Source organism: Schistocerca piceifrons, chromosome 5 (genome assembly GCF_021461385.2).
Source record: "Schistocerca piceifrons isolate TAMUIC-IGC-003096 chromosome 5, iqSchPice1.1, whole genome shotgun sequence".
In the NCBI taxonomy this organism is placed as follows: domain Eukaryota; kingdom Metazoa; phylum Arthropoda; class Insecta; order Orthoptera; family Acrididae; genus Schistocerca; species Schistocerca piceifrons.
Genome location: NC_060142.1, coordinates 157,351,520 through 157,639,877, shown reverse-complemented (window position 1 = coordinate 157,639,877; position 288,358 = coordinate 157,351,520). Strand labels below are relative to the sequence as shown.

At 40.0% G+C, this 288,358-nt stretch overlaps 1 protein-coding gene across 1 annotated transcript; it reads left to right on the top strand.

Annotated features, from left to right (window-relative positions):
* The first annotated feature begins 87,309 nt into the window (after positions 1 to 87,309).
* Positions 87,310 to 218,505, top strand: LOC124798124 (leukotriene A-4 hydrolase). Its single transcript, XM_047261382.1, has 13 exons — positions 87,310 to 87,729; positions 90,496 to 90,611; positions 107,936 to 108,075; positions 128,075 to 128,186; positions 129,452 to 129,520; positions 130,192 to 130,419; positions 135,788 to 135,928; positions 157,674 to 157,880; positions 166,406 to 166,550; positions 181,160 to 181,331; positions 181,458 to 181,691; positions 191,581 to 191,685; positions 218,380 to 218,505. The coding sequence occupies exons 1-13, from the start codon at positions 87,678 to 87,680 to the stop codon at positions 218,495 to 218,497; spliced, it is 1,839 nt and encodes a 612-aa protein (XP_047117338.1). The 5' UTR covers positions 87,310 to 87,677; the 3' UTR covers positions 218,498 to 218,505.
* Positions 218,506 to 288,358: the final 69,853 nt, after the last annotated feature.

Here is a 288,358-nt window from a genome sequence, read left to right as displayed (position 1 = left end):
CTGTCCTAGTACACAGTACTGCTACCAAAAGGCACTGTCATCCATTCCGGGAAGTAATCCAAGATGGCGGTCATGACGTTAGCTGATAACGTAAGTACCGTTATCCAAGATGGCGGAAAACAATGTGTCACCATGAGGTCTGGACCTAATACACAGTACCACCACCAGAGACCACTGTCGTCCGTTCCGTGACTTAATCCAAGGTGGTGGGCGGGAAAAGCGGGAAACAGTGTGGTTGCCATGGGGTCTGGACTCCAACTGACCTAGTACTCAGTACCGCCACCTGAGGGCGCTATCGTCCATGCTGTGACATAACCCACAATGGCGATCTGGGGTGGGGTAAACTGGCGGGAAAACGACTCTGCCTGTGCTGGACGTAAGCCTTTATTTTGCAGGCAGTGTCTCCACCACGAGATCACGACTCCAACTAACCCAGTACACAGTACTGCCACCAGAGGGTGCTGTCATCCCTCCTGTGATGTTATCCAAGATGGTGGTCTGGGGGGAAAATGGCGTGAAAATGATTAAGCCTGCGCTGGGCTGCTAGAGAGAGTAAGCAAGGAGTGTAATTTATTTATTTTGCAACAATTTATTTAGGGAAGGATTTTAAGAGATAGTATATTTGTCACACTGATACAAAACACATGCCCTGACGTACTGGGGGTCACGTCACACAGCCCACAGACCTGTAAACTATTCCTAAATAACGCTCTGCAAGCAAGCAAACAACTCCCAAATTACTGAAATAATTTCAGTACAGACATGCAAACTCCTCGTAAATATTGCAGTACACTGATGTGTACACATGTTCAGTACTTGTAAACTATCTGCGATTAGCACATAGCACAGCTTACAGACCTGCTCGCAAAATAATGCAACAGACACATGCAGGCACCGCCGGCCGTCCCCAGTTCACTGGACCCCACATGCTCCCAGAAGTCGAGATGCACTGACAGCCCCATGAAGTGACGCAGCCACCAGCTGCCAAGCCACGCACAGGTGCGCATTCAGGTCCCCCAAGCATGAGGAGGCGACATCCGTTTCATACTTTGTACCTGAGATAGTCATCTCAAAATTCATGTTCACCAAGGCACCGTTGCTGACGCTACCAGACGAGAGCGAAGACTTACTTGCAGAGTGTGTCAACGCCAGATGCAAGACAGCACGAGCCATCACTCTTACTCTGCTGCCAACAGCATATGAAAGTTTACTGTTGTTGGCGCTGTGATCGGGAAGCTGCGGTGCGGGTCCAGTGGGAGCACCATTCGCCATAGTTTTCTGCAGCCGAGACTCTCGGCAGTAAAATTATTTTGCACAGATCGCTAAATTGCATTGAGAGGTGAACCTGCAAAAGTTGTCTGTGGATCATCAAATACATACAAGACTCACAAGAGTATCGGAAGCCAGGAACATATTTAGCAGTGTAACTACATTAAATATTACGATTGCTGCTACAGTCTGGCACCGATCGATGTACAGATGGCTGCGGTTCTGGAATGAGTCCCTGTATCTACAGGGCACATAATATTCCACGTAAAAAATCTCTCTCATATTCTCGCGATTATCGATGTGTTGAATCTATACATCCCTCACAATAGGACACACACTCATCTTCTCTGCTCATGACTCAACATAAGCCACAGTAACTTTACAACGCAATATATACACATTTTACACAAACAGTGAGCTATCTTTTACACCTGTACAGCACCTGCAAAAATTATGGTATGCCTACACTCACACGGGCTATATGTCTCGATTCTCCTATGTCCAAGGGAATTATGTGCTGAAGTCTTACAATCAACGCTTCTGGAAGGTGCTACATCCTGCCAAGGTTCTCTCAAACAAGTGTTATGAAGGACAGGCGCCAGGCACTATGTGTGGTAATGAATATTGCATCTGCAGACGTATTACTTGGAAAGACATCATCGACACAGGTTGGTGTACTGTAATCGTCACTATCGATAGGACAACAAGGAAAACGCGAATTCGTTCTTCCTCGCGGTCCTAACGTGGCACCCCATCCTCCACGTGTTACCTTTCCTGCTTTCAACATACATAAACGTTCTCACCACTATGTAGAGTCTCCTATATCCCAGCACAAGGGATGTCTTGTGAATGAATGAGGGGTTATGATTGGCTCTTATCGACTTTACCCACCGAATTACATACATCGTCTGTGTGGAAGCACCATCCGCCTTTTCCTTTTCTTTCTGCAGACGAGACTTTCAGCGGCAAAAAACTATTTTACACTGATCGCCATATTTCACTGACAACTAAACCTCGCAATGTGCCCTACATATTGTCAAATATGGAAAGACTCTTACTCAATTACACTGCTCTCCCACTGATGCAGGAGCTTGAATATTAGAGCGTGAAAACAACCTCCAACCCAACAATATATATCACAATGTACTGTGTCAATGTACTAAACATATAATCCGTATCCTACACCATACAAGAATCGACCCTTTTACATCATTCATAGATATATCGCAAAGACAGACAGCACTGTAGGTATACTTGTGGCATTAGATATTTCCCTGTAAGGTCGGCGGTCACCCACTCCTGATGGGTGACCTGAGCACACTCAGGAGGCCGAAGTCATTCTCAGAACTGCTCTACAAATTCTGGCTCATTCCCCCTCGGCACAAACGCATTACTGTTTCTAATCCGGACATACTTCCCTGCTTTCTTTTTACACTCATTTTCAGACTTTGGGATTACAAGAACAAATATATTTTTGCATGGTTTGCACACATCAGTATCCTACCGATCACTCATGCAACATAACTCTGAAGATGCAGACTGGGAATTATTTCTCAACGAATCTGAAACTTTAGCTAGGCAGAGCGTGCTCTAGACCATTTAGTAACTAGAAACTTATCCCATTTGCAGAGACCGTTACATGAGAACTCGTCACTTCATGGGGCTGTCAGTGCATCTCGACTTCAGGGAGCGTGTGAGGTCCAGTGGACTGGGGATGGCAGGTGGTGCCTGCATGGGTCTGTTGCATTATTTTGTGAGCAAGTCCATAAGCTGTGCTATGTGCTAATCGGACAGTTTACAAGTACTGAGCATGTGTACACATCAGTGTACTGCAATATTTACGAGGAGTTTGCATGTCTGTACTGAAATCATTTCAGTAATTTAGGAGTTTTTTGCTTAGTTGCAGAGCGTTATTTAGGAATAGTTTACAGGTCTGTGGGCTGTGTGGCGTGGCCCCCAGTATGTCACAGCATGTGTTTTGTGTCAGTGTGGTAAATACACTATCTCTCAAAATCCTTCCCTAAATAAATTGTTGCAAAATAAATAAATTACACTCCTTCCTTACTTTCTCTAGCAGCCCAGTGCAGGCTTAGTCATTTTCGCACCATTTTCCCTCTCCAGACCACCATCTTGGATAACATCACAGGAGGGATGACAGCACCTTCTGGTGGCAGTTCTGTGTACTGGGTCATTTAGAGTCGAGATTTCGTGGTGGAGACACTGCCTGCAGAATAAAGACTTATGTCCTGCACAGGCAGAGTCGTTTTCCCGCCAGTTTACCCTACCCCAGATCGCCATTGGGTTACATCACAGCATGGACGACAGCGCCCTCAGGTGGCGGTACTGTGTACTAGGTCAGTTGGACTCCGGACCTCATGGCAACCACACTGTTTCCCACCATTTTCCCCCAACCATCTTGGATTACATCGTGGAATGGCGACAGCACTCTCTGGGGGTGGTACTGTGTATTGGGTCCAGACCTCATCGTGAACACATTGTTTTCCGCCATCTTGGATAACGGTACTTATGTCATCAGCTGATATCATGACCACCATGTTGGATTACGTGATGGAACAGACGACAGTGCTCTCTGGTGGCAGTAGTGTGTTCTAGGTCAGTTGGACTCTGGATCCCATGGTGACTATACTGGATGGTGGTAGTGCCTCTAATTGTTTAGCTGAATAGTACCTGCAAAATAATAAAGACTCATGTTCAGCACAGGTTGAGTCCCCTCCCATCAAGCCCCAGGATGAAGTGGCGGTTGGGTGGCTGAGGTTAGTGGAGGTAGCTTAACTGTCCTTTCTCTTCCACCATTTTCTTAGATTAGTAGAGATACGTGACTTGTCCTATCTTCTGGCCAATATTCAAAATTCACACCAGTACATAGGAGGAGGTGGTGGTTGGGTGATTTAGGTTAGTGGAGATAGCCCAATTGATCTTTTGTTGCACCATTTTCTTAGGCTGGTAGAGATAACCATCGTGTATTGCATTATCCTGATGGAATTTGGACTTCCCACCAATCCCTAGGACGAGGTTGCATTTGGTTGACTTAGGTTAGTTGAGGTAGTCTAAGTGACCTATTTTCCTGCAATTTTCTTATCTTAGTAGAGGCTGCATTGTCCTGATGGGATTTGATCTTCCCACCATTTTCTAGGGGAGGGGAGGGGCTGGGCGGGGGATTAGGTTAGTGGAGGTGGCACAGTTGACCTATCTTCCCGCCAAAATTCAATTTTCCCGCCAAAATCGGCCATCTTCGATGCCATCATCAGATGACGTCATGTCCGCCATTTTGGATGATGTCAATGGCACCATCTGTGATTATGGTACTTTGGGGTGCAACAAGCCTTGCCCCAATACTTGCTTCAACTGTATACTTTGACAACATATATTCCATTCGCAAACTTAATGTGGCTAATGAAATTGTTTAAAGACTGTACTAATGTGTGATAGCGCCTATGTCAAAGTACTTAGAACAGGAGAGTACTTACTGTTGGATTGGCAGAAGAGTCAACGCCATGTTACTAATGGAGGCTGAAATGCATGCTCATGCAGGCTGGCGTGAGGATGGAAGAACTATACTGACGTGAGGTCTAGAACATGACAAGGAATTAGAATTCAGAAAGCGGACGCAATTAGTTTCATACTTAACTTTAATCCATTAACCCATATTACTGGCCATTGTCCCTTTTTTGGGACGCATATAATTTACTTATTTCTACGTAAGCAATGGAGCTTTTAGCCTTTATTGTTGCACCTGTTGGTTCAACTAACTGCTATAATGCCTGTAAATGTAAAATAAATAACTTTTTTCTAAGTACTTCACGTCAGGAAAATTATAAACTTGCCGATTTTTTGTTCTCGCACTTGGCAGCACTGTATGCTCTGCTGGTAGTTCCTGGACGACTATGAACTGTGTTTTAGTTGTTTGGGCGTGTTTGTTATGAACATATGGATGCCCATGTAAGATTAAGTATATTTCAGATTTTTTCAAGTAAGTGCAATATCGATATATTTTATGCGTCCCAATAATGGGACAATGGCATGTTACACAATCATTTATTGTTGATGTGCCCTATTCTTGTATACACGTATTATACAGAGAAGAACTGCATTTTACGTTCTTTATATATGCTTTTTTACGTTCTATTCGACTTTTCAGTTTCCAACAGGATAAAAACATGCCACGTGAACTAACACTTGAAGAAATTCTAGCAGAACTACCGAACCATCAAGAGAGTGACGATGAAGATGATGACGTAGAATTGGCGATTATTCCACCCGATGCAGATGTAATAACAGATGAAGAAGACATTGACAAAAATGTATTGAACAATGAGTCTCTTGTACAAGATGTAGCGGGTTTAGAGAGAAGCTCTCACTTTTGGATGTCCGACAGAGAATAGTGATGTTTTACCTATCAAAGAAAACAGGTTCAGTACCAAAATGCAGAGGACCACAAGGAAGCAAATTGATGGGAGGATGGGTGAGCACAGATGTACGACTAGATCCAGGAAATCACTTCATTGTGTCAAGTAAAACACAGAAGAGAGTAAAACACAGAAGAGATGTGCTTACTGCAAGAAAAAAACAACAAAAATTTGTGATAGGTGCAATGTTGGTGTACAAGACAAGTGTTTTGCTTCATTTCATACTGAACAGACATTCAATAATATTAAAACATTCTTTATTTATTGTTTGTGTTGTTTCTTACAATATTATGCATGGAGAATAAGGTTGTGAATTTGGATAGCGCATTTGGCCAATGTCCCAAAAATGGGACGGTCTGTAGTTTTTGTTCTAATAAACTAAAAATTTTCAAAATAACTTTTTATTCAATTAATCACTCAATGTAACGTATTTATGTATAAAAGTTTGCAAAAAATGATCCGATAGAGTTTTGGCCAGTAATGGGTTAATGATGAACGTCGCTCTTGACGGTACATGATTCACAATATTATCTGTTCAGAAGACATATAGTAACTGAATATGGCGCCTTGCTAGGTCGTATCAAATGATGTAGCTGAAGCCTATGCTAAACTGTCGTCTCGGTAAATGAGAGCGTATGTAGACAGTGAACCCTCGCTAGCAAAGTCGGCTGTACAACTGGGGCGAGTGCTAGGGAGTCTCTCTAGACTAGACCTGCCGTGTGGCGGCGCTCGGTCTGCAATCACTGATAGTGGCGACACGCGTGTCCGACGTATACTAACGGACCGCGACCGATTTAAAGGCTACCACCTAGCAAGTGTGGTGTCTGGCGCTGACACCACACTTACTTGATTTAAGATAAACATGAACTGTGTATGATTGATGTTTACAATGTACGTGGACTAATAAAACATTTCATATAAATGTGATCAGTGATGAATAGAGATACTCTGTGAGTGCCTTTCAAACTCTTTACGTGAATGAGAAGACATTCAATTACTGAATAACTTTAGAACTTACTGAAATAGGAACAAAAAATTATGTAGGAATGAAACTCTGTATGGAAGTGTGTGCAGTCTCAAACCTTATGGCATGGACTGTATCAGTGCAGCGGCCAACAATCAATGTTTTGCATTTTTGCGCCGTAGTGGCGCACTAATGTGCTTGCTTCTGTGACCTAGTGAAATGCATTCATGTGCATCTCTTATAGACACTATAAACAGTGAACTGTGGTGCCGCTTGCCTTATCAATTGCAGTACTGCTGCTGGAATTAAGCTGGACCATGTACTGACTACACAGACACTCAAACATTAAAATACTAAAGCCTATGAGCAAGTCAAGTGTGAATCGGAGCAAACATTAATACTGCAGACCACAAACAAGTCAAGTGTGAATTGGAACAAACATTACTTCCCTTCCTTGCAACCTAGCAAGGTATTAGGTGTATGAACTGATTACAGTTGTTCATTCTTTCATACAATGATGATACGAGCTCCAGAGGAAACTGCAGCTGGACTTCGTAGTGCAGAGAGTGGCATGTGTTTCTGGCTTCCTTTCTAGCAGTTGGATCACATCTGCAACCGTGAACGACGCGTTCCGGATCGGCCTGCAGCGTGAGCTGTCTACCTGTCTACCACTGACATCACGTAATAGTGTAAAGCAAGAATGTAGACTGTCAGTTCGACGAAAGCATTACTAATTTGCTATGCAAACTTGACATTTATTTTCACTCATACTTAAAGTTTATCCAGAAGATTATAAACAAACATGAACTGATTTTTAACCACAAGTATATTATTTTCCAAATGTATGACAACATTTACACAAAAACTTGGACTGAATATATAATTTTTTAATTAATTTTATAAACTTCATTAAAGGACTGATGTTTTCAATTAATTTTCGTAAATGTTACAAACAATTCTTTGTATATGTTCACATCCTATTGACGTTTGTGAAAGAATACAGCAACATACGAATTTAGTTTGTTCAACTCATGTCAGGTGATGTAGTCTGAAGGCTCTGGGGTGGTTTTAATCCTGGTTTTCCACAGGCCCGTAACCCAAATGGGGAAGCAAAGACTAATATAGTCTGAGGAAGTGTACAAAGTATTTTCCAGACTACATCTACCATGACAACACATTATATTACAATACACCACTAGTAAACACAGCAATAATACAAATATCTTCTGCAGTGATCAAAAATCTGTTTTACACTAAATTAAATATAAAATGTATGTAACCTTGTAAACCTCAAGTAATGTAAAACCTGCAACTACAATTCAACGTACTCACTTACGAAAGCTGATGCAATCATATGTAGTATATGAGATGAACTTGTACCAGTTCGAGATACGTGACCTGTTAAACCATAATATTTCATGTAAATGTCATAAACAGTTCAGGGGGCTATGTGTTGTCTCCTGGCATATTGATCCCTGTGAATATACTTGAAGAAAAGACTCCACATTTGTCTGTAATATGTGATAATCATTGAACTTTTCATGTGAAAGGCATTGACTGAAAAGGACAAAGACAATATGCACGAATTATTATCACAGAAGGCAACGATTAAAAAAGACAATTTTCATTTGTCTGATGAGAGAAGACATTGTACTACTGATCTAGCCAGATGCATTCTTCCTATGTTTCATATTAAGAAGTCTGTAATAAGTGTAATAATTGTTAATTTATCTAAATCATTTTCAGAATACAAAATTTTATTTGTTGCTAATGAAACCATCGTTTATTTATAGAAGAATTGTGTCCTTTCCTGCAGTTATTAAAACTTTTATTAGATACAATATTACCCTGTTGTTGCCCTCTTACACAGCCAGTACAACTATTTTTGGTAAGTACGACTCTTCTAGTTCGGATATTGAGATCTTATTCAGTTTATGCATTTATGAAAGCATTGAAGTATCTCAGTCATTATTTTCATTTTCTGATGCAAATTTTTCCATACTGGGTCACGAACGTCAAGTATGTTATTTTTCACATAGGCGACGTTAAAGAGAATGCTATAACTAAATGTGCTTTATGCAGTTAAAATTAAGAAACCAGAGTGCTACTAATAAGTACACATACATACGAACCTTGAAGTTTCAGCCCCTGAAACCGAATGTGATCATGTTCATATGTTGTTTTTTCTTTGGTGTGCAATAATGTACCTGCACAATAACATAACTTCAATAAAAGGAAATAATTATAATCAATTATTTAGCACACTGAAGTTCCAGGTGTAACAGGTCAATGTTAACATTTTCGTAGTTCAAAAGGCTGTAAGATGATCTGTGACAAAATAGTGAACCATTGTCTGTTTAAAAGATAATTTCATACATACATACACACACACACAATATATATATATATATATATATATATATATATATATATATATATATATATATATATATTTCACATAGGCGATGTTAAAGAGAATGCTATAACTAAATGTGCTTTATGCAGTTAAAATTAAGAAATCAGAGTGCTACTAATATATATATATATATATATATATATATATATATATATATATATATATATATGTTACACTTTGTAAGATTCCATTTAGAGGTACATGACATTCTGTGTATGTCAATAAGAAGCCACATCTGACAGTCATGATATTAAAGATACACCACATCAAGATATGCTGTCCTGAACAGACTGAAGTATGTGGATGCTAGCTGACAGTATCTTGTAAGAATGCTAATGCCATCAGTCTGATAAGTACACCCCCTGCATTTTTTATTTTTTCTTCAGACTGCTGATGGAGGTACATATTTTATAGACCAGATTCGTCTGGAGCAAGGTTTTGGCACTTTACACATTTCAAGAAATATCAGCAATATGAATGAATCCAGTACTGTAATGTTATCTTATTTTATAGGAACATTGGTTAGTCCAGTTTTGTTAATTTTGTGTAGGTTTGCTAGAGGTATAAACTGAAGTGACCAAAATCATGGGACAGCGATATGCATATACCTAGATGGCGGTGGTATCATGCACACAAGGTATAAAATGGCAGTACATTGGTAGAGCTATCATTTGTATTCAGGTGATTCATGTGAAAAGGTTCCCAACATGATTATGACCACATGACGGAAATTTACAGACTTTGAATGTGGAACAGTGGTTGGAGCTAGAAAAATTGGGCACTCCATTTCAGAAACCTTCAGCGAATCAAATATACCACGATCCACAGTGTCAAGAGCATGCTGAGAATACCACATTTCAGGCATTGCCTCTCACCAGGGACAACACAGTCGTCAACAGCCTTCTTTTAGAGACAGAGAGTATTGGTGTTTGCATAGAGTTGTCAATGCTAACTATTTACCACTGGTCTTCCCTTCTTTGGAACTAGCTCCAGGGAATTAAACCTCTCCCAGTTACTTGGCCAACCTCCTCTCTGCCCTCTTGCCACAAGGAGATCATTTTGGCTAGGTTGCTTATTGGACATTGTCGTTTTAGCCATTGCCATTTGTTAAGTGGTGATCCCTCATCACTTTGTGCTTCTTGTCATCAACCTTTGACAGTTCACCATTTCTTGAACGAATGCCCTTTTCTAATCACCTATGTTCTAATGTAATTTTGTCATTTGAGTTATCGGCCATTTTAGCAAACGATGCACAGGCTGTATCCCGTATTTCACTTTTTATCCATAGTAGTAATATGGCGAAGGACATGTAATCTTTAGTTCAGAACCTCCGTTGCCTCTCCAGCGTATTTTTGTGGACCTTTCTCCAGGAGGATGACCTTTTTCTTAGCTCTCGTTCTTTCCATCGATTGGACTTAATTTCTTTTTCATAAAAGTGTTCTAAGGTTTCGACTTGGGCGCTTATGACCTTAGTTATTTTTGCGCCTTGAAACAAACCAAAATCAGTGCTAATAGACAAGAAACACTGTGAAGTAACAACAGAAATCAAAGTGGGACGTACAACGAACGTATTTGTTAGGACAGTGCGGCGAAATTTGGTGTTATAAACAACCCCGCTAGGACCTTGCCTAGTACGGCGGTGCGGGTCTCCCGCATCGTTCCCCTACGCTCCGTCACGGAGTATGGGACTTCATCATCATCATCAAGGCTATGGCAGTAGACGACCAACGCTAGTGCCTTGGCTAACAACATGGCATCAACTGCAGTGCCTGCTCTGGGCTCATGATCATATCAGCTGGACCCTAAACGACTGGAAGACAGTGGCCTGATCAGATGAGTCCTGATTTTAGTTAGTAAGAGCTGATGGTAGGGTTTGAGCGTGCTGCAGACCCCAAGAAGCCATGGACCCAAGTTGTCAACACGACACTGTGCAAGCTAGTGTGAGCTGTGTTTACACGGAATGGATTGGGTCCTCTGGTACAACTGAACCAATCATTAACTGTAAATGGTTCTGTTCGGTTACTTGGAGACCATTTGCAGCCATTCATGGACTTCATGTTCCCAAATGACAATGGCACTGTTATGGATGACAATGTGCCATGTCACTGGGCGACAATTGTTCACAATTGGTTTGAAGGTTTTTTTGGACATTCTAGCGAATGATATGGCCATATAGATTGCTCACCATGAACCTCATTGATCATTTATGGGACAGAATTGAAAGGTCAGCTCGTTCACAAAATCCTGCGCTTGTAACGTTTTGGCAATTATGGCTGGCTGTAGAGGCAGCATAGCTCAACATTTCTGCAGTGAACGTTCAACGACTTGTCGATTCCATGCAATGTCTAGCTGCTGCCCTATACCTGGCAAAAGCAAAAAAAAAAAAAGTGTGTGAAATTTAATGGGAATTTACTGCTAAGGTCATCAGTCCCTGAGCTTACACACTACTTAACCTAAATTATCCTAAGGACGAACACACACACCCATACCCAAGGGAGGATTCGAACCTCCGCCGGGATCAGTCGCACAGTCCATGACTGCAGCGCCCTAGACCGCTCGGCTAATCCCGTGTGGCCTGGCAAAAGGAGGTCTGGCGCTATATTAGAAGGTATTCCATGACTTTTGTCACGTCACTGTACATTGTGAGGAATCCCAAGTACCCACTACTTAACACACTGACTGCTGCATGCATAGTGATGAGAGTTTCACTGCCAGGGCAGACCAGGCACACAGCTTTGGCGTGGCTGGCGGCTGCTGTACTGCAATCACCGTATTAAAAACTACACTCTGATATAGTCTGTCATAGAGTTGAACTATGTAGCACCTGGAACGTCATGGAATAGGTTCTGGCGAGCAATGGTATGAAGTAAGCATATCTTTTGGAAATCCATTTAGATAAAGAAAAACAAAACATAAATACACACCTGGAAATGGAAAAAAGAACACATTGACACCAGTGTGTCAGACCCACCATACTTGCTCCGGACACTGCGAGAGGGCTGTACAAGCAATGATCACACGCACGGCACAGCGGACACACCAGGAACCGCGGTGTTGGCCGTCGAATGGCGCTAGCTGCGCAGCATTTGTGCACCGCCGCCGTCAGTGTCAGCCAGTTTGCCGTGGCATACGGAGCTCCATCGCAGTCTTTAACACTGGTAGCATGCCGCGACAGCGTGGACGTGAACCGTATGTGCAGTTGACGGACTTTGAGCGAGGGCGTATAGTGGGCATGCGGGAGGCCGGGTGGACGTACCGCCGAATTGCTCAACACGTGGGGCGTGAGGTCTCCACAGTACATCGATGTTGTCGCCAGTGGTCGGCGGAAGGTGCACGTGCCCGTCGACCTGGAACCGGACCGCAGCGACGCACGGATGCACGCCAAGACGGTAGGATCCTACGCAGTGCCGTAGGGGACCGCACCGCCACTTCCCAGCAAATTAGGGACACTGTTGCTCCTGGGGTATCGGCGAGGACCATTCGCAACCGTCTCCATGAAGCTGGGCTACGGTCCCGCACACCGTTAGGCCGTCTTCCGCTCACGCCCCAACATCGTGCAGCCCGCCTCCAGTGGTGTCGCGACAGGCGTGAATGGAGGGACGAATGGAGACGTGTCGTCTTCAGCGATGAGAGTCGCTTCTGCCTTGGTGCCAATGATGGTCGTATGCGTGTTTGGCGCCGTGCAGGTGAGCGCCATAATCAGGACTGCATACGACCGAGGCACACAGGGCCAACACCCGGCATCATGGTGTGGGGAGCAATCTCCTACACTGGCCGTACACCACTGGTGATCGTCGAGGGGACACTGAATAGTGCACGGTACATCCAAACAGTCATCGAACCCATCGTTCTACCATTCCTAGACCGGCAAGGGAACTTGCTGTTCCAACAGGACAATGCACGTCCGCATGTATCCCGTGCCACCCAACGTGCTCTAGAAGGTGTAAGTCAACTACCCTGGCCAGCAAGATCTCCGGATCTGTCCCCCATTGAGCATGTTTGGGACTGGATGAAGCGTCGTCTCACGCGGTCTGCACGTCCAGCACGAACGCTGGTCCAACTGAGGCGGCAGATGGAAATGGCATGGCAAGCCGTTCCACAGGACTACATCCAGCATCTCTACGATCGTCTCCATGGGAGAATAGCAGCCTGCATTGCTGCGAAAGGTGGATATACACTGTACTAGTGCCGAGATTGTGCATGCTCTGTTGCCTGTGTCTATGTGCCTGTGGTTCTGTCAGTGTGATCATGTGATGTATCTGACCCCAGGAATGTGTCAATTAAGTTTCCTCTTCCTGGGACAATGAATTCACGGTGTTCTTATTTCAATTTCCAGAAGTGTATGTACTTATTTTTCTCGCACTTTGATTATTGTGCATTGTGAAACTTCACTGTCCAAAAATGAGCTATTAAAAGGAAGTTATCTCTTGGAATAGTTGCTTGTATGGGCTACATTGTGTTACTTTGTGCTGATTTATGCAAAGGCTTACAAAATGTTGTGTGGTATGTTGGATTTTGAAGAAAGGCTCAGTGCTCAAATACAAAAACAGATTTTGCCATACGGAACTCATACTTTCCCTTTTTCGTTTACATATAGCATATCATCTCTTGGCTGCTTGGGGACTGAGGGAGCATTATTGGAAAGTGGGCATTGGTAAAGAGGTGTTGTATCCACTGCAATGTTTTTTACTACTGCTATTATTATTTTGCAATTTATTTTTGCTTTAAACACATTTTTAAAAAATGTTGAGAAGGTGAAAATTAGACATTGAATGTTTCCTCATAATATAGAGCTATGCATTTAACACTATTCCAGTATATGAACCATACTACTTACTGCAATATATGAGAAAGACAGATTGCTATTTACTGTAAAGATGACACGTTTAGCTACAGACATGGACAACTAAAAGACACTTACACATTAGCTTTCGACCACAGCTTCCATCATAAAAGTAAATACACACAAATTCATTCTCACAAGGAAGTCCAATCCACACACACATGAGCGCCATATCCTGCAGCTTGGACTGGAATTCTGGGCCGAGATGCTGGAGACGGCAGTCGTATGTGTGTGAGATGTGCTTGCTTCTGTGAATGAATGTGTATATGTTTTTCCTTTTATGATGAAGGCAATGGCTGAAACCTAATGTGTAAGTGTCTTTTAGTTGTGCCTGTCTGTAACATAATGTTTCATCTTTATGGTAAATAGCAGTCTATCATTTCCTTATATTGTTGATCTCCCACGTTGGAGTTTCCATTCTTAGATTTTATTTCTTTCTACTTATTTATTAACACATTCCCTTGAACGTATTGACACAATAACTGAAGTGTCCATTACGTACAATGAAAGTTAAATAAAAGACAAATGAGTTTAAGTACCACTCTGGTTTTGCAGTCCACTCTAACATCTATCCCAGTGGTTCAATATCAGTTAGCATTCAGGCTTCTTACTTCTTATTTGTCATAGTGTGTGACAACAGGTAAAATCAGATTATGTGCAGATCTGTTTTCTTTATCTAAGCAATGGAAAATCCGGGATGGCAAAATCACATATAGAGAAGATGTTGAGTCGGAAATACGCACAACAAAAAGATTGCTATGCGGTCGAGTTTTTGGTCAAAAGGCCTTCTTCTAAAGTGGAAAATACACACACACTTATTCAATCTCAACTCACACACACATGACCACTGTCTGGCCACTGAGCCCAGACAGCGAGCAACTGCACCTGATGAGGGAAGCAATCAGTAGGTGGAGGGGCAGGAGGCATGAAGGGGGAAGGGTAGAAGAGTAAGGATGGGGGAGGACATAGTACTGCTTATGGGAGCATACAGGGACATGGTGGGGACAGTGTAGAGCTACTAAGTGCAGTCAGGAGAGTTGACGCAGCAGTGGGGGGCAGGAGGGTGAGGGGGTGGGGTTGATGTCAGGGAGCAGAAAATGAGAGAAGTATAGGAGGGGAAAAAGACTAGTGGGTGCATAGGTAGAATAAAAGGCTGTGTAGTGTGGAGTTGGAGCAGGGAAGGGAATAGGTGGCTGAAGGGCAAGGCCTAGCGAAGGTAAGGACCAGGGTGCAATGAGAATATAGGATAAAGTGCAGGGAGAGTTCCTGACACTTGTTGTCTTACACAGGCGTTGCTGCCTGCAGCGCCATATTCTGCCTGTGTACATATCTCTGATTTTGAATACACATACCAGTAGGGGCACAAAGTGGTCGTCACCCCATATTCCATTGTTGCCAGATGTATCCAAGATGGCGGTGATGATGTCATCCAAGATGGTGGCATGTAGACTTGGCAACAACACATGATATAATCAAAAATGGCGGCCATGACGACATTAAAGATGGTGGATTTTGGTGGGAAGTTTGAATTTTGGTGGGAATAAGGTCAATTGGATTATCTATACTAACCTAACCCCCTCTCTCCAGGAAAATGCTGGGAAGTTTAAATTCCAATAGGATTATGCAACACACATCTACTAACCTAACAAAATAGAGGGAAAAAAGTCACTTGGGCTACCTCCACTAACCTAAATCATCCGACCACTACCTCTTCCTAGGAATTGCTGGCAAAATGACTCAGACTGTGCTGGGCTGCTGGAGAGAGGAAGGAGTGTTCTTCATTTATTTTTGAACAATTTATTTAGGGATGGCGTATATTTATAACAGTGATACAGAACACATGCTCTGACATGCCACACAGAATACAGACTTGCAAACTACTCCTAAATAGAGTCATCTATAATGCTCTACACACTTGCTGCTAGTTGTAATTGCCTGCTAATTGTAAACTGTCAAAATAACGCATTGTACAGACTACAGACATGCAAACCACTCGTAAATAATACAATACATTTACGTCCAGAGGGCCAAACAACTCGTAAAATGTCAAAATAACAATCCATCTAAAAGACTCTGCAAACATGCTTGCTGATCGTCAATGGTCAAAATCATGCACAAGTCTTTATTTAAACAATTAGAGACAGCACCACCATCCAGTGTGTTAGCCAGGAGGTGCACACTCCAACTGACCTAGTACACAGTACCACCACCAGAGGGCTTGTCGTCCATTCTGTGACATAATCCAAGATGGCAGCCATGAAATCAGCTGATGACGCAAGTACCCTTATACAAGATGGCGGCAAACAGTGTGCTCACCATGAGGTCTGGACCTAGTTCATAGTACCACCATCAGAGAGCGCTGTCGCCCGTTTTGTGACGTAATCTAAGATGGAGGGGGGAAATGATGGGAAAACGACGCTGTCTGCAATGGACATAAGTTTTTATTTTGCAGGCAATGTCTCCATCACGAGATCTAGACTCCAACTGACCTAGTACACAATACTACCGCCAGAGGGTGCTCTCATCCCTCCTGTGACGTAATCGAAGATAGTGGATTGGAGGGGGAAAATGGCACGAAAACGACCCAGCCTATGCTGGGTTGCTGGATAGAGTAAGAAAGGAGTGTACTTTATTTATTTTGGAACAATTTATTTAGGGATGGAGTATATTTATCACACTGATACAAAGCACATCCTTGGAGTCACGCCACACAGCCTACAGACCTGTAAACTACTCCTAAATAACGCTCTGCAGACACGCAAACAGCTCCTAATTTACCGAAATAATTTCAGTACAGACATGCAGACTCCTCCTAAATAGTGCAGAAGACAGATGTGCAGACACTAAATCAACTCGTAAACTGCCCAAACAACGCATAGCACAGTCTACAGACCTGCTCGCAAAATAATGAAACAGACACGCAATCAACATACTTGGACACCGTCCGCCACCCCCTGTCCAGTAGACCTGCAGCCCCCTGAAGTGACGTGGTCATCAGCTGTCAAACCACGCACAGATGCCCACACGCATGAGGTGGCGACATCCCTTTCATACTTGATACCTGAGAAATTCCTCTCGAAATACATGCTCACCTAGGCACAGTTACTGACGCACTGGGCAGGAGCACAGTGACTCCAGGGACGCGCGCGCCATCACAGTCTCGAGCTGCCACCAGACGCAGGTGAAAGTTGCCTCTATTTTTGGGTATACAGTCAGTGTTATACTGACATCACAGAACTCCAAGGTGCGCTCACGCAGCTCCAATATCCAAGACACCTCCGGGCAGCACATGGCTTTACCATTGATAACAGAATACCACATGAAGCGTTGTTGATAGCGCGACATGAGAGATGTGTCAAACCAGACTTAACTGGAAATAGCACAGAATAATATCGAATACACTCTTCTCAGGGTTCCTAACGTGATACCCCAATCCATTAAGTATTACCAGGCTCATATATCCCAGCACAAAAGGTGTGAATAAGTCGAGCATTATGATTGGCTCTTATCGCATTTACATGCCGAATTACTGATGCCATCGATATCGAAGCACCATTCACCTTTTCTTTCTTTCCGCAGATGGGACTTTCAGTGGGTAAATTATTTTGCACAGATCGCTAAATTGCACTGACAGTTAAACCTGCAATGTTGTGTACTGATCATCAAATACATATGAGACCTACAAGAATATTGGAAACCAGGAACATATTTAGCAGTGTAACTACAATTAAATATTACGCTTCCTGCTACAGCCTGACACTGATCGAGGTACAGGTAATATCCCTCTTGATGGCTGTGCTTCTGGAACGAATCTCAGTATCTATAGTGCACATAATTTTCCACGTAAAAAATCTCTCTTATATCCTCGCAGTTATCCATGTGCTGAATCTATATGTCTCTCACGATAGAACACACAGTCATCCTCTCTAGTCATGCCACAACATAAACCACAGTAACTTCACAATTCAATATATACACATTTTACACAACATAAGCCACAGTAACTTTGCAGTGCAATATATACACATTTTACACAAACAGTGTAGACATCTTTTATATCTGTACAGCACCCAAAAAATGTATGATATGCCAAAATCACACTCGCTATATGTCACAATGCTCCTCAGTCCTAGGAAAGCGCCATCTACCTTTTCTTTTTCTCTACAGACGTGACATTCAGCGGCAATAAACTATTTTACACTGATCGCTATATTTTACCGATAACTAAACCTCGAAAAGTGCCACACATATCGTCAAATATGGAAAGACTCTTACTCAATTACACTGCTCTCCCACTGAGGACAGGAGCTTGAATACGAGAGCATGAAACCGATCTCCAACCCAGCAATAATATCACCACATACCGTGTCGATGTAGTAAACATACAATTCATATCCTCTGCCATACAAAATCATCCCTTTTACATCATAATCCCGTCAGTGGATAGAAGTCACTCTCAGAACTGTTGTGCAAAGACTAGCTCATCCCCCTCCCCCCCCCCCCCCCCCGCCCTCGGTACAAACGCATTACTGTTTCTGGGCCTGCCTGCTTGCTCCCGCTTCTACACCCATCTCCAGACTCTGGGACTACAAGAACATATCTAATTTCACATGGTTCACACACAGCAGTATCCTACCGATTGCTGACGCAATATAATTCCAAAGACACAGACTGGGAATTATTTCTGTACAAACCCGAAACTTTAGGTAGGTGGAGCATGCTCTAGACCACTGAGTAAAGAGAAACAAACAGACGAAATATGATATTTCCACCCACGAATACCGATCTCGGTGGTGTAAGGGATTCGAAATCATCCCTATAATTTACAAGGTCAACTAAGGTGTTTCTCATGTCTAGAGAATCGGCAAACGTGTCTTCCATATGCTAAATGCACAACCAAAGATCGATCTTCCCTCAAATAAATAAAGTCGCGAAATGTGCAGAAGCAGTCAACTGAACAATTTACACGGGAGGAAATAATGGTCCAACGTAAACGCACCTCCATATTCATTCAAAAATTTCCACACATACTAAGTATTAGTTCGCTATACGGTAGTCTAGAGGACAACACTTTTATTCATCTACATTCCTACACTCCAACAGGCCTCTCCATTCTGACAGCTCCTACCGTTAAAGGGAAACTCCAATCACCCCCACACAGGTCATTGGCGCTGCAGGCCCAGCATGCACAGCTAGAATCAATCATCCTAAGAAATCGGTCACATATATATTTCATCCCTGTACTTATAACTAAATGTTACGATCGTAGTCTCAGTTGAACGACATTTGACAATGAATGAAGCATCATAAATACACCCTGTTGACAGCTATGGCTCTGGAAATAGAAATACCAGTACCATTCTTATGACATGACATACTCTTCCCTTTGCTAGCACAGTACTAGAGGTCAAATCGATACCTTCCTTATGAATGGACATAGTCATTTCCTTTGCATATGTCGGAACACAAACACTTACTTTATACGCCTGATGCTCAAGGTGAACCTATCACACACCCCCTACTACCAAGTATAACTGATTACCTATGATACAAAATAATACTGAGAGAAAATCAGCGATGGTTGGACATGTCTCATAAGTTTTTCTTGTGAGTGATACCACTGTGTCTTAGAAAGAGCGCCATAATAGTCTCATATGTTAAAGAACCTGTCACAAGCGGTCTTGGTTCTATAGGTGCATACAAGTATCAATGTTAAAAGCTATACTCGTCTTACAAATCGATGTACGACAATACCTCTGAATGAGGTGGTTTTTTGCCCAGAAAAATACCGTGACGCAGGAGTATATAGTATCAGACCAACACGTCACAGACGGTGCAACCTCATAATAAAATTACTCAATTTAGAAAGTGATTCAGCTATTGAACGTGGTATGAAACCGGTATCTACGAATCCCTCACGCCACTGCAGCTAGATATTTCTACAGTATTTGTAGCGCATTCTGTATCGATCCCTTGTCAGAGGTTCGGTGATATATCCACTGAGCGATGGTTGAGTGAGAAGGGTCACAAAAAGTAGTAGATGATGTGCTGGTTGAGGTAATACGAAAATGTACACTAGCTTCTCAGATCTCTAGTGTTACACTATCCGCTAGAAATGACGTCCATGATTTGGAATCAGGTCATTCCATTCAGGCACATAACTGCATTGGATCCTATTGACAAGTACTTTAATGATTACAGCCACTACTCAGTCATATTTCTGGCACTCCCATATCTCAAAACGAGTCACCTTCTCCGAACCTTCTCTGGATGTTCTGGAAAACTACTGTAGATGCACGTCTGGGACATATTTTATTAGATTCGCCAGACTAATAACAACAAAATAAATGGAGATCGTGCATTACTCTAACGTCATACAGTTTTGTGATGGCTTCAAATTTGCGAACTTGCTAAATTTCAGGCAAATCCTTTATTAGCTGTAACTCCGTAACCAAACATTTGCAGACCTCTGTTTGTATGAACTTTTTTCTTTAGTTTACTTGTAGAATAACATATTAAAATATTTGCATATCTTCGTGAATCACCCTGTAGAGAGAAATGACGATCATGTAAAGTAAGAGAAATCGGAGCTCACACCTAAATGTTTAAGCGCTTATTTTTCCTATTTATCTACTTGAGAGTGAAACGGTGGAAACATAGTCTGAAAGTGAGTCTGTGAACCCTCTGACAAAATGCAAAGTGTGAATTGCAGGGAAATGATGCAGATATTAGCAGGTCTTGTGACTGTGTTATACAATGAAGAGCCAAAGAAACTGGTATACGCATGCGTATTCAAAATCAGATATATGTAAACAGGCAGAATACGGGGCTGCGGTCGGCAATGCATATATAAGACAACACGTGTGTGGCACAGTTGTTAGATCGGTTTCTGCTGCTACAATGGCAGGTTATCAAAATTTAAGTGATGTTATAGTCGGCGCACGAGCTATTGGACACAATATCTCCGAGGTAGCAATTAAGAGGGGATTTTTCTGCATGAGCTTTTCATGACCGTACCGTGAATATCAGGAATTTGGTAAAACATCAAATCTCCGACATCGCTGTGGCTGGAAAAAAATCTTGCAAGAGCCGGGCCAACGATGACTGAAGGAAATCGTTCAACGCAATTTGCCGCATATTTCAATGCTGAGCCACCAACAAGTGTCAGTGTGCGAACCATTCAGCGGCTTTTGGAGCCAAAGGCCCATTTGCATAACCCTGATGACTGCACTACACAAAGTTTTACACCTTGCCTGCGCCTGTCAACACCAACATTGGACTGTTGGTGACTGGAAACATGTTGCCTGGTCGAACGAGTCTCGTTTCAAATCGTATCAAGTAGATGGGCGTGTACAGGTGTGGACACAACCTCATGAATCTACGGATCCTGCATATCAACAGGGAACTGTTGAAGCTGTTGGAGGCTCTGTAATGCTGTGGGGCATGTGCAGTTGGAGTGATATGTGACCCTTGATACGTCTAGATACGACTCTGACAGGTGACACGTATGTAAGCACTAAGCATCCTCTCTGAACACCTGCATCCATTCATGTCCATTGTGCACTCCGACGGACTTGAGCAATTCCAGCAGAACAATGCGACACTCCACACGTCCAGAATTGCTCTCTTCTGAGTTTAAAATACTTTCGCTGGCCACCAAATTCCCCAGACATGAGCATTATTGAGCATGTCTGGGATATCTTGCAATGTGCTGTTCAGAAGAGATTCCACCCCCTCGTAGTCTTACGGATTTATGGACACCCATGCAGGATTCATGGTGTCAATTCCTTCCAGCACTACTTCAAATGTTATTTGAGTCCATGCCATGTAGTGTTGTGGCACTACATGATATTAGGCATGTGTACCAGTTTCTTTGGCTCTTCAGTGTATAATGCTGCTGCTTGATTGCTGTTTGACCTAAAACTGGAGAGTACAGATGTCACTGGGATTGACAAGCATACTGTTGTGAACCAGCCTCTCCCTGACACCATGTTGCAGCATCAAAAGTGCCTAGGTCGTGTTGTGATCAGGATGTCGATTATAGAGTGATGGTGAGTGGTCCAGTGCACACCTTGAAGCATCAGTGATACAGCAATATCTGTAGTAACGTTTATTGGATGAGCAAAGTTTATAAGAGTATAACTCTCTTCAGAGCAAAACCGAGCGAGGTGGCGCAGTGGTTAGACACTGGACTCGCATTCGGGAGGATGATGGTTCAATCCCACGTCTGGCTATCCTGATTTAGGTTTTCCGTGATTTCCCTAAATCGCTCCAGGCAAATGCCGGGATGGTTCCTTTGAAAGGGCACGGCCGACTTCCTTCCCCGTCCTACCCTAATCCGATGAGACCGATGACCTCGCTGTCTGGTCTCCTTCCCTGAAACAACCAAACCAACCATCTCTTCAGAGCTGCAGTCAGTGGCTAGGAGTGACTGCATGTGCCACAAAGGAGGGCTGACGCCTCATCAGCGATTTGTAACGTTGCCACTGGAGATCAGTGGCATGCCCACGTGCTGAGCTGCCATCAGTGGTGGGGCAAGGAAGACGTTGGCCGCCCAGACATTTTGCGATAACCCAGTACAGCTACCACTTCAGCACTCTCAAAGATTGCCAATCATGCACTCAGGTGGAGACTGCTGACTATGGTCCAGGAGACTGGTTGTCATTTTGGCTAGGCCCAGGTTACTCACCAAGGGTCAACCATGACTGCAGGAGATGCTCACGAGTTGGCCATGAGTTGTGGATGTGCTTCGCCTGGTCGGTGTCAAAATGGTAGCTTGCAGGTCATTCCTGATGACACAGTAGTGGACGAGGGCGGCTGCTCATCCTCAATCACCCAGCAGGCAGCAGTGGCAGATCATGGCTGTGGCATGCTGCGGTTGCCTCCCTCTCAGTGTTGAACTCAGCAAGCGAGTAGCAGGGTGGCCATCATCGATCACTGTGTCATGGTTTTACTGAAACTCTCTCTGGTTCTAGCAATGTGGACACAGTGACACCACAACAGAATGTGATCTTAAGCTCTGAAAGCCTCTCTGTTTAACTGGCCGAGCCTATGCCTTATGATGTATTGGCTATGGATGTAAGAGCACATTTGTCCTCATTTATCAGATGCGTCAGCACTCCATGTCTCACTATGGTAATTTCAGTAATGATTCTGGGTCACTGAGCTCTGTCCTTCTTGTCCATGTTTAATTTTGTAGCGGGGCTTGGGCAGTGAAGTTGCACCTTGGCTTTGTAGTTCTTATGAGAGCAATATATGGAGGCTGCAGTAGTTTCCTGGATTCTTCTCTTTGTACTAGTTCTTGAAACCTTCGTAGATTAGTTGGTGTCTGTCTTCAAGTGTCTGTTGGTCAAAGTTTTTCAGCATTTCTGTGATGCTCATCTGTAGTGCAAATAAACTTGAGACCATTTGTGCTTTTGTACTCTGTATATGGGCATTATATTCTGTTACAACTATGTGGTATGACTCCCACACACTTGAGCAATGTGACAACAGTCTTTCTTTGTAAGCATTCTACTTTGCCCTGTCAGTTGCACATTGTCAGGCATTATGCACAATCAAGTTCAAATCCGAAAGCAGGGCCATCAGTGAAGTTCCACACTTAGCACAGAAAGCACTTTCATTGTAGGTGGAACAGAACCGCCTAACGGACGGAGAATGCTGCTATTGATACACACACTGAGTATTCCAGAATATACAAAGATAAGACACTTTGAGAACCTTCTAGAACTGATAGAAACTAAAGAAAAATATTTGCTAGTGATCGTGTTTGAACTGGTGGCCTGCAGCATGCCAGTCAACAATGCAGACTGATACCCCACATTACAACCGGCATACCTTGAGGCAATATTGTTACAAATTGTTACATCTAATTATTTATATGAGTTGACCTATTCCAACTGGATATAGTGTGGTACTCTTGTTGATCTGCAGCCAATGTGTAAGATTGTAGCCCCAGTACACTGTTATGTGAGTTTTGACAGACACTATGTACACATGGGTGGAACATTATATGATAACAGTAGCTGGTGATTGATTTAATTTTGTGACACAGATTTTTAGGTTTAATTTTGTACTCACTGTGGAATTGAACATGTAGCCACAGAACCATTTGACTGAGAAAATACAGCTATCCCACTAACTTCACACAAAATGTTAAGAGTGGCTTAAATTAATGTCTTTAGTTTGCCTGATACACTCTTCCAATGCCTAAAGTGACTGTGTAGCCTAACCTGTTAAATGTTAGAGTTTAAGTGGCGGTGGAACTTACAAGTTTATTTTTATTTATTTTATTGGTATTCATTCTGTTCATCAGGGAGATAACAGTTCTCCTCACATGCCAATGTACTATTGTGTTGTGAAAGAGAAATAAGATAATAGTGTTTGAAAAAAGAAGTAAATCCTAATTTACTATGATGAAACCCACCAACTTTCCATTGGTGCAAAGAAAGAAAAATAAATCTATAAACAAAGAAATAATGTTAAAAGCAGAAATATTACAAAAATAATTCAGGAAGTTTTAATCCATGTGTAAGAAACAAAGATATTAAGAAGTGGTTGTTATCTAGGAGAAGAAATAATTTACAAATAGGATCAGGAATCATTTGAGTATTATGAAAAGGAAATAAGATTTTGAGCAATTGATGTTATGAAACATCCTGTAGTGGTAGTAAAGAACGAGATTATCGGTAATCTGTCTGTCAATTACATTAATCACTGACCTTAGAGAAAAGATTTGTACTCTTAAACATTCATCACTGACTTCAGAGAAAAGATTTGTACTCTTACATGAGAATATTTCATCTTGAAATGCAGTACAAACACTGGAATAAAAATATCAGGCTTGCTTATTTGAAGAACATTGCTTTAACAGTACAGGAATTTGTGAGTATTTAACCTACGAGTGAGTAAGTTTTATGAAGTGAATCAACAGTGATGCAATCCTGCAAGGTTCAAAAATACATGGCTGACCACCATTAAGTTTGACATATATTTAGTTATGAAAGGAAAGAATTATTAGATATTCACATATAAGCCCCAAGACAGACTTTACGTTTGAAACTACTGAAGAAAACGCAGAATTTATTGTGGGACATCATGGAATATTGTAGCTTCAGCCCCATAATTTCATGAAGTTCCAATAGATGGCAGCACTATACGTGGCCTTCAAAGTCGCGTCTGTAATGGAGGGGCATTCCAAGCAGGGAGGTCATTGAGCTTCTTTTGGTAGAAAATCAGAGCATCACAGACATTCATAGTTGCTTGCAGAATGTCTACAAAGACCTGTGAGTGAATAAAAGCATGGTGAGTTGTTGGGCGAGGCATCTGTCATCATCGCAACAAGGTCGTGCAGACCTGTTCATTCTCCTGCTTGCTGGTCACGTGCACACAGCTGTGACTCCTCCAGTGTTGGAACATGCAGACACTCACTGCGCAACAAGATGTCTCTGTTGGTAGTGCTGGCACACTCATCCAACACTGTGACTCCTTAACAATGCCAGTGGCTGAAAAATGTGCATTGATATTTAGACATATTTACCAGACATATGAGCTCAGTATTCCTCACACAGGTACTGATATATTTGCTAATCCAACAATGATACAGTACAATGAGCTAGAAGACACGTAAACCTAGAAATTTTATTATGATGTTAATTAAGTATCCCAGGTAGACATGAGCCAGACAGTCAAGAATCTACTGTACCAAAAGAGCAATAAAAATCATATACTTGTAATAATTTCAACAATACCACTTCTGATGGTTTGCCAATAAAACTGTAAAACATCAATGCTGAACGACTATTCAGCTTGTAGTACGCTTAAGACAGACAGAACGAACCTGAGTGTGGTGCTGATTTTCTATGCTGCACGTCAGTCTGTGCAGTGTGTTATTAATGTAGTCCCTATATTATATATGAATGATGTCCCCAGGCTACTAAAAAATTTACATGAAAATTGTAGAGTTGTGATGTGATGGCCGTAGTAGTAGCTTGCTATCTCTCACAGTCCCAGTGAAACAAGGATCATCTCAGTGAATGTTGACCCTGGCTTCTACATGCACTTATTTTTCCTCACCTTCATATCCTGGTGGTAACATGTCCCAAAACGTTTATCCATCCATATCTCTCTTATTTCCTCTACAGCCCTTCACCTCTTTTCAACTGACAATGGACCAGCATGCAAAGATATGTTCCAGACCTTTCCTGAAGGAAATTTCGAACTTTCAAACAGGCAATTAGAGCTAGACATTCAGAATCTTGCTCTGTAATGTAAGTGTGTCACATGCATTCTTGTAAAGCAGTGGGGTTGAGAGGGTCAAAGATTCGACTAATCAAATTAAACCACAAAATTTACACAATGGAAATAGAAAAAGATTTATCAAAATTTTGTATGTTGCAGCATATAATATTTGCATCATAACTTGAACATTTCAGCTATTTATAATACGAACTGGAGAACTTCAAATGGAACATACTTATAATCAGTGAGACGTGACTCAAAGGTGAAGTGGCTACTATGTCCAAGTCTGGGCATCTTCTGTTTCACAATAACTCAGACGTAAATTCGCATATTGATGGTGTAGCTCTGCTAATCCGCAACAGGAGGGAACACCTGATCACATAGACCATGTACATTTTAGGCATAATGCCCTACAAGACCCTTGAGCTGAATGTTAAATTTAGCCTCCAAATCATCTGTGCCTATTCACCTACTTTGATCCCAACTGATGAAAAACTAGAACAGTTCTATGAAGACCTGTCAATAGCAAAAAAAAAAAAAGAGAAACCATCATAATGTCCTCAATACTTGGCAAGTTTGATGCCAAAACAGGAGTGAAGTCCACAGAAAACCATCCCTTCTTGGGAATTCTGACTTTCAACACGATACCAGAAAGTACAAATGACGATTAATTTTCATTTATACTGCATGAACATATCGTAGAAGAAAAATCTGAAGAGGAAATGGATATGGAGAAGCTCTGTCAGCATGATTAAGCATGAAAAAGGTTACATACTGACATCAAACAACTAAATGTGGTCAGATGTACCAGACATACATCGCTTCAACACGGGTAGTGACTATAGGCTGGTTATGGCCAGGTGCTATATTAACCATTGACTCCGGTGAGAAATTACAACGATATTCAAACAGCAGTAAAGAGAGTCAGTGCACTTAAAAACAAAACCAAAAAAAGACCAAGAAACCGAGATTCGACCTCAGATCAGACAACTTATAAAGGAAAGGCAAAACACTTACACACACCTAAACATAAGCAAAAAGAAGGCAATCAGAAGAGAGCAGTAAATGCAAAACAAAAGACTGATCAAGAAGACCATCAAAATCAGTGTGAACATAGGAGTCATTCATTCCAATCAGTCAAAACGGTAGTTTATCATCCACAAGATTTGGAATGGCTATGCATGAGCAGAAATTGTTAGTGAAAGAGACAACACTATAAAAACAATGGAGGACTTTCATTGGATGCTCTACAGTTATTCAGTGACAAGCCAAAACCAGTATGATGAATCACAAAGATATGTTATGAATGTGGGATAGGAAAAACAGCGATGCGAGGAGATCACATCATGAGCAAGATGCTCAAAGCTGGAGGACACGACAAAAAAGAACTCGCTATTCTGTTACATGAATGTTTCGCAGAAGTGTAGATGCCAGAGTTATGGAAAATGCAGACGTCATCCCCTTCTTAAAAAAGTGTGACAACACAAATGTAGATAATTACAATCCTATTACTCTTATATCTATATTTGACAAAATGCTAACAAAAATCATTACGAACAGCCTGAATCAGAACTTTGACTTTTAACAGCTAATCGAACTGGCGGGATTCAGAGAAGGATTCAGTACTACTGACCATACCCAAGCAGTATGTACACTGATAGAGAAATGCACAGAGTATAATGTTCCACGTCACATGGCCGTCATAAACTACCATAAGGTGTTTGACACGATGGAAACATGGACAGTACTGAGGACGATAACCAGCGTCTACATTGGCTGTAGATATACAAAATTAATACGTTATATTTACGAGGATGCCACTCTACATGTGAAAATAGAGGGAGGGTGGATCACAGAAAAGGTTCTTGTGAAAAGAAGGGTGAGGTAAGGAAGCACAATCTCACGTAAGTTATGCGTTTTGGCTTTGGAGGATGTGTTAATTTCCATCCTGTTGACAGAAAGGTACTGAGAACGTCTCAATCATCTTTTCTTTGGAGATGAAGTCATCCTATTTAGCAGCGAACAAACGAACTGTCAACCATGGTGATGACACTCATATCGATGGTAGGCAATAAAAACCTCTAAATCCATCTGTCTGTGAAAACTCGTAATTCCTACAAACAGTAACTCCAAAATCGAAGAGAGATTTGCAAGTGCATGGATTTCTCTCATCCGTTAATAACTAGGCTTGTATTCTACTATTACACATTTAACAACTTTCTGTATCACTTTGTATTATTTTTTAAGAAACCGTTGTCGCTTCACCTGCATAATTTACCAAAATTGAGTTCGAGGTTTTCAGTGCCCACCATCGATATATACAGGCTTCCGCTAACACGACCTGATAAGTTTATCAGTCCGTCAGCTGACTTTCTTATTGGCTCATTTTAGTCTTAAGTGTTCTTTTACGTTTTGTGGTTAAAAAAAGCTAGTTTCACCACATTGTGGTTCTGAATATTTCTCGTATTTTGATTGAGTTCTGCTCGCATTCGTAATATTACGTGGAGTAGGTAATTCCATATTTGGTTTTGTTTTATACAAAACAGAAGCCGGTTTTGTCAAATGGCTTTCTGTTAACTTTTGTGTACTGGCTACCGCTAACAAATTTGTGTGTGGAATGCTGGATTTAAATGCATGTTAAGTATATTGCCTTTATTCTACTCAATTTTTCTCTGCATCCGTTTTTCGTCCTTTCTCGCATTTATTGGAGAACTACATGTTAGCAGGTTTTGACATTACTGGTGTTCAACTTTATTACATGTTGTCAAGGAATGAGCATGAAATTCTTCTTTGAACAGCGTTGCAGTTTGCCATGCATTTCGTAGTGGCTTGGAGAGCATGGGGAGTAGATGTGGATGAGCATGCTTTGTAGGCTTGGCGACTAGAGCAGTCTTCCTTGCTTATGCTAAAAATTCAACAGTAATTACGCCAATGTTATCACAGGTTTTTAACAGATACTACAAGCATACATTTCAACCAAAGTCGATTAAAATTTTAGTGGCCTTCATTACATGCAAGAGTACGAGAAACGGATGGGAACAAAAATAATGAAATAATGTAGAATAAGAGCAGTATACTTACAATGCATTTAAATCTTGCAGTTCACACACGGATTTGTAAGAAGGAACAGGTCATTTTGATCTGAGAATTGTAATATTTCAGCATGATAACTGTTTAAGAAACATTGCATTATTCTGTAAAGCTTACTTCCGTAACTGATTTTGTAAAAACATCGAAATCTTAACTGAGACAGTTAAAAGCAAAGGGGTAAGTGATTAAATCACGATTCTGAGAAAATTAGGTTCAGAAATTGTATAATATTGAAAATATAATGTTCATTTGTCATATTGCCTACCATACCCACATATGAAGTTATTTTTAGTGAAGCTGTACTTACGATATCAGTGAATTAACTCGGAATATAGTAATGTCTTCATCAATAATCTAGTTAAAACTTACATCCCTCTGCCTCCATGGATGCCACTTACGTTCCTTGGCTCCCTGTGATGAAGTGATATGTCTGTCATAATTGAACAGATTTAATTGATTTATATGAGTGTGTAACCTATATCATTCTTAATTGTGCCTTCAGGGCTATTCCATGTCCTCATCATTTTCAAATTTTTCTTATAAAATATGTTCATGCAATATAACCATTCTTTGAGACTACTGACTTTGGTGATGGCACTGTTGTGTAAAATATTCTTGGACATCTTCCTTTGTCAATTCAGTACAAAACCGCGAACTTTTGACCATTGCCTCCATCGTCTTCTTCACGAGCAAATCACTGTCTAAATTGCTGCTATTAGGGTCTTATACAACCCATAGAGGGCTACTGATTGGTTGGTAATTACGTTAAGCTCTCACAGATGCTGTCGACGTGTGCCCAGTGGTGCCACTGCTCTTGTAGCACTGTATACTTTTCGACAGATATCTGTGCTTCTTCTCTGCATTGAGACCTCGCTTACATGCACCACTAAGATTATATCAACTCTCATGACTGAGGTTTTTCTTGCACATACTTATTTCTACAGACTCTATATTTACAAAATCCTAGTATATAAAAGCCTGAGACTAAATTTTTGGTTCTTCAAACAGTATGGGTTTGTTTGCAGATTTCTCCAGTTCCCGATTTTTAATATGCCATTGATGTTCTGTACAGTGGTGAGGAATAGCACAAATGGACTGGTTGATATAAATGCTTGCACACTCACAGGAGATGTTATAAATCCCATGGATTCTGAGACTCAGACTGTCCTTTATATTCTTAGGAGGTAGGAAAATAGGTATTACACAGTCCAGTCACATTAATGTGAACACTGTCTATGTTCGATATTTTCGTGCAATAATGACACACAGGCGACAAGTGGCAGCACTATTAGTGCAGAGTGTATAAAGTATGTTGGTGGGATACAGTAAACAGTGCAGTTGTTGTAATACAGAAATGGAGTGACTTATCTGACATTCAAAAGGGTACAACCAATGGCCTTTCTGAGCTCAAAGAGCATATATATTAACAATTCTGGGATAAAAAATAAGTTTTAGTTTCATCATATCCCCCTGCCAAAAATTTATCTGTACCCGCAAAACGAAATTTTCATTTCAAATTTAAAAATCTAATCATTTCTTTCTTTATAAATAAGAGCCACCATAACTCATCTATCTATACCCACAAAACGAAATTTTCTTTAAATTTAAAATGTAATACATTTTTTCTTTATAACCAAGAGGCAACAAACCTTATCTATAACCACAATTGAGATCCTCATTTATTTAAAAAACAAAAATCTAATAAATTTTTCACAAATAAGACCTACCACACGTTGCCTATCTATATCATCGATTCAAACTTAAATTTTAAAAAATTGAAAATTTAAATTTTTTCTATGCAAATAAAAGCGATAAAGAGTGTACACCAACGATGAGCTATTTCAAAACAAAGAATATTATATTCAAGGAAAATATGGATTAACTTATAACCATATGGAAAATTATTGTAATGAAAATTGTTATTCAAATGTAACAAGACAAGATCTTATGGAATTTATTGACTATTTTAATAAGAAAGAAATGAAGAAGAGTGAACTAAAATATAAAATTATAAAAGAACTTCTATCAATTTGTCAGACAAAATATTTAAAGAATTATTGCAAATCCGATAAAGAAAAATTACTCAATCTTATTGTAAAACCTATTGTCAATATTAATAACAAGGGTAATGACAGCGAATTTAATAAAATATCTTGAAAAGATCTTCATAAAATCTGTAAAACAAAAAATAAAAAATTATTCTAAACTTATCAAAAGATCTGAAGGTAATATCAATAATAACTATAACAACTTGAGTAAAAAATCTTTAAATGATCTTCAGCAAAGCTGTAAAACGAAAGACTTAAAACATTATTCAAATCTTAATAAACAATATATCAGTATTATCAATAGATATGAGAACAACATTAATAAAAATAATGATAATAAGAATTATTATCAGAAGTTTATAGTAGATAAATATAAAAAATTACATAAAAAATTATCAAAAAAATTTACTAAGTTTCAATTTTCTAGATGACGATGATTATTTAAAATCACATAAATGAATTTGTAAAAAAGCTTCTGTTTTTTAAATCTTCAGTAACAACTTATGAGATTAAAAGTTATGATAATATTGATGAACCACAAGAATTATTTTATCAAATTAAAGAAGACATAATTACCAAATAAAGGAATATTTTAATACAAACAAGAGTGATAAAAGCTAATATGAAAGTTTATTATAATTTTAAAAGACAAGGTGAAACACAAAAATTTAATTTTCAAACAACTATTCAGGTTTTATTAAGAACCACTGATTTAGGAGATTATTAGAAAAAATCAACGATTGAACTAGTAACTGAAATGGAAGATATAAGAAGGAAAAATTTGGTTGTTCCTATTTTATGCAGATAGTTTAGAATTGAGTGTTAATAGAAAGAACTAAATTCTTGTTCTTCTTGTATCGATTTACCAAAAGAAATTAAACATAAAAAAGCATTAATTAATGTAAAAAACACAAATCAAAATAGTTTTGTGTGAGCTATAAAATCTGTATTGCCTCCTATAGATAAACATTTAGAAAGGGTTTGAACTTCATGGAATTTTTGAAATATAGAAAATTAATTTTTGTATTCAGTTAACAGATATTTCAAAATTTGAAAAGAAATTAAATATTTCAATTAATGTTTATTCATATGAAAGCAAAGAAGAATTACTGTATATCCCATTTACCATACAAAAAATAAACAAGAAAAATTTATTAATCTTCTTTTAATTTGGGAAGAAAATAATTCTCATTATTGTTGGATAAGGGTCTATCAGAATTTATTAGTTCACAAACAAGTGAACAAAATTAGAAAATTTATTTTTGTGATTGATGTTTTAGACATTTTTATACACAAGTAAAATTAAACACCAATGACTGCAAGGAACATAAACAAGTAAATATAGATACACACTTTAAGGCTGAAGAAATGAATATGAAAATTATAACCAACCATTAAGGGTATCTTTTGCAATTTATGCAGAGTTCGAATTTATTTTGAATTGTTAACATTTGTCAACGAGATCCTGAAAACTCTTATATTAAAAATAGCAAAAACGTTTACTGACTTCATTCAGTTATTATGTTAAATATTCGAATGGTGATTATAGAAAACATTATATGTATATTGATAAAGAGGAAGCAAAAAATTCGTTGATAAGAACCTAGAGAAATTGCTAAAATATATAGATCAAATAGTACAATGGTAATGACTACAGAAGATAAAATAAGTTTTATAAATTCAAAAACTTGTTTTATTTGTGAAAAAGAATTTACTAAAGGAGAAAAAGTAACTGATCATGTCATTTAACAATAAAATGACGAGAAGCTGCACATGACCATTGTAATCTTAATTACAAAATCCCTAAATTTATTTCTCTTTATATCAATAATTTAAAAAATTTCGTTGTTCGTTTGTGTATCAAATAATTAGCAAGAGATAATAAAGATATTGATGCTATTGCAAATAATGTCCAAAAAATAATTATTTTAGTAAATATGTTGAAGATGGATTTAGATTAAGATTTTTGGTTACGTTTAAATTTATGCCTTCAAGTATTGATAAATTATCTTCCAATGTTATAAAAGAACAGTTTAGGGAAATAACAAAATATGTTGTTGATGAACAATTAGATTTAATAATTAAAACAGGAGTTTTGCCTTACAAGTCTATGGATCCTGAAGAAAAATTGAAAAAACTTAATCACCTATAAAGAATGTTTTCATTCGAGACCTAATAAAGATAATGTTTCTGATGAATATTATAACTGCACAAAAACAATTTGGAAAAATTCCAATATTAGAAATTTGTGTTAATAAACAAAATTATATAACAAATCTCATGAAAATTTTGGAGAGTATTAAATCTAACAAACTCGATTCATCCTGGTATTTTACAGCTCCAGGATTGTCTTGGGATTTCATGTTAAATATGACAAAAATTGAATTTGTTTTATTATAGTAATATGATACTTTATTTCTTGGGAAAGGAATTGGAGGAGGGATTTCTCAATGTATAAAAAGATCTGCTAAATCAAATATTAAATATACGAAAAATTTTGAGTCTGAAAAACAATCAAATTATACAATACATTTACACACAACTAATTTATATGGTTGGGCAATGTCACAGTTTTACCATTTAAAGATTTCTGCTGGTTTGAATTAAAATGTTTTGATTCTGAAAAAAATACTTAAAATGCCAGATGATTGTAAGTATGGTTATATTTTTGACATTAATTTAGAATATCACAAAAATTACATGATTTACATAAAGATATACCATTAATACCCAAAGGAGGGAATTAATTATTAACAGTATTAAGTAATAAAGAAAAATATGTTTTATGTTATAGAAATCTTGTGCAGTGTTTAAAGCTTGGATTAAAATTAACGAAAATTCATAGAAGCTTATCACTGAACAATCATATTGGTTGAAGAATAATATCAATTTTCATAGAGAAATGAGAAAAAATGCAGCTAACGAATTTGAAAAATATTTCTACAAGTTTATGAATAAATCAGTGTTTGGAAAAACAATAGAAAATATTAGAAATAGACAAATATTAAAATAAAAACAGATCTGTACGAATTATATTGCGAAACCAAATTATGAACATACTACTGTATTTTCAGAAAATCTACTATATGTTCATATTAAAAAGTAACTGTACTATTCAATAAACCAATTTATGTTGGAATGAGTATTCTAGATATGTCAAAAATAAAGACGTATGATTTGTATTATAATTTTATGAAACCAAAATATAGTGAAAATTTTGATGTATGTAATATGAATAGCGATTCTTTTTATTTATGATCCAAGAAGTGAAGATTTCTACAAAGATATGAAATCGATGATAGAGGAATTTGGCACAAGAGATTACTCAAAAGATAATATAACAGAATTCCTCAAGTAAACAAGAAAGTTTTAGGAGAAATGAAAGATGAATACTGTGGAAAAATTATGTTAGGGCACGTTATTTTAAGATAGAAAATGTATGCTTATAAAGTTGGTGATAAAGAAGAGAAAAAACCTAAAGGAGTTACAAATCTGTTGTAAAAACTAAAATTGGTTTTAATGATTAAAAAAATCTTGTTAATTGATAAAATAAAACAACATAGACAACAGACCTTAATTACATTATTTTACCATAAATTGTATATAGTTGAATGTAACAAAATTGTTTTAAGTGCTGATGATAATAAATTTGTTATATTACAACAGCAAATTAAATATTACCATATGGTCATTATAAATTAGCCCCCAATAAAATAATAGATGATGAAAATGATTTCTCTTGGGAATTCAACAGTTGCATAGAAGGTTGACTAAAATAAAAAAATGAATCAGTTTTAATATTTCTTCATTATATGGTAATTTTTTATGTTTTCCAAATACATTATACATAGAAATTTTCCACAAAAACATTCAACTTTTTGATATCTTTCTTTATGTCTTTGATAATTGAGAGCTACCTTCTTCTTTTTGGTTGATTATGGTCACAGTTATGAATATATTTAGAAGAATCTCTAATATCTTTTCAAGAATTTTCACAAATTAATGTTTTTTATTCCAGTTATGAACAAGTTCTTGTATATGTTGATTTTAATTTTCTCTATAATTTTTTTGTATCTTTTTTTTATAAAATCGACACAGCCCATTTCTGGTGGTACATTCTGTTTTGCTATTTCTATTTCTTTACGAATTTCTTTTTCTTCATTGGACAATGGACAAATCAGGTTATTTACACTTTCCATTTATAAAGAAAAATTTAATTAAAATTAAAAAATAAAAATCTATTAAATTGTAATAAATAAAAATGGAGTCGTTTTACATCTAAAAAATAACAAACATATATAATAATAAATATTTTTGATAATTATTGATGAAAATCATAGTTCATGATTTATTACAAAAGATGTGGCTAAATGTCTAGAAGTTAGAAATACAAGAAAAGAATGATTCGTTCATCTTTCATTATGAATCAAATTTTATTAATGAACCAATGTACTATTTATTTTTTATAAAATCAAAAATAAAGAAAAATTTGAGGATTGGGTATTTGAAGTCCTTCCACCCATTTGGAAACATGGAGAATTTAAAACTAGAAAAGGAGCAATAACGTTTTATAAAAATCACATAACCATAAAATTATTGTGCAGAACTGCTAGAAAATTTATTTTTGAAATCATTAAATTGAAATAGAAATATATATAATATTTAAGAGAAATGGCTAACATTGCTTCAGAAATAATAAATGAAAGAAATAAATGTGCTATGTTCTTCTACAACTATGTGATGAAAATATAAGAACAACTTTTGTTAATTTTAGATTGTATGTTTTTAATTATGAATAATATATTATTCAAGCACATTTTAAAAATGCGCAAAACAAATAGATATTATAAAAAATAGGTCTAAACTGTTAAGAATTTTTAAGAATTAATTATGTAAATTTATACCAATGAATGAAAGAAATTTTAACAATTATTTGCCCTAGAAATTATTTTAATACTTTGAATAATTATTCACATGAACAACTATATGATGACATAACTAATGTAGCAAACATTTCTTAGATTATGAAACTGAATTTCTAAGTTGTATTTCCAAAATTGAATTTTAAATAACATTGATAACTATTTTTATACACATCTAATACAAGAAACTCATCAAAACATTCTGATTACATTAATTCATATTTAAAATTTTCAAATAATTCCGAGATTGAATCGTTTTGTAACCTTTATTTGAATAATATAATTTAAAATACCTTCTTTAATAAAACAATAAGTGTGATGAAAATTATAAACAATACCAAATATGTTTCAATTTTACTGAGTAATTCCATTTATACATAAAATTTTTATCAACATTTTTAAAAATTGCATTACTTGTATTTACCCAACTGTTGTGTGAATTATTGAAAGATAACAATTTAACATTTCTTTATTACCTTTCTTATTTAAAACTTTTTCAACAAGATAAGCATCAGGAAAATTTGTTTTCAATAGTTCATGTTCATAAAAATTTCTTTTATTTTTTCATGAATTAAATCTTTCAATTTATATGTAGTTGGATTAGAATGAATGATATATACAATTTCAAAAATTTCTCTTGACCACTTGGCCAAATATCGTTTTTCAAAAATTATTTTTGATTTACTTATTCTTACTTTATCACCAGTTTTACAAAATATCTATATAAAAAATAGAAAAACAAAATTTTTCCTCAACATTTATGGTATCTTGATCCACCAAATAATTTTTTAAAAGCTTATGATACTTTTAGAGATTTTGAAAGAATAACCCAATTAAGTAATGATGTAAATGTTAGTTCATTCAATTTTATTTAGAATTATTATATCTATGTATCAAATATGTCTAGATGAATGAATGTTGTAACTACTCAAAAAAATACGACGAATTTATGTGCATATTTAATGAAATATATCTAATGAAACAACTCCATATATTATTATGTATGGTGAACAGAATATGACATAAGATACATATCATAGAATGCTTACTGAAAATTTTAATTACATAAATGACTAAAATATTAGAAAAAGTTAAAGTAGTCTTAACTTCATTTTTACATTTGCTTTTGAAATATTTTCAGAAAAAAGAAAAGATAAAAGATGAAAAATTTAAATTTTCAAAAGTTAAACTGATATTCAAACGTTTTAATGTTTGGAAAATGTAATTTTTTCTGTATAAATAAAATAAAAACGAAATGAACATGAACAGTAGTATTGAAAACCTGGTTAGTGAACTTAAGAATTATGGTAATGGTTGTGGAAAAGTGTTCACTAAATTTTTAGAGCCAAAAAAACATAAATCTTGCATCATTTCAAAAGCTGAATTTTACCAACTAAATATGGTGAAAAAATTTAATTTCTTTTGATGATAAATTTAAAATTACTCTTCCAGACTGTTGTACTAAAATATATTCAGAGGACAATTTTAAATTAGAGAAAATAATTGGATTACATTTTATGGAGGTGAAAAAACAATATAAAGATCGTCTGGTTTATGTTACTTAATTTGAATAAATTTTAGATTTTCTTTAATTCAATTTTTGAGAATTAATTTATATTCAATAATTTATTTTTTGAATTAAATGAAAAATTCGTTTTGTGGGTATTGATAAATTTTTGGTTAGAGGATAGGGTAAAACTAAAATCTCTGTTTATATCCTGGAATTTTTAAAAAATACGCTCATGAGCCAGATATCTCATTTATAGACTACCAGGGTGTATGCGTTTCTGAAGTGGCTGAGTTTGTAAACAGCTAACATGTCACCATGGTTAAAGTAAACCTTTCATGGCAACATTTCACTACAAGAAACAGGTGCCAAGGTCACTGTGGTGCACCATACGCTGTAGATGATGGGGTGAATTATGGCTGCAGAGATGTGTACAGGCGAATAGCCATGCATCCATTGAGCAACTGAATACCTAGATGAACCAAGGAATGTCAACAATCACTCCTCAATGATCATTCAGTGTACGTTGCTGTGTATGGGCCACCACAGCTGGTGGCCGGCTCATGGGCTCATGCCGACAGTTGTTCATCAGTGATGAAGACTGGAATTTCCATGCTAATACCGCAACTGGACATCCACTGAGTGGCGACAGGTGGCTTTTTGAGATGATTCGATTTGTATGCCCAATCAGACAGATGACCATTGAGAGGTAGGCGTGATACACCTGTAACGCATGTGTTATGGTCTTGGAAATGTTTGCATCGTATTCTCTGGGCGCTCTCGCCATTTTGTAAGGTACAGTGGATAAACACAAGCAACCATCTCTCCTCGTAGAGCATGTCCACCTCTACATACGGTTTATTTTTCCTCAGAACAATAGCACTTACCAACAGGACAATGGAACATGTCAAACAAATTGCAGTGTACCTGTGTCATTCAAAGAACACCAAGATGAGTTTGCGCTATTCCTCTGACCACCAAACTCCCTGACTTAAACCCAATAGAGAATCTACAGCACCACCTCGATAGGGCTTATCGCCTAATGAGTCCTCAACCAAGAAACTTAGCGCAATTGCCCATGTCATTGGAGTCAGCTTGGCTCCACATACCTACATCTGCATCTTCATAGGTATTCCGCAAGCCACCCTACATTGCGTGGCGGAGGGTACCCTGTAGAACTAAGAGTAATTTCCTTTCCTGTTCCACTCGCAACTAGAGTGAGGGAAAAACGACTGTCTCTATGGCTCCATATAAACTCAAATTTCTCGAATCTTATCTTCATGTTCCTTATGCACTCTTTAATGAACATTCGCCATCAAGGATAATATACTGCGTTCTATTACTTAAGAAGTCTTCAAGTCACATATCTGAGAACTTACTCCATGTACTCGTACCTTCATTAACAGCCTGCAATGCGCACTGTGTCAAGTGCTTTCTGGAAATCTTCAAATATGCAACCAGCCTGTTGCCCTTCATCCATAGTCTGCATTATATCATGTGAGAAAAGGGCAAGCTGTGTTTCGAATGAGTGGTGTTTTCTAAAACCATGCTGATTCATTGATATAAGCTTCTCAGTCTTCAATTGAACTGGGAATATGTTCAAGAATTCTACAGGAAACTGAAATTAGGGATATTGGTTTGCAATTTTAAGGGTCCACTGGTTTGCCCTCTCTATGTACTGGAGTCACCTGCGCTTTTCTCCAGTCGCTTGGGACTTCTTGCTGGGCAAAGGATTCACGATAAATGCACTCTAGGTAAGGAGTCAATGCTGGAGAATACTCTTTGTAAAACCGAATTGGATTCCATCTGGATCTGGTGATTTATTTGCTAATCGTAGATTATGCACTATGATCAAAGTGCTAGAAATATGTAGCTCCCTGTCTGGTATACTTTGGTATACATATGTTTGAGAATTAATAATGAATGGACATACTGGACAGTAATCTATCTACATTCACAATGGCACTCACAAAGTACAGGAGGGGTGGCTTAGTTAAGATACAGAAACAGGGAAGCAAGTTACTGTGTCACTGGTCAGCATTGAAAAACTGGTAAAACTGATAAAATTGATCACACGATCAACGATGATGTTTAGCACAATATATCAATGGTGTCTTCTCCATCTCATCCATCCACTGGTATGCTTTTGATTACTACTTAATAATTGAGTGACATCACTTCTTTGAAAGACCCTTGGTGGCTAGCTCCAATACAGCTATCGCACACATGACCACAATATGAGGAATCAGCCAAAATGGAACACTGAGCCATCTGCTACTCCATCACTGTGAAAGATGAGTTTAAATGTAGCGGCTATCAACCACATTTGGACAGCTGTTTGGAAACGATCCACAATACTGCAAAGCTCTTCCAGTGGGAGCAGCAGCAGCAGCAGCAGCATAATTTACACTGTGTGATATCCAGCTTTCAGTCAGAGCCAATGGATCAAAACGTGTTATTGTCAGTTTAGAACATGACTCAGACCTAGATGTCATGGTGAAAAAACAAAATGTATGGCGGTGGACAAAGCTGTAATGATTCACTGCTTGCATGTGTTACAGCAGCAAGAAAAACAATGTATCATGCAACAACACAGGGGCCCTCTCTGTGACTGACGGTCTGTGAGGTATGATCCTCCTACAAACTGGTGATGAAACTTTATACTGGTTTGTGCAGGTGGCTTCGATCACTAGTCACCTACTGCAGTGGATCAAAAGCTGTATATTTAATAGTATGGCCATATATGCTCGATCCCAGCACATAGACAGTATTTGTTTTCAATATGTTTATCGAGTTTTCTATCAGATGACAGTAGCAGCATTTTTATCGTTCATAGTTTATCTCTATTCCATGGTACAAAATAACGATGACAGAGAGAATATTTTGGGTGATAGACGTGACTGCGGTCTGCAGGATGCACATCTCCTTCAGACTGCAGTACCTGTATGTATTTTGGAGACGCATGGCAATGCAGTTACAAAATCTTCATCCTTCTTCCAGTTCCCGTATTGTCTCATACTATCTTTTATACTACCTCGTGTTGAAGGAGAAAGCTTCATTTGGCGTTGGCCTTACAAACTGTATATGGTTGGTGGAGCTATGACAACACGTTCCCATTTCCATTGATTGGTCAAAACACAGTCCTGTCACATTAACTAAGCTCACCCATTTCTACATGGGTTGCAGAAGGTGGCAGATATAGCACTGTCTGAATTCTGCTCAGCTCCGGCTTAAACTGGGACGATTATATAGACAAAGCTGCAGAGATTGAGGAAGTGTTACAAGAAGCAGATTGACTGAAAACCACGCTGGAGTTTTATTATAACAGCTATATTCAAAAAGGGTGACTTGTTTCGAGATATGAGAGTGCCATGTATGTAATTCACTAGTGATTGTAATCATTAGAAGACATCTCCATAGGATCCAGTGCAGATATGTGGTTGAATGGAAAGACTCGATTCCAAATTGCAGACAGCATTTCTACCAGAAAGTGTAACACTATAGATCTGAAAAGCCAGTGTATTTTGCACATTTCTTACGACCTCAATCTAGCGTTTAATTTTTTAAGTGATTCGTCATGTAGCACACTATCTACTGTATGTGATAATTCTCAATCAACCATCATCCTCCCTCACCTATAACCCAATGGACAAACTGCAGAATCTCTGACATGGCGTCGGGATAGAATGTGTTAAAATGCTGGAGAAATATCTAGTGGAGGCACGAGGGAGTTGCAAATACTGGCTTCATACCACGTTCCTTAGCCCAAATCACTTTCTAAATTCGGTGATTTCATTACGAGCTTACACCACCGGTGATGTGTACCTGCCCTTTCAGTCTGTTAACAAACATCCTAGTGGTAACTGTCTATATTCAATGTCGTGGTATTTGTGGTGAAAACCACTTCATTCTGGGGTAATGATATATCTCGATTTATAAAGCTTGTATAGTTTTTAACATGGATATCGTTGGTGATTCTTCTGTGCGCCTGTAGAAATAAGACCACTTGTTACAGTAACATAGCCATTGCAGTTGTGTTTCTTTAATAGTTGGTCGCTTATAAGGCGATTATGTCTCACTTCCTAGGACACATTGGTACCACTCGCAAGAATAACAAATGAGACATGTCCACCCATCGCGAATTTTCGCTCAGTACTGTTTGGTATCACCAGCTTCAGTTATCGGCGAAGTATTATACTTAGGAGGGGATGTGTGATGGATTCGCTGTTATCAGAAGGCTTATAAGGTATGTGTACTGTGGTCAGTGTTGCGACATGTGCAAAGAAAATGACTGTGTCCTATCGTAAGGAAGGTATGCATTTAATGTGGAAAATTGCGATAGCCATAAGGGGAATGAAAGATTTTTTTTACATAGAAAATTATATCCAGTCATAAGAATGCTACAGATTTTCATATTTCCAGAGCCACAGCCATCAGGAGGGATTGTTGCCGATACTTTGATCATTGTCGAATGTCGTCAGATTGAGGTTGCAATCATAATATTTCACTGTAAGTACAGTGATAAAATAAATGTGGCCCATTTCCTAGGACGATTCTGCTTGGTGTACAGGGAGCGCATATCGTGATAGCCTATGGATGGAACCTATGGATTTTGGTGGGAGTAGTCCAGGCTGGAGAGGGCGACTATGGTACAGGAATGTAGCTGACGTACCCATGCCGCCTTTAGGTGGGTGAATACCGAACTAATACTCAGTATGTGTTGGGCAGCCTTCGTGATTGCGTGTGCTCTCCGTGCAAATTTGCGAAAATTCATTGTTGGCTTGCGTTCGTACTGGATACTTATTCCCTCCCATGTAAATTGTCCGGTTGACTGCTTCTACAGATTTCCCATCTTTATTTGGTTGAGAGAACATCGACTGAGAGTATTAGGGCAAGGCCAGCATCATTCCACTCTGCATTTTGAGAGAACATTGATTGAGAGTAATAAGGCAAGTCCGGCATCATCCCACTCTGCATTGTTGCAAAATTTATCCAAGATGGCGGCGATAGGTCTGGCAACATAGCAATGAAACCATACAGGAAAGGGCTTGGTCTATTCATATATTAAAAAAAGGCCATTGGCAGTCCTACCAGATCGACCACTCCCAAATACTGATTTTCGTAAGTTTGTTAGAAAAAAATTCAACATTCGAAGAATCCGTGGTGTGTTTATGTGGTATATGTTACCAAAGACTATGTGGAAAACTGGTGAATGTGGTATTGTGAATTTAGATGTTGCTGGAGGCTGCGTCACTCACTGGGGGTCATATGTTATGAAAACTGCGGATACCGTCTACTATTTCGACTCATTTGGTGACCTACAAACGCCAGAAGAATTACAACGTTACTTCACTCACAGAAGACGTGTGTTCTACAATTTTCGGCGCTATGAGGACTTTAATACACATCTATGTGGACATCTGTGCATCATGTTCCTCTTGACGTTTACAAAGAAGAGGAAGAAGCAGATTATATAAGGAGGAACTTTAAATATCCCTTCATCAGTTGAGGTTCACATGCAATGTCATAAACTTTGATGTTAAGAGAATGATCAGCTGTATTGCATACAAGTTACTTCCCACCACTTGGTTTCAGCATTGGTATATGGATTACTGCATTGATTGGACAGGAGACGTACAATAGCATCCCAAATGTCACTGAGACTAACAATAAACTGCATCTGGACATTAATGGTGAAAAAGGCATTGTAGAAATAGAACCGGGTGCATACGATATTGACGATTTAAACGAAGTCTTAAATAAGTCTGGGAAAGGTATTGAGCTACGTGCAAATATCAATACACTTAAATCTGAAATAAGGACTGTAAATGCAACGATTGACTTTTACCAGAAAGGTTCAATAGGGTGCCTACTGGGTTTCACAAAAGTGCAGGTTTTGACGAAGGACCCTAGTAATTTTTACAAGTCAGATCAGACTGTGGACATACCGCCCATCAGCACAATCCGAGTCGAGTGTAACATTGCAACGAGCTCATATCTCAACGACAGTCTGATACATACTATTGACGGATTCTTTCCTTCAGTTGCAACAGGGTATAAGATTGTTGATACTCCTACCAATGAAATACACTTTCTACTGACAGTTCAGACGTTGGACTATTTGTAGCTGCGTAATGTGGACCAGAATAATCAACTTGCCGACTTTTGTGGTGAGGATATCATTGTACGATTACATCTAAGGCAAAATCGGCATACGGTATAAAACTAGGGCACGCAATCCACAGCACATCACTTCGCTGCAGAACTGCGAAGTGATAGCATGTGTGAACTACCACTTTGTTAAATCAGTTGGGTTGAAACCTCGCGATGATGTCCCCACTCAATATAACCAGTCCTGTAGAGTACGATGAGCGAATTAATCGTCACGAATACTTCTCGCATAAACTTTTCGCTTCAACCACATTTATCAAGAATGATGAAATTAGGATTGGCATTTAGCACCAAGTTGCGCCAACACATCTATGTAAGAGTTTCATGTATCTGGAGGGGTCATTCAAGAAAACCGATGGCAGCGCTACAGTGGGATCCAAGCTTACACATAACGCTTTAACATTCCTGTTTCAAGAGATACCTATGTACTCATGGGTCTGAGATCGACTGTACACGCTATGCCAGCATAACGTCAACCCTTAAAACAACTGTCATTGCATCACCCACGGACTTGAATTGTTTAGAAAATGAAGGACGATCCGGAGGATAGAACAGTTGCAGAGTTCAAACGATTTACTGCATGCATACCACTAAAAATGCTTATGGGCTATTGGGCTATGTTGAGGACATGAGGCAGATTATTATGAATTCTAATAGGAACACATTCTGGTATGGAGTGTGTCAGATAATAACTCATACATTCAAGGAGCTCAAGAGGAGAATATGATAACAGTCAGCAAGACAACATGGAAAATGCCTCACGTCAGTGTATCAGACGAGGAGCATCTGAAGCTTTTAAAAGTCATGAATTCCAGTACATTTCTGTCACTAACACTTCGCATGTGGGAGGTTGTCTGCAAGCAGACAAACATGGGCTATTAAAACCTCTTCACAGCTAGAGACACCAAGATTCATCATATTTGCGTTTCAGACTGATAGAAGAGAGAATATAGCAAATGATTCCAGTGTGTTCGACAACTGCAAGTCTACCTCAGTTCAGAATTCTACCCATATGACAATTTACACCTGCAATTGGATGAAAGTGTATACAATCTAGCATACAATATGTATGTGAAGTTTCGTGCTTCATACTATGCAAGTGCTGAAGTAAAAGGAGGAGGGTGTCTACTTAATCCACAGAAGTTCGAGGAGCTATCACCGATCATCGTAATAGACTGTTCGAAACAGAGCGAGGTAATTAAGTCTGAACCTATAGATGTGAGAATTGAATTTCAATCTTCAACAAATTTCCCAGAACACACTGCCACGTATGCTCTAGTTCTAGATGACCGTGTGATCAACAACTGGCCACTCAGCAGTGTTGTGCAACGAGCTGTATAAATGAATAGGTGCTGCGGCATACCTAGAACATTCCGCAGTGTCATTTCAAGCTGTGAAGATCATTGCAGATGCTCAGGGTTTCTATGATGGTGAGTGTAGACAGTTCATATTTAAAGATGTTGCATTCATAGCATACACAGAAGATGCAGGAATAAGAGAGACATTCTCAGCAAACATTGCGTCACTGAGGTCTTTCAGGTGTGTGAAGTGTGCTAAGATCCAGAAGAGTGCAAAATGGTTAACACATTTCTACCATGAAATTCGCTGAGATGATCCTGGCATACCCTATAAAGATATGGTCACGTCACTTCAATTATTCGACCACACAGATACCATCATCTACCTGAAGGGGAAGAAGAAGATCTCATGGATGCGTCAAATCTACTAGATTGTTGCTATTCAAGACCTGGTATTCTTCCATCAACTGAAGAAGAAGAAGAAGAAGAAGAAGAGTGAAAATAATGTTGCTGTGTCTGCTTATGAAAATGTAAAATTACTTTTAAGTTGGAAGAGAAATAAATGAATTTTTACCTCACAACCTTTATGTTCTTTTATTTTCCTTCAACCCTGTTCCCACTTTGACAGTGTACAGTTTTAACCAGATGCTATGTCTGAGGTTTTCTTAAAGGACAGGAGATGTAATTTTACACATGTCAGCTACATATCTTTGGAAGTGGGCACAACCACGTGTCTCCTGCTCCCATAACCCAATTCGTGCTACACAATAGGCGTAATTCCATCTAACCATTCTATATATTTTGTTATCTTTCATTTTAAACTTCACCCCTTAATAACACTCATATTCAGCAAAACTAATGTTGTTTGTGACCTGCACAGCCCTTATATATATATATACATACATGCATAATGCAATATGGGGTATGTTTTTTTGTAAATAACAACAACAAAGACGAATGGTGCTGAATTTTTTCTTTCATTTATTCAGTTCACGCAAATACAATGTAGTTTTCGAGGTACAGTGTAGTATTCTTGAGTTACAAATTGACTCTGCTATTCGAATGCACAGATACTTTTGACTTACGCCCTCCAACAGTAACACAGGTCAAAATTTTTTTTACATAATTCTACGCTAAAAAATATTGCAGAGATACTTTCTTTACTAAAACTTAATTCTACACTCCCAGTGGCACAGCTTTTACAATAATTCTGATGGACTGTGCACACTAAGAATCTGATTTCAACAGCCCCAATAGCAAAGGTTTTTACAATAACAATTCTTATGGACTGTGAGCTATATAGATATATGTACATTTAAGAACTATTCTGACTTGGATGGCTAGCAGCAGGTGAAAACTTAAAAACTTTTCTATTTACAAGACACACACACACACACACACACACACACACACACACACACAGACACACACACACACACACACACACACACACACACACACACACACACACACACACATATATATATATATATATATATATATATATATATATATATATATATATATATATATATATATATATACTATGTTTATGCATTTTAAATACTTTTTGCTTGTTTTTTATAGCATTTCTTTCTTTCACATGCACATGGTGTTCATATACATACATTTTTTCTCCTTCTTATCCATTTTTCCACATATGCTCTAGATGTATGTATATACACATGTACATAGTACATATAAATATTTACACAACACACACACACACAAATCACTTACACTATGATAAAAGGGCCATACTACTGCTCTGCAGACTATCTCTCTATCTCTCTCTCTCACTCAATCAGAGTCCCCCACTCCTACTCTCACTACAAGTTAGAAGTGTGAGTTTGGAAGAGTTTCAATCCCGTCATCACAATGACCCTTTTATCATCATGAGGTGACAGGCCGATTTTAGACTGCAGCACAGTGTACACCTCGTGTCCTCTCAATCGAATACTGGTCTGCTGTACCATATGCAGCGGCTGTGCTGCAGCACCGTGAATATCACTGTGCAGGCAGCGTAAATAGTCTTCGATAGAGAGGGCTCTCAATGACATACAACACATACCCTTAGCCCCCCTCTGGTGGCACCTTCCAGTGTGCGATATGTATACATTTTTGATCGCAGACCTACAAACTCCCCAACAGCCATCCATTCGCCTCATCCTTCGTAAGACCGATAAACTTCTTGTTCAGTGGAACAATACCATAAGGATTATCGGCTGCATATGAGGATGTGTCTAATTCATTGCCAAGATACCTCATTACTTCATATGGATCATAGTTCTTCGTCCAATAGATGAAGCTATCTGTATCCATATAAAGTAATTTACGATCTGTGAAATGAGTTTTCGCAAACTCATAATAAAACCGGTACATGTGAAGTTTGGATAGGCTTAGTATGCACGTCCACACATAAATAGGTTTCTCAAACTCTACTGGAGTCTTCGCCATCTGCACAGCAACAAGTCCTTATTGAATGTAATGACCCGCTTAAAATTTGGTGTTGCAATATGTTTTTTACGCCATAACGCCCATCCTATTCGGTTCCAATCAAAATTTCGCGTAGTTCCCTCAAATTCTGCATTGTTTTACCGAAAATTGAATCATTTATTAATTTGTAAAAATCTTTCTCAAAGTCACAGGTCACAGAAGCTCTCTGTCTTGTATCTAAATCGATATACTCCTTCAACCATGGGGACTGCTTGAAGGAGATAGCTCGGGTGATTCTAATGAGCTCCATATCGAAACTGAGACACTGCTGGAAATTACGGTAATGAATAATGTATCTCCCTTATTCCCTAGCGTTTTCATCTATTTCGGCGTGGATACTCCTCGCGGACCTAGTTTCTCCGGATAAAGGAGCGAAACGGCGTGCGCATCTTTCAAACTAATAGGGTATGTGAGTTCTGTCTTCACCACATACCCTACATTAGAATCAGCTGCCATACCCCCCCCCCCCCATGATGTTTCCGCTTAATCCCTTGCATTCGTCTTTGGGCACCCATAGAAACTCACCAATCGGCATGCTCTTGTAAGTTATTTACGTCCAGGTAGATTATGTAATTCGAATCAAGGGATGCGTTGAACCTGTCACCCATCCATGGGTTATTTCCCTTCGTGTGCCTATGGACACATTAGCAAAGTACCCCACAGATCCCTCGCTCAAAGAAAAGAAGCACGTCAGCATCGGTGAATAATTCAATGCTGCACATCGTTTTCTTGAACATTGATTCCCAAGACATCCCAGGCGCCGTGTAATAAAAGGCGGGATCCAGAGAATTTGTGGCCGTGCATAGACTCTGGAATTTCACGAAAACGTCCTCAAGCAAGCGCATGTGTCCATGTAAAGCCATGCATACTCTCCTAAAGTGGATAGGTTGAATTCCCGCCAGACATTCATGGTATGCTCATATTCTGCAACCGTTATGGCATCGCCTGTAAGGTTGCTGGAGAATGCAGTTATGTCGGGTAGCCTGATTTCGTTGAGTTTCGCCATACTATCCACATACTCATATGGCAAAACCCACTTCCTAGTCACAAGTTGAAACTTTTCCTCGTGGGAAAATGCAGCTCAAGTGATATGCATATCCTCCCAAGGTAGAGTTTCAACGAATTTCTAGAGTGGCGCCTGTATAAAACATAGCGTATCAAGGGAGCGGAGTGTAATTCTTGACGTCATTAGTTTGGAGAATGAAATGTATTTCTCGACGCTCTTAGCTAGGACACTGACCTGATTTTTCTCCCAACCGTAGTTAGGCAAGTGCTCAACTAGAAAGTGAGCGTCATACCTGCTTAGATTATGAAAGAAAACGGAAATGTGCCTTGGTAGTTGGTACTTCAAATTGCACGCATCATAAGCTGCACCACATAAGTTCCCCACAAGATGACAGTGGTCCCTACGAGGAGTTTCCGTTTTTCTGTCTAACGGCAGCCCACAACTATGACAGTCAACTGCGTTATTGTATAAATCTTCACCTCCTTCGATTTGGTTATGGGAACGTTGTCACTGTTGTGACTTGGCAAGACAGCCAAGCGACTATGAGATAGCCGAAAGGCACGCGGTTAAGCTCACGCAGGCTGGCGTGAGGTCTGGAACAGTTAAAGGAGTTGAGTTTAGTAAAAAAAGTATGTAGCTTCTGGAATACTTAACTTTAATCCATAATTGGTGAACATCGGTCTGACGGTACATGCATCACAAGATAAATAGCAAATGATAATGGCGAATTGCTAGGTCGTAGCAAATGACGTAGCTGAAGGCTATGCTAACTATCGCCTCGGCAAATGAGAGCGTAATTTTTCAGTGAACCATCGCTAGCAAATTCGGCTGTACAAATGGGGCGAGTGCTAGGAAGTGTCTCTAGACCTGCCGTGTGGCGGCGCTCGGTCTGCAATCACTGATAGTGGCGACACGCGGGTCCGACGTATACTAACGGACTGCAGCCGATTTAAAGGCTACCACCTAGCAAGTGTGGTGTCTGGCGGTGACACCACAGTCACTGTAAAGCTTATCAACCTCCCATGAAAGTTTTTCAAGCAAAGTGAGCAGCCAAACTGCAAGGATTATCCCTGACATAAGATTTGTAGCCGTTAAGACAGGAATCATAGGACAATACAATTTGGTACGCTGCCACATATGGTACATGTTTTCCTGTAAAGGTGAGGCTGTAGGGTCACCTTCACAGCAGGTCACAGGAGCGAGGAGGCATTCGAAGTTGGCATACTCTACAAACGGGCATTGTTCCTGATCGTGAGCATTCTGAAACTTTAAGAATTTGTTTTCCTCAATAGGCATAATAACATGTACCAGGTCCTTGGAAGCACAATCTACTAGGTGCGCCGCTAATAACTTATCTGAGGAGAAATAATTCAGGCATCTTAAGCAAATATGCTGTTACGTTCATGTTTATTCATATGGGTGGAAAGGAGTCGGGTCATGTCTTTGATCCAGACATAGTGATAATTATCACCTTCAGAGAAGAGAAGCATGTTTACATACAACTCACGCTCACCAGCAATTTTTGGGAAATGGACGGGGTCGATGAGAATATGCTTGTCTTGCTCATCTGACTTGTTTTTCTTCTCCAGGACATAAACATGAACCGAGATTCTGGTATTCTGTGCATAAAATTTAAGTATGTCAGGATCTCGACAGGGAACTCGATAGCATCAAAGTTGTAACAACCACGAACATTATCATATAAATGGTATATACTGGGACGCTCGGGATGATCTCTGTAATTGTAATTTCTCACGCAAGCCAGGATTGACCAAGCAAAACATGCCTGATTGGTTTTATTTTCGACATTAATGCATACACGCTTATTAGCTATATCTTTAGGTAGCTTTATACAGCTAGACCCTCCATTTACCGGATCATAGACATGGGTATGGATGTTCAGGTGTAGTATTCAATTGAGTGCTTTAGCTGCCCCTCTCACTTCCATCTCGGAAAACCGGACCAGCATAGCACTCAAGGTGGATTTACGAAACCACTCGGTGATTGTCATGCTCCGCATTTTCACGGCATTTTCCTCCAAAGATAATGAACAGTTGTCTCTTCAACACCAGAATCAACTTTGGGGGAGGGGGGAGCGATAGTTCGATGCAGAGCACCGCACTGCATTTAATGGCGTGATGCCGCTGATCATTGATTTCTTTAAGAAGCTCCGTTCCAACGACAGGAAGGCACCCCCTTAGAAAACCAACATGGTCGCGGTACTCTCCTGCATGGTTTCCAATCCTCATGAACAAGATTCGCTCCTCAAAGGCATCTGCAGTCACCAAGTATTCTAACAGTGGTATAGTATCACTGACCTGATGTCCTTCGCTAGAAGAAGAGGAGAGAGAACTACCACCAGCCACAGGATCTTCTCTATTACTGTTAATGCTATTCAGCGTCCACACCGTTGATGATGGTGCTGGGGAGGAGCAAGTCGGTATGCACCGAGGCACACATACCTTGCTTTTATGTCGATTCTGATGGGGCTGATATGATGATGATGATAATGACAGAGGAGGATGCTGTGGTGCTACCAGGTCAGGCCAATGGGAACAGCCAAGCTGCAGTGATGGTTCCTGATGCTGTTGTTGCTGCTGCTGCTGCATACCTGACCCAGTAACTTGAGGGGTGGTGGTTCATTGCTCGACCCACAGATGCCAGAGCGGTGGTGTTGGGGTGGCGGCGGCGGAGGCGGCGGCGGTGGCTTCCTGTGCTGCGACTATCAGCGCCATTATAGTTGATGCGTGCCTTACCAGGTGCTGCTTTGATGAGGAAGAAGATTTAGCCGCCACTAGTATGCGCACCACACTGTGTTGCAGCTGCGTAGACGTGACCACTGTAGAAGAAGAGATAAAAATTAATAGTTAAGTACATTGCTTACTGTTGCTGGTGCTGTGAAAGAATGAACAGTGACGATCAAAAGATTATAAGCAGAGTGAGTAATTACTTCTTTCTCTCTGGCTCCAAGGCATTAACACTTCATTGGGCGACTCCACCACACCCTCGAAGAATTCAGCATCATCATCATCATCATCATCATCTAACAGGGCCAGGTCATGGCGCCTTTCCTCCTCCTCTAGTTCAGTGGACCTTTGTCTGACCCATTCTTGCATGTCATTGTCCTCGCCAGAATCGGAATCCGGCGACTGGTCGGTCTCGCCTACAACAACAAAAAGCAAGATATATAAACCGAAAAAACAAGTATGAAATAAGAAAATTTTGAATCGCTACTATACAAGAACAAATTACTATGAAAATTCTACTCACATGGCAATCCTGGCTGCGAACCCACCACAGGAGGCTGAATTTCGAGATCCTGCCATGGTCCAGCACTTCCTGTTTCTCCTCACACTTCAAGATAAATTCCTGGAGTTGTACTATAACAAGGAGACGGAATTAATAAGGTGAATTTAACATACACACGAAAATTTACACTCAAAATACAAATTATTTACTCACTTGGTAATCCTGTCTCCAGTCCTCTACACCTTCTGCCGCTGTATTCTGAATCCTTGCTGCTGCTACCTCTCTTAATCATGGGGATGAAAAAAAAAAAAAAAAAGAAAACACGCACACACAGAGATGAAGGTACGGACAACAAGGCAGACAGCAGTGGACTGACGACAATGGGGGTTGGTTGTGGGTTTCTATATGGACTGAGGCTACCAATGATAGAGCTTCATTTTAATGGACAGCCAATGAAAAGCCTTTATGGAACGTCACTATTTCCTGGAAGGACTTGATACGACCATCGTCACTCATTCCAATTAACAAGAATGCTTTTATGATTAATGGTGTTTTCACAAGCATGCACAGACATGATGAAGGCTTTTAGCGGAGAGAATGTTTACCATTTAAGAGATGTTTTCTGAAAGCAGGTCGTCACGATTTATAGGAAAGGTTGCACAGCATGTCTCATTAGGACCATCAGGAAGAATTCAATCGGTGTTATTCTGGGCTATTTTCGTAAACGGGCCCTGTTAGGGCAAGAATTTCCATGCAGACAAGCTGAGATATCACGAAAGCTCCAACAACAAAAGCGACCGTTAATTATTTCTGCGCCACTTTACGATTTCCGTGAGGGGCTGATATGTGATGGATGGGCTCTGCCATTGGACCATCAGGAAGAATGCATTTGGCGTTATTCTGAACTATTTTCGCTAACAGTTTCTGAAAGCATTGCAAAAGATTTCTATAGTGCGTCCAGAGGAAGACCTGACTGTCATTTACACAGACATGAGACATCAGTACAACACTGAAAACCTTTTATATGCAACTTGCGGGGGCAAGTTGCTACGCAAACATCTCTCGCTTGGCAATTAGGCATGCACTGGACCGGCAGGTACGCTTGGTGGCTAGGTAAATATGTGCATGGCCAGAGGTATCTCGCATGTGGAACGAGCTGTCCTGTTAGAATCGCTAGGAACAGTGCACCCTGTGTTATTATGGGATATTTTCGTAAACAGCTTCTGAAAGCATTACAAAAGATTTCTATAGCGCGTTCAGAAGGAGGCTTGACTCTTATTTACATACACATGTGACATCAGTATAACTGTGACAACCTTTTACCTGCACTTGAAAAACTCGTAAATTACCGCTAGGCAAACACCTCTCGCTTGGAAATTAGGTCTGCAGAAATACAAAAGTTATGCATCGGCAATGGTAAACATGTGCACGGTCAGACGTGTCGCCAGCCACTGTGGCCGAGTGGTTCCAGGCGCTTCAGTCCATAACCGCACTGCTGTTACAGTCGTAGGTTCGAATCCTGCCTCAGGCATGGATGTGTGTGATGTCCTTAGGTTAGTTAGGTTTAAGTAGTTCTAAGTCTAGGGGACTGGTGACCTGAGACGTTAAGTCCCCCATAGTGCTTAGAGCCATTTGAACCATTCTGAATAAGGCATGTCTCGCAAGTGGGACCGACATGCTCACGCTGCCCTGGCGAGTGGGCTTTGGAGCTCTGTAGGCAACAGTTCGCTGATATGTCGCCGTCGAATTTCTTAATGATAGCTAGAAAGCGTCTTTACGTGCAATGAATGTTTGTGCACTGCATTATTTCAGCTGTTTAAGGGTTGTGAACGTGTTTGCAGAGCATTATTTTTTGCCATTTTGATGCAGAGTGGACATGTCTGTTGCATTATTTTGTGAACAGATCTATAGGCTGTGTAATGCATTACTTCGGCAGTTTATAATTAGTGAACATGTTTGCAGAGCGTTATACATGCATTATTTTGACAATTTGAGGTTGTTTGTGTGTCTGTACGTCAATGTATTGCATTATTTTGTGAACAGCTCTGTAGGCTGTGCAATGCATTATTTTGACAGTTTGCTATTAGTGAGCATGTTTGCAGAGCGTTTTACATGCATTATTTTGACAATATATGAGTATTATCATGTCAGTACATCAGTGTACTGCATTATTTCGGTAATTTTCGAGTAGTTCACAGGCCTGTAGGCTATTTATTGTAATCTCATGCACACCAACGCGAATTTTTTGTATAAACTACGTGAAATCCGTTCCTAAATAAACTGTTCCAACTTCCCACTGAAAATAAATAAAATACACTCCTTCCTCTCTCCAGCAGCTGGATACAGATTGAGTCCTTTTCCCACCATTATTCTCTAGAGCACTGTGGAACTACAGCACCTCTGGTGGCAGTACTTTGTACTAGGCCAGTGGGACTCCAGACCTCATAGTGAACACAGTGGATGGAGCCACTCTGTATGCCAACTCAAACTGCTTAAATAAACACTGCATGCAAAATAAAGACTTATGGCCATCCTATCCAGCAGCCCAGCACAGAGCGAGTCCTTTTCCCACCAATTCCATGGAAGAGGTGGTGGTCGGATGGCTTAGGTTAGTGAAGGTAGCCCAAATGACCTACTTTCCCGCCATAATTTTCCCGCCACTTTCTTAGGTTAGTGCAGGTAGCTCAAGTGTCCTATTTTCCCACCAAAATTTCCCAACATTTTCTTAGGGAGGTGGAAGGGGAGGAGGGATGGGAGGGGGAAGGAGGGGGCAGGGTGTTCTGTTAGTAGTGGTATTCCAATTGGCCTATTTACCTGACAAAATTTGAACTTGCCGCCATAACGTCACTGCGACATTGGCAGACCTATCACCGCCATATTGGATAAATTTGGCAACAATGCAGAGTAGAGTGACGCTGGCCTTACCGTACTACTATTGTGGTGTGCATTGTGTTCATCTAGATCATGAAAGACAGTTGAAAGACACGTTTGCTGGTACTCTAGACATGAGAAACACGTTAGTTGACTTTGTAAAGTAGAAGGATGATTTGGAAGCTGTTCTATCATTGACATCATATTCGTTAACAAAAATATTCGGAACTACCAGTGTCCATTATTTTTTCGAGTTTTCACGCAAAGATGTTTGCAGACGAGATAAGTTGCAGTTTCTCAGTGGTATGCACCACGTTCCACCTTGCTGCACCTTGATAAAGTTTCGGGTTTCTAGAGATATAATTTCTACCCTTTATCTTTGAATCTATACTGTGGAAGCGATCGGTAGCATACTGCTATGTGCTTGATATTGAGCACTACGCGTAAATGGTATGATATTCTGGCAAGCCATGTGAAAATACCTATGTTATTGTAATCCTGGAGTCTGGAGGTGGCTGTAGAAAGCATGACAGCAAGCAAGCAGGTACGAGCCAGAAACAGTAACGCCTTTGTGCCGAGGGGAACCTAGCTCAGTACACCAGTTTGGAGTGTGACCACAGTCCACTCAGGGCTTTCTGATCGCACCTTAGGGCAGTGAGTGCGATGGCAGTTGACTTGTGACTGTTGGCCGCAGTGGATGACTGACCGTCCTCATGGGAAATATCTAGTGCTGTGACGACTACACATGGTGCATGTGCTCGTGTTTTTTTGGGATCTTTCTGTCTTTGCACTATATGTATGAGTGTATAATGGTCGATAGCTATGTGCAGGATGCAGAAAGGATGATTTTGTATGTTGCCGGAAACGAATCGTGTGTTTCCTACATCGATAAGGTATGTGGTGGTATAGCCCGGTTGGAAATCGGTTTCATGCTGAAAAATTCAAGCTTTCCTCGACAGTAGCAGAGTAGTGTAATTGAGTAGTGTATGTCTTTGGCGATAGTTTCCATATTTCATAATCTGTAGACCACTTTTGCAGGGTTTAACTATCAGTGCACTATGAATGCTGTATGTTTTTTTCGATCTGAACAAAATAATTTTGCAGCTGGAAGTCTCGTAAATTGTGTCTGCAGAAATTGGCGGACAGAGCCCCCACACTGGCAGCAGGAGCTGTGTGGAGGATAAATTCAGTAAGAACCAATCAGAATATTCGATTCACAAGAAATTCCACAACATCAGAGAGTCACAAGACATCCTTTGTGCAGGGCATAGGAGACCCTACAGACTGGTCCAAACAAGGCGGCGGCAAGATATCTACAGGAAGTTCTACGACTTCTGAGAGTCACGTGATGTCTTCTTTGTTCGATTGTTCAGAGATAGGTCCAAGCAGACCATCCTCCTCTGGTTCAGTCAGGTGGGACGCTATACCTCACCTGTTATTGTGGCTTTAGGGCATCTACACACCAGCAACTGTAGGACACCGAAAATTCCAACCATTTTTCTCGTCTGTAGGATGGTGCTTCGAATTTTGTTTGTGTAACTGTTCTGATTTTCCCGCCTGTGCTTAGACACCACGGTGTGCTTCGAGAAGTGAGAAAAATAACGTCCCTGACTCCAGCAGTAGTAAATACAGACTAAGCCCACTCACTTCAGAAAAGTGATGAACGTCACAGCAGCTGTAGGACTCAGGAATTTTTCTGTCTCTGGCAGTGTCTTTAAACAAGTAGCTAAAACTCGAAAAGTGGTGAGCGTCCTGTTCGGTGTTACAGAGATATTTACTTCGACTTCCGGATATCATAATTTTGACATTTAAAAATCAGACATTGCTGCTGATACCGGTTCCGGGATCTGCTTCCACAAAAGCGTGTGAAGCGTCTCAGGGAAGTTTCACAAGTGTCCAGCGATCTATTTAGAGTCTGTGTTCGAGTGTAGCCAAATTAACGCAAACTGCTGTGCAACAATCGTTTTTGAAAGTGTATTTAGAGACATATTCAGTTCGATTTAGTAACTCCTGAAGCATCCCATGCTTAAAGATAAGTGTATATCCCAAAAAAGTGTGCGAAGTGTTTCAGGGACGTTTCCCACAAAACCGCGCGAAGTGTCCCAGGGATGGTTTCATAATTGAGTCGAAATCTTTTTTTAGAGTCCGTGTTCAAGTGCGGTGGTGGTATTCCTCGAAATAAAATGTGCAATTACATCGAAAATTCCAGAGTGAGATTTTCACTCTGCAGCGGAGTGTGCGCTGATATGAAACTTCCTGGCAGATTAAAACTGTGTGTCCGACCGAGACTCGAACTCGGGACCTTTGCCTATCGCAGGCAAGTGCTCTACCAACTGAGCTACCGAAGCACGACTCACGCCCGGTAATCACAGCTTTACTTCTGCCAGTACCTCGTCTCCCACCTTCCAAACTTTACAGAAGCTCTCCTGCAAACCTTGCAGAACTAGCACTCCTGAAAGAAAGGATATTGCGGAGACATGGCTTAGCCACAGCCTGGGGGATGTTTCCAGAACGAGATTTTCACTCTGCAGCGGAGTGTGCGCTGATATGAAACTTCCTGGCAGATTAAAACTGTGTGCCCGACCGAGACTCGAACTCGGGACCTTTGCCTTTCGCGGGCAAGTGCTCTACCAACTGAGCTACCGAAGCACGACTCACGCCCGGTACCCACAGCTTTACTTCTGCCAGTAGCTCGTCTCCCACCTTCCAAACTTTACAGAAGCTCTCCTGCAAACCTTGCAGAACTAGCACTCCTGAAAGAAAGGATATTGCGGAGACATGGCTTAGCCACAGCCTGGGGGATGTTTCCAGAATGAGATTTTCACTCTGCAGCGGAGTGTGCGCTGATATGAAACTTCCTGGCAGATTAAAACTGTGTGTCCGACCGAGACTCGAACTCGGGACCTTTGCCTTTCGCGGGCAAGTTTCTACCAACTGAGCTACCGAAGCACGACTCACGCTCGGTACTCACAGCTTTACTTCTGCCAGTAGCTCGTCTCCCACCTTCCAAACTTTACAGAAGCTCTCCTGCGAACCTTGCAGAACTAGCACTCCTGAAAGAAAGGATATTGCGGAGACATGGCTTAGCCACAGCCTGGGGGATGTTTCCAGAATGAGATTTTCACTCTGCAGCGGAGTGTGCGCTGATATGAAACTTCCTGGCAGATTAAAACTGTGGGCCCGACCGAGACTCGAACTCGGGACCTTTGCCTTTCGTGGGCAAGTGCTCTACCAACTGAGCTACCGAAGCACGACTCACGCCTGGTACTCACAGCTTTACTTCTGCCAGTACCTCGTCTCCCACCTTCCAAACTTTACAGAAGCTCTCCCGCGAAAGGCAAAGGTCCCGAGTTCGAGTCTCGGTCGGGCACACAGTTTTAATCTGCCAGGAAGTTTCATATCAGCGCACACTCCGCTGCAGAGTGAAAATCTCATTCTGGAAACATCCCCCAGGCTGTGGCTAAGGCATGTCTCCGCAATATCCTTTCTTTCAGCAGTGCTAGTTCTGCAAGGTTCGCAGGAGAGCTTCTGTAAAGTTTGGAAGGTGGGAGACGAGGTACTGGCGGAAGTAAAGCTGTGAGTACCGGCCGTGAGTCTTGCTTCGGTAGCTCAGTTGGTAGAGCACTTGCCCGCGAAAGGCAAAGGTCCCGAGTTCGAGTCTCTGTTGGGCACACAGTTTTAATCTGCCGGGAAGTTTCACATCGAAAATTGTTTAAATATTCTTTCATCATCTGCAAAGCTCTCTCACTCTCTTTGTGCAGTGGTACATTTAGTTCCTGTGACATCTTCAAGCCAGTGTCTCTGGGTCGGCATGTGTCCAAAAGGAGTCGGGATGGAGCTCCAGTGAGGTCTGCACAGCTAGTGCTCGCCCGACTGTGTGCGACTCATATGCACTATCTGATGGAAGGAGACTTGAGCAGAGACGACCGTTGGTAGGTCGTTCAGTCAGTCGTCTCATTGTGTGATGGGTATTTGGTCTTTTGACCGTTTCTGGGCCTTGTCAGTTGGTCATCTTGCTGGACATGGGTCGGTTCCTTCCTTGTGCAGAGATGTTGGGTGCCCAATGGGCAAGTGTTCCCTCTGCATGGTTGGGTCCGAGCCAGTGTGCCCGGGTCGCTGTGCCTCTGGTTTCTGAACAAATATCGAGTTGCGTCGGGTTGGAGCTGCAGTGAGCTCTGGACAGCCAAGACTCGCCCGACCATTGCCAACACTCATAACTTGAGTGGGGACGACCTTGGTTGGTCGTTTGGTCGGTCGTCTCATTAGACGGCGTGTATTTGGTCGGCGACCGCTTATGGAAACTCTGTGTGTGTGTGTGTGTGTGTGTGAGTTATCATTTCTCCTTGTTGTTCCACAGTGATTGGTTTTAGGATTGTCGGAGTTCTTGGTGTGTAGCTTTAGTGATTTCCGCTGAGGAGATGAATGCTGTCTGTGTACCGGTGTGTAAAGCAGTTGGTTGGTTGCGATGGAGCAGTGAGGAAGTCCTTCAGCCATCCCTAGGTGGTGCTGCCACCCGATTATTTAGTGTTACCCTTGGCTGCATGTCTCACCTAAACTGTTGTTAGAGTTTCCTCTCCAGGTTGACCCTTGGAACACTTCTGAGCACCACTGTTCTGTTGTTTGTGATTGTGATTTTCTTTTATCACAAATACTGTGCCAGGCCTTCAGCCATGTATTAATTTTGTCTGTTCTATGTTCAGTATATAGCCTTCAGCTGAACCTTATGTGAAGTATTTTGAGATTAGGCCTTCAGCTGTGTTTTATTTAAAATTTTTGTTGGCTTTGTATTTAGGCCTTCAGCCACATTTGTTTTAAAATTTGTGGCTTTCAGCCATAATGTGTAAATTCCTGTCTGTAAGGTTTCTCTTTAATTATCTTGAATTCTTAAAATGACCTTCAGGTTTGGGCCTTCAGCCGCCAAGATATTTCAAGTTTTCTTAAGATGGTTTTCTGTTGTGCTGTCTAAATGCTTGTCTGTAAAGGTTGCCTTTTATTGTGTTGAAATATTTTTGGACTTTCAGCCAAGGAATTATTTTAAATTTTCCTTAATATGGCTTTTAGCCAAAATTGGTAAATGTTTGCCTTTAAAGAATTTACTTTGATGATCTGAAATATTATTTGGGCCTTTAGCCAAGAAGATATTTTAATTTTACTTAATTAAGGCCTTCAGCCGTTTGTCAAATTCTTGTGCCTTAAAAGGAATTATTTAAGGATATTTTAGTTTTACTTAAGTAAGCCTTCAACCATTTCTCTAAATCCTTATGTTTTAAAAGGGATAATTTAAATTTTATTATTGAGAAGTTACTTGGGCCCTCAGCCATGGCTAGATCCTTATTGTTTTAAAGAGAAAACCGTACATTGGTTTTCGAGGAATAAAGTTCTGTGTTCTTGTATAACTAAGAGTAACTGATCTTGGCCCCTTTCATCAACCTGATCGGCTCTGTCCTGCAAAAACCAGATATCAATGGCTTAGCTGTTGGCAACAAATACCAGCTGAGATTGTTACATCCATGGGGAGGAATTTAGTACACATCATCATTTTGGAGCCTTTGCTTGAGTATGTCTTTTGTTTGGAATCAGCCATTAAATTATTCTTAAGAAGTTAACATAAAAGCATTATAACTCGTCAACAGTAACAACATTGCACAGGAATGTCAATGAGCGAACTGATAATGTTCAAATAAAAAATTCAGTAAGAGTCACCCTTTTGATTTTCGTTACTTTGAGTTAGAGCCTGCAGTACCGTTGCTTCCAACTTCTGAAAGTTGCCTATTGATTTCAAATGTCATACGGTGGTTAAATGGTCACAGTTCATCACTTGTGTTAGTTAGTAACAGTTCCTGAAAGTGGAAAAATGATTCATGCCAGAGCGATCTTCCCTGAAACATGACAATCATTTTATGATGTGATTTGCCCAAAAGCTCTTGGCCCCATACACAGTAGAAAGGTTTCGAGCTACGAATGCTGCCTTCACCCCTCTATTAATCTAATAGCGATTAGCGTGTCGTAAATGTTGGGCATTTTTCCACTTGCGACTCTATTTTATGCGCTTTAACAATATTAATAAGTTTCAATCATGCAACATCCGATATGTAAATGCAAAATAAATACCAAAACATCAAATCTGAAAATTACCTTGATAAATTCACTCACAGAATTGCAGCTTGGTCTTCTGGTTGAATGGCACCACACGTCAGGCGGCTGGTGGCATGTTAGGCCGGCCGCGGTGGTCTCGTGGTTCTAGGCGCGCAGTCCGGAACCGCGCGACTGCTACGGTCGCAGGTTCGAATCCTGCCTCGGGCATGGATGTGTGTGATGTCCCTAGGTTATTTAGGTTTAAGTAGTTCTAAGTTCTAGGGGACTGATGACCACAGCTATTAAGTCCCATAGTGCTCAGAGCCATTTGAACCATTTGGTGGCATGTTATCTTTTGAGGATGGTCACTGTAGGGCGAGGAAACACTCGAGCTTACTGTTCTGATTTTGATGCAGCCACAAGGTGTTTTGCAGTTTTGTTTCTGGAAGTTTTTCCTATTACTTGTGTGTTAGAAGGTGAAGCGAATTATCTTTATAATTGGATCATGCTGATAATTTTAACACACAGCCATAATGAGGTTTAAAAAGCAGTGTACTCCAACTTGCGACTTTGTGCCTACACTGTGTAGCATTTACCTCTAGATCACGAACTGATACAGCAATGTAACAAATTGGGAAGAAGACGACACTTCCTCCAGCCACTTCCACATCCTAGAGCGTTGCCACATAGTGTATGTACTTTGCCTTAGAATTATGAGGGGCGGCCAGTTTTATTTTTCTTATTGAGTGAACGACTCAGAATTAATCTGTACGGCGGCCTGGTTTCTGTCAAAAACTGTACATCATGCTATCATTGTAACAGATTTATGGTTCTTAAAAACTATTCCTCCACAGGGTAACAAATTTTTTAAGCAATCAGTCCTAACTACATTTCTGAAGCGCAGTATCACTTGCAACTAAAAATGGAGTGCGAAATAATTTGATTTCATATTGTAGGTAATACATATCCTCAAACTTTGTCTCATAATTCTGACGAATCAACACAACTATGAAATGTGTGTCTGGAGGTAATTTTAGCAGTAAAAGAGTTTAGAAAAAGGGTTTCATTAAAATGTAATACATAACTTGTTTAAATGCCCTGAATATCAAAGAGAAAAGCCAGGCCTGCTACTTAGTTGTTGTCCTTGCGACATAGCTGTGTCTGTCCCTTCATTTTCATAAACGGCTACTTCTTCCAAACTGAGAAGAATATGTCAGGAACTAATCTAACCTACTATAGTACCGTATTATACGGTGTGTCACCATATGCCTATTCCAGGCTAGCAGAAAGCCCTGGAAGTTTTGATGACTGACATCGTGGTGGCTTACATAATTCACTTGCTGCACCACAACCTTCACAATATTGTCATATTGGACACTTTCTGTTAGTTGTTGGCTTATTCATAAAATGACATATTCTTGTTGCAGGTTTGAGTTTTGGTCTCTCAAAGAGAACTTCTATGCTCGCCAGACAAGGAAACATCAGACTTCAATGTTTAAAAGATACAAGTTACTGGTCTGAAAGGATATATATTATGATGCGAGACCACTAATAGAATGATAGTTAACGGCCATTATGCTTCATCAATGATCCTTGGGCTGATTTCTGCGAGATAATACTACACAAATATAACTTGTTTATGGCAGAATCAATTAGATTTGGCATACCGTCATTTTAAATGAAACACCAATGCTTTTGATGATTTGTTTTATCAACTAAATAATTGTAAAGCGTTTGGTAGACTACACTAAGACGTTCCTCTCGAAACTCTAACAGACAGAACAGAAGAATAATAACTAAGTTTTTGTCTTTTGTTTTAGAAATAAAATTATGTGAAATATTATCTCTCATGCCTATCACATGTGTGTAAATTAATTCTTTGCCGCTACTTGGCATATTTATTTCACACAGAATTTTTCTTTTCCCTTAAAAGATATATTATAGTGCCCCATATATATTGAGGCTGATTGACAAATTACAGTTGAACTATTTACTTCTAGGGTTTATATACAATATTCTACAAAAATATACATATACCAGTTCTCTTTTACATTTATATACAATAATCAGATTTAAATTTTAGCACCACACTTCTTGGGGCATTATCGTAGTCTCAGTGTGCGAGCAGAATACTTCACAGCCGACGTCATGCAACGTTTATATTTCGATAGTCTTTGATATGCATAGTAGCTCGCTGTATGCCAGTCTTTCCATTGCACAGTGTGCGACGGTTTAATACTTTTTCGCTCATGATTTAATATTTAGCTTCCCATCATATGCAGTGTCTGTAAACATGGAAGCAGAGCTCGCTGATTGCAGCATAGTCGACATGACCGATTGCGGACCTCTGGTACAAAGCCGAATGGAGGGTCTGAATCTCAGGCTCAGATAGTTCTACGACCGTGTAGGCTGCAAATTCCTCGACTCCCGCCATAGGGTGGCTGGGTTTCGGGTTCTGCTGGATAGGTCAAAAGCTCACTACACGCAGGAGGAAGCTACACGGGCAGTAGGGGCTGTGTGGCTTGGACTGGGCGGTTTTTTAAGTTAGAGGGTCCCAGGAAAACGCAAAAAGGGCTTCAGTCTCAAAGGGTGCAGACCAAACACAGAAAGAACATAGATACAGGAACTTCCTGTAAAACAGTTGTAAATTATCGTAGCTGTGTTAGGAAAATACCAGAGCTCCAAGCGCTAATACAAAGCACTGATGCTCAAATCATTATAAACACTGAAAGCGAACTAAAGCTGGAAATAAGTCCTGCCAAAATTTTTGCGAAAGATCTAACACTGTTCCGAAAGAATAGGCTAAACGATGTTGGTAGTTGCGTTTTTGTTGCTGTTAGAAGTAGTTTATCTTGTCGTGAAATTGAAGTAGATAGTTTCCATGAGTTAGTATGGGCAGAGGTCATTCTTGGCAACCGGAATAAAATAATAATTGGATCCTTTCATCGACCTCCCAATTCAGATGATACAATTTCTGAAAGATTCAATGAAAACTTGAATTTAATTTCAACCACATACCTGACTCATACAATTATAGTTGGTGGCGCCTTTAATTTACACTCATTATGTTAGCGAAAATACATGTTTAAATCCGAAGGTATGCATAAAACATCATCCGAAATTGTGCTAAATACATTCTCTGAAAATTATTTCGAACAGTTAGTTCATGAGCCCACACAAATAGTAAATGGTTGTGAAAACACATTTGACCTCTTAGCAACAAATAATCCTGAGCTAATAACAAGCATCAAAACGCATACAGGGATTAGTGAATACAGGATTATCATAGCGAGACTTAATATTGTAACACCAAAATCCTGCAAAAATAACCAAAAATATACCTCTTCGATAAAAATTCACTTGACGCCTTCTTGACAGATAATCTCCACTCCTTCCAAATTCACAATGTAAAGGTAGACCAGATGTGGCTTGAATTCAGAGAAATAGCATCGACATCAATTGAGAGATTTATACCAAATAAATTAACAACAAACAATGGAGCTGATCCTCCTTGGTATACAAAACGGGTGAGAACACTTGCAGAAACAAAAAAAAAACAAAAAAGTAGCATGCCAAATGTAAGTGAATCCAAAATCTCTAAGATTGGCGATCTTTTACAGAAACTCGAAATTTAGCACGGACGTCAATGCAAGATGCATATAATAGTTTCCACAAAGAAACTTTGTCTCTAAACGTGGCAGGAAATCCAAAGAGATTCTGGTCGTTTGTAAAGTATGCTAGCAGCAAGAGACAATCATGTGATAGCAATGAAAATACTACAGAGTACAGACGAGAGTGCTGCCAAACCAGAGTTACTAAACACAGCCTTCCGAAATTCCTTCACCAAAGCTTTTGATGCTGTACCACACGTGCGACGTAGTGCAATTGTGTGCTTGTGGAATAGCGTCTCAGTTATGTGACTAGAATTGTGATTTCCTGTCAGAGAGTTCTCAGTTTGTAGTAATTGACAGAAAGTCATAGAGTAAAACAGATGTGATTTCTGGTGTTCCTCAAGGTAGTGTTATAGGTCCTTTCCTGTTTCTTATCTATATAAATATTTAGGAGACAATCTGAGCAGCTATCTTAGGTCGTTTGCAGATGATGCTGTCGTTTATCAACTAGTAAAGTCATCAGAAGATAAAAACTAAATTGCAAAATTACTTAGAAAAGTTATCTGTGTCGTGCAAAAATTGGCAATTGAACCTAAATAACCAAAAGTGTGAGATCACACACATGAGTTCTAAAAGGAATCCGTTGAACTTCGGTTACACGATTAATCAGCCAGATCTAAAGGCCATAAATTCAACTAAATACCTAGGAATTACAATTAAAAACAGCTTAAATTGGAAGGAACACATAGAAAATGTCGTGGGGAAGTATAACCTAAGACTGCATTTTATAGGCAGGCTGGCTCACGCCAGGAAATTTTCAGGAGATAACTTTTGTGATCCAACATACATGTGGACATTTACCACATGCATATTCCCGCCAAATAGCTAGTCCAGTACTATGAAATTTCTTTGGTCTATACCGTATAGTGCAGGGTCTTTGTCCTCATTTTACAATGCACATGTTTTACTGGGAAGGACAACTCACACCATCCATCACAGCACCACCACATCGCAGCACCACCACATAAGAGTGTACTCACACTGTCCATCATGTAATAACATGCCAAGTCAATTCAAGTCATGCGATCTCAACTCCCATTGCTGTCCTAAGCTGTCCTTTTTGCGGGAATTGCGATATTTGCAAGATGATTTTCAACTGTTTTTATGCGCGAAGTGCACATACACAATATGGTAGCTTATGTCCATGGATCCTGAAGTCCACATTTGTACGAAAATGACATTAATAGAACTCAAATGGTTTGCAGCTAGCATGGATAGCTTGTACACTAGAAAAGGGAGAGAGAAGTGCAAAACAACACAAAGAAAGTGCGTAGATCCTAAAAGATGTCATAACATCGTACAGAAGGGGAATAACACACATTATACAAGGAGTTTGAGGAAGACGAATCTGAATTTTATGTTTTTGAAAGTGGAAGTATCAGTTTCTTAATTTGTTACGTAAAATTCCACCCAGAATTACTAAATATATACTTTCACTAATGAAATATTAAATGATCTGAGTAACCAGAAGTCACCCATTGGAATTTTTTGTGATGTCTCAAAGGCTTTTGATTGTGTAAGTTATGGAATACTTCTAGATAAGTTCAAGTACTGTGATTTGAATGGGACAGCGCTCAAATGGTTTAAATCATACCTAACTGGAAGAGTGCAGAAAGTTGAAATAAGCAGTTCACATAATATGCAAAAAAAAAAAAAACTCGTGATATCTCAAACTGGGGAACAATCAAGAATGGGGTGCCGCAAGGTTTGGTCTTGGGTCCTCTGCTGTCCTTAATATACTGTATATTAATGACTTGCCGTTCTATATTCACGAAGATGCATAGCTGGTACTTTTTGCCAGTGATACAAGTATAGCTATCACACCCAACAGAGAAGAATTAACTGGTGAAGTTGTAAACGATGTTTTTCAGAAAATCATTAAGTGGTTCTCTGTAAATGGGCCCTCATTAAACTTTGACAAAACATAGTACTTACAGTTCCACACAGTATATGGAGTGACACCATTAATAAATATAGGCTTCGATCAGAAATCTGTAGCTAAGGTAGAATATTCAAAATTTCTAGGTGTATGCAATGATGAGGGGTTGAACTGGAAAATACACACGGAAGATCTGCTGAAACGTTTGAGTTCAGCTACTTATGCTATTAGAGTCATTGCAAATTTTGGCGATATACATCTCAGTAAATTAGCTTACCACTCGTATTTTCATTCTCTGCTTTCGTATGACATCAAATTCTGGGTTAACTCATCATTGACTAAAAGAGTGTTCATTGCACAAAAACGTGTAATCATAATAATTGCTGGAGCTCATCCAAGATCATCCTGCAGACACTTATTTAAAGAGCTAGAGATCTTTGCTGTAGCCTCACAAGATATATATTCACTTCTGAAATTTGTTAGTAACAATCTGAACGAATTGAAAAGTAATAACAATGTACATGGTTACAACACTAGGAGAAAGGATGATCAACACTACTCAAGGTTAAATCTAACTTTGGCTCAGAAGGGGTTAAATTATGCTGACACAAAAGTCTTTGGTCACTTACCTAATAGCATCAAAAGTCTGACAGACAGCCATATAGCATTTAAAAGGAAATTAAAATAATTTCTTAATGGCAACTCCTTCTACTCATTAAATGAATTTTTGGACATAGTAAGTGGGTAATTTCCCCAACCCCCACCAAAAAAATTAAGTGTCATGTAATATTTTGGGTAATGTAATATCTTGTATAGACACCTTTTATTAACCAGACACATTCCATATCATTACGAAGTATTGTATTCATGATATATGGAACAAGTACTAATCTAATCTAAAAAGAACATGGTGTTACAAACTGCGGTCACATCTCGTGAAAATTTAGTTGTGCATTAGTCATATCTCCCTCAATACATTACCCTTCAAGGCATATAGGTTTACTTTACATGTTGTATTTGGCTTTTAGTAGTTCCAGTGCCTAATTTGTACTGAGGTTAGCTAGTGAAACCACATAAATGTTGACCACTGATGCTTGCAAAACTGTTCCTCAGACAATTCAGAGAGCTACTGAACAATAAATACGATTGTTACAAATACATACTGACACACACAACTTACAGTGTCTGAAGGTTTCAGAGCATTTCTTTACATAACACTAAAAATGCATGACAGCATTCAAATAAATTCCCACATACTAATCAACCTCATGCTACCCACAGTACCTTTTTCATTTCAGGTTGCAGCCATGTTGCAATCCATTCCATTGAAAAATACTAAATACACTTCCGGTAACTATGAAAATGCACTTTATAAATGTAGTAGAGGACAAGTAATTTAGTACAATCATGCCGTACAATTCAGACTGCTGTCTCACTGCTTTAATTAAACTGTGATCATTCATTATAAATTTTAACAAAAGAAATAATGAACCGAAACAATTTATAGCAAACAACAAACAACTGATATCAACCACCAGGCTCTTCAGTCCAGATGGCTCTAACTACAAGCTGGAAACGTCAGTCATTCCAGCGACAGGCCACTGTCACCGCGCTCCCCACTCCTCAGACAGAATCGTCCTAGGAAGTCATCCACAAATATTGTATCAGTGTGTTTACAGTTACAAATATTACTGTTGCAGCCTCAATCTAACGACATTCGACAATGAGCGAAGTATTGGAAAAACGCTCTTCTGATGGTTGTGGCCCTGGAAATATAAATATCTGTACCATTTTTATGACTGGACTTAATTTTCCACGTAAAAAAAGTCTTTCATTGTCTTTACGGCTATCGCAATTTTCCACGTCTAATTCATATCTCCCTTACGACAGGACAAAGCCATTTGGTTTGTACATGTTGTCGCACACACGTACTTTATCAGCATTCTGATCACAGCGAATCTATCATGTGTTCCCTACTATTAAGTATAATACTTCAACAGTAACTGAATGCTGGTGATACCAAACAATAGTGAGCGAAAATACGCGATGGATAGCTATGTCTTATTTGTTTTTTTCTTACAAGTGGTACCAGTGTGTCTTAGGAAGACAGACGTAGTCATCGTACAAGCCACCAGATGCTAAAAACACGATCGCAGCGGCTATGTTACTGCCACAAGCGGTTTTGATTCTACAGGCACGCCCAAGTACCACTAATGATATCCATGTTAAAAACTATACAAGCTTTATAACCCGAGGTACAGTGTTGCTTCTGAATGAAATGGTTTTCCATACAAATAACACGACTTTGAATGCAGATGGTGATTGCGGGGTGTGTATTAACAGATGGAAAATGTGGGTGAACGTCACCGGCAGTGTAAACTCGTAATAAAATCACCGACTTCAGAAAGTGATTCGGCTATGTGGCATGAAGCCGGTATCTGCAACTCCCTCATGCCACTGATACATATTTCTCCAGTATTTATATCGTATTATATCCAGATGGAACATAACAGGTTCTGTGATATATCCATTGGATTATAGGCGGTGATTGATTGAGAATGATCACGTACAATAGATGGTGTTCTATGCAATGAATCACTTAAAAAATTAGATTGAGGTCGTAAGAAATGTACTCTGGCTTTCCAGATCTATAGTGTGCTTTCTGGAAGAAATGCAGTCTGTGATTTGGAATCAAGTTTTTCATTCAACCACATACCTGCAGTGGATCCTATAAATATGTCTTTTAATCATCATATTCGTGGCATTCTCATACCTCGAAACGAGTCACCTTTTTGGAATCTATCTGCTACAGTAAAACTCCAAGTTGGTTTTCTTAAACAGCCCCTATGCATCTTGTACCTTTTTCTCAGACTCTGCCCCACAATCCTTGCAGCTTTGTGCGGAATTGAGCATAAGTCAGAGAGCACTATATCTACCACATTCTGCAACTCGCGTAGAAACGGAGTGAGCTGAAATGATGCGACAGGACCGTGTTTTGATCACTTGGTGGAAATGGGAACATGTCGCAGCTCCGCCAACGGTGTACGATGTGTAAGGCCAGCGCCAAACGAAGCTTTCTCCTGCAACATGAGGTAGTATAAAAGACAGTACGGGAACGAAAAGAAGGACGAGGATTTTGCTACTGCACTGCTGTGTGTCTCCAAACTACTCACAGGTACTACAATCTGAAGGAGATCTGCATCCCTCAGGGTGTATTCACGTCCATCACCTAAACATTCTATCATGTCCCGTCCAACAGAGAATAAAAAAATCTACGAACTATAAAAACTCAGCTAACATCATCCAGTAGAGAACTCGATAAGATATTCCTGCAGCCCTGTATTCTCGTTACAACAACCTAGACAACTAATAATCGCTGAGAGACTCACAGAGGGTTTTAGGAAACATCTAGAATGTCAGTATATTTGGAAGGTGCAGGCCGCTAGTGAAGATTTGTCGATGTATGTGGAAAGGGTAAGGGTAGCTTCGCTAAGTGATTTGTCAGAAGAACAATTAATTGCAGTAGTTTTGGAAGGGATGGCGGCTGCTGATAAAATAGATTTTATTTTCAAGACACCCCCAAAGACCTGGGAAGAACTCTCTGTTGTTGTTACTTCTGCTTCTGCGCTGAAGTTAAGCGAGGACTCTAGGAATGTTAGTGTGTTGGGACAAGCGAAAGAAAATTTTGAAGTGGAGAGAGGTCATCGAAGTGGTAATTATCAAGGTGTATACAGGAAATGTTTTCGATATGGGGCTAGTACACATTTGGTTAGGAATCGTCCAGTTTTATGTGGGGCAAGAAGTACTAAGTGACATAAGGGCAGGCGGCACGTTTCCAGGAGTAACTTATTGTTTAGTAAGGGGCGTGCCGTAGTTGTCGATTCCCGGTTACGTCGACCTTAAGTTTGTCTGAGTTTGAATCAGGAACCCCTCTGCACCTTATTGGATACGGGTAGCACTTATTCCTTGCTTAATGCGGCTTGGTTTCTGGAATTTGGCAATCTTACGAGGCTCAAACCTGAAAAGATCCTGCTTTGGAGATGTTGTATGACCAATGGTCAGGTGTTGCCTCTGGAGGGGTGGGTTAAGGGTAGTGTCTCGGTAGGATGGTTCTCCTGGCCAATGACCTTTGCTATCGTTGCTAACTTGCCGGTAAATATGGTGCTGGGTTGTAATTTCATTTCTAAAACTCAACTTGTTCTGGATTATTCAGGGGATAAGTTTTTTTTTTTTTTTTAAATTTGCGCCAAGTCAGAAGTTCGGATTTTGTGAATGTTGAGCGGCGGTGTCATCCATGCCTTCTTCCTTGCTGGTCACTACTATCGATAATCTCAATCTTGATCATCTTTCCCCGAGTCAGGTTCAACAGGTCCATCAGTTACTGGAGGCTTTTCCTGACTTATTTTGCGATAAACTTGGAGTAACGAATAAATTAGAATATCATATTCGTTTGACTGACAATATTCCAGTTAGGCAGTCCCCATATCGTCTCTCACCACCTAAGTGAAAGTATTGCGGGAGAAGGTACAGAAGATGTTACATCAAGGGGTTATCCGTCCCTCGACTTCTCCGTATGCCTTGGTACCAAAGGATCAGGGTAGCGATTTCAGGGCGGTGGCTGATTACCGTCGTTTGAATGGGAAGGTGGTGTTGGAATCAGATCCGTTGCCTGATCTACACAATTCCTTTACTTGGTTTCAGGCATGTCTTGGTTCACTGTTCTTGTTTAAATCAAGCTTATTATCAGATTCCGTTGACTGATGAGTGTAAACATGTTACAGAGTTTTGCACCGATTGGAATCGATTCGGATTTAACCAGGTCCCATTTGGGCTGGCTACCAGAGCTGCTGTGTTGACTCGTTTATTAGATAGTATACTGGGTGAATTTAAATTGTGTTTTGTTTGTAACTATTTGGATGGCCTTGTGAAATATAGTAAATCGCTTGAAGAGCATTTCAGTCATTTATATCAAGTATTTACTAATCTTCAGCAGGCTGGTTTAACCGTTAAACTGTCGAAGGCTACACTTGTGAGGCCTCAGATTTCCTTTCTAGGCCATATTGTTTCAGGCGATGAGGTTTGGATCGATCAAGAGCGCACTAAAGCCTTGCGCGCACTCCCACCTCCTACTGATAAGCTGGGAGTCGCTAAGTTTATTGATATGGCAAATTACCCTTTCAGGAGGTTCGTTCCGAATTTTGCGGCCTTAGCTGTCCCTTTGAAACAGCTTCGTAAAAAAGGAGTTAAATTTACTTGGAGTCCCAACCAGCAGGCGTCCTTCGAACAGATCAAAACCGCCATCGCTAATCCACTGGTGCTTGGGGTGCCTGATTTTGATAAGCCTTTTTTTATAGTTCAGACGGACGCGTCGAGTGCGGGTGTGTCAGCCGTCTTATTACAAGAATGGCATGGTCAGCGGCAACCTTTGGCCTATGCCTCGCGCCGTTTGAATGGTACTGAGGCAAAATACTCAGTTTACGAATGTGAGGCCTTGGCGGTCCTATTTGCATTAGAAAAATTCCGGTTTTGCGTTGAGCACAAACCTTTTTTGCTGGAAATGGATAACCAAGCCTTAAGTTGGGTTTTGGCTAGGCCACGCAAGACCGGTCGAATCGCCCACTGGGCCGTGAGAATCTCAGCCTTTAAATGTAGGGTTAAGCATATCAGAGGTTCTGAGAATGTTGTGGTTGATGCTCTCAGCCGTATGTTTCACCCACCATCTGATGGTTCAAAGGAGCAGCATCAGGGTCAACTTTTGGTTTTGAGGGAGGTACCTCAGTTGTTTAGTAATCTTGAAGAAAATAGGAACAGGATGAGGAATTGGGTCCCATCAAGCAGTGTATTAGGTCAGGTGAGGTTATTGGAAATTACAGCTTGAGGAAAAGTATCCTATGTGAAGCAGTGGGCCGAGAGCGCCACCGTCGAATTTGCCTGCCACGAACATTAATCCAGACAATATTTCAGTATTTTCATTACTCTTCGGTGGGAGGTCACTTACGGACATATAAAACGATTTACAAAATTAAGCAGTATGTGACTTGGCCTCATCTGGAATGCGACATTAAGAAGTTAGTAGCCGGTTGTCATCTGTGTCGGGCCGCAAAACCTAGTAATGCCCTACAGCAAGGTCTGTTGTCTTCGGAACGTGAAAATTATCCAATGGGTCGTCTTTATATCGATTATGTGGGTCCGTTGCCACGTTCCAGTAGAGTAAATATGTACATTTTGGTGGTAATTGATGCATTTTCTCGCTTTACTTGGCTTATTCGCAATAGTAGTAGTACTACCAACGTAAATATTTCTCACCTTACTAACATCTTTTCGATCTTTGGGCCTCCTAAGAGCTTGGTTAGTGATAATGCCCCTGCTTTTGTGTCAAACAAATTTAAGATCTTTTGTTTTGGGAATGGCATCAAGCACATAAACACAACACCGAATTACCCTCAGGGATCCTTTGCTGAACGTGTGAATCGCAACCTAAAATCAGCTGTAATAATTCACCATCAAGTTAAACCGAGTAAGTGGGATACTAACTTGTCCTGGATTAATTTTGCTTTTAACACCGTGGTTCATGAGACATTGAAGACTACTCTGGCCTCTCTCTTATTGGCCTATCCTATCAATTCGCCTTTGTCTAACTTATGGCGCATCAAAGACTTACTTCCTGAGTGGGTATCCCCGGGGTTAATTAGAAGGAACTGGAATCGGGCTCGTCGCAATATAGCGGCTACCCATGGTCGTCAAGCTGTGCGGTACAACCGCAATAGGCGTCCTTATCAGGGAAAACCGGGGGATCAAGTCTATATTAAGAATGTTCAGGGTCGAGGAAGGATGGGGGGCCGAGTAGGGAAGTTCACACCCCAATTTATAGGTCCATGCACGGTGCTTCGTGTGTTGGGGACGGTTAACCTGTTAGTCAGATGTGACCAGACCGGTAGGGAATATCGAGTCCATTTGAGCCAGGTGAAGTCTCTGAGTTCGGGCGCCTGTTCTAGTTTGAAGGGAGGAGGTTGAGCTGTTTTGAAGAGCACGCAGCAGATCGTCGTGTGAAGTAGTTGCCCTCCGTTTCTGGCGTTGGCGCCGTTGTGGCAATCACAGCTTTGGTGTCTCCCTCTGGTGGGAAAGGGGAAAGGTTGCCCGTTCACGTGCATTTAAGGGGGCCTATGAGCTCGCCAGTCGGTCAATCTGGCTCATTCTCTCGTCCCCAGCTCGCTTGTCTGTCATTCGTCCGCATTTGTTAGGCAGTTAGTCTCTGTTTGTCGTTCGGAGTGCTAGTATGTCTGTCGCTCAGATCAACCTTTAAAGCTGGCAAAATGAGAATCTTTCCACTCCGCCAGTAAGAGAACTCAGCGAGTGGTCGCCTGGTTGGGGTTTAGTTCCTGCACCTGAGTCTGCGCGTTAGGCCGCCAGTCTGCTCGAGTTTGCTCTGGCAATGGTCATTGGCGGTTGGATCGATCGGTTGGTCGGTCGCGCACTGAGACACAAGATGACTTGTCCATCTTGAGCGTCGGCGCATGTGAGGTCGCCACGTGAGTCCAGTGGACCGCGGCGTATAGCGAGGGGTAGTGACTTCGCGGTCGACACGAGAGCAACGAGTCAACCCACGACAACAGTCTGGCTGGTGCGAGCTGCGACGTCGTGAGTTGGGAGATCAGCGCGCCTTTCTGCGTCCGTTGAAGTGGCTGGCAGCGGACGGTTCGGGAGAGCGATTTGGGGGTGCTGCGCCAGGTCTTTTCGAGAAATCGCAGTTTATTAGAAGTTAAGTGATTGGTGATATGTTGTTTGATTTATTCTTGTTAAATTCTACTTGTTTTTTTGGTAAGGTCACCAGCCGTTTTGCTTTGGGGTCGTCCCACCATTCTTCTCCGTTTGTCCACCCGCGGGAAGGTGGTTGTTTATAAATTGGGTGGTCCTTTTTTCTCTTGTGGAGTAGGGGTGGGTTAGAGCAACTTGCGGTTCGCGTTTTTCGGTAATCTCCCCATCAATCTACTGTACGTTAGTAGCTGCCTCTGTCATGTTTGTCGGATTTGATGTGTTAACGAATTTATTGCTTGGAGTGTAACGGCCTAATACCTGAAATATGTTTTGATCTTTGGAAACTTTGACATTATTCCCTATGATCTTGAGAGGTGGAATCTGTGTACTGTAGAGCATCTTAACTATTGTTTGTCCAACCTTGCAGAATTTTATATAAGATTGCATTTCATGGGCTTTTATTTAAATGATCATTTTAGTATATAAAGTTGCCACCCTTTCACCGTAAGACTTTTCTTACAAGTCAAAATCAAGTTGCACCTTCGGTGGCGAGGTTAATATTTTAATTGTTAGTGTTTTGTACCATTTCCATCCCTCCTACGGGGAGTGCATAGTTTGTCGGCTTGTGTAAATTGTTAAAACTCTCAGTTTAAAGTTATCTGGTGTGTTGCAGATTTGCACCAGTGTAGTCTTTCAGAGGCTATTGTAAGTGGTCGTAACTACGGTTGTGTCAAAAGGGAGTGGCAAGGTTCTCTGCCTGAAAGCTCATACAGTCAAAACTTGTTTCTTTCTGCCTCTGAATAAATTGTAACTTTGATATTTAGAGGGTGTTTTCTGATTATAATTTTAAATCTGTTTCTTTTTTTAAAAAAAGCTTTTAGGCACTATTAAGGTGAATAAAATTCCTGTTTGTTAAAAGGAATTTGGTTATGATTTCATCAGTTACTCCCTGGCAACTACTTCCATGCTTACATAGTGTGATTAAATGTCTTATTGTTCTTGATGAATCGCTAGTAAATAAAACAAATTCTTAAGAATATTCTTTGAAAATAAATCATCGTTCAGATACCCTTGCTCAACCTTTATTACGGTTTAGAGCGAATAGTTTGCTATTAAATGAAAGTTTAAAAAAGGCACTTAACTTTAGGTTCAAAAATATTCCTAACCATCTTGGATTAGAAACTGTTGTTCTTATTATCAATAAATTGAACTGTGAACCACACATTAAAGATGTATCTCCTAGGCTTTCAAGAGTTATTTATTTAATTAGAAATATAAAAAGATATGTCCTAGATAACTAGGTAAGGACAGCATATTTTGCCTTCTTCCAAAGTACACTCCTGGAAATTGAAATAAGAACACCGTGAATTCATTGTCCCAGGAAGGGGAAACTTTATTGACACATTCCTGGGGTCAGATACATCACATGATCACACTGACAGAACCACGGGCACATAGACACAGGCAACAGAGCATGCACAATGTCGGCACTAGTACAGTGTATATCCACCTTTCACAGCAATGCAGGCTGCTATTCTCCCATGGAGACAATCGTAGAGATGCTGGATGTAGTCCTGTGGAACGGCTTGCCATGCCATTTCCACCTGGCGCCTCAGTTGGACCAGCGTTCGTGCTGGACGTGCAGACCGCGTGAGACGACGCTTCATCCAGTCCCAAACATGCTCAATGGGGGACAGATCCGGAGATCTTGCTGGCCAGGGTAGTTGACTTACACCTTCTAGAGCACGTTGGGTGGCACGGGATACATGCGGACGTGCATTGTCCTGTTGGAACAGCAAGTTCCCTTGCCGGTCTAGGAATGGTAGAACGATGGGTTCGATGACGGTTTGGATGTACCGTGCACTATTCAGTGTCCCCTCGACGATCACCAGTGGTGTATGGCCAGTGTAGGAGATCGCTCCCCACACCATGATGCCGCGTGTTGGCCCTGTGTGCCTTGGTCGTATGCAGTCCTGATTGTGGCGCTCACCTGCATGGCGCCAAACACGCATACGACCATCATTGGCACCAAGGCAGAAGCGACTCTCATCGCTGAAGACGACACGTCTCCATTCGTCCCTCCATTCACGCCTGTCGCGACACCACTGGAGGCGGGCTGCACGATGTTGGGGCGTGAGCGGAAGACGGCCTATAGGTGTGCGGGACCGTAGCCCAGCTTCATGGAGACGGTTGCGAATGGTCCTCGCCGATACCCCAGGAGCAACAGTGTCCCTAAATTTGCTGGGAAGTGGCGGTGCGGTCCCCTACGGCACTGCGTAGGATCCTACGGTCTTGGCGTGCATCCGTGCGTCGCTGCGGTCCGGTCCCAGGTCGATGGGCACGTGCACCTTCCGGTGACCACTGGCGACAACATCGATGTACTGTGGAGACCTCACGCCCCACGTGTTGAGCAATTCGGCGGTACGTCCACCCGGCCTCCCGCATGCCCACTATACGCCCTCGCTCAAAGTCCGTCAACTGCACATACGGTTCACGTCCACGCTGTCGCGGCATGCTACCAGTGTTAAAGACTGCGATGGAGCTCCATATGCCACGGCAAACTGGCTGACACTGACGGCGGCGGTGCACAAATGCTGCGCAGCTAGCGCCATTCGACGGCCAACACCGCGGTTCCTGGTGTGTCCGCTGTGCCGTGCGTGTGATCATTGCTTGTACAGCCCTCTCGCAGTGTCCGGAGCAAGTATGGTGGGTCTGACACACCGGTGTCAATGTGTTCTTTTTTCCATTTCCAGGAGTGTATTATATCACATGGAATTTTATTGTGGGTGGTCATGTAAATGACATTTTACTCTTGCAGAAGTAAGTAATAAGAGTAATAACTGATTCTGACAATGCACAACATTGTAAACTTCAATTCATTAAGCTGGAATGTCTGACAGTACTAAACTTATTCACCTATAATATTTTATTGTATGTCTGAAATAATGTTTCTAATTTTGTATTGAGAAGTGATGTACATAGTTATAATGCTAGAAATAGAACATGTGTAGATGTGCTATATCACAGATGATCTAAATCACGTAACTCCTACCTAGCCCTTGGACTAAGGATGTTTAATAGGCTAAGAATAGAATTTAAAAAATTGGCTCTACATGTTTTAACCTCTCCCCATGAACAATGGACCTTGCCGTTCGTGGGGAGGCTTGCGTGCCTCAGCGATACAGATGGCCATACCATAGGTGCAACCACAACAGAGTGGTATCTGTTGGGAGGCCAGACAAACATGTGGTTCTTGAGGAGGGGCAGCAGCCTTTTCAGTAGTTGCAAGGGCAACAGTCTGGATGATTGACTGATCTGGCCTTGTAACAATAACCAAAACGGCCTTGCTGTGCTGGTACTGTGAATGGCTGAAAGCAAGGGGAAACTACGGCCGTAATTTTCCTGAGGGCATGCAGCTTTACTGTATGACTAAATGATGATGACGTCCTCTTGGGTAAAATATTCTGGAGGTAAAATAGTCCTCCATTCGGATGTCGTTATCAGGAGAAAGAAAACTGGCGTTCTACGGATCGGAGCGTGGAATATCAGCTCACTTAATCGGGCAGGTAGGTTAGAAAATTTAAAAAGGGAAATGGATAGGTTAAAGTTAGATATAGAGGGAATTAGTGAAGTTCGGTGGCAGGAGGAACAAGACTTCTGGTCAGGTGACTACAGGGTTATAAACACATAATCAAATAGGGGTAATGCAGGAGAAGGGTTAATAATGAATAGGAAATTAGGAATGTGGGTAAGCTACTACAAACATCATAGCGAACGCATTAATGTGGCCAAGATAGATACGAAGCCCACACCTACTACAGTAGTACAAGTTTATATGCCAACTAGCTCTGCAGATGGCGAAGAAATTGAAGAAATGTATGATGAAATAAAAGAAATTATTCAGATAGTGAAGGGTGACGAAAATTTAATAGTCATGGGTGACTGGAATTCGGTAGTAGGAAAAGAGAGAGAAGGAAACGTAGTAGGTGAATATGGATTGGGGCTAAGAAATGAAAGAGGAAGACGCCTGGTAGAATTTTGCACAGAGCATAAATTAATCATAGCTAACACTTGGTTCAAGAATCATAAAAGAAGGCTGTATACATGGAAGAAGCCTGGAGATACTGACAGGTTTCAGATAGATTATATAATGGTAAGACAGAGATTTAGGAACCAGGTTTTTAACTTAAGACATTTCCAGGGGCAGATGTGGACTCTGACCGCAATCTATTGGTAATGAACTGTAGATTAAAACTGAAGAAACTGCAAAAAGGTGGCAATTTAAGGAGATGGGACCTGGATAAACTGAAAGAACCAGAGGTTGTACAGAGTTTCAGGGAGAGCATAAGGGAACAATTGACAGGAATGGGGGAAAGAAATACGGTAGAAGAAGAATGGGTAGCTTTGAGGGATGAAGTAGTGAAGGCAGCAGAGGATCAAGTAGGTAAAAAGACGAGGGCTAGTAGAAATCCTTGGGCAACAGAAGAAATATTGAATTTAATTGATGAAAGGAGAAAATATAAAAATGCAGTAAATGAAGCAGGCAAAAAGGAATACAAACGTCTCAAAAATGAGATCGACAGGAAGTGCAAAATGGCTAAGCAGGGATGGCCAGTGGACAAGTGTAAGGATGTAGGGGCTTACCTCACTAGGGCTAAGATAGATACTGCCTACAGGAAAATTAAAGAGACCTTTGGAGATAAGAGAACCACTTGTATGAACATCAAGAGCTCAGATGGAAACCCAGTTCGAAGCAAAGAAGGGAAAGCAGAAAGATGGAAGGAGTATATAGAGGGTCTATACAAGGGCGATGTACTTGAGGACAATATTATGGAAATGGAAGAGGATGTAGATGAAGATGAAATGGGTGAAACGATACTGCGTGACGAGTTTGACAGAGCACTGAAAGACCTGAGTCGAAACAAGGCCCCCGGAGTAGACAACATTCAATTGGAACTACTGACGGCCTTGGGAGAGCCAGTCCTGACAAAACTCTACCATGTGGTGAGCAAGATGTATGAAACAGGCGAAATACCCTCAGACTTCAAGAAGAATATAATAATTCCAATCCCACAGAAAGCAGGTGTTGACAGATGTGAAAATTACCGAACTATCAGTTTAATAAGTCACAGCTGCAAAATACTAACGCGAATTCTTTACAGACGAATGGAAAAACTAGTAGAAGCCGACCTCGGGAAAGATCAGTTTGGATTCCGTAGAAATGTTGGAACACGTGAGGCAATACTGACCCTACGACTTATCTTAGAAGCTAGATTAAGGAAGGGCAAACCTACGTTTCTAGCATTTGTAGACTTAGAGAAAGCTTTTGACAATGTTGACTGGAATACTCTGTTTCAAATTCTGAAGGTGGCAGGGGTAAAATACAGGGAGAGAAAGGCTATTTACAATTTGTACAGAAACTAGATGGCAGTTATAAGAGTCGAGGGACATCAAAGGGAAGCAGTGGTTGGGAAGGGAGTGAGACAGGGTTTTAGTCTCTCCCCGATGTTATTCAATCTGTATATTGAGCAAGCAGTGAAGGAAACAAAAGAAAAATTCGGAGCAGGTATTAAAATCCATGGAGAAGAAATAAAGACTTTGAGGTTCGCCGATGACATCGTAATTCTGTCAGAGACAGCAAAGGACTTGGAAGAGCAGTTGAACAGAATGGATAATGTCTTGAAAGGAGGAAGTAAGATGAACATCAACAAAATCAAAACGAGGATAATGGAATGTAGTCGAATTAAGTCAGGTGATGCTGAGGGAATTAGATTAGGAAATGAGACACTTAAAGTAGTAAAGGAGTTTTGCTATTTGGGGAGCAAAATAACTGATGACGGTCGAAGTAGAGAGGATATAAAATGTAGACTGGCAATGGCAAGGAAAGCGTTTCTGAAGAAGAGAAATTTGTTAACATCGAGTATAGATTTAAGTGTCAGGAAGTCATTTCTGAAAGAATTTGTATGGAGTGTAGCCATGTATGGAAGTGAAACATGTATGATAAATAGTTTGGACAAGAAGAGAATAGAAGCTTTCGAAATGTGGTGCTACAGAAGAATGCTGAAGATTAGATGGGTAGATCACATAACTAATGAGGAAGTATTGAATAGGATTGGGGAGAAGAGAAGTTTGTAGCACAACTTGACCAGAAGAAGGGATCGGTTGGTAGGACATGTTCTGAGGCATCAAGGGATCACCAATTTAGTATTGGAGGGCAGCGTGGAGGGTAAAAATCGTAGGGGGAGACCAAGAGATGAATACACTAAGCAGATTCAGAAGGATGTAGGTTGCAGTAGGTACTGGGAGATGAAGAAGCTTGCGCAGGATAGAGTAGCATGGAGAGCTGCATCAAACCAGTCTCAGGACTGAAGACCACAACAACAACAACAACAACATGTTTTAAAGCTAAATTGAATCAGCTACTAGCAAACAATATTTGTTATACAACTGACGAATTTTTGAAGCTAAAAATTGTGCATTCTAACATGTAGTTTCTAATTGTACCTGTTTCATGTAAACTAAATTACATTGATATATTAGTTAGTGCAGAAATGTATGATTTTGGCTTTGTCTATTGCTCTAAGAGCAGTATGACAATAAAATTTTCTTCTTATTATTATTATTGTTATTGTTATTACTATGGATTACCAAGTGAAATTTGTGACTGGATTGGGGACTTCTTGGTAGGGAGGACACAGCATGTCATATCAGATGGAGAGTCATCGTCAGATGTAGAAGTAACTTTGGGTGTGCCCCAGGAAAGTGTGTTGGGGCCCTTGCTGTTCACGTTGTATATTAATGACCTTGCAGATAATATTTATAGAGGACTTTTTGCAGATGATGCAGTTATCTATAATAAAGTATTGTCTGAAAGAAACTACATTAATATTCAGTCAGATCTTGATAAGATTTCAGAGTGATACAAAGATTGGCAATTGGTTTTAAATGTTCAAAGTGTGCACTTCATAAAAATGAAAAAAAGTAGTATACTATTACTATAATAGCAATGAGTCATCGTTGGAATCAGTCTACTCATACAAACACCTGGTTGCAGCACTTTGTAGGGATATGAAATGGAATGATCACATCATTTCAGTCATGGATAAAACATGTGGTACACTTTGGTTTATTGGCAGAATACAGGGGAAATGCAATCAATCTACAAAGGAGATTGCTTACAAATCATCACTCATGTGATCAGTTGTAGAATACTGCTCAAGTGTGTAGGACCCATACCAGATAGAGCTAACAGGGTATATTGAACATACACAGAGAAGGGAAGCACTAATGGCCACAGGTTTGTTTAATCTGAGGGAGATTGTCACAGATATAACTGAAGGATATTAGCTGGAAGAGAAGATAGACATAAACTATCCCAAGAAAATCTATTAACAAAGTTTCAAGAATCAACTTTAAATGATTACTCTAGGAATATACTACAATTCCCTACATATCACTCACATAGGGGTCAGAAGAACAAGATCAGAATAATTAGTGCGCCCACAGAGGCTTTCAAACAATCATTCTTCCCGCACATAATATGTGAGTGGAACAGAAAGAAACCCTAGTAACTGGTACATTGGGACGTACCCTCTGAAACGCATCTCATGGTGGTTTGCAAAGTATAGGTGTAAATGTAGGTAGACATAAATCTGTAAAAATATTGTCAGAGTTGCTGAATGAAACGCGTTTGGCGGTCAGGAGAACAATGCCTGAGACCTTCAATGACTAACACAGCAGAATACTGTCAAATGAGATTTTATAAAATCCAAAGAGATTTTGGTGCTATGTAAAGGCTGTTAGTGGCACCAAAGTTAGTGTCCAGCCCCTACTGAAAGAGACAGGAACTGAAATTGAGGGTAGCAAAGCAAATGCCAAAATGCTTAATTGTGTTTTAAAATGTTCCTTTACAAAGGAAAACCCAGGAGAACTGCCCCAATATAGTCCTCCTACTACCACAAACACGAATGAAAAAGTATTAGTGTCAGTGTTGTTGACAAATAGCTGAAATCGCTAAAACTGAACTAAGTTCTAAGCCCAAATGGAATCCCTGTCAGATTCTACACTGAATTTGAAACTGATTAGCCCCTCCACTAACTATAATCTATCATAGATCCCTGAACAAAAATGCGTGCTCAATTCTTGGAAAATGGCTCAAGTCAAACCCGTCCACAAGAAGGGTAGTAAAAGTGATCCACTAAACTATCGTCCGATATCCTTCACACCAGTTTGTTGTGGAATCTTAAAACATATTCTTAGCTCAAAGATAATCAGGTATCTTGAACAGAATGACCTCCTCAACGCCAACCAGCATGAATTTCAAAAACATCAATCATGTGAAACACCATTCACACTTTTTTCATATGACATACTAAAACCTTTGGATCAAGGCAATCCGGTAGATGCTGTATACTTTGATTTATGAAAAGCATTTGGCTCAGTACTGCACCTATGCTTGCCAAAAGTACGACCATGTGGAGTGTCAAATGAAATTTGTGACTGGATTGGGGACTTTTTGGTAGTAAGGACACAGCATGTGATCTTGGATGGAGAGTCATAGTGAGCTGTAGAAATGACATCGAGTGGGTCTCAGGGAAGTGTGTTGGGACCATTGCTATTCATATTATATCTTAATGACCTTGCAGGCAACATTCATAGTAAAATCAGGGTTTTTCCAGATGATGCAGTTATCAGAAGCTGCATAAATATTCAGTCAGATCTTGATGAGAGTTCAACATGGTGTAGAGATTGACAATTTACTCTAAATGTTCAGAAATGTAAAATTTTGCACTTCACAAAATGAAAATATGTAGTATGCCATGGCCGCAATATTAGTGTATCACTGTTGAATCGGCCAACTCACACAAATACCTGGACTTAACACTTTGTAGGGACATGAAATGGAATGATCACATCTGTTCAGTCGTGGGTAAAGCATGTGGTAGACTTTGGTTCATTGGTAGAATACTGGCTAAGTGCAATCAGTCTACTAAGGAGATGTGCTTACAAATCACCACTCATGCGACCAGTTCTAAATACTGCTGTGGGCCCCGTACCAGATAGGACTAACAGGAGATACTGAGTGTATACAGAGGAGGGCAGTACGAATTGTCACAGGTTTGTTTAATAAGTGGGAGAGTGTCATAGAGATGCTGGAGGAACTGAACGGGCAGACTCTTGAAGATAGACCTAAACTATCCCAAGGAAATCTATTACTAAATTTTGAAGAACTGGGTTTAAACGATTATTCAAGGGACATATTACAACCATGTACGTATTGCTGACATTGGGATTGTGATGATAAGATTAGAATAATTGCTGCATCCACAGAGGCATTGAAACAATCATTCTTCCCGTGCTCCAAACGTAAGTGGTACAGGAAGAAACTCTAATAACTAGTACAATACGACTTATCCTCTGCCATGCACCTCACGGTGGTTTGCAGAATATAGATGTATATGTTGATGTAACTCTTCAGAATTGAGGTACAATACTTTACTTGCCATCATGAAATCATCCTTCAGGACAGCGTAAATTGCTCAAGTGTGGTGGGTATGATTTCACTCAATGCTTGTTTCGATATTGCAGTAAGAAACTCTAGAGCCTTGTAGCTCCTATTGCCAGGAATCTTGACGTTACCGTCAGTCACTCACGTGGAGGAATAGCTCTCCTTCTACAAGCTTTTTCTGTATTTTACTAGGAGTTATGAGTGTCAAAAGATAATTATACGTTTCTAAATCCATCCGTAAATAATTATACCAGTCGTTGAGTTCGTCCTGAACTCTTGAAGTAAATTAGTTTGCGAAAACTGCCTTTACTGAAGCAGACAGTTAGTAGATCATTGCCACTGCCGTCTGTCTCTGTTTATCGCATTTTGTTTGTTTTTTATTTTTGCAATGGGGCACATGAAAGGAGCCTCCATAAAGATTTCAATGATTTCCGACCAAGGTAACACTTGCAATTGGGCGTACCCTGGACGTCAGATGTCTCTGACAACTGATCTTTTCACAGCAGAAACATCATCTTGGTACTTTTCAGGACCACATTTGGCCATCATCTCGGTGAATATAGAAAGTATATCATCACCAAAAGAAGAACTGCTACAAGAGCTGTGCAGACAAATCAAGTGCGATGTACTCTGCATAGAGTACCTCAGAAGCTGTGAAATGCGCAGACCAAAAATAAATGGAATGCGACTGGCTACGGAAATATCCCACCGAAAATACGGAAGTGCTATATTTGTCCAACAAGATATATAGGTAATATCAACAGCATTTACTGAAGCAAATGATCTTGAAGTCTTAACTTTGGAAATCAAAGGCTGTACAATAACATCTGTATACAAGCCAGCGGATGTTGATCTCAAAATCAATATACCTGATAACTTTTATAGTCAACACACACAAATAGTGCCTGGTGACTTTAACTGTTACAGCACCACGTGGGGCTTTGATCATGATGATGAAAATGGAACAGTGTTACATAAACAGGCGGAAGGCACTCATCTGAGCCTTATACATGGCCCTAAAGAACGTGCATCTTTCAACAGTGGCAGATGGAAACGCGGATACAACACCAATCTGATATTTTGCAGCGAGAACATCTCACAACAGCACATAAAAACAGTCTGCAACCCTTTTCCAAATACACAACACTTAGACCACAGACAGTTTCGTTTAGAAAGAGGTTTAACTTCAGGAAAGCCAAGTGGCTAAAGTTTACAGAAACGCTGGACGCTGCAGTTCTCAATATTGAACCTTCACCTGACTCATATGACACTTTTGTGGGGCTGTAAAGAGATGCTCCTGAATTGCCATTCTTCGGGGTTGTCGAACATCATACATTCCTAGTCTAACTTCAGAACTCATTGCTCAATTTACAGAGTGTAAGGTACTTTTCGAAGAAGATCCATTGGGCGAGACAACGCTGGCGGCTGGGAATAAACTTATTACATCTCTGAAAGAATCCAAACGGAATTCTTCTGTTAAAATGTAGAAGAACTTGACCTAATCAGAAGCAGCCACAAAGCATGGAGATTATTGAGAAGCCTCAATAACGACCCAACCAGATCCACAGCACACTGCAACATCACTGCAGATCAGATGGGAAAGGAAGCCATAGAATCAAAGTGCCAAAAATACACTAAGAGGCCCAAGAACAAATGAGGGATCTGACTCACCCATTCGAGGTATCTGAATTAAACAAGGCTATTAAGGAGAGCAAAATTGGTAAAACATCCAGTTCAGATGACATCCGCATGGAGCAACTTAAGAATTTCAGCCCAACAACAAGAAAATGGATCCTGCAGCTTTTCAACAACTGCATGAACCAGTGCCAAACACCAAAGATCTAGCGAAAGAGCAGGGTGATGGCTTTTCTGAAACCTGGAAAGGAAGCAAATCATCGCAAGAATTTTAGACCATTTATCTTTTTGAGTCATCTTTATAAATTGTTCGAATGTGTGATTCTGAATGAAATCCTACCGGTAATTGACCCTATTCTCATACCCGAACAAGCAGGATTTCGACCAAACAGAAGCTGCGAAGGGCAACATTTGAATCTCACTCAATTTATAGAGGATGACTTTGAAACCCAACAAATAATGGGCGTGGTCTTCGTGGGTCTCACAGCAATATATGATACTGTCCATCATCAGTTACCCCATGCAGAATTATACAATATGATCAAGACCACCCACCTAGTTAGACTAATCAGCACCCTCCTCCAAAACCGCAGGATTTTTGTTGTATTTCAAGGTCAACGCAGTCGCTGGACAGCGCAGAAAAAAGGGCCAACTTCAGGGAAGCGTCTTGGCTCCACTTCTCTTCAATATTTATACCAATAACCAGCCACTGACCCCAGGCATGAGGAGATTCTTATATGCAGATGACCTAGCCCTTGCTACGCAGAGCTCATGCTCTGAAACAGTGGAAAGAAACCTGACAACTGCACTTAGAACACTGTCAAGCTACTACAGTCGGAACGAACTCAGACCAAACCCTTCGAAGACACAAGTGTGTACCTTTCACCTAAGGAACAGGGAAACTAATCATGAGCTACATGTTGAATGGTCAGGCATCCAACCACAGCATCATCACGCCCCTAAATACTTCGGAGTCACTCTCGATAGAACTCTACATTCAAAACTCACTGCAAGAACACCAAAATGAAAATCTCCGCTTGAAACCACCTAATTCGCAAACTAGCAGGGACACAATGGGACTCTTCTACAATGGCACTGTGCTTTTCTACTGCCGAATATGCTTTCCCAGTCTGGTACAGGTCATCACATACCAGTCATGTAGACACTGCTCTCAACGAAACGTTCAGGTTGATCACAGGTTGCTTGAGACCTACCCTAACCGACAAGCTCTACTACCTGGCTGGAATAGCGCCACAAGGTGTACACAGAGAAGTGGCTGCCAACAAGGAGACTGAAAGTGGAATAGAACAGTGCCCACCCACAGAATGGACATAATCCACCACAGCAATGGCTGAGTTCGCAGAAGAGCTTCCTGAGGACATCCAAGAAGCTCACCATTTCACCAGAGAAGGGAAAGGTGGAGTTATGGAAGAAGTCGATGCCTCACCTGCACGGATGGCTGACTGAATCTGAAGAACTACCACGTAGACACTATGAAAGCTGGCTGGTGTGGAAATCTTTAAACAGATTACAATCAGGAGTTGGGTGATCCAGAGACAACCTGAAGAGATGGGGCTTCATAACAGAAGACACGTCCTGTGATTGTGGACAAGGACAAACCACGAGCCACATGCTTCAGGGCCCTTTGTGCCTTACATCTTTCACGAAGAATTATCTCCTGCAAGTCACGCCAAGCGCCTTGGAGGTTGTAAAGTACTTGGCGCATATATATATATATATATATATATATATATATATATATATATATATATGTGTGTGTGTGTGTGTGTGTGTGTGTGTGGGCTACTGTAAATTTGGGTGTTTCTGACTCGGGAATAATAATTTTTGCAACACAGGTTACGAACACAAACCGTTATATAAGTGCCTCCACTTCTGAATAAATGACACAAACTTTGAGGTTACTTTGAGTGTAGGCGCCTACCACTGGAATTTCGTTTCTATGCCTACAGATGGCGGGCGAGCAGTAGTTGCAACGTGTGTTCATGTGTTGACATATCACATTTGCAGCGATCTATTGCATGCACAGACTTTTGCGCAGAGACATTGTTGCATAGACCACGTCTATGCGTCCGTGGCTGTGAGAGCGCTTTGAACATAATCGCAACTCACATGCCCGTTGACTGTGGGAAACTGCAAGAGAAACAAACAAGTTTCTTATCACGGAATCTATGCGATACGAGGCGCGTATCAGTAGTTGCCAACACCTGTTGTTACCTTTAAATGTGATAAGGGGCTTAAATTGTGGCTGCTGATGATAGGTGTTGCTTTACGAAGAAAGGAAAATACCATTTGACACTTAACGTCAGCTTAACCAAAATGACGAAGGAAGGACTTAGTTCGGGAGATCCTAATTCCTACTCCAATCCCGGTAGGTTTGATTATCATCCTTAATATGAATTACTATAAGCCATACTCCGAAGAGAACTGTGCAACAGCAACGTTTTAAGAAGTGTTTCATTATATGAATAAAATGACACGTTCATGCCTATGTTTTTAGCAATAAATATTTCGGGTTTGTTGACGTGAAGTATATTTTTACACGTAAATAGTAAATCGGCCAATTTTTTTTTTGTTTAACTGGAACCATGACATTATTTTTATACGAAGTATTGTTAGCTTAACATGTCTACAGTGCAGCATCACTTAGCACAACCTCAGATTTAAATTCAATGCCTCATGCAGTGTAGGCGTAATGTTAAAATCGTATAACTGTATTGCTTCGTCCATTGGGTATTATACCAGCAATGTTATAGCAACGGTAGACTTTTCATTTTGCCTAGAGTGCTTCAAACACTTTTCTCACAAACACAACTTTTCTAGAACTAGTTGTATATCACACATACAATATTCCGACAGATGCACTGTGAACATCAACATGAGTCTTTATTAGGTGCCGTGAAACACTGCTTGGGAAGACTCATTGGCATTATGTAGAAGTTTTCAAACTGGTGTTGCTTCAGATTTATGTAAGTTCCATTAAAGGTCCTTTTTAGCTGATGGGTTTTTTTTCGGTGATTTGCTTGTAACTTCAGGAATGTATATAAAATGTAAACTATTTGTATGTAAATGAAATAAATTTTTTTGTTATAAATCTTGATATGTTTCCTATATTTGTATATATGAGATTAATAAATCACATTCCACGTTACTCAGCTGCTATTTTTATCTAGTGGTGACTGTATTTCGTACTAAATATTTCTGTAACTTACAGCACTATCAGTGCTGTATATAAAGCTAACATGAAAAACCTGCTTAGTGTGAACATGAACGCCAACAAGAGTGTAGATATCCCTTTCTCCTAAGTCAAAATAAACAATATTACTAATGAACAGGTGATCTTGATCAGTTGATTGCTTATGGAAAGTTGATTGGCATTTGCTAAAACACTTTGTGTTATGTCTGGTCTTCCTGGTGAATAATTTAGTTAACTCCAGTAGAATACCTGGGAGCACATCCATGACAAAGACTTGCAGCTTCATGCTTTTCATGTTACTTGCAAAGAATAATGTACCCAGCAATATGGAGGAGGACCTACAGTTTTACGTGCACTGCAAAACATGGTGCAACTTGGAATTTATCACATTAATAAATCATGGCTGGAGATGAAAGAAGTCACAAGTGGCTGTTATAATCGTAGAATTAAATTGCAGATGAATGATTAGTGTTGTAGCCTTTGGTGTGGTAAGACCGGGGTTGAATTTGTGGTGCCCCGTCAGATTTTTTTCTGAGGTAAGGAGTTCTGGAATGGAATCAACTCAGCCTTGTGAGACCAATTGGGTTAATGGAAGTGCCCTATTCCACCTGTCTGCTTTGACACATGGCGTAAGGGTTTTGTGGCGTGTGACATCATTAAGGTCCAAAGTTTATGAGTTGGTTGTGTTCGTAGATGTTGTGTTGTTGTGTTTGATGGCGCCCTCTGTGTGTGCGCATGTGGTGTGTGTGTGTGTGTGTGTGTGTGTGTGTGTGTGTGTGTGTGTGTGTGAGAGAGAGAGAGTGAGGTGTTTTGGTTTTGATTTTTCGTAGTTGTAGGTGTTGGTTTTTTCGTATCAGTTGCAATGGTTAACCTATATAGATAAAGGAAAATGACCGATTCTATTTTTGTAGTTTTCTGCATAGGTATTGGTGTTTTGGTAATGTCAGCTGTGGTCAAGGGAAATGTCTGATTCCAATTTCCATAGTTTTTGCTTTACGCATTGGTGTTTAGGTATCGTCAGATTCCTGTAGATTTTGTAATTATTTTTTTCCATAATTTTGTGTTTTTTTTACTGTTATACTAACTTATCCCCTCCCAAAAACCCCCATTTTCCCACAGTTGTCATTTTAGCTTGATTGTGTTATAGGAGGGAGATGTTATTGTCTTATTTACACGTATTTTCGGGTTCGTTGCCCTGTGTATGTAGTCATATTGGAGACGCTTAGAATAGCCATATTGATGATGTCATGTGTCAAAGCAGACGGGTGGAATCGGACACTGCTTGAATAAAGCAGCAGTTGCACCATCAAGATTCATCTACTGGCAGTCATGGCTGGAGGGATTGGCAAATTGCCCATGTCCCATGATCATAGATCGCATCCTCGTACTGCCACTGCCTTGTAGGCAGCTGTTGGCTAGTTGAAACAGGCCTGGTGCCTAATCCATAAGTGGTGTTTCTGTTTGCTTTGAAAGTTTAGTTAGTTGTTCTGTAGATCATATTGATGGTAACTGTTATGAAGTGGAAGGCATCAATTGAACAATCTCACAGAGAGCTATAAAATACGAATTTATTTCTATGTGAATGGAGTTTTGAAGAAGAAGCAATTTTAATCTATATTTGAAAACACTGTTATATTGTGCATCTTTGGCACAAGTCACACATAACTACACAAATCTCCCTGTATCTTGATAAAGTAGTTACTAGGTAATATAAATCACAAGCTCACTATTACGACATCCCTGAACATTGCCGTGACATTAACGCATAATTCTTTGTTGGAGTGACTTAGGTATCACTCAATTAGGTTATGTTTATTACACAGTAAAATTTACTTTTTTGCTTGTCTCAAAACTTATTTACAACGCTTCAACAAGAACTCAGTCAAGTCAGTTTTTATTTATGTATTTCTATATTTATTTATTCACTTCCCCTTTTTTCAGATGAAGTTGCCGTCTCTCATTTAGATGTCTCACTAACTATTGATTTTGAACGCAAAATCTTGATAGGCGAAGTGAACTTGACCACTGAGAAGAAGAAGGATGATGCTCACCTCCTGGTTGGTCATTAATTGCTTTATTTATTCATTAATTTTATTAACTGCTATGTTTTATAAATGTATTTTAGGAGATTGTGGCCTTCTTAATTATTCACAGCATACACATAGAGCTGGCAAGTCAACATTCAGCAGTTGTTTCCTTTTCAAATGAAATATTAATAAATATTGTGGTATATTTCAGTTATTGATCACCACATTCTATTGCAAGATGTAAATAACTGTAAGATTAGAATCTTGAGTCTGATTGTAGTGCAACAGTAATATACAAATTAATTATAAAATATTAAGATGCAAAACCACATGGCATTTCTAGGCTTTAAAGTAATATCAAAAGCATGGAGCCACCCAGAAATTTATTGTAGGGTCAGTTCTGCCCAGTCTGTGTCACTTGTTTTAGCAGAGAAGATAACTAATGGAACTATAGTGCCTTTTCTGGATTAATTACATTACATGATGAAAGTAAACTACAACAGTATGACTCATAGCCTGTACTCTCAGTTTCAAATCAGTGCACTCTGCTGCAGAGTGGATATTCATTATGGACTTAAGAAACTGTTTGCATTACTAATAAATGAATTATTTGTTATGATGTGTTAGTGCATAACTGTTTTTAGATCTTGAACTGTGTCCTTAAAATATGACAACATTCATCAAAATCAATGAACTTGTTGGCAACTGTCAAGCACTTTACAGTAAATGCATTCTTCCAACTTGCCAAAAGGCAAAACATTGCAGTTCTGTGCAGCATTATAGAAAAGACATGCGGAATAATTTGTTTATTGCTAAGAATGAAACAAATCCAAGAGTCTTATGGTGGATGGTGGGGGTAAATTATTACAATGTGGCAGCACAAGCCAATCACCAATGAGAGAGAAAAGTACTGTACAGAGGATAGTGCACTGCTTTTCAACTATCCCAACTATGTGTAATGTTTTAACACAGTAACACATTTTCGTATATGTGAATGTCTCTTTCAGTATATAAACCATAATTAGATTTAATCTGCAACATCATTAATTAGCATATAGTCTGGATGTGTTAGTGAATTCCAAATGAATTCTTAGATCATGCATTGTCATTGCTGCCCTTGCTACCGATAGCAATGGGTCTCTCTCAGCTTGGCTTCAATAACATGTCCTACCCCACCCCACCCCATAAGAAGGTGTCCGTTGTTTCTGAAGCTAGGGGTGGTGTGATCACCTTCTGTATGCTTCTGTTTGTAGTACTGGGAGATACACCTCCTGAGTTTAAGTATTCACCAACTTTCCTGTGTTTTTTAATTATTTTCAAAGAACACCACTTTGCATGCAAGAGTTTACATTTTCATTGGGTGCACAACATTCCTTCCATTAATTTAAAGCGGTGAGGTGGGATTAGGAAGGATAGGTTATTACATGATTGGCAAAGACTTGCCAAGCCCACAGACTGCAGAACAGAGTAATTCCAGAAAGGGAAAAGTGTGACTGGTCATTTTACAAATTAATCTATTTACTGCTGCCCCTTGCGTGTGCTAGACATCAGTTTTGCGTGGAAAATGGTAAACATCCCCTTATATGTTGGATATCACTTTTGTTTCTTTTTCAGATACATTGTGTAAAAAGGTTGTATCTACATCTATACTCTGCAAACCACTGTGAGATGCATGGCAGAGGGTGCATCCCATTGTACCAGTTATTAGGGTTTCTTCCTATTCCATTCATGTATAGAGTGTGGGACAAATGAGTGTTTGAATGCTGTTGTGCATGCAGTAATTATTCTAATCTTGTCCTCACAATCCCTACGTGAGTGATAAGCAGGGAGTTGTAGTATATTCCTAGAGTAATCATTTAAAGCTGGTTCTCGAAAATTTGTTAACAGACTTTCTTGGGGAATACTTTAACCTATTTCTTCAGTGACTGTGTTGATAACTTATCAACAATTTTAATGGATCTCGACACCAGTGTGATTCCAGAATATAACATTACCTTTGTAGAAATGGGTTACCACATGACAACTAGACTTCCATCTGATTTCTTGAATCCTACACCTGTGGAGTGTGACATTCCAACTTTAATTTTGAACATGAAATGCCACATGGTGTCACTTAAACTAATTAATGTTCGACATCATGCTACAAAGTCTGTCTTCATCCATCATGAACTCATCACGTTTATTTGTAAGACATGGTGCACAGAGAAAAAACCTCTACAACCTATCTACAATATACCATATCTGGTACATTCACGTGCTGAAAAACACCTTGATATTGAAACGTCTCAGGATCAGAAGACCATCTCCATTGGCAGACTCAAGCCAGCCTTCCTACTGAAGAATGTGGATTCCAGATCATCTGTGCCAGCTCCAAGTAAACATTCAGTTCCAGCCACCAAAACTCCAGAGTGTCATCAGTGAACCCAATGAGCCGTATGTTCTGTCATGCTGGATGTGCAGTGCACTTCCTGAAGAAATATCTCAGCGTTTTCTCTGGGGAGGGAGTAATATGTTGCTGTAAGGGACACAGTGAAATGTAAACTGCATAAAATTTGTAGATACATGTTGGAGTAATTAGTCTTTTGTTATCTTTGGCTATCATTGCCATTAAAAAGTTATATGTGCATTCTTATTATGTTCATTTGTGCAGTGCAAAATAGATAAGTATTTTTACGAGAAACAACAATGTTATAAGCCACAGGGAATCACAACATGATGCAAAAAAAAATTGTCTTGAATACTTCGCAGTCTTCTCCATTTGTACAGAAAATTTTGTGAGTCCCTAGCTGATAATTTTTCAGGAAAGAAAGCTTTGAAAGCTATTCTTTATTTATTTATTTACTCTCAACTACTTTCAAGGTTATAAGTCTCATTACCAAGTGCTCATGCTCTTCGTAATCAGACACAATTTGACATCATGTACCATGACAGCTCATATCTGAATAAATAATATGTAGCTGTTTCCGGGAAGTCCTTTGTTGAAGCCCGTGTAAGTTATTTGGCATTCTTTCTTTTCCTGCGGGTTTATTCATTTTCATCTTCATCTACATGACTACTCTGCAATTCACATTTAAGTGCTTGGCAGAGGGTTCATCGAACCACAATCATACTATCTCTCTACCATTCCACTCCCGAACAGCGTGTGGTAAAAGCAAACACCTAAACCTTTCTGTTCGAGCTCTGACTTCTCTTATTTTATTTTGATGATCATTCCTACCTATGTAGGTTGGGCTCAACAAAATGTTTTCGCATTCGGAAGAGAAAGTTGGTGACTGAAATTTCGTAAATAGATCTCGCCGTGACGAAAAACGTCTTTGCTTTAATGACTCCCATTCCAACTCGCGTATCATATCTGACACACTCTCTCCCCTATTACGTGATAATACAAAATGAGCTGCTCTTTTTTGCACCCTTTCGATGTCCTCCGTCAGTCCCACCTGGTAAGGATCCCACACCACACAGCAATATTCTAACAGAGGACGAACGAGTGTAGTGTAAGCTGTCTCTTTAGTGGACTTGTTGCATCTTCTAAGTGTCCTGCCAATGAAACGCAACCTTTGGCTCGCCTTCCCCACAATATTATCTATGTGGTCTTTCCAACTGAAGTTGTTCGTAATTTTAACACTTAGGTACTTAGTTGAATACTGCATAACTATTCAACAGTTAAGACTGTTGCCACTTCTTTTTGCAATAAGTTGCATGTAACACATTACATTTGGATGACAAATGTCATAAAGTTCAGATAATACATTTTAACCAGAGTTCCTTTCTGCTTTTTATTGAGCTTCGGTAGGACTGTTTTCAGTTTTTTGGCAGATTCATCTTGCATCTCAGTTTATTTTCCATGTTCTCTTTATAGATAATTACTGCCAGTAACTGACTAGTATCGGTACAGTAGAAACATGAACTGCATCTTTCAGCAAACAGACTAGTAACATTTTCTTTGCATCGAATTATGGAGTGTTTTACAAAGATCAGGTATTATTTTCATTTTATTCTTATGATAAATGACAATATTATGAAAATGATAGGCTGCTACTCAGAATATAGATATAATGTTGAGTTATAGGCTGGCAAAATGAAAAGGCCCTCTTCCAAACGAAAACACGCACTTATTCTGGCCACAGCAACTGGACACAGTGGTCATGTGTGTGCGTTTTCTCTGTTTTGGAAGAATGTCTTTGGCCAAAAGCTAAAAATGTGTAACAGTCCTTTCATGTGACTCAGTCCTGTATGTGACTGTATGTATCAGTCCTGTATGTGACTCAGCGACTCCACTATATCTCTATATGCTGGGTAGCAATCTGTCTTTTCCGTAGCATTGTTGTTATTCCAGTCTGGACTTTCCATTGTTTGATAAAGACTTTTAGTTGCATTGACCGTGTGGTTGCTGTCTTCTCATAGTTGCTGGTCATTGGTTAAAGGAAAGAGTTGTTGAAAACTGTGAAGGTCCATCTCCAAAGGAAAAACATGATACCACATTGTCATGATTCCCTTCAGCTCCACAGAACAAAGCAAAAACACTTCACATGAATATAATGAAACATAAAGATTGCGACTACATTAAAATATTAATATTTAACCTGTTGTTGTTACCCAGAAAAAAGACTTTAGTGTCACTATCACCAATTTGCCCCCAGGGGCTCAGCATTCATTTGCTGGGTACGGGCTTGGCACCCCGGGGTTCCTGAGCTGGGGACTGGTAAGCGCCGCCAGTCCCCTGTCACCATAAGCTCTGGGCATACTTCAATGACCACCATGCGGCGCGGCGGTGGAATGTTGTGTGTCTCAGGGAGTGGGGATCTTGGCTTGACCGCCCGGCTCGCGAGGATGGAATAAACCTCTATAAACAACCCCTCAATCTCAAGGTGTGCTGCGCGCTGATGAGATGCATGGCTGTTGAGGTGGAACAGTCGTTAACGGGCAACCTCTGGGGAACCTGCCGCACCTCAGTTGTATAAGGCTTACCTAGGCACGCGGGGCTCTGTCTAGGTGGACTTGTAGTTCCCTAGCTGCTCGTGGGACCGAGATGGATCCTTCGAAATCCTCTTTTCTTCCTCACAGCGGAAAGGGTGGGCCGCTGGAAGGTTCTCACACCCAGTCTCTTAAGAGGGCTCGTGCAGTCAGTCCCCCTGACTCAGGCACTTCTTTGTCAAGTCCAGTCTTAGGTAACAGAATGCATTCTGGTAATCCGAATGTGTTTCTCATTGTGAAATGGAAGGAAGGTAGTTTCGAGAAGGTTTCGCCCTTCTATATACAAAAGGGATTGGAGGGAATCTGTGGCTCCTTAAAATCGGTGAAGCGCTTATGTAATGGGACCTTGCTAGTGGAGACTTCCACTTCCCAGCAAGCAAGTAACCTCCAATCTGCTAAATGCCTTGGAGAGTATGCCATAGACACTGAACTACACAGCACCTTGAACTACAGCAAAGGTGTTGTGACATGCCAGGATCTAGTTGACATTCCCAAGGAAGAACTGCAACGTGAGTGGGCTCCGGAAGGTATCGTTGATGTCCAACACATCATGAAGAGGGTTGATGGCAATCTTGTCAAATCCGACTCCTTTATTCTGACCTTCAGTAGCACAAAACTTCCTGAACATGTTAAAGCTGGCGTCCTTCGCCTTAGTGTGTGAGGCCTTATTTCCCGACCCCAATGCGCTGTTTTAAATGCCAGCGTTTTGGGCATACCACCTTAGGATGTAAAGGCGAAGCGACTTGTGGAAACTGGTAAGGCTGCTCATGAAGGAGATGGTTGCTCATCTCCGGCTAAATGTATTAATTGCTTTGGGAACCACCCTGTTTGGAGTAGGGACTGCCGAATATTTTTAGAGGAACGCAAAGTCCAGGAAATAAAAACAACCAAGCGTATCCCCTATGGTGAGGCCAAGAAGATCTATAAGTCGACGCAACCTCCCACATTTGCTACATCTTTTGCATCCCTGGTTCAGAAGCCTACTCCAAAAGTCGATGCCTCAACACAGACCGAGGTGGTGAGTGTTGGCACTAACACCTGCAGCTGTCAGTGCACTTGCAATGCAGCCAGTGTTTCAGAGCCAGTAGCCCCTACTCGAACGGCAGACAAAGGTACAGTGGCGAACTTGGGCCAGCCCCTGGCGCCTCCAACAGCTGAGGCTGTTCCCAAGCCCAGTGCACCACTTACCACTCCCACATCAGCTCCCCCAAAGCCCACCAAACCACAGAAAGCTCCTGTACAGCAGCAACAGCGGGTCAAATCCCGTGGTAAACCATCTGACCATGCGGATGTTATTTTACATGAGGCTTCATCTGACTCTTCCTCAGAGTTGATGGAATTCGATGTATGTGTGGGGCAATCATCTCATCCCACGCCTGCCCCTCCACCTGCTGCGGTCTCCAACATAGATGGCTCCCATACTTCAGTGGAACTTGCAAGGGTTCAGGACGCATGTGGAGGAACTTCGTCTACTCTCTCAGGGTAGACCACTGTGTCTATGTCTCCAGGAGACATATTTCCATCCATCATACTCCCCTGAGATACGGGGCTATACACTCCACAAAAAGGACGACATGCGTAGGGAGAGAGCTAGAGGCGGCGTAGGTATTTTCGTCAGGACGGACTACCACTCCTCGCCTCTCTCACTTACGACAACTTTACAGGCCGTCGCTGTGTCTGTGCACGTGCGTCATCCATTGACTGTATGTTCGCTTTACTTGCCCCCACATGATGCACTTGATGAAGTGGCCCTCACCGACCTTCTTACGCAGTTCCCCCAGCCATTCATTATTTGTGGTGATTTTAATGCCCACAATGTGCTTTGGGGCTCTGCAATTACCTGCCCCAGGGGTAGAGCAATTGAGAGGCTTCTCCTGTCATCCTGTGCCTACTTGCTCAATGGAGGACAGAGTACTCATTTCTGCACAGCGACTGGGTCGTTTTCTGCCATTGATCTCTCGCTTTGCTCTCCAGCTCTTGCCGCCAGTGCTCACTGGGAAGTGGTTGCTGACTTGCATGGCAGTGATCATTTCCCAATCTGGATTCACCTGCCAGATGGCGTGGGCCCCGAAAGGAGACCACCACGATGGGTGCTCAGTGGAGCTAACTGGACACTTTATAGCCAGTTGGCCCAATTTGAACACTGTGCGAATGTTGAGGTGTGGGTGGATCATATTACCAAAACGGTCCACCACGCAACTGCAGCATCCATTCCACAGTCCACAGGCTACCGGCAGAGGCCACCTGTGCCTTGGTGGAGTGCCGAATGCCGCTCTGCAATCAGGACCAGGCATGCGGCTCTGCGTCGTTTCAAGTGTCGGCCGACTGCTGAGAATCTTGCAGCCTTTCGGGTGGCGAGGACAAGATGTCGCCGCATTATTCATGAGAGCAAGAAGAGGTCATGGCTACAGTTCCTGAACACCATTAATCGTTCCACCAAAAGTTCCATTGTGTGGGAGACCATCAGGAGAATTTCTGGCAGAGGAGGGAGGTGCCCCATAGCTGCTGTAATGAATAACGGCACTCTCCACACGGATCCGCGAGACATTGCCCAGACTATGGCAGAGTATTTTGCCACAGTTACTGCAACAACCAGTCAGGATCCAGGTTTCCAGCGCCATAGAGCCGTTGCTGAGAGGTGTAGCCTGGACTTCCAGTCCACCTCTCATGAAGTTTACAACTGCCAATTTTCTATGTGGGAGCTGGATTCTGCATTGTCTGGAGCTCGTGACACATCCCCTGGTCACGACAGGATCCATTACAGTATGCTATGGCACCTCACAATGCGCAACAGAGAAAACCTCCTCACACTTTTTAATTCCATTTGGCCGTCGGGTCACTTTCCTGACACGTGGCGTGAGGCAGTTTTAATCCCTTTTTTAAAACCTGGGAAAGACCGCACGAGCCCAAGTAGCTACTGTAGTGTTGCCCTCACTAGTTGCGTAGGGAAGACCTTGGAGCGGATGGTCAACCGCGCCTTGTCTGGATGTTAGAATCCCGGCAACTCCTTAGTCGCTTTCAGTGTGGGTTCAGGAGGTTTCGTTCCACCTTCGATAACCTTGCCCTCCTGGAGGCGGCTATACAACAAGCTTTCCTGCGCCGTAATCACCTTCTAGGTGTATTTTTCGACATCGAAAAGGCCTACGATACCACTTGGAGGCATCTCATCCTGGAGCAGCTTCACGAATGGGGTTTTCGTGGTTGTCTTCCTCTTTTTATTCAGTCTTTCCTCTCGCCACGATATTTTAGGTACTGAATTGGTGACGTCCTGTCTGATCGCTTTGCGCAGGAGAACGGTGTCCCTCAGGGTAGCGTTTTAAGTGTGACTCTCTTTGCCATCGCTATTAATAGCATTACGTCCATAGTGAAAAGTACTGTCCAGTGTTCTTTGTTTGTGGATGATTTCTCTTTGTTTTGCTCTTCTTCAAGCCTTGCAACGACAACTTGTCAGTTGCAACTTACGATTAGGCATTTGGATGACTGGGCGTGGAAGAGTGGTTTTAAGTTTTCCACCGAGAAGTCTGTATGTGTTCTTTTTAACCGTTCTCGTTCGATTTTAACCTTTCCTGAGTTGAGGATGAGGGACACTATTCTTACTTTTAAAGACACGGTGAGATTTCTGGGGCTCATTTTTGACTCGAAGCTCACGTGGTTAGCTCATCTTAAAGACCTGAAACGGTGGTCACTTAAGGCTTTAAGTATTTTAAAATGTCTTAGCCACAGTACATGGGGAGCTGACAGGACTTGTCTGCTCCAGTTTTACAGGGCGTTCATGCGATCTCGGCTCGATTATGGGTGCACGGTGTATGGGTCTGCGAGGCCTTCTTACTTAAGGATGTTGGACGTTGTGCACCATGAAGGGCTTCGGTTGGCCACTGGCGCATTCCGAACTAGCCCCATACCAAGCCTCTGTGCAGAGGCTGGTGAAATGCCACTTCATATGCGGCGACGGCTACTTACAGTGCGCCAGACGTATAAAACTTTGTCCACACCATACACCCCTGCATTCCCCCTGCGGGTCCGGGGATTAGAATAGGCCCGAGGTATTCCTGCCTGTCGTAAGAGGCGACTAAAAGGAGTCCCCCCCCTCACGGGGGTAGTTAGCGCCTGCGTCCGGAGACGGACGGTTCCACGACCTCTATTTGCGGTCGTTTTGCTTTTTCACTTCTCGTTTCTTCCTACCTTTGGTTGGTTCCTTTCTTTGCTCTTCTCCACCTCACTGTCTTCCTTACTCTTTCCCCCGCAAAATCTCCTTGCCTTCTTATTGCCTTCTTCTCCTTGCCTTCTCATTGCCTTCTTCTCCTTGCCTTCTCATTGCTTCTTCTCCTTGCCTTCTCATTGCCTTCTTCTCCTTGCCTTCTCATTGCCTTCTTCTCCTTGCCTTCTCATTGCCTTCTTCTCCTTGCCTCCTCTGGTCTCCGCCTTGGCGTTTGAGACAGTCTGTCCTCTCTCTCTCTCTCTCCCTCTCTCTCATTTTTCCTCTTCTTCCTTCCTCCCTGTGCGCGCCTGAAGGCCGACCCACGCGTTCGCACGCGTAGCCGGTGACGGGGTAACGCGTAATTCCCCGCCCTGGGTAGACATGTAAGGCACGCGCGTACCCCCTGGTAAAGGCCAGGCCCGGGGAGGGGTGATTGCCTGAGCTGATACCTTCTGACCATGCCGATTGGTCCCTCCGTCTGTTTCTCGGGAGGTGTGACCTGAGGTGTAAACATTCACCTAAGGCGGGAGTGCCCTCTGAGAGGGTCCCCACAAGGAAGGAGCGCGCCATCGGAGACGCTGGCAATCATGGGGGATTCCTCCGCAATGGATTTCACTCCATCTGTCTCGACTTCTGCCCAAAAACGGAAACGTGACCAGCCACCAGTGACAAAAGTACTACCGCCTGTCCCACAGTTCCTCGTCGTTTCTAGATCTGAGGACGGAAAGGATTTTTCCTCTGTCAACCCTTTCGTTATCCAGAAGAGTGTAGATGCCATAGCCGGATCTGTCAAATCTTGTACCAGGTTGCGTAACGGTACCTTATTACTAGAAACTGAGTGCGCCTTTCAGGCACAAAAACTGCTTCGGGCCACACTCCTGTACACGTTCCCTGTGCGGGTGGAGGCTCACCGAACTTTGAATTCGTCTCGTGGTGTAGTCTATACTAGCTCCCTCGACGGATTGACTGACGAGGAGATTCAATCATTCCTCGCTGAGCAGGGCGTGACGGCTGTCCATAGGGTCATGAAAAAGGTCAACAATGACTTTGTACCGACCCGGACACTTTTCTTGACCTTTGATAGTGTTAAGCTGCCATCGCGCATCAAGGCAGGCTACGAGGTTATTTCTGTTCGCCCCTATGTCCCAACACCTACGCGCTGTTACCAGTGTCAGCGTTTCAATCACACTCGACAGTCTTGTTCCAATGCGGCTAAATGTGTCACTTGTGGCAGGGATGCCCATGAGGGTGACTGTCCACCTCCGTCTCCTCATTGTGTGAACTGTCAGGGTGACCATGCCGCATCCTCCCGCGACTGTCCTGTCTATAAGGAAGAACGCTGTATCCAAGAAATTCGGGTCAAAGAGAAAGTGTCCACCTCGGCTGCTCGCAAGCTATTGGCTAGTAGGAAGCCCACGCTGCTCCCATCGGGGAAATACAGTACTGTCCTCGCCTCTCCTCGGACTACCAGGGAGGTGGCAACCCAGACATGCGATCTGACCTTCAGCACCACGGTCGTCCGTTCGGCCAGTGCTAAGATCGCCCGGTCGACGTCTCCTCTTGCTCCCGTCACCCCACAGACACCAGCACCTTCATCAGCTTCTGCCAAGACAAAGACCCAGAAGTCAGATGCACAGGCTTTCAAGAAGGAACCGTCCCGTGCAGACTTCTTACGTACCTCAACCTCCCAGCCTTCGACCGGCACTTCCACCAAACGTCCTTCCAAGAAGGCGCATAGGAAGCACAGTTCTCCTTCTCCGCCACGGCGCATTTCTTCTCCTGCGCCACCCAGCGGTTGCCGCCCCAGGCCGTCATCCGTTTCGCCTGGCCGCACCGCTGATAGCCGAACATCTAGCCGTTCACCGGCGGAGGAAGCTCCCCCTCCCGGCCATCTTCTCAAGATGGCCGATGAACCTGTAGACCCCATGGACAATGACTGTCCGCCTACTGATACCGGCGGCAGTGCTCGCTCGAAGCCAGGCCCTCAGCGGCCTTCGAGGTGACCCCTTCTTTCGTCTTCCTTTTCTTCTTACGATGGCACTTATTCACTGGAATATTCGCAGCATTCGCTCCAACCGAGAGGACTTGCAGTTGCTGCTCCGCTTGCACCGTCCGCTCGTCGTAGCCCTCCAGGAAACGAAGCTACGCCCATGCGATCAAATTGCCTTGGCACACTACACCTCTGTGCGTTTTGACCTACCCCCTGTGGTAGGTATCCCGGCCCATGGAGGGGTTATGTTGCTGGTCCGGGATGATATTTACTACGATCCCATCACGTTGCACACCGGCCTGCAGGCAGTAGCCATCCTCATTACTCTCCCCACTTTTACATTTTCCATTTGTACCGTTTACACTCCATCGTCATCTGCCGTTACCAGGGCAGACATGATGCAACTTATTGCTCAGCTACCTGCACCATTTTTGTTAACTGGAGACTTCAATGCCCACCATCCCCTTTGGGGCTCTGCAGCATCCTGCCCGAGGGGCTCCCTGTTAGCAGACCTTTTCAGCCAGCTCAATCTTGTCTGCCTCAATACTGGCGCCCCTACTTTTCTTTCGGACACATCTCACACCTATTCCCATTTAGACCTCTCTATATGTACTCCCCAACTTGCACGCCGGTTTGAGTGGTATGCACTTTCTGATACATATTCGAGCGACCACTTCCCGTGTGTTATCCATCTCCTGCAGCATACCCCCTCTCCGTGCTCCTCTAGTTGGACCATCTCCAAGGCAGACTGGGGGCTTTTCTCTTTCAGGGCGACCTTTCAGGATAAAACCTTCACAAGCTGCTGAATATTCTATCCCTCACCCTACTTCTTCTCCACGTCGCGTACCGGTCCCCTGGTGGACTGCAGCATGTAGAGACGCTTTACGTGCTCGTCGATGTGCTTTACGCACCTTTAAACGCCACCCTACAGTGGCGAATTGTATCAATTATAAACGATTACGTGCTCAGTGTCGTCGTGTTATTAAAGAAAGCAAGAAAGCCAGCTGGGCTGCTTTCACAAGCACCTTCAACAGTTTTACTCCTTCTTCTGTTGTCTGGGGTAGCCTGCGCCGGCTATCTGGCACTAAGGTCCACTCACCAGTTTCTGGCTTGACGGTCGCGAATGACGTCCTTGTGGCCCCTGAGGATGTCTCCAATGCCTTCGGCCACTTTTTCGCCGAGGTTTCGAGCTCCGCTCATTACCACCCTGCCTTCCTCCCCCGCAAACAGGCAGAGGAGGCTAGGCCACCTAACTTCCGCTCCTCGAATCGTGAAAGTTATAATGCCCCATTCACCATGCGGGAACTCGAAAACGCACTTGGCCGATCACGGTCCTCCGCTCCAGGGCCTGATTCTATTCATATTCAGATGCTGAAGAACCTTTCTCCTGCGGGTAAAGGTTTTCTTCTTCGTACTTACAATCGCATCTGGATTGAGGGACATGTTCCCGCATGCTGGCGCGAGTCTATTGTTGTCCCGATTCCTAAGCCGGGGAAGGACAAGCACTTGCCTTCCAGTTATCGACCCATCTCGCTTACCAGCTGTGTCAGTAAAGTGATGGAGCGCATGGTTAACTCTCGATTGGTTTGGCTGCTCGAGTCTCGACGCCTACTTACCAATGTACAATGTGGATTTCGTAGGCGCCGCTCTGCTGTCGACCATCTGGTTACCTTGTCGACCTTCATTATGAATAACTTCTTGCGGAAGCGCCCGACCGCGGCTGTGTTCTTTGATTTGGAGAAGGCTTACGACACCTGTTGGAGGGCGGGCATTCTCCGCACCATACATACATGGGGCCTTCGCGGTCGCCTCCCTCTTTTTATTTGTTCCTTTTTAATGGATCGACAGTTCAGGGTACGTGTGGGTTCTGTCCTGTCAGACACCTTTCACCAGGAGAATGGGGTGCCACAGGGCTCAGTTTTGAGCGCCGCTCTCTTCGCCATAGCGGTCAATCCAATAATGGATTGCCTCCCAGCTGATGTATCAGGCTCCCTTTTCGTAGACGATTTTACCATCTATTGCAGCGCGCAGCGTACGTGTTTCCTGGAGCGCTGTCTTCAGCGTTCTCTTGACCCTCTTTACTCCTGGAGTGTCGCCAATGGCTTCCGTTTTTCTGCCGAGAAGATGGTCTGTATTAACTTCTGGCGCTACAAAGAGTTTCTCCCACCATCCTTACGACTCGGTCCCGTTGCTCTCCCATTCTTGGAGACAACAAAATTTTTAGGTCTTACATTTGACAGGAAACTTAGTTGGTCTCCACATGTGTCATATTTGGCTGCCCGTTGTACCCGTTCTCTAAATGTCCTCCGTGTTCTCAGTGGTATGTCGTGGGGAGCGGATCGAACCGTCCTGCTTCGTCTATATCGGTCGATCGTCCGCTCCAAGCTGGATTATGGGAGCTTCGTATACTCCTCTGCACGGCCATCCATCTTACGCCGCCTCAACTCCATACAACATCGGGGTTTACGACTTGCGATCGGAGCGTTTTATACTAGTCCCGTCGAGAGTCTTCATGCTGACGCTGGTGAGTTGCCACTCACCTACCGGCACGATATACTGCTTTGTCGGTATGCCTGTCGGCTACTGGCAATGCCCGACCACCCGTCTTATCGTTCCTTTTTTGATGACTCTCTCGACAGTCAATACGGGTTGTATGTCTCTGCCCTGCTACCCCCTGGAGTTCGCTTTCGTCGCCTCTTTCAACACCTTAATTTTTCACTCCCTGCAACCTTTCGAGTGGGCGAGAGCCACACGCCACCTTGGCTCCAGGCTCAGATTCGCGTCCACCTTGACCTCTGCTCGCTCCCGAAGGAGGTTACCACCGGTTCAGTCTACCACTCCAGTTTTATCGAACTTCGTTCGAAGTTCATTAATATGACCTTCATTTATACAGATGGCTCTAAGACCAATGACGGGGTTGGGTGTTCCTTTATTGTCGGGGCACAAAGTTTCAAATACCGGCTCCATGGCCTTTGTTCGGTCTTCACAGCTGAGCTCTTTGCCCTCTACCAGGCTGTCCTTTACATCTGCCGCCACCGACATTCTGCATATGTCATCTGCTCTGATTCCCTGAGCGCTATCCAGAGCCTCAGTGATCCATACCCGGTTCACCCTTTCGTGCACCGGATCCAACGCTCTCTTCAGCAGCTGGTGGACGTCGGTTCTCCGGTTAGCTTTATGTGGGTTCCTGGCCATGTCGGTCTCCCTGGGAACGAAGCTGCAGATGCCGCGGCCAAGGCTGCGGTCCTCCAGCCTCGGACAGCATCTTGTTCTGTCCCCTCGTCAGATTGTAGCAGGGTAATTTGTCGGCGCATTTTATCGCAGTGGCATGCCGATTGGGCTGCACTTACAGACAACAAACTTCGGGCCCTGAAACCTCTTCCCGTGGCTTGGACGTCCTCCTCACGCCCTTCTCGGCGGGAGGAGGTCGTTTTGGCCCGGTTACGAATTGGCCACTGCCGGTTCAGCCATCGCCATCTGCTGACGGATGCGCCGGTGCCGTTCGGCCCCTGTGGGCAATTGCTGACGGTCTGCCATATTTTAACGGTCTGTCCAGATTTTAACACCCTGCGTCTTGATCTTGGCCTGCCATGTACTGTAGAAGCCATTTTAGCGGATGACCCGCGAGCAGCTGCTCGCGTTCTTCATTTTATCAATTTGACAACCCTCTCAAAGGACATTTGATTCTGCTGTTTTCCTTTTTTAATCCTATGCCTGTCAGTCTGTCTTTTATCGTGTTTTCCGTTTCGTTGCTGTTTTAAATTTGTGACTCGCGGTGCATTCCTCACGTAGTCTGGGCGCTAATGACCGTTGAAGTTGTGCGCCACAAAAAAAAAAAAAAAAAAAAAAAAAAAAAAAAAAAAAAAAAAAAAAAAAAAAAAAAAAAAAAAAACACCACCCCTGCATACCATACCGTTGCTCAGCCTCCTCTGGCACGATTGTTTCATAACTGGCAACGTGCGACGCAGCCCTATGGGATTCGCGCACAGGATTGCCTCGGTGCGATGTCTATGGCTGGTCATTGTGTTTTACGTCGCGGTTGGAGCAGATCTCCACCTTGGCTCCTCCAGAGATCCAAACTTATTTTAAGAAAGATAGCACACCACATTTTACATTCCAATCTCTGTTTTTTAACATTTTAGATGTGCATCACGGTTTCACTGTCGTTTACACTGATGGCTCCAAACGGGAGAATTTCCTTGGCTGTTCTGTAGTGTTCCCTGATAATGTTACCTGGATTCGCCTCTCCGCTGAATATACCGTTTTCGCAGCGGAGCTCCACGCGATCCCGAAGGCACTGGAGCAGATGCATCGTGTCCGTGGCGATCGATTTCTTCTCTGCTCTGATTCTCTTAGTGCCTTACAATCACTGCAGAACCTAAACCCGACTGAGGAGATGGTCCAGCTGATATATGACCAACTGTACTTGCTCCAACGGCGGGGTAAGGAGGTATCCTTCTGCTGGATGCCTGGTCATGTCGGCATATGGGGCAATGAACAGGCCGATCGGGCTGCCAAGGAGGCCTGCAGAGAGCAGGATGTGGTCCAGTGTCCTATCCCCTTGCAGTCAGTCATCGCTGCACCTCACAGGAAGTGCATGGAGTTGTGGGAGGACGAATGTCTGGTGGTGATGGCCAATAAACTGCGGTCGGTAAAGTCAACCACTCGGCCGTGGCGTTCCTCCTGCCGGTTGCTCAGGTGGGAAGAGGTGGCCCTCACACGTCTTTGGATCGGGCACTGTCCTCTCACACATAGCTTTTTATTACGGCGGGAGACTCCTCCGTTTTGTGATGCCTGTGGTGTGCGCATCTCTGTCCGGCACATTTTAACAGACTGAATTTTATACCGTGATGCAAGGGCAGAAGCACAAGTTGATGGGGATCTGCCTTGTGTTTTAGCTAACGATGAGATGTGTGTGTCTAGGGTTTTTAAGTTTTGTGATGTGTCTGGACTCTGGCCTAAACTTTTAGGCTGGAGGTTTTAGTGTATTGCAGAGTGGCTGACTCCTCCCTTTTTTCCTTGCGGTCAGCCAGCCACTTCCATCTGGTACATTGTTTTAGCTCCCTCTACCATTTTCTTCCTGTGTTGTTCATGTTTTACTGCTGACGCCCTGCTTCATCCCACACTTCGGTGTGGGTGAGCACATATTTTTCAATGATTGTTCCCCGTGTTTTATGTTCCGTTTTATATAAGTGTTCTGAGATTTTTTTTTGACACCCGTCTCACTATGTTACTGAACGGGCGCTGAAGACCTTGCTGTCGTGCGCCCAAAAAACCCCTCTACTACTACTACTACTACTACTACTATCACCAATTTATGTTGCTTCAGCCCCCGTGTCATTGATCTTCGACAGGTCTTCCGTTTTTAGTGGCAGTTCCGTACCCAAAGGACAGAGGGCACCTTGCACCTCTTTACCCTTGTGCTCTTTTTTTGTCATTGCTGTTTGGAGAATGGAACCCTTCCCTGTAGCAGCTATAGGTGCTCAAAATAGCTTGTAGAGAGACCGAGATTGAACATAGGACTTTTCAGTTAGGAATCAGATATTTGGATCACTAATATGTCCACGTAAAAGCCATTACAAGAGCTAAATAAAAGATGACACTTACAAATATAAAAAATTATCAGTTTTGTGTGTGGGAAGCATCTTATTTAGTTTTGCACTTTCTGATTATGCACTTCTATATCTACATAGCTGTTGTTTTTGACAATCTCCATTAAAATCGTGTTTTCTCAGTTAAATCTTTGACCAATTGCAAAACGAGATACAATGGCATACCTGAGAAGACACAGTCAAGCTTCTCAAATCGTACAAAGTCAGGAATCTCTGAATTGTAAAAATACTTATAAAAATGACTACATTTAGAATGACGTGCATTTATAATGGGTTTTCAGAACATCACATCATGAAACTTTTTTATGTGGATATTTAGAGATTTGGTAATCGGAGTAAATCTTTCTTACAGGTAGTAGAAGTAGTGTGATATTTGGTTGCTTCTTCCTTTAGTCCTGTAGCAATAATTGGTAACTGCTTTGTCAACTAAAACCTACTTGGGAAGAAAAAAAAAGTGGAATAAATGTATTTACTGTTGTTCTTATACAATCATTACACAAAAAGCATTAAAGTATTCAATTCTACCGAATGATATCCATATATTGTCAACCGAGACAAAAATTGTAATTTCTTGTTTCAGGTTCTTGACACAAGAGAACTTAAAATAAAGGACATATCAGATAAGGACACTGGTACTAAGCTCGACTACACCATTGACAAAGATGACCCTGTGTTTGGATCCAAGTTGACAGTAAAATTACCTTCAAGACTTGGCAAAAAGTAATTGGATTGTATTTTATTTTTATTTATAAACTTGGTTATGGGGAACTGCTTAATTGGTGTGAGTGAGGCCACTGATTTTGATCCTTATTTTAACTTTGTGAGCTATTGAGGAAAGTATATCTAACAAGTTGTGCATTTGGCTATCGTACAAGCAGTAAGAATAACTATATTTACTGTTCTTATACAATCGTTACACCAAAAGCATTAAAATTATTGATAATACTGAATGATATTCATGTATTGTCGACTGAGACAAAAACTTTTCATTGTAGTTTCAACAGTATGAGTAAAGGGGAAAAAAGTAGGAGCCGTTATTTTTGCAGTGCTATCTCATAAGTAACTTATACCTTCCTCTCTGTTCTGTAAATCACTACTGAACGTGCATAATATGAGGTTAAATACTGTACCACCATTTTTACTGATGGTTCCAAATGTTGCATTCAAAAAGCATATACAATTGCTGTTAACTCACTTTGTATTTTCAATCATCCTTGATAATGAAAAAGGCAGCCAGGTTCCAGCTGCCACATATGATGCACCAGCAAAGTAGCAAGTTAATATTTCTATGATTCTTTTCTTTGTGTAATTGTGAAATTTCTTGTGTGTTTTTGTATTTACATGGTGTAACCTCACATTTTAGTAACTGTAAAGTGTAGATTCACACAGTTTCTAGTACAGTTGTCATTTGTTTGTCTTGAATGGTCAATGACTGTTTATCTCAACCTAGTCAGGCCCCAGCTGCTGCCTTTGGGACAGCATCGGAACAAGTTACGTATTTACATTTGTTTGCATTTTTCTTAGTTTGGTTCTTATATTTCTTATGTGTTTTTGTATGTAAAAGTAACTGTAAATTGTAGAGTCACACAGCCTGTAGTGCAGTTGTTATTTGTTTGCCTCAGGCTAATCAGTTTCCAGCTGCTACCTGCAACATACCAGCAGAGCAGCAAGTTACATACTTAGCTTTCCTGTGTCCTGTGGTTCGGGGGCTGCATCACTGCACTGACGCAGCATGGAGGCATCATCAGAGCGAAAAGTAGTATTTGGAGCATGTCAAGAATGTGGGGGAATACTGTTATTGCTAAGGGCACCCCAAGAGAATAATTAAAATGTCAGTATTATGCAGGTTTTTAAAAGGGAACTTTTGAACTGTTACATACAAGTTGCCATTCATCTTCCAAAATATTAAATAATACACCATATTCCCAGATCTAGCCCTCCCTCGCCCATACAAAATATTGCGTGGGTGCCCTTGTTTCTTTTCCACTATGTATGTATCATCATCCGTTCATCATAAGAATAAACCTGATGTAAACATTGCACTATGTGTTCTTCCAAGTTTGCTGGAAACTCATTGGATTTCCGTTTCACGTGGGACTGCAGCCAAGCTGTCTCGAATACTGTCAAGTACAATAATAAGGATACGTTTTGTGCTGTGCATTACACGCACATTGTCTTAACGATATTACAGGGCAACAGCCTTACCGGCACATTTAACTTGGACAGCACTGGCCGGTCAGCTGGTATAGCTAGCCTGCAGTGACATGACCAGCTGCAGTTCACACGTAAAAAGAGACGAGCAGAGAAGCAATACAGCTTCGAATGTCATTTAATTTTTAAGCGGAATGAAATAATATACTGCAAATCTCCCACAATGTGCTCTTTTGACGACTAAGCGAAAATCGCAACACGTTATCATTTTTAGCTTACGTACTGTTGTAATTAAAAACAATAATGATGAAAATTCCTGACTGAACCACAAGGTAATTTTTTTGCATAAGCTGTGTGTTACATAAGAGAGTATTGAGGGATTTCTCCATATAGTTAAATATTGATGCCGCTGAAGGTATTACTTACAGTCAGTCGTCTGGTAATCTCTTAGCTCCTTCCTTATTCGAATCTGAGAAATACATTTCAGTTCTGGAAGTGTCTCCTGCTACATTGATAATGAACCTGCCAACAACAGAATCTACGAAGCAAACCAGGCGCAGCATTTTCTCTTTTTTTATGACGAGCTGTTCTAAATCCTGCCAGTGATGTACGAAAAAGCTGCATATGTTAGTTCCAGTACATCTGGCAGCTTAACAGTCTTTGTTGCTTTTCGGGCCAAATCCCGCAGCTTGGCTTCAAATCAGTTCTGTTGGGTTCACACTGTAATGGTACAGTAGAAAATGTAAAAATGCAGCATTTGTATGACGTGCTCGACGCTGTGAAAACAATTTTTTTCATGTTTCTACTATACTTATCTACCTCTGTGGTATAAAACGATGGACATAGTCCAAATATAGAGGATTTAGTTTTTCATTTTTACCTTCAAAATTAAGTTGTTATGATTTCTTAATTTAAACAACTTTTATAAACAGCCTTTCATAAAACATCGATAATTAAGAATTTGTATTTGGAATGGAAACAGGAATTTAGAGTCCAATATGTAATTAGAAACAAAAAGACATGAACTATTCATAAAAAATGAGGTTTATAATTATGAGATGTAGGTATTTCAAATTGAATGAGAAAAAAAATGCTATTGGGGAGATATGAACCAATGCATGAATGCATGCATGTGATTCACATTCCATTATGATATCGACTGTACTATTTGTTTAACGAATGTTTGTATCTTAACTGCATCACATATAACAGTGGAAAACTTCAAAGCCTGTTATCTCCATAAATTTATGAGAAACATTAAGAACAGCCTGTTTCTCGACACTTTTTAACCATATTCCACATGCATGTATCACTATGAAGCAGAAAGCGGCCTCAGCTATTTTCATACTGCACATTAACAGCGCGACAATCAGAACACAACGCTACAGAGGCTGTGGCTGTCCATGATTTTTGATATAAAAACTGCTTAGCTAAAGTGTGATTAAGAAATATGTTGATGACTGTTAATATGTTTGAATATCTTAAAGTTTCATTTAACATAACTTAGTAATAAGGTATCTAATATGTAAGTAGGAGCTACTTCCAAGACCGTAACAACACCAGTGTATGTGTGCTACGGCTTTTGACCAATCATCGCATTTGTGTTTGTTTATATCAGGTTTATTCTTATGATGAATGGATTATAATTGAGCTTGCAGGTAGCATTTGCAGCAAACACAGTTTTGTTTGATGGTCATATTTAAGAATGTCATTAAAAATACAGGAAGACATGCATATTGTCAGTGCTTGGAGCAGTAACTGAATGTATTGCAATGAACGTAAGTAGCCAGTAGAAACTGATACCATCTGATTACACCATCAGTTATCAGTCACTGCCGGCTGGGGTGGCCGAGCGGTATTAGGCGCTACAGTCAGGAACCGCGCGACCGCTATGGTCGCAGGTTCGAATCCTGCCTCGGGCATGGATGTGTGTGATGTCCTTAGGTTAATTAGGTTTAAGTAGTTCCAAGTTCTAGGAGACTGATGACCTCAGAAGTTAAGTCCCATAGTGCTCAGAGCCATTTGAACAATTTTTTTGAACAGTCACTGAAATCGATCATAACTATCAGATATCTAGCAACATCAGTTCATATCAATGTACAGTGGAATAACAACATAATTCTAGCTGTGGGAAAGATAGCTGCCAGATTGAAATTTATTGAAAGAATGTGATGGTAGTGTACTTGCCCAAGAAAGAGTTCAATTACAAAATCCTTGTCATACCAGTCCTTGAGTGATGTTCATTTTGGACCTTTATGAAATTTGATTGAGAGAAGAAGTAGAAAAGATATGGAGAATTGCTGTGTAATTCATTAGATAAAAATGCAGTAATGTCATATCTCAAAGAGAAAAATTCAGCTCTAGGCAGGATCATGAACAGGAACTATGGCTTAAGTTTAAAAGAATGATTGACTATATAGTGGATAGATATGCACGTAGTAGAACAGAACACTATAGGAGAGGTCCTCCACATTGGAAGGCCTGTGTAAAGAAACTTCGTAAGAAATAATAATAATAATAATAATAATAATAATAATAATGTTTATTTGTCCATGTTAACTTTACAGTCTTGGACATCATCATTTTTTGTACAATTATTTCAATATCATGTCATTTCAAGAATGAATATATACATCAAGTAGCACATTGTATATCATTCCATGCAATAATGTTATAAACACATTAGCACATTATATATCACTCCATACATATAATGATTATATACATCAGTTAGCCAATTATAACAATACCACCACTAATATACTGCAGTATGTAAAAGAATAAACTAACAGTACTGCAGCTCAGAATTCTTTTAATGAGTATAAACATCTTTCTATTAACAAATTTTTAAACTTGCCCTTGAAAAGACTGCCTTGGAGTTGCTTTATATTTTTTGGCAACTTATTATAGAATTGTCTCCCAGTTACATATGGACTGTGGTCTGTAGCTTTCTTGTTAGTCCGTATCCTACGATAGTCACTTTTGGCTCGAGTATTGTAATTATGGGTGTCACTGTTCTTTACATTATTTTCCTCGTTCTCTTTTACAAACATTATGGTCTTAAATACATACAATGAGTAAACAGTAAGTAATTTATAATTTTTGAAGTAGTCCCTACAGGACTGGCATTTGCTTATATTAGCAATTATCCTAATTGTTCTCTTTTGAAGCCCGAAAATGCGATCCATATAGACAGTGGGTGCCCCACCCCAGACCTCGATCCCATATTGCAGATGTGAGTGTATTAACCCATAATACACTTGTTTAAGGACAAGGGGAGCTACTATATTTGCAAGATCTTGTAGTAGGTAAATATTACTAGAAACCTTTTTACAGGTGGAGCTGATATGCTCTTTCCAAGTGAGATGTTCATCAATAAATATGCCTAAAAACATATGTTTGTCAGATGTTTCAACTGTAGAAAATGATGAAGTATGAGTATTATTAAAATGTAGCAAGAACTTTATTACTACAGTCTTGTTCTTATTCAGTGTTAGCTTATTCACTTGGTTCAAATGGCTCTGAGCACTATGGGACTCAACTGCTGTGGTCGTAAGTCCCCTAGAACTTAGAACTACTTAAACCTAACTAACCTAAGGACATCACACACATCCATGCCCGAGGCAGGATTCGAACCTGCGACCGTAGCGGTCATGCGGTTCCAGACTGTAGCGCCTTTAACCGCTCGGCCACTCCGGCCGGCGCTTATTCACTGTTAGATATTATGTGATCATTTCAAAGTTCTCTTTGTTGCTTTGGAATGCTGCTCCCTCTGTACAGCCCAGCTAATAAAAGATGTATCATCAGCATAGTTCACTAGTTTGGAGTTTTGTGGCTGTGTTATATCATTAATATATACTATAAACAAGAATGGTCCAAGTATACTTCCTTGGGGAACTCCACAATTGAGAGTTGTGTAAGCTGACTTTACTATTTGGATTTTACTTTCATTCTTATAATTAAATTTTGTGCACTGTCTTCTATCACGGAGATACGAACTTAGTAATTTTAGAGCTACTCCTCTTACCCCGTAATTTTCTAACTTGGATAACAGTACTGCATGATTCACAGAACCGAATGCTTTAGACAGAGCTAGGAAAGTCCCTATAACTTTGTTTCCTTCATCCAGCCTGTTCAGGAGTTCTAGGAAAAAAGTTGCTAATGCTGTTATTGTAGATAGTCCTTTTTGAAACGCATATTGTGTTTTATTCAATAGTTTGTATTTACAGAAGGATTCCATTTGATCTAGAATTATTCTTTCAAGCAGCTTGCCAAGTGTTGAAGTCAAAGAGATTGGCCAGTAGTTATTTATGTCTGTGATAGCCCCCTTTTTATACACTGGTAGTATCTCAGTGATTTTTAAAAGCTCTGGAAAGGTCCCATGGCCAATTTAACTGTTAATTAGATGTGTTATTGGTTTTATTAACTCGTTTTTGCATTCTTTAAGTAGTGTGGAAGATATGTCATCCCAGCCACTAGATGATTTTACTTCAAGTTTTGAGATTATATTCATGACCTCAAACTCTGTTACACTCCTTAGGAAAAATGAATTACTCATTTTAACTGTGTTTATTTTCAGGGCTTATTCATCTTTTTCTTCTCTGCATGCCTTACTAAAATGTTTAATGAAGGCCTCACATACAGACTTTGGTTCATTCAACAGTATTCCATTTTCTTCTAATGCAATGTTGCTGCAGCCTGGTTTTTCTATATGTTCACATTCTTTGTTTACAATATGCCAGGCTGTTTTGCTAATGTTACTAGTTTTTCTTATCTGTTGGGCATAATGAAGTGCTTTTAGTCTCTTCAGGGATTGACTATTGCACAATAAGTAGAAAACGAAGCCTAAGCTACATTTTCCAATGTTCCTTTAGGTGTACTGTACCAATTTAACTCTCACATCACTCCAAAGATAAATGGTACTGTCAGTGGTATTGAGAAACAGCAGAAATCACTAAACTTGTACATAGATCAAGGGCCTAAAGGGATCCCTATCAGACTGAAAATACAATTTTCATCTGATTTAGCAATCACCTCTCCACATCGCCTCCTTTAGCCAAAATATGTTCTAAAGACTTAAAACAAACAAAAAAAAACAAAAAACAAAAAAAATGCTCAGTGCTTGGAAGAGAGCACAGTGAACCATAAAACTATCTACCAGTATCACTGACATCCATCTGTTGTATTACTGTAGAAAATATTCTGCGCTGAAACGTAATGATTAATCTCTACCGTAATGGTTTCCTCCATGTTAACAAGTATTGATTCTAAATACATCAGTCATGCAACACCCAACATGTGCTTTTCTCACATGACAGCCTAAAAGTGATGTATCAAGGCAATCAAGTAGCTGCAATATTTCTTGACTTGTGAAAAACATTTGACTCAATACCTCAGCAATGCTTTTAAAGGAAAGTACAATCATATGAGGTATGATTTGAAATTTATGGATTGAGAGTCGTTGACAGAAGTAGAAGTAACTTTAGGTGGTCAGCAGGAAAGTGTGTTGGGATCCTTGCAGTTCTACATTTACACTGTGGGTGTCACCATATGGTGAATGACAGGGTGTACCTTGTACCTCTGCTAGTCATTCCCTTTACTGTTGTATTCACAAATGGAACAAGAGAAAAACATTTGCCTGTGTTATTCTGCATGAGCCATGATTTTTCGTATCTTTTCTTCATGGTCCTTACATGAGATATATGTCGGTGTCAGGAGAATCGTTATGCCGTCTATCATAAATACTGGTTCTCAAAACTCCAGAGATTCCCATTTGACTGCATGGAGGATTTCCATAATACTAGCATGTTGATCAAACCTACCACTAACAATTCTGGCAGTGTGCCTCTGAATTGCTTCAATGTCTTCGTTTAATCTTGTCTGGTTGAGATCCCAAACACTCGAGCGGTACTCAAGGATGCATGCCACAAGTGATCTGTAACCACTCTCCTGTATAGCTGAGGTACACTTTCCTAGAACCTCCCAGTAAGCCGAAGTAAACCATTTATCTTCCTTATAACTGACATTACGTGCTTTTTCCATTTCATGTCGCTTTGTAACTTTATACGTAGATTTTTAATCAACATGATTCTGTCACGCAGCATACCACTCACACTAATTCGAACATTACAGGATGTTTTTGTCACTAATCTGAATTAACTTACATTTTCCTATGTTTAGAGCAAGCTACCATTCATCACACCAAATAGAAATTCAGTCAAGTCTTCCTGTATTCTTCTACGGTCACTCAGCCACTGTTCATAGTGTACATTAATGACCTGGCAGACAATGTTAAAAGAAATACCAGAACTTTTGCAGCTGAAGCAGTTGTCTATAATGAAGTACTGTATTAGCTGAAGAAAGCTGCGCACATATCCAGTCAGATCTTGATAAGTTTTCAAAGTGGAGCAAATATTGATGATTTGTTTGAAATATTCTGCGATGTAAAACTATATAGATAGATTGCTCCACACCACATAGATGTTGAGTGATACACAGGCACATTTGAAAGAAGACTGTTGAAAATGTGTCAGCTTTTGGCAAAAGTTCTTCATTATATGAAGCGCTCACGCGCGCGCGCGCCCACACACACACACACACACACACACACACACACACACACACACACACAGAGAGATTTGCACATATACATGGTCACTGTTGTCCCCAGGCACTTTTGTGCTGCTGCAGTGAGTAGCAATCTCAGTTGGAGTGGGTAATGGGAGGCACAGGAGGGGTCTGGAGAAGGGAGAGAGAGGTATAGCAGGGAAAAGGGTTGGGGGAAAGTGCTGTAACACTGTCTGTAGGAGTGTGCGGGTTAGAAGAGAAGGGGGAAGGACCGTGCAAGTGATCTGGGGGTACAGAAGGTGTGTGTGAGGCTGGTGTGAGAGTTGGAAAGGGGATAGAGGCATGTGGGAGAACTAGCAGAGGTCAAGGCCAAGGGGGTTACAGGAACAATAAATATGTTGGAACAACCTTCTGTTCCTCCACTACCAACTCCAGCTGAGATTGCTTCTCAACACAGTACTGGAGACAACACTGTGTGTGTGTGGGGGAGGGGGATTTGAAGGGTTTTGTCTGAAAGGTGACATTTTCCAACAGTCTTCTTTTAAATATGCCTGTTTGTTGCCCAGTGCCTCCCCTATGTGATGAGTTGTAATCCATCCTAATTCATATAGTTATTCCATTCCAAATGTTCCATTGTGTGAAAGTGTAGTATTCTGTGACTACAGTATCAGTGTGTCATAACTGGAATCAGTCAATTCATACAAGTACAAGGGTGCAACAGTTTGTGGCAATACAGAAGAAAATGATTACATTGGCTCAGTTGTAGGTAATGTAGGTGGTAGACTGTGGTTTGTTGCTAATACTGGGAAAATGAAGTCAGTCTGCAAAGAAGATAGCATACAAAACACTTGTGTGATGCATCCTAGAATATTGTTCAAGTGTGTGAGGCCCTTAATAAATAGGACTAACAGGGGATATTAAACTTATACAAAAAAAGATAGAACCAAGAGTCACTAAGTGCCTTTTGACACACATGATATCTGAACTGAAATAATCAATTTTTGAAAATATAATGTAATTGGTTAGGTAAAAAAATCAACTCACCAAGTGGTGACATGAGAACACACACATAAAATGTATTACATATGCAATACCTTCTATATATGTGTTCTTCCACCACTACTTGGTGAGTAGAGTTTTTACCAATCCAATTACATTATGATGTCTGAATTGGCAGACACTTGAAAACAGAAGAGAAATATTACGTGAAAGGCTACTTACAAAGTTTGAAGGAACCTAGGAATATACTAAGCCTACTATGTATCACTCCCATGAAGATTATGTACGCAAGATTAGACTAATAACACTGTGTACAGAGGTATTTAAGTAATCATTCTTCCTGCACACAGTACACTAATAGAATGGGAAGAAATCCTAAAATATGATACAATGGGAAGTACCCTTGGCCATGTACTTCAAAGTGGTTTGCAGAGTGTGGATACTGTAATACTTTGCAGTCTGACACTCAGGACAAAAGGATTTCATTTAAGCATCTCCCTGTTATTGTGACTTTACCAAAAACTACAGAAGATGGACAGGCATGCTTTGCAAGTTGTTTTGATTAACTCAGAAAGGGGTGTCCCATTTAAAGTATGACAGATGTCTGAGGGACACCACTGAGTTCTGAGGACCTGAGACACTTGAGAGAGGAGCTTCCAGACCTTCTCACAAACAGGCCTGGTGGTAAGCCTCAGCCATCTTAGGCCTCAGCAATAAAGAGAAAAGCGCGGAGACATTCTTAGCAGTTTTCTCAAGAAAATCTGGCCTGTAAGTCACTCGGGAAATGGCCACAAACAGTGGCTGGCACCACAGCAAGCGATGGTGTGAGAATGCTGCCTGCATTCCTGTAATCCCTATTAGCCACCAGCCAGCGACTTTTTGAAGCAAGATCAGAAAGATTGGCACCCTGTGACCAAAACCCACAGGGAGAGACTACCCTGTGCCAATCATTCATTGGGTGACATTGCAACCTGAGATCACCAGTAACAAGACAATATGACAGGAAATTCAGCACCCTGAAAGGCAAAAGTGGCAGAAGAGGATCAGAACTGCCAAGTATGGGCAGTCGGGATGATTCTTAGTTCCAGCTAACTCATTTAAGCTTTCATCCTGAGTTCATTCTGATTCTGGTTATTCTGAGTTCACACAGAAATTTTCAATCATTGTGAGTTGTTTTTGAGTCTTCATTGAGAGATGATTTAAGCCTATATTCTGAGTTCGTTTTGCTTCTGGTCATACCAAGTTCACTTGGAGCTTTTTGGAGATGATTCTGAGTTCATGTTGAATTCTTTTGGATTATTCTATGATGATTTTGAGAGTCACTCTGGAGAGCCTTTCAAGGGATTTTCTTGCTAAATCATTCACATGCTGTTTTGCATAGAGCATTGTGGTTTTGTGTTCTGAAGGCATGCCAACCTATTTTCTGCTCAGTTTTCAGACTTTGAATCTGATCCCTACATTCATCCTGACATCTGTTGTCACTTTGTCATATCTTCTGTTACCATTTCATGTTGGGTACACTTTCTTATGGTCCAATGTTTGAATCTTTAAGCATCTAAGTGTGTTCTTGTCACCTGACCTTTACTTCCAAATATAACATTCTGCCTCAGCTTTCTAATCACTGCAGGCAATAGATGCCCCATGTGCACTGGGACCTAGTGAATGGCCACTCTGGCAAGAACAATAGAGCTGCATTGGATTTACATAGAGAGTTCTTAGGCAGGAAGTGAGGGAAATCAGTGAAGTTGCTCTGAATGTCACCCTCAATGCTACAGATGTGGACATGACAGCTGCAGACTGTCAATCAGAAGTCACACAATGTCATGCCGCCTCACCTGGAGACTGCCATGTTACTCTGATATCACACTAGTCACCCACACTTATTTGCTGGTGATTCCATTATGTGGTGAGATGAAGTGGTTAATCCCCACCCTACATGCTCAATTATCGAATCATATCTGTGCCCAGTCAAATTAACACTGAGAACTTTGCTTGATGATTTGTGTATAATTATAATAAACCTAATTTTTCCTTGCTTTATAAATTTGAATTTATTACATTTTGGCACCCATATGAAGTCATGCGATCCCATTTCCATGGAAATTATGTTCTGTTTTTGCCATTGTTGGCACCTAAAGTGGACACCAAAAATGTGGTAAAATGCTTGGCAATTGGGATATGACATGCATATGGGATGGGATGGAATGAAATGCAAATGCAAATTAATGAAAACAGGGAAATGTTTCTATGTTGTTCTTCTTCCTCCATTCTTTTCCCTTTGGATGCAGAATTTCCTGTCATGTTGTCTTTTCATTGGCAAGCTCAATTTGCCAGGTGACCTGAATCATTGACTTGGAGTAACTCTCTTCGGTCAGTCTAGTTTACAGGGTGCTAACTTCTTTGATCTTGCTTTGAAAAATCCCTGGATACACATATATGCAAAAAATTGAACAACATGGTAGCTCAGCTTATCAACTCCTACCCCCTTCTTCGGATGTACAGATATATACCTTGTGTGTTTGATTGTTCTTGTGTGTTCTGAGGAACAACTCAAGCTTTTAACTTGAGCTAGTGTGTTCAAGGTCTTGTGTACATGTTCATTCACCACATTACTAAGTATAAAAAAATTCTAAATTTGCAGAAAGCGATGGATCGTCTGTCAGCTTATTAAAAATATTAGTTTAGTTTGCCTTGCTTGTGACATTAGTGATGCTGCAATACTTTGTGGAAGGGCTAAAAAAGCTATGCAGCTTCTGCATTCAAGGAAGGTCATATATTTTGAACTGCAACTACAGATCAGTTTATTTTATGCATTTTCACTAAGATTACCGAGGAAACACTATTTTAGTTTTGAAAGTCAGAACTGATTTTTATTTTATGTTGTCTCAACATAGTTTCCTTTCCTATTTAGGAACATCCTTACCTCTGTGAATATTCTCTCTGGTGGATACTTCTAAGAACAGTGTGATGGTGTAGCGATTGCCAGTCCCCACTCTCATGTGCTCACAAACCTATATATGGAGCACTTCGAAGAAGAAAAACCAAAATCAGCCACATGTAAGCCTACATATTCTTTTCATTACAGTGATGGAATGTTTGCAATTTGGCCGCAGGGGAAAATGGGAAAGACAAAAAAAGATATTTTCTATGTCAGCTAAATTCAAGACATTACGACATAGCTCTCATGCTAGAAGAGAAAATGAGAGAAACTGCCTCCTCTGGATTGATTAGTCAGAGGAATGTGAATAACATTCTGGGACATGGTATTACCACAAACCCACTCATAAGGACCTGCATCTGCATGCTGAACATCACCCCAAACCAATGCTGAAAAAATGATATTCTCAGGACACTGTTACACAAGGCCTGTACCACATCAGATGCACAAAACACCTCTAAACAGTATTCTGCAGCAATGATCATACAGACAAGCAACTTCTTCCAATCTGGCCATTGGGGACACAAGCTATGAGGAGGCATAGAATTCATGAGCCACTGCCTTTCTTGCAAATGGAGAAGCGTAAGTTGTGATGCATTTTTTGCCTGCCCAACAAAATTAGATCAGTTCTGGGCAATGTAAAAGATGCTTTGAGCTACCACAAACCAGGAGTTTACTGGATCCCTTACATGGGCCAAATAATCAGAGCCTTGACGAACACTGCATGAAACACCATTGACACACACATTTAGCATAATCATGAAGTCGGCAGTCACAGAACACTGTGTAGTGGTGGGACAATCCATGAATTCTGATGAAATGAAGATGCTGGCAAATACTTAAAAATTCAGTGGAAACCTAAACCAGAATATGAGAATTGAAAAGCAAATGTCAAACAAAATGGATGTGGGAATATTCAGGGGTTCTGTATGTCCTCAGCTATAAAGGGAGATTGCTCCAGCCCCTGACATCAGTCCATCAGCATGTCTGATGATAACTTGGTCTTTTGTCATCGTATTGTGGGTATTTGTTGTCGTGTTCTGGCAGTTCACCTTAGAACATTACATTTGTGAGATTTTCTGGGAAAAACGAGAAAAAGCCGATTTCATTAATGAGAAATGCAATTGAAAAAATGTAATACATTACTTGCCGTGGCCACAGGAGTGCGCATTTGGGTGTTGTGCGGTTGCCCGTGTGAAAGTGTACTTTTGCTAGAAAAAGAGCTAGTGCTCAAAAGCTGGTATGAATGCTGTTGTGTGTTTTTGTGCACCACATATCTATTACACACGAGTTGTTTCATTTCTGTTATATTCTTATTTCTCCATACAAGAATTTCCATTATTATAATACACTATTGATGTGTCCACAGATTTTATTTATTTATTTATTTATTTAAAGGCATTGAATTTACAGATTGAGAATATCATACATGGGAATAGTAACCAAGTACTATACAAAACCGATCCAAGTCATTCAAATGTGGCTTTATTCATAACCTCTGAACAATAAGCCTCATGGGACTCCACAAGACCCGGAATACTGATCTGAGTGATACATGCTAGAATAACAACAAGAGATTCAGTCAGCACTGCTCTGCGCATTTATAGATGCAGGCTGCATGTAGACGACACAGTGGAGACCATACTGTGTGCACGCTTCCCATCAGTGGACTCTAGTGGCCAGTCCATGCTGATACAGTTGGCTGGTGGTTTGAATTCACCCGCATTTATAGATGCAGGCTGCATGTAGACGACACAGTGGAGACCATACTGTGTGCACGCTTCCCATCAGTGGACTCTAGTGGCCAGTCCATGCTGATACAGTTGGCTGGTGGTTTGAATTCACCCATGGGGCAACACTACATTCGGTGCGCTTCACACTCACTGGTAGCAGGGTACAGCACACCTCTCCCTCATGCAAAGTGGACATCCAGCTGATGGAGGAGGTGCCGGCAGCCCAATGAGAGTTGAATATGGAGCAGCAACACCCGACGGCGACAATGGTGTTGGGACACTGCGCCAGGTGGACATTGGAGCGTAGGGCCAGAATGTGCAGGAATGTGGGCATGCCCGAGGATAATGGGCCCGTGCAGTGCCTGACAGCATCACCGGAGATGAGAGTGCCATTGACATTTCTTCATCATCATCAGCAGGCAGATCCCACTGCAGAAGAGATGGGGCTGGATCCACCGGCAATGATGGCTGAGGCGATGATAGTAAGCGAGCTGGTGGAGTTTGCCTGACTGGTACAACAGGTTGCAGCAATGGACCCAAGGCGGGAGACGGACCAGTGCCAGGTGCAGGGAAGCTGGAACCCCAGGATGCCACAGTGGAGGAGGCAGCCAATGGGATGGGAACGCATCCACAGCAGGTGATGGAAAGCTCGAGGTGGAGGGCAGCAGGGTGGGCTGCGGGGATGGAGGCCACACCTAAAAACCAGTAGCTTCTGGCAGTGAGCGGAGACACAACTGATCAAAGTGGCACGCTACTAGCCCTTCGGCTGTATGGATGTCACAAAGACAGCGGATGACAGTGGCTGGTATTCACTTTGGCCAGCGACCAAACCCTGGTGCCCATGCTGTCGGTCATCGCATGAAGTGGGCGGACAAACCCAACCACAGCAGGTGTGGCACAGGGTGCAGAAGGTGGAGGAGAGTGCGTGGCTGCCAGCTGTGAAGCAAAGTCCACCAGGCTCCATTTCCTGATAGGCGTGATGTGATAGGTATTCAGAAAACAGAGGACATTGTTTTGCAGCAAATCCACAAGAAACTTTTTTATTTGGGGCTTAAACATACACACTACTTGTTCCACCTCACCATTTGACTGTGGTGGAATGGCAGAGCCATAATATAATGAATGCCGTGACGGGAACAAAACGATTTGAAGGTGTGAGAAATGAATTGGGGCCCATTATTGGAAACTAAGGTACAAGTCAACCCCCCAATAGAAAATACCCTCAAAAGTGTATGAATTGTGGCCTCAGCTGACGTCAGCGCCCACCAGAGATGTAAGGAAACCAGGAAAATGCATCCACAACCAAGAGCCAATAGGAATTCAAGAAGGGACCTGCAAAATCTATGTGAATGCATTCTCATGGCAGGTGTAAAGCAGGCCAGGGCGACAGGGATGCCATGGGAGCTGCCTGTTGTCAGACACACTGCTCACAAGCTGTGACAAAAAGGAAAATTTTGCCATCAATCCCTGGCCAAAAAACATGTCTCCTAGCTAGCAGTTCAGTACACAAAATGGAGAAGGCATAGAACCTTGTGCCATATTGTGCAAGGAATGACTACTATAGGAAAGAGGTCTTCTGTGGACAACAGCAAAACAGTGTGAAAAACAGAGAGCCAATATCTGAACGAAACATAGTTACACAGGGCGTCTGAAGCCCGATCCAGCAGTTTGCCTGGCCAGCCCTGTTGAAAAAACTGAACCACCTGACGGAGAACTGGGTCGATGGTAACAGCAGTTGCTATGCGTGAGCTTCTAGTTGAGAAACCCTGGACTGGAGCCTGTGTTTCAATATCATGATGGAAGCAAAGCAATTCTTCGTGATCAGAGTTGGGATCAGGACCCACAGGTAGGTGGGACAAGGCATCCGCATTGGCATGTTTAAATGTAGGACAAAAATGGATTTCATAACTGTAGCAAGTCAAGAACAGCACTCAGCATCGTTGGCGGTGTGCTGCATTGTCAGGCAAGGAAATGTGAGGGTTAAACAAGGAAGCCAAAGGTTTATGGTCAGTAATAATATGAAACTTGGAACAAAAAAAAAACTTTGAATGTCTTGAAAGCCAATGCCAAGAGTCTCATTTTTCCACTTGAAAGTATCCCCAGAGTGAAAGATTTAGAGGCGAAAGCAACAGGTTGTTCAGAGCTGTCGGCATATTGATGTGCTTGGACCACTCCAAGGCCATACTGTGAGGCATCAGTCACCAAAATTATTTGCTGGTCCAGACAGGACATAACTAAACGAGGTGCTGAGAGTAGTTTGGATTTCAACATTTGAAAAATACATTAGCAATCTGGGTTCGAGCAAAATGGAACATTCTTGCATAACAGGGCACACAAATGGTGGGTCAATGTTGCTACCCCCAGGAAGAATTTATGGTAGTAGGTAATCTTCTGTAGGAAGGCCTGAAGCACCTTCATGGATGAGTGCGAGGCATAGATGTGACAGCAGAGATGTGGTTCTGGCAGAGGATGAATCCCATCCTACAAAACCTCGAACCACAGATAAACAACACAAGATTACAAAAAATTGAGATTTCACAAGGTTATACTGTAAGCTTGTGGACTGTAAGATGGAAAAAAAAGTCCTCAAACTTCTCAAGTGATCAACATTGTTTGGCGCCCATGACATTATCATCCAGATAATTAATGCAATGCGGGACATGCATAGTCAGTTGCTCTAAAAATGTTTGGCAAATAGGAGGGGCACTATGCACACCAAAAGGAAGGCACAAATATTGATAGGGACCAAAAGTAGTATTCAGAACCAGAACATGCTGAGACTCTTTGTCCACAGAAACCTGCAGATACACTTCAGACAAATCAGTTTAAGAAAAGTTCTGGCCACCTAATAATTTCACCAACAGCTCCTCCTGGCATGGGAGAGGATTGGTATCTACGCTCTACTGCTTGTTGACAGTAGTAGTGAAGTCACCACAGAGGCAAAGTTCCCCTGTTGGCTTTTGAACTACAAGCGGTGGAGAGGACCATTCACTAGTCAACGGGTTGCACCACCCCTGGAGATTGACATCCATCCAATGCTGGTTTCACTTGACCTTTCAGGGCGACAGGAGTAGGATGCGCATGACAAAAATGAGGCGAAGCTGTGGATTTCAAAGAAATGTGATCAGAAAAATTCATAGCACACACAGTACCTTCCAAAAACAAGTCTGAAAACTTCTCACACATTGTTTCCAATTGAGAATATGGTACCTGATCAGACGCAAGGTGAACTGCATGAGTTATGTAAAATCGCAATGCTGGAAATGCGTCCATCCTGAACAAGTTCTCAACACTGGCATCAGAGACCACCAAAAATGTAATGGAATGAACACTGACTTGTAAGAGGCAGCTACCATAAATTGTCCCAACAGCCCAGTGTTCTTTAATTATAACTGACCAGTGTCAAAAGCAGCAAGCCTAAACTCACGTAGGTTTGAGAATTCAAAACATCACTGCAGCATCTGTGTTGACCTGTAGCTGGAGCACATGGCGTAAAACATTTAACTCAATAAACAGCTTGGGAGAAGTCACAAACATTGGAGCCACACAATTTATATCCATGTCCATATCCTTGGCAAGCTTCGGTGAACGACACACAAAGGCCGTGTGGCCTTTCTTCTGGCAAGCATTACAAGTAGCCCAGTGCTTAGGGCATGCCGAACATTCATGGTGGACAAAATATAAAGACGAAACAGAAACAGAAAATGCTGACACTGGCACTGCAGGAGTTGCAGTTGCTTGGCCCAGCCTTGATCATCTTGATGCCGGCCCCGCTTGTTTACCACCACCACTGCCGCTTCCTTGTGTAAGCTACACATCATCCTAGGGGGCACATCCTGTGACACTACTTCCACATTGTCCTATGCTGTAATTTGGTCACCTGCTGCCCGAGAAACTTCAAAATATTCTGATATTTGCAAAACTTCTGCTAACAGCGTGTTTTTACGGAGTAAATCCTTCTGGTGCACTTCCTTGCCTGGAGCTAAATGATAACTGCATTGCATGCCATAGAGTCTCCATAAGAGTCATTATGGGCATCAGTAATGACCTGGCACTTATGGCTAAGGCCATGAAGTTCAGCTGTCCAGCCCCTGTATGACCGGTTTGGTTTCTTGCAGCATCAGTAGAATTCAGCTCATGCCACTATGACATGGGTTCATTTGCGATAGTGGTTGGACAATAAACTGCACACGTGATCAAAAATAAGAGCTGCCGGTTCTAACAAAAGGAGCAAGCTGACACAGTAATTGATACGCCTCAGGTGGAATCCACGAGAGGAAGAAGGCTTGGTACAAATTCGAGTCTTACACTGAAAGTCAATAAATGCTGTCTTGAGTCTTTTTTTCTTAAGCTTCTCAATCCTCACTGAACCTTCATATGGAGGAAAAGCGGGTGGATGGACTGGTAGAGCGGTACCCTGTCTGTTAATGGAAGCTAACAGAGTGGTCACAGCCAAGTAAACTGTTCAATCAAGGCCAGCAGCACCACATCTGTAATGGATAAATCTGATGAAACCAAACCTGCATTTTATTAGCAGGACACTTAGAAAATGTAACAGATCTACTGCTGTGCAGTGTGGGATCCTTACCAGATAGGACTGATGGAGTACATAGAAAAAGTTCAAAGAAGGGCATCACGTTTTGTATTACAGTGTCGTGAAATATGGGAGAGAGTGTCACTGAAATGATACAGGATTTGGGATGGGTATCATTAAAAGAAAGGCATTGTTTGTTGCGATGGAATCTTCTCACAAAATTCCAATCAACAACTTTCTCCTCCGAATGTGAAAGTATTTTGTTGGTTCCAACCTACATAGGGAGAAACAATCACTATGATAAAATAAGGGAAATCAGAGCTCATATGAAAAGATAGAGGTGTTCTCTCTTCCCATGTGCTATGCGAGATTGGAATAATAGAGAATTGTGAAGATGGTTCGATCAACCCTCTGCCAGGCACTTAAATGTGATTTGCAGAGTATCCATGTAGATATAGATGTAAAGATTGCACTTGCAGAAACCACCCCATCCTCGTCGCCAATTGTGTAGTAACTACGTAATACACAAAGCTGATCCAAGTCACACAAGTGTGGCTTTATTCATAATGTCTGAACAATAAGCCTCCTGGGACGTCATGAGACCCAGGACACTGATGTGCTTGATACAAACTAGAATAACAACAAGAGATTCAGTCAGCACTGCTCCGTGCAGTGGATAGCGCAACGAAGACTGCGCTGTGTGTATGCTTTCTACTGGTGGTCTCTATTGGCCGGTCTGCACTGATACTTTTGGCGGGCAATTTAAGTACACATGTACGCAACATTACACTTGGCGCACTTCACACATACACATACTACTAGCAGCATAAAGCAATTGGCAACAGGGGGAACAGAGTTTTAAGATCCTTTTGTATTTTTGATTCATGATAATGCCATAAAATACTGTTCTTCACACTCTTAACAAAAGTGGTTTTGCCGGTGAGACATCTTTAAGAATGTCCTTGTAGTCTGCACATCAATGAATGTCATTGAACTTTCAGAAAACTGCAGTAATAGAGCTCAAATGAAACAGCTACCTGAGTCTGAAATAAGTCTGTTCATTTTGAGTGAAAGGAAAACACTGTAAATTTGTGGAAATCTCAGTTAAGGACAATATGAAATGTGATATATCTCCTTATTTCTTGTCCAATAAATTGACTTTTAATCAATGTATGCACTACAAACATCTTGTATTAGTTATGGATCTAAATCCATACAATCGTACTAAAACTTGTTCCAATCTCTGGGAGTTCCTTTATGTATGTGTGTATTCTGAAAGTTATGTTGGTTAGCAGAACAGTTGGTCACAGCAAAAATTAAACTGTGGTATAGTACCATAAACAGAATGAAGACACCATTTTGTCATAGAACAGTATGATATGAAAATAATAATATATTCTAGTCTGAAATTATCCAGTGCATTGCTCAGTACAGTCTCAGCTTTTCTCTAAACCAAATCAATGTAATACAAAGAGGTTCTTGTGAAATTTATATTTGAGTTTGTTTGAGTAGGAGGTGGGGGTAGAAGAATTAACTGGTTTGTACTTACCATGTTGCATGTTTGCTTGTTTGCAGGAAAATTAAGGCTGTTTTATACCATCGGTGTATATCAATAGCTGTAAATGGTATTTGCAACTGTGAATGTATTATTTAATGATTTTAGAAGAATTATTTGTGTATTCTCTTGAAAGTGCAGTTTTTGATTCAATAGTTTCAGTATTATTATTGTATTATTTTCACACATTTGAGAAAAATGCTGCGTAAGTTCTGGTCAGAGATTATCTTTTTCTGTTTCAGTGTGATTGTGAAAATAGAGTATGAAACATCTCCAAGTGCTAGTGCACTCCAGTGGCTCTCACCTCAACAGACAGCAGGTGGAAAGCACCCATATCTTTTCAGTCAGTGCCAGGTAATGACAACACCAGTATGAACAGACACATCATGATAGTGTTTAAAATGCCAGAAGCATTATGTAATTTTTATCTTATTAATTTTGTGTACTTAAAGTAAGATAATTATCATTTAACAGAAACAAAAGAAAAATTACCCTAAATTAAAGAAAAAAGCCACTTCACACCTTCACGAGATTTGTTCTGTGGAGGTGAAAACTTCCAATCTGATGCAAAATGAAATACATGGAATGATGAATGGTGATGTACAATGTTGTGCTATGGAATTGTGATCTGTGGTTACAGAAAGTATTAAGGACAGTATATGGCAAAGTGAATTTGTGAAGATTTAACTTAAAATGCAGATGTGACTAACAGTATAGCAAACATGGTAAATAGTGAGAAAGGACTGGATAAGAGAATAATTTTAAAGCACAAAATTAGATAAATTATCTACGAAGAAATTAGTTTTACAAGTAAACCTTTGATTAATGTGTATATGAAGAACATACTGTCCAGTATACAAAAATAGATAATTTTTAACTACAGTGTGGTAAAAACAGCCTGAAAAGCTTATAAGGGTGTTGCAGGGTAGGTTGTGCTGAGAAATAATTGTTGAGAAAACAATTTGATGCATGCGCCTTTTGTGATTTAATTAGCATTGAAGTTAGCGAATCATATCATTGCAGGTGCAAATTTGAGCAGCCTGCCAGAGACAAGTGTTGCTAATCGTGTTCTTTGTTTGGTATCGTTGAATCAGGCAAAAGAAGCTTTTGCTCACCTAGCTTAAATTTGGCACATCCGAAAAAGGCACATTTTAAATGGTAATAAGCCTCTCAACAAATGGTAACTCACGGACTTACAGTTGTTTGTGCATTACTCCATTTCAGCAAATGCAATTGCTTGAATTTGTATATACAGTGGCCTGATTGCCTTACTTTAATGCTAGTTAAAATGGAACTCGAACAATGTATCGAATTTTTTTCTTAACAATTATTTCTCAGCACAACCTACCCTGCAACTCCCTTACAAGCTTTTCAGGCTGTTCTGACCACACTGTATATTAATTCACATTAGATTAAGTTGTAATATTAGTAAAATATTAACTGAGAGTGGACTGAAAATATGTGTTTCAATGGCAGTAACTCCAGCTTTTAATGCTTTAGTAGGTACATTTGAAAATACTGTTACCATTTTTTCCTACTAATCAGCTCTTCTGCTCTAATCAGTCTTAATCTGTATTTCATGAAGCAGCTAAAAGTACTGACTTTTCTTTAAATTTCAGGCAATTCACTGCCGTTCAGTGATTCCATGCCAGGACTCTCCAGCGGTTAAAGTTACATATTCTGCTCAGGTAAAAATACTCTCTCTCTCTCTCTCGCTCTCTCTCTCTCTCTCTCTCGTGTGTGTGTGTGTGTGTGTGTGTGTGTGTGTGTGTGTGTGTGTGTGTGTATCTGTATTTTCTATTTTGTAGTGAGGTGTATTTTAATTTATGTTGAAATTTTCATCATCTTGTCTTTGTTAACCACATTTCTTTCACACAATTAATGTATGGGCTCTAAACATCTGACTGTTGTGTGCTCTATTAAATATACCATCATCATTGATACTGAGGAAAATTAAAATATTGTGACCCTCACTTTAGCGACAGCATACATTTATTGAATGCAAAATTAGCATTCTCTAACAACAGATTAAATTATCCATTAGTTCACAGAACCAAATGATAACAGTTCCTGATTGAAGTTAATATAAGTTCAAGCTTGACTACTTTGTTGCAGACATGTATTGCAATTGTAATATTAAGGGCAATTTTCATATCCATAATAATGTGTAGAAAACTACAATTGAGACCTCCTTGTCACCAAACTTAGTAGGTTCTAATGCGCCCTTGTGAAGTTTGCATTCACACTTTGATTGAAGGCGCAATATTCATTTGTAGAGTCTTCTGAAATTAAGGTTACATGCCTTAAAACATCTGTGGTTTTTCCATGCCAATATATGTATATGTTCTTTACTTCACAGATACGTGCTCCTGAAGACTTGGTTGTGTTGATGAGTGCTGTGAGAGATGGGGAACCATCTCTTGTTGGTAAAGGATTAAAACTTCATAAATTTCGTCAGAATGTGCCTATACCTTCATATCTGTTTGCTATTGCTGTCGGAGCACTGGCGTCCCATCGACTGAGTCCCAGGTGCCAAGTGTGGAGTGAGAAAGAGTTTGTAGACCAAGCAGCCTACGAATTTGCTGAGGTATATTTGTGAAATTGCAGAGTTGTTCTTTATTCACAGCACAAAATACTGTAGGGTGTACGTGTGAGATTTGCGATTTAGTGTACAACACTGTTATATCTACACTTATTGTTGACAATCACTACATACATAAAAATTATGTCGGATGATAAATGCATGCCAGATGTTGACAGTTTTAGCAAAATATTAACATGACTATTAACTGTCCAAGTTCAGACTCCTGTCACTGGCAGCTGAATGCACACCAGCATAGACCTGGTCTGACTGAAGAATGTTTGCATACAGTGAAGAAGATGCAATTGGTTGAGGCCCTGCTGGCAGCGGCACGATGTATTTGTATTTGCCAGCTGGTGGGCTAGCTGCAGGCGACTGTAGCGTACTTGCTTTGCTAGGCCACCACTGGCACTAGATACAAATGCTGCAGTGGCATTGTGCAGCTTGCTGCCATGTCCCTCCTCTCTTCCGCAGAGCCAGTGCCTTTGGCGATGGCGCGTGAAAAAGGACGACCGTGCCGGCCAGATCGTGCTGGTGGAAGGTCAGTATCGGTGAGGAAGCCACCCGATCCACCCAGGTGACCTGACAGCAGTGATGGCAGCATCACATTTGCTGTTGTACGGTGACAGCATTGGCTTCCATTGGCTCATCATCATCCAAAGATGTGACTGTCAGCTGGCTCCGGCCGAGTGGGGTGTACAGGCAGGAGTGGCCTGGAGGATGGTGGACTGGCCGCAGTGATGACCCAGCATGTGGGGGCTCTGTGGACCCTGTGGCAGCAAGAGACAGGCAGTAACGACACGGGGATGCCTGGCTGTTGATCTGATGAGTGGGTGGCATCCAGGCAGTCACTGTCGGACATGGATTGAGGGTCTACATCCAGTGAAGGAGGGAGGCCTCCATGGCGTCTGGCCCCTAGGAGGGGGCAGTGTGTGCAGGAGGCCCTCTGACAGGTCTGCTGCAGCTGCAGCTGCAGCAGGTCATTGCCCCATCGAGGGCATAGTTAATTCTGATGGTTGGAGTGTGATGCCCCACTGATATTCACAGTGAATATTCAACTGGCCTTATTTCTCCCAAACGGTAGCCAGTGCCCATCCCGGCCACCAACTGAAGGTGCACGCCCAGACTGGATTCCCCCTGACATATTGTGAAGGGTAAGGCTGTGGTGCAGGACAGAGAAAATATAGGGGTGTCTGGGTTTGTCAGCCATGGAGGAGCTCCACTGGGCTATGGCCTATCAGCTGGGTGGTCCTGTGTCCGCCTAGAATCATAGGCACTGCCATATCTGAAGGCGAGTCTGCCAAGCATTTTGCTAGTTGCATCTTGAATGTAAGCACCGTACATTACACCTCACGATTTGATTGGGGTGAAATGGTGCAGACGTAAGGTGAGTAATACAGTTCTGGATGCAGAAACTGCGGAACAACACTGAGTCAAACTGTGGGTCTTTATCGGAGATGATCATCTGTGGCAATCCTTCGATCGCAAAAATCACTTTAGAGTCTCCGCAGTAGCTTTTGCTGGGGTATGCGTGACAAGTGGGTCATTTGGCAGGGCATCCACCATCACTAACCACATGGAATAACTGAAAGCACACACAAATTCTGTGTGGACACGGTGCCACAGCTGATGGGGGGTGGGCCCTGGAGCAAAAGTTCATGGGAGTGAGGGGGGGGGGGGGGCTGCCTCAGCACACTGTTTGCACCTGCAGACAAGCTTCTCAACTGCTGAATCAATGCAGAGCCAGTGGGCAAAATGCTTAGCTAGCGTTTTCATGCTGGTTATGCTCAAGTGACCTCAGTGGAGAAGTGCAAGAACCTGAGACCAGAGGACCAGCAGGGTGACAATGCAGACTTCATCCAAATCCATACTAAGGAGGAGTGTTTCATCAATCACTGCTAGCCAATTACAAAGAACAAAACAGTTGTGGAGTGGGCCTGACTCCTTAGCAGGTAGCTGTTTGGGCCAACTTTTGACACAAAATGAGACATCTGACAGAGAAATGGATCTTGCCGAGAGGCTTTCTCTACACTGTGACTGGGGGCTATCCAGTGCCTACTGCACATGATCATTGATTTGGAAACACACACATTCTCTTTTGTGAAATTCTGGGTCAGGACCAATGGGTAAATGCAACAGTGCATCTCCATTGGATGATAATGAATCTTATACTGATATGTGCTCAGAAATAAAGCTCACAGCAAAATTCTGTGTGCTGGCCTGTCTGGAGGACGGGGGCCAAAAAGCGCCGCAAGTGGTTTATGGTTGCTAATGAGGTAGAATTCATTTACATAGAGGAAATTGTGAAACTTGTGGACTGCTTAGACGATCATTGTCACTTTACTTTCTGTTTGTGAATAATTGCATTGAGCAGCTGACAGTGTCTTTGAGGCATATGCCAGAGTTTGTTCAGACCCATCAGCTTCCCTGTGTGACGAAACTGCCCCACGTCCATACTGGGAAGCGTTGGTGGCGAGAACCAGCTATTTGCCTGGTGTAAAGATTCCAGACATTAGCAAAGATTGGACATGGGCAAATGCCTTGTCTAAGTCCACTGACTAAACAAGAGGAACACCTTTTTTCCGTAGTTGTTTGAGGATGAATGACATTTGCTGCAATGGGAATAAGTTTTGAATGGTAACTGACTTTTCCCAAAAATGTTTGGAGTTCTTTCAGATTGTGCAGCTTAGGAAGGTTGGGAATAGCGGCTTGATGATGCAGTGTAAGATGGATGCTATCCTTTGAAAGAAAATGGCCCACATATTCTACTTGTGTCTGGAAAAACTGACTTCCACAGGTTGCACTTAAGGCCTGCTTCTTGCAGTTTAGTGAATAGAGTCTGAAGGTTGTCAAGATGTTCCTGTCATGAGGACTCTGTGATGATGATGTCATCTAGATAGTTTGTACAACAGGAGACATTACATTTTAACTGTTCTAAGAACCACTGAAAAAAGGAGGTGGGGAGGCCATTGGCGATGCCAAAAGGTGAGCACATCCAACAGTATAACCTGAACCGGGTGTTGATAAACATAATCTGTTGGGAAGTGCAATCCAGACAAAGCTATAGATATACCTCCTTGTAATCAATTTTTGAGAAACATTCACTACCCTCCAGTTTCGTGAGAACTTCATCAGTCCACAGAATTGGATAAGAATCTGCTACCAACTAAGTGTTAATGTTGGCTTTGAAATCTCCACACAAATGAAGTGCCCCTGAAGGTTTGCAAATGACAACAAGTGGTGTCTCCCATTGGCTAAAGGTGACCGGTTCAGTGATACCCAGACATTGCAACCTGTCAAGTTCCTCCTTGAATGCCGATCTCAGGGTGAAGGGGAGAGGCTAAGCACAACAAAATTTAGGTATGGCTTTCAATTTCAGGATTATGTGTGCCTCAAAATCTTTTACTGTCCCCAAACCTGACAAAAATGGGACCAAACTCATGGCAGAGGAGTTAGGGTTCCTTGAATGGAAGAGAGTTGAAAACAAGATGTACCTCATTTTGGATCTGAAACCCAAAGACTGTGAATGAATTGAGAGCAAAAATGTTCTCCAACCTTACACTGTCTACTGCTAAAAACTTGATCTCCCTCATCAGGAGGTGATATTCGATGTTGATCATGAACTCTCCTTGAACAGGGACAGGCTGGTTTCCATAACCAACCAAATGACAATTTGCAGAGGAGAGAGCAGGTCGACCCAGATGGTAATGTGTTTCCAGGTTCACAAGGGACACAGAGGACCCATTGTTGATCTGGAAACGTAACATTTGTTGTTGAATCAACTGCGCAGTGTTTCTGGGGACGTTGAGCTTGCAGCTATGGACTAGCATAATAGTATGCATTTTGCATTTCTGTGACCTGCACAACCAAATCTGAGGCCTAGCTACACAGGGAGCTTGACAGACTGTGATGACATGGCCTTGCTTATGGGAAGCAGCACACATGGTGCACCTGTGTGGGCAGCAGTGCCGGGAGAGTACTAGGAAACAATCAGAACATAACAGGAAACTGCAGCAGAAAACAGCAATGTCTGATTACAGCTTGAATGAATTAGAGAACATCAGGGAATGCCGCTGATGTGGTTCCAAGGAGCATATTGACTGTGTGGCCATGACATACTCAAATTGTTCAGACGCAGCTTGTGGCTCTTTGAAGGCCCTAGTGATTCCCAAAACGTACTCAACTGTTGGATCTTTTAAACGCTTCCCAACGGAGCTTTCTGTCTGGGGCAGTATGAACAACAACGATGTGAATTAAGGAATCGGCAGAGGCGTACTGGCGGTGAGCACACACAGATTTACATTTCCTACTTAGACCACAGAGACTGACAACCCATGCTTAGTAGGACTGGCCTGGTTTCTTTTGCCACTGGTGGAAATCCATGTGGGAAACCACCACATGGATTTGCATTATGTGATAAGTATTAAGTAAGTCACACATTGTGGGTCTTTCAATGGGGCAAAGTTTAAAAAAAAATCTAACAATGGATCCTGTACCTGAAATGCAGTTGCAGATGTCATGTGTATGTGTCCCAATCTTCCTCTGGTTTTTGGAGCAGTGCAGAAGGTTGGGGGGTGGGGCATGCAGGTGGCAGTGGGTGGGGGCAGGGGCAGTTGCTCCCAGAAAATTTGTAAATTATTGACAAAACAAATCTAACTGCTGCTGTTGTTTTTCGGGTTGTTGCTGCTGTTGTTGAAACTGAACCAACACCAGATCCATTTCACTCGCAAAAGACATGCACAGAACGAGCTACCTCGTCACCAAAACTGCTAAATCTACGCTCTTTGTTGACAACCATTACATACCCAAAAATTATGTCAGCTGGTAACTGCACGCCGAATAATGACAAAGTTAGCAAAAAATTAATACAATTATTAACTGTCCATGTACAGAGTACTATCACTGACAACTGAATGCGCACTGGCACAGAGCTAGTCTGGATTGAGAACATTTGCATACGGTGGAGAAGGTACAAGCGGACAAGGCCCCGTTGGCAGCAGCCTGACTCATTTGTATTTACCGGCTGAGACACTGGCTGAGAGTGACAGTGGTGCTCTTGCTTCTCCCAGCCTCTACTGGCACCAGATACAAATGCTGCCATAGTGGATTGCATGGGCGCACCATCATAAAAACAAGCTCCAGAAAGAGAAGTTGTGAATGTGGAGCAAAAGCTGAATTAAAATCATTTACTTTCATGTTACAAAAGATTTAAGGTTATGGATGCAATCTGGTTTTACTTCTTGATCATTTTTGTATGTACCATATTGATCAGCATCATCAGGGAAATCAGATGCAAATATATTTGCTAATTCTGTGCTTGCTTATGATTAAGAGAGTTCTGTTTTCTTAAATAATTCCTAGTTTTTATTTTCAGACTGAGAAAATGCTGTCCATTGCGGAAGATATCTGTGGGGAGTATGTATGGGGAGTTTATGATCTTCTTGTGCTACCTCCATCCTTTCCCTTTGGAGGTATGGAGAACCCTTGCCTCACATTTGTAACACCAACAGTGCTGGTAATTTGTAGAAACAATTTTTATGTCTAACTGTAATGGTAAAAGGTACTGTAAGATAATAATAGGAACATACTATCATTATTCAATGAGTTCTTAATGGTACTGTTTGTGGTAACAAGAAACTGCTATCTCAAGTTTTCAGTCAAAAACTATGTATGTAACTTTGCTTTTGATTGGAGGACTGACAAGTGCAGATTCTTTAAAATTACTTTCTGGTTGGAACAAGAAAATGAAAAAGGCAGTGAAATAAAAATGTAAATGTAGTAAAAATCACAAGCATAAGAACACTACCTGGAAATGGTTAGTGCCAAGCAACATGAAATGTGTACATTGTTCAGTAGTTGAATAATGTGTAGCTGCCATGTTGGAGAGAGAGGAAATTCCTGTCACCTTTGTCTGGGCTGGCTCCAGGAAGGGGCTATGGGGGGGTTGGGGTGAAGACTGTGCTGTCACCCAAGGTGGCAAGGTTTTGAGGGGGCAGAAAAATCTTTAATTTTAATATGATTCCAAAATGACGAATTAAACAAGACAATGAATGTTTTCCATAAATGAAGAAGTGTGATAGTGAGTTGGAAATATAAATCATTCATAAAATCAAGTGTCTTTCTGGAAATTATCTACAGCAGTGTGAAACAAATGACAAATGAAGTTCTGGAGCTGTTTATTTATTTATTTATTTATATACTTGTTCCACAGATCTGTACATGTGAGCAAGTCACTCAGATATGGAACATGTCAATATACATAATGAAATACATAGAATAAAGACATTGTTATAGTATTAATAACAGTGCACAAAAGTCATACTTATTAACTTAAAAACTAGTCAATATAATTGTGAAGATAGCAGTTTTATATTTAGGGCATTATTGCATTTATTTTAACCTTGAACAGTAATCAAAACTTCCCACTTTGGGTTTAAAAGTGACCCAAGAATGGAAATGAGAAAAACAGGAATTTTTACATTAGGGCATTATTACATTAGTTTAACAGTAAACAGTGTCAAAAAATTTAAAAACATCTTTCCAATCTGGGTTTTACTTATTTCTCTGAAAGAATTCCTCTAGTGAATAAAGTGATGTCTCAAGTAAATAATGTTTCAAGCTACGTTTAAATACTGATGTACTACTCCTTATACTTTTGATCCTGTTGGGTAGGGAATTGAAAATTTTCGTTCCAGCGTACTTTACCCCTTTCTGAATAAGTGTCAAGTTCTTTAACTCACAGTGGAAATCCTCTTTCCTTCTGGTGTTATGTTCATGATGTAGGCAATTCGTTTCATACAGAGTGGGGTTATTTATTATGAAGCACATCAGTGAATATATGTACTGAGATGTTGCTGTCAGTATTTCAAGTCGTTTAAAAAGATTTCGACATGAGGTTCATGGGGGTACACCACAAATGATTCTTATTGCTCTTTTTTGTGCTGCGAGGATTTTCTTTGCGGCAGGTGTATTGCCCCAGAAGATGATGTCATAACACATGACTGAATGAAAATAGCCAAAGTAAGCGGACTTTGAGATGGTAATGTCATTGAAGCGTGACAAAATTCGTAAAGCAAATGTTGCCGACTTCAGCCGTTTTAGTGTTTGTAGAACGTGATGTTCCCAGTTCAGCCTACTGTCCACGTATACGCCTAGGAATTTTGATAAGTACACTTGCTTTATCATCTAATCATTCTGTGTGATAACTATTTCTTTTGGGTTTTTGTGGGTTGTCTGGAACTGGATAAAATTGGTTTTTTTCAGATTTATTGAAAAGGAGTTAATACTAAACCAACCCAGAACTTCTTTAAGGATATCATTGACCTCGGATTCTAAGTCAGTAGTTGACACATTATCCACCACAATGCTCGTATCATCAGCGAACATTGTAAATTTACACTGCTTATTGATGGATAAAGGCAGGTCATTAACATATATGAGGAACAGCAAGGGCCCAAGGACTGATCCCTGTGTCACTCCATGCTGCACAATTCCCCACTCAGAGTCCACTATACATTGTGATACACTATCTGAAACATCTAGAATAATCTTCTGCATCCTATTTTCGAGGTACGATTTTAACCAGTTCCCTACAGGTCCTGTAATTCCATAATGACAGGCCTTCTTGAAGAGTATCTGGTGATCTACACAGTCGAACGCCTTTGATAGGTCGCATAAGACACCAATTGGCAGCCTCTTGCTGTTTATAGACTCTAGAATATCATTTGTGAATGAGAAAATTGCGTTATCTATTGAAACCCCCTTTTGAAAACTAAACTGCTGACTGTTAATGATGTTCAGGTCACCAAGGTGTGCCACAATCCTGTTGTACAGAGCTTTTTCTAGGACTTTTGAAAATGTTGTTAATAGAGAGATAGGGCGATAGTTTGACACATTTGTAGCATCCCCTGCTTTGTACAGGGGCCTGACAACAGAGTATTTCATTCTGTCTGGAAACACTCCTTGTTGCACGGATGTGTTGCAGATGTGAGACAAAACTTCGGCCACTTCACTACAGCAAGCCTTCAACAGCTTGCTTGAAATATCATCGATACCAGCAGAATGTTTATTTTTCAAAGACTGTATGATTTTTTTGATTTCATTGGCAGTAATTGGAAGCACACTTATTTGACTGAAAGGTTCTGGAAAATTATTTTTCGTTATACAGGCAGCTTTATCTACAGAACCATGGCAACCTATCTGTGTTGGGACAGTTAAAAAATGTTGGTTAAAGATTTCAGCAATTTCCTCACTATTAGTTATCTCTGAGTTGTCAACAGTTAAAACAATATTTTTGTCTTTGGTGTAGTTTACAGTCCCTGTTTCTCTCTTTATCACATTCCAGATTGTTTTAATTTTCATTTTCAGAATTAGTAATTTCAGATGCTATACACATACTTTTAGAGTTTTTAATTACTTTGGCAAGAATTTTACAGTAGAGTTTATAATGTTTTAGCTGAGCAGGGTTGTTAGAAGTCTTTGATGCTATGTAGAGTTGTCTTTTTCTCTGACAGGAAGCTATGATGCCCTTAGTGAGCCATGGTTTTTTGGCAGACCTAGCAGGTTGGACTCTGTATGACTTTTTTGGAAATACACTTTCAAAGGTACCTGCTATCTCATTTGTGAATAAATTGTATTTTGAATTAGCAGTTTCTGCTAGATAAACAGGTGTCCAGTCAGTATGCTGAAGACATGATCTGAACATTTGAATAGCTTCCTCACTTATTTTCCTTACTGTTTTCCATCTAAGTGAGGTGTCAATCAGAGGAATTCCCAAGCTGTTGAAAGTAACTCGTTGTCCGTCATGGTCAGACAGACCATTTATAACCATTTCAATATTAATATGGTTGACTTTACTCTGATCAACAAAAACGTTATCAATGGGAGTACTGGAAGAGGTTGTGGTTCTGGTGGGCGAGCTAACCACGGGAACAAGGTTGTACGTGCACATGAGATTTTCAAACTCCACCTTGCAGGGAGAATTAACCAAGAAATCTCTGTTAAAATCCCCAACAACTACCATGCCCCTATTTTTTTCTACTTAAGTATAACAAAAGAGTATCTAATTGTTTATCAAACACTTTAAAATTACCAGATGGTGCCCTGTAAACTGCCACAACTGTTAATCTGGAGACAGTGTCTGGCACCTCTATAGCACATACTTCAAAATGTAGCTCAAAGCAGAATCTTTGTACATCTATTGCCGTGAACAAGATATTGTTTTTTACATATACAGCTACTCCTCCTTTGTCCATATAGTTCCTGCAATAAGACGTTGCCAAAACATAGTTGGGAATAGGGACCACTTCAATACCAGCAGTGATGTGGTGTTCTGTTAGACACAGAATGTGGGCAATGTTTATACCTTTTGTGTCTTCTATATTTGCTGTGAACTGATCCAGCTTGCAGTATAAGCCTCTTATGTTCTGATGAAACACTGTTAACTTTTGTTTGTCTTTAATTGTATTGCTGTTTGAGTGAACTTTCGTTTGTGTATTAATTACTTGTTGCAGATTTTTATTACTGGACCAAATCCTGCTAGAGTTGGCCCAGCTCACTAGTTTCCCTCGTTAGTTAGGGCTATGACTGGTCTGCTTTCATGATCGTTATTGTTTAGGCCTATTATTTCATGAAAAGCTTTTCCAATGTCTGCTGCTAGTTTATTTTTGCCAAACTGATTTAGATGTTGTCCATGCTTTGTGAAGCAGTGTCTCTCATACCTGTCTGTATCCAGTAGTGTCACATTCGTAAACTTAGTGCAAAAGTGTTTCAGTTTACTATTCGTTAGGCGAATTTCTCTGTTCACACAAGACCAGTCTGCCAGGTCATATCTCGTGGGCACAGTTGTTAGTATTATGTTTGTATGCTGTAATAACTGCAGCAATACGAGTAGCTTTTTAATGAAAGTGCTGGCCTCGTTGCAATAAACATCGTTTGCTCCTGCGATTATCGCAACACAGTCTTTTTCCATGAATTTAGCACATTCTGTGTGTATGTCTTCTACCACATTCACGAATTTTGCTCCTGGTTTAACAATTGCTGATATACACGAACCATCTTGAGCAGAGTTCGACATGCATGTAGAAATATTGCGAGCATGACTGTCTCCAAACATTTTTACGTTATTTTTCCGTTGTGTTTGTTTACATACGCGATCGGAACTTTTTCTTACGCAACCACGCGTGTTTTGTGCGCACGTGTTGCCGTCTACTACAATTTTAGATGCACCGTTTTTGTTATTTGAATTATCACTGTTTATCAAGCACTGAACTTTGTCCACTGTTGGGGCTTCTTTATTCACTTGTGGGTTTCCTTTCTTGTATATAAATGTGGCGTCGTCGACGGTTACGTTTTCACGATGTACATAACACCGATCTACACACACTGTCGAAGCACTACTGTTTTGTAGAGCTGTATATCGGTCTTGGAGGACAGCGTATTTCACTTCTAGCACTTCAATATAGGTTTGTAGCATTCTGATTATTTCGTCCTTATTTTTGATAATGTTTGAAAATTTACTTTCACACGCGGCTGCTATGCACGGCTCACAGGTCCACAAATAGTCATCAGTTACGAGTTTTAAGTTGATCTTGCAGCAATTTTCATGAAACCAGTACTTGCAGGTTCTACACTGAATTCCTTTACAAACTTTTCTGATACACGATTTACAATTACTATTTCTTTTATCTTCATAACTGGGAGCTGAACCTACACGTACTTTCTCTATCGGCGCCTTTTGGATGTGTCTTCCAAGATAGCAAACCTTCCTAGTAGTAGTGTTGCCAACTCAGTTTCTGGCATGTGCCAGCAGAACACTTGAAATGCACCTGCATCAGATTGACAGCCCCCACAGAAGCGAAAAACTTTATAATAAAGAAATAAAGATAAGTGCCAACATATGATTGCCTAACAGGTCCTCTACAGCAAACTTGAAACACCTATAGTAGTAGCTCTGTCGCACGAAGGCGCGTGCAAATTGGTACCCAGTACATGTGGGAAAGAACCTAACCTTGCTGTGTGGACAGTGGATATGCGGCTCTGTGGTTGGCAGTTCCTTTGTACAGTGGTCATTTTTTTTGCTAAGTAGTGAGTGAAGTGTGATAAAGTGATTGAACTGTTGTTTTGTAGCTGATATAGATCTGTATGTGCTATGCCGGTTAGAAACATATTTAATTTACAATAAACTTTATTTTTGTGTATTAACTTTGAACAACTATGATGTACATGCAGAAGATTCTGTTGTTGGTCTTATCATTCCCTTGTATGTTGTTTGGTAAAGATGACAGAAATGATTGTGTTAAAAGTTAATACTTGCAGTTCAGCTGATGGTGGTCAGGGGTTAATGTTTTAATGTGAAAAGCCTTTGTCACTGTGACGTGACATGTTTCAGTAGGCTATATTGTGCATGTCATAAATTCTTACGATGTTTGATGTTAGGAAGCTCCCCTCAGGCAGTCAGTGTAGGAAAAGATGAGCTGAAGGAGAAAAGTAGATAAAAAATTGATATTTTCATTAGATAAGTTTTTTCACTTTAAGAAAGATGCTGACCAAGTTGATCCATGCATAAATGCAGCATAATCATTTGGTAGGTGAAGATGTACCCTCAGTGTCTTAGGGTAAATGAGATTGGTTCAAGCTCTCTAATGAATAAAAACTATTCCAGCTCAGTTTAGGAAGTAGTTGATTCAGGTCCTGAACAATGGCCGGAAGAAGTAGACAATTTTATTAGAACAACCTTAGTCAAAAGATCTCCTCCAGAACAAATAACTGAATTTGGCAGATAGTAACCATCACTTGACATCTAAAAATTACAATTATAGTATGTGCAGTGGTGAAATTGTTCAGAGAAAATGGTTAGTTTATTACAAAAGTACAGACTTTTTTGTTTCTACTGCAAACTATTTTCAAACACTATATTATTACTGTACTCACTTCAGGTGGTTACAGCAGCTGCTGGCATATTTCCGAGACATTAGCTAGCCAGGGTTGGTCCCAAGTGCACCCAGAATTGTGGCAAAAGTGGGTGGAGCTCTCCAGAAGATTAAAATCTTGCAATGCTGTCTATGCAGGGACTCTGCAGATATTAAATGTGGATACCTAGCCTTGGAAAGGTGTAATTAAACACCTTATATCAGTTATCATTTTTAGCTAGATTTGTGTCTTCCTTTAAGAGGAACAAACTGTTTGCTCACAACAATGGGAATTTCTTAAAGTTGGTCTAATTAGTGAGAAAATTTGATTCGGTTCTAGGCAAACATATATAGAGAATGGCATGTGGTGAAAATAAATCTCATCATTATCTGGGGAAAAACATGCAAAATTGAAAACAAAATATTGCCTTTATTGAAAACTGCTAAATATTGTAGTATAATTTTGGACTGTAAATGAGATATCTCTGTGTTGAGCATATGAACTCTACTGTTGCTGACACTTGTGGTATAAAAATTTTCTATATTTTGTATATGGAAGAGATACATCTGGTACTGGGCTTACAGAGGCTGTCTTGAAGCAGTTAGAAAAAATGAATGTGCCTCTTGAGTACATTAAGAGCAAGACTACGATGACAGTTCTATTGCAAAATCAAATTTTAGATATAAATCCTAAGGCATTTTGTGTTCCCTGCAGGAGTCATTCCCTAAATCCAGGTGTGAATGTTGCTGCTAAGGTGTCAGAATACTCAACTTCACTCTTTGGTTTTGTGAAAAAGTTTATGATTTCTTTTCCGCAACTGTGCAATGCTGGGCAGTCTTGAGTGGTCATACACAGGGCGTCCAACGAAGGAGTCCCTGGTTTCAAAATTAAATATCTCTAAAACTAAGATTAAAAGATGAGTTGAACAATGGTATGTTTATTGTGAAAGCTATACAAATTTTATACATGAGTTTCAAAATAGTTCGAAAAGCTGGTAACAGATGGCACTGTAATTGAAGTATGTAATGCCTACAAATAGCTGCTCAGAACTATCAGTTTCGCTGTTGAATGTCAAAGGAGGTTAGCATACCAAAAGAAGAGGTTGAAATCATATATTCCATTGAACAATGTGTTTTTCTGGTACTGGAATACCACATATTAGAACACAGTCATATGACAGGAAGGCACAATTTTCAAACACAATTTAATATTCCAAAAATGTTCAGTGTGAAAACCATTTGCAAACTCCTCACCAAATTCCAATAGATAGGCAGTGTGGCTAATGATCTAGTGGGGAATGTTAGCCCCAGTCAAACTGTATTTAAGCCTGAAAATGTTACCACCATTTCTGGAATTCTTCTGAAGAATTGCAGCAGACTAGTTTGAAGCATTCCAGCATGCAGAAAAAACCGAGATACAGCCTACACATTTCCATTCAGATTGCTAAGCCACCAGGTCATATCTGCACTAGTTGTGTGACAGAGGGTGGACTTTGCAAACCAGGTTGTCACAATGATTTATAATGAAGGATTTGATGTTGTCTGTATCGGTCAAGAATCAAGCACACTTCCACATGAATGGAGTCGTGAATAAACAAAACTGGCAATTTTGGGATCCAAAAATCCCCATTTGTTTGAAGCAAAACCACTGAATCCTCCCAAATTTACTGTTTGGTCTGCAGTATTGACTATTTTTTCATATGAGAAGCAATCACTAGTGGACATTATGTTGTAGTTTTGGAACAGTTTATTGCCTCACAACTAGTGTAGGAGGATTGACAACCCACCGTGTATTTCATGGAAGATGGGCCAGACCACATTGCACTGTACAGGTGTTTCATTTTCTTGATGAATACTCTGAGAATATCATCATTGCATTGGATTATTGCAAATTTACTGATGCAGGCATGGATTGCCCTCTGTAGTTGGCTGATCTGACTCTTTTTATGGGACCCCTTGAATGGCACTATCTATAGGAGTCATCTTGTAGTGTCCTACGAGTGTGAATCAGCAATCTATGTGGCACCTGAATCCATTTCCATTGAGATACTATAGGATGTGATAACAAATTACATTGTTGGTTTGCACCATCTCCATACTGTGAATGGTGAACATTTACAAAAGAATTGCAATAATTACTGCAAAAACTGTATGCAGAGGATGAGTTTGATTATGCATGCTGATACTGTATGAACTGCACAGTGTACAGTGCCATCTTTTGGCAGCTTTTTGAACTTTTTTGAAACTTCTGTATAAAATTTTTAGAGATTTCACAATAGTGTACCTTTCATTGTACTGGTCTTTTGATCTTAGTTTTTCAGATATTTGATATTGAAATCAGGGACGCCTTTACTGGACACCCTGTATCCGCCCTAACCTTGAAGCCATTGAAAGAAGGACTGATGCAGTATAACCTGGGTATGGCCTATGACGCACAAGCTGAAATAAGTGAAGATGAAAATATGAACAGAAAGAAGTACCTCAAAGCGGATCACTGGTACTAGTCGTGAAAGACTTCCTATCTCTTACGTAATGTAAAAACAGTTTTGTAGAAGTGAATCATGACTACCATGAGTGAGGTAACAGAATTTGTCAGATTATAGTGTAACCTTAATCGATGACCTGTGATATAGCTTCTTATAATCATTTCAAATAATAGCAAACTCCCTTTTCCTGGCACAAGCAGATTATACACGGTGCCAACAATTAGTTGCCTCCAAATGGTTCATATGGCTCTAAGCACTATGGGACTTTACATCTGAGATCATCAGTCCCCTAGAACTTAGAACTACTTAAACCTAACTAACCTAAGGACATCACACACATCCATGCCCGAGGCAGGATTGGAACCTGCGACTGCAGTAGCAGCGCAGTTCCATACTGAAGTGCCTAGAACTGCTCGGCCACAGCAGTCGGCTAGTTGCCTCCAAAGTGACAGTTTTAAATTGCCATTGTGGGGTAATAGTATTTGTTACAAAATAAATGAGCTTTGAATTATTAAACTACTCTTATTTTAGCTTACCCTTGCTCCTATTAAGTCATTTTTTTACACTTTTTTGTCTCCACTATATTTACCAGAACATTCTTGATCATTTATTATGATTATCATTATCATCATCATCATCATCATCATCATCATCATCATCTTGCCTATATTCCACTAATACCCCTGCCTCTTTATCATTGTATTAATTTTTCATTGACCTATGTGACTTTCGACCAGCAAGAAACCATTAGAGCTCAACAATGCATCAGCATATAAATGAAAAGAAATGCTGACAAAATTTATTATAATTAAGATTATTGAACAGTCAGGTCTAAATTGGGAAGCTTACAAAGAAAGAATGGAAAAAATAAGAGCATACAATCACTCTTGGAATAGATGGAATAAAACATCTCTACAGCAGAAGACAAATTTACATTATAGCAGTTGTTAAAACGATAGCACTTTAACATCAGAAACTATGATAACAGGTGGCAAATCTCAAATCAAAAAACAAAATTCTGAGGAAAATGCTTTGACCAAAATGATTGAGAAGTGCCAAAGGAATTCAGTCAAATTGAAGAAAAAATCACTGATGAAATCAGGAAATAGGAATTACAATTTTATGGTCACTTGTATAGAAAGAAAATTTTGAACTGAGCTTTATCAGTGAAGATCTGACAAGAAGTGGCTCACAGAAATCCTGGAGATCTAAAGGAAATTGTTCCAAGATTGAACAAAATTCATAATCGTAGTTAACAATCACAAATGTGCTGAGACATCCACTGGATGAGATACAGTATGGTCAGGAGAATGGAATAAGAAATAGAGCAAATCAATATACAGATATTAGAAGGGACATATAAACTCCTCAGCTGATCAGAATGCATAAAAAAGCTTACAGAGAAATGAAAGTACTCAACACTTTTTACCTTTGGTAGGCACCACTCTGAGTGTTACTGATACCACAATCTTTGAAGCTGTGTGAAGCTGGTGCTGAGTTTTACCAAACTGCAGTGATAGAACTTACTTTACAACTTCCCCTTTCATCCAACCACCCATCTGAATTTGCCTCCATTAATATAAACTCTCAGTCCCCGCAATTTCCCATATGATGTTTGCTAAAATGTTGTTATTCGTCATAGTATCAAAGGAAAATTTAATTGGGGAAATTAATAAATTATGAGACAGTATTACTGGTCAGTGCTTACATTTGGTAGGTAAAGTATGTAGTACTGCTGATAGACAAATATAAAAGTGATATACTTCCTAGCTTTCGGAACTAATAATACTTTAACAAGCTAGGACTCAATACATATGCGCACACCCTCGTATACACCTGTGCAGCTACATAGTGCTGGCTGAACATATTCATTTTAATTCATTTTTTCATCCTTTTTTGTGTGCATGTTGACAAATCAGTGTTTCCACTACTCAGTGAGATGTCTACTTTACTACTAAATTATTATGCCAGAACTTTTTTTTAGCATATTTATATTAGGCATTTGTAATGCGGGTTCTACTGTAGTTGTTAACTACCACATAGGTTTCACCATACCTACCAAGTAGAATATAAATCAATATTACCTCAGAACTGTCTAAAATATACAAATTTCATTTAAGTTATTAGCTTTTGTATTGTGGCATACTTTTGAGATGTAGTTAGCATTATCAGTATTCAGTGAAGCTGGAAAATAAAGAAAAAAAAATCTTCTACTCCCTATCCAGTTTTACACAAGTTATTTAATCGACTTGAAATCAGAGTTAAAACTAACCCAGAATGCATGTGTAAATTCCCAACTGCTTACCCAAATTCATAAATTCCACAGTACAGTTAAACAAACGTAAAGAGAAACACCTTCCAGGAAACCTCTGTTTTACTGTGTAATGTTAGTTCAGGGCTCGACATCTGCCAACTACATGCCATTTCCCACTGTCTGTGCATGGTAAGTCCCTGTTCGTGCCTCAATGCCAAAAATGTCATGTCTCACAAGCTGCGACATAGTCATGGCTTAAAACAGTGATCCAGGAAGTGAAGAATAAATTTCTTTTTTCTCCATCCCAAAATGTTTGGTTCTTAGACTACTGGTTTCAGTCAGCAATAACCATCTTCAGATCTGTGCAAAACATGGGAAATCAGATACTACTAGTTTACACCTTAATGGAATAAAATATGCCATAATTAAAAGTACTACTTTCATAGATGTGAAGACATGCTTAAAATATGATTAGGCATACCTATTGTACAAAGTATTCTAAATAATGAAGCCATAGTGGGATTGTCAATAAATATACATAAAATCAGCTTAGCTTAATTGCACATATTTAAACTATGGTGTAAAGTAGACCACAGTGCTGGCATAGTCATCCTGTTAATAGTGCTACTGTTCAGAACAAAGTGAGATACAGTAGCCACAGAATATGTTTGTGTCATAGGCATGTTAGATGTTCCTATTGTAAGCTTATTCGTATTTGTTTATTTTATAAGTGTGCAAAATGCAATAAAATGAAAAATACAGTACGTTAAATATATAGTGGGTTTGTAAGGTGCATACGTTTAACAGTGATAAAATGTAACAAATTAAAAGAGGCATAAAGTTAAATTTTAAAACTGTTAAAAGGGAAAAGTGACAAAATGTGGTTCTGAAATACTTTAGCAGTGAGTTTGCTAAAAAATATTACAACATAGACAAGAACTAGCTTTTGGAGCGAACATAATAATATGATTGATACAATAACTAGGGAAAGGTGCCAGATGGATGAAACAAAAGACTGAAGCAAGTAATTGGCATTGGCATAGCTGCCAAAGTGCAGTATATGCGAGAAATAGTCAGAGGATGTTAACTGCCAGAGGGTCTCTCGTGCCTTCTGACATGCCGTACCAAGAAAAAGATTGCACCAGTCAATTAATAAGATTATATAGCCAGTAAAATACAGGACATAAACAGAAAAGGGACCATCAGACATGAGAGTAATGCAATCCGTGCAAAAAGATGAAACAAATATGTGATGCATTCTAGGTAACAACAGGACAAGATATACATATGAGAGGTGTTCAGTAATTAATGTAAAACATTATCTAAAACATTGTCAAATAAAGCAAAGTAGGCAACTGGTACAAAATCACATTGCCCATCGAGCACTTTTGCACAGGCGTCAGGAGGATTCTGCTGGCACTGCGACCCAGTATTCTATATTTTAAATATGTTCGATGAAGCTGAGCTGATTTTGTACCCAGCACCTACTTTGCTTTATTTGATAATGTTTTACATTAATTATTGAACACCTGTAGTATTTGTACCTTGCCCCATTGTTACCTAGTATAGAGCACACAAAAAATTGTTTCGTCTTCTTGCACTGATCGCATTACTCTTGTGTTGATGGTTCCTTATCTGTTTATGTAAAGTACAATGTTTTATTGTCCTTTTCTTGGCACGGCATGTTGGGGAGCTATGAGAGGCCATCTGATGGTTAAGTTCCTCTGACCATTTCTTGCCTATGCTGTATTCTTTTGGCTGCACAAACAGACGGTACTAATTACTTACTTCAGTCTTTTGTTTCATCCATTTGGCTCCTTTCCCTAGTTACTTCATCAGTCATATTATTAATAGCTCCGTAAGTTTATTCTTGTCTATGTTGTTATATTTTTCATCCAAAATCACCGCAAAAGTGTGTTAGCATCTCATATTGTCACTTTTCCTTTTTAACAGTTTTAAAATTTAATTTTATTCCTCTTTTAATTTGTTATATATTATCACTGTAATACTTAATACACTGTACATATCCACTACGTATTTTACCTGTTGTATTTTTCATTTTATTGCATTTTGCAAATTATAAAATTAATGAATCTGAATAATCTTACAATAGCAATTTATAGTGCGCCTATAACACAAACATGTTTTGTGATAACTGTACCTCACTTTGTTTAGAGCATTGTTAATAGGATGATTCTGCTGGCTCCGTGGTGTAGTTTACACCATATTTTAAATATGGTGGTGTCACTATGGCTTCATTATATGAGGAAATGTTGTGAAACAGGCATTGATTCTCATAATTTAAGCACATGTTGTCATATCTAATCATTATGGCATATTTTATTGCTTTAAGATATAAACTGTGCGCTAGTTGTATTTGATTTCCCATGTTTTGCTCAGATCTGAAGATGGTCATTGCTGACCAAAGCCAGTAGACAAGGAGCATTAGTTTTGTGATCATTGCCAGAAATAAAAGAAACTTATCCTAAGTGGTTTATGTCGTGCTGTTGTCTACCATATTCATCATGTATTGCTAATCACAAATCTTGATATTTTAATACCATGGTAACATCTGTCGAGCCAATGCAGCTCTAAAATGCATTTAATCTTCAGATGTTTGTAACTGAACACCTTGCAGAAGCCTCTTCGGGGACCTAGGGGCTCAAAAAGCTATGTGCCAGTATAAAGGGTGAACCAGAAGAGGTGGTACTATGGACCAAAACAAGAAAAATATGTCTATTAAACAAGGGCTCTAAAATGCATATCTTAAGAGCTATGGGCACTTGTTCAGTAGAAGAGATCTACATCTACAGCTATACTCTGCAAACCACTTTAACATGCATGGCAGAGGGTACATTCCATTGTACCAGTTATTAATGGAAAGCTCTGAGATATTTAGTGAGCCATGGGACATATATCAGAAAGACAGATTAGAGGCTATAGGAGAGGGAGTGTTCATTGCAGTGGACAAAAATATTGTCACTGTTGAGGATGAAGCTGAATGTGACAGTGAAACTATCTGGTTACGTATAACAGGTCTAGATGAAACTGAGTTAATTGTTGGATGCTTTCACCAGCCACCCAATTCTGCTATGACAGCTCTAGAGTCATTCAAAGAATGTCTATGATCAGTACTGCGTATCCAGATCATCCATTACTAGTTGGAAGCAACTTTAATCTACCAAGTATAGACTGGGATGTCTATGGATTCAATGGAGAGGGTAGGACAGACAGTCATACGAAGTCCTTTTGAACACATTTTTTGAAAACATTCTTAAGGAGCTAGTTCTACAGTCCACATGCAGTGGAAATATCTTAGACCTTGTAGCTACAAATAGACTGGACCCCATTGACAACATCAGTATGGAAACAGGGATTAGCGATCATGATGGAATGGAAAAAATAAGAGCATACAATCACTCTTGGAATAGATGGAATAAAACATCTCTACAGCAGAAGACAAATTTACATTATAGCAGTTGTTAAAACGATAGCACTTTAACATCAGAAACTATGATAACAGGTGGCAAATCTCAAATCAAAAAACAAAATTCTGAGGAAAATGCTTTGACCAAAATGATTGAGAAGTGCCAAAGGAATTCAGTCAAATTGAAGAAAAAATCACTGATGAAATCAGGAAATAGGAATTACAATTTTATGGTCACTTGTATAGAAAGAAAATTTTGAACTGAGCTTTATCAGTGAAGATCTGACAAGAAGTGGCTCACAGAAATCCTGGAGATCTAAAGGAAATTGTTCCAAGATTGAACAAAATTCATAATCGTAGTTAACAATCACAAATGTGCTGAGACATCCACTGGATGAGATACAGTATGGTCAGGAGAATGGAATAAGAAATAGAGCAAATCAATATACAGATATTAGAAGGGACATATAAACTCCTCAGCTGATCAGAATGCATAAAAAAGCTTACAGAGAAATGAAAGTACTCAACACTTTTTACCTTTGGTAGGCACCACTCTGAGTGTTACTGATACCACAATCTTTGAAGCTGTGTGAAGCTGGTGCTGAGTTTTACCAAACTGCAGTGATAGAACTTACTTTACAACTTCTCCTTTCATCCAACCACCCATCTGAATTTGCCTCCATTAATATAAACTCTCAGTCCCCGCAATTTCCCATATGATGTTTGCTAAAATGTTGTTATTCGTCATAGTATCAAAGGAAAATTTAATTGGGGAAATTAATAAATTATGAGACAGTATTACTGGTCAGTGCTTACATTTGGTAGGTAAAGTATGTAGTACTGCTGATAGACAAATATAAAAGTGATATACTTCCTAGCTTTCGGAACTAATAATACTTTAACAAGCTAGGACTCAATACATATGCGCACACCCTCGTATACACCTGTGCAGCTACATAGTGCTGGCTGAACATATTCATTTTAATTCATTTTTTCATCCTTTTTTGTGTGCATGTTGACAAATCAGTGTTTCCACTACTCAGTGAGATGTCTACTTTACTACTAAATTATTATGCCAGAACTTTTTTTTAGCATATTTATATTAGGCATTTGTAATGCGGGTTCTACTGTAGTTGTTAACTACCACATAGGTTTCACCATACCTACCAAGTAGAATATAAATCAATATTACCTCAGAACTGTCTAAAATATACAAATTTCATTTAAGTTATTAGCTTTTGTATTGTGGCATACTTTTGAGATGTAGTTAGCATTATCAGTATTCAGTGAAGCTGGAAAATAAAGAAAAAAAAATCTTCTACTCCCTATCCAGTTTTACACAAGTTATTTAATCGACTTGAAATCAGAGTTAAAACTAACCCAGAATGCATGTGTAAATTCCCAACTGCTTACCCAAATTCATAAATTCCACAGTACAGTTAAACAAACGTAAAGAGAAACACCTTCCAGGAAACCTCTGTTTTACTGTGTAATGTTAGTTCAGGGCTCGACATCTGCCAACTACATGCCATTTCCCACTGTCTGTGCATGGTAAGTCCCTGTTCGTGCCTCAATGCCAAAAATGTCATGTCTCACAAGCTGCGACATAGTCATGGCTTAAAACAGTGATCCAGGAAGTGAAGAATAAATTTCTTTTTTCTCCATCCCAAAATGTTTGGTTCTTAGACTACTGGTTTCAGTCAGCAATAACCATCTTCAGATCTGTGCAAAACATGGGAAATCAGATACTACTAGTTTACACCTTAATGGAATAAAATATGCCATAATTAAAAGTACTACTTTCATAGATGTGAAGACATGCTTAAAATATGATTAGGCATACCTATTGTACAAAGTATTCTAAATAATGAAGCCATAGTGGGATTGTCAATAAATATACATAAAATCAGCTTAGCTTAATTGCACATATTTAAACTATGGTGTAAAGTAGACCACAGTGCTGGCATAGTCATCCTGTTAATAGTGCTACTGTTCAGAACAAAGTGAGATACAGTAGCCACAGAATATGTTTGTGTCATAGGCATGTTAGATGTTCCTATTGTAAGCTTATTCGTATTTGTTTATTTTATAAGTGTGCAAAATGCAATAAAATGAAAAATACAGTACGTTAAATATATAGTGGGTTTGTAAGGTGCATACGTTTAACAGTGATAAAATGTAACAAATTAAAAGAGGCATAAAGTTAAATTTTAAAACTGTTAAAAGGGAAAAGTGACAAAATGTGGTTCTGAAATACTTTAGCAGTGAGTTTGCTAAAAAATATTACAACATAGACAAGAACTAGCTTTTGGAGCGAACATAATAATATGATTGATACAATAACTAGGGAAAGGTGCCAGATGGATGAAACAAAAGACTGAAGCAAGTAATTGGCATTGGCATAGCTGCCAAAGTGCAGTATATGCGAGAAATAGTCAGAGGATGTTAACTGCCAGAGGGTCTCTCGTGCCTTCTGACATGCCGTACCAAGAAAAAGATTGCACCAGTCAATTAATAAGATTATATAGTCAGTAAAATACAGGACATAAACAGAAAAGGGACCATCAGACATGAGAGTAATGCAATCCGTGCAAAAAGATGAAACAAATATGTGATGCATTCTAGGTAACAACAGGACAAGATATACATATGAGAGGTGTTCAGTAATTAATGTAAAACATTATCTAAAACATTGTCAAATAAAGCAAAGTAGGCAACTGGTACAAAATCACATTGCCCATCGAGCACTTTTGCACAGGCGTCAGGAGGATTCTGCTGGCACTGCGACCCAGTATTCTATATTTTAAATATGTTCGATGAAGCTGAGCTGATTTTGTACCCAGCACCTACTTTGCTTTATTTGATAATGTTTTACATTAATTATTGAACACCTGTAGTATTTGTACCTTGCCCCATTGTTACCTAGTATAGAGCACACAAAAAATTGTTTCGTCTTCTTGCACTGATCGCATTACTCTTGTGTTGATGGTTCCTTATCTGTTTATGTAAAGTACAATGTTTTATTGTCCTTTTCTTGGCACGGCATGTTGGGGAGCTATGAGAGGCCATCTGATGGTTAAGTTCCTCTGACCATTTCTTGCCTATGCTGTATTCTTTTGGCTGCACAAACAGACGGTACTAATTACTTACTTCAGTCTTTTGTTTCATCCATTTGGCTCCTTTCCCTAGTTACTTCATCAGTCATATTATTAATAGCTCCGTAAGTTTATTCTTGTCTATGTTGTTATATTTTTCATCCAAAATCACCGCAAAAGTGTGTTAGCATCTCATATTGTCACTTTTCCTTTTTAACAGTTTTAAAATTTAATTTTATTCCTCTTTTAATTTGTTATATATTATCACTGTAATACTTAATACACTGTACATATCCACTACGTATTTTACCTGTTGTATTTTTCATTTTATTGCATTTTGCAAATTATAAAATTAATGAATCTGAATAATCTTACAATAGCAATTTATAGTGCGCCTATAACACAAACATGTTTTGTGATAACTGTACCTCACTTTGTTTAGAGCATTGTTAATAGGATGATTCTGCTGGCTCCGTGGTGTAGTTTACACCATATTTTAAATATGGTGGTGTCACTATGGCTTCATTATATGAGGAAATGTTGTGAAACAGGCATTGATTCTCATAATTTAAGCACATGTTGTCATATCTAATCATTATGGCATATTTTATTGCTTTAAGATATAAACTGTGCGCTAGTTGTATTTGATTTCCCATGTTTTGCTCAGATCTGAAGATGGTCATTGCTGACCAAAGCCAGTAGACAAGGAGCATTAGTTTTGTGATCATTGCCAGAAATAAAAGAAACTTATCCTAAGTGGTTTATGTCGTGCTGTTGTCTACCATATTCATCATGTATTGCTAATCACAAATCTTGATATTTTAATACCATGGTAACATCTGTCGAGCCAATGCAGCTCTAAAATGCATTTAATCTTCAGATGTTTGTAACTGAACACCTTGCAGAAGCCTCTTCGGGGACCTAGGGGCTCAAAAAGCTATGTGCCAGTATAAAGGGTGAACCAGAAGAGGTGGTACTATGGACCAAAACAAGAAAAATATGTCTATTAAACAAGGGCTCTAAAATGCATATCTTAAGAGCTATGGGCACTTGTTCAGTAGAAGAGATCTACATCTACAGCTATACTCTGCAAACCACTTTAACATGCATGGCAGAGGGTACATTCCATTGTACCAGTTATTAATGGAAAGCTCTGAGATATTTAGTGAGCCATGGGACATATATCAGAAAGACAGATTAGAGGCTATAGGAGAGGGAGTGTTCATTGCAGTGGACAAAAATATTGTCACTGTTGAGGATGAAGCTGAATGTGACAGTGAAACTATCTGGTTACGTATAACAGGTCTAGATGAAACTGAGTTAATTGTTGGATGCTTTCACCAGCCACCCAATTCTGCTATGACAGCTCTAGAGTCATTCAAAGAATGTCTATGATCAGTACTGCGTATCCAGATCATCCATTACTAGTTGGAAGCAACTTTAATCTACCAAGTATAGACTGGGATGTCTATGGATTCAATGGAGAGGGTAGGACAGACAGTCATACGAAGTCCTTTTGAACACATTTTTTGAAAACATTCTTAAGGAGCTAGTTCTACAGTCCACATGCAGTGGAAATATCTTAGACCTTGTAGCTACAAATAGACTGGACCCCATTGACAACATCAGTATGGAAACAGGGATTAGCGATCATGATGTCGTGATTGCAACTTTGATTACAAAGGTTAATAAACCAGTTAAGAAGGCTAGGAGAGTGTTTCTGCTAGAAAGAGCAGATAAACAGTTGTTAACATCTCACTTAAACAGTGAAATGACATCACGTAGTTCCAGTAAGATGGACATAGAGGAATTATGGGCACAGTTTAAGCAGATTGTAAATCATGGTCTGCAGAATTATGTGCGTAGTAAATGGATTAAGGACAGAAAATACCCACCATGGTTTAATATCAAGATTCAGAAACTGATGAGGAAGCAGAGGCAGTTGCACTCTCGGTTCAAAACAGAACACACAATTGATGACAAGCAAAGGTTTGTAGAAATTCACACATCTGTGAAAATATCTATGCTCAAAGTATACAAGCACTAGCATGTGAGTGGCTTGAAGACTTCTTAAGAAAGGGAGGCCAGTATTTTGTCCTCAACAGCGAGAGTTCATCAGAGAAAAGGGTATTGTCTGGAGTGCTCCAGGGAAATATAATAGAACCACTGTTGTTCTGTATATACATAAATGATCTGGCAGACAGGGTGGGCAGCAATCTGCTGTTGTTTGCTGATTTTCCTGTGGTGTATGGTAAGGTGTCGAAGTTGAGTGACTTCAGAAGAATACAAGATGACTTAGAAAAATTTCTAGTTGGTGTGATGAATGGCAGATAGCTCTAAATGTAGAGAAATGTAAGTTAATGCAGATGAGTAGGAAAAACAAACCTGTAATGTTCAGATGCAGCATTAGTAGTGTCCTGCTTGACACAGTTATGTCATTTAGATATCTGAGCATAACATTGCAAAGTGATATGAAATAGAATGAGCATGTGAGGATAGTGATAGGAATGCTGAATGGTCATCATCAGTTTATTGGGAGAATTCTAGGGAAATAGGGTTCATCTGGACTGCATATAAGATGCTGGTGTGACCTATTCGTGACTACTGCTTGATTGTTTTGGATCTGTACCAGATCAGATTAAAGGAACACATCGAAACAATTCAGACACAGGCATTTGGTACTGATAGGTTCGACTAACATGCAACGTTAGGCTTTCTTCCTGTTCCATTCACGTAAGTAGCTTGGGAAGAATTATTGTTTGAATGCATCTGTGCTTGCAACGAGCATATCCTCACCATCCTTATGTGAGCAGTATGTTGGGGATTGTAGTATATTCCTAGAATCATCAGATGTGTTTCACATTAGCAGAGGTGAACAAGTGACATCATTCTTAAGGTTCTAGGGTTAAGAACTGAGTTTAAAAATCCAGTGCAAAAGTCTAGAAGGGGAGCTGATACACATCAGATAGGAAACTGAAAATCCATAGTTATTCAGAAACCAATCAAAAGAATATCTCATTAGCCAGTCCTAGAACTTAAAAGTATTTTTGGACTCAGGGATAAATTTCTCATGATTCAAATGTTTCTGTTAAGCAGATCTTCACTTTGGCAGTATACAGACATCTGCTAGTGGTCTGTGTAAAGTAACATACATGGTTTGTGTGAAGTATTGGATAAAAGCAGCAGAGGAGCAGTATAAGAGGAGGAGCACTGTGTTTGTCTCTGCGTTTTTTTTAAGGAAAAGAAGTAGCTGTTCTTTTCTCTGAGTGTACATAGACACACATGCAATAATGTAGAAATAGTTTCTGTAGTAATTTGTTGTTGGTGTATTTTGCAAAAGTAGCCAGCAGTGGTTGCTTCATCCTATTAATGACTCATTGCATTTTCCTGAAGGCTTTCCTTTATGATGGGATTTGTGGAACATGATGTGTGAATGAATATATCAATTAGTGAACTGTTTTCCTTGGCCCGTGCGAGGAATGACAGATGAAATGACACTATAAGCAAACAATTCAAGGTTGGGAATATTTAATATCTGAATTCTACTAACAGCTATGCTTAATTATATATTGGCTGATATCATGATTTTAATACACATTTCTTTGCTGTGAAAGATTTTGGTACATTGTGTAATCTATTATGATTGTGGGTGCGAGAATGGTACTCTTTATGTGGATTTCAGTATTTCATATTCTGTTGTATGTATGTTTTCTACATTTTTTGTTATGTGTCTCAGAAGGGCGACCTTCACAGGAACTGAACATAGCATCAAAGATTTGTCAAAATTATTAACAACAGACAAGCAAGATTTACGTGGAGATCCTTATGAAACCTGTCAATTTAATTAAAAACCCAGGGCAGGATGAAATGTAATGGATTCTATAAATCACTCTTTGCAATCAATGTCTTTAATGTTTTAATGTTGATAGGGTTTGCTTGGTGTTTTCCATATTTCTTGTGGCTTTCTTCAGTGTCTCTTGCACCTTTTCCCTAACAAAATTGAGAGCTTGCCTAACGTTATTATGAAATATGTGTAAGTTATATGTTTGGGCACTGAGATTTCTTATGTGTTACTTTGTTTGTTCCCAGGCAGGAGATCGATCACTAGCTGATGTTGTAGCACATGAAATTAGTCATAGCTGGACAGGAAATCTTGTCACAAACAAAAATTTTGAACATTTTTGGTTAAATGAAGGATTTACTATGTTTGTTGAGCGCAAAATACTTGCACGTTTGATTCATCCAGACCAACGGAAGTTTTCTGCTTTCTGTGGACTTAAAGATCTCAGAGATGCGGTAAGTCTGGATATGTACTCACCATTTCTACAAGTTTTATAAAATTTCCTGTCATATTTTATTTTTAATGTATGATGAAGTAATAATGCACTTATTGTTGAAAGTCACAATTTAAATTTTTAATTCGGGTTAGGATATTATGAGTAATAGTGGTCATAGCATGCAAATGCTGTAGGAGTGTGGTTCTGGAATCACTTATTTTAGAATATTTAGCATCTTGTAGATGACTGATTTATTTTGCACAGATGTATTTTTTAGCTTTTCTATTTTGTTTACCTGTTATAGACAGCATGTTCTTGTGAAGTTTCCAGTCTGTCCAAGTGTAATTTCAGATTTGCGCAAAAATGTTACAAGTGATTGTGGCCAACATGCCAAAGTAGTATCATTGCCTCAGCACAAGTTTTGTGCTGCTGCTTTGCATGAGACCCATTGATATAAGAAGCATCAATCCTATTAAATATGTTATATATCTTCTGTGAAATGGAGAAGCTGGATGTCATCATTTCTCTCATTGAACATACTAGCAGATCCAGGAGAAGAAAGAGGCAGGATATTGAATAGTGACAGGAGATGTCAGGAGTGGGGGTTTGCAGAGGCAACTTATAGGTCAAGTACAAGATCAGTAAGGGCTGAGGAGTGATCAGTTTGGAGTTTAAGAATGGGGTTGTGGGAAGATAGGTTACAGGGTATTCAGTGACTATGGTTTTTTGTGAAATTATTTTACTGGACTTTACGTTTTTAATGTCTCCCGGTGACCAATTCACGTAGATTCAGGGACTCTGAAATAGTGCTGGGCAAACGATACTTGTGTTCAAATGAGCTTGAGATTTCCAGATACGTCACGGAGCTCAGTAGTCTTGAGTACTGCTCAAACAATCAGTGAAATTAGACTCGTGCATTTCTAGAGTAATTGATTGTGAGAAACTAAAAAAACTATCTCAAGAACAAGTTACAGCTATGCTGGAAATTTGACAGTTTAGTGAAACACAGGTGGAAATGGTAATAAATCCTCCCTACCACACAATCTAATGTTCTATCTGAACCAATTTACAATAAGGGTCCTCATACAGTATTTATGGGTGCTGTAAGTAATCATATGTGGTGATTTTTTATGGCAAGCTATCAGTCAAAGGCAAAAGTATAGTCCTTCAAAAATATTACTTGAATGTGAACACAATACAGTGTGTTGTTTGAGTATTAGAGATTGTAATAATTTACCAAATGAGTTGCAGATAAGTATTTCACATATTAGAATAATGAGTAAAAAAAGAAACCGGTGTTTAATGAGCTTTAAAACAAGATGATAGCATTCAGATGAAACAATTAATTGGAAATTAAATTCCTAATAAACAAAATACATCATATTACATAGACAATAACTTCGATCTGAGAATAAATAACAGTGGCAAGACCCTTGTGGATATAATATCAACAAGCATCAGTACATTGCAAAACAAGCTAAACCTTGAATTAGGTTGAATCATGATTGTGATTATTTATTTATTTATTAGTGGCATTGTTTACATATGACCTACACAATATGAGATACTGTAGTAAGTGCTTCACAGTTATTTTTATTATTAGAATCCATAATATATTAACAATGCTATGACACATCTTGGAAATAATACCAACAGAAGTTGCTAGATTTTGTAAGCTGATAAGTCAACTGCTCAAACTGCTTGAGTTTTGCTCAAGTACAGCACTGCTCTTAAATTTGGTCTACTCCTCTTCCTCTTCACAGTGTTACCGCTTTTTTCCCATTTATCTCATGTTCCCTAACCATATATCTCAATACTAACATCATTTGTGTTAATGTGCAATTGCCATAGCCGTATAACAGTCCCACAAACTTTTACTTTACACTTGCTTAACCTGTGGTATTGGTCCTAAAAGTCTTAAGACTTCCCACCTCTGGCACCAATCTATCTTCCACATACATTGCTTCTACGAACCACCACTGCCAAACAGCAGGTGTCGCTATTCAAAATCCTCCGTCTTTCTTTTCTTAAATCTGTTAGCACACTGAATAATTTTCTAGAAAACAGCTGCAAACTTGAATGAAACACATCACACAACCTGGGGAAGGTGTCCACCCTATTGCTCGAATACTTGCAAACATAGTCCTCTCATCTGCTTCCACAACAGTCATCCAAAACAGTAGCCCCAACAACCCTCCCAAGCCCCACCCCTTGTAGTGAGGAAACATATTCTGGCTCTTCTGTTTAACATCCCAGTCGCAGCATTCCCATTCAAGCCCAACCACAGCCATAAACAATCTCCAGTACCCCACAATTCTGGCTTCCATACAGTCCCAAATTGTCACCCAGTCCCTTTCTGATCTGCAGTCATCCATTCTTTTAGTCTAGTTGCTATGGTATGGGCACCTACATAACTAACTTGTCTTTGCCTATTAAAAAATGGAGAGTCCAGGATGGAAAACTACAGTATGAGAAGTATAGATTGCTGCTCTCAACGTAGAGGAGGTAAGTCGTAGACAGGCACAATGAAGGAGACTGCTAAACATTTAAGCTTTCTCCGAAATAGGAAAAACACACAGTTACCACGCACATGGCCACTTACTCTGTGAATTAGAGCTCGATTGCGACTGCATCTGGTGTGAGTAGCAATCTGGTGGAATGGGTGGTGGGGTTAAGGAGGATGCATGGGGCAGGGAAGGGGAGGGATAGTGGGATATTGGTGGGGGATGATGCTGCGCTGCCAGTGGGAGCATACAGGAGCGTGGTGAGAACGGGATAGGGCTGCTAGGTGCAGTGTTGGGAGACTTTGCTGGGTGAGAAGGGGAGAGGGGGGGGGGGGGCACAAGGGAAGAGGAGAGAACTGGGGAAGGGGAAAAGACTGGTAGGAGAGTTGGTGGGATAGAAGGTGTTTGTAGTGCTGTTGTGGGAGTGAGGAAAGGGATGGTAGGTGGCGGACAGGGGCTCGTGAAGACTTAAGTTTTTGGGTTATCTTTAACTGAAAAATGTAAACAATTATTAAATCTCATAGACTAATTCATTAAGCACAATAATTTTTTCAAAATTTTAAAAGATTAAGTGCATGACTAGATTAAAGTATTTTCAAAAGGTGGAGATAATGACGCATCAAAGCATAGTAGAGATATACGGAAACAGGATTTCAAGAGCGTAGGTTCAGCCACTTTTTCAATTTCTCTTCCATGTAATTAATGGAATGTGAAAATCTTGTAGACGTTGGTACACCTCTCTTAGGCTCAGCTATTTGAGCCTCCTTGAAGCCCATGAGAGCTGTATTCTGTAGAAAGCCATGACCCCAAACTTGTCCTATATGGAGATAACTGGAATTTCAACGTACAGCCTTAAGACCACTGTAGTTGCTGTTGTGATCTTTGATGCAGTTCTTCGTCCTAATCTATCCTGTGCAAACATCTTCATCTCTGAATATCTACTGCAACTTACATCCATTTGAAGCTCCTTGCCATATTCATCCCATCATAATTCTCTAATATTTTTACCCCCTGCAGTCCGCACCATTGCCAGACTGGTGATTGCCTGATGCCTAAAGATGTATCCTATCAGCTGATCCCTGCTTTTAGTCAAGATGTGCCATAAATTTCTTTTTTCCCCAGTGCATTTCAATATCTCCTCAGAAGTTATTTGATGTACCCATTTAATCACCAGCATTCTCCTGCACCACCACATTTTAAAAGCTTCTATTCTCTTCTTATCTGAACTACTTATTGTCCTTATTTCACTTCTATGCAAGGCTACATTCCTGACAAATACCTTCAGGAAAGACTTCCATACACTTAAATTTCTTTTTCAGAAATGCTTTTCTTGCTGTAGCCAGCCCGTATTTTATATTCTCTTTACTTTGGCCATCATCAGTTATTTTGTTGTCCAAATAGTGAAACTCATCAACTAATAGTAGTGTCTCATTTCCGAATACAATTCCTGCAATTTTGGCTGATTTAATTTGACTGTGTACCATTACCTCTGTTTTATTTTTGTCAGTGTTCATTTTATTGAAGTAACCTTGACCAAGTGGTGTATCAAGGCTGTGATTAATATGCATGTGTTGCAATAAGAACAGAAATGTCCATCTGTGATGATGAAGTGCAAGTGCCCGCTGTGACGAAGTCCACAATTGTTCGTAGTGGTGATGAGCTGTTAGATGCTAGGGATGTGTAGTAATACAGTCCAGTGAGGCCACGACCCATAGCCAGCCAAGGAGCAGGTGCAGTGGAGTGGGGGCTTCCGGAATGACTGACAAGAGTCCAGTGGGTGTGATCCGGGTGAAGGCATGAGATCGCACTGTCTCATGGATAGTCGAAGGAGCAGGCATTGTGATTCACAATGCATGCTCAAGGGCAGCTGGCAGTTGGTCTGGAGCCCGGTGCCAAACTGGCCGTCGAGGGGCTGAGCAACGACGTAAGTACCCATCAGTGAACGAATACAGGGACAGTGTCATGTGGACGCATGACCACACAGACACAAGTGGGTACTGGCAACTGCAACACTGTTTACTGTGTGACCTGAACAACACATATCAGCGGGACTTGCATCCTTAGATACTTTTATGACTTTCCATTTATTTATTCTTATTCTAAATGGGCAAACTGCAGATAGGACTTATGCCACATTTTAGATAGTCAAGTGCGACTTCCAATTGTCAAGTCTCAAGTTCACACTGCTAGCTCTCTTAACATTCAGTTTGATGAATGGCAGATGAATTCAACACCTCAGTTAATCGTACCAATCTCTTCAAATGTATATCAAGCATGATTGATTTTAGGACAGAGAATCCAGTATAGATTCATTTTGCTTCATTTTCTGATTGTATCATGAGTGGTATTAAATTCCTCTGGAAACTGGTCACAAACTTTATCCGTTTGTTGTGCTATAAAATGCTAGTGAATGACGTGCTGAAGATAGTGCAATACACCATTGGTCATATTCATTGTGGTGTTTCCATTCTTCTGGCAACCATTGGGAACAAACTTCGGGAGTTGATTCCTAGACGAACATGAACAAAAAACATTCATATCAACATATGTCCAGAAATTGATGGTGTATCTCCAATAAAGCATTTAGTATTGTAACGTTACATTATATGGTATTAATTTCTTCCACGTTACAAAAGATGTTGAATGTGGCCATCATAGGCTGCAAAGCACACATTCACAAATCACATTGTTAATTGCTTCATTCTTTTCCTGAGAACTTTCTGTAGCCCAAATATGTTATTGTGTAACTTTGTGACGCCATCTTTACCAGAGACTGTTACATCAGTGAAGAGTACTGTCAACAGTTGTCCCTTAATGACAATGACCTGTTGCAACAGTGATAATGATCTGTTGCAACAACCAGCAACAAAACCTACCCCATGGAGGAAAATCCATTGCCGATAATCACTAATGTAGTGCAAGTCACAGGGATAATATCAGTTTTCATCTTTGATTCACTCCATTCTGGCAGGCCATGTGCTAAGGTCCTGGGGTTAGTCTCAATATTGTGTAGAACTTATTGTTCCAGAGCTGTTCATCTCTCTGAAAAGATTTATGTTCACACAAGTTGATGCAAAGTTTTTGTAATTTGGGTGGTGATTCCTACCAAGGTAAGGCTTCTAAATCTGTGTAACCTCTCCAGCCATTTCCAAATGCTTGACTGTAGGCAGAAAACCACTTGTTGCTCTTTCTTCCACTGAAAATAACTGTTCAAAAAGGTGCCCCCACTTTTTTTGATTTCGTGGCAGATTTTTTGAGAAATAACCACATAAAATATTACATTTATTGTCCAATATTAAATTGTCCAATTCACGTTTATTGTCCGCTTTATTATCCATTAATGAAGTCCAAGACTTCCGTATAAGGTGAATAGAATTTGACATTGATTCTTTGTATGAGGACTACCATCTGGGCGTTTACAAAACCAATTCACAAAAAAAGTTTTTGGCACAAAAAGTTTTATTCTTTCTCAAAATATTCACCTTTAAAATTTATACACACATGCACTCATTCGAGCCTGTCCTTGGAACATATTTTCCATGGTGGTGGTGGTGGTACCTCAAAAATGTGGTTTTGGGACTCACCAATTTCTTGAGGTGAGGAAAAACTCCGTAGATTTTTTAAATGGAAATAATAAAAATGAATTTGTTAGGCAGTAAATTCAGAGAATCTGTGCAGTGAGACATTAATTTAGTGTTTCTCTCTATCGAATTATCAATTGTTGGACATGCTATGTGACAGTTGGCAGTGTTACAACGAGGAATGATGTGTGAGTTTTGGTTGTTTTCCCTTATTTCACTGATGACTCCGCAGTAAACAAATTGTATCCAATTTTCAGCAGTAACACTTCTTAAATCTCCTAAAGCAATGATTCTGACATATCCAGACTAACCAAAGAAATGGGTGGTCATTTTCTCAACAGTGCTTAGCAAATGAATCACTTTGGTCAATTTCAATTCATCTCAGAATGCCCAGTTAACTGTTGCTCAGGTTCCGACTCGTGCAGATATAGTCCCATTTTGTCCCGTGTTTTTATGTCGTATACAGATTTTGCATTTCCTCACTCCAATTTTTGATTGTTTCCTTACACTGATTGACATAAGCTTGCTTTTGAGCTTGGGTCAATTTGTGCAGAATGTAGCAGGGACAGGTCCTTCTCACAGCTAAATGGTCATGTGATGTTGAATGTATTGCAATCTTTGCTTTGCCGGAGATGCCTCTGTCTCACAGTAAGTCCCGTAACAATCCTCTTCTCATGTTATACATGAAAACATCTGTTTGTCGGTTGAACTTTCTTGTGTGACAAACAAACATTAGATTCAAATTGCTAATAACAACAGGACTAATACTGCATAAGCAGTAATTGAGCCAGCAATGGTTAGGATGTGCCTGTACCAGTTTGTTGTGCAGTATTTGTATTGCCTGTGACGACATTGGGCCAATGTAGCCACTTGCACACAATTGTTGTTAATAAACTCTGTGTAAAGTTGTAAAGTGATGTAGTGTGGAAATGCGCCTAATTAGGGCACTGTTTGGGGTGTCATTGTGAAGAGCTGCAGAGTACAATGAGGCGCCAAAGAGGGGCAGTAAAAATATTCACTGGAATACAGGTGAAAATAGGTATTAAATTAAAAATTGTAAAATAATTAATTGTGTTGTCCCTTATGACCATAAATATGCTTGCAGTTATAGGAAACCCAAGTCAAAGGAAAACTTGCGTCAAAAGGAATCTGAAGGGCCTAAGAATTGCAGTGTCAAGTGAGTGTGACAGCTATGGCAAAAAAAGAAAATAAAAATATGGCACAGAGCAATTACATTGCTGGCCCATCAGGCATAAGGAGGCTGTGGACAATCCAAAAGTCTACAGATTATGTACAAACAATCATTAGAAAGCAAAAAAAAAAAAAAAAAAAAAAAAAAAAAAAATCATGGTATTATAGTTGTAGATGGCAACATGACAGCACCAGACAGGTGTGCATTGCAACCACCTAATATTGTCCTGTCATCGGCTGACACATCATGCATCGACATCGATGGAGGGTTCTATGGTAGACTGTGATGTTATTGAGCAACCCCGCAGAGATACATAGATAGATAATCATTGAAGAGTGGCACGTAGTCACATCGGCGAGGCCATGATGATTCCTGCCCCTACACCACTCAGCAAATCAAAATCAATATGACCTTCACTAGACACTTACTTCGATGCAGTGTGAAGTGTACATGGGTTACTTAGTGACTACAAACCCTTGCTACATGCGATAAACTTGGGATTTATCTGTTTTGTAACCTTAATATTACTCTGTGTAAGCACTATGTTCAAGAGCTTGATAATTAAATTACATGTTAATACTAAACACTTGACTAATGACCTCAGTAGTTGAATCCAATAGTGCTCAGAGCCATTTGAACTAAACACTTGTTATGATTTTATCCTGTCATTTCCAAGAAAAATCTACAGTGTGGACCCAAACTGCACACACACACACACACACACACACACACACACACACACACTTACTTTTTTAATAACCAGTTTTGGTTGGACTTCTTGAAATTCATTGGTTATGGTGGCACCACGATGACAAAATTATGCAAACCAATAAAAAAAACTTTCTTTCCTGAACGTAATTTATTACAAAAAGTTGAACAAAAGGAATGGAGGATTGTTGTCATGTTAGGCCTGTACAAAAATTGTAAAACATCATCCAGTGAAAGTATAAACAAAAAACTGAATTTTTCGTAAAACTGTTTCTTTAAACATTTGCTGTGAACAAACTACTTGGCTAATTTCCAAGCGGCCATTTTTAATAACAACAAATCACAAATTTTAAAACAATAATGATGTCTTCTCAGTAGCACCATCTAGTGGTTGTTTGTAAAAACTTAAAATGTGGCACTCATATTTAAGCAACAGTGTTGTCTGCTATTTTTTTTAATGGTTTATCCTTCTATCTCTGCTGGCAGCACTTGCTATTATGTGTATTTATACAGCTACCTTGTCTGTTTAAAATTTTTAATACCATTCATTAACCAACAGATAAATACCCGAGGCCAGAACGACCCGATGACTTGTCTCGTGCCAGATTTAAGATCTGTGAGCCCTGATGACTCATTCTCAGTTGTTCCTTATGAGAAAGGTCATACATTTTTATACTACTTGGAGGAACTAGCTGGTGGCCCTGGTGAGTTGAAGTATAAATCAGTTGACTGTACAGTAATGTTTCTGAATTTTTTGGACATTAAATATTGCAAGTATTGTGAAGGCACCTGTTATGTATTATTCAGCACAACAAAAATGCTAATTTAAGTTAATCACAAACACACATTTGAGAAATAATTATTTGTGGATTAGCATTCCATATCATTCCTGGCTTTGGCAAAAATGTAACTATTTCAGATGAAGGAAAAAACTTACCCATTGGCGTGAAATAAGTTTCATTTGTTATCTTAGGTAAATAGTGTCTGCAGTGTTGACAACTTACAGATGGGGAAGGGGAGCATTTGTACCATATATGATAAAAAGAATAAAATAAAAATACAAGTGCCAGATTTTCATTCCACCTTATTTGTGCAACATCCCAAGGTATACTTGTTTCAGAGTAATAAAGTGATTGACAGGAAATTGTTTATAGGACAGCAACAATTACAACAACAAACCAGGGAATGAGCTTGGTTGCACATTCTGTTCCGTTCACCTTAGTCATTTTACTGCTACCTCAGATCCTGGCTACCATACACAGTTCTGGATGAGAGTTACTGATATGACCTGACGAAACTACAGTCTTCTGGCCGTAACTGTAGATTCTTCAATTGCTGTGGGAGATGGCTCATCAGAATTACAACATATGAAATATTAGAGCTAATTAGCTTATTACATGAAGGATAAAATGATTTATTTAACTTGATAAGATCTTTTGCCACAGGTGTGTTTGATAATTTACTACTGTTATGGATTATTAAAGCATCACTTGATTCATACAATTACAACTATTCTCTTGAAGTAAAACATTCAACATTCACAAAAGTCATTTACATCTGGGACTTGAATAATGCTTCAGTCGTACTCCATGATGCTGACTGCTTCAGCTGTCATCAACAGGGGTAGACTGCATCCAAGTTCTGCCTATAGTGACCTCCACAAGAGAATGCTGCTGTGGTGAGAGAGGAGGTGTGTCTTCGTTAGCCTCTCCCATTTGTCATTGGAGATTGCAGGGAGACATTGTTAATGTCTGTGGTGTTGATGCACATTGCCAGCAGTGGTGTGGCACATCTTTGGATGATACCACATTTCTTCCTTCAAAACCTCTGCATTGTCATCTTGTAGGGCGTTCACATGTGATGACTGCAGGTGGGGGACTTAAGGCAGGCACAGATGAGGAGACAAGGAGGGTAACTGCAGTCAGTGGCACCTCTCTGCTTGCACCCCAGTATCTACTGCATGGGCGACTGGAAACACTGGCCGAAAGACATGTCGCAGGGTGCTTGCCTGCATCTGGAGATACAGATGCTGTCTTTGGCTTGACAGCAAGTGGATCTTCTGGAGTGGTGTGAAGACCTTCTGGAAGTGGCTTGTCCACAGACATCGGTTTGGTTAGCTGGGGGGCTGCCATTGCTAGTGATGTCATCGGCAGGACTGTGTTGGCAACGAGGCATCGATCTCCTTGGGCACCGCAGTGGAAGGTACTGTTGGATGGATGCGTGAAACAGCAGATGAGGACCTCAGCGATGTGCTGAGTGCATGGACAACTATTCTGCGGCAGAAGCGCTGACATATTTGTATAAGTGGTGCAGCTGGTTTTAGTGGCATGACAGTAGCCCACCAAAACTGTGGATGACATAAGATGAGCTGTTTCTTTCCACAGACTTTGTAAAAGACTTCATCTTGCGACTGAAACTTTGTCCGACTTTGTGCAATGATTTGTTTCCGTGGTGGCCACAGATGCAACAGGGTATGGTGCCTTTGACCATGTAACAATTCTTCTGTGACTTTTGAACATTCGAATGAACCGTTGAGCTCCATTTGACTGTGGGTGAAAAGATGCTGTGCTCTTATGGTATATACCATTGGTGGCACAAAACTGTTAGAAATCAGCTGATGTGAATTGTGGTCTATTGTCAGATACAAAGACCTTAGGAAGACCCCCAAGACAAAAAATAGAATACAAAGCCAATACCGTAATCACAGTAGTGATGGATGTCATGGGACAACAAAAAGAAACTTACTGTAAGCATCTACCACTAACAACACTCATGTGTTCCAGCATGGACCCGTGAAGTCTATATGAATGCGTTGCCACAGTTCAAAAGGATGTGGCCATTCAAAAATCGTTAGAGCGGAGCTGACAGATTTTCTGCACAAACTTTGCAACAAAAGGTCATGTTCATTCTGGCCAACCATTCCCTGCCAAGTGTAATGATAGTGGGCGTGTTGCTTTACGTGAACTGTGCCCCAATGACCCTGATGCAATGAAGACAAGACTTCCCGCTGTAGGAACTGAGGAATCACAACATGTGCATCATCGTTCTCTGTGTGCAACAGCAGAACACGTGATCATGCAGAAAGTGCATGACAATGCGAAAACTAGTGCTGTGCTACTGGGTGGGAAATTCTTTCAAACTGTGTGGCCACCCACAGCCCTCATATTACAAAAACCCTGAAAAGCTGTCAGAAGTTGCTGCGGCAGCACACTGAAAATTGAGAGAAAATTTTTGAAGACATTCAAAATCCAATCGATTTGAAAACATGATTCCTTATATCAGTCAAATAATGTGTTGGGATGGGCTTGCAACTGAGACAACATGTCATTGTTCAAATGTAGGACAATGGGCTTGTACAACAACTCATACCAATAATCAGACAATATCAGAGCCCAAGGTTGCAATTTTTGCACTGCCCGATGTGGGACAGGATGGCAGCATTGAACAAGGCTGTAATAGTCCAGTGATCTGTCAGAAAATACTGGTAGAATTTGATAACATCTTAGATAATGTTGAAAGCCTCTTTTTCAAGCTGACTGTAGTTACATTGTGCTTTGTTAAGAGCTTTCAAGGCAAAAGCAATAGGTCTCTCAGAAGAACCAATCCTATAGGAGAGCACAGCCCTGATCCTATAAGAAGATGCAGCCACAGCTAACACAGCAGCAAACAGCTGTGTCAAAATCAGTCAAACATCAATGACTTAACAAGGCATCATTCAGTTGCTGAAATTCGTACTGGTGTTCTTTGGACCACAAAAAGAAATGTTTTTCCTGCGTATTTGGTTACGCAGAGCAGCAATTTGTGGGGCATTTGGAATAAATTTGATATAATAGGTAGGCTTCCCCATGACTGATTGGAACTCCCTAGTGTTACGGGATGCCAGAAGATCTCTAATTACAGTCAAATGCAAAGTAGTAGGATATGTACCCTGTGCATTTATTACGTAATACATAAGTGGGTTCCATTTTTCCTGGAAGAGGACACTGTGTTGCATTTAAGCATCAGAAAGGACTTGAAACAGGCTGTCTAAATTTGCAAAATGTTCAGCACGTGCGTGACCTGCGATGATAATATTGTCTAAATAGTTTGCGAAAGAATGAATGATTGGTGTTAACTGCAGTAGCCACCAGAAAGATCGCAGGAGGCGCACATCGGCACGGCGCGTCATGGACAGTAGTTGCCGCAAGTAAAGTCCCGCAACCAGAGGGCATTTGAGAATTCGGCTGCATCCTCTGCCGGCGGAACAACAACTCAGGCAGCACAGGCCGTGCCCAGCCAATTTACATCGGGCATGCTAGCAGACAGTTCCCGGTCGACACTAGTTGAAGTGCGGTGGAAACGTGAATCGTGTTACTACACAATTGGCGATGAGTAGGGTCGTTCTTTTGCGTGTTGCGTCGTTGTTCCGGTTTCACAGCATGGAGGGTTTAGTGCGGGTTTTGGTTGAGCAGCAGATGAAGCTCATGGCAACCATGAAACAAGTGCCTCCGGCATTGCTCTCCACGCAGTCTGCTCCAGCACCGTTCCCTCCTCCCTTTCCCCCGTATGACGAGACGGCGGAGGATTGGGACACATATGAACATCACCTTCGGCAGCATTTCCAGGCATTCCATGTTGCCGATGCAGAGATGTGTTGTGCTCTTTTCTTGTCTTGGATATCTCCCTTGCTGTATCAAGTTTTGCGACAGCTAGCGCCGTTGCTGGAACCCTCGTCCTTGTCTTTTGACGCATTGTGTTCATTGCTGTTTTCATTTTATCGCCGCCGCACGCATGTTGTGGCGGCTAGGGTCGAGTTCTATCAATGCAAGATACAGCCCCATCAGTCTTACCGGGCATGGGCCGCTACGCTGCACGGTCTTAGTCGCAAGTGTCATTTTGTCACGGAGCAGTCGCGCGAGTCGTATGCCCACGTTATTGTGCGCGACGTCATTGTTCGTTTCGGTCCCTGATAGGGAGGTCCAGCAATGGGCCCTGCAGTTGGAAGACCCTTCCCTCGAGGAAGTCCTGTCCATTGCTCAATCGTATGAAGTCTCTCACGCCACAGGTCAACAGTTGGAAGCGTGGTGCGACGTCGCGGTGGTTCAGGGTGGCGCAGCTGCGTCCACTGCATCCGGGTGAACGACATGTGCGCGGTACAATCCGGCCATTACAGCCACTCCCGCACGGTGCGTAAACAGAGTTACAGCCGCCGGCCCCTGTTATCGTCCTGTGCGTTGTGCTATATACATCATGATCGGTCAGAGTGCCCCCAGTGTTGGGCCGTTTGTCGCAAATGTAATAAAAAGGACACATTGCTAAAGTTTGCCGCTCAGCCTCAAATGAATCGAAGGAAGCAGGTACAGAGGACATGGACGTTGACATTCAGGAAGTTTCATCGGGTCAGGCTCCCGACGCATCGGCACACAAACTCTTTATTGAGGTGTCGGTTTGGTCGCGCTGATTACAACTGCCAGTAGATACGGGCGCAGTGGTCTCCTTGTTGAATGCACAAATTTACTCCAACCTTGGGTCACCCCCATTGGCGCCAGTTTACCAGTGTCTACGTTGTTATGGTAAACAGTTCATTCCCCTACTGGGTCAATTCACTACCGACGTTACTTACATATCACTCACTTGGCCTCTTACTTTTATTGTTGTCAGTGATGTGAGCTCCGCTAACCTTTTTGGATTGGATGCCTGTCAAGCTTTCAGTTTTTCTATCTTAGACACCATACAGTTGGTCTCCAAAGACGTTCCCTATCAATCATTGGAATCTTTGATCTCTGACTTTCAGGATATCTTTGAGGAGGGTCTGGGGCGTGTTTCAGACTTTGAAGCTCACTTAACGTTGAAGGCGTCGGCTCGCCCATGTTTTCTACGCGCGAGGCAGATCCCCTTGGCTCTCTGCCCTCAGGTAAAAGCAGAGCTAGACCGGCTGACAGCCCTTGGGGTTGTTCTTCCCATTTCTTCTAGTGAGTGGGCTTCTCCCCTCATGATTGCCATGAAACCCTTGGGAAAATTACACCTTTGTGGCGATTTCAAGGCCACCATTAATTCGCAATTGGTGGTGGACACCTATCCCTTGCCTCGTTCTGATGAATTGTTCTCCGCCATGGCGGGAGGCCAATATTTTTCGACCAATATTTTTCGAAAATCGATCTTTTGGAGGCTTATAATCAGATACCACTTGATGAGGACTCCAAACGGCTGGCGGTTGTCAACACCCCTTTTGGCCTTTACCAATACCAGCAGTTGGCCTTTGGAATATCCAGTGCCCCGGCGATATTTCAGCGTTATCTTGAGCATGTCACGTCGACAATCCCTCATTGTATTAATTATCTGGACGACATAATTGTTACAGGTCGCAGCACGGAGGACCACCTGCACAACCTTCGAACCCTCTTTCTAAAATTCAGGTCCGTGGGCCTGCGTTGGGCCCGGATCCTAAGTTTGATCGGGAGGAGATTATATGTTTTCATTTGGATGTGGCATCCCGCCAAGCGGTTGATGGCTTCCCAATCACTAGTTCTCGAGTCGCGAGGGAAACGGCAGCTGACCCGGTTCTCCGGCAAGTAGTTCGCCTCATTCAATGGGGTGGTCGTCCCGACCTTCAGGTCGGGCCTCGGACCCTCTTCGTAATTATTTTGTTCTACGAGACCGCCTCTTGGTCTTGGAAGGAGTTCTCCTTTTGGCTACCGATGATACAGCTCCTCGCGTGGTTGTTCCTGCAAGTTTGCGAAAGGAGGTCCTCACGTTACTACATGAGGAGCACTGGGGTGTTTCCCGTACTAAAACCTTGGATCACAGACATGTGTACTGAGCACTTAGTGGCCGCCTCCTCCCAGTGTGCGAGCCAACAGGCATCTCCCAGGTCGGCGTTCTCTTCATGGCCGCCGGCAACCCAGGCATGGGAATGTGTTCACATAGATTTTGTGGGCCCATTTCTCAATGGCTTTTGGCTCATTGTCATTGATGCTTATTCCCGATTCCCATATGTGGCTCACTGCTCCTCAACCACTTCAGAAGTTGCAATCCAGGCACTAGCAAAAATCTCTTCTGTGGAAGGTCTGCCAGTCACCCTGGTATTGGACAATGGACCTCAGTTTATTTCACAGACCTTCCAGGCTTTTTGTAGGCACTTCGGTATTCGGCATGCGAGAATTCGGCCGCGCCCTATGCCGGTGGAACAACAACTCAGGCAGCATGGGCCGTGCCCAGCCAGTTCACATCGGGCATGCTAGCAGACAGTTCCCGGTCTACACTAGGTGAAGTGCGACAGAAACGTGAATCGTGTTACTACATTAACTGTTCTAGGAAGCTTTGAAAAGTTGCAGGAGGTGAAGACTTCCAAACGGTAGTCTTTAATACTGGAACAAACATAAGTGAATGTTTATCGCAATATATTGCTTAGACTGTTCATGCAGTGGTAATTGTACAAATGCCTCTTGCAATTCTATTTCCGAAAAGTATGTACCCTGTCCCAGTCTGTCCATCAATTCCTCTGGACGTAAAAGAGGAAAAGAATCCATTACTTTTCGTGGCTTTACTGGTGCCTTCAAGTCAACACACAAACGTAAACAGCTGAAGGCTTCTTCAGAATGACCAAGGGTGATGCCCATTGGCTTGTAGAAATGGGTTGGATAACACTGATATCTTGCCATCTTCACAATTCCTGAGCAACTTGCACACATAATTCATTGGGGCTGTCATGCACGAAAAAATCTCGGCTGTGGGTTGTCCTTCACAGTTACATGTGCTTTAGTTGTAAACACGTTGTTTTGAATGCACAAATTGAATAAATCAAATAAATCTGATGCAAAAATGTTTGATTGCTTTTAGAATTGAGTGCAGGAAATGATAACACTTTGTCACACCTTGAAAAGTTGCCGGCAAACTCCACATGCCAAGGACTGAAGTAGGCTGCTGTAGCGATGGGCTGACGATTCTGTCATAAGTGTCTTTATTTATCATGGAAACAGAAGCACCAGAGTCCAGCTGTAAGTTAATTTTGTTTTGTTCCACTGTTAAATGAACAAAAAGTTTATTCGACTGTTGGGGTATCACAATGGAAGATTTCCGCAAAGTGGAAGTACTTGGTTTGGCTCGCACTTGAGTGAGTGGGGTGGCCCATACTGTGTACACTTCTTAACAGTGTAGTTGCTGTCGCCATGCACTAGCACATCAGTGGCTATCGCCCTGCCCTTGCTTGCTGCGTAAGCATGATGACTGAATGTGACCTTCACATCGACATTGAAAGCAGTTACCTTTACAACAAGGACAATCTTTCCGATCAGGCCTCAGAGTGTTGTAACACACACTGTGTGCCATGAGACTGAATGTTTTTATGTCTGCTGTTATTATTATTTGTCTGAGCTCTATTCTTAGTTATTTGAATAGTATTCTGTACACAATACTGGTGCACTACGAACAAAAGAAACACATGGAGACTCAAAGTCAACCTCTGTCGAGTCCACAGTTGTCTGAAACTCTGCTATATACAGAACTTCGTTTAAATCAGGGTCAGACCATATTAGAATTGCTGTACGAATGCGTGTATCTGATACATTTTGAGTGATAACATCATGCAACATGACTTCACTGTAGTTAATTCCAAATGAACACTGAAACTTACAATACCTGTTGAGACTGCTCAGTTCTGATATCCACTGACTGACTGAAGAGGATGCTACTCCAGACAAAAGAATTTAAACCATTCAGCTGCTACATGGATTTGACTATAAAAATGATCGTCCAACAATTTCACAAGGTCATCGTACAGGGTGACAATTATTGAATTATATGAAATAAAATCATCAAATCTTCTGGACAGTTTGTGTTAGGATGTTCAAACTGCACAGCTGGCTGTGGGGCATGATGGGATTGGTATGCACATTCATTGTTTGGTTTAGCAATGAAGCCCACTTTCATTTCGATGGTTTCATCAATAAGCAAAATGGGAGCATTTGGAGGACTGAGAATCTGCATTTTGTGTTCGAGAAGTCTCTTCACCCTCAACGGGTGACTATGGTGTGCAATGTCCAGTCACGGAATAATTGATGCGATATTCTGTGATGCCATAGTGACTACCAAATGGTACGTGAAAATTTTGGAAGATGCTTTCATCCTCATTTCCCAAAGTGACCCTGAGTTCGACAAGATGTGTTTCATGCAGGATGGACCTCAACCCCATCGAGGCGGGAGATTGTTTGATGTCCTGGAGGAGCCCTTTGGGGATGCATTCTGACTCTGGAGTACCCAGAGGCCACTGGTATAGGTCTCAATTGGCCACGATATTCTCTGGATCTGAACACATGTGACTCCTTTTTGAGGGGCTGTATTAAAGACAAGGTGTACAGCAATAACTCCAAGACCATTGCTGGGCTGAAAACAGCCATTCAGGAGCTCATCTATCGCATCGATGTTCCGGTGCTTCGGTGGGTCCTGCAGAATTTCACTATTCATCTATGCCACATCATTGCCGATGATGGGAGCCATGTCAAACATGTAATATGTCTGAATATCTGTAGTGACATTTACATGTTGAATAAAGTGTGTACACACTTTAGTGTGTAAATAATTAACATTTTTTTCGTGTAGTTCAATAATTGTCGCCCTGTATTTGACTTCCTCGGGAACAATTTTGGCATATAATTTGACATAGAGGTAATACATGTCAAAAACCATGGTGGATAAAAAGTATGCATTATGCTCTACAGCTGTTATTTTGTAGGTGGCGAAGTTTGCCTCTGATTGTGTCCTATAGTCCGATCATCCTGTTGTACCTCAGGCATGGTGAAATGTAGTAAGACACACACTAATGCAACAGAACAAAAACTGAGCAGCCAGAAAAATGTGTACAACGTGCTCATAGGGCAGGCAGCTGACATGAAAGGTGAACAGAGTAGGAATTGAAAAGGTCTGTAGTTGTATATGTTTTGTATGTTGCTTGTCTTGTGAGGAAGAATAATTATAGGACTGTTCCAGTTATGGTGAACTGTTTTCCTCCTGTGGCATTGTCCAAACAGTTTTGCAAGTTTCTTTTGTGTTATGCTGTAATCATTTCTACAGAAAGACGATCTCCAAGTGTCATTCCTTTCTTCATATCTTGAAAGGCTACATACTGGTGAACGTAATCTTGCAGTACTTCTGGGCAGTGATCATTTTTATTAGTAACTGCTTGTATTTCTGACTCGTCTTTTGAATTACAAAAACATTTAAAGAGATCATTTAGTGTCTGTACGATATTCTCTGTGTTGATAGTTCTTGTGCTGTCTTAGCTGTTGAAATGGCATGTCAGCCTAGCATAAGTTTCTGTTTTGTATCCTTCATAATGTTATTGCTTTAAAGTTGTTTTTATAATTAGGTTTTCATCATTTATTTTCATATCCTGTCTAACATGTATCTGAATAGTTCTGTATGATTCAGAATATTCTGTTGTGTTACCATTATTCACTGCTTCAAATTCTCACCTTCTCTTTGATAGTTCCTGTGTTCCATTTGAAATGTTATTTTGCTTGTTTTTCTTCCTTTCCTTTCTTCATATACCTGCATTATCTTTGTCAGTTTTACTAGGTGCCTTTGTTAAATCATTCTCTATTTCATGAATGTTTGTGGAACGTCCAGTTTCTACAATGATGAATCTATTTCTTAATTTGGTCTAGCATAACCCCCTATTCTTAAATACATTATCTGACTTCCTGCGTGGTGAGTCTGTTTATTTCTAGCTTTTTATTCATTTTCACTCTGCATCTTATGATTCTCTGATCAATTGCAATTTAAAATTGGTTCAAGATTGTCACATCTGGAACAGTTTATTTTATAGAATACCTCATTTTAATTTCACTTGGTTTTTCCAACTCCAGTTCCTGTGTTGTTGTTGATGTTGCTTTTTTTTTAAGTTTTGTAGTGAGATTTTTTTGTCGTTTATCAGTCTCTGTAGCTCTTGAGAGCAGTCTTTTAACTCCTCATCAGCATATGAGTGCATAGACTTGAATTATTCCCATGGAAATTGCTTTGGATATTTTTACAAGAAGTAGCTATTCTGCCTGAGATTTCTTCAAAGCTGTTTTTAATATTCTCATTTCCAACAATGGTTGCACTGAAATTTCCTCCCAGCTCTGTTTCTTTGTCATGTCTGATTTTAAATACTATTTTTATTCACCTTTTTCTATACATTTCTGGAAACCTTAGTATATTCTATTTGTTATCATTTAACTCCTCCACACTCCAGTAATATAGCTTCATATTCTAAAGTTCTGCACTTGTAGTTAAACACAGAACTGTCAAAAGGTGTGGTGTTTCTAAGGTTCATGCTACTGTCTACTTAACAAAACTTTGTGTAGCAACTTGCGTACCCATGGCCATAAGACATCACCAGAGCTTCTTCTGTATGTTACTCCCAATATCCTTTCATCTAGGCCACTATACCAGGAACTTGCACATGGAAGCAGGGTCTCTGACAACCCTATTTCTGGTATGCTTGCCTGTCAGAGCCCAGAGAATTTGTTGAAATATGTTAACAGTGGTAAAACTCAACATTGGAACACCAAACCTTGACAGAATTGCACTCATTGCAGTCCCAGCCTAAGTCTGGATGTAACAGCCTGGGAACAACATAACCAGCTTGCATGCTGTTCACATGCCAAGAAAGATTACAAGTCTCCAGTAACTACTGTTATTTAGGGGGAACTATTTGTGTCCCTGTAATATATTTAATCCAGAAGCTGATATAATTTGACTCATTACATTGTCTACAGTATGGGTTGGTGAGCAACCTGGCCATATTTATTCCTCCTAAAGTAATGCACCAAGATTATTGCCTTATGGTTACTAACATCTGCATGGGGTAAATCTGGATTGGAGATTGTTATCTACCCTGCTTGGTTTCTTTAATCTTCAGTAACATATAATTAATAACTGCTCCTCTCACCCTTTCAATCAGTAGTCATCACATCCGTATTGTACTTTATATTCAATACAAAATCTGCCCCATAGATCCAGTTTGATCGTGCTACAGGTAATACACATGTGAAGTGGCTTCTGGAAATTAATGAACTTAGGTACTGGTCAGTACGTAGAAGTAGTTAAATATCTTACATTTGTGTAACTATTGTGTAGAGCTGAATAAGAATGAATGGACTGAGGATGAGATGCCATATTTTGTGTGTGACAGCAATCTATATCCATTTTTGCTAATTATGTGATTTTGAATAGTTCTGAACTCTGCAATGTTCACCAGTCTTCCTTTATTCCTTATACTGAACATAACTGTAGATGCCAGCTTCCCTTCTGGTGACACTAACCATCTTTATATTTGATCATCCTTTCGGTAATGTCTATTTTCCTCATTTTTCACCAGTTCAAGCACAGTTTCCCTTTTCCTGCACTTTCTAGATTTTTTAAAAATCACACTTTTGTATTATATTGGCATTATGTACTCCCTACTTATCCTTTTAAGAATTACTTGCATTATTTTCCTATTGCTCCACCTATATTCACTTAAGTAAATACCCACTAAAAAGAATGTTTCTTTAAACAGTTGACTGTCCTCTCTCTGAAGTAATAACCATTGTTGGATAATAGACTGTTAGTGTACTAAGTACTTGTAAAATTTTACGGAGATGAAGAGTTTGGCATAGTCATAATCTGATATCTTAACCAGCTTTTTATCCAGTCACTATTGACTGCCAGTCAATTTTTCTTAGTTTCTACATGAAGTTTCTTGCTGATTTCAGTTCTCAAATTACAATTTGTTCTGACCTGTTCCTTTTGTAAGTGTATGCATCAATTTGCAAAATGCATAATGCATGCATTTCTCATGTGAGACTCTTTCTATATGGAAAGTATTAACTCTTTTGACAAGTTAAAACTGTGTTCTGAAGTGGGACTCAAATATATAACTAGGTCTTGCCTTTTGCGGGCAATGTTTTAGCAGACAGAGATTCTGCTACAATTCATGCAATTGGTGTACAGTTTCCACCTGCCTTACAAAACCTCACGTCTCTCTATTATGCTAATTCAGTTTCTTATACCTGGTTCAGAATAAAAAAAGTGATTGTCAACTAGGTTTGGTAAATGGTAATTAGGTTGGTTCAGCATTACCCCTACAAGCAATATGGCTACAATGCAGACAGATGTGCAATCCAGTATTGAACATGTTCACACTTTTTCAATTAAAATGCAGTGCAGATTTTGCTTTGCAAGATTGTAATGGCTTGATCACTTTATTGCTCACTTCCACTGGTAGCATCAAATACTCAGTTGAGGAAAACAAAAAATAAAATATCAGTACAGACAAACAAAGCATAACATAAAAATAAACCACAACAATTATGCTAGTGGCCGTAATTGTGGTATCATCCAAAAATTGCGGTGCCACACCACAGTAAGCAAAACACATTGATGCCACAGATGTGAGCAATATCTCACTGCAATCCACAGTGACAAATGGGAGAGGCTGTTCTCTCTCTCAGTGCAGCAGCACCCTCGTGTGAAGGTTGCAGCGGTGCAGTTTCGTTCGTCCATTACCTGCACCTACCTGTGTACTCTTTGCAGCAGATCGCTGGTAGGAAAGCTGAGCAGAAACCTACCATACTGCAGCTCACACCAGGCTGCATACAACATAACTATTCTATGAATAGGGCAGAGGTCTTAATTTTGAATGAAAGGTGGAAATACTAGCAAAACTTTGGTATATTCTGAACCTAGAGATGTACACATTCATTGCCAAGCCTGTGCTAATCTTAACACAGTCATGCACAAACCCTTTCGTTCATGTTAGTAAGTCTATGGTAATGTATTTTCCAAAATCTGAACAGCTACTAAGCACAGATTGTTCTTAAATGAAAATGCTTGCCATACTATTATGTTCATCGGTGTCTAACACACTCAAGTTTGTAGTCACCAATCAGCTCTATATGCCAAGTGGAATTACTATCTTTTCTCATACACAAAATTATTTAAAAATATCCATACTTTCTAGAAAACACACTGAAATAAATATGCCTTTACTTTAAAACACTTTTGCAACATGTAGCACAACTAAGACTGGCAAATTATAACTTCATTTGGAGCTCATACTACATACAACTGTACCATTGAAAGGCTGGGCTCCAACTCCCTTAGACTGCTGTAAGCATTCTCTTTCTCCAAGAGAAAAGATGCACAAAGAATACTCTGTTCTTGGTCAGTATTCTTTATGGCCAATAGTAAAACATTATTCTCCAGTGTTTGTACATGCTTTTCACGCCTAATGAATCAACAAATAACACAGTTTTGAACTGTACTTTTTACCGAGATAAATATTTAACATTCTGATATTTTGTTACATTATTAACTATTTTCATTTGCACTCGAATAATCTTTCCTTTTACATAGACTTACTTAGCATACTATAATACAAAATTCCCCGTCGTCTGCATTCACACTATCTTAAAACTTTCTCACACTAGTTCATACAGTGTTCATCAGTAGAACAATGATATACATATTTACTGTAGACCACACATCGTTCACACTACTAAAGCACACGCAAAAGTGTACAAACATAAATAAACAAAAAAGCCTTCAAGAAATAAACAGAACAATTCACAAAAACATTCTCTTGACCTGTTTCTTTAGGTCTCTGTGCACTCCTGGACTCTGGTGGTCAAAATTCTTAACTACATATACATTGGTTCTTTCTGTTTAGTCCTTTCCACTACTGACCTCTAGCAGATGAATATTAGAACTACGTACTTGACTGAACCCACTTCACACCACTTGTCACTCTGCACATATGAGTCATTCTCCCAATACACAGGCTCTAGACAGGAGCAATATAAGGCACCATGCCTCGAGGTCAATAAAGAGCCAAGCTTGGAAGCACTCTCCCCCACTTCATTACCTCAGCTGAAGCAGTCAACATTATCAAGTAAGACTAAAGAGTTAGTCGAGTCTCAGACAGAAATGTAATTTTGTAAAATGATGAACATTGTACTAAAGAGAAGAGTTGTAATTGTATGCGTCAAGTGAGGGGAAGGATTGTATCAAGTTAAGTAAATCTTTTTATCATGCATGTAATAAAGTAAACTAATATCTCATATGTTGTAGTTCCAATTAACCATCTCCCAGAGCAACCAAAGAACCCAAGTTATGGTCATAACAAGTGGGATCAAGAACTGGGGCTGTCTCAGTTCAGAGTTTTGCATTAGTAGTCCTTTCTCTTCCTCTGTTTCCTGAGAATGAGGCCTGTGGCATATAAATATTGAGAAGCCAGCAACTTGCAATATTTATGTTTCTGTTATGGTGGATTTATTGGGTACTGTTAGTATCTTCAAACAACTGCATGTTACAGAGAAATTTGATCCATTTCTAAGAGCATACCTTGAGAAATTCAAATACAAGTCAATTGGAACAGATGATTTCAAGGAATTTTTGTATGAATACTTTGCTCAAAATGAGGATCTGAAGAAAGTTGATTGGGACACATGGTTAAAGAAGCCAGGAATGCCACCAGTCATACCCGAGTAAGTACAGAAAAATTACCAAACAAAATATGTATATACTTTCTATTTATAAATTGTGTTTATTTTTTTACATGAGCTGGTGGTATGTTAAGTCCAGTTACAACCCTGATGTTTCTGTTTTTGCAGTTACAAAACTTCACTGGAGGAAACATGTACTGACCTTTGCAAGAAATGGGTGAAGTGGTCAGAAACTGAATCTTGTCCATTCTCTGCTACAGACCTTAAAAATCTGAGTTCCTTGCAAGTGAAAGAATTTCTGGCTCAGCTGTTAGAAGAGAAACCATTATCTCTTGAAAAACTCAAGACTATGGAAAAAATTTATAAGCTTAATTCAGTAAAAAATTCAGAGATTCGATTTAGGTAAGTTTCAGTGAAGATGCACACATACAAATTGGTTTGAACCACACTTTTCTGTTTTCATTTGATTTTTCTTCATATATTGGGTTTTGTTGCTACTGTCGCTGTAGTCATTACATTAATTCCCCACTTTCATGTTTTTCTTCTCTCTATCTGCAATTTACAAGATTCCTTGTCCAGTGTGAGGTGTGAGAAAAGAGATGACACTTCAAGTTGCGATTTAGTCTTATCTATTCAACTCGTTACTCAGTTGACTGCTTTTCAGTTTCTCATCAGTTTTTAGGGCTTGGATATTGTATTGTATCTGGACATCTTATATGCTATTGACATCAGACATGAGCAGTTTGCAAAATGGTGTTCTGTGGATCTGTCAACACTAAGAACAACTTCTTCTAAATGTAGTTTTACATTTTTAATTTTTTATTATTTACTTTTACTACTTATGAAATACTCTTATGCACACTGAAATCTAAAAATGCAGCAATAACAAATTTTAAATAGCATTAAATCGGACGCATTACATTTCATTCATGGAATAGAACAGCAGTATGTAGAAAAGAAGACAACATGTCAGTGACAGAATACACTACATAGCCATGAAATCTATGTATGTCCACATGATGCCTCTTTCCTTGTATCCAGCATAGGTGCTCAGGAATAAAAGTGCATGTACAAATTTTGGGCCAAGAATGTACTGTACTTATACTCACTCATGTGTACACCAATTGCCTCATTCTGCAAGCAGTCTGCTATGGATCCACTTGTTTGTTTGACAATTTGTGCTGTGTTTAGTGTGATGAAAGGTGACAATTAGAAAAAACAAAGACTACTACAAGTAAAACAGTATTTAAGTAACAGAGGCCAGGTGCAGCTTGTAGTTTCTGTACTGGAGAAGGCTGTACCATTTTTCGATTGGAAGTATGGTACCAGGACTCTCTAAAAATTTTACAGTCTGTATCTCATTTCCTTTTCATAATCAGCTACAAACAACACCAAAAGTGATCTCCAAGGAAGATCTGTACATGACATATTTAGCTGCCAACGTCACATTTCCCATCACTTTATCACAACAAACTGTACTAAAAAATTATGCATTTGGAGCCATCTTTACTGTAGTATATTAGCTTAATTTTTTCATGTTTTTGATCCTGTGCTTGAGACATTTAATATTTTTTGTGTGAGTTCTATCCATAGCATTTATTAGTTTGTGCAATGAGATAGTGATTTTCTAATTGGCTGACAGAAGCAAGCCCAGAAGCCGGCAAACTGTTTTAAACTGAAACTTCCTGGCAGATTAAAACTGTGTGCCCGACCGAGACTCGAACTCGGGACCTTTGCCTTTCGCGGGCAAGTGCTCATTTACAAAGCTAACCTGCCTTTTTTTTTGTTTATTCATACTTGTACATTATGTAATTAGGTACCTCAAGTGCTACACTGCATTAAAGATCTCGTCAAGCTAGTCATTTTTATTACGGTTTGTTGCATTAAAATGTCAGGAAGCATGATAACTATGCCTAAATGTGTTATCATGCAAGTACATTGCTCTGTTAAAATTATGTACTTAATCTTCCCTGTATTTGTACTGTGCCTGTTCTTGATTGATGTTCAGATCCCACGCTCAGGTTCCCGGGTTCGATTCCCGGCGGGGTCAGGGATTTTCTCTGCCTCGTGATGATTGGGTGTTGTGTGATGTCCTTAGGTTAGTTAGGTTTAAGTAGTTCTAAGTTCTTGGGGACTGATGACCATAGATGTTAAGTCCCATAGTGCTCAGAGCCATTTGAACCATTTGATGTTCAGATCAGGTCAGGGTGCACCAAGTTCCTTCGCTTCCAACATAAGTTCATGTTCTGAATTTTTGCCTAATAAATTGCACTCTGAATTAGCATTGTGTTGTTTCCAGACTTGTGGAGTGCTACAGGTATTTGTAAGAAAATAAAATACAACACGCAAGAACTCAGGCACAACACGCTCATAAAAAGAACCTTGCTAATAACACACTTTACCTCTCAAACCTTGTCAACAAACAAGGAAAAATAAAACACTTTATCCCTCAAATGTTGTCAACAACCAAGGAAATTATTAGCATCTAAAGGTAATGGGACATGTTTCACATTCTCATTTCCTCTAATCAGCTGTGAAACTCTTCCTAGACAGTCCCACTTATGTTACTGTGTTCTAGTCACTCTAGCGAGACAATTACAAACTTGGCATTCGATTCCTAAAGTGGATAGAGTTGCCAATGCTGGAAATGAAAAACTATCTTCAAACAATCTAAATATTAATATTAAACATTGGTCAGTGATGCATGAAAGCATAATAGAGATACCGAGGGATTAGATAACTGAGGTTCACTCACTCTGTGGATTCCATTTCATTGTAAACAACAAAATGTGAAAGGTTGGTTAGGCACCCTTAGGCTGAATGAACTGCCTACTGGAGAACCACAAGAGCTCTGTACCCCGCAGAAGCCACGATCCTAATGTCCGCTATGTGGAGCTGTAGTTGAGTCGACGTACATTGATCTCTGACAGCAGCAATGGGCAGGGAGTGGCAGCTTTGCAGGCCCACCTCAAGCAATAGAGTAATGTAATTTTGTAAACATCTCTATGGTATTGTCTCTCTGTTGTCACAGCTCTATAGATGGCTACTGTTTCTGCCTGCAGCCGTTACTGCTTCACAGCTGAAAGCTGGCAACAGTGGTGTGAGCTGTTAGGGATCTTCTTAAACTATCTCGACTATAAGTGGTATTTCAAGGTGCAATCAACAGTTCCAAAAATGATGACTGTCATCATTTAAATCTGCTGCAAAGTATTTAATTTAAATTCTGCAATCCATTACTGATAAACATAATTTATTATATAATATTTTGTGGCTGCTCTTCCTCAGAGTCTACAAATCTCACCTGACAAAGGTATTATATGTTACAAATACAAAGTGGTAGGAGCACTGTGTTTGCAAATTTCAGAAGGACATCATAGGAAGATTTTGCATTTCTGCTCGAGAAACTTTTGAGTTTTTGCCTCTAGGCAATACAGGGTACGACAGAAAAGTAATGAGCCTGACAGTACTGTGAGCAGCTGGGCAACTCTGTGTTGTTCTACTGGTGTAGACCCGTGTGTTTATGCCTTCCAGACACTCAGTCCGAGTCAGCTCTGTATAGCCATCACTTGATTTTTGAGAGTGCCATTAATGAAGTTGTGTTTTTGTTGTGTGGTACAGAACTGGAATAGTGGGATTTAGAGCAACATTATGCAACCAGATTTTGTGCTAAACTTGGGGAATCCACGAGTGTGATTTTCGAAAAGTAGAAACAGCCCAATGGGAAGAATTCCTTATCAAGGGCACAAGTTTTTTCTGGCACAAATCATTTTTGGAAGGCTGAGAATGCGTTGAAGATGAACCTTGCTCATGGAGGCAGTTGACTTAAAAAACCAATGAAAGTGTCGAACACGTGCATGGTCTTATGAGATCAGACCAACATTTAACAATAAGGATGGCAGGTAACCTGTTAAACATAAATACTTTCACCATACACCAAATTATGACTGAAGTTTTGCACTTGAGAAAGGTTTGTGCCATAATAATGCAGAAAAACCTCACAACTGAGCAGAAAGACAGTCGAAGAAACGTGTGTTGATCTTCTTGAGAAGACTGCCAGTGACCACAAATGGTTCAACTGTGTGATCATTGGTGATGAGCCCTGGATTTTTGAATATGATCCTGAGACAAAGTGGCAAAGTGAGGAGTGGCACACTGAGACATCTCCTCAACTGAAAAAAGCTCAAATGAGCAAATCAAAGGTCAAAACAAAGCCAATTTGCTTTTTTGACAGTAGGGGTATCGCACATAAAAAATTTGTTCCTCCAGGGCAAACTTTCAACCAAGTGTTTTACAAAGATGTCCTGTCCTTGAAAAGCTCAGGAAGAGGGTGAATCGAGTGAAACCGGACATTGCAAACAAGTGGATGCTGCCTCTTGTGGGGGTGCACAGAATTTTTTTCCAGGAGGCTGCACTGCAAGATTTTAAAATCCTCATTTTTTATGTAAACGAGTTGGTCAGTCTCAAGAAATCTTACACTGCAAGAACTAAATTTTGTAGTTAACACAAAAAAACTTATTATATACTGAGGGCTATCCACTCAATATATTAATGAAAACACTGTCCTTCAGATTCAAGGGGGAGGAGGGGACTGTGAGGCATGTGCCCCTCTTTGTCTGTAATCATCTATACATTTCAATGTACTTTCATTGGAGTCAACAGACATCATTTGCACATAAGTCATCTTAAAGCATAACCACAACACAGTACGTAACAAAACACACAGGGCACCAACTGCTTGTTGGCTGCTGAACATTGCAAGAGATTCCCACCTTACCCAGGAAGCTGCCTGTCCTACATTTCACATAAATTACAAACGACTGTGCTTGCAGTATTGGAAATTTGGAATATATGTGCAAAGTGAACAGAATAAAGGTGTTAAGTCATAAATACTCTGAAATGAAAATTCATCCTGTTTGGATAACACTGATCTGTGATCATCAGTGTAGCATTTAAATATTAAGTCAGTGGTCTTGAACTGCAACCTTGTATGTCAGTTTGTTCATACACCAACATCGCATGTCAATTTTTATTTAATATATGGCTTGAAATTAATTTTTGCATTGTTTCATCTAATATATTATTAATGAAGTGTACGAAGACAATAATTTCATCATCTATATCAAGATAAAGATGATTTTTTTCTCACTCTCCTGTAAAACTGAAGTTTTTAAAGTACGAGGTTGAATGGCATTAAAGTGTTACTTATTTTTGCTCCTTTATAGTGTATTTTGTTATTCAAATCTAGTGTTGTACACAATGCTACATCTTTCACTTCATACAATAACAAAAATTTCAAAAACCTCAGATCCTGATTACATGCTTCGATAGCTGCATTACCCTAGAGCTCTTGTTTCTTAATGTCCTCATCTTCCCCACCCTACCACCCAATCCCCTGCCACACTAAAATGTTTGTTTTTGGGGACAGACTTAGCACAAGGTGACAGTGTGGTTGTGAGCCAATGGGTGTGCATATGAAATAAAGATTGCGGCAACAGATTGACTTTTATCGTAGCCTGTTGTGTACATTTTTTGTTGGCAACATTTGCCCCATATTTAATACCTGTCATTGTAATGAAATGTGAATCCTGCTTTGAAATTGGTTCAGCCATTCCTATTTTCATAAAGGATCCATTATAGAGACTATTTTTAGGCAGTAAGTTGCTCTTGCCATTAGCTTTCTCTGATACTTTGCACCAAGATGTGATTTTTAACTTTTTCTCATCTTTGGTCAAAGAAATATAACAGACGGAGCTGTGTGAGTTCATGGTCATCACTTCATGAAAGTTATTTTCGTAGTTCATTAAAATAAAATTCAAGCATGTTTTCAATTTCAGAAGCATTATAATGCTTCCTTCTACGATGAACAACATTAGCACTGTTTTCTGCATTTCTTTCAGCTGTTTGAAAAGGGGCATATGAGGACTATTAATGATCTGGAATATTTTGCTTTCAAATACACTTTGTCAATCTAATTTGTAAATGATGAAAAACTGGACGTATATTCAAGAGAATGGCAACTCAAATTGCTGTCTGATCATCCAGATTTAGGTATACTGTAATTTCCTGAAATCCCTTAAGGCAAACTTGGAAATGCAACATCTGCTATCCTTCCCCAAATTTTGAGCCTGTAATCCTCTCTAATGACATAGTCATCAGCAGGCTGTTAACCCCTAATCTTTCCTCCTTCAGCACCTTTTTTTTTATCTTTCTTCAAGCTTTCTGCCTTATATTGTCAATTCACATGTTCTGTTCTGCAGCCTTTGTGTGCCCATTGTCTAAACATTCCTGTCCCATGTCAGTATTGCTTTCTAAACCTTTACAGCAAGGGTTTAATGTTTCTTTGATTTGTGTGTTTCTAATTCCACTGTTTGGGTTGCTATGCTGTTTCTTAGAAATTTCATTTAACTCACTTATATTTTACTGTTGTCCTTTCTTCATTACTCACTTCTCTGCTTCATACTTCATACATCAATATTGCAATGCAATGTGTTTGGTGCATCGCCCTTTCACTTTGTAGGGGTATTTCTTTGCTTCAGAACTGATTTTTCATGCTATTTAAGAATGCTTATACTTTCTACCTGTATTCATTAATTCTTTACCTTTTTCTACTTTCCGTACCTTGTAAATGCAATCCAGACAACTTGTGCTTGCCGTTTACAAAAGCAAATTTTTGAGTATCAGTGAGCTGCTTTCTCTCTCTGAATGAAACAATTACTAGAAAGACTTTTTTCCTTGATTTCCTAATGTGTAATGCAATGATTAATTGTAACAATCAATGGTCAGAATTGTAAGAGTATTGTTTTTAAAAGTTGATTTAATAGCTTCAGCATGCTCATTTCATGTCTTCTTTCAAATCTGATGATGAAGTTATTGAAAGGAGATGATCAAATTTGTAACCAAGCACTTCTGCCCAGCGTAAAGGATATAAATAGATACGATTGAAAATCAGCTATCTCTCTAACATAGATATTAGTTCTGCAGTAATAAAATCTTCAATACCTTGTTTCCCAGCTTTCTGACATGAAGCAGCAAATTTAGACAAAAGTTCTGTCCTACTGCATTCATCTGAAGTGAAAAGTCTTGTTTTTGGATTGTTAGATACCAACTTGACTTATGTGATGCAGTTGAAGAACTAGATGCTCGCATTTATTATTTCTCATATCTTCTTTCTTCTTTTATATTCCTATTTTTGCTGAGTCTTCTATCTATATGGAAAATAAAGCCTATTCTTCCTGATATTCTTTGTCACAGTAAGAAGACTGTCCCGTATGTTTGATAGTTTGTAGAGCATTGGCTTATATGATTTGAAATAAATTATTCAATTTGTTTGTCAGCTCCTTCTCATATCATGCAAGAACATTGTTCTTTGATTGCTTCCATTCTAAATCCAAATCAGTAAGTTTGTTTTACAGAAAGCAAGCAATAATTTTGTAAATTTTGCTTGCTCCTCCTTAAAAAATTTAATGTAATGATTCACACCTTCATTGATAGTTTCACTTCCATTATTTTCTAAAACAAAAAACAAGAACTTTTTGAATTTATGACAAATTGTGACAAGATATTTGGCATTCCATAATCCATATTAAGAGCGCTTTTCTTGGCATTGTATCAGTCATGTGACATGATTCACTATAATGATTTCCAAGCACAAAGAATATACTGCCCCATAACAGCTATCAGTGTCAGGTCTGAGTGGAGTACATTCAACAAATTTGAACATGTCCCTGCTCAGATCTCCAACAGATTTTATATGTCAGTGTTAAATTAATAGGCAAAAAAATTGGGGTTTCTGCATTCAAATATTTTGTGGTTGATAACTAAGGGGCAACCCAATCCATACTCCTAGCTGGAAATTTGTATCTTCCTTGTTGTTCATAGTTTATTTCCTCTTAACATATACCTTATTTACTCAAATCTAAGCTGCACTTTTTTCCGGTTTTTGTAATCCAAAAAACCGCCTGCGGCTTAGAATCGAGTGCAAAGTAAGCGGAAGTTCTGAAAAATGTTGGTAGGTGCCACCACAACTAACTTCTGCTGTTGAATATATGTAGCGCTACACAGGCATGCTTTGCAGGCACAAAAATAAATACTGGCTCCAAAAACTCTGCGTCAGTAAATAAATTAAAAAAAAGGTGGAAGACGAGCTTTTTTCCTCCGCCCCGAGTTTCGACCACTGCATTTTCATACATTATCCAATGAAGTAAATGCAAATTCCGTATTGTTCATCTTCGAATGTAGCAGCATTTCAATGTACTACGAAAATCCGACTGGCAAGACTGTTTGGGAATTGTCAATATGGCCAACTCTATGTTCTGAATTTTTTCCCACCTGTGAGAAGAGATGGTTGCTAATGGGAACTTTTATGAATAGTGAATCACATGCAGTATTCTCTTTACCATAAGAATAATACGAATATAAACATTTTGCCATGTATTCCTTTGTGTTTGCTGCTATCTCATTTAAATCCTGTCTGCCTAATAAACTACGAAACTAGAGTGAGACAACAGCAAACGCGGAAGAATATACATATTATGTCATGTTTATATTCGTATTATTCTAATGCCTAATAGTGATATAGTTAGAAACGAAGCACGACAATTGACTAGATTTTGAAATCTAAGGTGACTCTAATTTCTGTGCAGAATGTAATGTACTACAGAGGCGTCTGCAAAGATTTTCAAATGGAGAAAAATTTCCGCTATACTCTCGTTCAGAACATCTTCTACCATACGCAGTCTATTATTTGGTTCTTGTTGATCATTATCAAAGAAAGCAGCAGTGTAAGTAACAACAAATAGCAGTCTCTTGCCATTGTTTCGCTAATGAGAGAATTCCTCTCGTTTTTTTTAATTGTAAACGGCGGTAGCGCGCACAAAAGCAAGTCATGCCACGAGCGGCGACAGGTCGTGAACACTCAGAACGCGACAAACAATGGATGACACAGTACAGTAATGCATTTTCAGCTTAGAGTGACGTAAACACCTATAACAAAGAGAACGGCACTTATCAGATCAAAGAAAAATAAGCAATCAATTCAAACCAGACGAAGCACGTGAAAAAGGTAGGGTACCCCTATAAATACGGACGGAGTGCCTGATGCATAGCAGTGGCTACCTGGTAAAGCTTAACTGCTAAGCTTACGACTTGAACCAAACTACTGTAGCTGTATCGTCATTCATTCGACCTAAATTGTTTCTCGTATTACAGTGGACCAACTATGTTTTGATTTGGAGGTGCGGCCTAAAACTTTTCTCTCCCCTTGAATTTCAAGTCTCAAATTTCAGGTGCGGCTTAGATTCGGGAAATTTATTTTCCCTTGATTTCGAGTCTCATTTTTCAGGTGCGGCTTGGATTCCAGTGTGGCTTAGATTCGAGTAAATATGGTATTGCTTTCCTTTGCTCTTAGTTTTCACAGGAGGATGAGAAGAAGAGAGGAGGACAGTAGGGGTAACACTATGATAAGACATTGGACTCACATTCACCATGACGGCAAATCAAAGCCCAGTCCAGCTATCCAGATTTAAGTTTTTGGTGGTTTGCCTGAAGTGCAAAGTTTAAACTAAATGGTAGGATGGTTCCTTTGTAACTAACATAGGCTCATTTCCTTCCTCAACCAAAGCTCAAGTTCCACCTTTGTCTCCCTCCTCCCAACATCACCACCCCACTCATTCTCACTCTCCTACCCCTTTTTAATGCCATATTAGAGTTTCCTCTATTGAGCATACATAGAGTTCCTTACTGATGATAGTTGCTAATGTAACTCTGTTTGATCAATTCTTCACTGCTGCTACTGCTAGCCACTGAGGCAATACTCTATGAAAAACTATCAGGAAACCAAAAGATCATTTTCATTTTGACTCTGTTGTGCCACATTCTAACCATTGCAAAGTGATGCTGTACATACATTGACATCTAATAGCAGACATCACTTAAAGACAAACAAATGTCATGATATTTAATTTTGATATTGTAACTATGTATTCTTTCTTTTAATATAAATATAAAAAACACACACACACACACACCTGTCTGCTGATTCTTCTTTGTACCCTTGTGCTACTTGCAATTCATCTGAACTATGTGACTGTTTGCAACATTTTTGTAAGTTTTTTTTTCCATTCTATAATTTCCATTGTCATAATAAAATACACACAGATTCATAAATGATATATTTTGCATGCTTAGTACACTTTGAGGATCAGTCATATTTACTAAATGTGCAGTATTCTGTAACAGCAAGTCATTAGGAAAGAGAGATTGCATCTGATCTGCATGTGTTCTTGTTTTAAAGATGGCTACGTTTGTGCATTAGAGGAAAATGGAAGGAACAAATTCAGCATGCCTTGGACTTCGTGACAGAGCAAGGACGTATGAAATTTGTGCGACCAATTTACAGGTATGTGCTCTTATTCTCCTCTCGTGTTAGTCATGTTTCCCAAACAACCTACATATCTTATTATTTGCTGGGAAAATAATATAATTATTGTTGTCATTAATGAATAGATTAACATTTTTGTGGTTCCAACAGTGTCGATACACAGAAAAATGTGGCAATTTTAGGATAAAAACTGTATTTGTTAAATTAAAAGAATGGAGCCTGGCAGTACTAGAAACTGTTTCTAGCTGAAAGCATATACTGTAGTCAGTACACAGGCATTAGAAAGTTATCTTGGCTGAAGTGTGTACTCAAGGGGCTCTCAACACTTCTTACCTTCAACTGACCCATCATGCCCTTTGAAATTGAACACCTTGTACTGTTTTATCAAAAGCTTGTTTAGCAAGAGTGACAGGAAACAAACTGCAGAGTGTCTAAATAGCCACAATCAAACATGATGAAGATGAAGATATGTGTTAAGCATTTGGTGACTTTGAAAGCAAACTTTTTAAAAGCAGTGTAACTAAATATCCTAAGATTTCTTTGCACGTAAAGTCAGTACCTGTTTGAAATCGATTCTGTTGCTCAGTGACCGTACAGGTACCAAAACAGAAGATGACAGAGAAAAGACCAAAATACTGAATTCAGACTTCCAAAATTATTTCACTTCTGAAGATAGTAATATGATTTCACCGCTCACTCATCCTACAAATGCCGAAGTGGCAGATATTGAGGCAAATGATTGCAGAATAGAAAATCAATTAAATTTGCTCAATAGTGAAAAGGCATCTGGACTGGATGAGATACCTGCGAGATTTTACAGAGATGGCATGGAAGACATTGCTCCCCTTCTAACAGCATGTTGTCATAGCAAAGAAGGATACCAAGCAATTGGAAAAAGTGCTGGTCATTGTTGTTTCCAAGGAGTTATGGAACACGTTTAACTCTTGCAGTATGATATTTTTTAAGAACAGGAAGCTGCTCTATGAAAATCAACATGGGTGCTGTAAACAGAGATCTTGTGGTACACAGCTCACTCAATTCGTCCGTGAAATCCCAAGTGAGTAGACAAGAGCTCCCATGTGGAGGTCATGTTTCTTCACTTGTTGTTGTTGTTGTGTTGTTGTGGTCTTCAGTCCTGAGACTGGTTTGATGCTGTTCTCCATGCTACTCTATCCTGTGCAAGCTTCTTCATCTTCCAGTACTTACTGCAACCTACATCCTTCTGAGTCTGCTTAGTGTATTCATCTCTTGGTCTCCCTCTACGATTTTTACCCTCCACGCTGCCCTCCAATGCTAAATTTGTGATCCCTTGACGCCTCAGAACATGCCCTACCAACCGGTCCCTTCTTCTTGTCAAGTTGTGCCACAAACTACTCTTCTCCCCTATTCTATTCAATACCTCCTCATTAGTTACGTGATCTACCCATCTAATCTTCAGCATTCTTCTGTAGCATCACATTTCGAAAGCTTCTATTCTCTTCTTGTCCAAACTATTTATCGTCCATGTTTCACTTCCATACATGGCTACACTCCATACAAATACTTTCAGAAACGACTTCCTGACACTTAAATCTATACTCGATCTTAACAAATTCCTCTTCTTCAGAAACGCTTTCCTTGTCATTGCCAGTCTACATTTTGTAGCCTCTCTACTTCGACCATCATCAGTTATTTTGCTCCCCAAATAGCAAAGCTCCTTTACTACTTTAAATGTCTCATTTCCTAATCTAATTCCCTCAGCATCACCTGACTTAATTCGACTACATTCCATTAGCCTCGTTTTGCTTTTGTTGATGTTCATCTTATGTCCTCCTTTCAAGACACTGTCCATTCCGTTCAACTGCTCTTCCAAGTCCTTTGCTGTCTCTGACAGACTTACAATGTCATCGGCGAACCTCAAAGTTTTTATTTCTTCTCCATGTATTTTAATACGTACTCCGAATTTTTCTTTTGTTTCCTTTACTGTTTGCTCAATATACAGATTGAATAACATCGGGGAGAGGCTACAGCCCTGCCTCACTCCCTTCCCCACCACTGCTTCCCTTTCATGCCCCTCCACTCTTATAACTGCCATCTGGTTTCTGTACAAGTTGTAAATAGCATTTCACTCCCTGTATTTTATCCCTGCCACCTATAGAATTTGAAAGAGAGCATTCCAGTCAACATTGTCAAAAGCTTTCTCTAAGTCTACAAATGCTATAAATGTAGGTTTGCCTTTCCTTAATCTTTCTTCTAAGATAAGGCGTAAGGTCAGTATTGCCTCACGTGTTCCAACATTTCTACGGAATCCAAATTTATCTTCCCCGAGGTTGGCTTCTACCAATTTTTCCATTCGTCTGTAAAGAATTCGCGTTAGTATTTTGCAGCTGTGACTTATTAAACTGATAATTCGGTAATTTTCACATCTGTCAACACCTGCCTTCTTTGGGATTGGAATTATTATATTCTTCTTGAAGTCTGAGGGTATTTCGCCTGTCTCATACATCTTGCTCACCAGATGGTAGAGTTTTGTCATGACTGGCTCTTCCAAGGCCGTCAGTAGTTCTAATGGAATGTTGTCTACTCCGGGGGCCTTGTTTCGACTCAGGTCTTTCAGTGCTCTGTCGAACTCTTCACGCAGTATTGTATTTCATCTTCATCTACATCCTCTTCCATTTCCACACTATTGTCCTCAAGTACATTGCCCTTGTATAGACCCTCTATAGACTCCTTCCACCTTTCTGCTTTCCCTTCTTTGCTTAGAACTGGGTTTCCATCTGAGCTCTTGATATTCATACAAGTGGTTCTCTTTTCTCCAAAGGTCTCTTTAATTTTCCTGTAGGTAGTATCAATCTTACCCCAAGTGAGATAAGCCTCTATATCCTTACATTGTCCTCTAGCCATCCCTGCTTAGCCATTTTGCACTTCCTGTCGATCTCATTTTTGAGACGTTTGTATTCCTTTTTGCCTGCTTCATTTACTGCATTTTTATATTTTCTCTTTTCATAATTAAATTCAATATTTCTTCTGTTACCCAAGGATTTCTACTAGCCCTCGTCTTTTTACCTACTTGATCGTCTGCTGCCTTCACTACTTCATCCCTCAGAGCTACCCATTCTTCTTCCACTGTATTTCTTTCCCCCATTCCTGTCAATTGTTCCCTTATGCTCTCCCTGAAACTCTGTACAATCTCTGGTTCTTTCAGAGTATCCAGGTCCCATCTCCTTAATTTCCCACCATTTTGCAGTTTCTTCAGTTTTAGTCTACAGTTCATAACTAATAAATTGTGGTCAGAGTCCACATCTGCCCCTGGAAATGTCTTACAATTTAATACCTGGTTCCTAAATCTCTGTCTTACCATTATATAATCTGTCTGATACCTTTTAGTATCACCAGGGTTCTTCCATGTATACAACCTTCTTTCATGATTCTTGAACCAAGTGTTAGCTACGATTAATTTATGCTCTGTGCAAAATTCTACCAGATGGCTTCCTCTTTCATTTCTTACCCCCAATCCATATTCACCTACTATGTTTCTTCTCTCCCTTTTCCTACTCTCAAATTCCAGTCACCCATGACTATTAAATTTTCGTCTCCCTTCACTACCTGAATAATTTCTTTTATCTCATCATACATTTCATCAATTTCTTCGGCATCTGCAGAGCTAGTTGGCATATAAACTTGTACTACTATAGTAGGTGCGGGCTTCGTGTCTATCTTGGCCACAATAATGCTTTCACTATGCTGTTTGTAGTAGCTTACCCGCACTCCTATTTTTTTTATTCATTATTTAACTTACTCCTGCATTATCCCTATTTGATTTTGTATTTATAACCCTGTATTCATCTGACCAAAAGTCTTGTTCCTCCTGCCACCGAACTTCACTAATTCCCACTATATCTAACTTTAACCTATCCATTTCCCTTTTTAAATTTTCTAACCTACCTACCCGATTAGAGGATCTGACATTCCACGCTCCGATCCGTAGAACGCTAGTTTTCTTTCTCCTTATAATGACGTCCTCCTGAGTAGTCCCCGCCCGGAGATCTGAATGGGGGAATATTTTACCCAAGAGGACGCCACCATCATTTAACCATACAGTAAAGCTGCACGCCCTCGGGAAAAATTACGGCTGTAGTTTCCCCTTGCTTTCAGCTGTTCGCAGTACCAGCGCAGCAAGGCCGTTTTGGTTAGTGTTACAAGGCCAGATCAGTCAATCATCCAGACTGTTGCCCCTGCAACTACTGAAAATGCTGCTGCCCCTCTCCAGGAACCACATGTTTGTCTGGCTTCTCAACAGATACCCATCCGTTGTGGTTGCACCTACGGTATGACCACCTGTATCACAGAGGCACGCAAGCCTCCCCACCAACGGCAAGGTCCATGGTTAATGGGAAGCATTTTATGCACTTCCACACTGTTGTTTAGTGAACAAAATAAGGGCTTACCAACTATCAGATCAGATTTGTGACTGGATTTTTGCCTTCCTAGCAGGTGGAACTGTACACACTCTTAACAAGACAGTCAGCAAATATAAAGGTAATTTCAGAAGTAACCTGAGGGATTGTTACAGGGTTATTATTGTAGAAAAAGAATACCACAACTTTGAAAATCTGCATTTAATCAAAGAAACATGATGAAACCTTGGCTAATTAACCAATATGATGAGTACTTAACAGAGTTTCTTTCAGTAGAAAACAAGTTCATAAATGTTCAGTATGGCCCTCTCAAGACACTATAGCGACATCAGCCCGATACCCGAACTCATTCCACACATTCTGTACCCTGGCATAACAGTTTGGATAGCTGCAGTTATTCCTTCTTTCTGTTTCTTAATGTTAAGTGGAAGAGATGGTTGAAACATCATATCTTTAACGTACCCCCATAGAAAAAAGTTATAGGGGATGAGGTCAGGGTTTCTTAGAGGCCAGTGATGAATGTTCTGTCACAAGCTGCCTGGTGGCTGATCCATGGCTGTGGGTACCTTTCATTCAGACAGGCATGGGCAGATAAGTGCCAGTGGGGTGGTGCCTCATCCTGCTGGAATACTAATTGACATGCTTCTTCTTCGAGTTGAGGGAACAGCCAGTTCTGCAACATTTCCAGATAGGTTTGTCCAATTACAGATGCACCTTCGAAGAAAAAAAGGACCAAAAGCTTTATTGGCTGAAATGGCCAGTGCCACAATACAGACACTGTGCTGATTGACTTTCTCTGTTGTGTGAAATGTTGCTTCATAGCTAAACACTAGCTTTGAAATAAACTGGTCACCTGTTTGCATTTGCTCAAGGACAAATTTGCAGAACTCAATTCTTTTCACCTTATCAGCTTTGGAAAGGGCTTGAACCAATTGTAGATGATAAGGTTTCATTACCAACCTTTTCCTTAGGACTCTCCAAAAGGTCGGTTGCAGAATTTGCAGCTCTCTGCTGGCTGAGCAGGTTGATTTTCCTGGACTGCAAACAAATGCTTCCTGAATACGGCCAAACTTTTCTTCACTCTTGCATGGCCGTCTGGAACTTTTCCCTTTGCACAAACATCCTTTCTTTGTGAATTGTTTGTACTAATGTGTGATACACCACTTATCAGGAGGTTGAACCCTGTACTTGGTTCGAAATGCACGCAGAACAACTATCGTCGATTCGCTTCTGCCGTACTCTTTGTGCTGACAAAAGATATTAAAGTTACGCGGCCAACAGTGCTCCTAGTGACCAAATGAAACTTCAGAGCTTCCTTCAATCGACAGCAGAAAGAGCGTAGCTCTCCTTTTCCGATTTTCAAAGTTGTGGTATTCTTTTTGAATCACCCTGTATATATGATCTAGTGGATAACATCAAAAACTCTGTGAGGCTGTTCACAGACAATGCATTTGTCTGTAGGAAAGAAGAAACACCAGAAGAATCTAGTGAATTGCGGGAAGACTTGAAGACTGTTGATGACTGCAACAGGTATTGGCAGATGACCTTCAACGTAAATAAATGTAATACATTTCGCATAAATAGGTTAAGGGATCCACAGTTGTTCGATTAATTTTGCACAACTTGCATATCTGCAAAGACACCTGGCCATAGATTCAAAGGGAATAGAATGAAACAAACAATAATTTTACTATGAAATAAAACAAAACAATAACCAAAATAAATCCAGTCATGTAGAAAATGCAAATGACTGAAATCAAAATCTGCTGATGGGTAACATTCAGTACAGTGTTTTTCTACCTCAAGCATCCTTCATGGCTTACTGTCCAAAAGGTGGTTAAGATGCTGCTCAGCCCTATTCCACTCTTCTACGGAAGTCCCCCGTGGCCAGCCAGTGTGTGGGGAAAGTTCCTGTGACAATGCAATAGCAAGTTTCATTTGGTACCAAGTAAGCTCAATCAGGTTCACCTCAGTAGACACTGCACAGGCTTTTCCATTTAGTTGATGCTTGGCTCCTGAAGGAAGGTGTTCAGAAGGTGCACTTGGTGGGACTGTGCATTATTGTCTTAAAAGATGGTGATTCACCCTTCCCTCTGCTGGATCCACATGATTGCATGCCTGAGATGTGAACTGATACACTGCTGCCTCCACAATCTTCTATAATGTTCGTCAGGTGTCATACAAATCCTGTACTCTTCAATGAAGAGAACCCATTGCCATTGGCCCAGGTTCTATTTGAGATGTTCCTTTGTGCCCTTATTCACATCCTACTATGATGTTTGTAATTGACTTCTTCAGACTAAATTAATTGTGTGGAGACGTGTGCATATCCTGTCAGCATCAACAGCACACAGTTCTGGTGGATTATCTGCATATATATGAAGACTAATTTGTATGTAGCAGTCATTGATTGTTGTTGTTGTTGTTTGCTAGGGGTGACCACTATGAGGAAGATACTCAATGTTTTTCATCTCATGATACTGCTAGAATGAAATTGGTGTGATGTGCAACAATTCAGCAGGCACTTCCTATACCAACAACCCTTCATGGCTTTATACTGTATTACATGCAAAACTTTCTGGTCAAAATCGAGTACTTGGGGTGGGTGCATGTCACGTGTCAGCGTGAAAATCCACAGCTAACTGTATCTTGAGTGGGTTAAAGACCTTAGTGATCACCTGATTATGCCAAGTGTAGAATTCTAAAATTGTGGGTATGTGTAAGACTGTGCATGTGCGGAAACAGAGGAATGTGTCATCATATGTTGGGCAATCACATGACTTCCACCTTTGATGTAAGTCATGGCAGTGAAGTAGTGTGTTTGTCCCAGCTGATGTGTAGAGTCAGCACAGCAAATTAGGCTGACATGGAGGCACCCCAGAATGACAGAGAAGTGCTATTGCCTTTGGACCTCCCATACCACATTCTGAATGAAGATGCCCAATTTGTTGGTGTATCAACACAGGATGTCCTATGTGCCTACAATGTATGTTGTACAACGCAGCAATGGAATGTGGCATGGCAACAGTGATTGTACTATGATCCTAACCAACATGGTTGAAGATGAATGCCATCGCTCTTAAATGACAATCAGTTTCAAAGCCGACAGGAATTACTGTTCTTAGCGAACACAAGTTCATCTCGATCAATGTCCAAGGGAACATTGAAAAGGGAGCTGCATGCAGTTGTCATTTGGAATCGAGTGCCTCACGAAAGGATGAGTGCACCAAAGGCCCTACGAGGTATTTAACTTGCAGTGAAGCATGTAGTTTAGGCCAGAGGTGGTGATGTGATGTTTTGAATTTGTTGTTCGTATTATGACTTGGCTTGACTCAGTCAAGTGAACATGAACCAGATTGCTTATTACAACATTCTTGGTGATCAGATGTTGCACTTTCTTCTACATCTCCACGATGAGTATGCTGTGGACACTATCATATTCAAAGATGACAACAGCCATGTTCACAGGGCCACACTCATATATTTCTGCTTTGACAGACACTGAGGCAGCCTAACAGAGCTTGAGTGGCCTATTTAATCACCTGCTCTTAATCGCATAGAAAGGTGTGGGACTATTTGGAATAGCAGGTGGAACACAGTAGTCATTCTCACAATTTAGTACCTCTGTGGGATCTAATCACCAGTGTCTTCAGCTGGATATTGTGTACCTGAAGAAACTTGTAGACAATCTTCTTTGCTGGACTAAGGCAGTGTTATGTGGTGTTAGCACGATGTTTCCTGAGAATGACTAATTTTTTGTCTGTCATGCTTATTAACTGCTCAAGGATGTCCATCCCTCCAATCATTCCTCCAGGACTTTACTTGTTATTTACATTAGAAGGGACACCAGTATAATATTTAGTTACTGCATTCTGCAGTATCACTACCAATCTGTGGCCAAGAGGAGTGTGACCACCTAGTCTCAGAGGCCACAGTTTGATAATATAAGCAAATAGTTATATATAATGTACATACCTTTCATACTCAATGCCTTGTCTCAAAAGTAATTAGTGCCCTGTCCTGAGCATTGTTAAGTTAGTATTGCTATTATGTATATAACTTTATAGCATTCTGAATAACTCAAAACCTTTTTCATATGTTGGGTTAGCTGTTGAAGGAACATGTATTAGGAAAGGACAGTTTTTGATTCATAACTTACTGACAAGCTACCACAGAGATGAGGCTGAGTCATTCACTTAAGGTGACTATAAAATTCCAAAATTCTTAGTGCTTGTTCTTGGCAAGACTGACTTTTGTATGAATTGCAGCCTTCTGATTGGGATTGTTAATATTAGCCAATAGTTCTTTTTGTGTTAACTCTTTAGCACAAGCTCTTATTACAGAGACAAGTGAAAGCTTTTTACTCTGAAAATACCTCTTCTTTGTATTGTGCCCATTTTCGTATGATATAGTATGCTTATCTATCATTTCTGAATAAGTATATCACAAAATATACAGACTGAATTAACACTGATAACAGAACAACATAAATGACCACAAGCTGCACTACTCTTCTGGCCAGGAGATGAGCAACTGATTTTGGATGTGTATGTAGCACATTTGCAGGGTTCTTCCAGGAAAGCCTCTTCCCTGACCAAGAGCACTCCTCGCTCAAGAGTTTACTGACAGACTATGCAAAGTTGCAAGTTTGAGTCCACTTCATCCTTTGTGAGGGACCTCAAACATAATTTGCTTCACTTTTTAACCCACCAGCATAGCAAAAGCTTCCAGAAACATTTCTGCAAAAGAGTTTGAGATCAGAACTGAATAGGCCGAAGAACTTCCTTTTAATGCAGCAATCACAGACCACTGCCTAATGACCACCAGACTCCAGCCAGTATCCACCCAGATGATCACAACACATCATACTTTGGGCACAAAAATTTTTTATTATTGCTATTTGATTTTCTGCACAAAGTAACTTTGATATACAGAGTGAACACCGTGCAGCAGCACATCGGTGTGGAGTTTGCTCATGTAGCATATGTTATGAAGAATACTTAAGTCTGTAAACTACCATCACCGTTAAAAGTTACCTGAAACAGAATTGGGTTGATGTGTAAGTTCGTGATTTTTATTTTTGGCTTGTTGGTTCATAGCTCACTGTGAGTGTATTTATAAATTGTCATTTCTTACTTGAAGGTCTAGTACTTGTCTTGCAGTTACATATTGAATTTTGCATATTTTAATCTTATGAATGTTGTTTAAGCATCATAAAATAGAGTCTCAAGTGGAAGAGGGCTAAAATTTATAACGCAGTGTGCACTTTGGATGTAATATAGGGATAAAGGCAGCAGAGGTAGTTAAAAATGTGTGCCATAGTTGGGTTGATTGTTATCACAGATGTCACATCAGAAAATCATTTTCTCATTTCAAGGAGGAGTGTTCTCATTTAACCTTTGTGCAACATTTTTATTCATTGGACAAGATTCAGAAGTTGGGTGCGGGAGTGCTGCATAGTATAATTCATAGCAACAGATGCTGATGACAATTTGTGATGCCTTTATGTTAACTTCATAAGGAGAAATTAACAGCAGAGCCCTAACAAAAGATCTCGCCTCAAGCTTAGGGCAGTACGAACAGAAAATATGCTGCATCTAGTGGCACAAAAAGGATATTGTGTACTCTGAATTGCTATTCATTGCAGTTGGCGTTTGTTGCCAGTAACTGAGATGCCTTTCAGCCAAGGTCTAAGAAAAACTACCAAGAAAATTGCATCAACTGTTGCTGCTGCACGATATCACGCCTCTCGCTCTACTGATTTGACAAAAGAAGCTGTGCAGGAGCTTGTTTGGGAAGTCATCCCTCCTTGCACTTATTTTTCTGATCTGGTGGCCCCAAATATTTATCTTTATCGCTTCTTATCAAATTTCTTGTTGAACGAAAATGCACTTTAGACCTGGGTTGACAACGTTGTTAACTCCAAACCAGTCACTTTCTACAATTGTGTAATTGATAAACTGCCTAGGCATTGTCAAATATGTGAGGGAATATATTTTTGATGATTAATTTCTCACCTATGTTTACTGATGTGTTCAATAAAATAATGGAAAATGTCTATAAAAATATATTCTGCATTAATATAACTGAATTACAACTTTCCATGATGGCTTTAAAATGGAAGTCTATTTTAATGTAACACAGAGTATCTGTAAGGCACTTGTGCCTAAATTTTCACAAATTATTAAGACATTACACTCTCTGGACTTCAAAATGCTGTATGTCTGTGTGCTCTCCTGTGTCATACTCAAGTAGTATGGAAATGTGGCAGTTGGATGTGTAAAGAAACCCAGTTAACTAATGATTGTGCCACAATTTCGTTTTCACAAAACATTAAAATTATCCCAGCAGAAGCAGAAAAAGTAGAAATTGTCTAGCATTCAGTACATTTTACTCTTAGCCCCTAATTGGGTAGTGAAGGTGGTGAGGAAATTAATTACAGAGTTTTCTTAACATTTCCTTATTGATTTTCAAACTGGCTGCCTAGAGATCTGCCACAGAAGTAGTAAAAAGCTTCTCTCCATTGAGATTGGAAGCAAAAATTGATGCACCCTTTGCTTTACAATGCAACCAGATTATCATACAGATACCAAACAACCCTCATTGCCCCAGTATCAGCTAAGACAGATAATTTGCACTGTAAAAGATGAGATTAGCTGTAGTTTCTGCATAGAACAACCTTCCTGGACTCTAAACCATTTTTTGATAACCAGATATCCAACTTAAGCGCAAATCACTATGATTATTCAGTGAAAATGACAAGAAAATTTCAAATCAATCCTGTGCCATCAAGAAAGTAAATAGACAGTCACAGAGTTGCCAAGCATATTATGTGTTTTTTCCAAGTCTAGGATACTTTCACAGCTGATGTATTACTTTAGTGGGCTCAGAAGTGCTTTTTACAGTGACCTCAAGATACTAAATCAGGTCTCGAAGAGGTCATCAGTGACACATGTTAGGGGTTAGTTCATCATCTGGCGGTATATCAGGATGGGAAAACTTGTGGAAGTCATGCATTTTGTTTTGGCCTTGAAATGTTTAATTTGTTGCTGTCCCACAACTAAATTTGTTGCTTTGCCATTTAGTGATTTCTCAGTGACTTTATGAAGTCTGGCCATGTCAGTTGTGAGATTGCTAGTCTTCAAGTCTGTTTGTCATTCTGATTTTGCTGTATTTGTGAAACCCCAAATTTTTCAGTTGAAGGAACTTTGGTGAGCAATAAGATATGGAGAAAAGTGAATGTGCCCAAGAGCTCTCTGTGGGATCTGTTTTCTCGGTTTGGGACATGTCAAACACTTCAAGGATTGAAATCAAACAACTTTGTTTACCTGCCAGTGGTAAGCCTTGTTGCAATCTCTCTTCAACAAAGAGTTTAGCTAAAACCAAGAACTATATTCACATAACAGAAAATTAGATTCTGCTAAGGATCATACTTTATGAGAAATTGTCAGCTCAGGGAGGAAGTGGGGGGGGGGGGGGGGGCTGTGATAGTTTGTTACTCAGGTTTATCGCCTCCACAATGAGCTGTCAAGTCTGCTGTGGGAGAAATTTAATCATGTGTAGAAAGATGTAGCATATGGCATATTCCTGTGAATAACTAGCCTATGATTGGTCTATGCTATTTGTGGGATGCAGGGTGTAGATGCTTTCACAAACTGTTGAGCAGTTTTTCTCTGGAAGAAATTCAGTTTGGATTTTAATCCGACTGACAACAACTGTGTTGCATCATGGTGATGGTTTGACATTATAAGCATACTGTAAATTTGGAAGTATCAGCAGTGATTATTTTTTAATTGGTATGAATAGAGTTACTTTTCATTCTTGTGATTACTGTAGACTGAGTGACAGTTTTGTTAAACAATGACATATTCAAGACTTTACTGTTGTTGTATTGTGTTCCTTTTTACATTCCTTGGTTACATTTCCTTGTGTCTTTTTAAGACACTTTTTTTTCAATCATTGTGCATTGTTTATTTTTTTTTACCAGTACTGTGTTCCTCTGTTTTGGTGGTAGTGCCAGTGACAATAATCATTAGAAGTCTGTAATAATCGAAATACGTATTACCTACTCATAATGTTGACAGTCTAACAACTAGAGATGCTCCAAAAAAGTGAATTCTGTCCGGTGAATGAGTTTACCCGTTAGCACTCCACTTAAGACAGAAAATCAAAAATAATTGTGACAGTTATTCATTTATGATATCTAGCTTGCAGTCATTGCATTTGAATCTTATTAGTTATTATGCTCTAGTGCCTAAGCTTAGTTACAGAATGAACAGCCATGTCTTTGTGATGCAAGCTGTAACCCTTACTTCCGAGACTGCTCTAGCGACACTCCATGTGTAGAAATGTATTCTTCCTGCCGCTCATACAACCTAGACTAGGCAACAGTGCAGAATATCTTTGACAACTCTTTGATTGTCGAGGTTTCCTGGATGGCAAGGAATTACCTGCTGGTTTCATTTGATATTTTATTGTCATTTCTTTTGAATAAGCGGAGTAATTTTCACTGAAAGTGTGATATTTAGATGATAAATTAAAGTTTTTGAATCCAGAAAGGTTGATCCATACACAATCTACAACTAATAAAATCTTCTATGTTGCAAATTATTTGTGTCATATATCACTAAGGCAGAGACAGAGGAATGAATGCAGCAGGGGCACTAGCTAAGCCACTTTGAGAAGTGAATGCTACCATAGGATCCATCAATACCTCTTTCAGCATTTTACTTTTCCTCTAACTGAACTACAAGCTGTCAGACAGAAAATCAGCAAGGAACTTAGCAAATCTTTTCCTTCATAAGTCTTCTCATGACCTCAGTTATTTATTCCATAGAGCTGAAGATTAAAAAAGTATGGAAGTCTAGAGCTGGCAGTTTCATCTACATCTACATTTATACTCCGCAAGCCACCCAACGGTGTGTGGCGGAGGGCACTTTACGTGCCACTGTCATTACCTCCCTTTTCTGTTCCAGTCGCATATGGTTCGCGGGAAGAACGACTGTCTGAAAGCCTCCGTGCGTGCTCGAATCTCTCTAATTTTACATTCGTGATCTCCTCGGGAGATATAAGTAGGGGGAAGCAATATATTCGATACCTCATCCAGAAACGCACCTTCTCGAAACCTGGCGAGCAAGCTACACCGCAATGCAGAGCGCCTCTCTTGCAGCGTCTGCCACTTGAGTTTGCTAAACATCTCCGTAACGCTATCACGGTTACCAAATAACCCTGTGACGAAACGCGCCGCTCTTCTTTGGATCTTCTCTATCTCCTCCGTCAACCCGATCTGGTACGGATCCCACACTGACGAGCAATACTCAAGTATAGGTCGAACAAGTATTTTGTAAGACACCTCATTTGTTGATGGATTACATTTTCTAAGGACTCTCCCAATGAATCTCAACCTGGCACCCGCCTTACCAACAATTAATTTTATATGATCATTCCACTTCAAATCGTTCCGCACTCATACTCCCAGATACTTTACAGAAGTAACTGCTACCAGTGTTTGTTCCGCTATCATATAATCATACAATAAAGGATCCTTCTTTCTATGTATTCGCAATACATCACATTTGTCTATGTTAAGGGTCAGTTGCCACACCCTGCACCAAATGCCTATCCGCTGCAGATCTTCCTGCATTTCGCTACAATTTTCTAATGCTGCAACTTCTCTGTATACTACAGCATCATCCGCGAAAAGCCGCATGGAACTTCCAACACTATCCACTAGGTCATTTATATATATTGTGAAAAGCAATGGTCTCATAACACTCCCCTGTGGCATGCCAGAGGTTACTTTAACGTCTGTAGACGTCTCTCCATTGATAACAACATGCTGTGTTCTGTTTGCTAAAAATTCTTCAATCCAGCCACACAGCTGGTCTGATATTCCGTAGGCTCTTACTTTGTTTATCAGACGACAGTGCGAAACTGTATCGAACGCCTTCCGGAAGCCAAGGAAAATAGCATCTACCTGGGAGCCTGTATCTAATATTTTCTGGGTCTCATGAACAAATAAAGCGAGTTGGGTCTCACACAATCGCTGTTTCCGGAATCCATGTTGATTCCTACAGAGTAGATTCTGGGTTTCCAAAAACGACATGATACTCGAGTAAAAAACATGTTCTAAAATTCTACAACAGATCGACGTCAGAGATATAGGTCTATAGTTTTGCGCATCTGCTCGACGACCCTTCTTGAAGACTGGGACTACCTGTGCTCTTTTCCAATCATTTGGAACCTTCCGTTCCTCTAGAGACTTGTGGTACACGGCTGTTCGAAGGGGGGCAAGTTCTTTGGCATACTCTGTGTAGAATCGAATTGGTATCCCGTCAGGTCCAGTGGACTTTCCTCTGTTGAGTGATTTCAGTTGCTTTTCTATTCCTTGGACACTTATTTCGATGGCAGCTATTTTTTCGTTTGTGCGAGGATTTAGAGAAGGAACTGCAGTGCGGTCTTCCTCTGTGAAACAGCTTTGGAAAAAGGTGTTTAGTATTTCAGCTTTACGCGTGTCATCCTCTGTTTCAATGCCATCATCATCCCGGAGTGTCTGGATATGCTGTTTCGAGCCACTTATTGATTTAACGTAAGACCAGAACTTCCTAGGATTTTCTGTCAAGTCGGTACATAGAATTTTACTTTCAAATTCACTGAACACTTCACGCATAGCCCATCTTACAATAACTTTGACAATGGTTAGCTTCTGTTTGTCTGAGAGGTTTTGGCTGCGTTTAAACCTGGAGTGAAGCTCTCTTTGCTTTCGCAGTAGTTTCCTAACTTTGTTGTTGAACCACGGTGGGTTTTTCCCGTCCCTCACAGTTTTACTCTGCACGTACCTGTCTAAAACACATTTTGCGATTGCCTTGAACTTTTTCCATAAACACTCAACATTGTCAGTGTCGGAACAGAAATTTTCGTTTTGATCTGTTAGGTAGTCTGAAATCTGCCTTCTATTACTCTTGCTAAACAGATAAATATTCCTCCCTTTTTTTATATTCCCATTAACTTCCATATTCAGGGATGCTGCAATGGCCTTATGATCACCGATTCCCAGTTCTGCACTTACAGAGTCGAAAAGTTCGGGTCTGTTTGTTATCAGTAGGTCCAAGATGTTATCTCCACAAGTCGGTTCTCTGTTTAATTGCTGGAGGTAATATTTGGATCATGCACTCAGTATAATGTCACTCGATGCTCTGTCCCTACCACCTGTCCTAAACATCTGAGTGTCCCAGTCTATATCTGGTAAATTGAAATCTCCACCTAAGACTATAACATGCTGAGAAAATTTATGTGAAATGTATTCCAAATTTTCTCTCAGTGGTTCTGCCACTAATGCTGCCGAGTCGGGAGGTCGGTAAAAGGAGCCAGTTATTAACCTGCTTAGGTTGACATAAGTCTTACTTTTTTCCTGTAGCATCAAATAATTTTTTAACTGTTTAGTACCATGATTAATTGATATTTCTGAAATAATATCAAAGTAATCCATTACTAATATGTGAAATGTGGGTAGAAGCTTCTTATACATACTTTTTATTTAATAAAATTAGACTTTCAGCATAAGATTATCCTGATAAATTGCAATTAACTTGCATTAGAATAGTGCATGTTCCTGTCTGACAATGGTTTGGGTAGTTTTTCTTATTCATTGCCTGCAGAAATTTACTGTTTGTAAGTTAAAGATGGCAAGCCAAGTCTGAAATGGCTTCTTGACTGGAAAGGAATTTCCTTGATGGCCTTTCCAAAAGAAGCAAAAGAGGAAAATATATGACTGCACAAAATTGGAAGAAAAAGTTCGGTGAGAGATGACTTCCCAAACACACTGCTGAGTAGTTTCTTTTGTGAAATTAGTGTCATTGTGCATTGTGCAGTAGCTACAGTTCATGCAGTGTTCTTGATCTTTTTTCTTGTATTGGAACAGCAAAGGCATTTCAGTTTCTAGCTACAAATGTCAGCTGCTATGCTTACACTCCTGGGGTGCAGTTTGTAGTACACATCATCATCATCATCATCATCATCATCTTTGTGCCACCAAGTGCAAAATGTTATCTTTGAAGGACACATACTGCTCTTTGCTTGAGATGTTTTTTGTTAAGTCTGAGCCATTAATTTCATTTTATGAAGTTAACAGAAAATCACGATATCTCATTACATTAACAATAAAAGCATAGCAATGCCCCTGAGCCAACTGACAATATTCAAGCAAAAATACTTGCTGCTTTGAATTGGGGCATACACTATTCCTGCATCAGTCCAGAATCTTACCCATTGGACGCAGATGTTGCACCAAGGTTAAATAGTCGTGGGCCACACCATTTGCCAAGTATTGGGCACACTGACATTGAACATCATTGATTAAAGTTTCTACATGGTCTTCATCAAAGCCCTCAGGCCTCCCTGAATGTGAAAAATCATTAATGTCAGAACAGTCCTCCTTGAAAAAAAGAAAACAATTTTCTGGCTTGATTTCTCCAATAGTACTTTCTGCACAAATGGCATATATGTTTCGAGCTGCCTTCACCCCAAAAGCGAGCAAAATGTTAGATCTCCTTCCAGTTGACAATATTTTATAATGCTGAAACAATGTTCATGAGGTTCAAGTATACAAAATCCAATGTGTAACTGCAAAGCAAATAGTAAACCTTCAAATAAGAAGTGACAATTGATAAATACACTTACAGCAACTTAAGCGTCAACAGACCAAACGTAAGTTACAGCCTACACACCAACCCAATTTTGTATTAGGTAACTTACCTAACCCTTCCCCCTCCCCCCCCCCCCCCTCGTCGCCCTCACCCTACCCCCTGCTCCGTCCCCATGAACGATACAGATAACCATACTGTAGGTGCAACCACAATGGAGGGGTATCTGTTGACAAGTCAGACAAATGTGTGGTTCCTGAAGAGGGGCAGCAGCCTTTTCAGTAGTTGCAGGGGCAACAGTCTGGATGATTGACTGATCTGCCTTTGTAACATCGACCAAAATGGCCTTGCTGTGCTCATACTGTGAGCGGCTGAAAGCAAGGGGAAACTATGGCCGTAATGTTTCCCGAGGACATGCAGCTTTACTGTGTGGTCAAATGATAATGACATCCTCTTGGGTAAAATATTCTGGAGGTAAAATAGTCCCCTATTCGGATCTCCGACTGGAGACTACTGAGGAGGACGTCGTTATCAGGAGAAACAAAACAGGCTTTCTATGGATCCAAGTATGGAATGTCAAATCCCTAAATCGGGCAGGTAGGTTAGAAAATTTAAAAAGGGAAATGGATAGATTAAAGTTTGATATAGTGGGAATTAGTGAAGTTCGGTGGCAGGAGGAACAGGACTTCTGGTCAGGTGAATACAGGGCTATAAATATAAAATCAAATAGGAGTAATGCAGGAGTCAGTTTAATAATGAATAAAAAAATAAGAACGTGGATAAGCTACTATGAACAGCATAGTGAATCTATTATTGTAGCCAAGATGGACATGAAGCCCACACCCACCACAGTAGTACAAGTTTATATGCCAACTAGCTCTGCAGATGAGGAGGAGATTGAGGAAATGTATGATGTGACAAAAGAAATTATTCATATAGTTAAGGTAGACAAAAATTTAATAGTCATGGGGGACTGGAATTCGATAGTAGGAAAAGGAAGAGAGGGAAAAGTAGTAGGAAAATATGGACTGTGGGAAAGGAATGAAAGACAAAGCCGACTGGTAGAATTTTGGACAGGGCATAACTAATTCATAGCTAACCCTTGCTTTAAGAATCATGAAAGGAGGTTGTATATGTGGAAGAGACCTGGAGACATCGGAAGGTTTCAGATTGATCATATAACAGTAAGACAGAGATTTCAGAACCAGGTTTTAAATTGTAAGCCATTTCCAGGGTACGATGTGGCCTCTGACTACAGTTTACTGTTTATGGCCTGCAGATTAAAACTGAAGAAACTTGAAAAAGGCAGGATTTTGTGGAGATGGGACCTGGATAAACTGAAAGAACCAGAGACTAGAGAGTTTCAGAGGGAGCATTAGGGAACGATTGACAAGAACAGGAGAAAGGAGTACTGTAGAAGAAGAATGTGTAGCTTTGAGAGATGAAATAGTGAAGGCAGCAGAGGATCAAGTAGGTAAAAAGATGAGGGCCATTAGATATCCTTGGGTAACAACAGAGATATGGAATTTAATCGATGAAAGGAGAAAACATAAAAATGCAATAAATGAATCAGGCAGTAGGGAATACAAACGTCTAAAAAATGAGATCAACAGGACGTGCAAAATGGCTAAGCAAGAATGGCCAGAGGACAAATGTAAGGGTGCAGAAGCTTATCTCACTAGGGGTGAGATAGATTCTCCCTACAGGAAAATTAAAGAGACCCTTGGAGAAAAGAGAACCACATGTATGAATATCAAGAGCTCAGATGGAAAGCCAGTCCTAAGCAAAGAAGGAAAAGCAGAAAGGAGTATATAGAAGGTCTATACCAGAGAGATTTAAGTGAGGGCAGTATTATGGAAATGGAAGATCACCTAGATGAAGATGAAAAGGAAGATATGATTCTGCACGGAGAATTTGACAAAACACTGAAAGACTTAAGTCAAAACAAGGCCCTGGGAGTAGACAACATTCTGTTAGAGCCACTGATAGCCTTGGGAGAGACAGCCCTCACAAAACTCTTCCATCTGGTGAGCAAGATGGATGAGACAGGCAAAATACATTCAGACAGCAAGAAGAATATAATAATTCCAATTCCAAAGAAAGAAAGTGCTGACAGATATGAAAATTAACGAACTGTCAGTTTAATAAGTCACAGTTGCAAAACACTAACATGAACCCTTTACAGAAGGGAAAACTGGTAGAAGCTGACCTTAGGGAAGATCAGTTTGGATTCAGGAGAAATGTAGGAACACATGAGGCAATAGTGCCTTCTCATAGAAGATAAGTTAAAGAAAGGCAGACCTACATTTATACCATTTGTAGACTTAGAGAAAGCTTTTGACAATGTTGACTGGAATACTCTTTCAAATTCTAAAGGTGGCAGGGATAAAATACAGGGAGTGAAATGCTATTTACAATTTGTACAGAAACCAGATGGAAGTTATAAGATTCGAGGGGCATGAAAGGGAAGCAGTGGTGGGGAAGGCAGTGAGACAGAGCTGTAGCCTCTCCCCGATGTTATTCAATCTGTATATTGAGCAAGCAGTAAAGGAAACAAAAGAAAAATTTGGAGTAGGTATTAAAATCCATGGAGAAGAATAAAAACTTTGAGGTTCGCCGATGACATTGTAATTCTGTCAGAGACGGCAAAGGACTTGGAAGAGCAGTTGAACGGAATGGACAGTGTCTTGAAAGGAGGGTATAAGATGAACATCAACAAAAGCAAAACGAGGATAATGGAATGTAGTCGATTTAAGTCAGGTGATGCTGAGGGAATTAGATTATAAATGAGACACTTAAAGTAGTAGATGAGTTTTGTTATTTGGGAAGCAAAATATGGAGGATATAAAATGTAGACTGGATGGCAAGAAAAGCGTTTCTGAAGAAGAGAAATTTGTTAACATCAAGTATAGATTTAAGTGTGAGAACGTCCTTTCTGAAAGTATTTGTATGGAGTGTAGCCATGTGTGGAAATGTAACATGGACAATAAATGGTAGACAACAAAAGAATAGAAACTTTTGAAATGTGGTGCTATAGAAGAGTGCTAAACTTTAGGTGGGTAGATTACGTAACTAATGAGGAGGTACTGAATAGAATTGGGGAGAAGAGAAATTTGTGGTACAACTGGACTAGAAAAAGGGATCGGTTAATAGTACACATTCTGAGGCATCAAGGGATCACCAATTTAGTACTGTAGGGAAGTGTGGGGAGTAAAAACTATAAAGGGGGGCCAAGAGATGAATCCAGTTAGCAGATTTAGAAAGATGTAGGTTGCAGTAGTCAGTCGGAGATGAAGAGGCTTGCTCAGGATAGAGTAGTGTGAAGACGTGCATCAAACCAGTCTTTGGACTGAAAGCACAACAACCACAACAACAACTTACCTGTGGTGGTAGTTTATACATACATATACCATAGGCTAACGCCTTGCTGATGCACCTGTATTTATGGTAGTTTACACACTTAAATATTCCTCAAGTCATAAGCTGGGTGAGCAGCTTCACATCATTACGTTACTGCATGGCATTCACAATCGGTTTATTGAACTTATTTTGCATGGAAAATCAAACTACATTAATAAACAATTTTATGTTTGCCACTGCTTGAGCAGAAACATGGCCAAGGTGTACCACAATCAGCTGATCAGATGCCAGGTGATGGTGGCCAACAGCAAATTACGAGGGGTCTATAACCACTGTATAGCAAGGAAACTTTTGAATATAAATTGTTCTGATCTTGATGCAGCCATGAGTTCTTTCGTGGGAATGTTCCTGGATGGTTTGCTGCTACTGATGGGTTATAAAGTGAAGAAAATTGTCAGATGTTCCATCTTGTAGCAGACAGATGAAATGCAATTTAAAAAATAAAAGAAGTAGACTTGAACTTGTGACTTTGCACCTACACTGTGTGACTTTTACCACTAGACCATGAGCAGATTCAGCACTGTTGCACAAGAGCAGAAGACAACACACCTTCCAGAAAGTTCCATATTTTACAATGTTGTTGCCAGTTGCAGGTGACTGGACTTGGAATTCTGAGGGACGGCTAGTTTTATTGATACATTACCTGAACGACTTGCACTTAGACATTGGGTGGCCACTGCAGAGAGTATATCAGAGTTTTCAGTTAGTGAAAGCCCTAGATAGAAATGCCCAGGTATTGCCGCATTTAATTTTCAGATAACATTGCCAAATGTCCACTACCAGTATAAGGGACAGCCAAATGAAAATGAGGCATGGGTGTTGGTAATACATGTAGGAGTGTTTATAGAACTGCCCTTTATTTGGAACCAGGAAGGAACAGCATGAATGTTCACTGCTGTGCCATTTACCTGGTATACTTGATATGAAGTCAGTGAATCGAAGGAACAGCAAGGCGCAGTGCAGTTTTTGGCTGCAGAAAGAGGCCAAATGTCTGCTGTTATGTCAAACACAGCATGTCACGTGTACATGTGTTTGCATTGATTAAACAATTTCAAAAAGGTTGGGTGTCATTGAAACACAGCAGTCAGCCAGGACAGGCACATTGTGTCATTACCCCTTCTGTCGTTGCTGCAGTGGATGCTGCCATGAAAAAGGACCGATGGCAGGTGGTGGATACATTTGGCTCATATAGAGCATCAATCGCAGCACCACACACATCATCATGACAGAGCATTTAAAGTTCATCAAAACCTGTTGTATGTGTGCACATTTTTGTGAGCATGCATCAGTGGGTTTCCCACAGCCTGACAGAAGAGCAGATGTTGAACAGAACATTGATATCACTGCAGCATCTGGAACGGTAGTATCACAGTGAAGAATACTGTTTCCTGTACTGCATTATTGTGAGATATGAAACATGGTGTCATCATTTCCAGCTGGAGAGCATGTGTCAGAGCCAACAGTGGAAGCATATGGAGGCCATACAGTCCCAATCTCTCCCCATGCGATTTCCATTTTTGGAGCCCTGAAGAAAGACATTTGTGGCTTTAAATTTGATTCAGACAGAGAGGTGCATACAATCATGCTTCTGTAAGCAACCTCAAACATTTTTCCATGAAGGCATTAACTATCTTGTCTGATAGTGGGATAAATGTATTAATAGTTATGGCGATTACTTTTGAAATAATAATAAACAGTTTACTTATTTTTTCCCAACTGTCTTATTTTCATTTCACTGCCCCTTATACGTTGACTATTGTTAAGATTCCATAACTGTTATCAGAAAATGCCACAATTGCCTATAACAAGGTCTTAGTGGCACTGGTTTGCCATTGCTTCCCTTTGGTCTCTATGCAAGATGTACTAGATTTGTGGATGGCTGCAAGTGATTATGAAAGTGAAGCACTGCCGTGGAGGGGGGGGGGGGGGGGGGGCTAGGAGAGGAAATCCATGGACAGTTTATAACTCATTTCTTTCAAATGTACAAAACATTACTTTCATCTCCACACCACTCAACTTGCAGAACACTGTTTTAAAGTTTTATATTCAGTTCTGGAAATTAGTGCAGTATTTAATGTGTGTCATAGGTATGTCACAATGTCTTCTCTAGTTTTAGACCTGTATCACCACAGTAGATAAGAGTAATTTTTCCGTGGAACTGTAAATATTTGAGAAGTTATGTAGAGTAATATAGCTGATGCTTATCAAAATATTGTGAGACAAAGGTTTTAAACTTTTGCCTGTGGAAGACTTACAAGAGTAGCTGATGTAGCCCGGATGTGGGTGACTGCCACAGGAGTACTGTATAATATTTAAAACTTACAATTGGTTATTGCTTAGCTGCAGTTGACTTTAATGTCTGATAGTGGTGTTGGTTATGGATTCCAACATTTATAATTTCCTGTAAACTAAACAGATGAAATTTCTTATCAAGCTGTATTGTAAAGAATTAAACAGCTTTTCTTTGCTTCACACATTTGGCTCAAATACTCTGGCTAACGTTTGCACTATGAAAGTATATGAATGTGTCACACCTGAAAACAAATCACATGTGAATGTGAATAAATATTTGAATGCTTCGTTTTGTGTGAATGTACTGATAAAATTCTCTTTGGCTTCAAGTGCTTGAAAATGCATGACCTTTCAGCTGAGTACTCCTCTAGCTGTTGTCCAGTGGTGACTGTCTTGTGATTGCTGTTGACTTCATTAATAGCCATTTTTATTGAGGGTGTTTTCAGAAACTTTTATGATGCTATCCCGAAAACCACATGCCTGTATAACAATACATATTTCGTCAAATGCAATTTGGTTCCTTTTTCAGAGCATGCCTTGCTACTGCTGATTTATTGGGATACCATAGGCAGAAGCACCTCTCATATTCTGTACGCTGTCTCTCAGTAGTCTGCGCAGTCTGTCCAACATAAGACAGTCCACACCCAGGTGGTCTTCTGTACACTGCTGGCATTCTGAGACCTACATCACCTTTCACAGGCCTCCTGAAATGTCAGAATTCAACTGGAGCCCTGTCTCTTTAGGAGCCGGCTAATCTTTCCTGTTATTGAGCAATAGAATGGCAGAAACGCATGCTTTTGGTAGGTTTTCAGCACATGAAATAGCTTCTGCTCAATGTGCGAAGATCCTCAGAACAGAATGTTTCTGTGCTGAGTGGTGGTAGCTGGTAGTGTGCAGGTATTGGTGCATGTGGGTGGGGTTTTGGGATACCACTGTGGCTGAGACACCCATTTGCTTTTTTTTTTAGACGAGGACATCAAGGAATGGCGAGGCACCATCTATCTCCACCTTCATCATGAATTTGTTGATGTCATCCAAGCACTCTTCCAATTTTTTATGTGCATGAGGCCAGATAACTAATGTGTCATTGACATAAAGAAAAAAGCAATGCCTTGCATGAACCAAGGCCATGGGATGCCTTCAGAGTATTCCATAAACAAGTTGGCTATAATTGGAGCTAATGGTCTTACCATCAAGACGACCCCATCTGGTTAAAATATTCTCCACATCCAAAAAATACAATCACATCAGAGTGTGCCGAAATAAATTCACAATAATGTTGTCAAATAACTGGAAGATCGGATCTATAGTGTCTTTGATGGGCACGCATGTGAATAATGAGACTACATGAAAGGTGACCATCACGTCTCCTTCTTCAAGACACAGGCATTTTTAATTCATCTGATGAAGTCAGTCATATTCTTGATATGGTGCACGCACTGATCACTGTGCAGAGTAAGGATACTGGCCAGATATATTGCAAATCTGTAAGATGGTGACTTCGTGGTGCTCCTCCCTCAAGCCCCTCCACACCTACATTTTGTAGCCTTCCAGAAAGGATGACACAGTGCTATAGTCCACTGCGAGCGTCATTGGATCACCAAGTTACAGACTTGCAAAACATCTGGCTAACATCCTTACTTTTCATGCTAGTATCTGCGGGCAACACATCAAGAACACAACCGACTTCATCAGCTGAATTAAATTCCTGCATCTTGGAGAAGATATGATGTGGTCTCTTTATTCACACACGTTCCTATCAAAGACGCTGTAGATCTACTATGCCAGTTTTTTATGCCACTGCTATTGATTTATTTAAGTGCACACTGACATAATTTTTTTTTACAGTGGAGAATATTTTAAACAGGCAGACGGCATCACAATGGGAAGCCCATAAGCTATTGTTACAGCTAAACTGTTTATGGACTACTGTGAGGACATCGCCTTGGACATGTCTCCTGCAAGGCCTAGTTGCTTCTGTTGTTACATCAGGGACACAGTCATTGTCTGGCTCATGGATGTGAAAAGCTGGAAGAGTTCTTGAACAACATCAACATTATCCATGAGCACATCAGATTCATGATGGAGATGTAGGTGGATGGTGTCTTGCTATTCCTCGACATCCTTGTCGGAAGAAAAGCAAATGGAGATTCAGCCACAGTGTTTACAAAAACCACACCCAAATGGGCCAGCAGCCGCTTAGCACAAGTTACCACCATCCAGCACAGGTGCTGAAAACCTGCGGAAAGAACTGAACCACATAAAAAAAAGTTTTCAGAGATGGCTACAACAATCCGCAAATTTCACAAGCTATTTCACCCAAGACCCATAAGCAGAAAGTCATTGAGGAGACCTTGAAGAAAATTGTGTTTTTCCCACTCTGTGACTCAGTAACAGGATAGATTAGCTGGCTCCTAAAAGGGACATAAAATTGATTCAGTCTTAAGGCCTCTGGCAAAAATTCAACAACTCATGAGACCTGTGAAAGATGATGTAAGATTCAGAATGCCAGGAATATACAGAATGCAGTGTGGGTGCAGACAATTTTATATTGGACAAATTGTGTGCACTGTTGAACAGTGACTTATAGAACATGAGAGGCATATCTGCCTATAGCATCCCAAGAATTCAGCAATAGTAGAGCATGCTCTTGAAAATAGTCACCGAATTGCATTCAATTAAACATCTGTTATTAAATGGACAAATGGTTTCTGGAATAGCAGCATGAAGGAAGTGACTGAGATAAAAATTTCTGAAAATAATCTCAAAAAGACGACAATAAGCAGTTAAGCATAGCTTGGAACTCTGCCATCAGAAGATGAAAGTGGGTGCGGCAATTTTGCCATAAAAACTTTACGTTATATGGTAATGACCTGGTCGCCGGTGATGTCGCATGCAGTGATACTGTATAAGGACAAAAGCAGCCAACACACGACAGGCACCAATTGACAATGGCCAAGTAGTACTTGGTTGGCTCGTGGATTTGATACCACTTAGCGCTGCTGGTAGCCCAGTATAATTTTATCCACGTAAATATTATCAGTAAACATATACCACTACTAACAAAAGCTGAAGGAAAAGAAAAACTTGAGAGAGAGAGATGATAAATGTCGAGTTTGTTGAAATGCTCAATATGCATGTCTTGAAGAGTGGTGTGACAATACAGAACTCAGGACGTAGCCACCTTATCACATGCGAAAGTCAGCGGGTTAATTACAGTGGATAGTGTTGTGTTGTATGCAGTGGCGGATACATATGGGAGGGGGGGGGGGGTGCCCCCCCTCCTTACAGGGCAGTCTACATTGCCATCCGTGCCGCCCCCACCAGTCAGCCCACACGCTATTTGTTCGTTTCTTTTGTCAGTTAACTTGACTGAATCGAGTTATCGAGTAGTTGTACTTTCCTATGTAGCAATGCGTGTCTGCGTCATTGCATTTTACATGTATCTGTCTGGCACATAGACAGCTAACACATATCTACGAGAAAAGTCACAGCCATTCTAGTGATCTCGATACGTTATTCTGTGTGGAATTTGTTCGAGAATAGTCACGAATATTCTACCATTTTCTTGTACAGAAAACCTTCGATACGCAGCATTATAAAAACGGACTATTCGCCGAATAGGAAGCTAGTTTACATTCAGAAGGAGAAATATTAAGACTGAAGAACAGGCACATAGAACTCATTATTTAAGGAAGAGAATCACAACTGCAACTCTTTTATATCATAAGATGGCATTGTCTTGTATATGTATATAGTAACTTTAAATAAAATTTTTTTAAACTTTCCATGTGACTTGATTATTTTTTATTAGAGTAAAGGTAAAGGTAGCTCAAGATATCTTTAGTGCCCATTCCTTGAGATTTTTCTGTATCCACCACTGGTTGAATGACATTGCAAGTAGTAATATTTTCCTTATTCAACAGCAGTTTTTAGTGACTAATGTAAAAAATTTGTTTCAGGGAGTTATATGCATGGGATGAAGCCAGGGAAGCAGCCATCTCATCATATAAAGCACATGCTTCCAGCATGATGTATGTCTCTGCTTATACAGTTGGCAAAGATCTCCATCTCAACTGAACTAATAACAAAATGTTTGGGTACTACTTTGGAGCATTTTAATACCTGTTCAGTATATTAAAACCTGTAAACCACTCTGACAGTGGATTTGACTACATATAATAAATAAAAAAAGTAACAACAAAAAATCTTTCATGTCCACATTATAAAGTAAAGTAAGGTTGCTTATCACTTAAAGAGATATAAATTTATTTTTAAAAATCATGATGATCTAAAGTAGCTGGTGCACCTGATTCATCAGACACAGCATCTGAGACCAATAAAATAATTTTGAAGGCGAGTTTTGGAAATAAATGAAACTAATCAGTATTCTGACAGTATGAAAAGGAGAAGAGCGTTAATCTGTGAAGATATTTTTATGTGACAGAAGAAAATGCACTGAATGTTTTGGGTCCTTACATTTAAAGCTGCAGCCACATATTACATTTACAGGCATCACAGAGCAAGAATATATCTCTAATAAATGTAAGTCAAATGAATATTGATTCTTCATTATAGTGTTTCACATATTTGATATAGGCCACCTATAAATATAATTTTGTGCTCAAATTCATTAGAATCATTACATGCCATTTCAGAAAGCTTTTTTCAGCAAAAATGTGTACATAACTTATAATAATCAGAAATGAGCCTGCACAGTTTCCTATTGTCCTTCCTGAAACTCAAAAGCTAATCTGGCAGCAGCACAGACAGAATTAAAACAACCAAGATGTGACAGTAAGTTTAGGAACAGGGTAGGAGACTGAACTGTGGGTCATGGCTGTCAAATCCAGAAAGATGTTTAGAGATACTGCCAACTTTGGTAGCTTTAGTGTAGTTGTCTTAGAAAGAAAACGTATCGTGCTCTGCAGCTCCGTCACTGGCCTGTGGTGAAACAGATGTCCCTTTCTCCAAAAATGTACTCAATAGGAGCGTAACGTTGCAACCACACACACAAGTTGACCTGTTGTGTGAAAAAAACGAGTTAGTACATTTAAAACGTGAAATAGCTCATTTTAAAATCAACATGATATACCAAAATTCCAAAAGTATAAAACAGAAAAAATGCTTACCACAGAAAAAAACGTATCATGCTCCGCAGGTGGCTCACTGGCCTATGGTGCAACGCATGTCCCATTCTCTCAAAATGGGAGCGTAATGTTGCAACCACACACACAAGTTGACCTGGTGTGAGGAAAAAACAAGTTAGTAAATTTGAAACATGAAATAGGTCATTATAAAATCAACATGAAAAACCAGAATTCCAAAAGTGTAAAACAGAAAAAAATGCTTACCAAAGAAAGAAAACGTATCGTGCTCCTCAGCCGCCTCACTGGCCTGTGGTGAAACAGATGTCCCTTTATCCAAAAATGTACTCAATGGGAGCGTAATATTGCAACCACACATTTAAGTTGACCTGGTGTGAGGAAAAAACAAGTTAGTAAATTTGAAACATGAAATAGGTCATTATAAAATCAACATAAAAAAACAGAATTCCAAAAGTGTAAAACAGAAAAAAATGCTTACCAAAGAAAGAAACCGTATCGTGATCCGCAGCTGCCTCACCTGCCTGTGGTGCAACAGATGTCCGTATCTCCAAAAGTGTTCTCAATGGGAGCGTAATGTTGCAACCACACAGACAAGTTGACCTGCTGTGAGAAAAAACCAGTTAGTACATTTAAAACATGAAATAGCTCATTTTAAAATCAACTTGAAAAACCAGAATTCCAAAAGTAGAAAACAGAAAAAAATGCCTACCAAAGAAAAAAAACGTATCTTGCTCTGCAGTGCCTCCCTGCCCTGTGGTGCAACAGATGTCCCTTTCTCCAAAAATGTACTCAATGGGAGCGAAGTGTTGCAACTACACATACAAGTTGACCTGCTGTGAGGCAAAAACGAGTTAGTACATTTCAAACATGAAATAGGTCATTTTAAAATCAACATGAAAAACCAAAATTCCAAATGTATAAAACACAGAAAAATGTTCACCAAAGAAAGAAAACGTATCGTGATCCGCAGCTGCATTATTGGCCTGTAGTGTAACAAATGTCCCTTTCTCCAAAAAATGTACTCAACGGGAGCGTAATGTTGCAACCACACACTTAAGTTGACCTGCAGTAAGGATATAACGAGATAAAACATTACAAACATGAATTCGGTCATTTTAAAATCAACATGATAAACCAAAATTACCAAAGTATAAAAAAAAAAGATTGCTTACCAAAAAAGAAAAAGGAACATGCACCGCACCTGCCTCACTGGCTTGTGGTGCAACTGATGTCCCTTTCTCTATAATGTACTCAATGGGAGCGAAGTGTTGCAACTACACATACAAGTTGACCTGCTGTAAGGAAATAACGAGTTAGAACATTACACACATGAAATCAGTCATTCTAAAATCAACATGAAAAACCAAAATTCCTAATGTATAAAAAAGAAGAGATTGCTTACCAAAAAAGAAAAAGGAACATGCACCGCAGCTACCTCACTGGCTTGTGGTGCAACTGATGTCCCTTTCTCCAAAAATGTACTCAATGGGAGCGAAGTGTTGGAAGTACACATACAAGTTGACCTGCTGCGAGGCAAAAACAAGTTAGTACATATCAAACATGAAATAGGTCATTTTAAAATCAACATGAAAAACCAAAATACCAAATGTATAAAACACAGAAAAATGTTTACCAAAGAAAGAAAACGTATTGCGATCCGCAGCTGCATTATTGGCCTGTAGTGCAACAAATGTCCCTTTCTCCAAAAATGTACTCAATGGGAGCGAAGTGTTGCAACTACACATACAAGTTGACCTGCTGCAAGGAAATAACGAGTTAGAACATTACACACATGAAATCAGTCATTCTAAAATCAACATGAAAAACCAAAATTCCTAATGTATAAAAAAGAAGAGATTGCTTACCAAAAAAGAAAAAGGAACATGCACCGCAGCTACCTCACTGGCTTGTGGTGCAAGTGATGTCCCTTTCTCCATAATGTACTCAATGGGAGCGAAGTGTTGGAAGTACACATACAAGTTGACCTGCTGCGAGGCAAAAACAAGTTAGTACATATCAAACATGAAATAGGTCATTTTAAAATCAACATGAAAAACCAAAATACCGAATGTATAAAACACAGAAAAATGTTTACCAAAGAAAGAAAACGTATTGCGATCCGCAGCTGCATTATTGGCCTGTAGTGCAACAAATGTCCCTTTCTCCAAAAATGTACTCAATGGGAGCGTAATGTTGCAACCACACACTTAAGTTGACCTGCAGTAAGGATATAACGAGTTAGAACATTACAAACATGAAATCGGTCATTTTTAAATCAACATGAGAAACCAAAATTAACAAAGTATAAAAAAGAAAAGATTGCTTACCAAAAAAGAAAAAGGAACATGCACCGCAGCTGCCTCACTGGCTTGTGGTGCAACTGATGTCCCTTTCTCCATAATGTACTCATTGGGAGCGAAGTGTTGCAACTACACATACAAGTTGACCTGCTGTGAGGCAAACACGAGTTAGTACATTTCAAACATGAAATAGGTCATTTTAAAATCTACATGATAAACCAATATCCCAAATGTATAAAATAGAAAAATGTATACCAAAGAAAGAAAACGTATCGTGATCCGCAGCTGCATTATTGGCCTGTAGTGCAACAAATGTCCCTTACTCCAAAAAATGTACTCAATGGGAGCGTAATGTTGAAACCACACACTTAAGTTGACCTGCAGTAAGGATATAACGAGTTAGAACATTACAAACATGAAATCGGTCATTTTTAAATCAACATGAGAAACCAAAATTAACAAAGTATAAAAAAGAAAAGATTGCTTACCAAAAAAGAAAAAGGAACATGCACCGCAGCTGCCTCACTGGCTTGAGGTGCAACTGATGTCCCTTTCTCTATAATGTACTCAATGGGAGCGAAGTGTTGCAACTACACATACAAGTTGACCTGCTGTGAGGAAATAACGAGTTAGAACATTACAAACATGAAATCGGTCATTTTAAAATCAACATGAAAAACCAAAATCCCAAATGTATAAAACATAGTAAAATGTTTACCAAAGAAAGAAAATGTATCGCGATCCGCAGTTGCATTATTGGCCTGTAGTGCAACAAAGTACTCAATGGGAGCTTAATGTTGCAACCACACACTTAAAATGACCTGCAGTAAGGAAATAACGAGTTAGAACATCACAAACATGAAATCGGTCATTTTAAAATCAACATGAAAAATTAAAATAACCAAAGTATAAAAAAGAAAAGGTTGCTTACCAAAAAAGAAAAAGGAACATGCACCGCAGCAGTCTCACTGGCTTGAGGTGCAACTGATGTCCCTTTCTCTATAATGTACTCAATGGGAGTGAAGTGTTGCAGCTACACATACAAGTTGACCTGCTGTAAGGAAATAACGAGTTAGAACATTACAAACATGAAATCGGTCATTTTTAAATCCACATGAAAAACCAAAATTTCTAATGTATAAAAAAGAAAAGATTGCTTACCAAAAAAGAAAAAGGAACATGCACTGCAGCTGCCTCACTGGCTTGAGGTGCAACAGATGTCCCTTTCTCTATAATGTACTCAATGGGAGCGAAGTGTTGCAACTACACATACAAGTTGACCTGCTGTGACGCAAAAACGATTTAGTACATTTCAAACATGAAATAGGTCATTTTTAAAACCTACATGAAAAACCAAAATTCCAAATGTATAATACATAGAAAAATGTTTATCAAAGAAAGAAAACGTATCGCGATCCGCAGCTGCATTATTGGCCAGTAGTGCAACAAATGTCCCTTTCTCCAAAAATGAAATCAATGGGAGCGTAATGTTGCAACCACACACTTAAGTTGACCTGCTGTAAGGAAATAACGAGTTAGAACATTACAAACATGAAATCGGTCATTTTAAAATCAACATGAAAAACCAAAATTACAAAAGTATAAAAAAGAAAAGATTGCTTACCAAAAAAGGAAAAGGAACATGCACCGCAGCTGGAAAGAACTCAAACAACAGATTGATATCGATAACCTGTGGAAACAGCAATGGCAGGAAAGCAAAGTGGATAACAGTTTCCTTATTGAGGACCCATCTCAACGAGTTCCAGGCTTCCAACTCCAACGTAGAGTGTGGGTAACTCTAAATCGTCTGCGGACAGGTGTTGGTTGGTGCGGATGTTTGTTGAAAAAGTGGGGTTTCTCCCAGGGCCCCAATTGTGAGTGCGGAGAGAGTCAAACCATGCAGAATATAGTTGAGTGCGACGTACACGGACTTAAGGGAGGAAATCTGATGGACATACATGTGATAAGTGACCAAGCACTTTTGTGGCTGGAAACCCTGAAAATTTTATTGTAAATCATTGTTAATGTTAATTTAAATTTTTATGTTGATGTTTGTAAGTGTATCATGCTTTGCCTGTAGCTGAACGAGAAATAAAAACCGCAGCTGCCTCACTGGCTTGTGGTGCAACTGATGTCCCTTTCTCTATAATGTACTCAATGGGAGCAAAGTGTTGCAACTATACATACAAGTTGACCTGCTGTGAGACAAAAACGAATTAGTACATTTCGAACATGAAATAGGTCATTTTAAAATGAACATGAAAAACCAAAATTCCACATGTATAAAACACAGAAAAAATTTACCAAAGAAAGAAAACGTATCGCGATCTGCAACTGCATTATTGGCCTGTAGTGCAACAAATGTCCCTTTCTCCAAAATTGTACTCAATGGGAGCGTAATGTTGCAACCACACACTTAAGTTGACCTGCTGTAAGGAAATAACGAGTTAGAACATTACAAACATGAAATCGGTCATTTTAAAATCAACATGAAAAACCAAAATTACAAAAGTATAAAAAAGAAAAGATTGCTTACCAAAAAAGAGAGAGGATCATGCACCGCAGCTGCCTCACTGGCTTGTGGTGCAACTGATGTCACTTTCACGTTAATGTACTCAATGGGAGTGAAGTGTAGCAACTACACATACAAGTTGACCTGCTGTAAGGAAATAACGAGTTAGAACATTACAAACATGAAAGCGGTCATTTTTAAATCCACATGAAAAACCAAAATTTCTGATGTATAAAAAAGAAAAGGTTGCTTACCAAAAAAGAAAAAGGAACATGCACCGCAGCTACCTCACTGGCTTGTGGTGCAACTGATGTCCCTTTCTCCATAATGTACTCAATGGGAGCGAAGTGTTGGAAGTACACATACGAGTTGACAAGTTGACCTGCTGCGAGGCAAAAACAAGTTAGTACATATCAAACATGAAAAAGGTCATTTTTAAAATCAACATGAAAAACCAAAATACCAAACGTATAACACAGAAAACTGTTTACCAAAGAAAGAAAACGTATTGCGATCCGCAGCTGCATTATTGGCCTGTACTGCAACAAATGTCCCTTTCTCCAAAAATGTACTCAATGGGAGCGTAATGTTGCAACCACACACTTAAGTTGACCTGCTGTAAGGAAATAACGAGTTAGAACATTACAAACATGAAATCGGTCATTTTAAAATCAACATGAAAAACCAAAATTACAAAAGTATAAAAAAGAAAAGATTGCTTACCAAAAAAGGAAAAGGAACATGCACCGCAGCTGGAAAGAACTCAAACAACAGATTGATATCGATAACCTGTGGAAACAGCAATGGCAGGAAAGCAAAGTGGATAACAGTTTCCTTATTGAGGACCCATCTCAACGAGTTCCAGGCTTCCAACTCCAACGTAGAGTGTGGGTAACTCTAAATCGTCTGCGGACAGGTGTTGGTCGGTGCGGATGTTTGTTGAAAAAGTGGGGTTTCTCCCAGGGCCCCAATTGTGAGTGCGGAGAGAGTCAAACCATGCAGAATATAGTTGAGTGCGACGTACACGGACTTAAGGGAGGAAATCTGATGGACATACATGTGATAAGTGACCAAGCACTTTTGTGGCTGGAAACCCTGAAAATTTTATTGTAAATCATTGTTAATGTTAATTTAAATTTTTATGTTGATGTTTGTAAGTGTATCACGCTTTGCCTGTAGCTGAACGAGAAATAAAAACCGCAGCTGCCTCACTGGCTTGTGGTGCAACTGATGTCCCTTTCTCTATAATGTACTCAATGGGAGCAAAGTGTTGCAACTATACATACAAGTTGACCTGCTGTGAGACAAAAACGAATTAGTACATTTCGAACATGAAATAGGTCATTTTAAAATGAACATGAAAAACCAAAATTCCACATGTATAAAACACAGAAAAAATTTACCAAAGAAAGAAAACGTATCGCGATCTGCAACTGCATTATTGGCCTGTAGTGCAACAAATGTCCCTTTCTCCAAAATTGTACTCAATGGGAGCGTAATGTTGCAACCACACACTTAAGTTGACCTGCTGTAAGGAAATAACGAGTTAGAACATTACAAACATGAAATCGGTCATTTTAAAATCAACATGAAAAACCAAAATTACAAAAGTATAAAAAAGAAAAGATTGCTTACCAAAAAAGAGAGAGGATCATGCACCGCAGCTGCCTCACTGGCTTGTGGTGCAACTGATGTCACTTTCACGTTAATGTACTCAATGGGAGTGAAGTGTAGCAACTACACATACAAGTTGACCTGCTGTAAGGAAATAACGAGTTAGAACATTACAAACATGAAAGCGGTCATTTTTAAATCCACATGAAAAACCAAAATTTCTGATGTATAAAAAAGAAAAGGTTGCTTACCAAAAAAGAAAAAGGAACATGCACCGCAGCTACCTCACTGGCTTGTGGTGCAACTGATGTCCCTTTCTCCATAATGTACTCAATGGGAGCGAAGTGTTGGAAGTACACATACAAGTTGACAAGTTGACCTGCTGCGAGGCAAAAACAAGTTAGTACATATCAAACATGAAAAAGGTCATTTTTAAAATCAACATGAAAAACCAAAATACCAAACGTATAACACAGAAAACTGTTTACCAAAGAAAGAAAACGTATTGCGATCCGCAGCTGCATTATTGGCCTGTACTGCAACAAATGTCCCTTTCTCCAAAAATGTACTCAATGGGAGCGTAATGTTGCAACCACACACTTAAGTTGACCTGCTGTAAGGAAATAACGAGTCAGAACATTACAAACATGAAATAGGTCATTTTAAAATCAACATGAAAAACCAAAATCCCAAATGTATTACACATAGAAAAATGTTTACAAAAGAACGAAAACGTATCGCGATCCGCAGCTGCATTATTGGCATGTAGTGCAACAAATGTCCCTTTCTCCAAAAATGTACTCAATGAGACCGTAATGTTGCAACCACACACATGTTGACCTGCTGTGAGGAACAAACGAGTTAGTCAATTTCAAACATGAAAAACGTCATTTTAAAATCAACATGAAAATCCAAAATTCCAAAAGTTTAAACACAAAAAAAATGATTACCAAAGAAACAGATGACCCTTTCTCCAAAAATATACACAATGGGACCGTAATGTTGCAGCCACACACAGGTTGACCTGCTGGGAGCAAAAAGCGAGGTAGTACTTTTCAATTATGAATAAGGTCAATTTAAAATCAACGCGAAAAAAAACAATTCCAAAAATAGAAACACAAAAAAAATGCTTACCAAAGAAAGAAATTGAATCGTGCTGCGCACCCTCCTCCCGCCCTGTGGTACACAGATGTCCCTTTCTCCAAAAATGTACTCAATGGGACCGTAATGTTGCAACCACACACACGTTGACCTGCTGTGAGGAACAAACGAGTTAGTAAATTTCAAGCATGAAAAAGGTCCTTTTAAAATCAACATGAAAAACCAAAATTCCAAATGTATAAAACACAAAAAAAATGCTTACCAAAGAAAGAAAATGTTATTTGCTCTGCACCCTCCTCCCGCCATGTAGGGCAACAGATGTCCATTTCACCAAAAATTTACTCAATGGGCCCGTAATGTTGCTGCCACACACACGTTGACCTGCAGTGAGCAAAAAACGAGTTAGTAAAATTCAATTATGAAAAAGGTCATTTTAAAATCAACATGAAAAACCAAAATTCCAAAATATAAAACACAAAAAAAATGATTACCAAAGAAACAGATGTCCCTTTCTCCAAAAATGTACTCAATGGGACCGTAATGTTGCACCCACACACACGTTGACCAGCTGTGAGGAAAAAACGAGTTAGTACATTCAATTATGAAAAAGGTCATTAAAAATCAATTTGAAAAACCAAAATTCCAAATGTATAAAACACAAAAAAAATGCTTACCAAAGAAAGAAAATGTATCGCGCTGTGCACTCACCTCCCGCCCAGTGGTGCAACAGATGTCCCTTTCTCCAAAAATGTACTCAATGAGACCGTAATGTTGCAACCACACACACGTAGACCTGCTGTGGGAAAGAAAGGAGTTAGTACATTTCAAATGTGAAAAAGGTCATTTTAAAATCAACATGAAGAACAAAAACTCCTACAGTATAAAACACAAAAAAATTGCTTACCAAAGAAACAAAATGAATCGTGCTGCACACCCAACTCCCGCCCTGTGGTGCAACAGATGTCCCTTTCTCCAAAAATGTACTCAATGGGACCGTAATGTTGCAACCACACACACGTTGACCTACTGTGAGCAAAAAACGAGTTAGTAAATATCAAACATGAAAAAGGTCATTTTAAAATCAACATGAAAAACCAAATATCCAAAAGTATAAAACGCAAAAAAAATGGTTAGCAAAGAAAGAAAATGTATCGCGCTGCGCACCCACCTCCCGCCCTGTGGCGCACAGATGTCCCTTTCTCCAAAAATGTACTCAATGGGACCGTAATGTTGCAACCACACACACGTTGACCTACTGTGAGGAACAAACGAGTTACAAAATTTCAAACATGAAAAATTTCATTTTAAAATTAACATGAAAAACCAAAATTCCAAAAGTATAAAACACAAAAAAAATGCTTACCAAAGTAAGAAAATGTTATTTGCTCCACACCCTCCTCCCGCCCTGTAGGGCAATAGATGTCCCTTTCTCCAAAAACGTACTCAATGGGTCCGATATGTTGCAACCACACACACTTTGACCTGCTGTGGGAAAAAAAGGAGTTAGTACATTTCAAACTTGAAAAAGGTCATTTTAAAATCATCATGAAAAACCAAAATTCCAAAAGTATAAAACACAAAAAAAATGTTTACCAAAGCAAGAAAATGTATCGTGCTGTGCACTCTCCTCTCGCCCAGTAGTGCAACAGATGTCCTTTTCTCCAAAAATGTACTCAATGGGACCGTAATGTTGCAACCACACACACGTTGACCTGCTGTGAGGAACAAACGAGTTAGTAAATTTCAAGCTTGAAAAAGGTCCTTTTAAAATCAACATGAAAAACCAAAATTCCAAATGTATAAAACACAAAAAAAATGCTTACCAAAGAAAGAATATGTTATTTGCTCTGCACCCTCCTCCCGCCATGTAGGGCAACAGATGTCCCTTTCACCAAAAATTTACTCAATGGGCCCGTAATGTTGCTGCCACACACACGTTGACCTGCAGTGAGCATAAAACGAGTTAGTAAAATTCAATTATGAAAAAGGTCATTTTAAAATCAACATGAAAAACCAAAATTCCAAAATATAAAACACAAAAAAAATGATTACTAAAGAAACAGATGTCCCTTTCTCCAAAAATGTACTCAATGGGACCGTAATGTTGCACCCACACACACGTTGACCAGCTGTGAGGAAAAAACGAGTTAGTACATTCAATTATGAAAAAGGTCATTAAAAATCAATTTGAAAAACCAAAATTCCAAATGTATAAAACACAAAAAAAATGCTTACCAAAGAAAGAAAATGTATCGCGCTGTGCACTCACCTCCCGCCCAGTAGTGCAACAGATGTCCCTTTCTCCAAAAATGTACTCAATGAGACCGTAATGTTGCAACCACACACACGTAGACCTGCTGTGGGAAAGAAAGGAGTTAGTACATTTCAAATGTGAAAAAGGTCATTTTAAAATCAACATGAAGAACAAAAACTCCTACAGTATAAAACACAAAAAAATTGCTTACCAAAGAAACAAAATGAATCGTGCTGCACACCCTCCTCCCGCCCTGTGGCGCAACAGATGTCCCTTTCTCCAAAAATGTACTCAATGGGACCGTAATGTTGCAACCACACACACGTTGACCTGCTGTGAGGAACAAACGAGTTAGTAAATTCCGAACATGAAAAAGGACATTGTAAAATCATCATGAAAAACCGAAATTCCAAGTGTATAAAACACAAAAAAAATGCTTACCAGAGAAAGAAAACTTATCATGCTCCGCACCCTCCTCCCACCTTGTGTTGCAACAGATGTCCCTTTCTCCAAAAATGTACTCAATGGGACCGTAATGTTGCAACCACACACACGTTGACCTGCTGTGAGGAACAAACGATTTAGTAAATTCCAAACATGAAAAAGGACATTGTAAAATCATCATGAAAAACCGAAATTCCAAGAGTATAAAACACAAAAAAAATGCTTACCAGAGAAAGAAAACTTATCGTGCTTCGCATCCTCCTCCCGCCCTGTGTTGCAACAGATGTCCCTTTCTCCAAAAATGTACTCAATGAGACCGTAATGTTGCAACCACACACACGTTGACCTGCTGTGAGGAACAAACGAGTTAGTAAATTCCAAACATGAAAAAGGACATTGTAAAATCATCATGAAAAACCGAAATTCCAAGAGTATAAAACACAAAAAAAATGCTTACCAGAGAAAGAAAACTTATCGTGCTCCGCACCCTCCTCCCATCTTGTTTTGCAACCGATGTCCCTTTCTCCAAAAATGTACTCAATGGGACCGTAATGTTGCAACCACACACACGTTGACCTGCTGTGAGGAACAAACGAGTTAGTAAATTCCAAACATGAAAAAGGACATTGTAAAATCATCATGAAAAACCGAAATTCCAAGAGTATAAAACACAAAAAAAATGCTTACCAGAGAAAGAAAACTTATCGTGCTCCGCACCCTCCTACCACCTTGTGTTGCAACAGATGTCCCTTTCTCCAAAAATGTACTAAATGGGACCGTAATGTTGCAACCACCCACACGTTGACCTGCTGTGAGGAACAAAGGAGTTAGTAAATTCCAAACATGAAAAAGGCCATTGTAAAATCATCATGAAAAACCGAAATTCCAAGAGTATAAAACACAAAAAAAATGCTTACCAGAGAAAGAAAACTTATCTTGCTCCGCACCCTCCTCCCACCTTGTGTTGCAACACATGTCCCTTTCTCCAAAAATGTACTCAATGGGACCGTAATGTTGCAACCACACACACGTTGACCTGCTGTGAGGAACAAACGAGTTAGTAAATTCCAAACATGAAAAACGGCATAGTAAAATCATCATGAAAAACCAAAATTCCAAGAGTATAAAACACAAAATAAATGCTTACCAGAGAAAGAAAACTTATCGTGCTCCGCACCCTCCTCCCACCTTGTGTTGCAACAGATGTCCCTTTCTCCAAAAATGTACTCAATGGGACCGTAATGTTGCAACCACACACACGTTGACCTGCTGTGAGGAACAAACGAGTTAGTAAATTCCAAACATGAAAAAGGACATTGTAAAATCAACATTAAAAACCGAAATTCCAAAAGTATAAAACACAAAAAAAATGCTTACCAGAGAAAGAAAACTTATCGTGCTCCGCACCCTCCTCCCACTTTGTGTTGCAACAGATGTCCCTTTCTCCAAAAATGTACTCAATGGGACCGTAATGTTGCAACCACACACACGTTGACCTGCTGTGAGGAACAAACGAGTTAGTAAATTCCGAACATGAAAAAGGACATTGTAAAATCATCATGAAAAACCGAAATTCCAAGTGTATAAAACACAAAAAAAATGCTTACCAGAGAAAGAAAACTTATCATGCTCCGCACCCTCCTCCCACCTTGTGTTGCAACAGATGTCCCTTTCTCCAAAAATGTACTCAATGGGACCGTAATGTTGCAACCACACACACGTTGACCTGCTGTGAGGAACAAACGATTTAGTAAATTCCGAACATGAAAAAGGACATTGTAAAATCATCATGAAAAACCGAAATTCCAAGAGTATAAAACACAAAAAAAATGCTTACCAGAGAAAGAAAACTTATCTTGCTCCGCACCCTCCTCCCACCTTGTGTTGCAACACATGTCCCTTTCTCCAAAAATGTACTCAATGGGACCGTAATGTTGCAACCACACACACGTTGACCTGCTGTGAGGAACAAACGAGTTAGTAAATTCCAAACATGAAAAAGGGCATAGTAAAATCATCATGAAAAACCAAAATTCCAAGAGTATAAAACACAAAATAAATGCTTACCAGAGAAAGAAAACTTATCGTGCTCCGCACCCTCCTCCCACCTTGTGTTGCAACAGATGTCCCTTTCTCCAAAAATGTACTCAATGGGACCGTAATGTTGCAACCACACACACGTTGACCTGCTGTGAGGAACAAACGAGTTAGTAAATTCCAAACATGAAAAAGGACATTGTAAAATCAACATTAAAAACCGAAATTCCAAAAGTATAAAACACAAAAAAAATGCTTACCAGAGAAAGAAAACTTATCGTGCTCCGCACCCTCCTCCCACTTTGTGTTGCAACAGATGTCCCTTTCTCCAAAAATGTACTCAATGGGACCGTAATGTTGCAACCACACACACGTTGACCTGCTGTGAGGAACAAACGAGTTAGTAAATTCCGAACATGAAAAAGGACATTGTAAAATCATCATGAAAAACCGAAATTCCAAGTGTATAAAACACAAAAAAAATGCTTACCAGAGAAAGAAAACTTATCATGCTCCGCACCCTCCTCCCACCTTGTGTTGCAACAGATGTCCCTTTCTCCAAAAATGTACTCAATGGGACCGTAATGTTGCAACCACACACACGTTGACCTGCTGTGAGGAACAAACGATTTAGTAAATTCCAAACATGAAAAAGGACATTGTAAAATCATCATGAAAAACCGAAATTCCAAGAGTATAAAACACAAAAAAAATGCTTACCAGAGAAAGAAAGCTTATCGTGCTCCGCACCCTCCTCCCACCTTGTGTTGCAACAGATGTCCCTTTCTCCAAAAATGTACTCAATGGGACCGTAATGTTGCAACCACACACACGTTGACCTGCTGTGAGGAACAAACGAGTTAGTAAATTCCAAACATGAAAAAGGACATTGTAAAATCATCATGAAAAACCGAAATTCCAAGAGTATAAAACACAAAAAAAATGCTTACCAGAGAAAGAAAACTTATCGTGCTCCGCACCCTCCTCCCATCTTGTTTTGCATCCGATGTCCCTTTCTCCAAAAATGTACTCAATGGGACCGTAATGTTGCAACCACCCACACGTTGACCTGCTGTGAGGAACAAAGGAGTTAGTAAATTCCAAACATGAAAAAGGACATTGTAAAATCATCATGAAAAACCGAAATTCCAAGAGTATAAAACACAAAAAAAATGGTTACCAGAGAAAGAAAACTTATCTTGCTCCGCACCCTCCTCCCACCTTGTGTTGCAACAGATGTCCCTTTCTCCAAAAATGTACTCAATGGGACCGTAATGTTGCAACCACACACACGTTGACCTGCTGTGAGGAACAAAGGAGTTAGTAAATTCCAAACATGAAAAAGGACATTGTAAAATCATCATGAAAAACCGAAATTCCAAGAGTATAAAACACAAAAAAATGCTTACCAGAGAAAGCAAACTTATCTTGCTCCGCACCCTCCTCCCACCTTGTGTTGCAACAGATGTCCCTTTCTCCAAAAATGTACTCAATGGGACCGTAATGTTGCAACCACACACATGTTGACCTTTTGTGAGGAACAAACGAGTTAGTAAATTCCAAACATGAAAAAGGACATTGTAAAATCATCATGAAAAACCGAAATTCCAAGAGTATAAAACACAAAAAAAATGCTTACCAGAGAAAGAAAACTTATCGTGCTCCGCACCCTCTTCCCATCTTGTTTTGCAACAGATGTCCCTTTCTCCAAAAACGTACTCAATGGGACCGTAATGTTGCAACCACACACACGTTGACCTGCTGTGAGGAACAAAGGAGTTAGTAAATTCCAAACATGAAAAAGGACATTGTAAAATCATCATGAAAAACCGAAATTCCAAGAGTATAAAACACAAAAAAAATGCTTACCAGAGAAAGAAAACTTATCTTGCTCCGCACCCTCCTCCCACCTTGTGTTGCAACAGATGTCCCTTTCTCCAAAAATGTACTCAATGGGACCGTAATGTTGCAACCACACACACGTTGACCTGCTGTGAGGAACAAAGGAGTTAGTAAATTCCAAACATGAAAAAGGACATTGTAAAATCATCATGAAAAACCGAAATTCCAAGAGTATAAAACACAAAAAAAATGCTTACCAGAGAAAGAAAGCTTATCGTGCTCCGCACCCTCCTCCCACCTTGTGTTGCAACAGATGTCCCTTTCTCCAAAAATGTACTCAATGGGACCGTAATGTTGCAACCACACACACGTTGACCTGCTGTGAGGAACAAACGAGTTAGTAAATTCCAAACATGAAAAAGGACATTGTAAAATCATCATGAAAAACCGAAATTCCAAGAGTATAAAACACAAAAAAAATGCTTACCAGAGAAAGAAAACTTATCGTGCTCCGCACCCTCCTCCCATCTTGTTTTGCATCCGATGTCCCTTTCTCCAAAAATGTACTCAATGGGACCGTAATGTTGCAACCACACACACGTTGACCTGCTGTGAGGAACAAAGGAGTTAGTAAATTCCAAACATGAAAAAGGACATTGTAAAATCATCATGAAAAACCGAAATTCCAAAAGTATAAAACACAAAAAAAATGGTTACCAGAGAAAGAAAACTTATCTTGCTCCGCACCCTCCTCCCACCTAGTGTTGCAACAGATGTCCCTTTCTCCAAAAATGTACTCAATGGGACCGTAATGTTGCAACCACACACACGTTGACCTGCTGTGAGGAACAAAGGAGTTAGTAAATTCCAAACATGAAAAAGGACATTGTAAAATCATCATGAAAAACCGAAATTCCAAGAGTATAAAACACAAAAAAAATGCTTACCAGAGAAAGAAAACTTATCTTGCTCCGCACCCTCCTCCCACCTTGTGTTGCAACAGATGTCCCTTTCTCCAAAAATGTACTCAATGGGACCGTAATGTTGCAACCACACACATGTTGACCTTTTGTGAGGAACAAACGAGTTAGTAAATTCCAAACATGAAAAAGGACATTGTAAAATCATCATGAAAAACCGAAATTCCAAGAGTATAAAACACGAAAAAAATGCTTACCAGAGAAAGAAAACTTATCGTGCTCCGCACCCTCCTCCCGCCCTGTGTTGCAACAGATGTCCCTTTCTCCAAAAATGTACTCAATGGGACCGTAATGTTGCAACCACACACACGTTGACCTGCTGTGAGGAACAAACGAGTTAGTAAATTCCAAAGATGAAAAAGGACATTGTAAATTCATCATGAAAAACCGAAATTCCAAGAGTATAAAACACAAAAAAAATGCTTACCAGAGAAAGAAAACTTATCGTGCTCCGCACCCTCCTCCCACCTTGTATTGCAACAGATGTCCCTTTCTCCAAAAATGTACTCAATGGGACCGTAATGTTGCAACCACACACACGTTGACCTGCTGTGAGGAACAAAGGAGTTAGTAAATTCCAAACATGAAAAAGGACATTGTAAAATCATCATGAAAAACCGAAATTCCAGGAGTTTAAAACACAAAAAAAATGCTTACCAGAGAAAGAAAACTTATCTTGCTCCGCACCCTCCTCCTGCCCTGTGTTGCAACAGGTGTCTCTTTCTCCAAATATGTACTCAATGGGACCGTAATGTTGCAACCACACACACTTTGACCTGCTGTGAGGAACAAACGAGTTAGTAAATTCCAAACATGAAAAAGGACAATGTAAAATCATCATCAAACACAGAAATTCCAAGAGTATAAAACACAAAAAAAAAAGGTTACCAGAGAAAGAAAACTTACCGTGCTCCGCACCCTCCTCCCACCTTGTGTTGCAACAGATGTCCCTTTCACCAAAAATTTACTCAATGGGCCCGTAATGTTGCTGCCACACACACGTTGACCTGCAGTGAGCAAAAAACGAGTTAGTAAAATTCAATTATGAAAAAGGTCATTTTAAAATCAACATGAAAAACCAAAATTCCAAAATATAAAACACAAAAAAAATGATTACCAAAGAAACAGATGTCCCTTTCTACAAAAATGTACTCAATGGGACCGTAATGTTGCACCCACACACACGTTGACCAGCTGTGAGGAAAAAACGAGTTAGTACATTCAATTATGAAGAAGGTCATTAAAAATCAATTTGAAAAACCAAAATTCCAAATGTATAAAACACAAAAAAAATGCTTACCAAAGAAAGAAAATGTATCGCGCTGTGCACTCACCTCCCGCCCAGTAGTGCAACAGATGTCCCTTTCTCCAAAAATGTACTCAATGAGACCGTAATGTTGCAACCACACACACGTAGACCTGCTGTGGGAAAGAAAGGAGTTAGTACATTTCAAATGTGAAAAAGGTCATTTTAAAATCAACATGAAGAACAAAAACTCCTACAGTATAAAACACAAAAAAATTGCTTACCAAAGAAACAAAATGAATCGTGCTGCACACCCTCCTCCCGCCCTGTGGCGCAACAGATGTCCCTTTCTCCAAAAATGTACTCAATGGGACCGTAATGTTGCAACCACACACACGTTGACCTGCTGTGAGGAACAAACGAGTTAGTAAATTCCAAACATGAAAAAGGGCATAGTAAAATCATCATGAAAAACCAAAATTCCAAGAGTATAAAACACAAAATAAATGCTTACCAGAGAAAGAAAACTTATCGTGCTCCGCACCCTCCTCCCACCTTGTGTTGCAACAGATGTCCCTTTCTCCAAAAATGTACTCAATGGGACCGTATTGTTGCAACCACACACACGTTGACCTGCTGTGAGGAACAAACGAGTTAGTAAATTCCAAACATGAAAAAGGACGTTGTAAAATCAACATTAAAAACCGAAATTCCAAAAGTATAAAACACAAAAAAAATGCTTACCAGAGAAAGAAAACTTATCGTGCTCCGCACCCTCCTCCCACCTTGTGTTGCAACAGATGTCCCTTTCTCCAAAAATGTACTCAATGGGACCGTAATGTTGCAACCACACACACGTTGACCTGCTGTGAGGAACAAACGATTTAGTAAATTCCAAACATGAAAAAGGACATTGTAAAATCATCATGAAAAACCGAAATTCCAAGAGTATAAAACACAAAAAAAATGCTTACCAGAGAAAGAAAACTTATCGTGCTCCGCACCCTCCTCCCGCCCTGTGTTGCAACAGATGTCCCTTTCTCCAAAAATGTACTCAATGGGACCGTAATGTTGCAACCACACACACGTTGACCTGCTGTGAGGAACAAACGAGTTAGTAAATTCCAAACATGAAAAAGGACATTGTAAAATCATCATGAAAAACCGAAATTCCAAGAGTATAAAACACAAAAAAAATGCTTACCAGAGAAAGAAAACTTATCGTGCTCCGCACCCTCCTCCCATCTTGTTTTGCAACCGATGTCCCTTTCTCCAAAAATGTACTCAATGGGACCGTAATGTTGCAACCACACACACGTTGACCTGCTGTGAGGAACAAACGAGTTAGTAAATTCCAAACATGAAAAAGGACATTGTAAAATCATCATGAAAAACCGAAATTCCAAGAGTATAAAACACAAAAAAAATGCTTACCAGAGAAAGAAAACTTATCGTGCTCCGCACCCTCCTACCACCTTGTGTTGCAACAGATGTCCCTTTCTCCAAAAATGTACTAAATGGGACCGTAATGTTGCAACCACCCACACGTTGACCTGCTGTGAGGAACAAAGGAGTTAGTAAATTCCAAACATGAAAAAGGACATTGTAAAATCATCATGAAAAACCGAAATTCCAAGAGTATAAAACACAAAAAAAATGCTTACCAGAGAAAGAAAACTTATCTTGCTCCGCACCCTCCTCCCACCTTGTGTTGCAACACATGTCCCTTTCTCCAAAAATGTACTCAATGGGACCGTAATGTTGCAACCACACACACGTTGACCTGCTGTGAGGAACAAACGAGTTAGTAAATTCCAAACATGAAAAAGGGCATAGTAAAATCATCATGAAAAACCAAAATTCCAAGAGTATAATACACAAAATAAATGCTTACCAGAGAAAGAAAATTATCGTGCTCCGCACCCTCCTCCCACCTTGTGTTGCAACAGATGTCCCTTTCTCCAAAAATGTACTCAATGGGACCGTAATGTTGCAACTACACACACGTTGACCTGCTGTGAGGAACAAACGAGTTAGTAAATTCCAAACATGAAAAACCACATTGTAAAATCAACATTAAAAACCGAAATTCCAAAAGTATAAAACACAAAAAAAATGCTTACCAGAGAAAGAAAACTTATCGTGCTCCGCACCCTCCTCCCACAGTGTTGCAACAGATGTCCCTTTCTCCAAAAATGTACTCAATGGGACCGTAATGTTGCAACCACACACACGTTGACCTGCTGTGAGGAACAAACGAGTTAGTAAATTCCGAACATGAAAAAGGACATTGTAAAATCATCATGAAAAACCGAAATTCCAAGTGTATAAAACACAAAAAAAATGCTTACCAGAGAAAGAAAACTTATCATGCTCCGCACCCTCCTCCCACCTTGTGTTGCAACAGATGACCCTTTCTCCAAAAATGTACTCAATGGGACCGTAATGTTGCAACCACACACACGTTGACCTGCTGTGAGGAACAAACGATTTAGTAAATTCCAAACATGAAAAAGGACATTGTAAAATCATCATGAAAAACTGAAATTCCAAGAGTATAAAACACAAAAAAAATGCTTACCAGAGAAAGAAAGCTTATCGTGTTCCGCACCCTCCTCCCACCTTGTGTTGCAACAGATGTCCCTTTCTCCAAAAATGTACTCAATGGGACCGTAATGTTGCAACCACACACACGTTGACCTGCTGTGAGGAACAAACGAGTTAGTAAATTCCAAACATGAAAAAGGACATTGTAAAATCATCATGAAAAACCGAAATTCCAAGAGTATAAAACACAAAAGAAATGCTTACCAGAGAAAGAAAACTTATCGTGCTCCGCACCCTCCTCCCATCTTGTTTTGCATCCGATGTCCCTTTCTCCAAAAATGTACTCAATGGGACCGTAATGTTGCAACCACACACACGTTGACCTGCTGTGAGGAACAAACGAGTTAGTAAATTCCAAACATGAGAAAGGACAATGTAAAATCATCATCAAACACAGAAATTCCAAGAGTATAAAACACAAAAAAAAAAAGGTTACCAGAGAAAGAAAACTTACCATGCTCCGCACCCTCCTCCCACCTTGTGTTGCAACAGATGTCCCTTTCTCCAAAAATGTCCTCAATGGGACCGTAATTTTGCAACCACACACACGTTGACCTGCTGTGAGCAACAAACGAGTTAGTAAATTCCAAACATGAAAAAGGACATTGTAAAATCAACATGAAAAACCGAAATTCCAAGAGTATAAAACACAAAAAAAATGCTTACCAGAGAAAGAAAACTTATCATGCTCCGCACCCTCCTCCTATCTTGTGTTGCAACAGATGTCCCTTTCTCCAAAAATGTACTCAATGGGACCGTAATGTTGCAACCACACACACGTTGACCTGCTGTGAGGAACAAACGAGTTAGTAAATTCCAAACATGAAAAAGGACATTGTAAAATCATCATGAAAAACCGAAATTCCAAGAGTATAAAACACAAAAAAAATGCTTACCAGAGAAAGAAAACTTATCGTGCTCCGCACCCTCCTCCCACCTTGTGTTGCAACAGATGTCCCTTTCTCCAAAAATGTACTCAATGGGACCGTAATGTTGCAACCACACACACGTTGACCTGCTGTGAGGAACAAACGAGTTAGTAAATTCCAAACATGAAAAAGGACAATGTAAAATCATCACGAAAAACCGAAATTCCAAGAGTATAAAAAACAAAAAAAAGCTTACCAGAGAAAGAAAACTTACCTTGCTCCGCACCCTCCTCCCACCTTGTGTTGCAACAGATGTCCCTTTCTCCAAAAATGTACTCAATGGGACCGTAATGTTGCAACCACACACACGTTGACCTGCTGTGAGGAACAAACGAGTTAGTAAATTCCAAACATGAAAAAGGACATTGTAAAATCATCATGACAAACCGAAATTCCAAGAGTATAAAACACAAAAAAATGCTTACCAGAAAAAGAAAACTTATCATGCTCCGCACCCTCCTCCCACCTTGTGTTGCAACACATGTCCCTTTCTCCAAAAATGTACTCAATGGGACCGTAATGTTGCAACCACACACACGTGGACCTGCTGTGAGGAACAAACGAGTTAGTAAATTCCAAACATGAAAATGGACATTGTAAAATCATCATGAAAAACCGAAATTCCAAGAGTATAAAACACAAAAAAAATGCTTACCAGAGAAAGAAAACTTATCGTGCTCCGCACCCTCCTCCCACCTTGTGTTGCAACAGATGTCCCTTTCTCCAAAAATGTACTCAATAGGACCGTAATGTTGCAACCACACACACGTTGACCTGCTGTGAGGAACAAACGAGTTAGTAAATTCCAAACATGAAAAAGGACATTGTAAAATCATCATGAAAAACCGAAATTCCAAGAGAATAAAACACAAAAAAAATGCTTACCAGAGAAAGAAAACTTATCGTGCTCCGCACCCTCCTCCCACCTTGTGTTGCAACAGATGTCCCTTTCTCCGAAAATGTACTCAATGGGACCGTAATGTTGCAACCACACACACGTTGACCTGCTGTGAGGAAGAAACGAGTTAGTAAATTCCAAACATGAAAAACGACATTGTAAAATCATCATGAAAAACCGAAATTCCAAGAGTATAAAACACAAAAAAAATGCTTACCAGAGAAAGAAAACTTATCGTGCTCCGCACCCTCCTCCCACCTTGTGTTGCAACAGATGTCCCTTTCTCCAAAAATGTACTCAATGGGACCGCAATCTTGCAACCACACACACGTAGACCTGCTGTGAGGAACAAACGAGTTAGTAAATTCCAAACATGAAAAAGGACATTGTAAAATCATCATGAAAGACCGAAATTCCAAGAGTATAAAACACAAAAAAAATCCTTACCAGAGAAAGAAAACTTATCATGCTCCGCACCCTCCTCCCACCTTGTGTTGCAACAGATGTCCCTTTCTCCAAAAATGTACTCAATGGGACCGTAATGTTGCAACCACACACACGTTGACCTGCTGTGAGGAACAAACGAGTTAGTAAATTCCAAACATGAAAAAGGACATTGTAAAATCATCATGAAAAACCGAAATTTCAAGAGTATAAAACACAAAAAAAATGCTTACCAGAGAAAGAAAACTTATCATGCTCCGCACCCTCCTGCCACCTTGTGTTGCAACAGATGTCCCTTTCTCCAAAAATGTACTCAATGGGACCGTAATGTTGCAACCACACACACGTTAACCTGCTGTGAGGAACAAACGAGTTAGTAAATTCCAAACATGAAAAAGGACATTGTAAAATCATCATGAAAAACCGAAATTCCAAAAGTATAAAACACAAAAAAATGCTTACCAGAGAAAGAAAACTTATCATGCTCCGCACCCTCCTCCCACCTTGTGTTGCAACAGATGACCCTTTCTCCAAAAATGTACTCAATGGGACTGTAATTTTGCAACCACACACACGTTGACCTGCTGTGAGGAACAAACGAGTTAGTAAATTCCAAACATGAAAAAGGACATTGTAAAATCATCATGAAAAACCGAAATCCCAAGAGTATAAAACACAAAAAAATGCTTACCAGAGAAAGAAAACTTATCATGCTCCGCACACTCCTCCCACCTTGTGTTGCAACAGATGTCCCTTTCTCCAAAAATGTACTCAATGGGACCGTAATGTTGCAACCACACACACGTTGACCTGCTGTGAGGAACAAACGAGTTAGTAAATTCCAAACATGAAAAAGGACATTGTAAAATCAACATGAAAAACCGAAATTCCAAAAGTGTAAAACACAAAAAAAATGCTTACCAGAGAAAGAAAACTTATCATGCTCCGCAGCCTCCTCCCACCTTGTGTTGCAACAGATGTCCCTTTCTCCAAAAATGTACTCAATGGGACCGTAATGTTGCAACCACACAAACGTTGACCTGCTGTGAGGAACAAACGAGTTAGTAAATTCCAAACATGAAAAAGGACATTGTAAAATCATAATGAAAAACCGAAATTCCAAGAGTATAAAACACAAAAAAAATGCTTACCAGAGAAAGAAAACTTATCATGCTTCGCACCCTCCTCCCACCTTGTGTTGCAACAGATGTCCCTTTCTCCAAAAATGAACTCAATGGGACCGTAATGTTGCAACCACACACACGTTGACCTGCTGTGAGGAACAAACGAGTTAGTAAATTCCAAACATGAAAAAGGACATTGTAAAATCATCATGAAAAACCGAAATTCCAAGAGTATAAAACACAAAAAAAATGCTTACCAGAGAAAGAAAACTTATCATGCTCCGCACCCTCCTCCCACCTTGTGTTGCAACAGATGTCCCTTTCTCCAAAAATGTACTCAATGGGACCGTAATGTTGCAACCACACACACGTTGACCTGCTGTGAGGAACAAACGAGTTAGTAAATTCCTAACATGAAAAAGCACACTGTAAAATCAACATGAAAAACCGAAATTCCAGGAGTATAAAACACAAAAAAAATGCTTACCAGGGAAAGAAAACTTATCGTGCTCCGCACCCTCCTCCCACCTTGTGTTGCAACAGATGTTCCTTTCTCCAAAAATGTACTCAATGGGACCGTAATGTTGCAACCACACAAACGTTGACCTGCTGTGAGGAACAAACGAGTTAGTAAATTCCAAACATGAAAAAGGACATTGTAAAATCAACATGAAAAATCGAAATTCCAAAAGTATAAAACACAAAAAAAATGCTTACCAGAGAAAGAAAACTTATCATGCTCCGCACCCTCCTCCCACCTTGTGTTGCAACAGATGTCCCTTTCTCCAAAATGGTACTCAATGGGACCGTAATGTTGCAACCACACACACGTTGACCTGCTGTGAGGAACAAACGAGTTAGTAAATTCCAAACATGAAAAAGGGCATTGTAAAATCATCATGAAAAACCGAAATTCCAAGAGTATAAAACACAAAAAAAATCCTTACCAGAGAAAGTAAACTTATCATGCTCCGCACACTCCTCCCACCTTGTGTTGCAACAGATGTCCATTTCTCCAAAAATGTACTCAATGGGACCGTAATGTTGCAACCACACACACGTTGACCTGCTGTGAGGAACAAACGAGTTAGTAAATTCCAAACATGAAAAAGGACATTGTAAAATCAACATGAAAAACCGAAATTCCAAAAGTATAAAACACAAAAAAAATGCTTACCAGAGAAAGAAAACTTATCATGCTCCGCACCCTCCTCCCACCTTGTGTTGCAACAGATGTCCCTTTCTCCAAAAATGTACTCAATGGGACCGTAATGTTGCAACCACACACACGTTAACCTGCTGTGAGGAACAAACGAGTTAGTAAATTCCAAACATGAAAAAGGACATTGTAAAATCATCATGAAAAACCGAAATTCCAAGAGTATAAAACACAAAAAAAATGCTTACCAGAGAAAGAAAACTTATCATGCTTCGCACCCTCCTCCCACCTTGTGTTGCAACAGATGTCCCTTTCTCCAAAAATGAACTCAATGGGACCGTAATGTTGCAACCACACACACGTTGACCTGCTGTGAGGAACAAACGAGTTAGTAAATTCCAAACATGAAAAAGGACATTGTAAAATCATCATGAAAAACCGAAATTCCAAGAGTATAAAACACAAAAAAAATGCTTACCAGAGAAAGAAAACTTATCATGCTCCGCACCCTCCTCCCACCTTGTGTTGCAACAGATGCCCCTTTCTCCAAAAATGTACTCAATGGGACCGTAATGTTGCAACCACACACACGTTGACCTGCTGTCAGGAACAAACGAGTTAGTAAATTCCAAACATGAAAAAGGACACTGTAAAATCAACATGAAAAACAGAAATTCCAGGAGTATAAAACACAAAAAAAATGCTTACCAGAGAAAGAAAACTTATCGTGCTCCGCACCCTCCTCCCACCTTGTGTTGCAACAGATGTCCCTTTCTCCAAAAATGTACTCAATGGGACCGTAATGTTGCAACCACACACACGTTGACCTGCTGTGAGGAACAAACGAGTTAGTAAATTTAAACATGAAAAAGGGCATAGTAAAATCATCATGAAAAACCGAAATTCCAAGAGTATAAAACACAAAATAAATGCTTACCAGAGAAAGAAAACTTATCATGCTCCGCACCCTCCTCCCACCTTGTGTTGCAACAGATGTCCCTTTCTCCAAAAATGTACTCAATGGGACCGCAATGTTGCAACCACACACACGTTGACCTGCTGTGAGGAACAAACGAGTTAGTAAATTCCAAACATGTAAAGGACATTGTAAAATCATCATGAAAAACCGAAATTCCAAGAGTATAAAACACAAAAAAAAAATGCTTACCAGAGAAAGAAAACTTATCATGCTCCGCACACTCCTCCCACCTTGTGTTGCAACAGATGTCCCTTTCTCCAAAAATGTACTCAATGGGACCGTAATATCGCAACCTCATGCACGTTGACCTGCTGTGAGGAACAAATGAGTTAGTAAATTCCAAACATGAAAATATACATTGTAAAATCATCATGAAAAACCAAAATTCCAATAGTATAAAACACAAAAAAAATGCATACCAGAGAAAGAAAACTTATCATGCTCCGCACCCTCCTCCCACCTTGTGTTGCAACAGATGTCCCTTTCTCCAAAAATGAACTCAATGGGACCGTAATGTTGCAACCACACACACGTTGACCTGCTGTGAGGAACAAACGAGTTAGTAAATTCCAAACATGAAAAAGGACATTGTAAAATCATCATGAAAAACCGAAATTCCAAGAGTATAAAACACAAAAAAAATGCTTACCAGAGAAAGAAAACTTATCATGCTCCGCACCCTCCTCCCATCTTGTGTTGCAACAGATGTCCCTTTCTCCATAAATGTACTCAATGGGACCGTAATGTTGCAACCACACACACGTTGGCCTGCTGTGAGGAACAAACGAGTTAGTAAATTCCAAACATGAAAAAGGACATTGTAAAATCATCATGAAAAACCGAAATTCCAAGAGTATAAAACACAAAAGAAATGCTTACCAGGGAAAGAAAACTTATCGTGCTCCGCACACTCCTCCCACCTTGTGTTGCAACAGATGTCCCTTTCTCCAAAAATGAACTCAATGGGACCGTAATGTTGCAACCACACACACGTTGACCTGCTGTGAGGAACAAACGAGTTAGTAAATTCCAATCATGAAAGAGGACATTGTAAAATCATCATGAAAAACCGAAATTCCAAGAGTATAAAACACAAAAAAAATGCTTACCAGAGAAAGAAAACTTATCATGCTCCGCACCCTCCTCCCACCTAGTGTTGCAACAGATGTCCCTTTCTCCAAAAATGTACTCAATGGGGTCGTAATGTTGCAACCACACACACGTTGACCTGCTGTGAGGAACAAACGAGTTAGTAAATTCCAAACATGAAAAAGGACATTGTAAAATCATCATGAAAAACCGAAATTCCAAAAGTATAAAACACAAAAAAAATGCTTAGCAGAGAAAGAAAGCTTATCATGCTCCGCACCCTTCTCCCACCTTGTGTTGCAACAGATGTCCCTTTCTCCAAAAATGTACTCAATGGGTCCGCAATGTTGCAACCACACACACGTTGACCTGCTGTGAGGAACAAACGAGTTAGTAAATTCCAAACATGAAAAAGGACATTGTAAAATCATCATGAAAAACCGAAATTCCAAGAGTATAAAACACAAAAAAAATGCTTACCAGAGAAAGAAAACTTATCGTGCTCCGCACACTCCTCCCACCTTGTGTTGCAACAGATGTCCCTTTCTCCAAAAATGAACTCAATGGGACCGTAATGTTGCAACCACACACACGTTGACCTGCTGTGAGGAACAAACGAGTTAGTAAATTCCAAACATGAAAAAGGACATTGTAAAATCATCATGAAAAACCGAAATTCCAAGAGTATAAAACACAAAAAAAATGCTTACCAGAGAAAGAAAACTTATCATGCTCCGCACCCTCCTCCCACCTTGTGTTGCAACAGATGTCCCTTTCTCCATAAATGTACTCAATGGGACCGTAATGTTGCAACCACACACACGTTGGCCTGCTGTGAGGAACAAACGAGTTAGTAAATTCCAAACATGAAAAAGGACATTGTAAAATCATCATGAAAAACCGAAATTCCAAGAGTATAAAACACAAAAAAAATGCTTACCAGAGAAAGAAAACTTATCGTGCTCCGCACACTCCTCCCACCTTGTGTTGCAACAGATGTCCCTTTCTCCAAAAATGAACTCAATGGGACCGTAATGTTGCAACCACACACACGTTGACCTGCTGTGAGGAACAAACGAGTTAGTAAATTCCAATCATGAAAGAGAACATTGTAAAATCATCATGAAAAACCAAAATTCCAAGAGTATAAAACACAAAAAAAATGCTTACCAGAGAAAGAAAACTTATCATGCTCCGCACCCTCCTCCCACCTAGTGTTGCAACAGATGTCCCTTTCTCCAAAAATGTACTCAATGGGGTCGTAATGTTGCAACCACACACACGTTGACCTGCTGTGAGGAACAAACGATTTAGTAAATTCCAAACATGAAAAAGGACATTGTAAAATCATCATGAAAAACCGAAATTCCAAAAGTATAAAACACAAAAAAAATGCTTACCAGAGAAAGAAAGCTTATCATGCTCCGCACCCTTCTCCCACCTTGTGTTGCAACAGATGTCCCTTTCTCCAAAAATGTACTCAATGGGACCGTAATGTTGCAACCACACACACGTTGACCTGCTGTGAGGAACAAACGAGTTAGTAAATTCCAAACATGAAAAAGGACATTGTAAAATCATCATGAAAAACCGAAATTCCAAGAGTATAAAACACAAAAAAAATGCTTACCAGAGAAAGAAAACTTTTCGTGCTCCGCACACTCCTCCCACCTTGTGTTGCAACAGATGTCCCTTTCTCCAAAAATGAACTCAATGGGACCGTAATGTTGCAACCACACACACGTTGACCTGCTGTGAGAAACAAATGAGTTAGTAAATTCCAAACATGAAAAAGGACATTGTAAATTCATCATGAAAAACCGAAATTCCAAGAGTATAAAACACAAAAAAAATGCTTACCAGAGAAAGAAAACTTATCGTGCTCCGCACCCTCCTCCCACCTTGTGTTGCAACAGATTTCCCTTTCTCCAAAAATGTTTTCAATGGGACCGTAATGTTGCAACCACACACACGTTGACCTGCTGTGAGGAACACACGAGTTAGTAAATTCCAAACATGAAAAAGGACATTGTAAAATCATCATGAAAAACCGAAATTCCAAGAGTAAAAAACCCAAAAAAAAATGCTTACCAGAGAAAGAAAACTTATCATGCTCCACACCCTCCTCTCAACTTGTGTTGCAACAGATGTCCCTTTCTCCAAAAATGTACTCAATGGGACCGTAATGTTGCAACCACACACACGTTGACCTGCTGTGAGGAATAAACGAGTTAGTAAATTCCAAACATGAAAAAGGACATTGTAAAATCATCATGAAAAACCGAAATTCCAAGAGTATAAAACACAAAAAAAATGCTTACCAGAGAAAGAAAACTTATCGTGCTCCGCACCCTCCTCCCACATTGTGTTGCAACAGATGTCCCTTTCTCCAAAAATGTACTCAATGGGACCGTAATGTTGCAACCACACACACGTTGACCTGCTGTGAGGAACAAACGAGTTAGTAAATTCCAAACATGAAAAAGGACATTGTAAAATCATCATGAAAAACCGAAATTCCAAGAGTATAAAACACAAAAAAAATGCTTACCAGAGAAAGAAAACTTATCATGCTCCGCACCCTCCTCCCACCTTGTGTTGCAACAGATGTCCCTTTCTCCAAAAATGTACTCAATGGGACCGTAATGTTGCAACCACACACCCGTTGACCTGCTGTGAAGAATAAACGAGTTAGTAAATTCCTAACATGAAAAAGGACATTGTAAAATCATCATGAAAAACCGAAATTCCAAGAGTATAAAACACAAAAAAAAATGCTTACCAGAGAAAGAAAACTTATCGTGCTCCGCACCCTCCTCCCACCTTGTGTTGCAACAGATGTCCCTTTCTCCAAAAATGAACTCAATGGGACCGTAATGTTGCAACCACACACACGTTGACCAGCTGTGAGGAACAAACGAGTTAGTAAATTCCAAACATGAAAAAGGACATTGTAAAATCATCATGAAAAACCGAAATTCCAAGAGTAAAAAACACAAAAAAAATGCTTACCAGAGAAAGAAAACTTATCATGCTCCGCACCCTCCTCCCACCTTGTGTTGCAACAGATGTCCCTTTCTCCAAAAATGTACTCAATGGGACCGTAAAGTTGCAACCACACACACGTTGACCTGCTGTGAGGAACAAACGAGTTAGTAAATTCCAAACATGAAAAAGGACATTGTAAAATCATCATGAAAAACCGAAATTCCAAGAGTATAAAACACAAAAAAATGCTTACCAGAGAAAGAAAACTTATCATGCTCCGCACCCTCCTCCCACCTTGTGTTGCAACAGATGTCCCTTGCTCCAAAAATGTACTCAATGGGACCGTAATATTGCAACCACACACACGTTGACCTGCTGTGAGGAATAAACGAGTTAGTAAGGTCCAAACATGAAAAAGGACATTGTAAAATCATCATGAAAAACCGAAATTCCAAGAGTATAAAACACAAAAAAAATGCTTACCATAGAAAGAAAACTTGTCCTGCTCCGCACCCTCCTCCCGCCCTGTGTTGCAACAGATGTCCCTTTCTCCAAAAATGTACTCAATGGGACCGTAATGTTGCAACCACACACACGTTGACCTGCTGTGAGGAAGAAACGAGTTAGTAAATTCCAAACATGAAAAAGGACATTGTAAAATCATCATGAAAAACCGAAATTCCAAAAGTATAAAACACAAAAAAAATGCTTACCAGAGAAAGAAAACTTATCTTGCTCCGCACCCTCCTCCCACCTTGTGTTGCAACAGATGTCCCTTTCTCCAAAAATGTACTCAATGGGACCGTAATGTTGCAACCACACACACGTTGACCTGCTGTGAGGAACAAACGAGTTAGTAAATTCCAAAGATGAAAAAGGGCATTGTAAATTCATCATGGAAAACCGAAATTCCAAGAGTATAAAACACAAAAAAAATGCTTACCAGAGAAAGAAAACTTATCGTGCTCCGCACCCTCCTCCCACCTTGTGTTGCAACAGATGTCCCTTTCTCCAAAAATGTACTCAATGGGACCGTAATGTTGCAACCACACACACGTTGACCTGCTGTGAGGAATAAACGAGTTAGTAAATTCCAAACATGAAAAAGGACATTGTAAAATCATCATGAAAAACCGAAATTGCAAGAGTATAAAACACAAAAAAAATGCTTCCAAGAGAAAGAAAACTTATCGTGCTCCGCACCCTCCTCCTGCCCTGTGTTGGAACAGATGTCTCTTTCTCCAAATATGTACTCAATGGGACCGTAATGTTGCAACCACACACACTTTGACCTGCTGTGAGGAACAAACGAGTTAGTAAATTCCAAACATGAAAAGGGACATTGTAAAATCATCATGAAAAACCGAAATTCCAAGAGTATAAAACACAAAAAAAATGCTTACCAGAGAAAGAAAACTTATCGTGCTCCGCACCCTCCTCCCACCTTGTGTTGCAACAGATGTCCCTTTCTCCAAAAATGAACTCAATGGGACCGTAATGTTGCAACCACACACACGTTGACCTGCTGTGATGAACAAACGAGTTAATAAATTCCAAACATGAAAAAGGACATTGTAAAATCATCATGAAAAACCGAAATTCCAAGAGTATAAAACACAAAAAAAATGCTTACCAGAGAAAGAAAACTTGTCGTGCTCCGCACCCTCCTCCCGCCCTGTGTTGCAACAGATGTTCCTTTCTCCAAAAATGTACTCAATGGGACCGTAATGTTGCAACCACACACACGTTGACCTGCTGTGAGGAAGAAACGAGTTAGTAAATTCCAAACATGAAAAAGGACATTGTAAAATCATCATGAAAAACCGAAATTCCAAAAGTATAAAACACAAAAAAATGCTTACCAGAGAAAGAAAACTTATCTTGCTCCGCACCCTCCTCCCACCTTGTGTTGCAACAGATGTCCCTTTCTCCAAAAATGTACTCAATGGGACCGTAATGTTGCAACCACACACACGTTGACCTGCTGTGAGGAATAAACGAGTTAGTAAATTCCAAACATGAAAAAGGACATTGTAAAATCATCATGAAAAACCGAAATTCCAAGAGTATAAAACACAAAAAAAATGCTTACCAGAGAAAGAAAACTTATCGTGCTCCGCACCCTCCTCCCACCTTGTGTTGCAACAGATGTCCCTTACTCCAAAAATGTACTCAATGGGACCGTAATGTTGCAACCACACACACGTTGACCTGCTGTGAGGAACAAACGAGTTAGTAAATTCCAAACATGAAAAAGGACATTGTAAAATCATCATGAAAAACCGAAATTCCAAGAGTATAAAACACGAAAAAAATGCTTACCAGAGAAAGAAAACTTATCGTGCTCCGCACCCTCCTCCCGCCCTGTGTTGCAACAGATGTCCCTTTCTCCAAAAATGTACTCAATGGGACCGTAATGTTGCAACCACACACACGTTGACCTGCTGTGAGGAACAAACGAGTTAGTAAATTCCAAAGATGAAAAAGGACATTGTAAATTCATCATGAAAAACCGAAATTCCAAGAGTATAAAACACAAAAAAAATGCTTACCAGAGAAAGAAAACTTATCGTGCTCCGCACCCTCCTCCCACCTTGTATTGCAACAGATGTCCCTTTCTCCAAAAATGTACTCAATGGGACCGTAATGTTGCAACCACACACACGTTGACCTGCTGTGAGGAATAAACGAGTTAGTAAATTCCAAACATGAAAAAGGACATTGTAAAATCATCATGAAAAACCGAAATTCCAGGAGTTTAAAACACAAAAAAAATGCTTCCCAGAGAAAGAAAACTTATCGTGCTCCGCACCCTCCTCCTGCCCTGTGTTGCAACAGGTGTCTCTTTCTCCAAATATGTACTCAATGGGACCGTAATGTTGCAACCACACACACTTTGACCTGCTGTGAGGAACAAACGAGTTAGTAAATTCCAAACATGAAAAGGGACATTGTAAAATCATCATGAAAAACCGAAATTCCAAGAGTATAAAACACAAAAAAATGCCTACCAGGGAAAGAAAACTTATCGTGCTCCGCACCCTCCTCCCACCTTGTGTTGCAACAGATGTCCCTTTCTCCAAAAATGAACTCAATGGGACCGTAATGTTGCAACCACACACACGTTGACCTGCTGTGAGGAACAAACGAGTTAGTAAATTCCAATCATGAAAGAGGACATTGTAAAATCATCATGAAAAACCAAAATTCCAAGAGTATAAAACACAAAAAAAATGCTTACCAGAGAAAGAAAACTTATCATGCTCCGCACCCTCCTCCCACCTAGTGTTGCAACAGATGTCCCTTTCTCCAAAAATGTACTCAATGGGGTCGTAATGTTGCAACCACACACACGTTGACCTGCTGTGAGGAACAAACGATTTAGTAAATTCCAAACATGAAAAAGGACATTGTAAAATCATCATGAAAAACCGAAATTCCAAAAGTATAAAACACAAAAAAAATGCTTACCAGAGAAAGAAAGCTTATCATGCTCCGCACCCTTCTCCCACCTTGTGTTGCAACAGATGTCCCTTTCTCCAAAAATGTACTCAATGGGACCGTAATGTTGCAACCACACACACGTTGACCTGCTGTGAGGAACAAACGAGTTAGTAAATTCCAAACATGAAAAAGGACATTGTAAAATCATCATGAAAAACCGAAATTCCAAGAGTATAAAACACAAAAAAAATGCTTACCAGAGAAAGAAAACTTTTCGTGCTCCGCACACTCCTCCCACCTTGTGTTGCAACAGATGTCCCTTTCTCCAAAAATGAACTCAATGGGACCGTAATGTTGCAACCACACACACGTTGACCTGCTGTGAGAAACAAATGAGTTAGTAAATTCCAAACATGAAAAAGGACATTGTAAATTCATCATGAAAAACCGAAATTCCAAGAGTATAAAACACAAAAAAAATGCTTACCAGAGAAAGAAAACTTATCGTGCTCCGCACCCTCCTCCCACCTTGTGTTGCAACAGATTTCCCTTTCTCCAAAAATGTTTTCAATGGGACCGTAATGTTGCAACCACACACACGTTGACCTGCTGTGAGGAACACACGAGTTAGTAAATTCCAAACATGAAAAAGGACATTGTAAAATCATCATGAAAAACCGAAATTCCAAGAGTAAAAAACCCAAAAAAAAATGCTTACCAGAGAAAGAAAACTTATCATGCTCCACACCCTCCTCTCAACTTGTGTTGCAACAGATGTCCCTTTCTCCAAAAATGTACTCAATGGGACCGTAATGTTGCAACCACACACACGTTGACCTGCTGTGAGGAATAAACGAGTTAGTAAATTCCAAACATGAAAAAGGACATTGTAAAATCATCATGAAAAACCGAAATTCCAAGAGTATAAAACACAAAAAAAATGCTTACCAGAGAAAGAAAACTTATCGTGCTCCGCACCCTCCTCCCACATTGTGTTGCAACAGATGTCCCTTTCTCCAAAAATGTACTCAATGGGACCGTAATGTTGCAACCACACACACGTTGACCTGCTGTGAGGAACAAACGAGTTAGTAAATTCCAAACATGAAAAAGGACATTGTAAAATCATCATGAAAAACCGAAATTCCAAGAGTATAAAATACAAAAAAAATGCTTACCAGAGAAAGAAAACTTATCATGCTCCGCACCCTCCTCCCACCTTGTGTTGCAACAGATGTCCCTTTCTCCAAAAATGTACTCAATGGGACCGTAATGTTGCAACCACACACCCGTTGACCTGCTGTGAAGAATAAACGAGTTAGTAAATTCCTAACATGAAAAAGGACATTGTAAAATCATCATGAAAAACCGAAATTCCAAGAGTATAAAACACGAAAAAAAATGCTTACCAGAGAAAGAAAACTTATCGTGCTCCGCACCCTCCTCCCACCTTGTGTTGCAACAGATGTCCCTTTCTCCAAAAATGAACTCAATGGGACCGTAATGTTGCAACCACACACACGTTGACCAGCTGTGAGGAACAAACGAGTTAGTAAATTCCAAACATGAAAAAGGACATTGTAAAATCATCATGAAAAACCGAAATTCCAAGAGTAAAAAACACAAAAAAAATGCTTACCAGAGAAAGAAAACTTATCATGCTCCGCACCCTCCTCCCACCTTGTGTTGCAACAGATGTCCCTTTCTCCAAAAATGTACTCAATGGGACCGTAAAGTTGCAACCACACACACGTTGACCTGCTGTGAGGAACAAACGAGTTAGTAAATTCCAAAGATGAAAAAGGACATTGTAAATTCATCATGGAAAACCGAAATCCCAAGAGTATAAAACACAAAAAAAATGCTTACCAGAGAAAGAAAACTTATCGTGCTCCGCACCCTCCTCCCACCTTGTGTTGCAACAGATGTCCCTTTCTCCAAAAATGTACTCAATGGGACCGTAATGTTGCAACCACACACACGTTGACCTGCTGTGAGGAATAAACGAGTTAGTAAATTCCAAACATGAAAAAGGACATTGTAAAATCATCATGAAAAACCGAAATTGCAAGAGTATAAAACACAAAAAAAATGCTTCCAAGAGAAAGAAAACTTATCGTGCTCCGCACCCTCCTCCTGCCCTGTGTTGGAACAGATGTCTCTTTCTCCAAATATGTACTCAATGGGACCGTAATGTTGCAACCACACACACTTTGACCTGCTGTGAGGAACAAACGAGTTAGTAAATTCCAAACATGAAAAGGGACATTGTAAAATCATCATGAAAAACCGAAATTCCAAGAGTATAAAACACAAAAAAAATGCTTACCAGAGAAAGAAAACTTATCGTGCTCCGCACCCTCCTCCCACCTTGTGTTGCAACAGATGTCCCTTTCTCCAAAAATGAACTCAATGGGACCGTAATGTTGCAACCACACACACGTTGACCTGCTGTGATGAACAAACGAGTTAATAAATTCCAAACATGAAAAAGGACATTGTAAAATCATCATGAAAAACCGAAATTCCAAGAGTAAAAAACACAAAAAAATGCTTACCAGCGAAAGAAAACTTATCATGCTCCGCACCCTCCTCCCACCTTGTGTTGCAACAGATGTCCCTTTCTCCAAAAATGTACTCAATGGGACCGTAATGTTGCAACCACACACACGTTGACCTGCTGTGAGGAACAAACGAGTTAGTAAATTCCAAACATGAAAAAGGACATTGTAAAATCATCATGAAAAACCGAAATTCCAAGAGTATAAAACACAAAAAAAATGCTTACCAGAGAAAGAAAACTTATCATGCTCCGCACCCTCCTCCCACCTTGTGTTGCAACAGATGTCCCTTTCTCCAAAAATGTACTCAATGGGACCGTAATATTGCAACCACACACACGTTGACCTGCTGTGAGGAATAAACGAGTTAGTAAGGTCCAAACATGAAAAAGGACATTGTAAAATCATCATGAAAAACCGAAATTCCAAGAGTATAAAACACAAAAAAAATGCTTACCAGAGAAAGAAAACTTGTCGTGCTCCGCACCCTCCTCCCGCCCTGTGTTGCAACAGATGTTCCTTTCTCCAAAAATGTACTCAATGGGACCGTAATGTTGCAACCACACACACGTTGACCTGCTGTGAGGAAGAAACGAGTTAGTAAATTCCAAACATGAAAAAGGACATTGTAAAATCATCATGAAAAACCGAAATTCCAAAAGTATAAAACACAAAAAAATGCTTACCAGAGAAAGAAAACTTATCTTGCTCCGCACCCTCCTCCCACCTTGTGTTGCAACAGATGTCCCTTTCTCCAAAAATGTACTCAATGGGACCGTAATGTTGCAACCACACACACGTTGACCTGCTGTGAGGAATAAACGAGTTAGTAAATTCCAAACATGAAAAAGGACATTGTAAAATCATCATGAAAAACCGAAATTCCAAGAGTATAAAACACAAAAAAAATGCTTACCAGAGAAAGAAAACTTATCGTGCTCCGCACCCTCCTCCCACCTTGTGTTGCAACAGATGTCCCTTACTCCAAAAATGTACTCAATGGGACCGTAATGTTGCAACCACACACACGTTGACCTGCTGTGAGGAACAAACGAGTTAGTAAATTCCAAACATGAAAAAGGACATTGTAAAATCATCATGAAAAACCGAAATTCCAAGAGTATAAAACACGAAAAAAATGCTTACCAGAGAAAGAAAACTTATCGTGCTCCGCACCCTCCTCCCGCCCTGTGTTGCAACAGATGTCCCTTTCTCCAAAAATGTACTCAATGGGACCGTAATGTTGCAACCACACACACGTTGACCTGCTGTGAGGAACAAACGAGTTAGTAAATTCCAAAGATGAAAAAGGACATTGTAAATTCATCATGAAAAACCGAAATTCCAAGAGTATAAAACACAAAAAAAATGCTTACCAGAGAAAGAAAACTTATCGTGCTCCGCACCCTCCTCCCACCTTGTATTGCAACAGATGTCCCTTTCTCCAAAAATGTACTCAATGGGACCGTAATGTTGCAACCACACACACGTTGACCTGCTGTGAGGAATAAACGAGTTAGTAAATTCCAAACATGAAAAAGGACATTGTAAAATCATCATGAAAAACCGAAATTCCAGGAGTTTAAAACACAAAAAAAATGCTTCCCAGAGAAAGAGAACTTATCGTGCTCCGCACCCTCCTCCTGCCCTGTGTTGCAACAGGTGTCTCTTTCTCCAAATATGTACTCAATGGGACCGTAATGTTGCAACCACACACACTTTGACCTGCTGTGAGGAACAAACGAGTTAGTAAATTCCAAACATGAAAAGGGACATTGTAAAATCATCATGAAAAACCGAAATTCCAAGAGTATAAAACACAAAAAAATGCCTACCAGGGAAAGAAAACTTATCGTGCTCCGCACCCTCCTCCCACCTTGTGTTGCAACAGATGTCCCTTTCTCCAAAAATGTACTCAATGGGACCGTAATGTTGCAACCACACACACGTTGACCTGCTGTGAGGAATAAACGAGTTAGTAAATTCCAAACATGAAAAAGGACATTGTAAAATCATCATGAAAAACCGAAATTCCAAGAGTATAAAACACAAAAAAAATGCTTACCAGAGAAAGAAAACTTATCGTGCTCCACACCCTCCTCCCGCCCTGTGTTGCAACAGATGTCCCTTTCTCCAAAAATGTACTCAATGGGACAGTAATGTTGCAACCACACACATGTTGACCTGCTGTGAGGAATAAACGAGTTAGTAAATTCCAAACATGAAAAAGGACATTGTAAAATCATCATGAAAAACCGAAATTCCAAGAGTATAAAACACAAAAAAAAAGCTTACCAGAGAAAGAAAACTTATCATGCTCCGCACCCTCCTCCCACCTTGTGTTGCAACAGATGTCCCTTTCTCCAAAAATGTAATCAATGGGACCGTAATGTTGCAACCACACACACGTTGACCTGCTGTGAGGAACAAGCGAGTTAGTAAATTCCAAACATGAAAAAGGACATTGTAAAATCATCATGAAAAACCGAAATTCCGAGAGTATAAAACACCAAAAAAATGCTTACCAGAGAAAGAAAGCTTATCATGCTCCGCACCCTCCTCCCACCTTGTGTTGCAACAGATGTCCCTTTCTCCAAAAATGTACTCAATGGGACCGTAATGTTGCAACCACACACACGTTGACCTGCTGTGAGGAACAAACGAGTTAGTAAATTCCAAACATGAAAAAGGACATTGTAAAATCATCATGAAAAACCGAAATTCCAAGAGTATAAAACACAAAAAAAATGCTTACCAGAGAAAGAAAACTTATCATGCTCCGCACCCTCCTCCCACCTTGTGTTGCAACAGATGTCCCTTTCTCCAAAAATGTACTCAATGGGACCGTAATGTTGCAACCACACACACGTTGACCTGCTGTGAGGAACAAACGAGTTAGTAAATTCCAAACATGAAAAAGGACATTGTAAAATCATCATGAAAAACCGAAATTCCAAGAGTAAAAAACACAAAATAAATGCTTACCAGAGAAAGAAAAGTTATCATGCTCCGCACCCTCCTCCCACCTTGTGTTGCAACAGATGTCCCTTTCTCCAAAAATGTACTCAATGGGACCGTAATGTTGCAACCACACACACGTTGACCTGCTGTGAGGAACAAACGAGTTAGTAAATTCCAAACATGAAAAAGGACATTGTAAAATCATCATGAAAAACCGAAATTCCAAGAGTATAGAACACAAAAAAATGCTTACCAGAGGAAGAAAACTTATCATGCTCCGCACCCTCCTCCCGCCTTGTGTTCCAACAGATGTCCCTTTCTCCAAAAATGTACTCAATGGGAGCGTAATGTTGCAACCACACACACGTTGACCTGCTGTGAGGAACAAACGAGTTAGTAAATTCCAAACATGAAAAAGGACATTGTAAAATCATCATCAAAAACCGAAATTCCAAAAGTATAAAACACAAAAAAAATGCTTACCAGAGAAAGAAAACTTATCATGCTCCGCACCCTCCTCCCACCTTGTGTTGCAACAGATGTTCCTTTCTCCAAAAATGTACTCAATGGGACCGTAATGTTGCAACCACACACACGTTGACCTGCTGTGAGGAATAAACGAGTTAGTAAGGTCCAAACATGAAAAAGGACATTGTAAAATTATCATGAAAAACCGAAATTCCAAGAGTATAAAACACAAAAAAAATGCTTACCAGAGTAAGAAAACTTATCGTGCTCCGCATCCTCCTCCCACCTTGTGTTGCAACAGATGTCCCTTTCTCCAAAAATGTACTCAATGGGACCGTAATGTTGCAACCACACACACGTTGACCTGCTGTGAGAAATAAACGAGTTAGTAAATTCCAAACATGAAAAAGGACATTGTAAAATCATCATGAAAAACCGAAATTCCAAGAGTATAAAACACAAAAAAAATGCTTACCAGAGAAAGAAAACTTGTCGTGCTCCGCACCCTCCTCCCGCCCTGTGTTGCAACAGATGTCCCTTTCTCCAAAAATGTACTCAATGGGACCGTAATGTTGCAACCACACACACGTTGACCTGCTGTGGGGAACAAACGAGTTAGTAAATTCCAAAGATGAAAAAGGACATTGTAAATTCATCATGAAAAACCGAAATTCCAAGAGTATAAAACACAAAAAAAATGCTTACCAGACAAAGAAAACTTATCGTGCTCTGCACCCTCCTCCCACCTTGTGTTGCAACAGATGTCCCTTTCTCCAAAAATGTACTCAATGGGACCGTAATGTTGCAACCACACACACACGTTGACCTGCTGTGAGGAATAAACGAGTTAGTAAATTCCAAACATGAAAAAGGACATTGTAAAATCATCATGAAAAACCGAAATTCCAAGAGTATAAAACACAAAAAAAATGCTTACCAGAGAAAGAAAACTTATCGTGCTCCGCACCCTCCTCCCGCCCTGTGTTGCAACAGATGTCTCTTTCTCCAAAAATGTACTCAATGGGACCGTAATGTTGCAACCACACACACTTTAACCTGCTGTGAGGAACAAACGAGTTAGTAAATTCCAAACATGAAAAAGGACATTGTAAAATCATCATGAAAAACCGAAATTCCAAGAGTATAAAACACAAAAAAATGCTTACCAGGGAAAGAAAACTTATCGTGCTCCGCAACCTCCTCCCACCTTGTGTTGCAACAGATGTTCCTTTCTCCAAAAATGTACTCAATGGGACCGTAATGTTGCAACCACACACACGTTGACCTGCTGTGAGGAATAAACGAGTTAGTAAGGTCCAAACATGAAAAAGGACATTGTAAAATTATCATGAAAAACCGAAATTCCAAGAGTATAAAACACAAAAAAAATGCTTACCAGAGTAAGAAAACTTATCGTGCTCCGCATCCTCCTCCCACCTTGTGTTGCAACAGATGTCCCTTTCTCCAAAAATGTACTCAATGGGACCGTAATGTTGCAACCACACACACGTTGACCTGCTGTGAGAAATAAACGAGTTAGTAAATTCCAAACATGAAAAAGGACATTGTAAAATCATCATGAAAAACCGAAATTCCAAGAGTATAAAACACAAAAAAAATGCTTACCAGAGAAAGAAAACTTGTCGTGCTCCGCACCCTCCTCCCGCCCTGTGTTGCAACAGATGTCCCTTTCTCCAAAAATGTACTCAATGGGACCGTAATGTTGCAACCACACACACGTTGACCTGCTGTGAGGAACAAACGAGTTAGTAAATTCCAAAGATGAAAAAGGACATTGTAAATTCATCATGAAAAACCGAAATTCCAAGAGTATAAAACACAAAAAAAATGCTTACCAGACAAAGAAAACTTATCGTGCTCTGCACCCTCCTCCCACCTTGTGTTGCAACAGATGTCCCTTTCTCCAAAAATGTACTCAATGGGACCGTAATGTTGCAACCACACACACACGTTGACCTGCTGTGAGGAATAAACGAGTTAGTAAATTCCAAACATGAAAAAGGACATTGTAAAATCATCATGAAAAACCGAAATTCCAAGAGTATAAAACACAAAAAAAATGCTTACCAGAGAAAGAAAACTTATCGTGCTCCGCACCCTCCTCCCGCCCTGTGTTGCAACAGATGTCTCTTTCTCCAAAAATGTACTCAATGGGACCGTAATGTTGCAACCACACACACTTTAACCTGCTGTGAGGAACAAACGAGTTAGTAAATTCCAAACATGAAAAAGGACATTGTAAAATCATCATGAAAAACCGAAATTCCAAGAGTATAAAACACAAAAAAATGCTTACCAGGGAAAGAAAACTTATCGTGCTCCGCACCCTCCTCCCACCTTGTGTTGCAACAGATGTCCCGTTCTCCAAAAATGTACTCAATGGGACCGTAATGTTGCAACCACACACACATTGACCTGCTGTGAGGAACAAACGAGTTAGTAAATTCCAAACATGAAAAAGGACATTTTAAAATCATCATGAAAAACCGAAATTCCAAGAGTATAAAACACAAAAAAAATGCTTACCAGAGAAGGAAAACTTATCGTACTCCGCACCCTCCTCCCACCTTGTGTTGCAACAGATGTCCCTTTCTCCAAAAATGTACTCAATGGGACCGTAATGTTGCAACCACACATACGTTCCCCTGCTGTAAGGAATAAACGAGTTAGTAAATTCCAAACATGAAAAAGGACATTGTAAAATCATCATGAAAAACCGAAATTCCAAGAGTATAAAACACAAAAAAAATGCTTACCAGAGAAAGAAAACTTATCGTGCTCCGCACCCTCCTCCCGCCCTGTGTTGCAACAGATGTCCCTTTCTCCAAAAATGTACTCATTGGGACAGTAATGTTGCAACCACACACACGTTGACCTGCTGTGAGGAATAAACGAGTTAGTAAATTCCAAACATGAAAAAGGACATTGTAAAATCATCATGAAAAACCGAAATTCCAAGAGTATAAAACACAAAAAAAAATGCTTACCAGAAAAAGAAAACTTTTCATGCTCCGCACCCTCCTCCCACCTTATGTTGCTACAGATGTCCCTTTCTCCAAAAATGTACTCAATGGGACCGTAATGTTGCAACCACACACACGTTGACCTGCTGTGAGGAACAAACGAGTTAGTAAATTCCAAACATGAAAAAGGACATTGTAAAATCATCATGAAAAACCGAAATTCCAAGAGTTTAAAACACAAAAAAAATTGCTTACCAGAGAAAGAAAACTTATCATGCTCCGCACCCTCCTCCCACCTTGTGTTGCAACAGATGTCCCTTTCTCCAAAAATGTACTCAATGGGACCGTAATGTTGCAACCACACACACGTTGACCTGCTGTGAGGAACAAACGAGTTAGTAAATTTCAAACATGAAAAAGGACATTGTAAAATCATCATGAAAAACCGAAATTCCAAGAGTATAAAACACAAAAAAAATGCTTACCAGAGAAAGAAAACATATCATGCTCCGCACCCTCCTCCCACCTTGTGTTGCAACAGATGTCCCTTTCTCCAAAAATGTACTCAATGGGACCGTAATGTTGCAACCACACACACGTTGACCTGCTGTGAGGAACAAACGAGTTAGTAAATTCCAAACATGAAAAAGGACATTGTAAAATCATCATGAAAAACCGAAATTCCAAGAGTATAAAACACAAAAAAAATGCTTACCAGAGAAAGAAAACTTATCATGCTCCGCACCCTCCTCCCACCTTGTGTTGCAACAGATGTCCCTTTCTCCAAAAATGTACTCAATGGGACCGTAATGTGGCAACCACACACACGTTGACCTGCTGTGAGGAATAAACGAGTTAGTAAACTCCAAACATGAAAAAGGACATTGTAAAATCATCATGAAAAACCGAAATTCCAAGAGTATAAAACACAAAAGAAATGCTTACCAGAGAAAGAATACTTATCATGCTCCGCACCCTCCTCCCACCTTGTGTTGCAACAGATGTCCCTTTCTCCAAAAATGTACTCAATGGGACCGTAATGTTGCAACCACACACACGTTGACCTGCTGTGAGGAACAAACGAGTTAGTAAATTCCAAACATGAAAAAGGACATTGTAAAATCATCATGAAAAACCTAAATTCCAAGAGTATAAAACACAAAAAAATGCTTACCAGAGAAAGAAAACTTATCATGCTCCGCACCCTCCTCCCACCTTGTGTCGCAACAGATGTCCCTTTCTCCAAAAATGTACTCAATGGGACCGTAATGTTGCAACCACACACACGTTGACCTGCTGTGACGAACAAACGAGTTAGTAAATTCCAAACATGAAAAAGGACATTGTAAAATCATCATGAAAAACCGAAATTCCAAGAGTATAAAACACAAAAAAAATGCTTACCAGAGAAAGAAAACTTATCATGCTCCGCACCCTCCTCCCACCTTATGCTGCAACAGATGTCCCATTCTCCAAAAATGTACTCAATGGGACCGTAATGTTGCAACCACACACACGTTGACCTGCTGTGAGGAACAAACGAGTTAGTAAATTCCAAACATGAAAAAGGACATTGTAAAATCATCAAGAAAAACCGAAATTCCAAGAGTATAAAACACAAAAAAAATGCTTACCAGAGAAAGAATACTTGTCGTGCTCCGCACCCTCCTCCCGCCCTGTGTTTCAACAGGTGTCCCTTTCTCCAAAAATGTACTCAATGGGACCGTAATGTTGCAACCACACACACGTTGACCTGCTGTGTGGAATAAACGAGTTAGTAAATTCCAAACATGAAAAAGGACATTGTAAAATCATCATGAAAAACCGAAATTCCAAGAGTATAAAACACAAAAAAAATGCTTACCAGAGAAAGAAAACTTATCGTGCTCCGCACCCTCCTCCCGCCCTGTGTTGCAACAGATGTCTCTTTCTCCAAAAATGTACTCAATGGGACCGTAATGTTGCAACCACACACACTTTGACCTGCTGTGAGGAACAAACGAGTTAGTAAATTCCAAACATGAAAAAGGACATTGTAAAATCATCATGAAAAACCGAAATTCCAAGAGTATAAAACACAAAAAAATGCTTACCAGAGAAAGAAAACTTATCGTGCTCCACACCCTCCTCCCACCTTGTGTTGCAACAGATGTCCCGTTCTCCAAAAATGTACTCAATGGGACCGTAATGTTGCAACTACACACACATTGACCTGCTGTGAGGAACAAACGAGTTAGTAAATTCCAAACATGAAAAAGGACATTTTAAAATCATCATGAAAAACCGAAATTCCAAGAGTATAAAACACAAAAAAAATGCTTACCCGAGAAGGAAAACTTATCGTACTCCGCACCCTCCTCCCACCTTGTGTTGCAACAGATGTCCCTTTCTCCAAAAATGTACTCAATGGGACCGTAATGTTGCAACCACACACACGTTCCCCTGCTGTAAGGAATAAACGAGTTAGTAAATTCCAAACATGAAAAAGGACATTGTAAAATCATCATGAAAAACCGAAATTCCAAGAGTATAAAACACAAAAAAAATGCTTACCAGAGAAAGAAAACTTATCATGCTCCGCACCCTCCTCCCGCCCTGTGTTGCAACAGATGTCCCTTTCTCCAAAAATGTACTCAATGGGACAGTAATGTTGCAACCACACACACGTTGACCTGCTGTGAGGAATAAACGAGTTAGTAAATTCCAAACATGAAAAAGGACATTGTAAAATCATCATGAAAAACCGAAATTCCAAGAGTATAAAACACAAAAAAAATGCTTACAAGAGAAAGAAAACTTATCATGCTCCGCACCCTCCTCCCACCTTGTGTTGCAACAGATGTCCCTTTCTCCAAAAATGTACTCAATGGGACCGTAATGTTGCAACCACACACACGTTGACCTGCTGTGAGGAACAAACGAGTTAGTAAATTCCAAACATGAAAAAGGACATTGTAAAATCATCATGAAAAACCGAAATTCCAAGAGTATAAAACACAAAAAAAATGCTTACCAGAGAAAGAAAACTTATCGTGCTCCGCACCCTCCTCCCGCCCTGTGTTGTAACAGATGTCCCTTTCTCCAAAAATGTACTCAATGGGACGCATCCACACACACGTTGACCTGCTGTGAGGAACAAACGAGTTAGTAAATTCCAAACATGAAAAAGGACATTGTAAAATCATCATGAAAAACCGAAATTCCAAGAGTATAAAACACAAAAAGAATGCTTACCAGACAAAGAAAACTTTTCATGCTCCGCACCCTCCTCCCACCTTATGTAGCTACAGATGTCCCTTTCTCCAAAAATGTACTCAATGGGACCGTAATGTTGCAACCACACACACGTTGACCTGCTGTGAGGAACAAACGAGTTAGTAAATTCCAAACATGAAAAAGGACATTGTAAAATCATCATGAAAAACCGAAATTCCAAGAGTATAAAACACAAAAAAAATGCTTACCAGAGAAAGAATACTTATCGTGCTCCGCACCCTCCTCCCGCCCTGTGTTTCAACAGGTGTCCCTTTCTCCAAAAATGTACTCAATGGGACCGTAATGTTGCAACCACACACACGTTGACCTGCTGTGAGGAACAAACGAGTTAGTAAATTCCAAACATGAAAAAGGACATTGTAAAATCATCATGAAAAACCGAAATTCCAAGAGTATAAAACAAAAAAAAAAAATTCTTACCAGAGAAAGAAAACTTATCATGCTCCGCACCCTCCTCCCACCTTGTGTTGCAACAGATGTCCCTTTCTCCAAAAATGTACTCAATGGGACCGTAATGTTGCAACCACACACACGTTGAACTGCTGTGAGGAACAAACGAGTTAGTAAATTCCAAACATGAAAAAGGACATTGTAAAATCATCATGAAAAACCGAAATTCCAAGAGTATAAAACACAAAAAAAATGCTTACCAGAGAAAGAATACTCATCATGCTCCGCACCCTCCTCCCACCTTGTCTTGCAACAGATGTCCCCTTCTCCAAAAATGAACTCAATATGACCGTAATGTTGCAACCACACACACGTTGACCTGCTGTGAGGAACAGACGAGTTAGTAAATTCCAAACATGAAAAAGGACATTGTAAAATCATCATGAAAAACCGAAATTCCAAGAGTATAAAACACAAAAAAAATGCTTACCAGAGAAAGAATACTTATCATGCTCCGCACCCTCCTCCCAACTTGTGTTGCAACAGATGTCCCTTTTTCCAAAAATGAACTCAATATGACCGTAATGTTGCAACCACACACACGTTGACCTGCTGTGAGGAACAAACGAGTTAGTAAATTCCAAACATGAAAAAGGACATTGTAAAATCATCATGAAAAACCGAAATTCCAAGAGTATAAAACACAAAAAAAAATGCTTACCAGAGAAAGAAAACTTATCATGCTCCGCACCCTCCTCCCACCTTGTGTTGCAACAGATGTCCCTTTCTCCAAAAATGTACTCAATGGGACCGTAATGTTGCAACCACACACACGTTGACCTGCTGTGAGGAACAAACGAGTTAGTAAATTTCAAACATGAAAAAGGACATTGTAAAATCATCATGAAAAACCGAAATTCCAAGAGTATAAAACACAAAAAAAATGCTTACCAGAGAAAGAAAACATATCATGCTCCGCACCCTCCTCCCACCTTGTGTTGCAACAGATGTCCCTTTCTCCAAAAATGTACTCAATGGGACCGTAATGTTGCAACCACACACACGTTGACCTGCTGTGAGAAACAAACGAGTTAGTAAATTCCAAACATGAAAAAGGACATTGTAAAATCATCATGAAAAACCGAAATTCCAAGAGTATAAAACACAAGAAAAATGCTTACCAGAGAAAGAATACTTATCATGCTCCGCACCCTCCTCCCACCTTATGTTGCAACAGATGTCCCTTTCTCCAAAAATGTACTCAATGGGACCGTAATGTTGCAACCACACACACGTTGACCTGCTGTGAGGAACAAACGAGTTAGTAAATTCCAAACATGAAAAAGGACATTGTAAAATCATCATGAAAAACCGAAATTCCAAGAGTATAAAACACAAAAAAAATGCTTACCAGAGAAAGAAAACTTATCATGCTCCGCACCCTCCTCCCACCTTGTGTTGCAACAGATGTCCCTTTCTTCAAAAATGTACTCAATGGGACCGTAATGTTGCAACCACACATACGTTGACCTGCTGTGAGGAATAAACGAGTTAGTAAATTCCAAACATGAAAAAGGACATTGTAAAATCATCATGAAAAACCGAAATTCCAAGAGTATAAAACACAAAAAAAATGCTTACCAGGGAAAGAATACTTATCATGCTCCGCACCCTCCTCCCACCTTGTGTTGCAACAGATGTCCCTTTCTCCAAAAATGTACTCAATGGGACCGTAATGTTGCAACCACACACACGTTGACCTGCTGTGAGGAACAAACGAGTTAGTAAATTCCAAACATGAAAAAGGACATTGTAAAATCATCATGAAAAACCTAAATTCCAAGAGTATAAAACACAAAAAAATGCTTACCAGAGAAAGAAAACTTATCATGCTCCGCACCCTCCTCCCACCTTGTGTTGCAACAGATGTCCCTTTCTCCAAAAATGTACTCAATGGGACCGTAATGTTGCAACCACACACACGTTGACCTGCTGTGAGGAACAAACGAGTTAGTAAATTCCAAACATGAAAAAGGACATTGTAAAATCATCATGAAAAACCGAAATTCCAAGAGTATAAAACACAAAAAAAATGCTTACCAGAGAAAGAAAACTTATCATGCTCCGCACCCTCCTCCCACCTTATGCTGCAACAGATGTCCCATTCTCCAAAAATGTACTCAATGGGACCGTAATGTTGCAACCACACACACGTTGACCTGCTGTGAGGAACAAACGAGTTAGTAAATTCCAAACATGAAAAAGGACATTGTATAATCATCAAGAAAAACCGAAATTCCAAGAGTATAAAACACAAAAAAAATGCTTACCAGAGAAAGAATACTTGTCGTGCTCCGCACCCTCCTCCCGCCCTGTGTTTCAACAGGTGTCCCTTTCTCCAAAAATGTACTCAATGGGACCGTAATGTTGCAACCACACACACGTTGACCTGCTGTGAGGAATAAACGAGTTAGTAAATTCCAAACATGAAAAAGGACATTGTAAAATCATCATGAAAAACCGAAATTCCAAGAGTATAAAACACAAAAAAATGCTTACCAGAGAAAGAAAACTTATCGTGCTCCGCACCCTCCTCCCGCCCTGTGTTGCAACAGATGTCTCTTTCTCCAAAAATGTACTCAATGGGACCGTAATGTTGCAACCACACACACTTTGACCTGCTGTGAGGAAAAAACGAGTTAGTAAATTCCAAACATGAAAAAGGACATTGTAAAATCATCATGAAAAACCGAAATTCCAAGAGTATAAAACACAAAAAAATGCTTACCAGAGAAAGAAAACTTATCGTGCTCCGCACCCTCCTCCCACCTTGTGTTGCAACAGATGTCCCGTTCTCCAAAAATGTACTCAATGGGACCGTAATGTTGCAACCACACACACATTGACCTGCTGTGAGGAACAAACGAGTTAGTAAATTCCAAACATGAAAAAGGACATTTTAAAATCATCATGAAAAACCGAAATTCCAAGAGTATAAAACACAAAAAAAATGCTTACCAGAGAAGGAAAACTTATCGTACTCCGCACCCTCCTCCCACCTTGTGTTGCAACAGATGTCCCTTTCTCCAAAAATGTACTCAATGGGACCGTAATGTTGCAACCACACACACGTTCCCCTGCTGTAAGGAATAAACGAGTTAGTAAATTCCAAACATGAAAAAGGACATTGTAAAATCATCATGAAAAACCGAAATTCCAAGAGTATAAAACACAAAAAAAATGCTTAGAAAACTTATCGTGCTCCGCACCCTGTTCCCGCCCTGTGTTGCAACAGATGTCCCTTTCTCCAAAAATGTACTCAATGGGACAGTAATGTTGCAACCACACACACGTTGACCTGCTGTGAGGAATAAACGAGTTAGTAAATTCCAAACATGAAAAAGGACATTGTAAAATCATCATGAAAAACCGAAATTCCAAGAGTATAAAACACAAAAAAAATGCTTACAAGAGAAAGAAAACTTATCATGCTCCGCACCCTCCTCCCACCTTGTGTTGCAACAGATGTCCCTTTCTCCAAAAATGTACTCAATGGGACCGTAATGTTGCAACCACACACACGTTGACCTGCTGTGAGGAACAAACGAGTTAGTAAATTCCAAACATGAAAAAGGACATTGTAAAATCATCATGAAAAACCGAAATTCCAAGAGTATAAAACACAAAAAAAATGCTTACCAGAGAAAGAAAACTTATCGTGCTCCGCACCCTCCTCCCGCCCTGTGTTGTAACAGACGTCCCTTTCTCCAAAAATGTACTCAATGGGACCGTAATGTTGCATCCACACACACGTTGACCTGCTGTGAGGAAGAAACGAGTTAGTAAATTCCAAACATGAAAAAGGACATTGTAAAATCATCATGAAAAACCGAAATTCCAAGAGTATAAAACACAAAAAAAATGCTTACCAGACAAAGAAAACTTTTCATGCTCCGCACCCTCCTCCCACCTTATGTTGCTACAGATGTCCCTTTCTCCAAAAATGTACTCAATGGGACCGTAATGTTGCAACCACAAACACGTTGACCTGCTGTGAGGAACAAACGAGTTAGTAAATTCCAAACATGAAAAAGGACATTGTAAAATCATCATGAAAAACCGAAATTCCAAGAGTATAAAACACAAAAAAAATGCTTACCAGAGAAAGAATACTTATCGTGCTCCGCACCCTCCTCCCGCCCTGTGTTTCAACAGGTGTCCCTTTCTCCAAAAATGTACTCAATGGGACCGTAATGTTGCAACCACACACACGTTGACCTGCTGTGAGGAACAAACGAGTTAGTAAATTTCAAACATTAAAAAGGACATTGTAAAATCATCATGAAAAACCGAAATTCCAAGAGTATAAAACAAAAAAAAAAATGCTTACCAGAGAAAGAAAACTTATCATGCTCCGCACCCTCCTCCCACCTTGTGTTGCAACAGATGTCCCTTTCTCCAAAAATGTACTCAATGGGACCGTAATGTTGCAACCACACACACGTTGAACTGCTGTGAGGAACAAACGAGTTAGTAAATTCCAAACATGAAAAAGGACATTGTAAAATCATCATGAAAAACCGAATTTCCAAGAGTATAAAACACAAAAAAAATGCTTACCAGAGAAAGAATACTTATCATGCTCCGCACCCTCCTCCCACCTTGTGTTGCAACAGTCTCCCTTTCTCCAAAAATGAACTCAATATGACCGTAACGTTGCAACCACACACACGTTGACCTGCTGTGAGGAACAAACGAGTTAGTAAATTCCAAACATGAAAAAGGACATTGTAAAATCATCATGAAAAACCGAAATTCCAAGAGTATAAAACACAAAATAAATGCTTACCAGAGAAAGAATACCTATCATGCTCCGCACCCTCCTCCCACCTTGTGTTGCAACAGATGTCCCTTTTTCCAAAAATGAACTCAATATGACCGTAATGTTGCAACCACACACACGTTGACCTGCTGTGAGGAACAAACGAGTTAGTAAATTCCAAACATGAAAAAGGACATTGTAAAATCATCATGAAAAACCAAAATTCCAAGAGTATAAAACACAAAAAAAAATGCTTACCAGAGAAAGAAAACTGATCATGCTCCGCACCCTCCTCCCACCTTGTGTTGCAACAGATGTCCATTTCTCCAAAAATGTACTCAATGGGACCGTAATGTTGCAACCACACACACGTTGACCTGCTGTGAGGAACAAACGAGTTAGTAAATTTCAAACATGAAAAAGGACATTGTAAAATCATCATGAAAAACCGAAATACCAAGAGTATAAAACACAAAAAAAATGCTTACCAGAGAAAGAAAACATATCATGCTCCGCACCCTCCTCCCACCTTGTGTTGCAACAGATGTCCCTTTCTCCAAAAATGTACTCAATGGGACCGTAATGTTGCAACCACACACACGTTGACCTGCTGTGAGGAACAAACGAGTTAGTAAATTCCAAACATGAAAAAGGACATTGTAAAATCATCATGAAAAACCGAATTTCCAAGAGCATAAAACATAAGAAAAATGCTTACCAGAGAAAGAATACTTATCATGCTGCGCACCGTCCTCCCACCTTATGTTGCAACAGATGTCCCTTTCTCCAAAAATGTACTCAATGGGACCGTAATGTTGCAACCACACACACGTTGACCTGCTGTGAGGAACAAACGAGATAGTAAATTCCAAACATGAAAGAGGACATTGTAAAATCATCATGAAAAACCGAAATTCCAAGAGTATAAAACACAAAAAAAATGCTTACCAGAGAAAGAAAAATTATCATGCTCCGCACCCTCCTCCCACCTTGTGTTGCAACAGATGTCCCTTTCTCCAAAAATGTACTCAATGGGACCGTAATGTTGCAACCACACACACGTTGACCTGCTGTGAGGAATAAACGAGTTAGTAAATTCCAAACATGAAAAAGGACATTGTAAAATCATCATGAAAAACCGAAATTCCAAGAGTATAAAACACAAAAAAAAATGCTTACCAGAGAAAGAATACTTATCATGCTCCGCACCCTCCTCCCACCTTCTGTTGCAACAGATGTCCCTTTCTCCAAAAATGTACTCAATGGGACCGTAATGTTGCAACCACACACACGTTGACCTGCTGTGAGGAACAAACGAGTTAGTAAATTCCAAACATGTAAAGGACATTGTAAAATCATCATGAAAAACCGAAATTCCAAGAGTATAAAACACAAAAAAATGCTTACCAGAGAAAGAAAACTTATCATGCTCCGCACCCTCCACTCACCTTGTGTTGCAACAGATGTCCCTTTCTCCAAAAATGTACTCAATGGGACCGTAATGTTGCAACCACACACACGTTGACCTGCTGTGAGGAACAAACGAGTTAGTAAATTTCAAACATGAAAAAGGACATTGTAAAATCATCATGAAAAACCGAAATTCCAAGAGTATAAAACACAAAAAAAATGCTTACCAGAGAAAGAAAACTTATCATGCTCCGCACCCTCCTCCCACCTTATGCTGCAACAGATGTCCCATTCTCCAAAAATGTACTCAATGGGACCGTAATGTTGCAACCACACACACGTTGACCTGCTGTGAGGAACAAACGAGTTAGTAAATTCCAAACATGAAAAAGGACATTGTAAAATCATCAAGAAAAACCGAAATTCCAAGAGTATAAAACACAAAAAAAATGCTTACCAGAGAAAGAATACTTGTCGTGCTCCGCACCCTCCTCCCGCCCTGTGTTTCAACAGGTGTCCCTTTCTCCAAAAATGTACTCAATGGGACCGTAATGTTGCAACCACACACACGTTGACCTGCTGTGAGGAACAAACGAGTTAGTAAATTCCAAACATGAAAAAGGACATTGTAAAATCATCATGAAAAATCGAAATTCCAAGAATATAAAACACAAAAAAAATGCTTAATAGAAAAAGAAAACTTATCGTGCTCCGCACCCTCCTCCCGCCCTGTGTTGCAACAGATGTCCCTTTCTCCAAAAACGTACTCAATGGGACCGTAATGTTGCAACCACACACACGTTGACCTGCTGTGAGGAACAAACGAGTTAGTAAATTCCAAACATGAAAAAGGACATTGTAAAATCATCATGAAAAACCGAAAGTCCAAAAGTATAAAACACAAAAAAAATGCTTACCAGAGAAAGAAAACTTATCGTGCTCCGCACCCTCCTCCCGCCCTGTGTTGCAACAGATGTCCCTTTCTCCAAAAATGTACTCAATGGGAAAGTAATGTTGCAACCACACACACAAGTTGACCTGCTGTGAGGAACAAACGAGTTAGTAAATTCCAAACATGAAAAAGGACATTGTAAAATCAACATGAAAAACCGAAATTCCAAAAGTATAAAACACAAAAAAAAATGCTTACCAGAGAAAGAAAACTTATCGTTCTCCGCACCCTCCTCCCGCCCTGTGTTGCAACAGATGTCCCTTTCTCCAAAAATTTACTCAATGGGACCGTAATGTTGCAACCACACACACAAGTTGACCTGCTGTGAGGAACAAACGAGTTAGTAAATTCCAAACATGAAAAAGGACATTGTAAAATCATCATGAAAAACCGAAATTCCAAGAGTATAAAACACAAAAAAAATGCTTACCAGAGAAAGAAAACTTATCGTGCTCCGCACCCTCCTCCCGCCCTGTGTTGCAACAGATGTCCCTTTCTCCAAAAATGTACTCAATGGGACCGTAATGTTGCAACCACATACACAAGTTGACCTGCTGTGAGGAACAAACGAGTTAGTAAATTCCAAACATGAAAAAGGACATTGTAAAATCATCATGAAAAACCGAAATTCCAAGAGTATAAAACACAAAAAAAATGCTTACCAGAGAAAGAATACTTATCATGCTCGCAACCTCCTCCCACCTTGTGTTGCAACAGATGTCCCTTTCTCCAAAAATGTACTCAATGGGACCGTAATGTTGCAACCACACACACGTTGACCTGCTGTGAGGAACAAACGAGTTAGTAAATTCCAAACATGAAAAAGGACATTGTAAAATCATCATGAAAAACCGAAATTCCAAGAGTATAAAACACAAAAAAATGCTTACCAGAGAAAGAAAACTTATCATGCTCCGCACCCTCCACTCACCTTGTGTTGCAACAGATGTCCCTTTCTCCAAAAATGTACTCAATGGGACCGTAATGTTGCAACCACACACACGTTGACCTTCTGTGAGGAACAAACGAGTTAGTAAATTCCAAACATGAAAAAGGACATTGTAAAATCATCATGAAAAACCGAAATTCCAAGAGTATAAAACACAAAAAAAATGCTTACCAGAGAAAGAAAACTTATCATGCTCCGCACCCTCCTCCCACCTTATGCTGCAACAGATGTCCCATTCTCCAAAAATGTACTCAATGGGACCGTAATGTTGCAACCACACACACGTTGACCTGCTGTGAGGAACAAACGAGTTAGTAAATTCCAAACATGAAAAAGGACATTGTAAAATCATCAAGAAAAACCGAAATTCCAAGAGTATAAAACACAAAAAAAATGCTTACCAGAGAAAGAATACTTGTCGTGCTCCGCACCCTCCTCCCGCCCTGTGTTTCAACAGGTGTCCCTTTCTCCAAAAATGTACTCAATGGGACCGTAATGTTGCAACCACACACACGTTGACCTGCTGTGAGGAACAAAGGAGTTAGTAAATTCGAAACATGAAAAAGGACATTGTAAAATCATCATGAAAAATCGAAATTCCAAGAATATAAAACACAAAAAAAATGCTTAATAGAAAAAGAAAACTTATCGTGCTCCGCACCCTCCTCCCGCCCTGTGTTGCAACAGATGTCCCTTTCTCCAAAAATGTACTCAATGGGACCGTAATGTTGCAACCACACACACGTTGACCTGCTGTGAGGAACAAACGAGTTAGTAAATTCCAAACATGAAAAAGGACATTGTAAAATCATCATGAAAAACCGAAAGTCCAAAAGTATAAAACACAAAAAAAATGCTTACCAGAGAAAGAAAACTTATCGTGCTCCGCACCCTCCTCCCGCCCTGTGTTGCAACAGATGTCCCTTTCTCCAAAAATGTACTCAATGGGAAAGTAATGTTGCAACCACACACACAAGTTGACCTGCTGTGAGGAACAAACGAGTTAGTAAATTCCAAACATGAAAAAGGACATTGTAAAATCAACATGAAAAACCGAAATTCCAAAAGTATAAAACACAAAAAAAATGCTTACCAGAGAAAGAAAACTTATCGTTCTCCACACCCTCCTCCCGCCCTGTGTTGCAACAGATGTCCCTTTCTCCAAAAATTTACTCAATGGGACCGTAATGTTGCAACCACACACACAAGTTGACCTGCTGTGAGGAACAAACGAGTTAGTAAATTCCAAACATGAAAAAGTACATTGTAAAATCATCATGAAAAACCGAAATTCCAAGATTATAAAACACAAAAAAAATGCCTACCAGAGAAAGAAAACTTATAGTGCTCCGCACCCTCCTCCCGCCCTGTGTTGCAACAGATGTCCCTTTCTCCAAAAATGTACTCAATGGGACCGTAATGTTGCAACCACATACACAAGTTGACCTGCTGTGAGGAACAAACGAGTTAGTAAATTCCAAACATGAAAAAGGACATTGTAAAATCATCATGAAAAACCGAAATTCCAAGAGTATAAAACACAAAAAAAATGCTTACCAGAGAAAGAAAGCTTATCGTGTTCCGCACCCTCCTCCCGCCCTGTGTTGCAGCAGATGTCCCTTTCTCCAAAAATGTACTCAATGGGACCGTAATGTTGCAACCACACACACGTTGACCTGCTGTGAGGAACAAACGAGTTAGTAAATTCCAAACATGAAAAAGGACATTGTAAAATCATCATGAAAAACCGAAATTCCAAGAGTATAAAACACAAAAAAGTGCTTACCAGAGAAAGAAAACTTATCGTGCTCCGCACCCTCCTCCCGCCCTGTGTTGCAACAGATGTCCCTTTCTCCAAAAATGTACTCAATGGGACCGTAATGTTGCAACCACACACACAAGTTGGCCTGCTGTGAGGAACAAACGAGTTAGTAAATTCCAAACATGAAAAAGGACATTGTAAATTCAACATGAAAAACCGAAATTTAAAAAGTATAAAACACAAAAAAAATGCTTACCAGAGAAAGAAAACTTATCATGCTCCGCACCCTCCTCCCACCTTGTGTTGCAACAGATGTCCCTTTCTCCAAAAATGTACTCAATGGGACCGTAATGTTGCAACCACACACACAAGTTGACCTGCTGTGAGGAACAAACGAGTTAGTAAATTCCAAACATGAAAAAGGACATTCTAAAATCATCATGAAAAACTGAAATTCCAAGAGTATAAAACACAAAAAAAATGCTTACCAGAGAAAGAAAACTTATCGTGCTCCGCACCCTCCTCCCACCTTGTGTTGCAACAGATGTCCCTTTCTCCAAAAATGTACTCAATGGGACCGTAATGTTGCAACCACACACACAAGTTGACCTGCTGTGAGGAACAAACGAGTTAGTAAATTCCAAAGATGAAAAAGGACATTGTAAAATCATCATGAAAAACCGAAATTCCAAGAGTATAAAACACAAAAAAAAATGCTTACCAGAGAAAGAAAACTTATCGTGCTCCGCACCCTCCCTCCGCCCTGTGTTGCAACAGATGTCCCTTTCTCCAAAAATGTACTCAATGGGACCGTAATGTTGCAACCACACACATGTTGACCTGCTGTGAGGAACAAACGAGTTAGTAAATTCCAAACATGAAAAAGGACATTGTAAAATCAACATGAAAAACCGAAATTCCAAAAGTATAAAACACAAAAAAAAATGCTTACCAGAGAAAGAAAACTTATCATGCTCCGCACCCTCCTCCCACCTTGTGTTGCAACAGATGTCCCTTTCTCCAAAAATGTACTCAATGGGACCGTAATGTTGCAACCACACACACAAGTTGACCTGCTGTGAGGAACAAACGAGTTAGTAAATTCCAAACATGAAAAAGGACATTGTAAAATCATCATGATAAACCGATATTCCAAAAGTATAAAACACAAAAAAAATGCTTACCAGAGAAAGAAAACTTATCGTGCTCCGCACCCTCCTCCCGCCCTGTGTTGCAACAGATGTCCCTTTCTCCAAAAATGTACTGAATGGGACCGTAATATTGCGACCACACACATGTTGACCTGCTGTGAGGAACAAACGAGTTAGTAAATTCCAAACATGAAAAAGGACATTGTAAAATCATCATGAAAATCTGAAATTCCAAGAGTATAAAACACACAAAAAATGCTTACCAGAGAAAGAAAACTTATCGTGATCCGCACCCTCCACCCACCTTGTGTTGCAACAGATGTCCCTTTCTCCAAAAATGTACTCAATGGGACCGTAATGTTGCAACCACACACACAAGTTGAGCTGCTGTGAGGATCAAACGAGTTAGTAAATTCCAAACATGAAAAAGGACATTGTAAAATCATCATGAACAACCGAAACTCCAAGAGTATAAAACACAAAAAAAATGCTTCCCAGAGAAAGAAAACTTATCGTTCTCCGCACCCTCCTCCCGCACTGTGTTGCAACAGATGTCCCTTTCTCCAAAAACGTACTCAATGGGGCCGTAATGTTGCAACCACTCACACGTTGACCTGCTGTGAGGAACAAACGAGTTAGTAAATTCCAAACATGGAGAAGGACATTGTAATATCAACATGAAAAACCGAAATTCCAAAAGTATAAAACACAAAAAAATGCTTACCAGAGAAAGAAAACTTATCATGCTCCGCACCCTCCTCCCGCCCTGTGTTGCAACAGATGTCCCTTTCTCCAAAAATGTACTCAATGGGACCGTAATGTTGCAACCACACACACAATGACCTGCTGTGAGGATCAAACGAGTTAGTAAATTCCAAACATGAAAAAGGACATTGAAAAATCAACATGAAAAACCGAAATTCCAAAAGTATAAAACACAAAAAAATGCTTACCAAAGAAAGAAAATGAAACATGCTGCGCTCCTTCATCCCGCCCTGTGGTGCAACAGATGTCCCTTTCTCCAAAAATGTACTCAATGAAACCGTAATGTTGCAACCACACACACATTGACCTGCTGTGAGGAACAAACGAGTTAGTAAATTCCAAACATGAAAAAGGACATTGTAAAATCAACATGAAAAACCGAAATTCCAAGAGGTTAAAACACAAAAAAAATGCTTACCAAAGAAAGAAAACTTATCATGCTCCGCACCCTCCTCCCGCCCTGAGTTGCAACAGATGTCCCTTTCTCCAAAAATGTATTCAATGGGACCGTAATGTTGCAACCACACACACGTTGACCTGCTGTGAGGAACAAACGAGTTAGTAAATTCCAACCATGAAAAAGGACATTGTAAAATCAACAAGAAAAAACGAAATTCCAAAAGTATAAAACATAAAAAAATGCTTACCAAAGAAAGAAAATGAAATATGCTGCGCTCCCTCATTCCGCCCTGTGGTGCAACAGATGTCCCTTTCTCCAAAAATGTACTCAATGGGCCGTAATGTTGCAACCACACGCACATTGACCTGCTGTGAGGAACAAACGAGTTAGTAAATTCCAAACATGAAAAAGGACATTGTAAAATGAACATGAAAAACCGAAATTCCAAAAGTATAAAACACAAAAACATGCTTACCAAAGAAAGAAAACTTATTATGCTCCGCACCCCCCTCCCGCCCTGTATTGCAACAGATGTCCCTTTCTCCAAAAATGTACTCAATTTGACCATAATGTTGCAACCACACACACATTGACCTGCTGTGAGGAACAAACGAGTTAGTAAATTCCAAACATGAAAAAGGACATTGCAAAGTCAACATGAAAAAACCGAATTTCCAAAAGTATAAAACACAAAAAAATGTTTACCAAGAAAGAAAACTTATCGTGCTCCGCACCCTCCTCCCGCCCGGCGTTGCAACAGATGTCCCTTTCTCCAAAAATGTACTCAATGGGACCGTAATGTTGCAACCACACACACGTTGACGTGCTGTGAGGAACTAACGGGTTAGTAAATTCCAAACATGAAAAAGGACATTGTAAAATCAACATGAAAAACCGAAATTCCAAAAGTATAAAACACAAAAAAAATGCTTACCAAAGAAAGAAAACTTATCGTGCTCCGCAACCTCCTCCCGCCCTGTGTTGCAACAGATGTCCCTTTCTCCAAAAATGTACTCAATGGGACCGTAATGTTGCTACCACACACACGTTGACCTGCTGTGAGGAACTAACAAGTTAGTAAATTCCAAACATGAAAAAGGACATTGGTAAATCAACATGAAAAACCGAAATTCCAAAAGAATAAAACACAAAAGAAATGCTTACCAAAGAAAGAAAACTTATCGTGCTCCGCACCCTCCTCCCGCCCTGTGTTGCAACAGATGTCCCTTTCTCCAAAAATGTACTCAATGGGACCGTAATGTTGCAACCACATACACAAGTTGACCTGCTGTGAGGAACAAACGAGTTAGTAAATTCCAAACATGAAAAAGGACATTGTAAAATCATCATGAAAAACCGAAATTCCAAGAGTATAAAACACAAAAAAAATGCTTACCAGAGAAAGAAAGCTTATCGTGTTCCGCACCCTCCTCCCGCCCTGTGTTGCAGCAGATGTCCCTTTCTCCAAAAATGTACTCAATGGGACCGTAATGTTGCAAGTACACACACGTTGACCTGCTGTGAGGAACAAACGAGTTAGTAAATTCCAAACATGAAAAAGGAGATTGTAAAATCAACATGAAAAACCGAAGTTCCAAAAGTATAAAACACAAAAAGAAAATGATTACCAAAGAAAGAAAACTTATCGTGCTCCGCAACCTCCTCCCGCCCTGTGTTGCAACAAATGTCCCTTTCTCCAAAAATGAACTCAATGGGACCGTAATGTTGAAACTACACACACGTTGACCTGCTGTGAGGAACAAACGAGTTAGTAAATTCCAAACATGAAAAAGGAGATTGTAAAATCAACATGAAAAACCAAAATTCCGAAAGTATAAAACACAAAAAAAATGATTACCAAAGAAAGAAAACTTATCGTGCTCCGCAACCTCCTCCCGCCCTGTGTTGCAACAGATGTCCCTTTCTCCAAAAATGTACTCAATGGTACCGTAATGTTGCAACTACACGCACGTTGACCTGCTGTGAGGAACAAACGAGTTAGTAAATTCCAAACATGAAAAAGGACATTGTAAAATCAACATGTAAAACCGAAATTCCAAAAGTATAAAACACAAAAAAAATGATTACCAAAGAAAGAAAACTTATCGTGCTCCGCAACCTCCTCCCGCCCTGTGTTGCAACAGATATCGATTTCTCCAAAAATGTACTCAATGGGACTGTAATGTTGCAACCGCACACACGTTGACCTGCTGTGAGGAAAAAACGAGTTAGTAAATTCCAAACATGAAAAAGGAGATTGTAAAATCAACATGAAAAACTGAAATTCCAAAAGTATAAAATGCAAAAAAAATGCTTACCAATGAATGAAAACTTATCGTGCTCCGCACCCTCCTCCCGCCTTGTGTTGCAACAGATGTCCCCTTCTCCAAAAATGTACTCAATGGGACCGTAATGTTGCAACTACACACACGTTGACCTGCTGTGAGGAACAAACGAGTTAGTAAATTCCAAACATGAAAAAGGACATTGTAAAATCAACCTGCAAAACCGAAATTCCAAAAGTATAAAACACAAGAAAAATGATTACCAAAGAAAGAAAACTTATCGTGCTCCGCAACCTCCTCCCACCCTGTGTTGCAACAGATGTCCCTTTCTCCAAAAATGTACTCAATGGGACCGTAATGTTGCAACCACACACACGTTGACCTGCTGTGAGGAACAAACGAGTTGGAAAATTCCAAACATGGAAAAGGAGATTGTGAAATCAACATGAAAAACCGAAATTCCAAAAGTATAAAACACAAAAAAAATGATTACCAAAGAAAGAAAACTTATCAAACTCCGCAACCGCCTCCCGCCCTGTGTTGCAACAGATATCCCTTTCTCCAAAAATGTATTCAATGGGACCGTAATGTTGCAACTACACACACGTTGACCTGCTGTGAGGAACAAACGAGTTAGTAAATTCCAAACATGAAAAAGGAGATTGTAAAATCAACATGAAAAACCGAAATTCCAAAAGTATAAAACACAAAAAGAAAATGATTACCAAAGAAAGAAAACTTATCGTGCTCCGCAACCTCCTCCCGCCCTGTGTTGCAACAGATGTCCCTTTCTCCAAAAATGTACTCATTGGTACCGTAATGTTGCAACTACACACACGTTGACCTGCTGTGAGGAACAAACGAGTTAGTAAATTCCAAACATGAAAAAGGACATTGTAAAATCAACATGTAAAACCGAAATTCCAAAAGTATAAAACACAAAAAAAATGATTACCAAAGAAAGAAAACTTATCGTGCTCCGCAACCTCCTCCCGCCCTGTGTTGCAACAGATGTCCCTTTCTCCAAAAATGTACTCAATGGGACCGTAATGTTGCAACCACACACACGTTGACCTGCTGTGAGGAACAAACGAGTTAGTAAATTCCAAACATGAAAAAGGACATTGTAAAATCAACATGAAAAACCGAAATTCCAAAAGTATAAAACACAAAAAAAATGCTTACCAATGAATGAAAACTTATCGTGCTCCGCACCCTCATCCCGCCTTGTGTTGCAACAGATGTCCCCTTCTCCAAAAATGTACTCAATGGTACCGTAATGTTGCAACTACACACACGTTGACCTGCTGTGAGGAACAAACGAGTTAGTAAATTCCAAACATGAAAAAGGACATTGTAAAATCAACATGTAAAACCGAAATTCCAAAAGTATAAAACACAAAAAAAAAGATTACCAAAGAAAGAAAACTTATCGTGCTCCGCAACCTCCTCCCGCCCTGTGTTGCAACTGATATCCCTTTCTCCAAAAATGTACTCAATGGGACCGTAATGTTGCAACTACACACACGTTGACCTGCTGTGAGGAACAAAGGAGTTAGTAAATTCCAAACATGAAAAAGGAGATTGTAAAATCAACATGAAAAACCGAATTTCCAAAAGTATAAAAAACAAAAAAAATGATTACCAAAGAAAGAAAACTTATCGTGCTCCGCAACCTCCTCCCGCCCTGTGGTGCAACAGATATCCCTTTCTCCAAAAATGTGCTCAATGGTACCGTAATGTTGCAACTACACACACGTTGACCTGCTGTGAGAAACAAACGAGTTAGTAAATTCCAAACATGAAAAAGGACATTGTAAAATCAACATGTCAAACCGAAATTCCAAAAGCATAAAACACAAAAAAATGCTTACCAACGAAAGAAAATGAATCGTGCTGCGCACCCTCATCCCGCCTTGTGGTGCAAGAGATGTCCCTTTCTCCAAAAATGTACTCAATGGGACCGTAATGTTGCAACCACACACACGTTGACCTGCTGTGAGGGACAAACTAGTTAGTAAATTCCAAACATGAAAAAGGACATTGTAAAATCAACATGAAAAACCGAAATTCCAAAAGTATAAAACACAAAAAAAAATGCTTACCAAAGAAAGAAATCCTATCGTGCTCCGCAACCTCCTCCCGCCCTCTGTTGCAAGAGATGTCCCTTTCTCCAAAAATGTACTCAATGGGACCGTAATGTTGCAACCACACACACGTTTACCTGCTGTGAGGAACAAACGAGTTAGTAAATTCCAAACATGAAAAAGGAGATTGTAAAATCAACATGAAATACCGAAATTCCAAAAGTATAAAACACAAAAAAAATGCTTACCAAAGAAAGAAAGTGAATCGTGCTGCACACCCTCATCCCGCCCTGTGGTGCAACAGATGTCCCTTTCTCCAAAAATGTACTCAATGGGACCGTAATGTCGCAACCACACACACGTTGACCTGCTGTGAGGAACAAACGAGTTAGTAAATTCCAAAAGTGAAAAAGAACATTGAAAAATCAACATGAAAAACCGAAATTCCAAAAGTATAAAACACAAAAAAAATGCTTACCAAAGAAAGAAAATGAATCGTGCTGCGCGCCCTCCTCCCGCCCTGTGGTGCAACAGATGTCCCTTTCTCCAAAAATGTACTCAATGGGACCATAATTTTGCAACCACACACACGTTGACCTGCTGTGAGGAACAAACGAGTTAGTAAATTCCAAACATGAAAAAGGAGATTGTAAAATCAACATGAAAAACCAAAATTCCGAAAGTATAAAACACAAAAAAAATGATTACCAAAGAAAGATAATTTATCGTGCTCCGCAACCTCCTCCCGCCCTGTGTTGCAACAGATGTCCCTTTCTCCAAAAATGTACTCAATGGTACCGTAATGTTGCAACTACACACACGTTGACCTGCTGTGAGGAACAAACGAGTTAGTAAATTCCAAACATGAAAAAGGACATTGTAAAATCAACATGTAAAACCGAAATTCCAAAAGTATAAAACACAAAAAAAATGATTACCAAAGAAAGAAAACTTATCGTGCTCCGCAACCTCCTCCCGCCCTGTGTTGCAACAGATGTCCCTTTCTCCAAAAATGTACTCAATGGGACCATAATGTTGCAACCACACACACGTTGACCTGCTGTGAGGAACAAACGAGTTAGTAAATTCCAAACATGAAAAAGGACATTGTAAAATCAACATGAAAAACCGAAATTCCAAAAGTATAAAACACAAAAAAATTGCTTACCAATGAATGAAAACTTATCGTGCTCCGCACCCTCCTCCCGCCTTGTGTTGCAACAGATGTCCCCTTCTCCAAAAATGTACTCAATGGTACCGTAATGTTGCAACTACACACACGTTGACCTGCTGTGAGGAACAAACGCGTTAGTAAATTCCAAACATGAAAAAGGACATTGTAAAATCAACATGTAAAACCGAAATTCCAAAAGTATAAAACACAAAAAAAATGATTACCAAAGAAAGAAAACTTATCGTGCTCCGCAACCTCCTCCCGCCCTGTGTTGCAACAGATATCCCTTTCTCCGAAAATGTACTCAATGGGACCGTAATGTTGCAACTACACACACGTTGACCTCCTGTGAGGAACAAACGAGTTAGTAAATTCCAAACATGAAAAAGGAGGTTGTAAAATCAACATGAAAAACCGAAATTCCAAAAGTATAAAAAACAAAAAAAATGATTACCAAAGAAAGAAAACTTATCGTGCTCCGCAACCTCCTCCCGCCCTGTGGTGCAACAGATATCCCTTTCTCCAAAAATGTGCTCAATGGTACCGTAATGTTGCAACTACACACACGTTGACCTGCTGTGAGAAACAAACGAGTTAGTAAATTCCAAACATGAAAAAGGACATTGTAAAATCAACATGTAAAACCGAAATTCCAAAAGTATAAAACACAAAAAAATGCTTACCAACGAAAGAAAATGAATCGTGCTGCGCACCCTCATCCCGCCTTGTGGTGCAACAGATGTCCCTTTCTCCAAAAATGTACTCAATGGGACCGTAATGTTGCAACCACACACACGATGACCTGCTGTGAGGAACAAACTAGTTAGTAAATTCCAAACATGAAAAAGGACATTGTAAAATCAACATGAAAAACCGAAATTCCAAAAGTATAAAACACAAAAAAAAAATGCTTACCAAAGAAAGAAATCTTATCGTGCTCCGCAACCTCCTCCCGCCCTCTGTTGCAACAGATGTCCCTTTCTCCAAAAATGTACTCAATGGGACCTTAATGTTGCAACCACACACACGTTGACCTGCTGTGAGGAACAAACGAGTTAGTAAATTCCAAACATGAAAAAGGACATTGTAAGACCAACATGAAAAACCGAAATTCGAAAAGTATAAAACACAAAAAAAATGCTTACCAATGAAACAAAATGAATCGTGCTGCGCACCCACATCCCGCCCTGTGGTGCAACAGATGTCCCTTTCTCCAAAAATGAACTCAATGGCACCGTAATGTTGCAACCTCACACACGTTGACCTGCTGTGAGGAACAAACGAGTTAGTAAATTCCAAAAGTGAAAAAGAACATTGTAAAATCAACATGAAAAACCGAAATTCCAAAAGTATAAAACACAAAAAAAATGCTTACCAAAGAAAGAAAATGAATCGTGCTGCGCGCCCTCCTCCCGCCCTGTGGTGCAACAGATGTCCCTTTCTCCAAAAATGTACTCAATGGGACCATAATTTTGCAACCACACACACGTTGACCTGCTGTGAGGAACAAACGAGTTAGTAAATTCCAAACATGAAAAAGGTGATTGTAAAACCAACATGAAAAACCGAAATTCCAAAAGTATAAAACACATAAAAAATGCTTACCAATGAATGAAAACTTATCAAGCTCCGCACCCTCCTCCCGCCTTGTGTTGCAACAGATGTCCCCTTCTCCAAAAATGTACTCAATGGTATCGTAATGTTGCAACCACACACACGTTGACCTGCTGTGAGGAACAAACGAGTTAGTAAATTCCAAACGTGAAAAAGAACATTGTAAAATCAACATGAAGTCCGAAATTCCAAAAGTATAAAACACAAAAAAATGCTTACCAAAGAAATAAAATGAATTGTGCTGCGCAATCTCCTCCCGCCCTGTGGTGCAACAGATGTCCCTTTCTCCAAAAATGTACTCAATGGGACCGTAATTTTGCAACCACACACACGTTGACCTGCTGTGAGGAACAAACGAGTTAGTAAATTCCAAACATGAAAAAGGAGATTGTAAAATCAACATGAAAAACCAAAATTCCAAAAGTATAAAACACAAAAAAAATGCTTACCAATGAATGAACACTTATCGTGCTCCGCACCCTCCTCCGCCTTGTGTTGCAACAGATGTCCCCTTCTCCAAAAATGTACTCAATGGTACCGTAATGTTGCAACCACACACACGTTGACCTTCTGTGAGGAACAAACGAGTTAGTAAATTCCAAACGTGAAAAAGAACATTGTAAAATCAACATGAAAAACTGAAATTCCAAAAATATAAAACACAAAAAAAATGCTTACCAAAGAACGAAAATGAATCGTGCTGCGCACCCTCCTCCCGCCCTGTGGTGCAACAGATGTCCCTTTCTCCAAAAATGTTCTCAATGGGACCGTAATGTTGCAACCACACACACGTTGACCTGCTGTGAGGAACAAACGAGTTAGTAAATTCCAAACATGAAAAAGGACTTTCTAAAATCAACTTGCAAAACCGAAATTCCAAAAGTATAAAACACAAGAAAAATGATTACCAAAGAAAGAAAACTTATCGTGCTCTGCAACCTCCTCCCACCCTGTGTTGCAACAGATGTCCCTTTCTCCAAAAATGTACTCAATGGGACCGTAATGTTGCAACCACACACACGTTGACCTGCTGTGAGGAACAAACGAGTTGGAAAATTCCAAACATGGAAAAGGAGATTGTAAAATCAACATGAAAAACCGAAATTCCAAAAGTATAAAACACAAAAAAAATGATTACCAAAGAAAGAAAACTTATCGTGCTCCGCAACCGCCTCCCGCCCTGTGTTGCAACAGATGTCCCTTTCTCCTAAAATGTACTCAATGGGACCGTAATGTTGCAACTACACACACGTTGACCTGCTGTGAGGAACAAACGAGTTAGTAAATTCCAAACATGAAAAAGGAGATTGTAAAATCAACTTGAAAAACCGAAATTTCAAAGGTATAAAACACAAAAAAAATGATTACCAAAGAAAGAAAACTTATCGTGCTCCGCAACCTCCTCCCGCCCTGTGTTGCAACAGATGTCCCGTTCTCCAAAAATGTACTCAATGGTACCGTAATGTTGCAACCACACACACGTTCACTTGCTGTGAGGAACAAACGAGTTAGTAAATTCCAAACGTGAAATGGAACATTGTAAAATCAACATGAAAATCCGAAATTCCAAAAGTATAAAACACAAAAAAAATGCTTACCAAAGAAAGAAAACTTATCGTGCTCCGCAACCTCCTCCCGCCTTGTGTTGCAACAGATGTCCCTTTCTCCAAAAATGTACTCAATGGGACCGTAATGTTGCAACTACACACACGTTGACCTGCTGTGAGGAACAAACGAGTTAGTAAATTCCAAACATGAAAAAGGAGATTGTAAAATCAACATGAAAAACCGAAATTCCAAAAGTATAAAACACAAAAAGAAAATGATTACCAAAGAAAGAAAACTTATCGTGCTCCGCAACCTCCTCCCGCCCTGTGTTGCAACAGATGTCCCTTTCTCCAAAAATGAACTCAATGGGACCGTAATGTTGAAACTACACACACGTTGACCTGCTGTGAGGAACAAACGAGTTAGTAAATTCCAAACATGAAAAAGGAGATTGTAAAATCAACATGAAAAACCAAAATTCCGAAAGTATAAAACACAAAAAAAATGATTACCAAAGAAAGAAAACTTATCGTGCTCCGCAACCTCCTCCCGCCCTGTGTTGCAACAGATGTCCCTTTCTCCAAAAATGTACTCAATGGTACCGTAATGTTGCAACTACACGCACGTTGACCTGCTGTGAGGAACAAACGAGTTAGTAAATTCCAAACATGAAAAAGGACATTGTAAAATCAACATGTAAAACCGAAATTCCAAAAGTATAAAACACAAAAAAAATGATTACCAAAGAAAGAAAACTTATCGTGCTCCGCAACCTCCTCCCGCCCTGTGTTGCAACAGATATCGATTTCTCCAAAAATGTACTCAATGGGACTGTAATGTTGCAACCGCACACACGTTGACCTGCTGTGAGGAACAAACGAGTTAGTAAATTCCAAACATGAAAAAGGAGATTGTAAAATCAACATGAAAAACTGAAATTCCAAAAGTATAAAATGCAAAAAAAATGCTTACCAATGAATGAAAACTTATCGTGCTCCGCACCCTCCTCCCGCCTTGTGTTGCAACAGATGTCCCCTTCTCCAAAAATGTACTCAATGGGACCGTAATGTTGCAACTACACACACGTTGACCTGCTGTGAGGAACAAACGAGTTAGTAAATTCCAAACATGAAAAAGGACATTGTAAAATCAACCTGCAAAACCGAAATTCCAAAAGTATAAAACACAAGAAAAATGATTACCAAAGAAAGAAAACTTATCGTGCTCCGCAACCTCCTCCCACCCTGTGTTGCAACAGATGTCCCTTTCTCCAAAAATGTACTCAATGGGACCGTAATGTTGCAACCACACACACGTTGACCTGCTGTGAGGAACAAACGAGTTGGAAAATTCCAAACATGGAAAAGGAGATTGTGAAATCAACATGAAAAACCGAAATTCCAAAAGTATAAAACACAAAAAAAATGATTACCAAAGAAAGAAAACTTATCAAACTCCGCAACCGCCTCCCGCCCTGTGTTGCAACAGATATCCCTTTCTCCAAAAATGTATTCAATGGGACCGTAATGTTGCAACTACACACACGTTGACCTGCTGTGAGGAACAAACGAGTTAGTAAATTCCAAACATGAAAAAGGAGATTGTAAAATCAACATGAAAAACCGAAATTCCAAAAGTATAAAACACAAAAAGAAAATGATTACCAAAGAAAGAAAACTTATCGTGCTCCGCAACCTCCTCCCGCCCTGTGTTGCAACAGATGTCCCTTTCTCCAAAAATGTACTCATTGGTACCGTAATGTTGCAACTACACACACGTTGACCTGCTGTGAGGAACAAACGAGTTAGTAAATTCCAAACATGAAAAAGGACATTGTAAAATCAACATGTAAAACCGAAATTCCAAAAGTATAAAACACAAAAAAAATGATTACCAAAGAAAGAAAACTTATCGTGCTCCGCAACCTCCTCCCGCCCTGTGTTGCAACAGATGTCCCTTTCTCCAAAAATGTACTCAATGGGACCGTAATGTTGCAACCACACACACGTTGACCTGCTGTGAGGAACAAACGAGTTAGTAAATTCCAAACATGAAAAAGGACATTGTAAAATCAACATGAAAAACCGAAATTCCAAAAGTATAAAACACAAAAAAAATGCTTACCAATGAATGAAAACTTATCGTGCTCCGCACCCTCATCCCGCCTTGTGTTGCAACAGATGTCCCCTTCTCCAAAAATGTACTCAATGGTACCGTAATGTTGCAACTACACACACGTTGACCTGCTGTGAGGAACAAACGAGTTAGTAAATTCCAAACATGAAAAAGGACATTGTAAAATCAACATGTAAAACCGAAATTCCAAAAGTATAAAACACAAAAAAAAAGATTACCAAAGAAAGAAAACTTATCGTGCTCCGCAACCTCCTCCCGCCCTGTGTTGCAACTGATATCCCTTTCTCCAAAAATGTACTCAATGGGACCGTAATGTTGCAACTACACACACGTTGACCTGCTGTGAGGAACAAAGGAGTTAGTAAATTCCAAACATGAAAAAGGAGATTGTAAAATCAACATGAAAAACCGAATTTCCAAAAGTATAAAAAACAAAAAAAATGATTACCAAAGAAAGAAAACTTATCGTGCTCCGCAACCTCCTCCCGCCCTGTGGTGCAACAGATATCCCTTTCTCCAAAAATGTGCTCAATGGTACCGTAATGTTGCAACTACACACACGTTGACCTGCTGTGAGAAACAAACGAGTTAGTAAATTCCAAACATGAAAAAGGACATTGTAAAATCAACATGTCCAACCGAAATTCCAAAAGCATAAAACACAAAAAAATGCTTACCAACGAAAGAAAATGAATCGTGCTGCGCACCCTCATCCCGCCTTGTGGTGCAAGAGATGTCCCTTTCTCCAAAAATGTACTCAATGGGACCGTAATGTTGCAACCACACACACGTTGACCTGCTGTGAGGGACAAACTAGTTAGTAAATTCCAAACATGAAAAAGGACATTGTAAAATCAACATGAAAAACCGAAATTCCAAAAGTATAAAACACAAAAAAAAATGCTTACCAAAGAAAGAAATCCTATCGTGCTCCGCAACCTCCTCCCGCCCTCTGTTGCAAGAGATGTCCCTTTCTCCAAAAATGTACTCAATGGGACCGTAATGTTGCAACCACACACACGTTTACCTGCTGTGAGGAACAAACGAGTTAGTAAATTCCAAACATGAAAAAGGAGATTGTAAAATCAACATGAAATACCGAAATTCCAAAAGTATAAAACACAAAAAAAATGCTTACCAAAGAAAG

Coding starts and splice junctions, on each gene's coding strand:
- LOC124798124 (XM_047261382.1), top strand. CDS start 87,678: ATGACGAAGGAAGGACTTAGTTCGGGAGATCCTAATTCCTACTCCAAT. Junction 128,187..129,451: donor ATCTTTTCAGTCAGTGCCAG/GTAATGACAACA, acceptor TTTAAATTTCAG/GCAATTCACTGCCGTTCAGT. Junction 130,420..135,787: donor CAGCCTACGAATTTGCTGAG/GTATATTTGTGA, acceptor TTTTATTTTCAG/ACTGAGAAAATGCTGTCCAT.